At 43.1% G+C, this 271,520-nt stretch overlaps 3 protein-coding genes across 4 annotated transcripts; 2 read left to right on the forward strand and 1 right to left on the reverse strand.

Moving 5' to 3' along the window:
* Positions 1-38,312: 38,312 nt before the first annotated feature.
* Positions 38,313-165,771, forward strand: FAM171A1 (family with sequence similarity 171 member A1). Its single transcript, XM_055429245.2, has 8 exons — positions 38,313-38,613; positions 109,149-109,376; positions 116,271-116,363; positions 130,101-130,259; positions 134,849-135,025; positions 157,508-157,624; positions 160,917-161,031; positions 161,724-165,771. Exons 1-8 carry the CDS (start codon positions 38,517-38,519, stop codon positions 163,429-163,431), a joined length of 2,694 nt encoding a protein of 897 aa, XP_055285220.2. The 5' UTR covers positions 38,313-38,516; the 3' UTR covers positions 163,432-165,771.
* A 40,362-nt stretch (positions 165,772-206,133) lies between these two features.
* On the forward strand, positions 206,134-262,837 carry NMT2 (N-myristoyltransferase 2). Of its 2 annotated transcripts, XM_055429221.2 has the most exons (12): positions 206,134-206,368; positions 232,878-233,013; positions 238,050-238,194; positions 240,895-241,013; positions 241,110-241,201; positions 241,315-241,431; positions 243,017-243,187; positions 244,766-244,874; positions 253,958-254,128; positions 258,669-258,836; positions 260,883-261,020; positions 261,377-262,837. In XM_055429221.2, the coding sequence occupies exons 1-12, from the start codon at positions 206,259-206,261 to the stop codon at positions 261,395-261,397; spliced, it is 1,497 nt and encodes a 498-aa protein (XP_055285196.1). In that variant the 5' UTR covers positions 206,134-206,258; the 3' UTR covers positions 261,398-262,837. The 2 variants fall into 2 exon arrangements, with proteins under 2 accessions (XP_055285196.1, XP_088700188.1); XM_088844062.1 differs by lacking the exon at positions 261,377-262,837 and having other exon boundaries at positions 258,724-258,836; positions 260,883-261,019.
* Positions 262,838-264,009: 1,172 nt separating this feature from the next.
* RPP38 (ribonuclease P/MRP subunit p38) lies at positions 264,010-270,486 on the reverse strand. Its single transcript, XM_055429231.2, has 2 exons — positions 270,259-270,486; positions 264,010-265,584 (listed from the first exon to the last, which is right to left on the reverse strand). Exon 2 carries the CDS (start codon positions 265,571-265,573, stop codon positions 264,725-264,727), a length of 849 nt encoding a protein of 282 aa, XP_055285206.1. The 5' UTR covers positions 265,574-265,584; positions 270,259-270,486; the 3' UTR covers positions 264,010-264,724.
* Positions 270,487-271,520: the final 1,034 nt, after the last annotated feature.

The raw sequence follows: 271,520 nt of genomic DNA on the forward strand, positions 1-271,520 counted from the left end.
AGAAGTTCCTGAAAACTTGATCCATATTCCTTTAGCTTGTGAAAACTTGCAAAAGTAAATAAAAGTATATTCAGATTTCAGTGAAAAAGAACTCATGGTTAGAGAGATAGTACAAACTGACAAACTATGGTTTAGTCAGGAAAAGGAATCATGGAAAGTAAGAATGGCTGAGCTGAATTATGAAGAATAAAATAAATATTCCATATCCTAGTGTGGAAACAGAGGTATAACAGGGTGAACTTGGGCAATTCATAACTTTTTACTGCTTTACACTACTTACCAATACAGTGAAAGTAGACTAAATAGTCTAACATTTCTTCTAGTTCTAACAGTTCATGTTCCTGATGTAATAAGCCACAGTATATCCTAAAGCTCTATGAACTACATATTCCTTCCATGGATAATGTTATGGACAGAATTGTGTTTCCCAAAATTTGTGTGTTGAAGTTCTAACACTCTAGTACCTCAGAATGTGACTTTTTTTGGAGAAAGTATCTTAAAAGAGGTAATTAAGTTAAAATGAGGCTGTTACAGTGAGCCCTAATCCAGTCAGATAGGTGTCCTCATAAGAAGTAGAGATCAGAATTTATAGGGAGACTCCAGAGGCATGCTCTGGGATGCATAAACAGCAGGAGGATGGCCATATGCAAGCCAAAAAGAGAGACCTCAATGGAACCCAACCCCTCTGGCACCTTGATCTTGGACTTCTAACTCTAGAAAATAGAGGAAATAAATTTCTGTTGTTTTGCTACCCCACCCAGGGTATTTAGTTGTGGCAGCCTCAGCAGACTAATACACAGGGGGGCCCCAGTCAAAAGCTCATTAAATCAGGCTACCTTGAAACTGGTTTTAGCAGGATGACACAGTCAGAAGGAATGTCTCCAGCTCCAAAAAGCCTCAGAAAGTAAGTTAAGTCTTTTTAGAATGTCTCCTGAGGAGACACGAAAGGAGAAATTACGTTGTACAACACACAGGAAAACTTCCTAAAACTTGTGTTAAGCCATTGCTTTCCCTAAAATTCCACATTTCATAGCAACTGCTTATCATCTCTCCATTTCCTTTTCTTCCTCCTTCAAAATAAAAAATGAAAACCTCCTCCAAGCTCTTCTTGTAAGATATTTTAATCTTACGGAGGTTAAATGCATTTCCTTATATATCTAAATAGAAACTTCTCTAGGCTTCTCGCTGGAGAAGGAAATGGCAACCCACTCCAGTACTCTTGCCTGGAAAATCCCATGGATGGAGCAGCCTGGTGGGTCACAGAGAGTCAGACACAACTGAGCAACTTCACTTTCACTCACTTAGACTCCTCCCAATCCTCTCCACCTGTCTTGCTATTAGCATAACAAAACTCATTAGTGAATTCATGCAATCCTTAAATCCTTTCTCCTTCAAAGCTGGGAAAGTATCAGTTCAGTTCAGTTCAGTCGCTCAGTCGTGTCCGACTCTCCACGACCCATGAATCACAGCACGCCAGGCCTCCCTGTCCATCACCAACTCCCGGAGTTCACTCAAACTCATGTCCACAGAGTCGTTGATGCCATCCAGCCATCTCATTCTCCGTCATCCCCTTCTCCTCCCGCCCCCAACCTTTCCCAGCATCAGACTCTTTTCCAGTGAGTCAACTTGTCGCATGAGGTGGCCAAAGTATTGGAGTTTCAGCTTTAGCATCAGTGCTTCCAATGAACACCCAGGATTGATCTCCTTTAGAATGGACTGGGTGGCTCTCCTTGCAGTCCAAGGGACTCTCAAGAGTCTTCTCCAACACCACAGTTCAAAAGCATCGATTCTTCGGCGATCAGCTTTCTTCACAGTCCAACTCTCACATCCATACATGACCACTGGAAAAACCATAGCCTTGACTAGACGGGCCTTGGTTGGTAAACTAATGTCTCTGCTTTTTAATATACTATCTAGGTTGGTCATAACTTTCCTTCCAAGGAGTAAGCGTCTTTTAATTTCCTGGCTGCAATCAGCATCTGTAGTGATTTTGGAGCCCAAAAAAATAAAGTCTGACACTGTTTCCACTGTTTTTCCATCTATTTCCCATGAAGTGATGGGACCAGATGCCATGATCTTTGTTTTCTGAATGTTGACCTTCAAGCCAATCTTTTCACTCTCCTCTTTCACTTTCATCAAGAGGCTTTTGAGTTCCTCTTCCCTTTCTGCCATAAGGGTAGTGTCATCTGCATATCTGAGGTTATTGATATTTCTCCCAGCAATCTTGATTCCAGCTTGTGCTTCTTCCAGCCCAGCGTTCCTCATAATGTACTCTGCATATAAGTTAAATAAACACGGTGACAATATACAGCCTTGACGCACTCCTTTTCCTATTTGGAACCAGTCTGTTGTTCCATGCACAGTTCTGACTGTTGCTTCCTGACCTGCATACAGGTTTCTCAAGAGGCAGGTCAGGTGGTCTGGTATTCCCATCTCTTTCAGAATTTTCCACAGATTATTGTGATCCACACAGTCAAAGGCTTTGGCATAGTCAATGAAGCGGAAATAGATGTTTTTCTGGAACTCTCTTGCTTTCTCCATGATCCAGCAGATGTTGGCAATTTGATCTCTGGTGCCTCTGCCTTTTCTAAAACCTGCTTGAACATCTGGGAGTTCACGGTTCACATATAGCTGAAGCCTGGCTTCAAGAATTTTGAGCATGACTTTACTAGCGTGTGAGATGAGTGCAATTGTGCGGTAGTTTGAGCATTCTTTGGCATTGCCTTTCTTTGGGATTGGAATGAAGACTGACCTTTTCCAGTCCTGTGGCCACTGCTGAATTTTCCAAATTTGCTGGCATATTGAGTACAGCACTTTCACAGCATCATCTTTCAAGATTTGAAATAGCTCAACTGGAATTCCATCACCTACACTAGCTTTGTTCATAGTGATACTTTCTAAGGCCCACTAGACTTCACATTCCAAGATGTCTGGCTCTAGGTCAGTGATCACGCCATCGTGATTATCTTGGTCGTGAAGATCTTTTTTGTACAGTTCTTCTGTGTATTCTTGCCACCTCTTCTTAATATCTTCTGCTTCTGTTAGGTCCATACCATTTCTGTCCTTTAGCGAGCCCATCTTTGCATGAAATGTTCCCTTGGTATCTCTAATTTTCTTGAAGAGATCTCTTGTTTTTCCTATTCTGTTGTTTTCCTCTATTTCTTTGCATTGATGGCTGAGGAAGGCTTTCTTATCTCTCCTTGCTATTCTTTGGAACTCTGCATTCAGATGCTTATATCTTTGCTTTTCTCCTTTGCTTTTCGCTTCTCTTCTCTTCACAGCTATTTGTAAGGCCTCCTCAGACAGCCATTTTGCTTTTTTGCATTTCCTTTCCATGGTAATGGTCTTGGTCCTTGTCTACTGTACAATGTCACGAACCTCTGTCCAGAGTTCATCAGGCACTCTATCTATCAGATCTAGTCCCTTAAATCTATTTCTCACTTCCACTGTATAATCATAAGGGATTTGATTGAGGTCATATCTGAAAGGTCTAGTGGTTTGTCCTACTTTCTTCAATTTAAGTCTGAATTTGGCAATAAAGAGTTCATGATCTGAGCCACAGTCAGTTCCTGGTCTTGTTTTTGCTAACTGTATACAGCTTCTCCATCTTTGGCTGCAAAGAATATAATCAATCTGATTTCGCTTCATGCAATCCTTAAATCCTTTCTCCTTCAAAGCTGGGAAAGTATAGAGAAACTCTAACTCATATATGTGAATATATTTAATGTGTCTTTTGTTATTTCTACATATGGTATCTCAACCATACTAGAGTTTATGTTAATGTAGTGATTTTTGTAAAACACCTAAAGATGGAGGCTGGTTGCCAAAGGAACCAATGATGGCTAGATGGTTGGAACTTAAGCCCACTCTCTGATTTCTGAGGAGGGGAGAAGAGTTGGAGGTTTAATCAATCACCTGTGGCCAATGACTTAATTGGTTATGCCTATGTAATGAAACTGGGTTTCCCAGGTGGTGCTAGTGGTCAAGAATCCACCTACCAATGCTAGAGATGTAAGAGATGCTGATTCCATCCCTGGGTCAGGAAGATCCCCTGGAGGAGGCAACAGCAACCCATTCCAGTATTCTTGCCTGGAGAGTCCCATGGACAGAGAAGCCTGGCGGGCTACAGTCCATAGGGTTGCACAGAGTTGGACACGACTGAAGTGACTTAGCTTGCACATATGCATGTAATGGAGCCTCCTTAAAACTCAGAAAGACACAGTTTGCAGAGCTTCTGGGTGGAAGTGTGGGAACATGAGGAGGCTCTGGAGGAGTGTGAAGCCTGGAGAAGGCAAGGAAGCATCAAGGCCTTGACCCACACCTCTGCATCTTTTCCATCTGGCTGCTCCTGAGTTCTCTCCTTTTATAATAAACTAGTGATCTAGTTTATTATAGGGCTTCCCTGATAGCTCAGTTGGTAAAGAATCCACCTACAATGCTGCTGCTGCTGCTGCTGCTGAGTCACTTCAGTCGTGTCCGACTCTGTGTGACCCCATAGACGGAAGCCCACCAGGCTCCCCCGTCCCTGGGATTCTCCAAGCAAGAACACTGGAGTGGGTTGCCATTTCCTTCTCCAATGTGTGAAAGGGAAAAGTGAAAGTAAAGTCGCTCAGTCATGTCGACCCCTAGCGACCCCACGGACTGCAGCCTACCAGGCTCCTCCATCCATGGGATTTTCTAGGCAATAGTACTGGAGTGGCTTGCCATTGCCTTCTGAGACCCCAATTCAATTCCTGGGTTGGGAAGATCCGCTGGAAAAGGGATAGGCTACCCACTCCAGTACTGGGCTTCCTTTGTGGCTCAGCTGTTAAAGAATCTGCCCACAATGCAGGCAGACCTGGGTTCAATCCCTGGTGTTGGGAAGATCCCCTAGAGAGGGGAAAGGCTACCTACTCCAGTATTCTGGACTGGAGAATTCCATGGACTGTATAGAAGATGGGGTCAAAAAGAGTAGGCCACAACTGAGCAGCTTTCATTTTCAAAGATCTAATATGTAAAGTGTTTCTCTGAGCTCAGTAAGCTGCTCTAGCAAATTTTTCAAATGCAAGGAAGGGGTCACTGGAACCTCTAATTTATCACCAGTCAGAAGCACAGGTGATAACCTGATCTGTGACTTATGTCTGAAAGGGGTTGGGGGGAGGAGGCAGTCTTATAGGACTGAGCCCTTAACCTGTGAGATCTGTCTCTAAGCAGATAGTGTCAGAGTTGAATTATAGGATACTGTGTGGTCAGGTCAGTTAAGGTGATTGCTCCCTTGCTCTCTATACATCCCCTGCCTGACCAGTGCCTGCTTCACCTACACCTACTCAGACGACTGACCTTCCTGGTATTTGCCCCAGGTCCTACCAGCCGGTGATTGTTCTTAATCAAAGGGGAGGTGAAGGGTGTGTTCCTCAACTGGTTTCCCTGGTAACTAATCCCACCTGAAGTCAATTTCCCTGTAACTGGTAATTCCCCACACCTTCCTACCCATCCTACCTGCCTTCCACCTCTAAACAGTGGGGTGTTGCCCCAGGACCTTGCTTCCGACGTGAAGATCCCTCCCCAGCCATTAAAGCAGTGATGTCTCTATTGCTGACTTTGGACTCTCTCTTCAGTCTTGAAGGGGAGCCAAGCACAGCCTTGAGATTCCCAATTGTTGTCTGAGAATGCATAGTGGTCAGGGAAATCCCCATGTCATAATTGGGTGCTGATCCTTTTTTATGTCCCATTTAGGAAAACTCAGTGATGCTTAGAAGGTGAAAATTTCAAGAAGCGAGGTTTGGGGGATGGTGGCATAAATTGCCAAAACAATTGTGCGTTTCTTTGGTTTGCTTTCTTTGTTTTCTAATTTGCTTTCTTTTATTCACAAATTACCATCTGTGTGAGTGAATCAAAACAGTTGTTTTGATTTCATATAGAAAGAACTTAAATATTGAATCATCTAACAAGAGAAATGTTTCATAATTAAGTGAAAAAACTTCAGTATGTTATTGAGTTAAAAGGAAAACCCATACTTTAATTTAGAAAAAAAACAGGAAATTCCCTGTAATAAAAAAAAAAAAAAAAATGTGTTTTAAAGGACACACTGAATTCCCATGAGGCAATAGAAAGATTTTGTGTTCTATAGTTTTGCAATGCCAGGGCAGGCTCTGTTCTTACATGTAAGAAAGATGTAAGATCTTCATCTTCAGTGCCAGAAAGGAAGGGAATCAGCAATCATCCTAATATTAACAAGTGATTTTGCTTCGGCGAGTCTTCTCCAAAGAAAATAAAGGTGGTTTACATAAGGAAAGCCATCAAAACAAAAGGATCCATTCAGGAGAAATCAGCAAGAATTTGAGCAACTACTGAAACTACTCTCAGCCAATTCCAGCAGGAAACCTACAGTGTTTTCCATTTCAGAAAAACACATCTTACCTCAATAATTATTTATCAAGACACGTGAAGTGAAGCAACTCTTTTAAGTATTCTATTTTATAGAGAATAGCACAAGGGGAATTTCTGGAGAACTTAATGATCCTGTGTGTGCCATCATAAATCCCTTCAATTTTGTCTGTCACTTAACGATGGGGCAGGGGCCCAGGTGGGTATACAAGGAAATCTAAATCTACAGCACCAGTCCTCCAGACTCCTTGAGAATCAGGTCGTTGTCTTATTCATCCTCGCAGACTCAGCTTAGTAGGTCATCAAGATGTATTTGTTTAATTAAATTACATTAAGTCAAATGCTATTTTGAAAGCTACAGTTTCATTTAGAAAAGAACAGAAACTAATAATGACAATCTCCTTGTACTTTTTCTTTGATCCAATTGAGAAGCTTCTTTTGCCCGTCCCCTTTATTCCTTTGCTCTACTTGACAGCAAACATCTTGAGGAAAAGGAACCTGCCTTACTCGTCTTCCTACTCTTGGTGTAGCATAATAAGAGTTCAGTAACTACTTTTTTAAATGAATGAATGGTCAATAAATAGTTCTTTAGATTCCCTTTTATTAGAAATTACAACACTATCCTCCTGCAGAGAATCAAGTTAAAGAAACTGTGACTCAGGGTCACTGAAAAATAAAATCCAATATAGGTGATGGGATGACAAGAAGAAAGTATAGACTAAGCTTGCATGTCTTACCTCTGTCCAGTAAAAATTTCAAATCTAAAATAGATACTCTGGGATCAGCAGAAATGCAATAGACCAATAGAATAATACTAATAAGGAATGAATTATGTGCATCAATATACAGTCCAAACTTTATAAGTTTTAGTATTAGGAGATGACATAAACCAGATGAGAAAAAGCGGTTTAAATGCTAAGTGCAAAGCAAATGGTCAAGATAAGCAGTGACAAAAGGGACATATAATGAAAGTGACGATAATCTTGCTCTAGCTGCCACCTTGACCCCAATAACTTGCATTTTCTTCATGGATTCCTGAATTTCCATCAACTTGGAAAAGATAATAACAAATCCTTCTTAAAATTTATTAACGGTTTGGCATTTGTCATGTTAATCCTCATAATACCCTAAGAGGGAAATATCATTAATCCAGTTTTACAGATGAGCAAGTTGAAGTTCAGGTCCGCCTGACTCCAAAACCTATGCTCATCTTTATTTTTTAACTGAGATATAATTATTATGATGTGTAAGTTTAAGGTGTGTTGATTTGATACATTTGTATATTGCAATATGATTACCACCTTAGTGCTAGCTAACACCTCTAGCATGTAACATAATTATCATTTCTTTTTTGTGGTGGGAACAATTAAGATTTGGTTTCTTAGCAACTTTGAAGTTTATAGTACAGCACTGTTGACTATCATCTCTACTCTGTGCATTAGCTCTCCAGGACTGATTTATCTATCAGTTTTAAGGTTTCCCCTTAAAAAATATCTCTCTTCTTCCCCCGCATCCCTATCCCCTGGTAGCCACCATTCTGCTTCTATGTTATTGCTGTTATTTAATTGCTAAGTCGTGTCCAACTCTTTTGCAACCCCATGGACTGTAGCCAGCCAGGCTCCTCTGACCATGGGATTTTCCAGGCAAGAATGCTGGAGTGGGTTGTCATTTCCTTCTCCAGGGGATCTCTGCTTCTATGAGTTTCAGCTTTTTAGGGTTTTTTTTTTCCTGCTTCTATGAATTCAGGTTTTTTAGATTTCACACGTAAGTGATATACAGGATGTGTCTTTTTCCGCCTCATTTGTCTCAGTTAACACAATGCCTTCAAGTTCCATCCATGTTGTCACAAATGGCAGCGCTTACTTCTTTCTCATGGCTACATAATATTTCTGTCTGTCTATATCACATCTTTATCCATTCATCCATTGATGGACATTTGGGTTGTTTTCATATCTTAGCTATTCTGAAAAATGCTGCAGTGAATGTGGGGGTGCAGATATCTCTTCAGACTCCTGATTTTATTTCCTTTGGATGAATACCAGGAGTGGGGTTGCTGGATCATATAGTAGTGCTATTTTTAAATTTTTGAGGAAACTTCATGCTGTTTCCCAAAGTTAAACCCATGTTCTCTATCACCATCCTCAATTACCGTGTATCCTTAGTAGTTTATTGACATCTGGAGCACAAATTGATCAATTTAATAAAAGTAACAGGGTCTCTCACAGACATGGAGAACAGACTTATGGTTCCCAAGGGGGAGGGTGTTGGGGGAGAGACAGATTGGGAGTTTGGATTCAGTGATGCAAACTATTATATATAGAATGAATAAACCACAAGTTTCCACTGTATAGCACAGGGAACTGCATTCAATATACTGGGCTAAACTATAACGAGAAAAAATATGAAAAAGAATGTATATTTATGGATATCTGAGGACCTTTGTTGTACAGAAGAAATTAACACAGTACTGTAAATCAACTATACTTCATAAAATTTTAAATAATAATAGAGTCTCACTAGTTGCAGATCCAGGGCTTGAATTCACCTGTTTATATATTTAGTTTGGTATGTTTTCAATGACACCCCTCTGTCTCTCCATTGCTAGATGCTCTATTGCTTCTTTCCAAACATATTTCCTTTTTCTAATGTGAGTCATCCAGTCCCTTGTCCTATTTGTTGAGGTTATAGTAGATTCTGCCTCTCTGCCCCTGAGCACCCATGTCCTTTCACTCAGGTTATTGCAAGCCCAGTCACTGCCTTGTATGGAACAGGGACAATTGCCAGTTCTAAGAAGTTGACATCTACTATCTGCTCCTGCTGGAGACATCTCCCCCTCCTGCTATATCACACCATCGCACACACACTCTGCATGGCCACCACCCAACTATCCCAACCGCCTAGTAACTGCAGACTTTGTTTCTTGTTTCCACCCTCTTGTGCCTGACCCTTTATAGCCCAACTGCCCTCCTTGTTTATTTCCTCAATTCCTAGGTCAGCCTTTAAGAAGTCCATAGTGCCCACCACCAAGCAAACATCAGAATTTAAAAAGAACGGATCCACAGAATCAGACTTCAGTTTCTGGAAAGATGATTTAGACAAGATAGCCTGAAACTTTCAGTCTAAAAATGCTAGGTCAAATATAAAAATCACCCTTTTGTGTGCACAAATCAACTCAGAAGATGATGAGGTAAATTTCTAAGACCAGGAACAAAGAAGAAATACAAATCCATTTAGGGCCGGTGGACACTGAGGCCACCTGTTACCTTCGAGGCCCTGACTGATAACAGGTGACTCAGAGCTGCAGATAGTGACTGCAGCTTGAAATTAAAGGACGCTTGCTGCTTGGAAGGAAAGCTATGACAAACCCAGACAGTGTATTAAAAAGAGACATCAGTTTGCCCTATAGGCAAATGTCCCTTAAGTCAAATCTTTGGGTTTTCCAGTAGTCATGTATGGATGTGAGAGATGGACCATAAAGAAGGCTGAGCACCGCAGAATTGATGATTTTGAATTGTGGTGTTGGAGAAGACTCATGAAAGTCCCCTGGACTGCAAGGAGATCAAACCAGTCAATCCTAAAGGAAATCAACCTTGAATATTCATTCAAAGGACTGGTGCGAAAGCGGAATCTCCATAATTTGGCCACCTGATGCAAAGAGCCAACTCATTAGAAAAGACCCTGATGCTGGGAAAGATTGAAGCCAGGAGAAGGGAGCCCCAGAGGATGAGATGATTAGACAGTGTCACTGACTCAATGGACATGAGTTTGAGCAAACTCTGGGAGACAGTAGAAGACAGAGGAGCCTGGCACGCTGCCATCCATGGGTTCTCAAAGAGTTGGACACGACTGAATGACTGAAAAACAGCAATACGGCAGGGAAGGTGAATGATGAAGCTGGGAGCTCTTGCAAAATAGGAAGTCAGGCAGGTCACAACCTTCCCCGTCCCTGCTCATTGGTTGTGCAGTGCTAAAGCCTCAGGGAAGATGTCACTGAGAAAGGCATTGCCCTGGCAGGAGGATTGTGAGGGACATAAAGGGGTCGGTGGCTCCCTGTCATTGTGGCCACAGGAAACCTTGCACAAAGGTGGGACGTAACTTCACTGCCTTTGCAGCCTAGAAAACCATAAGCCAGGAACTTTCTTCTAGAAATGCACCAGCAGAAGCAAGTGTAATTTCTTTCAGCAGGGTGGAACCCTCAGCCCATTTTGACACCTAAAAGATCACAATCTGAGATTTTATTTTAAAAGCAGGTCAACTCATTGAAATAGTCCTGCTGTGGGGCCTGAACCATGGCAGACCTCATTTGGCTATGGTTGAACATCTTAGGTCTCCTAGAAAAACACAGCCCTTATAGGCAACTGGACACCAAATTGGAATAGGTGTTCTTAACCCTTGCATTCTAGAAGAATCACCAGTGGCAATCATCATTTTGCATTCAAGTTTTGATATCTATCTGGGGACCCACAATTCTTTTGCATCCACACACAGATCCAGATCTATTTATAATCAGTATTCTGAAAATGAAGTTACATCATTAATGTCTTATTTAAGTGCTTTTACCTATAAGAAAGAAAGGAGCCAAGAAAAACAGGTGGCATGATTTATTCCTATTTCCTTTGTTTTTATTGAAAACTTGAACTCAGAAAATGTATTGTTTTTGTTACGTGGTTATGATTTTGTTATCTTAGTGATTTTATACTTTGCTTCCCACCCCACCCCCCTTTTCACTCTTAAGGAATAGAAACATCCTCTGTAACATGTTTTGAGCAGATGAAGGAGAGTGGTACTCAACAGCATCTGTCTCTGCAAAAGGCCTTGACAGAGAAGTGTGGGAGGGGCTTTGGGGGCCCCATGTGAGCCAGTGGCAATGATGAGTGCTTGGGTACAGCCCATGTGTCATCGCTAGGGGACTTTAACTTACAGGAATGGAAGGAGAGGAAAAGAGGAACCTAGTCCACTATCTTGCTCCATAAACACGTGACAGGTGGGAGCCCCCAGACACACGTCAGAACCAAATGACAAAGTGCCCAAATAGAAGTCATGACTCACAAACGGTTCTCAATAGTAGACACACACCAGCAACAATTGGCAAAATGCCCAAAGAGCACTTGGTGCTCAGAAGAGCAGGTAGCCTGGTTGCATACTGGTGGACTTACCTGGTCTTGGAACTCATCAGCTTGTCCAGATGCACATTTCCGTTCCACCAAGGAAAAGTGTACGTTGAAAGTCAGTGCCAAGCAGTGGAGAAACAGGGAGGATCCCCGAAAGAGATGGTTTTGGCAGCTGCCAGGAACATCCCTCCAAGCCCCTCTCTCAGGGCCAGGTAGCCTCAAGCAGTAGCTCCTCACAGCCATCCTGGGGTGTTGTCCTGGCGGCTCTGCACATTGAAAACCCCATAGGAGCCAGATATCACAAGAGTGCAGCAGCCCCATGCTGGGAGCCAAAAACTGTAAGCAATGGTGGGTCCAAGGACTTCCCTGGTGGTCCAGTGGCTAAGACTCCCAATGCAGGGGGCATGGGGTTTGATCCCTGGTCAAGGAACTAGATCCCACTTGCCACAACTAAAGATCCCACATGCCTCACCAAAGATCCCACATGTGGCAATTAAGACCTGGTACAGTCAAAAAAAACACCAACGTAGAAGTTCTGAAGTATAAACATCATTTTAAAACAAAGTGGGTCCAGCTGCTTGCCACTCAAAAGCCAATAAAGAGCCAATAAAGAGGCAGTCATGTCTGACTCTTTGCAACCCCATGGACTATACAGTCCATGGAATTCTCTAGGCCAGAATACTGGAGTGGGTACCCTTGCCCTTCTCCAGGGGATCTTCCCAACCCAGGGATTGAACCCAGGTCTCCCATTGCAGGTGGATTCTTTACCAGCTGAGCCACAAGGGAAGCCCAATAAAGAGGCAAGTTTGGTGAAAAGTTTGCTTTCATTCAGAGGCTAGTAACCTGGGGCGCAAGGAGCTTCTGTCCAAAGGCCAACTTCCACCACCCCCGACAAATGACAGTGGGCAAGAGCTTTTGTAGATGGGTGGGGGTGAGGGGTGGGCTACATGCATAACAGCACAGTCAGCTCTGACAGTCATCTTGAAATTGGTCATTGGTGGTCTGACCAGTGTCATCTTGATTGTCTTAAGTACAGTTAATGTTCAGCTCCAGGATTGGCTTGTTCCCATTTCCTTGAGGCTAATTCTCAGAACTGTGTCAGCTTATGTGATGGAATAGAAAATGGCAACCCACTCCAATATTCTTGCCTGAAAAATTCCAAGGACAGAGAGACTGGTGGGCTATGATCTAAAAAGTCATACACGACTGAGTGATTGAGCAAGCAGATGTCATGGCTACAGTCTGCTCATCATGTGGTTAACTTCTTCCAGCTGGTGGGGCTTTCAGTATCTGTAAGACAGCTCACAAGATATGGCTTAGAATATTGCCTGTAGCCCTCGCTGCTGCTGCTGCAGCTGCTAAGCTGCTTCAGTCATGTCAGACTCTGCATGACCCCATAGACGGCAGCCCACCAGGCTGCCCCGTCCCTGGGATTCTCCAGGTAAGAACACTGAAGTGGGCTGCCATTTCCTTCTCCAATGCATGAGAGTGAAAAGTGAAAGTGAACTTGCTCAGTCGTGTCCGACTCTTAGCGACCCCATGGACTGCAGGCTACCAGGCTCCTCTGTCCATGGGATTTTCCAGGCAAGAGTACTGGAGTGGGGTGCCATTGCCTTCTCCAGTAGCCCTTGAGAAGGAATTAAATGTCTTTGACTTTTGCTTACTTGACCCAACTATTATTGCTTTGTCCTGTTTGTCTGCTCTTATTTGCTTATGCATTTTCTGCCTTCTCTGATTAAACTTTTTGTCTAGCTAAAGTTTCTCTACAGACAAAAGACAGACAAAGGCCACAGGGGAGGGACCCCAGGGTGCTGCTGCATTTCACTGGGTTGTATACAGGATAATTGTGTAGATTTGGGTGGAAGCATGACCTTGTCATTGTCTTTATGGTTTAAGGGCATCGTTACGGATGTTTGGTAGACAAAGAATAGACTGTGATTATCGATTTTATGTGTTGGGCTTGATTAGGCTACAGTCCCAGCTATTCAAATATGAAACTAGGTGTTGCTGTGAAGGTATTTGAGGGTGTGACCAAGATCCATAATCACTTGACTTTAAGGGAGGTTATCCTTGATAATTTGAGTGGGCCTGACTGGTTCCAAATAGGAAAAGGAGTATGTCAAGGCTGTATATTGTCACCCTGCTTATTTAACTTATATGCAGAGTACATCATGAGGAACACTGCGCTGGAAGAAGCACAGGCTGGAATCAAGATTGCTGGGAGAAATATCAATAACCTCAGATATGCAGATGACACCACCCTTATGGCAGAAAGTGAAGAGGAACTAAAAAGCCTCTTGATGAAAGTGAAAGAGGAGAGTGAAAAAGTCATTCAGAAAACTAAGATCATGGGATCTGGTCCCATCACTTCATGGCAAATAGATGGGGAAACAGTGGAAACAGTGTCAGACATTATTTTTTTGGGCTCCAAAATCACTGCAGATACTGATTGCAGCCATGAAATTAAAAGATGCTTACTCCTTGGAAGGAAAGTTATGGCCGACCTAGATAGCATATTAAAAAGCAGAGACATTACTTTGCCAACCAAGGTCCATCTAGACAAGGCTATGGTTTTTCCAGTGGTCATGTATGGATGTGAGAGTTGGACTGTGAAGAAAGCTGAGCACTGAAGAATTGATGCTTTTGAACTGTGGTGTTGGAGAAGACTCTTGCGAGTCCCTTGGACTGCAAGCCTATCCAACCAGTCCATTCTAAGGGAGATCAGTCCTGGGTGTTCATTGGAAGGACGGATGCTAAAGCTGAAACTCCAATACCTTGGCCACCTTATGCGACGAGTTGACTCACTGGAAAAGACTCTGATGCTGGGAGGGATTGGGAGCAGGAGGAGAAGGGGACGACAGAGAATGAGATGGCTGGATGGCATCACTGACTCGATGGACATGAGTTTGAGTGAACTGCGGGAGTTGGTGATGGACAGGGAGGCCTGGCATGCTCTGATTCATGGGGTCGCAAAGAGTCGACACAACTGAGCAACTGAACTGAACTGAACTGATTTACTCAGTTGAAAGGCTACAAGAACAGAACTGAAGCTTCTTTAAAGAAGAAGGAAGTTTCCCTGTGAAGAGAGCTTCAGCATATGCCAGAGGGTCCCACCCTGCTCTTCTGGATCTCCTGCCCTGTGGATTTCAGCTCTCCTCCAGAAGCTGACCCAGATGGAGGTTAGAATGCAGAAATTGCATTGGGGCTGTAACTGTACATAACACCTATTAGGAAGGAAACGGGAGCAAGATTGGACAGAATGTATGAGTCTACTGTATTCAGGCTATAACCCTTGGCCTTTCAGGAAATTTGGAGGCTGAAGAAAATTTGGACAGCAGAATACTTTGAGGTGCTAGCTGACATGTATATACAGAATAAAATAAATCAGGTACAGAGGCCAACACAATATTGTAAAGCAATTATTCTCCAATAAAAATCATAATTAAAAAAAGAAAAACTATGCATTGAAGTTCCCGTAAAAAAGTAAATCATCTAAAAGAAGAAATTAAATAGGAAACAGTATGTTTAGAATGAATTAGTAAATTTCTAAGTAAACTAAGTAAACTTCTGCATACTTGCTGTGTGCTAAGTAAACTTCAGCACTCTTGCTGTCTTTTTAGAACAAAATTCATAACAATATTAGCCCAAGGTAGAGGGCAGGATTGCTTCTTGAGGAACAAAAAATTCATACTTTTTAAATGTATAAACCAGATGTACATAAAGTGCATAAACAGATATATGATATATCTGTGGCATTAAAATTTCATGGCAGGAGTAATCTGGAAAAGATGTCTTAACAAGTCTTCTTGTGTGCTAAGTTGCTTCAGTCGTGTCTGACTCTGAGACACTATGGACTGTAGCCTGCTAGGCTCCTTTGTCCGTGGAATTCTTCAGGCAAGAATACTGGAGTGGGTTGCCATTTCCTCCTCCAGGGGATCTTCCTGACCCAGGGATTGAACCTGGGTCTCTTACATCTCCTGCATCGGCAGGCAGGTCCTTTACTACTCTTGACACCTGGGAAGGCCTAACAAGGCTCCTTGCTGCTGCTGCTAAGTCGCTTCAGTCGTGTCCGACTCTGTGCGACCCCACAGTCAGCAGCCCACCAGGCTCCCCCGTCCCTGGGATTCTCCAGGCAAGAACACTGGAGTGGGTTGCCATTTCCTTCTCCAACAAGGCTCCTTAGGGGATGCTATTAAAAGAGGTTGAGAGACACTGTTTTAGAATGAATTTTTAAATACTGTCTTTGTGTGTTCTTAAAAAAAAATCATGGAAATAGTATTGTTGTATTTTCTTACTAAAACAATAATACATTAATGTTTGTTAGGAAAACAAACATGAAAAAAGGTCACTAAAAATTACACCATCTGGACATAACTATTATTACACACGTAGGGATGTGTGTGTGCACACATACACACTTTTTAATAGATATTAAAAATATCTAAGATGTAAATTACTAAGATGTAATTATACAATGATTGCTGCTGCTGCTGCTAAGTCACTTCAGTCGTGTCTGACTGTGCAACCCCATAGACGGCAGCCCACCAGGCTCCCCCATCCCTGGGATTCTACAAGCAAGAACACTGGAGTGGGTCGCCATTACCTTCTCCAATGCATGAAAGTGAAAAGTGAAAGTGAAGTCTCAGTCACGTCCGACTCTTAGCGACCCCATGGACTATAGCCTACCAGGCTCCTCCACCCATGGGATTTTCCAGGCAAGAGTACTGGAGTGGGTTGCCATTGCCTTCTCCGATACAATGATTGCCATTTTGTAAATATTTTCCACTTCACATTATAGTGATCATATTTAGAACAAAGGTAAATTACAGCAAAATTTTAATGTCTGCATGATATTCCATGATATAATTGTATTATAATATTTTTAACCAATCTCAATTAATAGAGCTTCATGTTACAGCAGTATGTATAACAGTAAACATTGCTCTGCTGAACACCCTGGTCTTTTTTATTATTGTTGTTTGAAAATAAATTCCTAAGAGGAAGAGTTAACATCTACATACTATTTTTGAAGCATGGATACATGTTGCCAAACTACATGTATCTTGTCACATCAGTGATTAGATTTTCATCATTCTGTTAATGCTTTCATAGCATTACATTGTATAAGAATAACATAACTGATTTAATAATGCAATATTTAAGCTGCTGCCTTTTTTTCCCTTTGCTATTATAAGCTGTAAAAACAATGTAAAAGCTGTCAAAGTAATGCAAGTCTTGCCTGATTGTTTTTGCAGGAAGAAATTCCTGAGTGGAATTACTGGACCAAGAGTAAACAATTAATGCAATGCTCAAACGTGTCTGACTCTTTGCAACCCATGGACTGTAGCCTGCCAGGTTTCTCTGTCTATGGAATTTTCCAGGCAGAACACTGGAGCAAGTTGCCATTTCCTCCTCCAGGGGATCTTCCTGACCCAGGGATCGAACCCACATCTCTTTCATCTCCTGCATTGGCAGGCAGATTGGCAGATTTTTTACCACTGCGCCACCTGGGAAGCCTCAACAATTAATGGATATTTATCAGTTTCATACTTCTGGAGTCATGAGGAACTCCCAGAGGAGGAAAGCTACACTCAAAGGAACACAGACCTTCATTTTCAAGGCAAAGTGGAATTTACATAACCTTTGGCTCCAAGCATCTCTATTTCAATGTATTCAAATATGGAATATTCCCAAGTTTCTTGTGCTGATGAAATAAATGTACTAGAATCCTATTGTATGTTCACAGAAAAAGAGTAAACAAAGCACTCACACCAAAGTTTTAAGGTACTTGAAATACTGTTCTAGCTCAACCTCTCTTTGAAGGTAATTAACCATTTGCAAGACACAGAATTTCTGGCCTCATGGCCCATCATGCATGTATGTCTCTCATAGAACCAGCCTCATAGGCTCTACCTGAAGTCACACGTGCTTCCTGTTCTGCCTCCTTGTGGGTCATAAGGAGAGCAAAATGTTTCTTCCACTCCTGAGGCCTCTACTGTTTCCAGTGTCAGGGACAGGCATCAGGCTGGAAAATCATAGCTCCTCTCTAAAAAGCAGCTTACAAAAAATAAAGTATAAGAAGTTTTATACTGGTTTCCTGGTCTACTGTTACTTTGGTTTATTTTGTTTACATTTTTAGCTTTGGACTTGCCAGGATGAGAATATTGTGTTATACATCACCTGTTGACACAAAACTTGGAAAATTATTTCTGGCTAAAGTCCTTAATCCTGCTCCCAGAGCACACACTTGCTTATTTTTGCTTCTGTTTCACAGTGAAACCACCAAGGGGCAGGATATCCAATATATGAGCCATCAGAGTCTTTATGAAATCATAATGAGTCTTCCTGTTATCCAGAAAGGCATGGAAAGTCACTCCAAGTTACATCATTCTGTTGTGGAAACTCGTGCTAGATTGTTTGCTTTTTTGTTTTAGATTTCAAAGCACCTTTCCCATCTGTTTCCTACTCCTCTCACATAGAGCCGGTCTGAGGGAAGAGAAGTGAGACTACTAGCTCTGGGCCAGAGGTCTGATTGCCTGAAGTGGTATAGAAGAGCTGGTGACAGAAGCTCCTGTTTTGGTGTTGGTCAGAGGTGGTGTTGGAAGCATCGCCTGATAGAGAAACATCTCTGCTTCCGGGCAGCCAGCTGGGAGGCAGAAGTGTTACATCAACATTCATTAACTTCTGAATCTCATCTCCTACCCTCTCAGAATCTCTCCTCAGGTTAGCTCATCTAATTAAAGAATGAATGTAGGAATCAAAGGTGACTCGTAACTTTTCTTCATAAGTTTTTAAACTGTGGCCACACATACGTAAAATTTACCATCTTAACCATTGTTTCAGTGTGCAGATCGCCTCCATGAAATACATTCACGTTGTTGTGGTCCCGTCCTCACCATTCATCCGTGGAACTCTTTTCACCTTGCAAAACTGCAAGTGTTTACCCACTAAACACTAACTCCCCTCCCTACAACTCATTGGTTTTTTGTTTGTTTTTGTTTTTAAAATTTTTATTGGAGTATTTACCATGTTGTGTTAGTTTCAGGTGTACAGCAAAGTGAGTCAGTTATACATATACATATATCCACTGTTTTTAAGCCTCTTTCCCCATGTAGGTCATTACAGAGTATTGAATAGAATCCCCTTTGCTACACGGTAGGTCCTTATTACTTATCTATTGTATTTTGCATATAGTGTGTATGTGGCGATCCCAATTCTCCAATTTGTCCCTCTCCTCCTCCTTGCCCACTAGGAACCATAAATTTATTTTCTACGTCTGTAATTCTATTTCTGTTTTGCAAATAAGTTCATTTGTAGTCTTTTGAAAAAGGATTCCACAGATAAGCGATATCATATGGTATTTGTCTTTCTGTGTCTGACATTTCACTCAGACACAATGACAACCTCTAGGTCTAGCCATGTTGCTGCAAAATGGCATTATTTTGTTCTTTTACCGTCAGAACGGGAGAAAATATTTGCAAATGAAGCAACTGACAAGGGATTAATCTCCAAAATATAAAAACAGCTTATGTAGCTCAATATCAAAAATGGGCAGATGCTCTAAATAGACATATCTCCAAAGAAGACATACAGATGGTTTAAAAGCACATGTAAAGATGCTCAACATCACTAATTATTAGATAAATGCAAATCAAAACTGCAATGAGGCATCACCTCACACTGATCAGAATTGCTATCATCAAAAAGCGGCTCATTAGGGACCTCCCTGGTGGTCCTTGCCATGCAGGGGACATGGGTTTGATCTGGTCAGGGATCTGAGATTCCCACATGCCCTGGAGCAGCTAAGCCCATGTGCCACAACTAGAGAGTCCATGTGCCACAACAAAAAGAACCCTCATAATGCAACGAAGATCCTACATGCCACAACTAAGTCCTGAAGCAGTTAAATAAATTAAGCACATAAATTTTTAAAAGGGACTCATTAGTTTTTAGTCTGAGTGACAGAATAGAGGCTGGTCCCCACCTTTTTCCTTTACATATGATTGCCACTCATCTTTTGATGGTATCTCCTTTGGTCTGACCACACTATGCTTCAATGCTTATTTAAAGCTCATATAGAAGTATTGTTAGTTGGAGTCAGACATAGCGATTTACGTGTGTGTGTGTGCTCAGTCACTCAGTTGTGTCCAACTCTGGGACCCCATGGACTGCAGCCTGCCAGACACCTCTGTGGGATTTTCCAGGCAAGAATACTGGAGTGGGTTGCCATTTCCTCCTCCAAGGGGATCGTCCCTGGGTTTACTTGGGACAGCCACCTAAATACAACTCATGGTGATTTTTAATTTCAGATTTTCCAGATGTCTACTCCAGGGTGCTGGTATTTCTAATCTCCCAATGGCCAACGCAGAGACATTACTTTGCCAACCAAGGTCCGTCTAGTCAAGGCTATGGTTTTTCCCGTGGTCATGAATGGATGTGAAAGTTGGACTGTGAAGAAAGCTGATCGCCGAAGAATCGATGCTTTTGAACTGTGGTGTTGGAGAAGACTCTTGAGAGTCCCTTGGACTGCAAGGAGATCCAACCAGTCCATTCTAAAGGAGATCAATCTTGGGTGTTCATTGGAAGCACTGATGCTAAAGCTGAAACTCCAATACTTTGGCCACCTCATGCGATGAGTTGACTCACTGGAAAAGAGTCTGATGCTGGGAGGGATTGGGGGTGGGAGGAACTGGGAACGACAGAGAATGAGATGGCTGGATGGCATCACCGACTCGATGGACATGAATTTGAGTGAACTCCGGGATTTGGTGATGGACAGGGAGGCCTGGCGTGCTGTGATTCATGGGGTCACAAAGAGTCGGACGCAACTGAGCGACTGAACTGAACTGAACTGAACTGAAAGAGGGCATCTAATCCCTAAATTTACTGTGAAAGTCATGATTTCCATGGATGTGACTTGGAAAGGATGACAAAGGAAATTTGAAATAGTAAGGACTTTGCTTATTGAACTTATATGCAGAGTACATCATGAGAAATGCTGGGCTGGAAGAAGCACAAGCTGGAATCAAGTTTGCCGGGAGAAATATCAATAACCTCAGATAAGCAGATGACACTACCCTTATGGCAGAAAGTGAAGAGGAACTAAAAAGCCTCTTGATGAAAGTGAAAGAGGAGAGTGAAAATTTTGGCTTAAAGCTCAACATTCAGAAAACTAAGATCATGGGATCTGGTCCCATCACTTCATGGGAAATAGATGGGGAAACAGTGGAAACAGTGTCAGACTTTATTTTTTTGGGCTCCAAAATCACTGCAGATGCTGATTGCAGCCATGAAATTAAAAGACTCTTATTCCTTGGAAGGAAAGTTATGACCAACCTAGATAGCATATTAAAAAGCAGAGACATTACTTTGCCAACAAAGGTCCGTCTAGACAAGGCTATGGTTTTTCCTGTGGTCATGTATGGATGTGAGAGTTGGACTGTGAAGAAAGCTGAGCACTGAAGAATTGATGCTTTTAAACTGTGGTGTTGGAGAAGACTCTTGAGAGTCCCTTGGACTGGACCAGTCCATCCTAAAGGAGATCAGTCCTGGGTGTTCACTGGAAGGACTGATGCTGAAGCTGAAACTCCAATACTTTGGCCACCTTATGCGAAGAGTTGACTCACTGGAAAAGACCCTGATGCTGGGAAGGATTAGGGGCAGGAGGAGAAGGGGAAAACAGAGAATGAGGTGGCTGGGTGGCATCACCGACTCGATGCACATGAGTTTGGGTGGACTCCAGGAGTTGGCGATGGACAGGGAGGCCTGGCATGCTGCGATTCATGGGGTCACAAAGAGTCGGACACAACTGAGCGACTGAACTGAACTGAAGGAGTTTACAGTCACTATTATTACACGTTTAGTGCTTTTATTTCATGTATAGTCATATTTTGTCACCTCCACAAACTCTATTTTCATCCCATTGTTCAGAAACGCAGAACATAAGTCTGAAAAAATCATGCAAATAACCAGGGTCTCTGCCCCCAGTTGTCCCCAAAAGGGAGAAGTTCTAGAACTTGTAGAAAATCCAAACTGAGTACTGTAATTACTTCCTTGAAAATTAATAATCCCATGAATACACTAACCAGTTGAGTTTTGGCTACTATTTTAATTTGGTTGGGAGAGATTCAAATCTAAATTTCTCATTTCAGTTTCATTTATTTGGGTCTTTGAATTGCTGCCATCTTGAAAATTTGCTTAAATATTCTCATTTCTTATCTCACTTATTCTCTTAGCATAACAAGGTATATATCTTCATCTTCAATCCTCTTCATAAATTTGACTGCTCACTGGTTAGTCATAGAAAACTAACGTTCCGTTTCCTCTTAAATAGTCCTAGTGCCTCTCAGATTCTCTTCAGCTTACCCTCATCTTTCTGCATTTCTGGCACCAAAGGAAATAAATGTACCTATATTAAAGTGGTAAAAAATCTTACTCTGTCCGTGTTCATTCTATCCTTGCTCCTCTTCAGATTTTCCTCCAGCCCTCTTCTTTTTTTTTTTTTGCCACCCCATATGGCATGCAGGTTCTTAGTTCTCCAACAAGGGATCAAACCCATGACCCCTGCCTTGAGAGCCAGAGTCTTACCCACTGGACCACCAGGGAATTCCCCAGCCCCTGTCTCTTTATAATCCGCCACCTTTCAGCTCTCAGGACCTCAGCACAAATGGTTACCTTAGGGACAAGTTGAAACACTAGAAGAACTTGTCTAGTTCTTCATCATCTTCCCTCAACTGTACTTTTTACATTGATCAACTTAGCGTGAGGAGTTTTCCTGGGGTTTGCTCCTCAGCAGCTGGACCGTGGTGTCTGTGGTGGGGTCGTGTCTGCAGCAGCTCCTCAGGTCTGAGCCTCCCTCATCTTTCACCAGGACAGATGGCGCTCTCAGTGGGGGAGGAACCGAGCAGATGTGAGCAGCTATCTTCAGGCTGTGGCGGAGAGACAGGAGGCCTGAGCTCCCGGAAAGGGAAAATGGTCTGTTTTCAAGTCCCATAGGCCCTGCATCTAGCAAAGGCTGATCCTGTTCTCACAATGCCAGGTGATATGTGCAATTCTAGAACATCATGGAAAGAGGTGGTTTCCTCATTGTTTTATGGGCCATCTCATCCATCGTTAACCCTGTGAGATTCTGTATGGAAGAGAAAGACCTTGGATCTTTGTGAAATCCCATGGAAATCTGTTCACTTTCACGCTGAGACATTTTTCATCAAACTATAGTTATTTACAATGTTGTGATAATTTCATTTGTACAGTAAAGTGATTCAGTTGTGTGTGTGCATAAATATATATATATATATTCTTTTTCAATTTCTTTTCCACTAGAGGTTATTACAAGATATTGAGTATAGTTCCCTGTGCTATACGGTAGATCCTTGTTTATTTTATATAAGTAATCTGTTCATCAGTAATCATACTGATCATAATCAGTTCATATAGTAATCAGCATATCTGTTCATCCCAAACTCCTAATGTATCTCTCCTCCCCCTACTTTGGTAACCATAAGTTTGTTTTCTCTTTGAGTCTAGTTCTATTTTGTAAATACATCCATTTGTACATTTTTTAGATTCCACATAAAAATGATATATGGCATTTGTCCTTCTCTTTCTGACTTACTTCACTTTGTATGATAATCTCTAGGCCCATCCATGTTGCTGCAAACGGCAATATTTCCTTCTCTTTTATGACTCAGTCATGGTCCATTGTATCTATGTACCACATCTCCTTTATCCATGCGTCTGTCAATGGACATTTAGGTTGCATTTCAAGTTATTGCAAGGCTCGGTCCTACTGACATATTTGCAGTACAGTGTGTTTTCTGTTTTTTTATTTTTTGTTCATTTGTTTTCTTAATGAGTTGTCTTTGAGTCTCCACAGTTTAAGCAGAGAAAGACTTCCCTTCATCCTACGTGTTCCTCCAACTGCTTTTCTCCCTCTGGTCATCCTCCCCTTTCTCTACAGAGTATCTTCTCTGCACTTACTTTTTTCTGTCTCCTCAATCTCTTTGACATGTATTACCTTGTCACCAAAAAGTGTTTTGGTACATGTACCTGCAAATCCCAGTGTGATGTTGCAACCATAATCCTCGCTGTTTTACGTGATACTCTCTATAGGTATGAGTGCAATTGTGCAGTAGTTTGACCATTCTTTGGCATTGCCTTTCTTTGGGATTGGAATGAAGACTGACCTTTTCCAGTCCTGTGGCCACTGCTGAATTTTCCAAATTTGCTGGCATATTGAGTGCAGCACTTTCACAGCATCATCTTTCAGGATTTGAAATAGCTCAACTGGAATTCCATCACCTCCACTAGCTTTGTTCATAGTGATGCTTTCTAAGGCCCACTTGACTTCACATTCCAAGATGTCTGGTTCTAGGTGAGTGATCATGCCATCATGATTATCTTGGTCGTGAAGATCTTTTTTGTACAGTTCTTCTGTGTATTCTTGCCACCTCTTCTTAATATCTTCTGCCTCTGTTAGATCCATACCATTTCTGTCCTTTATCGAGCCCATCTTTGCATGAAATGTTCCCTTGGTATCTCTAATTTTCTTGAAAAGATCTCTTGTTTTTCCTATTCTGTTGTTTTCCTCTATTTCTTTGCATTGATGGCTGAGGAAGGCTTTCTTATCTCTCCTTGCTATTCTTTGGAACTCTGCATTCAGATGCTTATATCTTTCCTTTTCTCCTTTGCTTTTCGCTTCTCTTCCTTTCACAGCTATTTGTAAGGCCTCCTCAGACAGCCATTTTGCTTTTTTGCATTTCTTTTCCATGGGGATGGTCTTGGTCCCTGTCTCCTGTACAGTGTCACCAACCTCTGTCCAGAGTTCATCAGGCACTCTATCTATCAGATCTAGTCCCTTAAATCTATTTCTCACTTCCACTGTATAATCACAGGGGATTTGATTTAGGTCATATCTGAATGGTCTAGTGGTTTTCCCTACTTTCTTCAAAGTCTGAATTTGGCAATAAGGAGTTCATGATCTGAGCCACAGTCAACTCCTGGTCTTGTTTTTGATAACTGTATAGAGCTTCTCCATCTTTGTCTGCAAAGAATATAATCAATCTGATTTTGGTGTTGACCATCTGGTGATGTCCATGTGTAGAGTCTTCTCTTGTGTTGTTGGAAGAGGGTGTTTGCTATGACCAGTGCATTCTCTTGGCAAAACTCTATTAGCCTTTGCCCTGCTTCATTCCCTGCTCCAAGGCCAAATTTGCCTGTTACTCCAGGTGTTTCTTGACTTCCTACTTTTGCACTCTATAGATAACGGATCTGCACAAATGGTTTTGTACCTCCCTCCCTTCCCCACAGGCGTGGACTTAAACTCCACCAGGGATGAAATCTGTGGCTTTGCTTTTCTTCAGCACCCAACACACAGTCCTTGCTGTGAGCCTCCCATTCTTTTCATGTTCCTGCTTCTTTGCTGATAAGCTCTTCCTTCCCCGTAATAGAAGTTTTAGAGACAGGAAAAGTAGCAGTTTCCTGTTCCGCCTGAACTGTTTATTATGTTTAATTAACTCCTCTATGGTGATTTCTATTTTTATTGGCCAGGATAACACTCATATTCAAGAATTCAGTTTTCGGCAATGGTTATATTCTACAGTACATAGAAGTCAGTCTATATACTGACTGGCTTGTGTGATTTACTCCACACAAAAAAAGACAAGACTGTGCCCTCCCCTACCTGGGAGGCACCACAGGTGGTGGTGTATGGTGACCACTTGGGCATAAAAGACAATTAAGTTCCCGTTAGGGAGGTCAAAGGCAAATCTGGTCACTGTTGGTGTCTGTGATGCAGATGTATGTGTGACAAACAAAGAGAATGATTATAGGTTAAATTTCAAAGCGTAATAAAAATTTAGGATCTAAACCACAAAGAATTACTGTGCTTTTAGGGTGTTTCTTCCTCTGGTGTAAAGAAAAGATAAAGAAGGAATTAACCGGAAAGTCCAGAGTTTCTGATTTTGCCGTTGTATGTCTCTCATACACTTATCCACATGGGAAATATCCTAAAAGTGCCATCCTGAAAAAGTTCAGTCTTCCGGAAAGTTTTCTTCACTGTGATAACAACCACAGTCAGTGAGCATAGGGGAGTTAGGTAAATGCCACTTCCTCCTGAGGAAAGCAGCAAAAACCAGTAGACTGTGAGCACTCCCCATCTCTCTTCTCCAACTGCATAAGCCAGATTCTTTGGGTTGTAAATACAGAAAGCCCAGTTCAAGATGGCTGAAAGAAAAAGAAATGGAGTTTATTCACTCACCAAGTGAAAGCCCCTGGAAGATGCTGGCTGTATTCGTATTACTCTCTCCATCTCTCACTCCTGCTTTGCTTTGTTTTGGCTCCATTCTAAGATTCTTACCTCTTGGTGCAAGATGGCTGCCAGAGGTTGCCATCTTTTATCATCTCCTCTCATTAATTCCAGCTGGAAAAGCTCTCCTCTCTCTCAAAAGTTTCAAATTCTAAAAATGTTCTGGAATTGATTCTGATTTGAACTGACTGAATCATGATTCCACCTCTGAACTGGCTAGATGTGGGGGTGAGGGTTTCCATGGTGACTGGTCAAACCTGGATCACATGTCTCCCCTTGGAACCTGGACTGAGAGGAAAGTGAGAGTAGATGCATCAGATAAGTATCAGTTTCATTACCAAACACAGGGAGCCTGGATGCCCTGAAAGCGAAACAATGAATGTGCACTGGCATCAAGTCATAACTGCAGCTGCCTCTGGAGAAGTTTAATGAATACAGCTTTTTTCTAGAACTCGTTTTTTTCTTTCCTCTTATTTTACTATTGGAGTATAATTGTTTGCTTCTATAGCTCATATCGTAAAGAATCTGCCTCCAATGCAGGGGACCCGGCTTCAATCCCTGGGTCAGGAAAATCCTGTGGAGAATGGAATGGCAACCCATTCCAGTATCCTTGCCTGGAGAATCCCATGGACAGAGGAGCCTTGTGGGCTATAGTCTGTGGGGTCGCAAAGAGTCAGATAAGACTGAGTGACTAACACTGCTACTACTATAATTGTTTCACAATGTTGTGTTAGTTTCTGCTGTACAACAAACTGAATCAGCTGTATGTGTACATATGGATCGTCCCTCTAAAGCCTCCCTCCCACCTCCCTTTTCTAGAATCTTCTGAGGTAGATTTTATTCAATTCATCCAACTACCATCTTCTCCTACTTCTTTCCTGGATGGCTGTGTCCATTTTTGCATGATTCTAACTCATGTATAATTTTCACTTGCAAGTGCTATTTCCTTTCGCGTCAATGGGCCGTAGATCACCATCTCTCCCAGGTTTTAAACTCTTTTATTTTTATGTGCTCAGTGTCTGATTCTTTTTGACCCCATGGACTATAGCCTGCCAGGCCTCTCTGTCCGTGGCATTTTTCAGGCAAGACTTCAGGAGTGGGTTGCCATTTCCTACTCCAAGGGATCTTCCTGACCCAGGGATCGAACCATATCTCCTGCAGGTGAATTCTTCACCACTGCACCACCTGGGAAGCCCTTTATTCTTATTCAAGCTTTAAAAAAACTAGACCATAATTTTTGGTGTATGGGTGTGTTTGAGGGCAAAAGTTGATAGAAATGATTTCTAGGTTCAAAGTTAGATACACTGTCAGAATCACATTCAAGCTCTGTCAGCCACAAGTACCTACCTGCTTTTGATTTGGCTCTCAGTTTAGAACAAGGACCCCAGTAAAACAAAATGCTTTATTTTATCTCCTGTATTCCAGTTTTAACTTGCAAACATTTTGTGTAATGATACTTATAAAAGAACCAGTTCCAGATTATGTTTCACTCTTTGTGGCTTTGTTAAGAGGAAAAGAATCTTCATACTTTGACAACTTGGTTATTTTTTTAAATGTGAACTGGTAAATAAATTAACATTAAAGGCCTCAGATTGTTTCCATGTCCTGACTATTGTAATTAGCGCTGCAATGAACATTAGGGTATATGTGTCTTTTTGAATTATGGTTTTTTCAGTCTATATGCCCAGGAATGGGATTGCGAGGTCATATGGTAGTTCTGTTTTTAGTTTTTAAGGAACCGCCATACAGTTCTCCATAGTGGTAGTATCAATTTACATTCCCACCAAGAGTGCAAAAGGGTCCCTTTGCTCCATAGCCTCTCCAACATTTATTATCTGCAGATTTTTAGATGATGGCCATTCTGACCAGTGTGAAGTGATGCCTCATTGTAGTTTTGATCTGCATTTATGTAACAGTTGCTAATGTTGAGCATCTTTTCATGTCTTCTTGGGCATCTGTCTGTCTTCTTTGGAGAAGAGAATATTTAGGTCTTCTATCCATTTTTTGATTTCGTTTTTTTAAATTGAGTTGCATATTTACAAAATATACTTGTAAATGTATTTTGGAGATTAATCCCTTGTCAGTTGCTTCATTTGGAAATACTTTCTCTCATTCTGAGGGTTTTCTTTTCATCTCATTATGGTTTTCTTTGCTGTGCAAAAGCTTTTAAGTTTAATTAGGTCCCATTTGTTTATTTTTGTTTGGCGTGAAATGTCTTTCTCCTCCCTGACTTCCTCAGCTGGTCCTAGCCTGCAAACTGCCAAAGACAGCCTGGCCATTCTCCCACCCTGTTATGCTTACCTGGGCTCTCCCTCGAATGAGATAAGACAATGTGACAGGCCAAGGAAAGGAGCCCAGGGACTGCTGATTTCCACTGTCTTCCATGAAGCATCTGTCTTAGTCCAGGAGGCATCTGCTTCCTTCATTCCTTGCATCTGGGGGTCTGTGCAGGGTCCACAGCCCAGCAGAATGGATTGTGAATAAGAAAGTTCGAAGTCACATGAGTGTCTGTCCTGGAAGAAACAGCTTGAAAGCATCTCCACTTCATCTGAAGAATCAAAGCCAGCAGCACCTCACAGGGCAGGTTTAAGGCCAAGCCAGTGGTCCCCACTGCTGCCCAAGAACCTTTCAGCTTCAGAACCAGCCTATTTCTGCAGGGGAGAAATGACCACTCTGCATACCACAGCTGCTACCACAAGCCAGGCTCTGTCCACCATCTCACCAAATCTACATGACAGCCCTTGGACAGAGGTACCACTCTTTTCGTCCCCATCTGACAAAGGAGCAAACCAAGACGAGGAACAATGAACTGACTCTCCTAAGAGTCACAAAGCTGAAGTCTAAGCCTGGTCAGCCTGGAGTCAGCCGATTTGCCTCTGTGTACAGAGGGTTTATTGTATACAGGAAGACACTGAAGCTCCAAGGAGGGCTCCCTGCAAAGGAATCCTATTTTCAGCAAGGCATTGATCTGGGAGTGGGTGAAAGGGAAATCTCTAGGTTACAGCATTCCTCAGTCCATTTGTTTGATGCTTTTTGTCAGCTTAAGAATATTCCTTTTGGGACTTCCCTGGTGATCTAGTGATTAAGAATCCACCTGCCAATGCAGGGGACATGGGTTTGATCCCTGGTCCAGGAACTAAGATCCTACCTGCTATGGGGCAAATAACCCCTGTGCCACAATTACTGAGCCAGTGCTCTAGAGCCCAAGCTCTGCAACAAGAGAAGCGACCAAAATGAGAAGCCCGAGAACCACAACCACTCACTGCAACTAGAGAAAGCCCTCTGGCAGGGATGAAGACCCAGCACAGCCAAAATAAATACATTCAAAAGTTTTCTAAAATAATGTTACTTTTTATTTTCCTCTCCTATGCTTTCTCACTGGGGGCTCCTGGCAATCAGCTGTCAGTGTGTGCAGAGTGAGGATCTGGCCTCTTCAATTCAGTACTTAGTTTTGTAATATGTATTTATTTACTTGGCTGTGCTGGGTCTTAGTTGTGGCACACAGGATCTTCTATCTTCACTACAGCATGTGAGATCTAGCTCCCTACCAGGGACCAAACCCGGGTGCCCTGCACTGGGGACCTGGCGTCTTAGCTACTGGGCCACCAGGGAAGTCCCAGCCAGTATTAATGAGCATCTATTTTGTGCCAGATATTTTTTCTAGATGCTGGGAATATGGCAACTAGTTAGAAGCCCTGTTCTCAATAGAGCTTAGATTTTAATGAGTGGCTGAATGACTACATTAATATTATAATAATTAATATCTAAACCCATTGTGTTGTTTGAGCTGGCAAATCACGTCCTCGACCCCACGTCCATGTTTATGGGGCCTGTCATGAAGGTCACTGTTGGAGGAGAGAGCTTTTGTTTAATAATTAAACAGGACTAAAAGACTCTGATGCTGGGAGGGATTGGGAGCAGGAGGAAAAGGGGATGACAGAGGATGAGGTGGCTGGATGCCATCACCGACTTGATGGACATGAGTTTGAGTGAACTCCGGGAGTTGGTGATGGACAGGGAGGCCTGGCATGCTGTGATTCATGGGGTTGCAAAGAGTCGGACACGACTGAGCGACTGAACTGAACTGAACTGAGGGCATTAGGAGGACTTCCCAGATAAAGAACGCACCTGCCAGTGCAGGAGACTAAAGAGATATGGCTTCAGTCCCTAGATCTGGGAGATATCCTGAAGGAGGGCATGGCAACCCACTCCAGTATTCTTGACTGGGGGATTCCACGGACAGAGGAGCTTGGCGGGCTAGAGTCCATGGGGGTCACAAAGAGGTGGACATGACTGAAGCAACTTAGCAGACAGCACAGGGCATTAGGAGGAATGACCTGGCAGCAGGTAGCTTTGGGTCAAGAGCCTCAAAATGAAGCAAAGAGGAAAAGACAATAAAGGAAAAGGGTAAGCAAGTGCCACTCGGGGACTTCCCTGGCAGTTTAGTGACTAAGACTCTGCAGTCCCAGTGCAGGGGCATGGATTCCTTCCCTGGGCAGGGAACGAGGATCCCACATGAGAAAGTGTGTGGCCTAAAAAAATAAAAAAATACCACTCAGATAGAGTTAACCTGAAACTGACTGGAGCCTACCGCACAGTGATGTTTTCCTCCCTGTTCGGGGTACAGAATGAGCCACAAAACACGGGCTCAATTACTGTCATTTACCTTCTCCATGTTCACCATTAGCTTCCTGACTTTTCCCTAACTATGTTTTTGTGCAGCCTAAAAGTAGAGAATTGTATTTTATTTGGTGGATATATTGGGGACTTAAGCCCAGGAGACAGCCTCTCAGATCGCTCTGAGAGACTGTCCCAAAAAGGCAAGCGAGGAGCCAGGAAATACCAAAATTTTTGAGGGAAAAAAAAAAAAAAAAACCCTAAAGCAAGCAGTTGGAACATGAAAAGATTACTGCTAATTAAAGAAACACCAGGCCCAGGGTTAGGGCGGTGGCCGAGAGGAGCTGTACCACGTCCAGGAGGCGGTGGCTGCTTGGGCACTGGAGGGCCGAGAGGAGCTGATCCACATTCAAAGCAGGAGGGGCGGCCTTGAGGAGATACCCCTCGTCCAAGGTAAGGTACAGCGGCTGCACCTTGCTGGAGCAGCTGGGAAGAGATACTCCACCACCAAGTGGAATATAAGAATCCAGTGTTCTGGGGAGGAAGGAACAAGATGACGGAGGGATAAGACAGCAAGACCACTTTCTCCCCCACAAATTCATCAAAAGAACATTTGAACGCGGAGTAAAGTCCACAAAACAACTTCTGAATACTGGCAGAGGACATCAGGCTCCCAGAAAAGCAGCCCATTGTCTTCTAAAGGAGAGAGAAGAAATCCAGCTCCACCCACCAGAACACCGACACATGCTTCCCTAACCAGGGAACCCGGACAAGTCACCCGTCCAACCCCACAAACAGCGAAGAAACTACATAATAAAGAGAACTCCACAAACTGCAAGAAGAGGGAAAGGCCACCCCAAGCAAAGCAATATAAGCAAGATGAAGAGGCAGAGAAATACCCAGCAAGTAAAGGAACAAGATAATTGCCCACCAACACAAACAAAAGAAGAAGATATAGGGAATTTACCTGATAAAGAATTTCAAATTTTGACGGTGAAAATGATTCAAAATCTTGAAAGCAAAATGGAGTTACAGATAAATAACCTGGAGAAAAGGATTGAGAAGATGGAAGAAAGATTTAATAAGGACTTAGAAGAAATAAAAAAGAGTCAATATACAATGAATAATGCAATAGATGAGATCAGAAACACTCTGGAGGGAACAAACAGTAGAATAACAGAGGCAGAAGACAGGATAAGCGAACTAGAAGATAGAATTGTAGAAATAAATGAAACAGAGAGGAAAAAAGAAAAACGAATTAAAAGAAATGAGGACAATATTAGAGACCTCTGGGACAATGTTAAACGCTCCAACATTCGAATCATAGGAGTCCCAGAAGAAGAAGACAAAAAGAAAGACCATGAGAGAATACTTGAGGAGATAATAGTTGAAAACTTCCCTAAAATAGGGAAAGAAATAATCACCCAAGTCCAAGAAACCCAGAGAGTCCCCAACAGGATAAACCCAAGGCGAAATACTCCAAGACACATATTAATCAAATTAACAAAGATCAAACACAAAGAACAAATATTAAAAGCAGCAAGGGAAAAGCAGCAAATAACACACAAGGGGATTCCCATAAGGATAACAGCTGATCTTTCAACAGAAACTCTTCAGGCCAGAAGGGAGTGGCAAGACATACTTAAAGTGATGAAAGAAAATACGCTACAGCCCAGATTACTATACCCAGCAAGGATCTCATTCAAATATGAAGGAGAAATCAAAAGCTTTACAGACAAGCAAAAGCTGAGGGAATTCAGCATCACCAAACCAGCTCTCCAACAAATGCTAAAGGATCTTCTATAGACAGGAAACACAGAAAGAGTGTATAAACTTGAACCCAAAGCAATAAAGAAAATGGCTACGGGATCGTACTTATCAATAATTACCTTAAACGTAAATGGGTTGAAATTTTCAAAAAGGCTAGGGAACAATTCTCATAGCCATCAATAGTTCAGTATTGAGTTCATGAATAGTTTTTAAAGTTTGGGACAAACTGTAGTATTTGCTATTTGAAGTACTATTTGTAATTGGCATATTACGATGTAACATTGGTCTTCATTTCCAACTTAAAACGCCTAAAAATGCCTAACAGGTTTTTAGATTTGTGAATTTTAGTTGAAATGTATTTTACGATGTTACTAAACCTGCAGAAATATTGAAGTATTTCAGAGAACTTATTCACTGTACATTTAATTTATTTTATTTATAAAAGTTATGAACTGTAGAAAGTTTTACTTGTTGGGTCAAATGCTTGTTGCTTCAAATGCTTGTTGCATTTGAAGTGCTAGTTACAAGAAAATCAAATACCTTCAATGTATAAATGCTATTAAGTTTTTAAAGGACTCTGGAGTATAAGTAAGTTTGTTTAAAGAAATTTAGTCTGTTCAACTTGAAAAAAAAAATAAAATTGGATTATTTGATTTAAAAAAAAATAAATAAAAGATACATTTAAAAAAATAAAAATAAATAAAGAAAGAAAGAAAGAAACACCAAACATAATCAGTTAATGAATTTAGCTCATTTCTGTGTGTGGAAAGATGCAAGAGACTGGACTCACTGAAATCATTCCTTTGTTGTGCACCTTAGCTATTCAGGGGGCCAGGATCCTGCTTTTCTCCATCCTAAATCCCCTCAGGGTGCACAGTGAGGGTGAGGGGGCTGGCCGCAGAGGCTGAAGCCTTGATGGCTGCAACATCCTTTGTTTACTGATTTGACAGATGACATTCTTCATCCACAGAAGCTGAGGTTCCTATTTTCCTTGAGCCCCTCTGGACTACAGGACTGTCATTCAATCACCAGCAAAGGTTTGAGCTAATGGACCAGGCAGCCAGGTTCTCAGGTTATCCACCAGCCTCTGAATAGCCTCTTCAACAGCCAAGACCTACTGCTGCATCCCAGACTCCTCTAGGGATGCAGAAGCATGTAAAGGAGAACAATCATACAGGGGACCTGAATCCCCCAACCCAGGGAGTCACTATTGTAGGTTAATACACATTTGCAACTTCTCTCAGGAAGCTGAAAGAAGATCCTATTGGAAAGGCTCATGGATTGACATGGGTGTGACTCACCAATAGAGGGGAATGGGCAAGCATTAGGAACGTCAATTCCTTTTCAGTAATTTCTTCATCTTTCATCATTGTCTTTTCCAAATGAATGGCCAAGACGTTTTGAAAAAAATTGCTGAGCCCTTCCAATTTCCACCTCTGGCTACATTTTACCTAACTTTAATAAAAGCATCAGCAAACAGCAGTTGGAATGGCCATGACACACTTCCTGATCTGTACAGATCTCATACTGAGTGTGTTGTTCACAGGCTGTTTCTCACTCAGGAGCAGATCTGGGGGAGCTGGGGGTCAGGCGGAGAAAGGGGAGAAGGAAAGACACATGTCTTGAAATAAATTCAGACAATTAAAATTCCACCTCATGGGCACCAACATCAGGAAAGATTTCAATGGGAGAAATAATCTTGGACTAAGACACCTTGACACAATCTCTGAAGTCAAGGTCTCTGGAAAAACTCAGCCAGGAAAAGGTCTGTATATGGCATCACTGCTTTTGGCAGAGAACTCGAAAATTGAAATGAAATGCAGTCAGGCAACTTCTAAGCAATTTCAAGTAAGTACAGTCATAATTCATCTTTAGTCAAACAATGTGAGATTTTAATAAGAGCAACAGGAAAAGTTCTAGAAGGAAAGAACTCTTCTGATTTCCATTGTTCTCCAAACACTCCCTCCCAAGCAGTGACTCCCCAACCCCCAACCCCACGGTTACTAAGTGGGAGTCTGGTTTCTGAAACAGGAGAAAAGGTAAAACATATTCTTTTATTCCGGTTGTGGAGAAGGGTGATTATTTAATTCTTATGTAATGCCGGGCAGATAATATGCAAAGTGCAGTTGCTGGTGTGATTTTGCAGAATTTGTGTGTTCTTAGCCTCCCACCCAAGTAGCTGGAAAACATCCATGTGAGGACACAATGCTTATGGGGGCCTCAGCTCTCTCTTTGGCTTTGAGATGGGTATTTAACCTCTTTTGCAAGGTATTTAACCTCTTTCTGTTTCATCTGCAAAATGGAACGGGGCTGGTGGTTCTGAAGCTATTTATACAAGCCTCAGTGTTGCTATCAAGATATATAAACTGCTCCTAAAGTGCCATGTCATCCACAGAAATTTTGTTACAGGCACAGTAGTAACAACTGTTATCTTGATCACCTACAAGACCTGATTGTGACCCAAACTTGATTATACTAATCAATGTCTTTACATAGCCTTCTCCCACTCTTAAGAGTTCTAGAACTCTACATTAGCATAGATATAGGATCCCAAATGGAGAAGGAAATGGCAACCCACTCCAGTAATCTTGCCTGGAGAATTCCACAGACAGGAGTCTGGTAGGCTACAGTCCATGGGGTTGCAAAGAGTCAGGCATGACTGAGCAACTATCACTCACTCAGGAACCCAAATACCAGTGTTTTGGGTGAACAATAAATCTTAGGGGAAAAACAGTATAGAAGAAGGTTTTTTTTTTTTAATTTAATTTTATTTTGAATAATGACAGACTCACAAGAAGTTACAAAGACCTGCAGAGAGGTCCCTAAAACCCTGCACCCAGCTCCTCACAGCTTCTCCCAATTGTAATATCGTATATAATTAAAGCACACTATCAAAACCAGGAAATTGACATTGGCACAATACCACTTATCAGAAACTATTAACAACATTCAGACCTTCAGTTCAGTTCAGTCGCTCAGTCGTGTCCGACTCTTTGCAACCCCATGAATCACAGCACACCAGGCCTCCTTGTCCATCACCAAATCCCGGAGTTCACTCAAACTCATGTCCATCGAGTCGGTGATGCCATCCAGCCATCTCATTCTCTGTCGTCCCCGTCTCCTCCCACCCCCAATCCTTCCCAGCATCAGAGTCTTTTCCAGTGAGTCAACTCGTCGCATGAGGTGGCCAAAGTATTGGAGTTTCAGCTTTAGCGTCAGTCCTTCCAATGAACACCCAAGACTGATCTCCTTCAGAATGGACTGGTTGGATCTCCTTGCAGTCCAAGGGACTCTCAAGAGTCTTCTCCAGCACCACAGTTCAATAGCATCAATTCTTCGGCGATCAGCTTTCTTCACAGTCCAACTCTCACATCCATACATGACCACTGGAAAAAACTATAGCCTTGACTAGACGGACCTTGGTTGGCAAAGTAATGTCTCTGCTTTTTAATATGCTATCTAGGTTGGTCATAACTTTCCTTCCAAGGAGTAAGCGTCTTTTAATTTCCTGGCTGCAATCAGCATCTGCGGTGATTTTGGAGCCCCCCAAAATAAAGTCTGACATTGTTTCCACTGTTTCCCCATCTATTTCCCATGAAGTGATGGGACCAGATGCCATGATCTTCGTTTTCTGAATGTTGAGCTTCAAGCCAAACTTTTCAGTCTCCTCTTTCACTTTCATCTATTCAGACCTTACCGGGATTCAAATCCCTGTTTGTAAAACAATGCTAGAGGTAACCTGAGTCATTGGCAAGAAATTTTTCTTGGAGGTAACCTGATATAGGGAATTTGAGTTTGCTGCCATCAGACCCCGGAGAAGGCAATGGCAAGCCACTCCAGTACTCCTGCCTAGAAAATCCCATGGATGGAGGAGCCTGGTAGGCTGCAGTCCATGGGGTTGCTAAGGGTCGGACATGACTGAGCGACTTCGCTTTCACTTTTCACTTTCACACATTGGAGAAGGAAATGGCAACCCACTCCAGTGTTCTTGCCTGGAGAATCCCAGGGACAGGGGAGCCTGGTGGGCTTCCATCTATGGGGTCACACAGAGTCGGACACGACTGAAGTGACTTAGCAGCAGCAGCAGCAGCAGCCATCATACCCAGATATTATGGGCAAATTATTTGTCACTGAGCCTCAGTTTGTTCATCCATAAAATAGGAATAATAATACCACCCAAGTAAGTTGTTATGAGAAAATATCTCCCATCTAGTGAGGGTGGCATATACTAGGAACTCCAAATATAATTGTATCCTCGGTTCCCTCATGAGACCTGACCCTTCACTCATAGGATGTTGTCGGTGTCCCAGGTAAAGTAAAACTACCCAGTTCTCTATTATTATTTTGCTCAGGCTGGTCCTGTCTCTTAGAACCAACATCCCAGACAAAGGCACATCCTCAAAAATATGAAGGGAGAAATTTCAGCTCTGGGATGGACTTAAGGTCTCTTTTCTTAGAAGCAGCCCCCCAGCCCAAGAAAGTGGCTTGAAAATTTTGAGACTGCCCAACTGCAATAACCATCTTCCACCCAGCAAACTCGCTGGCCTGGACTCTGTACTCCCGTGGGCAGGAATCCAAGCTGGACTTGAGGACAGACTGATCCCGATGGTCCTCTCACATGTTCCTCTCTCCTGGCTCTGATGTGGACTCTGGAATTACCCTAAGGCTTTGACACTGGAAGTCAGGAGGAGGAAGCATCAGTTCAGTTCAGTCGCTCAGTCGTGTCCGACTCTTTGTGACCCCATGAATCACAGCACGCCAGGCCTCCCTGTCCATCACCAACTCCTGGAGTTCACTCAAACTCATGTCCATCGAGTCGGTGATGCCAACCAGCTATCTCATTCTCTGTCGTCCCCGTCTCCTCCCACCCCCAATCCCTCCTAGCATCAGACTCTTTTCCAACTCGTTGCATGAGGTGGCCAAAGTATTGGAGTTTCAGCTTTAGCATCAGGCAGTCTCTAATTGTGGGTTTTCTTTTCCGCCTTCTTGACTACCCCCAACCCTGTGCAGGTGCCCAGTTTGCACTAATTGAGGCATTGGTCCTCGGGGTGCGAATAACACACACAAGGGCTTCCCCTCCTCCTGGGTTTTATTGTATCTCACAAGGATTGTCTATAATAAGCCAACTGGGCAAGCGCCATCCTTCATTCTCTTTTTGGTACAGTGCCTGCCATGCCTTAATGCCCAATTAATAAAATTACAGTAATAACCCTCCTCTGGCCTACTGTTCTGGAGGCAGCACTGGGCCTCTGGTGAGCCTGGTGTGGATCTCCCCAGAGCGGAGGTCCTGGACAGAGGTCCCAGGGTCCCCACAGTGCTGGCTGGGAGATGGGGTGGAGAGGGTCAGGGGACATGAGGGTTGTATGGAGGAAGGCACCCAGACAAGAGCAAATTCTGGAAAGGAAGTTGGAATGGGAGGTGGGAGTACCTCCTGAACTTTTTGTGGAGAGCTTCAACCCAGGGCCAGAATGACTGTCTTATTGGAACCTTGGAGCTATGTGCTAAGGGCAAATTCCTTAAACCTCCTTAGGCTCAATGTTCCCATCCGTAAATGGGGACTACAATACCTACCTCTGAGATCATATATTATGAAGACCAAAATGGGAAGTAAAACGCACTTAATAGTAAATTTCCTCCCCAACCTAACCTTCAACCTGGAGATGTTCACGGTCAACGCTTAGGCGCTGAGGGCCGCCTGCTGCGCACATGGCCTGGGGCTTTCTGTGCCCGCAGACCTTGGACATTGGGTGTGGAATCTCCCCTAGGGTTCCTGGGTGGATTGAGACGGAAGAACTGCCCAGAGGCGCGATCCTGCAGAAACCAAGCCAAGCCACACGGGGAGACCCCTGTGCCTCCAGAGGGCCATTAGCTAACCAGATGCGAGGGTACGGGCCTGAGAGGCGGGTGTCGTTACTCCCAAGCGGCCGGGCGGTGTGGGCGCCAAGGTCGCGTCCACGGCCCCCCGAGGTCGGCGGGAGCTCAGGGTGGACCCGAGGGGGTGGCGACGCGGGCGGGCGGGTGGGCGCGCGGCCGCCAGGTGGCACCATGGCCCCGGGCCTGGGCGCCTCGGCGGGCGGGGGCGCGAAGGGGTTAAGGCGGCGGCGGCGGCGGCGGCGCGGTGGCGGCTCTCTTCGGGGAAACCCACCGGGGCGCGCGGAGGCGGGAGCGGCCGTGGGCTGCGGGGCCCGGCGCCGCGCCGGGCGGGGGCGCGGCCAATCGGGCGGCGGGGCCCGGCGCGCGCGGAGCCAGGCGACATGGAGGGAGGCGCGGCGGCCGACCGCCCGTGACGCGCCGCTCCGAGCCGGTGATCGGCCAGCCCGCGCCGCCCGGGGCCCTGCGGCGCGGAGATGAGCAGGTCGGCGGCGCTCCTGCTCTGCCTGCTGGGCTGCCACGTCTGGAAGGCGGTGACCAAGACGCTGCGGGAGCCTGGCGCCGGAGCCCAAGGTCGGTAGGCGGCGGGGCCCGAGAGGCTCGAGGGCCGGCGGCGGCGGCGGGCTTTGTGTCGGCCGCGGGCCTGCGGCAGAGGCGGCGGGGCTCCCGGGCAGCATTGTGTCCCCGCGGCGGCCGAAACCCGAACCCGAGCAGCCGCCACCGGGCCCGCAGCCCCGTGCCGCGCTCCCGACAGGGTCGGCGCCGCCCGGGGAAGCCGCGATGCCCGGGCAGATGCTCCCGAGGGGCCGCGGGCCGCCGGGAGTGCGGGTGGCATCCGCTGCAGGCGCCTCGGGTGGCAGGTTTGGATGCAGCCGAGGATCCTTTATGCACGACGCGGACACGCGGCTCCATCTCCTCCTTCGCCCGGGCGAGAACCGTCGCCCCGGGTCGCCATCGCCCGCTCCCCACCTCCGGGCTCGGGTGCTCGAAGCCCGGTCACGAAGGCTGCGCTCGGCCCTTTTGTTGCGGCGGCTGACGGGGTGGCCGCCGCCCCTGGGGTGCCCCCTGCGCCCCGTAACCCCGAGGTCCGCGGTCACTGCCCTCCTCCAGCCTGCCGCAGTTTGGGAAAGTTTCGGGGTCTCCCGCCCCCTCCTTATCCCAGGCCTTAAGGGATTTGCTGGGTAGCCCAGGAATCATCCCCGGAAGGGGAGACAGAATTGTAACTGGGAGGCCCTAATCAATATTTTGTTGTTATTATTTTAAATCATTTCCAGGGCTCATGCCTTTTGTCTAATCTTTGGCCTTTGCCTGCTTTCCAGCCCTGGTAGGAATGTGATCGCCTCCGAGAATGGCCACAAGCCTGTCTTTTGTTTTCAAAATAAGAATGTATTTGTGGGGGACGCCCGAAGCTTCTTTTGCACCCGTTTGTGGGGTCTAAATTGAATGCTTCTCTGTTGCCTGGCTTTTCAAAACGGTGAGTGAGTCCGCCCCAGGTAAACGTCTGGCATCCACCCAGGACACCGATGCCGGGCCTCATCGGGCCTCTAAGGTCCACCTGGAGGATTTCCCTGCGTCTCTGTAGACCCCCACCCCCGCCCCAACTCCCAGACTCCTCGCCTCCAGGTGTCCTTTCCTCCAGGAAGGTGTGTGTTCTGTGAAGTCTGCCTTGCAGACTGAATGCACCGCGAGCGTTCCATCCTCCTGCCGGACCTTTCCCTCTTTCCTTCTTGCCCACCGCTCACCATCTTCCCTTCTGACAAATTGTCAGAGCCCAGGAGTGCCTGGTAGCAGAGAACCCTGGTGGATTTCCACCTCTGATGTTCCGATAGGGAAAGGAGGTGCTCCCCACAGTCCGCTGGGTTTAGTTGGTTTCCTACGTGTTGAGTTAAAGGTTTTCCTATTTATAGTCTGCGACATTATTCGCTGGCATCTCCTTCATGAACTGCTTCTTCTACAGCTGTGCTGGAATAAGACCATTCTGAATTGTGTATAAATTTAGTCATGAATATCGGGGAAGGGGGACATTGACAAGGTATCGAAAAGACTCATGTATCTTTTCCTGTAGGAAATAAATGTTTAGGGCATTAGCTCATCAGTGTTGAATTGCAGGCTTCTTCATTAATACCCTACTGATGTCTGAATCAGCTATTTCAATGAATATGATATTTGTGTTTCAACAAGGCCATTAATTCCGAGGAATGGGTGGAATTTTTTTTTTGTTTTGCACTTGAAATAGGAATATGGAAATAGTAAGTTCATGTACATATAAAATAGGGGAAGGTATAGCCTTAACTGGAACAAAAAAGATCTACTAGGTTTAGTAGACCTAAGACCACATTTTGCAGAGATCTTGCTGCTGAAAACCTTACCTGGTAACTGAAGTCTCAAAAATGGAATATTCTGTGCAGTGGGTGAGAAATGCTCAACCTGTGAGATATTTATGCACAGCTAGGAGTACCTTCGGAGAAGGCAATGGCAAGCCACTCCAGTACTCTTGCCTGGAAAATCGCATGGACAGAGGAGCCTGGTTGGCTGCAGTCCATGGGGTCGCTACTAGTCGGACACAACTGAGCAACTTCACTTTTACTTTTCACTTTCACACATTGGAGAAGGAAATGGCAACCTACTCCAGTGTTCTTGCCTGGAGAATCCCAGGGACAGCGGAGCCAGGTTGGCTGCCGTCTATGGGGTCGCACAGAGTTGGACACGACTGAAGCGACTTAGCAGCAGCAGCAGCAGCAGGAGTACCTTGGACACCCAAGTGGCACGAGTGGTAAAGAACCCGTCTGCCAAAACAGGAGACATAAAGAGATGCGTGTTTGATCCCTGAGTTGGGAAGATCGCCTGGAGAAGGAAATGGCAACCCACTCCAATGTTCTTGCCTGGAGAATCCCATGGACAGAGGAGCCTGGTGGGCTATAGTCAATGGGGTTGCAAAGAGTTGGACATGATTTAGCGACTAAACAACAATACCTAAAGTACTAAGGAGTCCCTTAGTATGTGGTATAGTTGAAGTGGGAGATCCAAGTATCTTGGAATATTTTTCCCCAGGATTATTTCCTTGACTGTGTAGGATGGCTTTTTAAAAAGTTGAGCCCAGGAGCTCAGCTGTGACACAGGGTCTCACTACCTGGCATCTGGATTTTGAGTTCATACCATTTTTCAGGCAACAGGGCAATTGCTCCTTTGATATTAGAAGGGCACCTTCATCCAGCTGAGTTCTTCAGAGGATCTTGACACTTCCATCTTGTAACATAGTATTAAAATTCATGTCGTCTCTGCTCTCTGGGGCCAATACACAATGAAAATGAATAATCCCTCTGATTTCACTTTGCATTTTCCACAGCAGGTTGTAAATGGGTTAGCACAGAACTGGTGCTCAGGTAGTGTCGAAAGGGTAAAAAATGGAAGATGGCTAGCACTGCATTGGCCCAAAAGTTCACTAAGGTGTTTCCATTCCATCTTATGAAAGACCCAAATTAAGTTTTTGTCCAACCCAATACATGTTCTATAGGGCACCATGCATGCATTTTAAGGGAAAAGAAACCTTCAGTGTTTACCTTCCGGAAACCTAATTTGTAAGAGTTTTGCTTTTACTGTAGTGGAAACTATTCCATGAATCATACTTGGGGATTTTGTTTGTTTTGTCTTTGAAAGCTAGGCCTGCAGTATCTTAGTTCTGCAACTAGGGATTGAACCCTTGCCCTTGGGAGTGGGAGCTCAGAGTCCTGACCACTGGACCTCCAGGGAAGTCCCTGTGAATCGTGCTTTGAACTTGCATTGTGTTCACACAGATGTTATGTACCAGCCAAGTTTAGATTAGGAAAAACTACTTAGAGACCTTGAGCTCACAAATCATAGACCAGAGTATTCCCATTATATTCCTGGGCCTAAATGACACCTTCTTTATTAAATGAACCTCTGTTCCGTCATCCGAGGAAACTAACATCTGCAGAATTTCTTGGCATCACTTCGCTCTTTATATATTCAAGATAAAATTTAAGGTTTGGCTCTTCCTACTGTAGCTGCTTTGAATCAGCAAAGGGGCTTCAAAGGCAGTGGTTCACTGTCACCATGAGGCTTGGCTTTGCTGATTATGTATTTGAACTAGCTCCAGCATATGATTGCATGTTTTTATGAAGTGTTTTCATCTAAGTTGTCCTAAAGTGTTTACAGTATCTAATTTTTTCTGAGAATTTTACAGAAATGGTTATTCACAAGCATCCACTCATTCGGACTTTCTCCCCCTCTTACACAACTGGGCACTGAGACTGGCTTGATGGGGGCTGGGGGCTCAGGGTCAGGCTACTTGAAGAACCATAAGCTGTGCAGACATGGCCTACAGAGATGTATTTGTGAACCCCAACACTCTATGGGACTTCCCAGGTGATGCTAGTGGTAAAGAATCCACCTGCCCATGCAAGAGATGCAGGTTCACTCCCTGGGTCAGGAAGATCTCCTGGAGGGGCAAATGGCACCCCACTTCAGTATTCTTGCCTGGAAGATTTCATGGACAGAGGAGCCTGGTGGACTATAGTCCAAGGGGCTGTAAAGAGTCAGACACAACTGAGCACACACACACACACAAACCCAGAAAATTCTCTTTAAATGACAAAAGAAAAGTCAAAGCTAGGTTGCCACTCACTGTCTGACAGTAAGGTATTTTGTAATGATGTGTGAACTTTTTGTTCATCTCAGAAAAGCTATAATCTGTCATAACAACTGAGATGAATGGTTGCCTCTCTCTCTTCTCTGCGAGAGATCTGTTCTTAGCCAAATTCAAATTTCTGTTGTTAGAACATCATGATCAGCTGAAGACCACGAAGGGATGAAAACTATCAGGAGGTTTATCCAACAAGTATGACTTATGCTGACAGTATATTAAGAGCATAACATCTGAATAAAACTCACATCTAAATAGGCTCACATCCTGGGAAACTGTGGGACTTGAACTTGCCAAGACTGCCGGGCTTCCTTGCAAGCCAGGTGTGGGAATGCTGTGCAGAAGCAACAGCACTGTCGAGAATTTTTGGCAAAGTCTTTGAAATGACTTTAAGAATCCTTTTTGTATCCTGTTTGTACTTGGTAACTTACAACTTATTAACTTAAAAAATCTAACCGAGAGAAAGAAACCACTGGATGAATTCCTGAACTAATAGCTTGCAAATGAAAGTACTTTCGAAGTTTTAATCAAGCCTTCATTTTTAAACAAATTACTGATATCTCTGTAAATCTAACCAGTTTATCTTTACTGTTTTTGGCAAACACTTTGCTGTGCTTAATCACTCAATCATATCCAGTTCTTTGCAATCCCGTGGACCGTAGCGTGCCGGGCTCCTCTGTCCATGGGAATTCTCTAGGCAAGAACACTGAAGTGCGTAGCCTATTGCTTCTCCAGGGGAACTTCTGACCCAGGAATCGAACTGGAGTCTCCTGCATTGCAGATGGATTCTTTACCAATGAGCCACTAGGGAAGCCCTGCTAATTTAGTAGTTTTAGTAAATGCTACTTACTAAAAAAGCACAGAGAAACAAGTTAAACAGACAACAGACATATATAATACTGTATGTGGAAGGAGAATTGGATGTAAAAGCATCTCAGAAGTCTGATTGGAAGAATTTGTCCTGTGATGACACATATACTTCAATAATGCTTTTATAGTTTGATCAAGTTATAGAGTGATATTGTAAACAAGTCATTTTTATTTGATTTCACCAGATATGACTTCAGGACTTTTTATTTATTTTATTTTTGGCTGAGCTGGGTCTTTGTCGCCACATGTGGGCTTTCTCTAGTAGTAATGAGCAGGGACTCCTCTCTAGGTGCCGTGCACAGGCTTCCCATTGCGGTGGCTTCTCTTTCTCCAGCGCATGGGCTCTAGGCACTTGGGCTCAGTAGTTGTGGTGCTTGGGCTTGGTTGCCCCGCTGCACGTGGAATCCTCTGGACCATAGATCGAACCTGTGTCCCCTGCATTGGCAGGTGTATTCCCACCCACTCTACCATCAGGGAAGTTCATACTTTAGGACTTTCAAAGATCACAGCCCTGGCTAAATTATTCAGTTCCAGCAAACATGGAAATGAATGTACTTTAAAAGTATTTTTAAAATTAAGCTTCAGCACCCTAAATAGACCAATTCATTGTGTGAAAGTAATCGTTCTTAAATTCTGCAGTGTGACCTCAAACCATCCACTTTAGAAAGGGTTTCATAGTGAGTTCCCTTAAAATTAACAGTTCAGTCTGCATATTTAAGATGACTCCACCTTCCTCGGATCCAGCCTCTGTTGGAAATGATTTGCCAGCTCCTCTTCTTCTCAGTAAAAGTGAAGCTCCAAACGTTTGCTCTTTCTTCTTTCCTCTACCCCTTGAATGATCTATTAACCCATAGAGATTCCACTAATTAAAACCTATTTGTGGATGATTCCAGATTTTCTCTCTCTTGCCTTGACCTGGTGTCTTTGCTCTATTTCTTTCTGTCCAACAAGCTACTGGACATCTGTAATCAGTGCACGGTGTTGACAAACTCAACTGCCAGCCTCCTTCTCCAATTCACCTTACCTTAACTTAGAAGCTTATCTATTAACTAGACTCAAATCTGGATGTGCCCTTAGATCCTTTCTCTACTTTAGAAGCTGTTCAGTTGGTAATCATAAGGGTGCATCTAGGAGCACAACTATATAGATGTCTTTAGATCCTGGTAGATGGGTTTATACAGTGTCAGAAGGATCTTTGAGGTCAAGTTTATATTCTTCTTCTGAAGAGGAGGAAACCCAGTCTGAAAGTGAAGGGACCCTCAGATAGTGGTGTTTTCTAGCCACACAGACCGTGTGGAAGATGGAGTCATGGCCCCCAAAGATGTCCACGTCCTGCTCCCTGGAACCTGTGAATACCATAGTACTTTACATGGCAGGAAGGACTTGGCAGAGCTAATGCAGTTAAAGATCGTTGGATGGGAAGATGATTCTGGATCGTGCTTATAAGAGGGAGGCAGGAAAGTCAGAGTCAGGGAAGGAATTGTGACAACAGAAGCAGAGGGTCAGAGAGACAATGAAGATGTTTCACGGCTATGAAGACAGAAAGGGCCAAGTGCCAAGGAATGCAGGCGGCCTCTGGACGAGGGGAAAGGCGAGGAAATGACATTCTCCCCTCGGACTCCCAGAAGGAATGCTGCCTTGCTGACATCTTCACTTTCGTTCAGTGATGCTAATCTGGGGCTTCTGACCTCCAGAATCATAAGATGGTCAATTCATGTTGTTTTAAACTGCTGAGTTGTGGTCCCTTGCTAAAGTGGTATAATAGAAAACCAATACAGTACTTGCCTGATGGTCCAGTGGCTAAGACTCTGTGCTCCCAATGCAGGGGGTCGAGGTTCCATCCCTGGTTGGGGAATGAGATCCCACATGCCACAACTAAGAGTCTGCATGCCACAAATAAAGAACTTGTTTGACGCAACTGAGACCTGGCACAGCCAAATAAATAAATAAATATTAAAATAAAAATAAAACCAATACAGGCATTGACCCCCAAGGACTATGAGAAGAGATGCACCCATACACCCAGGGTCATTGTTCAGTGTGGACCACTTTGGGGGATCAAGCTGCTGATGATAACATTTGGAGACGTGTCTGGACTTTTTTTGCATCTATTTAACAAGATTATACCGAATTGGAACACTGTTGGGGATCATTGGGGGAAATCTTAAGGGCCTCACCACCACCACCAAAATAACTCATGGTTTTCCGAAGGAGCTCGGTGGACTATGACTTTTGTTTGTTAGAAAGATCTTGCCTCATGTTCAGGCATCATTCTTGCCTTCCCTTCTCACCTCATGAGCAGTCATTCACTCACCTGTCTGCGTTCTCCCTCCCAGGCCTCTCTTTGCCCTCAGATACTTGTGCAAAGTAGTGTGTCTTTCTGGAGAAGGAAATGGCAACCCACTCCAGTGTTCTTGCCTGGAGAATCCCATGGACAGAGGAGCATGGTAGCTACAGTTCACGGGGTTGCAAAGAGTCAGACACGACTGAGTGACTTCACTTTCTCTTTCAGGGTGTCTTTCTGTTGTAGTCCATCCTTTCAACCCAAGCTCCCTCCTTGTGACACTCTACAAACACCATTTTATTCATGTTTCTCTCCCACAGAAAAACTTGACTCTTTCTATTGCCCAAAGTGTAGAGTCTAAATTATGACATCTGGCCTTTCCTCACAAGTCTGTTCCAACTTTATCTCCTGTTCTTCGCCAGGTTAAATCTTCGCCTCGGGCTAGAATGTTCCATTGTCATCCCCTGGGTGCTGGTTGTATATCTTCACTTTCTTCACTCACAGCCATGCTCCTCTTTTTTGTCTTTAAAATCCTAAATGTTGAGTGTCTACGGTATGAAGTGTGTGTGCTCAGTTGCTAAGTCATGTCCAACTCTGTAACCCCATGGACTGTAGCCCACCAGGCTCCTCTGTCTGTGGGACTTCCCCGGGCAAGAATACTGGAGTGGGTTGCCATTTCCTTCTCCAGGGGATCTTCCCTACCCAGGGGTTGAAGCTGTGTCTCCTGCTTGGCAGGGGATTCTTTACCGCTGAGCCACCAGGGAAGCCCCTCTGTATGAAGACTGTGTGCTAAACACTTGTTATGCAAAAAAGGATGATATGGAAGGGACAGTATATTTTGGGGTAAGCTTGGTTACTTAGGGGTGCTTACCCTCTCATATTTTACAATCCATTCGGAAGAGAAATAGAAAAATAAATTAGGAAGGGCCTCACCAAGGTACTTTAATGTAATTAGACAAGAGTCTCTTGAGTATGATGAAACCTGTTAACACTTACATGACTAAAATCCAGCTGTAAGTTCTCTATGATGTTTATTTCTAGATATTTCAAGGATTTGTCCACAGTAGGACACAGGAAGTTGTATTTGAGAGAGCATAAGCACACAGAACACCACTTATTGCTTCTAAAAGTTGTAAGTTAGGTAAGAGGTGTCCTTTCGGTGATCAAATATTTAAGCAGGGACAGCACTGATTGGACAATATTGATGCTGTGGTGATTTCCAATATCAGTTGAAGCTGTGAATAATAATTTTCATTAACAATTAGGTAAAACTCATAGTACTTACATTGGTGATAGTATGATCAAATACAGATTTAATATGTTCAAATAGTTCAAACCCTGAGTTTTCTATGAAATACATAAACATACTCAAATATGAGACCAGGCAAGATTTTTTGAGATTGTGGAAAGTAGAAAAGGGTTTTGAAAAAGCTAGCTTAAGAGAAGTTAACATGGAAGTGAGTACTGAACCAATAAAAGACTGGCTTGTTTCTCATTTGTTTTGTTTTGAGCTGTACCCCACAGGGATAGAGACACATGAGTGTAATGAGAAGAGACAACCGTGTCCAAGTCAAATGAACATTTCATGTGCATAGACTTACTTTTCTGAGCTCAGAATTTGAATATAAAAATTGCTGAATTCATATTGAAGGAAAGAATTTAATGTCATTTTGACAGAGCCGAAGTAAAGACTAAACACTGATGAAAGCTAGCTCAATCCATAAGGTGAGTCATATTAGTAAGACCTCTGATTTCAAACCAGTAATTAGTAGCAGAATCTCATGAATGACTTTGTTCTGATCATAGTCGAGTGTGGTTGTGGTTTGTTTCCTTTGCACCACAATTAGAGCTTAGATCTTTCCTCTCAGAGACAAGGGTCAATAAGAAGCATTTTTAAAATGGAAATCTGTCTTAACAGAGAAAATTAAAGCATGTGTGACTTGGGTCTTAATGTTTTATTATTAACAGCATTCTATTCATTTGTTTGTTCTTAATTTATTTATAATTTATAGTTGATTTCTAATACTATTTTATTAGTTATTTGAATGAGTACTTTGTTGGGAGAGTGATCATACTTTCTTATTAAATAAAGGTGAACAGTGGATGTCTTAGTCCATTCAACCTGCTGTAACAGATTACCATAGACTGGTTGGCTAATAAGCAGCAGAAATTTATTTCTCACAGTTTGGGAGGTTGAGAAATCCAAGATCAAGGAATTGGCAGATGCAGTGTCTGGTAGGAGCCCATTTCTGCTTTGCAGATGTCCTCACATAGCAGAATGGGAGAGGGAGCTCTCTGAGGCCTCTTGCTTATCAGGGCACTAATCCCATTCATGAGATCCCCACCCTCATGATGTTATCACCTCCCAAAAGTCCCATCTTCAGATACCATCACATTAGAGATTAGGTTTCAATATATTAATTCTGGGGGGGACACAGACATTCTATCTATGGCAGGATGGATTTTGGACTGCCTTGAATTTGTGGTTTCTAGGAGCAAGTTCAGACATAAACCTGCTGTGTCATGTGCTGCTCTCACCACACTTGGAGAATTATGTTTGGTCATAGGAGGCCAAATTTAAGCTTGCTGTTTACCCTGCAGAACATATTCCAAGGAGAACTTGAAACAGGGTCTCTTGACTTTGTATGCTGTGCTTTCCATTTCACGTCCATAATGTTAGCAAGTGCAGGGCTGGACCCAAGGCCCCAACATTCGAACAGTCCTCCAACAGAACCTCATCCTGACTGGTCATCACAGGTTCAGCCCCAGAATAGCTGAACCGAGTTCATCAGATGGAAGAAATTGGGGCATCTCATTGTTGTTCTTAAAAGCAGGGCAGCTAAGTGAGCAGCCTCAAAGCCTTGTTTGTGAAAGATGATCCAGTCCCAGAGAGTGTTTGCTCTAAACAAAATAAATAAATAAAGATACCAGAAGACCTGCTGGGAAACTCAGATATTTTAAGGGCTATTACATTCATTTTTTATAGTTGCTTCACAGATTAGCCTAAATCAGTGACATGAAGCAGCACGGTTATGATCCCACAGTTTCTGTGGGTGGGAGGTGTGGGCACCGCTAAACTGAGGCTCTGCTCAGGGCATCACAAGGCCAAAATCAAAACACCAGCAGGGCAGGATCATTCTCGGAGGCTCCAGGTTAGAGTTCGCTTCCAAACTCTCATTCAAGTTGTCATCAGAATTGAGTTCTTCACAGAAAGCAAGCAGCGGTCCCTGTTTCTTTGTTGGCTGACAGCTGCGAGCCTGTCTTCACTCCTTAAGGCCACCTGTATCCTTTGTCACCTTGCCCCTTCCACTGCCAACCCGGCAGCAGAATGAGGAGTCCTGTTCACATGTCATATCTCTCTGATTTCTCCTTCTGCTCTGTCTTTCTGACCATGACCAGAGAAGGTTCTCAGCTTTTAAGGGTTCAGGTGGTTAGGCTGAAAGTGAAAGTGTTGGTGTCTCAGTCGTGTCCAATTCTTTGTGACACTATGAACTATGAGCATGCCAGGCTCCTTTGTCCATGGAATTCTTCAAGCAAGAATACTGGAGTGGGTTGCCATTCCCTTCTCCAGGGGATCTTACCGACCCAGAGATCAAACCCAGGTCTTCCACATTGCAGGCAGATTCTTGTTGGGCCCACAAGACGGTTTAGGACAACCTCCCTGTCTTTGAGTCCATGGCCTTCATCACCTCTTCTGTAGTTCTTTTTGCCATTCCACGTGACATTAGAAAGTGCTACAGTGAGGGTGGGACAACTTTGGGCATCTCATCCTGCCCACATAGCCACAGTGTAAAGATGGATCATGGCGTCTGCAGTGGACAGAGAGGTGGCTGGCAGGTTTCCCTGCTGCTGGAGATGCTGAGAGGAGCAGGGAAGAAGACAACCGAGGCTTTTCTTTCAAGAGTCTCAAGAAGGACTGTTGTAAGGGAGTCTTCGCTGCCCCTTCCTGCCCTGAGACTGTAGGAACCTAACCTCTATGGACTAAGCTCTAAACTCTGGAGGCACGTGCGAGGAAAACCTAAGGCAGCTTTGTTCAGTTGCTCAGTCATGTCCGATCCTGTGACCCCATGGACTGCACACGCCAGGCTTCCCTGTCCATCACCAACTCCCAGAGCTTGCTCAAACTCACATCCATTGAGTCAGTGATGCCATCCAACCATCTCATCCTCTGTTGTACCCTTCTCCCCCCGCCCTCAATCTTTCCCAGCATCAGGGTCTTTTCCAGTGAGTCAGCTCTTCGCCTCAGGTGGCCAAAGTATTGGAGTTTTAACTTCAGCATCAGTCCTTCCGTTGACTATTCAGGGTTGATTTCCTTTAGGATTGACTGGTTGGATCTCCTTGCAGTCCAAAGGACTCTCAAGAGTCTTCTTCAGCACCACAATTTAAAAGTATTAATTTTTTTGGCTATACCAAATTCTTTATTTAAAGTGGTCCTGAGTTTTGTCACATAGACCCTGAGAACGTGGAAGTGAAGTTTCTTTCCATAATTACAGTTTACCAAATTCTTTGAACAGTAAGTATTTGCATTGTCTCTCTTATAATTCCTGTTACATCAGTATAATAGTGACAGGCACTCTCAGCTTCACTCACTTAGACATGAAAAAGTCATCAGGATGATTAGCTAACAGGTACTGGTGCTGATTACTTGCCAGGCATGATGTTGAGCACCTTGATGGATTATCTTAATTTAATCTGCACATCAATCCTACAAAAGCTGTAAATACAAGCTTCATTTTATAGAAGAGGAATGTGAGGCGTAAAGAAGTTAAACCACTTACCCCCAAAAATCACATGGTAAGTGACAGAGTCCACCATGCACTTTACTGTCACACTGGGCTGCTTTATGAATTGGAGGATTAAAGTAGAATTTCACACAATTTGGACCCTCTTGGCATTTAACCAGTATAAATAAGGGGGCTCTGGATGGACCTGTTTGTTTTATGAAGAAAGACAAAAATATCCGCTGTGTGATCCTTGTTGGCCTTTGAGTCTCAGAAAGCCACCCTGAACAGTTACTTCTGAGCATCCTAAGAGCATCTCCTGGGCTTGGTGTGGGGAATGCAGAAGACGTAATGGGCTTTCACCAGGAATTCTCTTGAGCTCCTGAGGGAGGTCCAGTCGAGCAAGGTGGGATTTTGGAGTTACACCTAGCCAGGCCTGGGGGAACCTTCTGGTTTGTGTTCAAAGCCCATTAGTATTTGGCAAGCAGTTTTTGTAACAAGAGGGACCTGTTAGAACCCAGCAACTGGAGAGTCACGGGTAGGAAAGTATGTGGTTATTTGCAAAACAGCCCTTCCGGTATATTTGGATTGTAAATATGCCCTTATCCTCCTTGGGCATCAAATGGGGGCTTTATTCACTCCAAAGTAGGTGTGAAATACAGTGTTTATTTGGCATTTGAACCTACTTGCAAAAGTTTAATCTTTTTCACTCTCAAAAAAAAAAAAGGCTTCTTAGTTCCTCTTTGCTTATACAATGATTGTGAAAATAAATTTCTAAATGATACCATTATGGGACTATAATAAAATTTTTTCCAACCTACTTCCAATATTCATGAAAATATTTGTCCACTAAAAAAATTAAAAGAAATTTACAGGGAATACCCCATACTAACCACTGGGATTCTCTAATTAACATTTTACTATACTTGCTTTATTGGTGGTGCTACCCATAAAGAACCTGCCTGCCAATGCAGAAGACATGAGATGCAGGTTCGATCCCTGGGTTGGGAAGATCCCCTGGAGGAGGCCATGGCAACCCACTCCAGTATTCTTGCCTGGAAAATCACATGAACAGAGGAGCCTGGCGGGCTACAGTCCATAGGGATGCAAAGAATGGAACACGACTGAAGCGACTTAGCACACAAGCACACACTTGCTTTATTACTTATCTCTCAATTCATTCATCCTTCTGTGCATTAATTAATCCATCTCCTTTTCCCATGAATTTTAAAATATGTATCAAATTACTGTGCCCTTTCTTCCAAATGCTGCAGAATGAATATCATTAATTAGCATTCAATATGTGTTTAATTTCTCTCTTATAGGAAAATTTACATACAAGGAAATACACACATCTTAAGTGTTGACATATGCATTCACCTGTGCAACCCTAAATCCCATTATGGTATGGAATATCATTCCAGAAATTTCCCTTATGCCCTCTCAGTAAGTTTCTGCCCCTGCCTCTTAGGGGAAACCACTGTTGTAATTTTTTCCACCTTAGATTACTTTATTGCCTCTGCTAGAACTTCCTATAATCGGAATCATGCAGTATGGACCCTGGCTTCTTTTGTTTACCATAATTTTTTTTTGAGATCTATCCATGTATTTCTTGAAACAATGGATCACTTATTTTTATTGCTGAATAATATTTCACTGGAGGAATATTCTGCAGTGTGTTTATCCATTCTCCTATAGAAACAAGTTGTTTCTGGTTGTAAATAGAGTTGCTGTGAACATTTTATACAGTTGTTCTGTGGATATATGTGTTTTCATGTGCTTTCATTGCTCTTAGTAAAATACATACCCTATAACCCAGCAGAATGTTTAGTTTCATAAGGTACCGCTAGACCCTTTTCTCGGAGAAGACAATGGCAAGCCACTCTAGTACTCTTGCCTAGAAAATCCCATGGATGGAGGAGCCTGGTTGGCTGTAGTCCGTGGGGTCGCTAAGGGTCGGACACAACTGAGCGACTTCACTTTCACTTTTCACTTTCACACATTGGAGAAGGAAATGGCAACCCACTCCAGTGTTCTTGCCTGGAGAATCCCAGGGACGGGGGAGCCTGGTGGGCTTCCGTCTATGGGGTCGCACAGAGTCGGACACGACTGAAGTGACTTAGCAGCAGCAGCAGACCCTTTTCTAAATTAGTTGTATCTTTCTATACACAAATAGAATATATGTGAGAATTTCTGTTGTTCCATATTCTCACCAACTTTTGGTGGTGCTAGTCTTTAATTTTAGCCTTTTTAGTGGACAAATTTGTATATACCAAATAGATAGATACATAGATGCCCAGATAGATAATACAGTGCATATGTTTCATTTTTCAGCTGTAAATGGCTTTAGTTTTTTGAGTCTTGGAGCACTTTTAAAAATTAAAATTTCACCTTTATGTTTATTTTCAACAGTATTTTCATGCATACTTTTATTTTTCTTTGATATTTTACTGAAGACTGTCACATGACCAGATTACCTCCCCAATGAATATCCATCCCATCTGCTCATGTAGAGCTATTTTATCACATATCAACCAGATAAGCCATGGTGTATATGTATGTCAGGGTGGAAGGAATAGAAGAGAAAAAGAAAATAAAAATAACCCTTCCAGAGTTTACTATTTGCATCCTACAAATACAAAGCTAGAAGTTCTGTAGGACTGTTTCTATGCCTGTTCTCCTCTTTAAAAGTAACCTCAACATACGTACCAATTGGAAGGTGCAAGAGTCGATACATTCCCAGAAGTGCTAGGATCTCTTAATGACCAAGCAGCTTCTAGAAATTACTGGGGGCACATCACTATCCCTTTTGAGTCCTGAGTGTATTGATTCAATTCCTCAAAGTATTTTAATAGCCTTTTTTTAAAACTTAAGATAAACAATAAAATTCTAAACGTATCTATTCACAGAAGTAAGACATTTTGGTTCTGAGCCAGGCATACCAAGAGATGATCTACTGTAATAAGTGAAATTCCTTGAGATTTAAAATACTCCGCTAAAGACTGAGTCTATCACTTGGAAATTGAGACCAGATAGGATCAGGTGACACAGGGGTAAAGAATCTGCCTGCTAATGCAGAAGACATAAGAGATGCAGGTTCAGTCCCTGGGTTGGGAAGATTCCCTGGAGGAGGAAATGGCAATTTGTTCCAGTATTCTTGCATGAAAAATTCCATGGACAGAGGAGTCTCGCGGGCTACAGTCCTTGGGGTCGCAAAGAGTCAGGCACAACTGAGAACGCACGCACATTTCCTCTGCTTATTTCCTCTGCTGATGCTGTTAACCTGTAAAAATATACACTGGGCGTCTTTAGATGCATGTGCATGTCTGCATGTGGATTTCACAGAACCAAGCTGTTCCAGAGAGCCACATCTGGGATGGGGGAAAAGGTGGGTGACTGAGTCAGATCCTATTTTTTCAGTTCTATTTCTTCCCTCATATGGCCTTTCCTAACTTTTATTCTACTTCAAAGCAGCCTCTAGAGAAGGAAATGGCAACGTACTTCAGTATTCTTGCCTGGAGAATTCCATGGACAGAAGAGCCTGGAAGGCTACATACAGTCCATAGGGTCGCAAGGAGTCGGACACGACTGAGTGACTCTCACTCACTCACTCAGAGCAGCCTCCTTTTTTTATTTTAAGAAACTGTATTCATGCAAAGAACAGTGACACCTGTGTACAATTTCCCTGCTGTGTATACTGTTGCCTTTTAGTGGAGGTACTTTCCCCAAGTCCTTTGTCTGGCTTCTTTGGACTTCTACCCAGACATACAGATTTAGTAGCATAAATAGCCTTTCTGTTGTTTAGATTAAAATAGAGATTTCATGAAAGGAGAGGATTTTTTTTCGGAACTTAGAACATTTTCTTGCCACAATGCTCCTGAGATGGGTTTGTTCAGTCTGATTCCTGAAATGCTGACCCTCAGAGCCCTGCATTTGTTTGTTGTTTAATGTGGAGAGAAATCACCTGCTGAGAACTGCTGGTGGCTCTATTAGTGTGTCAGTATTTTTTTAAACTAATAAAATCTGTGATTATTCTGAGTTAGGAAAACAGACTAGCATTAGATCCATGAAGTCTATTATCCCACATATTATAATACAAAAGGGCAGTGCTTCTTGAGGATGGCGTGAAAGACATTACTTGTGTTTTGTGCCGTTTGATTATTTAAAATATTCCCATCTAATCAGAGGTTGGGGGAGATTGGATGTCTCCTTTAGAAAAAGGTTTTTCACTTTTTGCTTGGCTGATTGATTTCTTTCTTTTTTACCTGCCATCTGCTGGACATGTTTGTGACTGTGTGAAAAAGCATATGGGAAGGGAATAGTGAAGTTAATGCATTCAACTGGTGAGGGTGGAGGACACGGTGTCTGCAGTCTGGTCAAGTTTGCAGTCCATCTGCTGGAGCACAGGGAGCCCTTTTAAAATGTGACTCTGCTCCCCAGGCAGAGTCCCTGCAGGACTTGGTATGGCCGCAGCAAAATTAAGTCTCCTTCCTAAACAACCTCCCTTGGCAGATACTCAGTGCACAGTTTATGGATATATTTTTCCTTTACTGTAAACCTAAAGACTGCCTAGTGAAATTAAACTCAGAAAGGGATCTTTTTTAGTTCATTCACCTCTTGACAGAGAAAACTGTTCAAATAATTTTTAATACACACTTTGTGTTTTCTTTAGACCCGATTCTTGTGCTGCAACTTACATTTTTAGTTGAAGTTAAAATTGATTAAAAACTCTCCTATTATGAACTTTCTCCCCTATTCTTTGAACTAGTTTTTAAAACTATTGTTGAAACTCATTTGCCTTTTTTAAAACTTAAAAATAGAATCATTGTCTCTAATGATGGTTCTTTGAGAACCTTGAAAGCAATCTATTTATGTCACGTTAAATATTAAACTTATGCATTCTATATCAATACATGTTAAAATACTACATAAATGCTAAGTAAATATGAGAGAGGAGTTACTAGCTTTTAGATCAGGGCTGTTGTTTATATGTACTCATTAGATAACATTTTGTTAATTAGGTGGGGCTATTCCCTTCTCCCATCTTCCCATTTCTAAATTCAGAATCCTTGGGGAGATGTTTCCCTGAGAGGATAGTCTGGAAAGACTTGAAGTTAGATGCTTCCTCCCTTTATCTTCCTGTTAGCTGCTTCATGGCTGGTTAACTACTCTTTATCCACCCAACAATCCACCTATCCAACCATTCATCTGTCTGCCTTCCCACTTATCCATCCATCCACCCATTCATCCATCCATCCACCCACCCACCTACCTACCCATCCATACACCCATCCATTCATCCATCCATCCACTCATCCACCCATCCATCCATTGATCCATCCAATAAAGAATCTGCTTTCCTTAGCTTTTACCACCAAAAGGTTGATGTTACATTTCTAGATTCCTTTAGATTTTCAAGTGTTTTCAGGTTCATTTTGTTTCCCATGATCCCAAGAGGTATCTGGGAGAGAGATTATTCCTTTTTATACATGAAAGACAATATAGCTTGCAGTCATGTGTCAGTACCGTGTAGAAGTGGCCGTCCCACCTGCACCCTACTGCACTTCTCTCAGCATCTCTCAGTTGTTCCAGGGATTCACACTCCCTTTTAGAGATAATTTTCAAATATTATTAAGATCCAGCCTCTCTTTTCAGGAACTCAAGCCCCCTTGAGGGAAGCATTGATAAGCAAACAGCAAAGCGTGCAGGGATGCAGAGGGGGAGATGACTTACTAAGCTGTCAGAGAGGCTTCCCAGGGAAGTGGCTTTGGAGCCAGGATTTGAAGGCTAATAATTAATCCTGGAGAAGGAAATGGCAACCAACTCCAGTAGTCTTGCCTGGAGAATCCCACGGACAAAGGAGCCTGGTGGGCTACAGTCCATGAGGTCGCAAAGAGTCGGACACGACTGAGCGACTAACACAACACACACAATTAATCATGTAGAGAAAAGTGGGGAGGCATTCCTCAGGCCACACCCCCATCCATGTGAATGGTAGAATTTTAGGGACGTGAGAATAATATCACCTGCACCCAAGCCTTCTGAGTTTATAAAGCATTAGAAAAAGAACTGGGGTTTTTTTTGTTTTCCTCTTTAAGAAAAATTATCAGTGGAGTTGCTGAGCTTACTAATAAACTCATCTCTCATCCCATAGGTGCATAATGAGTAGTGGGTGTGATTCTAAGTCTGTGAACTGGTTGCCATGTCTGCTCTGGCTTCCTCTCCCTGATTATTATCAATCCTCTTTTCCCATCTATTCTGCTTGGTTGGTAAATCTTTAACCAGATAGTCCAATATCAAAGGCCTTTCTAGTGTAACTGTCTGTAACCCGAGCCTCTTCTGCTAATAGTGTGTAATTGATTGAGAAGGCAGTTACCCTCTTTGTTCCCAATCGCCTCTCCTTTCTTTCCCTATTCTTGTTCTTCCTTTTTCAGTTGAGTTAAGAGAAAGCCTCTACATCACAGCAGCCAAAAGGGTACAGAAAGGTCAGCCTCCTTAACGTCAATTTCAGCAGCAGAAGGAGGAGACTTTGAGGTTTTGTTGTTGGTGTTTAATTTTTATTTTCTATTGGACTGTAGTTGATTTACAATGTTGTGTTAGTTTCAGGTGTACAGAAAAGTGAGTTAGTTATGCATATATATGTATCTATTCTTTTTCAGATTCTTTTTCCACATAGGTTATTATTGAATATTGAGTAGAGTTCCCTGTGCTATATAGTAGGTCCTTGTTGATCATCTATTTTATATATAGTAGTATGTATTTGTCAGTCCCAGTCTCCCAATTTATCCCCCACTGCCTGCCTACCCACTGGTAATCATGTTTGTTTTCTACATCTGTTATTCTGTTTCTGTTTTGTAGATATGTTCATTTGTACCTTTTTTAAAGATTCCACATATAAGCTCTAACATTTGATATTTGTCTTTCTCTGTCTTACTTGATATGATATTCTCTAGGTCTATTCATGTTCCTGCAAATGGCACTATTTCATTCTTGTTTATGGCTGAGTAACATTCCATTGTATATATGTATCACATTTTCTTTATGCTTTTCATCTGTTGATGGACACTTAGGTTTCTTCCATCTCCTGGCTATTGTGAATAGAGCTACAATGAACACTGGGATGCATGTATCTTTTTGGATTATGGTTTTCTCTGGATATGTACCTAGAAGTGGGATTGCTGGATCAAATGGTAGCTGTATTTTTAGTTTTCTGAGGACCCTCCATATTGTTTTTCACATTGGTGCACCAACATACATCCCCACCAACAGTGTAGGAGGGTTCCCTTTTCTCCACACCCTCTCCAGCATTTATTATTTGTAGACTTTTTAATGATGGCCATTCTTACTAGTGTGATACCTCATTGTACTCTTGATTTGCATTTCTCTAATAATTAGCAATGTTGAACATCTTTTCAAGTTCTTATTGGCCATCTGTATGTCTTTGGAGAAATGTCTGTTTAGATCTTCTGCCCATTTTTGGATTGGGTTGTTTGCATTTTTTATTATTGAGTGGCATGAGCTGTTTGTATATTTTGGAGATTAAGCCACATTGTTGAAAATAACCACCTATGCCCAGATCTTCGTTTATATAAGGGTTATTAAAGATGCTGTGTTTATCTTTCCAAGTCCTAAAGTGAAGGAGATAGGGGAGCTGATGGTAACTATTGTAGTGATGGGGTGGGAGTGATTTTGTTCCCAGAGGAGAAGGCCCCTCCAGTGGCCATCATGGGAGCCTCAGAAGAGACATCTCAGTGTGGGGAGTGGCTGTTGGGCAATCTGGAGTGGCCTGGGGGCCCCTTGAATTCTCTTACCTTTGCGGGGAATTGAAAGATAAGGTGCAGAGTGCTGTAGGGAGAACCTGGAGTTAGTGCTGTTCGCTTATTCACCCACTCATTCATGGATATTTGTTAAGCCCCTCCTACACTTTGTCAGACAGAATGAAATAGATTCATGATTCCCACTGTGCCAGAGTTTACAGTGTCATGGATGCAGGGAGCTCTTCAGTTAGCAGGACTGCTGTTCCAGATGGAGATGCGTACGCTTAGGTCTGCTGTGAACACCTGTGCACACAGCTCTGCTCCATGCTTTTTAAAAAAATTTTTTTTTAATTATTTATTTATTTTTGGTTGCACTGTGTCTTTGTTGGTGCTTGCAGGCTTTCTCCGGTTACAGCGAGCCGGAGCCGCCCTTGGGTGCCGTGTGCGGGCTTCTCATTGCAGTGGCTTCTCTTGTTGCAGAGCACAGGCTCTGGCACACGGCCTCAGTAGTTGTGGTGCGCAGGCTTAGTTGCTCCAAGGCATGTGGGACCCTCCCCTACCAGGGAAGGAACCAGTGTCCTCCGCATTGGTAGGCGGATTCTTACACACTGGACCACCAAGGAATTCTGTTTTCCGTGCTTTTCATCGCACCAGCCCTGGCCTCTTCCGTGTGGTTCTGATTACATGTTACTTTTTTGAATAATGCTCCAAACAACTTCCTAGCTTGCTGGGAAAACACCTGGTTTGCTAATGAGTCAGTTAACAATTGTCCCCCCCACCAAAAAAGAAAAAATATATAATCATATCTAAAATTGAACTTGAAAAAAATGTTTTCTATTTCATCCCACCCTATTACTGGACATAATATAAAGCTGGCGTGACCTTAGATGGTAGCATGAAGCCAAACTGCTTCGAAAACTTAAGACCTCTGGATAAAGAAAGAGAAGACTCTGTTACTTTAGAGAAAAGGTCAATAAAATTGGAAATGTTATGCAATGAAATGTAATGAAAGTAGCATTTGATAACTTCCTGAGGCGATGTGCCTGGTCTCCATATTAATATTATCTTTAGGTGTGCGGTAGGGCTTCCCTGGTGACTCAGATGGTAAAGAATCTGCCTGCAATGTGGGAGACCTGGGTTCAATCCCTGGGTCAGGAAGATTTCCCTGGAGAAGGAAATGGCAACCTACTCCAGTATTCTTGCCTGAAAAATTCCATGGACAAAGGAGCCTGGCAGGCTATAGTCCATGGGTTCGCAAAGGGTCAGACGTGACTGAGTGACTAACACTTAGGTACGAGGTAACCAGACTGAAAGCAAGACAATCTTGCTTCTCTGATCACTGCTTCCCAAACTCCAACATGGATGAGTACCCCTGGCGGGTCTGGTTAATGTGCATTCTGACCTAGTGGGTTTGGTGTGGCCCCTAAGATGCTGTGGCTCTTACCATGCTTCTGGCCAGGGGATCACACTTGAGATAGTGATTCTGCCCACTGCCCTTCAGATCCTAATGTTTAGAGACAGACAGAGGCAGAACCAGGAAGCAGTCCATTGGGTCTGGCTGCTCTCATATGGCCTGTTCTTCAGCCACTGTGTCTGCCACCAGGTATATGAGTGGCTTTGTTTTTCTTAGATTTTCAACATCTCAATTGAAGGGATGATAAAAGATAATAAAGAAAGGATGATAAAATAAAGCTACCTAGAAAATTTATTCTCACCTTGTTCAAAGCATAGTTTCAATGTAGGTAGTCGGTGTCATCCATTTGGCTGTTGGGATGGACACAGATGTCTTGGAAGGGACTGCACCACTTTTTCTGTGTAAGTAGTTACTCCCTTACACATCCATACAGTTAAAATGCTTATTATGTACTTGTTATGGGAGGAGAAGGGGACGACGGAGAATGAGATGGCTGGATGGCATCACCGACTCTGTGGACATGAGTTTGAGTGTACTCCGGGAGTTGGTGATGGACAGGGAGGCCTGGCGTGCTGTGATTCGTGGGGTCGCGGAGAGTTGGACACGACTGAGTGACTGAACTGAACTGAACTGAACTGATGTGCATAATAAAAAACTCTCCATAGCCCCTGGTGACCCTGATTGTGGACTTCAAGTTCCATTGTCTTTATTCTGTCTTTAGACCATCTCCAGCCGGATTGTGTGTGTTTATGACCTGACAAAAACAATTTCAGGGAGGAACAGAAGTTGGTCGTTGGCCTGGTTCCAGTTTGCACTTGATATTGAACTGCCTTTTTATACTGCTTCTTTTTCAGTGGAGTGAGACTCTTACAAACCATGAAGCTTAGAAGTTTTTAATCCAAGTTATGTTGGTGCGGTTTTTAGGACTGTGCAAATGGCATCTTGAATAAGTCTTTTATTGCCAGTTGTTTGGGGCTCATTTAAAGAAAAATAGTTGAGTGTTGTTAGGCAGAGATGTAGAGTGCCCGATCTTGTTTCTATAATTTTTTTTAAAGAGTAAAGACTGACTAGATCTCTGAGTTGTTTTATGCAAAAGACATGGGTTTTGCACCACTCCTAGATAACACAGTGCCACAGTAGCCAGCTGCCCCGGCTGCACGTTCTTCATTGTCCCTGCACAGAAGTTGGTTCAGTCACTGCTGAGGCAGCAGAATTCCTGGGCGACCTTTTCGTAATTTATCTCCATGGAGATTCTTGGCTGCCCAAAGAGTCTCGGAGACCTTAGAGGAGCCAGCAGAAGGACTGATCTGTATGAGCCTTCCTCTTTCCAGCTCATGGAGTTTTGTGGTTTTGTTTTGTGTCTCCAAATGAATGGGGTGGAGTTGCATCCCCTAGTCAACGACATTTTGCAGTGTTCATTTTCTTGCCACTCGTCTGGTAAGAGCCAGGATGCTTGGGAGTGGGCTGGGCCATGGTTAGTTCATACCATAGGGCTTCAGGGGCTTCCAGAAGGGACACAAGGGAAAGGAATTTTTAGAAAGCCCTCCTACCACTGTCTTGGCTCACTGCATCCCAGCTTGCTTTCATCCCTGAGCTGTGTGATCAGCATCTTCCCGCCTGGGGCTCCATTTCTGCATCTCAGCAGATCCTGAGGCCCCTCTCACCCTAAGAGCATACCTGTGAAATAGCACCTCTGTGGCCCCACTGTCCCTCAGACTATCCACTTCTCCTACCCCATTGCCACAAATGCTGTTGTCTGCGCCCAGTTTCTCCACTTGTCACCCCCAGATCATCCCTTGGTGGTGGTGATTTAGTCACTCAGTTGAGTCCGACTCTGCAAGTCCCTGGACTAGCCTGCCAGACTCCTCTGTCCATGGGATTCTCCAGGCAAGAATATTGGAGTCGGTTGCCATTTCCTTCTCCAGGGGATCTTCCCAACCCGGGATTCGAACCCGCATCTCCTGCACTGCAGGCAGGTTCATTACCTCTGAGCCACCTGGGAAGCCCCTGAATCAGCCCTCTGGTTAATCATCATTAACCCTCTGCTTTCTCTCTCTTCTGACACCAGCCCCTCCGTCTCTGGGACACTCTGTCTGGGCTCCTGTGACTGTGGCTTCTCCTGGCTCCTCTCCGCACGTGAGGGTCCCCTTCCTTAGTCTCCTTTGGGCCCCTCCTTTCCTCAACTTTCCTTAAGAGGAAGGTGTGACCCAGAGCTCCCCCTCTGGACCCTGGAGCATCCTGCCATCTTCCGGATGAACTCGCCGATCTCCATCCCATCCAGCCTCTTTCTGGACCTCCCACCTGTGCTCTCGCTGTTCAGTGGTCAGATCCCTTCACTCACGGGAGCCCGGAGCTCGGGCTTTGCCATGTCTTTGCAGCAGCCTTTCCTCCTGGCCAGAATGCTTTTGCCCCACCAACTCATTTTCACTCTTCCTAGAGCATCAGGCATCATACCCTTGGGGAGCCATCTCTGATCTCCTCTTTCCCTTCTCCAGGTCTGTACACATACTTTTGCTCTTTACTCAACAAATATTGAACATGAATATGAATGGTTGAATCACCGATGGCTCAGTGGTAAAGATTTCACCTGCAATGCAGGAGACACAGGAGATGTGGGTTCAGTCCCTGAGTTGGGAAGGTCCCCTGGAGAAGGAAATGGCAACCCACTCCAGTATTTTCCAGCTGGGAAATCCCATGGACAGAGGAACCTGGTGGGCTACTGTCCATGGGGTCGCAAAGAGTCAGACACGACTTAGAAACTGAACATGAATGGGTGAATGCTTCCGTGTTACAGGCACAGCTCCAGATGCCAAGAATTCAGCAGAAAACTCCATCCTGACACTCACCACCCTGTTGTGTGTGTCCGCCGTCCATCTGTCTCTCCTTGGTCCTCTGGTCCTCAGGATTTGCTGAAAGAGTAAATCCGATTATGTAGATTTTCTACCTTCTCCTCTCCTTTTCTGCTGGTGTCTTCTCTCCATCTCTCTATAGGAGCAGAAACCGGAAATCAAACTTCGTAATTACGAGATTAACCAGATGAAATTTCCTCACCGTTTCTGTTTTCTCTATAGAGTTTGCTGAAGTCTGTGTGTGTGTGTGTGAGATGCAGAGTGTGAGCTGAATGCTTCCTTTGTTTGATCAATTTGCTCAGCTGCAGCCAGCAACAAAAGTTTCTCCTCCTTCTTGTGCTTTGTTCAGAGCTAAAGAACTCAGTTCTTTGAAAAGGAGAGAGGGATATTCTGTTGATATTCTGTTCTGGGTAATTTCTATACCATGAAGACCGAAGTGTTTTGTTGGGGAGCAAACAGAGAGTTTTCAAATGTTTTTTTAAACCTTGTAATACCATCATCTCTTTCTCCTGAAACAAAGCAGCAAAAGGTGACTAAAGGACTCTTTGGGGGCTGGTACTGGTACAGGTGCCAGATAAAACACAGGACACTCAGTCACGAGGTGTTTCAGTTAATCAGTGAATGAATTTTTTAGTGTTAAGTGTGCCCAAATATCGCACTGGACATAATTACACTTTGAAAAAATCATTTGTTCATCTGCAATTCAAACTGACCAAGTGTGCTGCATTTTTATTCGTCAAATCTGGCCACCCTTATGACTGGCAGAAGTTAGTTAGTTGCTGGGATTAGCTGATTTTTGACTCTTATTTTTGATCGTGGTGACTTTTCAGAGAGACGTCCCAGGATTTGGTGAAAACCGCTGCCTTTGCCAACTTTGAGAACTTTTAGAACATGTCTCAACCCAGAGCTAGAGGCACAGTGAGAAGGCAGCCCGATCCTTCCCTGAACCACCTACACCCTGGAGGGGAGGTGACAGCAGCTGTTAAAGCGTTGCTCGGTCAGTCTTCATCCCTGGGCTTGCTTAGCTGTTACAGCAGTAGAAGCTGTCTGGTATGTAAGTACACTCAGTTTCGTTAAGCAGTAATTGATTATTCCATTTGTGAGGCAGAGCATGGAAAACTGTGTCCACTTGCAGGATGTCCATCTTGTGAAGAACAAAAGCATTCCTGGTGGGTCTCACCCCTGGGTGGACGTTATCAGTACCTGTGAGCCTTTTAAAGCAATGCTGAGGCCCGGGAGGCAACCAGAAATTTGGAGTCAGGGCTCTGGTGGGGCCGGAACACGGGTAACCTTCCAGTGTCCTCCCGCCCCAGGATTCAGCCAGAGTTGAGACCGGCTGTGTTTCAGCATCGTGCGTGGTCATGAAGGATTCTCTGAGCTCTGGTGCGGAGGAGGAACAGCACGTGGCAGAACCTTTGCTTGTGGAGGGAGCACACGGGAGGTGTCCTTCTGAGCCATGACTCAGAGGGGAGGCTTCCAGGCTCTTTCAGTAGCAGCGTGACACTGTTTCTGAGATCACTGCTGAGTGGGGGTGAGGAGGCTCTGACTGGGATTACCAGAGAGCCTCAGGTTGGAGCTAAGATTTTAAGGGGGCAGAATTCATGCTCACTTTCCATTTGTCGTTAGTCCTTCATGCTGTGCAGCTGGTTGATGTGACTGAGGGGAGTTAACCTGCGAGAGTTATCACGTGTGGAATTGAATGTAATTCAGGGTAAGGACTGGCTGAGAGAAGCCTGTCACAGCAGCACTCCCTAACATTGTGACATGTAATTAGGTTGACACATTTGTCCTATGGCTACAAGTCCTGTGGGGCAAGTCCCTGGGTGGAGAGAGCTGGTTTGGCCTGCAGGTCACCTGTGGCTTGTAGCCCCAATCAGTATCTCCAAGTGTCATCAAGGACGTATATCTGAATCCTGAGATGCTCGTGAATTATACAGGTTCCTGGGCCCTGCCTCAGAGCTGGGGAATGAGAATCTCTAAGGGAGGCCTCCAATCAAGTAAAAGACCCTTGTGATTCTCGTGCTGAGGTCAAGGGCTTAGTCTAAACTGCATTTTGAAGGTAGCAGACTCTGAAGTCAGATGGGAGTAGAGGCCAACCTTCTCCTCCTCCTTCTTTATTATTATATTAAAAAAAATTATTTCTGTGACCCTCACTCTGTTTGGGGCAGTGGTATCTGACCTCTTCACTTCTGCAGAAGAGTCAGGTTTCCATGGGCATCTTCCGAAGTACTAGGTACCCCCCGAGGTCGTTTCCAGTTCTGCATAGTGGCTGATAACTTGAGGACAGCTTGTCTTTCTGCTTTGCTGAAATGTATCCCTTTTCCATCTCTGATCCATTCTTCCAATTGTTTTGAATGCAGATTTTTGAAAAAACTGTGAGCGGAGTCTTCCACATTTAATTGATAAGCAATGCCAAGGATCTTATTGCAAATCTTCATTAATGAACTGTAAAGCTAAAACTAGGACAATGATTTTTGCCAGCAATTGAAAAAAAGACAAGGAAACTTGAATCAAAATTTAAACTTTTACCTCTTTTATTTTTTGCTAATTTGAATTTTGTAGTGATTTAGGGAATGATCTCTAGAGCATATCCTTCAATCAACTGAAAATAGGATTGTTACATAAATTAGTGACAGAAACTAGGAGTTCTCAAGTAGGGCTTTTTTGTGAGCTAAACAGAGGTGTTTTGATACCAAAAATGGAATATTTGAGAACTTTCCCCAGTTTGTTCTAGAAATTATTAGATAAACCCTTAGATAATAGAGATGGGATTTTAAACAAATTTTTCCTTCAGTAAGTTTTTATTAACCATGCTGCTTATCTCTACTAGAACCTCTTGCAAAATGAATTCTCTCCTACTCCAAATTGGAAACTTATTTTAAGTTTAATAAATGTAGATATCAGTGCAGATTTCTAGGTGTTCGTCATAACTTCTAGGTGTTCTGCCACCTGACAATTTTGATGTCTATTGATACTGGTTCATTAATTGTAACAAATGTTCCAATTTAATATAAGATGTTAGTAATAGGAGAAACTGATTAGAGATATATGGGAACACTCTGTACCATCTTTGTAATTTTTATGTGAATCGAAAACTTCTCAAATTGAAAGCTTTTACTAAAAAATAAAATAATCTCAAGAAGGGAGTTAACTGTTGGTGTTAGGCATGGAAGGCAAGAGGTTTTACAAAGTGATGCTTTTTAACTAAAAACACAAGTTTTATAAGAGAAAATATATGCCATATTCAAATTTGAGGCTCTTAAGACTGTCAGAATATATTCTTCACAAATGTCATTGGTCTCCTTTATTTTTTATTTCAGGTAAAATGTGTATCTAATATATGTCTCTCCTGTGAATTTATTTATTTATGGCTATTAACAATTGTAATGAAGGCAAAAAACGTGAAAACAGATTGTTAGTCATGACAACAAAAGCAAAAGCAGTACCATAATTAATGACTTTGTTAATTATCCTTAACCTTTATTAATTGGCATTCATTTTAGTGACATACACATCGTAAGTATTGTTCATTATTATATCTATTGTGAAGACGCATACTATATAGTGACTTCCCCCTCAACTGTTCCAGGTCTAAGTTAGAACAAGATGAAATTCTGCTTGTTCTTGGAGATATACCAGGTTTAAATAGAGAACTATTAAGATTTCTCTTGTACTAAATTTATTTTTTGAATAGGTGAGATCCAGGTGAGTACTGATTTTCTATAGCTCTGAAAATGTTGCGCTCATCTGAATCATACATCAGGATGAACTCCAAAGTCAGTATTTCACTGAAGATATTTAATTTTTTGGACTGTTTATGTGATATATCTGCTAAGAAGAGTGTTTTGTTTCTTAAGTGAAAGTTTATTAAAACCATGATAAGTGAGCCGTAACTGTCTTGAAAGAGGATTTTTTTTCCCTACTGCTGTTAGAGTGCTGTGGATTTCCCTCCCCACTATTTCTCAAAGGCCTTTGGTATATTTAAACTCAAGATACCCTTTGGATACCCAGTTCAGTTGAAGCCCCCCCAAAATGTTCAAAGCTACAATGAACTATATAATTTAGGAATGATCAGAAAAGCTTAACGTTCTAGCTCGAAGCCATGGGTAAAATATCATCTCTTTACAATTCTTCCTTAGAAGCTGATCCTCCAATTATTCCTACTCAGACTCCTTGCAACACAGGCCTGAATTGTGTTTTATAAAGACAGTGTCACTAAAGAAGATGTGGTACATATGTACAATGGACTACACGCATGCATGCTAAGTCGCTTCAGTTATGTCTGACTCTTTGCAACCCTATGGACTGTAGCCCTCCAGGCTCCTCTGTCCATGGGATTCTCCAGGCAAGAATACTGGAGTGGGGGATCCAGGGGATCTTCCCGACCCAGAGATCGAACCCACATCTGTTACAACTCCTGCATTGGCAGGCAGGTTCTTTACCACTGTACCACCTGGGAAGCCCACAATGGACTATGACTCATCTTAAAAAAGAATGAAATAATGCCATTTGCAGCAACATGGATGAATCTAGAGATTATCATACTAAGTGAAGTAATTCAGACAGAGAAGAACAAATATCATATGATATCACTTGTATGTGGAATCTAAAAAAAAGATAAAGATGAACTTAGTTACAAAAGAAACAGACACACAGACATGGAAAACAAACCTATGGTTACCAGAGAGGTAAGGGGATAGGGGAGGGATAAATTAGGAGTTTGGAATTAACACTATTAATAAAATATTAATAAAGTATTAATAAAATAGGTAAATGACAAGGACCTACTGTACAGCACAGAGAACTATATTCAGTATCTTATAATAATCAATAATAGAAAAGAATCTGAAAAGTATGTATATAAATCTGAATGACTTTGCTGTACAGAAGAAATTAACACAACATTGTAAATCAGCTATACTTCAATAAAAAGTATATACATACATGTATTCATACATACATACATAAAACAAATTGATTTCTGAACTCTCAGAAAAAATACAAATGCCTCAAAAATGCTAGTACAAATTTTTAGGTATCCTAGATATTAGTACTTGAGCTCCTGAATCTTAACTGTATTTTTTGAAAAATATAAAATCAGTGCTGTCATCAGCCTATATTTAACTTTTGAATGTTAGGTCTTTCAAGTACCAGCCAAAGCTTTGTGCCCAATGGGGATTAGGAATGAATGTGTGGTAAAGGGGGGTGTGTTTCTAGCGGTAACTTTTAAAATTCAGATGTTGGTCATTTTCTTTTTTAGACTGTCCAGCATGCTCATTTCTTTTTCTCTTATAGGAGGTCTGAGGAAGACCTCTTTGGTGTCAACCTCCTGACTTTCCTAGACATGAGGTACCACCCAAACCACTGGAGAGACACAAGGTGCTCTGGATTTGAGTCAGAAGACCCGGGTCTACCAATGCCTGGTTCTTCCCACTTTGTAGTCCTGGGAACCTGAGCAAAGTTCGCAGCTTTTGCGAACCTCAATTTCTCCATTTTCAGTGCAGGCTTGACATCACCTCCCAGCCCACAGGAATGTCTTTACAGGGGGTGGAAACGTGCTACAGGGAGCATTTCTCAGGCAGCAGTGGAGAAGGTTGATAAAGACTACCTGTGGGTGGCATTTACATTTGTGCCAGAAGGAGTTAACTGTGGTGCTTTTGATTGATTGGTGCATTGTGTTTTATTATTATGTGATCTTATTAATAATGACCAGAATAAGTTTCTGCACCAGTCTGTGAAATCTGGTTGGCTGTCATCTCTCTTCCCTGGACTCAGAAGCTTTTCTGCTTTGTCTTTCACTTCTGTTTGCTCTCTTCTTGGCTCCCAAAGAAATGGCTTTTAAAAAAATAGTAGGGAATCATGATTTTGACAGGATAGTAAAATAATTCAGTCTGAAATAGACTGAAGCTTACTGTTTATACCAACCGTCTCAAGAGAGAAAAATATTTACCAAGTGAATTAAACTCAGTGTTCAGCAAGTCGCACCGCCATGCTTTGCAATCAAGTGTTTATCTTAAATGCATGTTGCAACAGGACTCTTGAGATGGCAAGTAAAAGAAACACAACACAAGGCTGGTTTAGGGGGCTTCCCTGGTGGTCCAGTGGTTAAGAATCCACCTTGCAATGCAGGGGATTCGGGTTCAATCCCTGGTAGGGGGACGAAGATCCCACATGCTGCAGAGCAATTAAGCCCATGAGCCACACCTAGAAAGACCTCAAGCTGCAACGGAAGATCCTGTGTGCCCCAACTAAGACCCGACACAGCCAAATAAATGTTGCTGGTGGTGTTGTTCACTCGCTTAGTCATGTGTGACTCTTTGTGACCCCATGGACTGCAGCACACCAGGCTTCTCTGTCCTTCTCTACCTCCTGGAGTTTGCTCAAACTCATCGAGTCGGTGATGCCATCCAACCATCTCATCCTCTGTCGTCCCTTTCTCCTCCTGCCTTCAGTCTTTCCCAGCATCTGGGTCTTTTCCAGTGAATCAGCTCTTTGCCTCAGGTGGCCAAAATGTTGGAGCTTCAGCTTCATTATCAGTCTTTTCAATGAATATTCAGGGTTGATTTCTGGTAGGATTGACTGGTTTGATCCCCTTGCTGTCCAAGGGACTCTCAGAAGTCTTCTCCAGCACCACAGTTCAAAGCCAAAAAAAAATTTTTTTTTTTTTTTTTAAAAAGAGGCTGGCTCAAACAGCAAAGGGTGTATTGGTTTATGAAACTGAAAAGCCAAAAGGCATGATGCAAACATCAGGCAGATTTTGATACAGCTCAGCACAGTCACTAAGGAGTCCTGATTTCTTTTTTCTGTTTCTCTTTCCTTGATGTCAGCTTTATCCTGAGGATCTCCCCTTGAGATCCTCAAATGGCTTTCGGTGGGTCATAGGGCCATATGCACCCCTGTTCCCAGCAGCCCCAGAAAGAACTCTACTATTCCATCTTTTTGGATCTGCTCTGGTCATGTGCCCAGGACAGAAATCACAGTGGTAAAGAGGAACAAGCTATACTTATTGGCTCAGTCCAGATCATGGGTGTCACCTCCAGAGCCAAATGGAACCCCCATTGGTAATCAGGAACTCTTAGACCCCATCTGTTCATTCTGGCCGGTTGGTCAGCAGTCCTGTTGATAAACTTTTAGTTATTAGTTCAAGTTAGTATATATGATTTTTTTTTAACTAATTAATGAATTTGGCTGTGTCGGGTCTTAGTTGCAGCACGCGGGATCTTCATTTCGTCATACGAGATCTTTCCTTGCAGCAAGCACATGGGCTCTCTAGCTGTGACGCAAGGGCCCAATAGTTGCAGTGAGCAGGCATAGTCGCTACCCAGCATGTGGGATCTTAGTTCCCCAACCAGAGATTGAACTCGCAGCCTCTGCATTGCAAGGCAGTTTCTTAACCACTGGACCACCAGGGAAATCCCAGTATATTTTAAACTCAAAAACGAAGATCTGTCCAAAAATATGTCCCCCTTGTCTTTTCGAGTTTCTTTGCACCCCAGCATCAACCATCTCTCATTCTGCCCTCATCACCGCACCTGAGGGCTTCCTTCCACCTGGAACCTTCAGAATCTTGGTCATGTGACTCACTTCAGCCGTGGTTTTGCCAGTTCTCCTTAGGTGTTGCATGAGCAAGAATGAATTAGTTCGGCCCTGAGCCGCAGGGTTTTTTTGTAATTTACCCTCTCAACAGGGTTGTTTGAAGTATTTTCCAAGGCGATGTTATCCAGCCCAAGGAGCAGCTCAGCCATAAGTGTGTGGTTTCTGGTCTCAACCATGATAGTCAGCGGCCAAGTCTACTGCTGGTACCCTGGCATTACTTGCAGTCACCAGGTACTAGAACTTGGAGTGGAAATGCTGCCAAGGCCTGAACTGTTTGGAAACTAGGTTGCCAAGTCCCTGGGGCTAGATAGGGACTAGAGACAAAAATCGGTGAGGATATCATGGAAGTCAATGAAGGAAAAGGGATGACCTTGCCCAAATGGAAGTAGCCAGACCCCTGCATAACTTCAGGGCAAAGAGACCCATGCATGGGTTCATTCTGTTCCATAGCAAGTGATGTACAGAAAGACTGAGTTCTTAATTAATTTTTACTGGCGTTTAGTTGCTTTACAGTGTTGTATTAGTTTCTACTGAACAGCACAGTGAATCAGCCATATGTATACATATATCCCTTCCCTTTTGGATTTCTTTCCCATTCAGATCACCACAATGCATTAACTAGAGTTCCCTGTGCTATACAATAGGTTCTTATTATTCAGTGCAGTGGTTAGGACTTCTTGCTTTCATGGCTCATGGAATGGGTTCAATCCCTGGTCCCCTGGGATTGGAGAGGGGATCCTGAGAGCCACACAGTATGGGGAGAAAAATCAGAACAGTACCTGGCTAAGTACTTACCAAGTCCAACTACCACTGTTAATTAGTTGATAGCATCTTGGATAAGTACACACAGTTATATTTAAAATGGATAACCAACAGATCCTTCTGTGTAGCACAGGGAACTCTGCTTAATGTTATGTGGCAGCCTAGATGGGGGTGGGGTTTGGGGGAGAATGAATACATGTACATATATGGCTGAGTCCCTTTGCTATCCACCGGAAACAGTTTCAGTACCATTAACCAGCTCTACTCCAATATAAAATAAAAAGCTTAAAGAGTTTCTTAAAGAGTGCAAAAGCACTGGTAGCTTTATGAAGCGTCTACATAGTTATCCCTGTCTAGACTGTTCTGAGGCAAGTTAGGAGGTAGAGAGAATAGCCAACTAGGCCATCTTTGCTATCCTTGTAGAGTTAACTGTAGTAGCTAAGACCTGGTAAGGTCTTAGCCAGGCACTGTTCTTTTTTCCCCCAATGCTGCATGGCACAAGAGATCTTAGTTCCATGACCAGGGACTGAACCTGCACCCTTGGAAGTGAAAGTGAGGAGTCCTAACCACTGGACCACTAGGGGATCCCCAGCCAGGTACTGTTCTAAGCACTGTAGATGCTCTGACTTACTCCTTCCCTAACATCCCATGAGGGCCAAGACTGTGAAAGGTAGGTCCCTTGCTCTAGGTTACTCAGCACAAGGGGCGAAGCTAGGATTGATCCCAGGTGTTATGGTCTCAGAGCTTTCAGCTGCCATCCTGTACTATCTTCTGGTGATTTGATCTCAAATTTTTAAGTGAATGCTTCCTCTAAAACCTAGAGTGTATATATATATATATATATATATATTTTACTTTTACATTTGTTTATTGAAGTATAGTTGAATTGCAGTATTATATTAGTTTCAGGTGTAGAGTACAGTGATTCTGTATTTTTACAGATTGTACTCCAATTACATTTATTGATTTTAAATGTCAAACATAAGTGTATATTTTATATCATTTTATCTGTATTTAGCCCAGTGCCTGCCTCTATGTAAGCAGTCAATACAATTTTAGATGTTTTTTCAGCTATCTAGTTTTGTAACCTAGAGAGTATGTTGATTTATGATGGGTACTTGAGGAAATAAAGAGATGGTGAATCATTTTGCATGCATTGTGGCCGCAATTGAGTGGCAAAAAACCACCATGTGTGGCTGTGTCCTCCTGGCCAAAAAAACCAAAGGTAACAGGAAGCTCTTACTCCCACTTGAGGCAGCCAATTGAGACATTTTTAATTACTTACTGAATCTGCATCGGCAAACCCACTGTGAATGAACTTGTGGGTTACGGGAGCAAAGGGGTGGGAGGGAGAAATTGAGTCCAGTTGACTCTTGTATGAGTTATCAATAGAACATAACACAGAAGAATCTAAACTTACCCAACACATAAATTAAGGAGTGATTAGCTGCTATGGAAAAGTGATTCTTTTTCTGCAGAATTCATCATAAATATCCTAATCTTGTGCATCCTTGGAGTGTTTAGAATGTGCTTTGCCCTAGATCCCCTGGAAGAGGACCAGACAACCCACTCTAGTATTCTTGCCCAGAGAACTCCATGGACAGAGGAGCCTGGTGGGCTAGAGTCCATGGGGTTGCAAAGAGTCAGACATGACTGAGCAACTAATGCTTGCCCTAGATACATTTCATCAGGACTAGGTTGAAGTCAAAAGTGTAGTGTATAGGACTTCCCCAGCAGTCCAGTGGCTAAGACTCCACACTCCCAATGCAAGGGGACCAGGTTCAATTCCTGGTCAGGGAACTAGATCCTGAGTGCCACAACTAAGACCCAGTGCAGCCAAATAAATAAAGATTATTTTAAAAGAATGTTTATTTAAAAACATAGTTCACAAGTAAGGATTCTGAAATGATGCTTGTTGAAAAATGAATAGAAGATAAAATGATGGGATGGAGAAGAACAGTTTCTCTTGACCCTTTAGGATGCGTCCTCACCCAGGGCAGAGTCAAATGGCCTTTGCCTACCAGTGTCTTCTCTCAGTGTCCACCCATGACTCATTTCCTGGCTTGATTGGACCTGGAAGCCAAGTCCTGCCAGGAGTGAAGACGAGGGTGTCATTTGGAGAAGAGAAGAAAGGGGTGCACGTTGTGGGATTTAGCCAGCTGTAGAGTGTAATTCTCCTCGGGGGCTCCCATGTAACACAGCAAGCCTTTGAAACTCCTAATTTGCAGCCGAGCATAAAACACCCTGCCATAGACGAGACACGTGTGTTTGGGCTACACAGCATTGGGGTACATTGAACATGGGGCAAGAGAAGATGGAACTGAGCCCATCCTAGAAGGGCGGTGGAGTTTGGATGGATGGAGTGGAGAGGAAGGGCCGGGGGAGGGCCAGAGCGCAGACCACCAGGAGAGCCTGAAATGGAGGTGGAAAAGGGGAATGCCCAGAGCCCGGGATAAGGCTGGCAGGGCCCGAGTCTTAGAGTCCACAGGCCAAGGAAATCAGTTTAGACTCAGTGCCAAAGATCAGGTAATGGCTCTGTGGTGTTGAGCAGAAAGGTGATCTGGTGAGAGCTCTTGAAATATCAATAATTAAGAGGAGTTTTACCTCATATTAAGGGCTCAGCTGCAATGCGGGAGACCTGGTTTCAATCCCTGGGTTGGGAAGATCCCCTGGAGAAGGGAACAGCTACCCACTCCAGTGTTCTGGCCTGGAGAATTCTATGGACTGTATCGTCCATGGGATTGCAAAGAGTCTGAGCGACTTTCACTTTTCACTTTACCTTATAAAGCAGATACCATCCTCCTTTTTCCTGGTGGTGGATTGAAGTGCCATAAGCATGCCAAGCTTGCCAAGAGCTCTCGGTCTCAATTGATTTCTTTTGGCTTGTGGATGAGGCCCCGCCAGCCTCATCCCCTGCTCTGGGCACTCCCCTCACCCACCTCCATTTCAGGTTGCCTGAGTGTCCCTGGTATGACTGGGCCAGCCACTGCAAAAAAGTTTTGAGTTATAACAACCATAAAAAAATGGGGAAAGGGGTGACATTAAAAGCTAGAAAGATTCTGGAGCAGGTTGTTTCTCAAGGGTTTCTAAAAGTTCTCTCTCGGGACTTCCCTGGCGGCCCAGTGATTAGAACTCAGCGCGTTCACTGCCAAGGGCCCAGGTTCGATCCCTGGTCGGAGAACTAATGTCCCCCAAGCTGTGCAATATGGCCAATAAAAAATAAAAGAATCTGTGATAGAAGAAGTAGAGTTGAAAATTAAAGGAAAAAGAAAAATTTTTTAAAGTTCTCTCTCCACTTAAAGAGAAACTGGAAATGGTAGACAGTGCTTCAGGTGTAGAGATTTTGCCAGAAAGGTGACCTGGCTCTCCAGCCACTCTCGGAGAAGGAGGTAGGAAGTGGAGATTGTATCTTACTATTTTTTTCTCTAACTGGTTTATTCCTTTTAGTTGTTGATTAGACAGATGTGTCATGTAATGTGCCTCTAGCTTCTTTCAAGTCTTGTCACTTTCTCTGCTTCTCCGTTTCATTCTAAGTCCCGGGCTGTGAGGGAACCGGAGTTGGTTAGATGACTGCCTGGCAGATGTTTTCACTCAGAGAGTGGTTAGAAGTGTAAAGGCCTTTATTTAGTCGGGGTTGGTCTGCCTGAGATTTGTTATTAGATCCATGACTAAATTGTGGTTCCTCCCCTGACAGCAAGGATGTGGATGGGCTGGTTTGGTTTTTTGCTTTTTTAATGGACTCTTTTTTTTTTTTTACCCCCCTCACCCTTGCATCTTAATAGACACTGGTGGTTAAGTGGATTTTAAGACTGTCGATGGGAAACCTCTTAACCATTCCTTGGGTAGATGTGTGTGATGTGAGTCAAACAAATAGTTGATCTCAGATGGGTGTGTGTGATAGATGGATAGTAAGTGAGGCCAGAGAATGACTGGGGTTAATGCCCTCAGAAGAGATTTGGGGCAATGCAGAGATTGCCAGGAGTCAGTGATTAGAACTTGGAGCATTAACAGTATGCTATGCTATGGGAATAAAATATATCTGGTTACAAGATATAAAGAATGTTTCCCTCAAAGAGGAAAGAGGATGGAGCTCTTAGAGTGGGGAGACTGGAAGACTGGAGAAGGATCTGCGTTGTACTGGGTTGGCTTTCCATTCCCACCCTGCTGGGGGTGGACCTCTCTGCTTCAATAACTTCATAGTCCCTGAGGAAAAGATGGAAGCAAAGAAAGTTGAGTCTCAGTTGGACACATGCCAAGTCGTTGTGACCGGTAGATGCCTATGTGTAGAATTTCCAAGTCACGCTTTATCCATGTCAGTTTCCCTCTTCAGTCTTACACATTTTGGGATGCAGACCGAGACTCATGTTTATCTTGCTGTTATTCACTTCACTTGCTATCTGTGTATGCGTTTCAAGAACTCGAGCTAAAAGTTAGGTGATAGCACTCTGGCAAAATCGATTACCCACCAGCCTTCCCATTGTGAATACTCCATTTGGAAATAGTGTATTCCATGTGTGGACTTTGTCACCGTTATATTTCCAGTAGTACTGAAAGTTTTTCTGGCAGATAGATGGCTGTAACTTTGGAAGTGTTCGTGCTGTGTTTAAGGATTGTTTCTAATTGTGAAACTAACCTAGGTGCTGTATCACATTGAAGTCTTAATACCATGTTCTTTTCTCCCAACTGTATTCCCTCCCACTTACTTTAAGTAAAACCATAACACAAGGGTAGGAGTTATCATGGTCCTTTACACAAGACTTTTCTGATTGTGGAGATATATGCACTGGTTTATTTTACCCTGATTCTATGTGCTTGAATCCTATAGTTAGCTCTCCCTTTTCTAATTCTAAGTGATCCACCAAGTAAATTTCTGATTATAAGTTGGCTTCATGGGTTGATCAACTTTCAAGGGACAGAAAGTACCAGTTATGAAAGTACTGCCACCTGAAGGGGAGGTGTATTTTTCATTGCAGATTAAGACGCTGGCATTTTGTTTTCATACTTCAGTCTCCGTCAGCCTGGTAGAGGTGAGTCCATCTGGGGGCAAGGTCTCCATCAAGGCTGAAGACCAGACCTAGACACTGAGATGAATTTCCCAGCATATCGCCACTCCAAGAGACCAGTTGATGGACAGCTTACTTGCTGCTTCTGGAAGAGCTCTACCATCCTCATGCTTTTCATTTGAACATGAATTTTGTTGTTCAGTTGCTAAGTCATGTTCAACTCTTTGCAACCCCATGGACTGCAGCACACCAGGCTTCCCTATCCTTCACTGTCTCCTGGAGTTTGCTCAGATTCATGTCTATTGAGTCGGTGATGCTATCTGACCCTCTCATCCTCTGCCACCCTCTTCTCCTTTTGTCTTCAATCTTTCCCAGGATCAGGATCTTTTCCAGTAGAGTCGGCTCTTTGCATAAGATGACCAAAGTATTGGTGCTTCAGCTTCAGTATCAGTCATTTCAATGATTATGCAGGGTTGATTTCCTTTAGGATTGACTGGTTTGATTTCCTTGCTGGTCCAAGAGTCTCCTCCAGCACCCCAATTCGAAAGCATTAATTGTTCAGCACTCAACCTTCTCTATGGTCAAACTCTCACATCCATACACGACTACTGAATATATGGTCTATGGCATAGTGACCATTAAGTGTTCTGGTAATAGTGACTAATAGTGTCAGCTACGGATCATTGTCTTTGAATGAGTACAATATCCAGCAGAAGATAACTTCAAGGCAGTCAGTCATACCTCCATCCCAAGAGGGAAAGGATATATGTATATGTATAGCTGGTTCACTTCATTGTACAGCAGAAACTAACACAATATTGTAAAGCAACTATATTCCTAAAAAAAAAAAAAAAAAGAAGAAGAAGTTTAGGTGAGTGGAATTGCCTTAGCCTTAAGGCTGTCGCCTTTAAACACACAGTTCACGCTATCTAACAGGATGGAGCATGATGGAAAAAAATGCAAATAAGAGTCTTCTTTTTTAATGTGCTCAGGATAAGACTCGTTTGAATGTTGGAAAGCATCCTGGAAAAGGAAACCTGGGGCAAACCAAATAGAAATCTCTTGGCAGCTGTCTCTCTTCCCCAGCTGTATTCAGTTATTGAACAGCTGTCAAAGAAAGCAAAGCATTATTTGTCCATTTTGAACAATTTTGGAAAGCTGTTTTTAACCCCAGTAGTCTTTTTCTACAGCCTTCTAATCTCTGTAAAGATTTAAAAAGATCTAATAACCCACACTTGTATCAGGCCTGAAGTTACTCCTTAAACAAAGAGGCACCCAGTAAGTGTTCATGTGAAAGGAATCATAATCACTAGAGTTTTATTTCTTGCAAAATTTTGCACTGTGGCACACCATCATATGTATTAATAAATGTCTTAGCTCTCAATCGGCAACAGTATCTACTGTTTGTTTCTCAACTGCATAATAAATAATGTAAGATAAAAGTCAGAGCTGTATGTAGTCTTTGCATAACTACAGAGCTGGAAATGACTGTCAGGTCAATTTCTATTCTAAACATTTCATCTTATAGAGAGGCTGAGTCTCTGCAGTTTTATGAGCTTATGATGATATGAAATACAGTCAGCATAGTCTTTTGCATCTGAGGCACCAGCCATTCTGATTTTGGAGCATCCGTTTTTTTCTCTCTGTTTTTATTAAAGGGTTTAGATTTCTGATGGGGAAGGCTAGTGTTTGAATATATCGAAATTTGAGACTTAGAAAAAATTCAAAACATTTGTGTTTCAGTTCTTCTTTGTGGTTGAATGGTTGACAGAAAAGTTTTTATTTCAGTCAAAATTGTACCGAAGTGTAGATTGGCTATTTGACTGTGACACTGGCTCATAGTTTCAGTGGGAAGAAAAAATTGTAAAACAAACCTTTTGGGTGGCTTCTAAGATTCAAAGCTGATTCCCTTCAGGGAAATCTCATGAGCTACCTTATCGCTTACTTAAAGCATTTATTATTTTGAGTATTCTAAACAGTAATGTAGGGTCTTCCCTGGCATCTTAATGGTAAAGAATCCACCTGCCAATGCAGGAGACACGGGTTCGATCCCTGGTCCAAGAAGATCCCACATACCACAGGGCAACTAAGCCTGTGCATTACAACTACTAAACCTGTGCTCCGGAGCCTGGGAGACACAACTACCGAAGCCCTCATGCCCTGGAACCCGTGCTCCACAATAAGAGAAGCCACTGCAATGGGAAGCCCACACACCACAGCTAGAGAGTAGCCCCGCTCGCCACAACTGGAGAAAAGCCAGCGCAGCAGTGAGGTCCCAGCACGGCCAAAACTAAAATAAATAAATAAATTTAAAAATTTTTTAAAAAGAGTAGTATATCATCAGAATCACCTTTCTCTAGTAGGAAACCTGAATGTAGAAGGAAATTCTTTTATATGGTGGCCTTCTTGAGTCAGGCCACAGAATGATTAAATGTAAGATAACCAGTGTGCTTGTGACAGTGATGTGAATTTAAGTGCCAAGATCAACACACAATCTGCCCACATTCCATGACCATTAGACTCTCTTTTCAAATTTGTTTTTTAGAAACCATTTGAGAGCGATTAAAAGTCAGCTGAATTACCTAAACTCTTCTATGCCTTTCACTGATAATTTTCAACACATTCACTGCACAACATTACTCTAACTATGTAGGTAGAACAAGGAGAAGACAATTTCCTAAGGGCATGATTGCCATATAGTTTTAAATGATCTATTTAATATAAAAGCTTAAGTAGTTTTACCTGCTGTTTTTAGCTCTTTAATTAAAAGGGCTCCAGATGGTGAAGAATGTTACAAAAGTATTTTTGTATATATTCTGTGCCTTTCTTGAGTTCTTGGATTGAGGATTTTTTCGCGTTTGTTGGTTTCCCCGCTCCCACTCCACTTTTTAGAGTCTTCCCCATATGTGTTCAAAAATCCTTGGCCATGTCTTATTTTTTAATTGAGGGGAGATGTATTTTTTCTTTTGTGGCAAACGTGTGCTTTCTACTGGAAGGAACAAGTGACAGAAAAGAGGGACCAAATTTCTGTGACTCAGTTAAGCATTAGTAAACTCAGATCCAGCTGCTTGAAAGCCAATATTTGAGAGACAAGTGTTTTTTGAAAGGAAAGGTTGCTTTATTCAGGAGCCTGGCGACCTGGGGAAAAGGCAGCCTCATCTCCAAAGGCCAACTCCCTCTTGTCAATCAGCAGGGAGAGTTTTTAAACGGGAGTCAGTTCATAAGTGGAAGGAGGGGGCTACATGCAGAACAGCACTGTCAGTCCTGATGATCATCTTGAAATTGGTCCTCCGTGGTCTGATCGGTGCCGTCTTGATTGTTTCAAGTACAGTTCATCTTCAGTTCCAGGGTTGGTTTGTTCCCATTTCTTTGAGGCCACTTCTCAGAATTGTGGCACCTTGTATCATGGCTACTATTTGCTCATCATACAGTGAACTTCTTCCACCCAGTGGGAGTTTCAGTGTCTACAAGACAGCTCACAGGATATAGAATATTATCTATAGCCCTTGAGAAGGAACTAAAGGTCCTTGACTTTGTTGAATGACGAAACTATTATTCTTTTGCCCCGTTTGACTGCTTTTCTTTGCTTCTGCATCTTGTCACTTCTCTGATTAAATTCATTCTTTTCCTGAAGGTCTTCTACAGACAAGAGGCAGGTGGAGCACATTGGAGGGGGGTGGTCAGTCCTAGGAAGGCCCCTGGGATCTTGCTCAGTTTTAAGTAGTCATGCTATCCCCAGGTTTGACTGTGGGAATGGGCATGTGTCCTGTGCTTCCTGAGATCTCTTCACTTTCCTTTTGAGACTGGATATCTCCCCTACATAGCTACCCACACACCAATCTCCTTGCTTGTTCTCTGAACACCTTGATGAGCTTTACACTGAAACAAGGGGTAAGGGGTGGGCATCCCACTGGCGACTTTATGGTTTTTCTTCTCTTTTCTTCCTTCAGTTCCCTCTGAGGCCACTTATTCCTCATGATCCATCAAGAGACCTCTGAATTTTCCTCTTGTGGCTGTCAAATGTCACTGCTTTCCCAGGAACAGTGTGGGTCATTGTTTGCTTTTAGCAAGAAAGACGGTATAAGCATGGTTCCCAAATAGGAAGGATCTCTGCACCCATGGGGTATGGGCCAGGGCACTGTGCTCCCACGGTAGTTGCGCATAGATGCTTAGGAAGTTTCCAAGTGAAGGGAGGAGAATTAGAATATTAAGCACACTTTGAAGGATATAAAAGAAAAGGAATTAAGTGTCCTCTAACAGAGGAAAGGGCTTCCTGGTGGCTCAGACTGTAAAGAATCTGCCTGCAATGCAGGAGATGTAGGTTCAATCCCTAGGTCGGGAAGAGCCCCTGGAGTAGGAAATGGCAGCCCACACCAGTATTTTTGCCTGGAAAATCCCACAGACAGAGGAGCTTGGTGGGCTACAGTCCATGGGGTTGCAAAGAGTCAAACACAACTAAGCAACTAACACTGAACAACAGAGGAAAAATAAGACTGTATACACTTCACAACTCCTAAAAAATAACCAACAAAGTTGATATTTTCTGAACCACTTAAAAGGAACAAGTTTTAGCACCTGTTAGGGCATTTAGCCCAAGATGCTTTTCCTGCAAGGTCCAAAGCGGACTGTCTTGGGTGAACGGCTTTCCCTGCAGGAGGGTGGAGGTAACTGCAGTCTTTCTGTTCGATGTGCTGCCTGCAGATGTGCATCCAGCCTCATGACCCCTCTCTGTGTGGCAGTGGGATTTGGTCTTTGATGTGAGTAGCTATTCCCACCCCAGTGGGGCCGAGCTGGAGCTCAGGTCCACCTGGAAGGAATCCCTGATCTCTCTTCTCCTCTGGCTTCATTCCCCCTGAGAATTAAGATGGGGGAGCCTCGAACTCCTGGTGTTCTAGTAACAGTGGATGTCATTGTGTCACTTTCCTGCTAAGAAAGTTCCAGGTTCCCCATCACTGAGCTCATTCATCTTAACCCCTCTTGGCTTGCACGTGTGCTAAGTCACTTCAGTCGTGTCCAACTCTGTGACCCTATGGACCGTGGCCCACCAGGCTCCTCTATCCATGGGATTCTCCAGGCAAGAATAATGGAGTAGGTTGCCATGCCCTCCTCCAGGGGATCTTCCCAACCCAGGGGTCGAACCCAGAGCTCTTACATCTTAGCACACACACAGCAGATAAATGTATATAAATGAGTCTCTGCTTCGGTTTAGTGACGAGTTTACAGGATCAATCCAGATCTTTTTAATGGCATCAGATTCGTCTGCTACTGACCACAATGCCAGCTCCATGACTGTACAGGTTTGCTTTGCTCTCTGTCTGCAGACAGCCATGCAGCCTCAATCCAGGTCTCACTGGCCCCCTCTGTCCTCAGACCTCCCCATTTCAAAGGTGCCTCTCTTTCTACACATACCTCGCTTTGTCCGGAATGATCTGCCTTTCTCCTGCTTCCTTGAACTTAAAAGTCTGCTTTCCCCAACCCCCACACAACTGTCGGCACTTGTCATCTTTCATCAGCTTCCCCCAGAAGGTATCTGCTTAGACAGCTCTCCTGTTAGACACCGAGAATCCCAAATGTCACTTGACTCTTTCCTCCTTGTGTCACCCAGACCTGCTTCAGGACTCCCGGTGAGCTGAACAACATTTTGTTTTACCTTGTGTCAGAGAATGCATGAGTCTGTCTGTGGAATAAATTCATAAAAGGACACTTGCTTGTCAAAGCACATGTGCATTCTTGACTTTGATGTATGCTGCCAAATTGCCCTCCAGAGGAGTTGTGCTGATGTGTGTTCCCACCAGGAGGGAATGTTGAGTGCCCACTTTGACACAGTTATGCCAAGACAGTGTACCATCAAACTTTTCAATGTTTGCCTACAGATGAGTGAAAAATGGTGTCTCACAGTTATAGCCTTCTTTGTAATTCTGCTTAAACCTTCGCACTTGTTGGAGATTAGAGAAGAAAGCGATGGCGTCTTAAGAGGTAAAAAGATACCTTTGGATGGAGGTGTCCATCCTGCCTCAGTCACTGTGTCAGCATCGAGAAAACTGGTCCTGAATGCTAGAATGGCTTTCTAGATGTCAAGAGCCAAGAGCACTGGAACCCCTGAAAAGAATTTTCTCATCGGAGGAGTAGGGCCATAAGAAGCTCTTTACTTAGCAAATACTAACTTGGCAGTTTGGACAAACACCAAAGCACGTCCTTCCAACACATGGAGAGTAAATGGTTTGGTGAGGAAGGCAGCCACACTCTGGGGTGATGTCTGCACATTCCCAGAAGCAATCCAGACAGTCTAAACAGAAAATACAGCTTCTCAATAAACCCAGGAATGCCTGTCATTCCAAACACGGAAATTATACACAAGGGTACCCGTAGCATTATTTATAGTAATGCAAAGCTGGAAACAACCTACAAGTCCAGAATAAAAGATACTTAGATGACATATCCGTAAGATGGAATGTTATATAATCTTTAACACACATTTTTAGTGACAAGGGAAAATATGTATATGCTAAATTTAAGTTAGAATGTAAAAATGTATATGTAAAATATAACCTTTTACTATGGAATGAAAAATGGCAATAAATCAAAAGCGGAAAGAAAAAAAACACCCTTTGAGAGGAAGTATGCCAGAATGTTAGATTTAGTTGTCTCTGGGAGATGGGGTTGTGTGTGTGGGATTTTTTTTTTTCTTTCTGCTGTATTTTTCTGTATTAATTTCCTACCTAATACTGGCGGTCAGGGGAGAAAAAGGTAAAAATCTCAGTTCCTTCCAGCCCCTCCTTATCTTCAATGAAAAGGACATCAGACTGTCTTAAAGCCTGAGCTTGGGACTTGAGGGTCATCAGGTTGGTCCCAGATGAACAGAGAGGGCTTGCCAATGTGATCAAGGTCTCAGCAAGCTTGATATGTTAGAGAATAGTAAACTCTTTTAATTGAGAAGAGTGTTACTGAGACCTTTGTGAATAAATCCATATTTGCAAAGGCACTAAGTGTTTTAGAGTTATGGGATGATGTGGTATTAAAAGATGATTTCTCCAGGACCCTGTCACAAGCACCCTCCGTAGTAGAGAAATTCAGCCACAGAGAAGGAAGCCCAGCCTTATGTTTTGATGATGAGGATGGTGACAATGGTGAGGATGATGGTGATGACGATGACGATGGTGGTGATCGTGATGATGGTGATAAAGATGGTGATATGATGATGTTGGTGATGATGACAGTGATGACAGTAGTACCACCTGACACACACGGAAGGCTAGCTACACACCAGGCACAACTCTAAATGTTCTGCACTTAACATCATATAATTCACACCCAAAGTATATGATGTGTTAAATGTTATTACTGCTCCCAGTTTTTAATATGGAAAACCCAAGAGAGAGATTGGATACCTGAATCCAGTCATGCAGCTCGTAAGTGGCACAGCTGCATAGCACCAAAGTAGAACCCCAGCCTGCCTTCCTTTATCAGATGGATCTCAGGTCTAAGCAGATCAGGGGACAAGAAATTTTGGGAGGTGATGGCAACTTCTCTATTCATATGCATTGTGGTGGTGATTACGTGGGTGTGCACATTTGTAACAATTCACCTAACTGTACACTTAGGATGGGTGGACTTGACTGCATCTAAATTATACCTCGATCAGGTTAGTTGTTTAAGAAAGGCCTGGAGGTACCCTCTTTCCCTAATTGCAACTGGTATCTGAGAATTTACTGCTGTGATATGAGGACAGGCTAGGCTCATCCACAGCATACCTCCTGACTCCAGAAGAAGAGGAGAGTGAGATGGCCTAGGTGGAGCTGGTTCAGCTCCTTTCCTGCTGCTCTGGCCTTGCAGTCTCTGGGCCTTGGGGGCAATCCAGAGAGGGGGATAGGGATCAGGGAGCCACATCACCCTGACCTTTCCCCCAGGCACAGCGGGAAGGTGGGCCATGTGGGGGTCATGCTTGCCCTCTGTAGAGTTGAGATGAAATGCCTTGGTCTGCCACAGGGTTGGGGGATGGGGTGGAGTCCCTTGAACTCTTTTCCCGGAAATCACATGATAATAACAGGGACCTCCCTGCCACGTTCAGCCTGTGGTGTTGGGTAGCTGGCCAGACAGACCCAGTAACCGTCTTCCTTCTACAGTGAACATGGTTCATGCCCCAAATTATGCTTTTCTACACGTTGCTGGCCTTAAAAAGACTCACAAATAGGCAATGTTACAAAAGTTCACATCTGTGAGTGTACAAGTCTGCTGTGTTTTTAACAATGAATGTTCGGTTAATCAGTTAAATTAAAGGATTCTCAAACGTGCCAAATGGGTTTTTCTTCTCTCTCTCACTCTTTTTTTTTTTTGCCAATAATGACAAGATCTCAGTGAAGATGATGATGTGCTCTCAGGCCTGTGTTTTTATACCGTTGTTGTGGCCTCCTGTTTGAAGTCCTTTCCAATGACAGGGTGGTGGTTTATCCTACCCGAGACCGTATGATCAGACTCGGCATCTCACCCCTGTGCATCACCGGCTTTTGGCAGTGGAGTTGGCGTCTCTGGTTCTGATCAGGGAAGCGTATTGTCAACAGGAAATATCTGTCAGCAAGACAGAGGCAACTTCAGGCAAGATAGTGGGAGGAGAGGCCAGATCTCTGTGGGTCTTTGTGTTGAGTCCTATAGGTTAAGGACAGGGCAGGGGCAGTTCCTACTTGCTCAGAGTGTGGACTCCACGAAGCTCTGCTCAGTTCTGGCAGGAAATGAACTCCTCTCCTTCAGGAACAGAGGAGACTTGCCATCCTGAGATCAGACATGCCTGCAAATCCATAAATGCATTGCTTTTTCATTTTTTCCCCAAATTCAGGATGACACTGTGCAGAGTGAATGGAGTTACCCACCCAGCAGGGCTATCCTCTTCTTTACCCGTGGAATATGTATTTATGTCTCTTAATTTTCCTTTTAGTTTGGATGCACTTTATTATTATAAAAGATTTGGAAATATGCAAAAGCACCAAAATTAAAATCTGCATGCACCCAGGTCTCCTGTGTTTTAAAAATGGTCAGTTCCTCTTTTATAGTAAAGTTGGCTTGTGAAAGTTTATCTGATTGGTATAGAGGCAACCTACTTTTTTTTTTTAACTTTTTATTTTATATTGGAGTATAGCCGATTAACAATGTGATAGTTTCAGGTGCACAGCAGAGAAACTTAGCCATACATGCATATGTATCTGTTCTCCCTTAAACTCCCCTCCCATCTGGGCTGCCACATAACATTGAGCAGAGTTCCATGTGCTATACAGTAGGTCCTTGTTGGTTATCCATTTAAAATTTAGCAGTGTGTGTATGTCCATCCCAAACTCCCTGACTATCCTTTCTTCATCCTTTCCCCCATCCCACCTATGCTTTAGATACTGTCTCCAAATTCTTGCTGGCCTGGGTCTTTAGGAGGGAAACTAAGTATTAATTTTTGACTCTCAAAGCCCCAGTTAGAGTAGCAAGGAGAGAAGTTATAAAGGGGAAAATGTCAGGTTGGGAAAATGAAAGATTTTCTAATATACAAAGCTGTTGGGTCATGGAATGGGCTGTGCCTGGGGCAGGGGGTCCGGGGACATTTCAGCCACTGGTAGTGGAATTCTCCTTCCCAAGGCTGCTATTTCTCCCAGATTCCCCTTCTCCAGCTGCTGATTCCTGGAACAGAGAGAAGTTCTATGGCTGCCAAGCAGCTCATGCTGTTCCGAGTAGGATTTCCAGATGTGTTTCCATGGCGGAGGAAACCTGTTCTCATCAAGGGCTGTTTGATTCCAGGACTCTCTGGAGCTGGTTCCCCAGCCCCGTGCTCTGTGTCTGCCATCCAGGGAGGTACAGAGCTCATGCCAGAATGAACTCAGCACTCTGCTTACTTCATCAAGAACGTCCTGCTCAAAAAGCAAGAAGTGCTGAACTCAGTAGTTGGTTGATGTTCTGGTGCCAGATTTTTTTTTTTTTAAGTCACAGTTCAATTTGCAGAGAACACTTCTGTGGCTCTCCAAGTGGCCCAGCCCTCCAAGTATGGGGAGACAGGTGAGGGGCTCACAGCAGGTGGTGCTCCAAGGCACCCTGCTGTCTCCATCCTCGCCTCACTGGTTCCAGCCAGAGTCACCTCCAAGCTCCTTCAGCTTCAGTCTATTTTCAGGAAGGGACTCCAAGGCCGAGTAGTGGGGGAAACCTCCCTGCATAAGCGGAGTCTCACTTCCTTAGCTCAGCAGCAATGTGGCACAGGGGCTGGGGGTGAGGATGACAGGTCAGTAGGAGTGTCACCTCCATTCCTAACCTTACTTTTTTGGACCCTGAACATTCTTCCTTCTTGTTCTTTCCAGAGCACCGTTATACGCAGGGGACTCTTTAGCTCCTTTTTTGGTGACCTTCTGATCTGGTCAGATTTGAAAGGCAGTGCCTGGGACTTGGATGGCAGGCAACTTTGGGGAAATAGAGAGTGTACCAGGGACTTCCCTGGCGGTCCAGTGGTCAAGACTTTGCCTTCCAGTGCAGGGGGTACAGGTTCGATCCCAGGTCAGTAAGCAAAGATCCTACATGTCTTGGGGCCAAAAGATCAGAACATAAAAAACCGGAAACAATATTGTAGCAAATTCAATAGAGTTTTAAAATATTAAAGCTATTTTGAAAACAGAGAGAAGGTGCTCTAGACCCAGCAAATGTGAGCTAAAATTTCAGTCTAAGCCCCCAAATCAGCATTTTAGAGCTTGTTTAAGGGGAGTCTCAGGATGACTGGTGATCATCCTGCCTTATTGATTATTCATTTTTAATGACAAGAGGGAGATGGCATCTGTTTAAAGGAGGAAAGAAAAGCATTTGCACAGAGAAGGTCACTTTACACAGACTGGAGCCTTCAAATGCCATTCCCCACTTTTGCAGCAAATGGGTCAAAAGTAATGGAAAGGGAATCTGGGTTTAGTTTTTTTCCATCTCTTCCCTCCACTCCTTTCTTTTTCTAAGATTAATTTAATTTATTTATTTGTGTTTGCACTGGGTCTTCGTTGCTGTTCACAGGCCTTCTCCACTTGCAGCAGCAGGGGCTGCTCTCCAGTTGCAGGGCATGGTCTTCTCACTGCAGTGGCTTTTCTTATTGTGGAGCATGATTTCCAAGCACTCAGGCTTCAGTAGTTGCAGCACACCAGCTTAGTAGTCCCACAGCATGTGGGATCTTCCCAGACCAGGGATAGAACCCATGTCCCCTGCACCCTCCATTGGCAAGTGGATTCTTTTTTTTATTTTTTTTAATTTGTTTATTTTAATTGGAGGCTAATTACAATATTGTAGTGGTTTTGCCATACATTGACATGAATCAGCCATGGGTGTACATGTGTTCCCCATCCTGAACCCCACTCCCACCTCCCTCCCCATCGCATCCCTCTGGGTCATCCCAGTGCACCAGCCTTATCCACTGAGCCACCAGGAAAGCCCCCTCCCTCCCTTCTAATTGATTGAAACATTAAATGCAAATGGAAATTTTTGAAATGATATGTTGATATTATACCTGTGTTGGCAGTAAGTTTGTCCCACACAGTGCTTGTAAACATACAAAAGTCTGCTCAGTCTTCAAATAGGAATGCTTAGACTTGGAATTTAAAATTGGTGGCCCATTTTTGAAAAGGAAGGCAAGAGTTGTAAATGTGTATTGCCTGGGGGACTGTAACTGCAGACAGAGCAGGTGATGCTCAAGGCACTCTCCATCCTGCATCCCTCGGGTTCCCCCTGCCCAGTGCTCCCTGGGCTCTGTTCTCCTGGGTCTTCTCCCTTCCCGCCCCCCACCCCCCTGCAACCACCATCTTTCTCAGTGGCTAAGAGAGCCACTTTCCAACTCTGGGGGGTGGAGAGACAGAAAATTTCTGGGGGCTAGAGGCTGAAACCCAACGTATCTTTCTCTAAGAAGAACCTTTCATTTTAAAGACAGGCCAGGGACTTTCCTGATGGTTAAGACTCTGTGCTTCCAGTGCAGGGGCTGTGGGTTCAATTCCTGATCAGGGAACTAGATCCCACATGCTTATAGTCAAATAAATAAAGCAACATAAATTGAAAAAAAAAAAAAACAGGCCAGGTGGAGAGTGCTTTTAGATAGCTTTTAGTATAGGGTTGTAGCCGAGAGGGGGTTTGGGGAGCCAACTGCTGCTCCCCTACAGAGCCAGCCAGGGCCAATCACAGGCTACTGCACGGCTGGGCCACAAGACCAGTCCAGCTTGCCTCTCACCTCTTCCACTTTCAGGGTGGCTCAGATGTTAAAGAATCTGCCTACAATGAGGGAGACCCAAGTTCGATCCCCAGGTCAGGAAAATCCCCTGGAGAAGGGCATGGCAACCCACTCCAGTATGATTGCCTGGGAGAATTCCACGAACAGAGGAGCCTGGCAGGCTATAGTCTGTGGGGTCACAAAGAGTCAGACATGACTGAGCGACCAAGCTTTCACTTTCAAGCTTTTTAGGTCACACTTGCCTTTAAGGGGACATGACCTGTGCTGGATCCTGAGATTATTACCAAGAACAAGTAATAGGACTCATGTGATAGTTCTTTGGAAGCTTTAATACCCCACGCGTATATACAGTTTTCAAAAAAATCATATTTATGGTTCTGTTTGCCACCCATTTCCTCCCTCACCAAACTCACTCCCTAGATCCATACCCACCCTCATACAATCATGGCAGGAGAAAGTGGAAGCAGGTCATTCTCTTACATATTTGGTCATTCAAGGCTAGAAAGAAAAATGTAATTGGCTGATGAAGCTCAGCTTTCTCTTATGGCTAGAATGGTTGGCTCTAGACCCCAAAGGCAGCTTGTTTCTAGTACTTAAGAATAAACCCCAGGGATTTCCCTAATGGTCCAGTGGCTAAGAGTCCATGCTCCTAATGCAGGGGCCTCAGTTCAGTCCCTGGTCAGGGAAGTAGATCCCATATGCTGCAACTAAGACCCGGTGCAGCCGAAAAAAAAAAAAAAAAAAAAGAGCATAAATCTCTGAGAACTATCAAAGTTAGAGATCAGAATTTAGAAATTAAGCATACCTTTTACGCTCTTCTTTGTTCCAAATTGAAGATTTACCCTATCATTAAGCAAAAATAATTTAATGATTTCTAAACACTTTCTATATTAAAATGTTAGTATTTTCCCGTGGTTTTCATTAATCAAAGCAAGAAAATGGAGATTTCCTTCAGGTCCTAAAGCAAACATTTAGAAGTTAGATTCTTCACTTCCAAAGAGTTTTTTCTTTGTAGATTTAAATTCACATGCTATATGTATGGAATCTAGAAAAATGGTACTGATGAACCTATTTGCAGGGCAGGAATAGAGACACAGATATAAAGAAAGGACTTGTGGACGGCAGGGAGGCGGGGCAGGGGGGGAAGGACAGGGTGGGATGAATTGGGAGAGTAGCACTGAAATATATACACTCAGTTCAGTTCAGTTCAGTTGCTCAGTCGTGTCCGACTCTCTGCGACCCCATGAATCACAGCACGCCAGGCCTCCCTGTCCATCACCAACTCCCGGAGTACACTCAAACTCATGTCCACAGAGTCGGTGATGCCATCCAGCCATCTCATTCTCCGTCGTCCCCTTCTCCTCCCGCCCCCAACCTTTCCCAGCATCAGAGTCTTTTCCAGTGAGTCAACTCGTCTCATGAGGTGGCCAAAGTATTGGAGTTTCAGCTTTAGCATCAGTCCCTCCAATGAACATCCAGGATTGATCTCCTTTAGAATGGACTGGTTGGATCTCCTTGCAGTATAAGGGACTCTCAAGAGTCTTCTCCAACACCACAGTTCAAAAGCATCGATTCTTCGGCGATCAGCTTTCTTCACAGTCCAACTCTCACATCCATACATGACCACGGGAAAAACCATTGCCTTGACTAGACGGACCTTGGTCGGCAAAGTAATGTCTCTGCTTTTTAATATACTATCAAGGTTGGTCATAACTTTCCTTCCAAGGAGCAAGCGTCTTTTAATTTCATGGCTGCAATCAGCATCTGCAGTGATTTTGGAGCCCAAAAAAACAAAGTCTGACACTGTTTCCACTGTTTTTCCATCTATTTCCCATGAAGTGATGGGACCAGATGCCATGATCTTTGTTTTCTGAATGTTGAGCTTCAAGCCAACCTTTTCACTCTCCTCTTTCACTTTCATCAAGAGGCTATGTGTAAAATAGATAGCCAGTGGGAAGCTGCTCTATAGCACAGGGAGCCCAGCTCAATGCTCTCTGATGACCTAGAGGTAGTCCAAGATGGCGGGGGTAGTCCAAGAGGGAGGAGATATATGTATACATATAGCTGATTCCTGTTGTTGTACAGGAGAAACTAACACAACATTGTAAAGCAATTATATTCCAATTTTAAAAAAATTTTTTAAGTAAAATAGGAAATTTCACATTAAAAAATTAACATGCTATAGAGTGTTTCACTGTAAAGCAATATTGGGGCTTGTTTTAGGTGATTTTTTAAAGTGTGAGTTATAGAGAGTTCCTTGAATATCAGTTATTTCAGTAAATATGTACATTGGAAAATAAGATAATTTGGTTTCTGCTTACCTCTAGTATGTATTATATTCATGTTTAAGTTTTTTGCATTCATTAATTTATTATTCACAAATTGTATGGTAATAAGGAGTGAACAGGAAAGCAGAATGTACAAAGTTTAAAGTAGGACCACATTTATACCAAGAAATAGCTGTTTGTGTTAAGACTGTATTTTTTTTTTTAAGTTGAAAAACTAGGACAGCTATTTATGGAAATATTGATTGAAATAGGCTTTGTCGAAGTAATGTGTCTAAGCTGTTCCATATCTTTAAAAACTAACTTTCTGCTTTTAAAAACTAAGCGTTAGCAGATGTTTGCCTATTTACAAGACTTTCTCTTCAAACATTTATTAACTTTCACAATGAGGTAACAGTTTTGCTTTCTGTCTAATTACAGTACACACCCTTCCTAAGAAAACCCTCTATGTGTACTTGGATTGTATACTTGGACATGGAGTAGAACATATTGCACTTGGGTTGTGTGCATAGCAGCCACTTATTTTGAAAGATTAAAGCGTGAATATGGACAGCTTGAAAATGATAAAAATGTTAAATCCTTTCTAATAATTAAAAGTCTTGGGATTTCCCTGGTGGTCCTCCAGTGGTTAAGACTCTGTGCTTCCACTGCAGGGGGCGTGGGTTTGATCCCTCACTGGGGAACTAAGATCCCACATGCCAAAGGTGCAAACAAAAAAAAATGGTAAAAGTCTTCATTTTCCCTCATTGCCTCCCTGTTCCCAAATAAGCACTAAATATTCAACTAGCTGATTGATTGGAAAGGAAACACCACAATGCTGGAAGAACATATTTACATTTTTGTGGTGGTCAATGTGATTGTTTTAGAGTCTTCCTCAAGTTCCTTCCTATTTTAGGATAAAATCATAACTGTTTAATCCTGTGTGTGGCTCATTAGCTCAAGCTTTTTAAAACCCCATGGATGTTCCATGAGGGTCATGGGTTCAGTCCCCATATGGCCCATGTATATGGTGTCCAACTGCTCCAGGCAAGTGAGTGGGAAGTTATAAGATTTGTGTCTATTCACAGCTTCCTGAAAAACAAGTCAGCATTTGGCCCACTGAGGATGTGTGGGTGGTGTCATCCGTGCCTGGGTTAGCACATGGGAGCATGAAATAAGATCACTCAACAAAGACCATCTCACAGTACATTGGATCTAAGCATGCATCTGCACTCACGAAATATCATAATCTGGAGCCCTGGAAAGGATCACCAGGTCTTGCTAGAATCACTGTGGGCTGATGGAAAGCCTTATTCTAGGAAGTAGTCACTGTGGTGGGTGTTTGTACAATTTCGTTCTGATAAGAAAGAAGGTAGATGTGACCTAATTGAGCAGAAAAATGGGAATCCAGAAGTAATTGCTAGTTCTTTGTGTGAAGATTGTTGTGTCCAGGATACAGTTTTCTGCTACTGTCCTCATTTCTATTTTTTGGGTCAACCTTGAGAATCTTCACCCCAGACGGATGATCATGACCGTCAATTTCAAAAGAATTTCAATCTCATCCTAAAAAAGTTAAGCACATGACTAAATTTGCTGATATCAATGACAAAATGATTTAAACATCTTTCCTTTGCACAATTATAATACTTGAATGTGACTTTTTCAAAGGAGAACCAAAAGATATATTACCTGTCCTAGCCTCAGTGAAAGACCTGAACTTAAATCCATAACTTAAAATCTTTTTGCATCAACTGATTTGGATAAATGTGCTTCTGAGTGTGAAGATGGGGTGGACCTGGCAAGAAATATACAGTCAAGTTGTACCCAGATGTGAAAGCTGTGATGTGTTGATCGTAATAAGCATGAACTGCTTGGGTGGGTCCTTTGGAGGTCAGTGTCCAATGCTCTCAAACCCTGCCCTCATAATATTTTGACATCTGTTCCACTTGGAGCCTCTGTCCAGGTCTCTCTCCTCACCTGTGTTGAGAAGCCAGGGTCAGGAAGTTTTACCCTTCCTCCTGTTTCTGTCCACACCATTATGCACCCCACATATGCACCAGAAAGCCATTCTTTGTGGTCTTGGGACTGGACTTGAGTAGGAATCCTTCCATTAATTCTTCCGCCAATAGTCTTCCTCTGTTTTGGTCCACTTTGCCTATTTTTAAAAGGTGAATTGCTTCGCTCTCCTGCTCAAAAAACTTCAGTGACCCTCTGCTATCGAGAGTCTGCAATTTCTCACTCACTTCCTGATACACCAAGTCCTTTTATGACTGTCACAGAATCTGGAAGGTAACTTAGAGGTTCATCAGGTCTGATCGAAGTGCTCTATTGTGCCTGCCTGATGAGCCATTTCTTCTCACTTCTTAAGTATTTTCTGTGATATGGAACATACTATTTATCCATGCAACCAGCACTTTTAGAAAGTTCTTCTTCATCACAAGTGTAATCCTAACTAATTCTGCACCAGTTCTCTGGTCGTGGCTTATCCTCAGCCAGGAAACCCTGGAATCACCCTCTGTTTTAAAATATAGATATATTTGGCTGTGTTGGGTCTTTGTTGCTGTGCTCAGGGTTTCTCAGCAAGCGGGGTCTACTCTCTAGTTGTGATGTCCGGGCTTCTCATTGCGGTGGCTTCTCTTGTTGTGGAACTCGGACACTAGGCAAGTGGGCTCAGCAGTTGTGGCACACAGGCTTAGTTACTTGGGAGCATGTGGGATCTTCCAGAGCAGAGGTGGAACCTGTGTCCCCTGTATTGGCAGGTGGATTCCCAACCCCTGGACCACCAGGGAACTCCTGGATTGTATTATTATCAGGTATGGGAAGGTCAACAGACCAGGAGGTGACTGCCATGGAAGAGATCATTTGTTATGCTCATTTTCCCAAGAGGAAGGGGTACATCAGTCCACAGAGGGACACACAGGGAAGTACCAGGGCAGACAGGAGGCAAAGGACCTGAGAGGAGAACATAGACAAAAGCCTTTATTGCGGATTTCTTGTAAAAGAATGGGTGAAGCAGGGTAAGCAGGCCAGGCAGTGTTAGGATTGGCTAGTGTGAATAATTTCAGCAGGCTCTGGAACATGGGGGCTGTGTGCAGTTGTCTGATATCTGGCCCTGGGAAGATTAGAGCAGGTGGATAGCAACCTGGGGCTGTAATTCGAGCTCCATAAAGGAGATGGTTGGGGTGTGGGCTCTGGATGGGTTAGCTTGCAGCCGAAGGCAGGCTCACAGGTGAGCCCTCCAAGGTGAGCCCTCCAAGGTAATAATTTACCATCTCATGGTTATATGCAGAGTACATCATGAGGAACGCTGGGCTGGAAGAAGCACAAGCTGGAATCAAGATTGCTGGGAGAAATATCAATAACCTCAGATATGCAGATGACACCACCCTTATGGCAGAAAGTGAAGAGGAACTCAAAGGCCTCTTGATGAAAGTGAAAGAGGAGAGTGAAAAGGTTGGCTTGAAGCTCAACATTCAGAAAACTAAGATCATGGCATCTGGTCCCATCACTTCATGGGAAACAGATGGAAAAACAGTGGAGACAGTGTCAGACTTTATTTTTTGGGGCTCCAAAATCACTGCAGATGCTGATTGCAGCCAGGAAATTAAAAGATGCTTACTCCTTGGAAGGAAAGTTATGACCAACCTAGATAGTATATTAAAAAGCAGAGACATTACTTTGCCAACCAAGGTCCGTCTAGTCAAGGCTATGGTTTTTCCTGTGGTCATGTATGGATGTGAGAGTTGGACTATGAAGAAGGCTGATCGCCATAGAATTGATGCTTTTGAACTGTGGTGCTGGAGAAGACTCTCGAGAGTCCCTTGGACTGCAAGGAGATCCAACCAGTCCATTCTAGAGGAGATCAATCCTGGGTGTTCATTGGAAGGACTGATGCTAAAGCTGAAACTCCAATACTTTGGTCACCTCATGCGACGAGTTGACTCATTGGAAAAGACTCTGATGCTAGGAAAGGTTGGGAGCGGGAGGAGACGGGGACGACAGAGAATGAGATGGCTGGATGGCATCACTGACTCTGTGGACATGAGTTTGGGTGAACTCCAGGAGTTGGTGATGGACAGGGAGGCCTGGTGTGCTGTGATTCGTGGGGTCGCAAAGAGTCGGACACGACTGAGCAACTGAACTGAACTGAACTGGAATCAACTAGCCTTAGGAAATGCAGTCCCTCCTGGGTCAGAAAAGACCCAAGAGATCAAAATGGCAAAATGCAAAATAAACAGACACAATTTTTTAAATTAATTATTTTATTTTTTATTTGTTTTTGTGCTGGGTCTTTGCTGCAGTGCATGGGCTATTCACTGCATGCACAGGCTTTCTCTAGTTGCAGTGCCAGGGCTTAATTGTCCTGAGGCATGTGGGCTCTTAATTCCCTGATCAGGGATCAAACCCTCATCTCCTGCATTGGAAGGCAGGTTCTTAGCTACTGAACCACCAGGGAGGTCCCTAAAAAGACATGATTAATACACCTGTCCACTCTGATGATCCCATCTCAGGTACAAACAAGCTACGTAACTTGAATGAAAGCCTCCAGCTCCTCATGGGTACAGTGAAGGGGTCAAGGTTATAGCACAGCCAAGAGCTCACTCTGTCTTCTTTGTAGGAGTGAAGCCTCCAACACTTCCTACTACTTCTCCCCATCCCCAGGTTCCCAGGGGACATTTTACTCACAGGCACCCTCTCCCTCCCTAATAATGTGCAGGGAAAACCATTCGCCCTGGGCCACCCTGGAACTTCATTTTAATCTCTTTCACATGTGGACTTTTCTGCCTACCTTTGTGTCCTGAATTCTTTGGGCCAACGGGCTGTTTTGGGGGCACTCTTTGAACTTTTGAGTTCTGGTTGTTGTTGTTTGGTCGATAAGTCATGTCTGACTGTTTTGCAATCCCGTGGACTATAGCCCGCCAGAATCCTCTGTCCATGGTATTTCCCAGGCAAGAATACTGGAGTGGGTTGCCATTTGCTTTTCCAGGGGATCTTCCCAACCAGGGAACAGACCCACATCTCCTGCATTGACAGAGGGATTCCTTACATCTGAGCCACCAGGGAAGCCCCACTTTGAGTTTTGGGCCTGAGCCAAATGATTATTCTCTGTATACTCTATACCTGTGTTCCATTTAACAGGTGATATTTAATAATGCCTTTGTGAAGTGAAAGTGTTAGCCACTCAGTTGTGTCTGACTCTTTGTGCCATGGACTATAGCCCACTAGGCTCCTCTGACCATGGAATTTTCCAGGCAAGAATACTGGACTGGGTTGCCATGCTCTTCTCAAGGTGGAGCTAAAAATAGCCTGGATTTCCAAGTATAAGACAAAACATGGCAGACCTTCTGTACTACAACCTGGAAAAATAAATCTCCATCTTATGTTGCAGAATTATTAACTGAGTTGGCAGTGAAGAGGAGCATGGAACTCATTTTCAAAGCAGGAGCAGAAAATAAAATCCCTTTATTGACACTGATGCCAATACACGAGCTATAAAAGTTAGAAGGCAAAATATTAATCCATTTGGCACAAATGAAGAACCAATTCCATAAATGTAAATGGTGTGGAAAATATTATATGCTGACCATCACTGTGGAAAAATATCACAAGGACCAACTCTTCTATTGTTCAAAAGAGTCAGATTTTTTTCCCCTTCAGATCAAATTAAATTGTGTTGTGAAAACTTTTAAATTTCTTAGAAAATGCCTGTAAATTAGATTCCATAAATATTTGTGTTAATTAGAACATTATAAGGTTTTATAATATGTAGGCGTGAGCATAGTTTACAGTGCTGTCTCATTAAACGAGCATTTACTCAAACAGATGTAAAAAGCAGAAATGGTGTTTCACTAAACAAATGTACATTTTCAAATGTTAAATGGATAGCAGCTAATTAACAGAATTTTCATGGCATTCCTCAGTTTTTGCTTGTGATGACATAAATAGGACTTTTCAGCTCTTAAAGTTTAAAAGGGAGCTTAAATGATCAGTCCTTTGAAAATAAATACATGCATGCTGTGCCAAGTTGCTCAATCGTGTCTGACTCTTTGCACCCCATGGACTGTAGCCCGCCAGGCTCCTCTGTCCATGGGGATTCTCTAGGCAAGAATACTGGAGTAGGGTGCCATGCCCTCCTCCAGGGAATCTTCCTGACCCAGGAATACACACTGCATCATAATGCTTGGAGGGTAAACTCCTCAGATTCTGCTTCTCCCTCTTGTCCTGCAGGGAAGGCTGTGCCAGTGTAGAACATATTGGAATAACCCTAGAAATTTAGTGCAGCAGAGTGGTGGCTAGGTGGGAGTAGGTGTAGAGGTGTGGGAATGATTAGGATTTGCCAAGACAAAAGGGAAACCTTGGTCCTTCCTGATAGAGGGTTATTTTAGAATTTAAAAACGTGCTAGTTAAAAAGAACCTTCCTAAGTCAAAAGGCACTACCCAAGCCTGGGGCTGTCTTGTCTCGGTTGTTTTTTCTCTGACTCTCCCGCCCCCTCTCACAGGATCCTAGCCTCAGTACTTTCACAATTTCTGGGCTTCCTTGGATTCCTGAGTGGCTGTCAAGAACTGTAAAAGGGGGACTCCCTGGTGGTTCCATGGTTAAAACTGTGCTTCCATTGTAGGGGGCACAAGTTCTATTCCTGGTCAGGGGAACTAAGATCCTTCATGGCCTGCAGTCAAAGAAATAAATAAATAAAATATAATTGATATCTACAGTATTTAAAAAAAAAATTGGAAAGGGACTGAGAGTCTGCTCTCCTTGTCAGCTAGTAAGCTAGTCAGCTGTGGTTTTATAGATGCTGGAAGAAGACACAGGGTTTCCCAGGTGGCGCTAATGGTAAAGAACCTGCCTGCCAGTCCTGGAGACATAAGAGACCCAGGTTTGATCCCTGAGTTTGGAAGATCCCCTGGAGGAGGACATGGCAATCCCCTCCAGTATTTTTGCCTGGAGAATCCCACGGATAAGAGCCTGGCTGGCTGCAGTCCATAGCGTTGCAAAGAGTTGGACAAGTCTAAAGCGAATTAACATGCACACACAAAAAAAACACATTTTGGAATCAAAGACTCACAGCAGTAGCATTGCCAGAGGATCAGCAATCTCATCCTTATGCTTTTCCTAGAGGGCAACTCAGAGAGGGTCCAGTGATACGTGTACATGAGATAGGTTATGTTACAGGAGAGAAGCCTGTGCTAAGTTGCTTCAGTTGTGCCTGAAGCATATTTGTGCCATATTTTACATTCCACATATAAATGATATCATATGTTATTTCTCTTTCTCTTTCTGACTTCACTTAGTATGATAATCTCCAGGTACATCCTTGTTGCTGTAAATGGCATTATTTTGTTCTTTTTTATGGCTGAGTAGTATTCCATTGTATATATGTCCTGCATTTTATCCATTCATCTGTCTAAGGACATTTGGGTTGTTTCCATGTTTGTCTACTGTGAATAGTGCTGCTATGAACATAGTGGTGCATGTATCTTTTTCAAATTATAGTTTTGTCTGAGTATATGCCCAGGAGTGGGCTTGCTGAATCATATGGTAATTCTATTTTTAGTTTTCTGAATAACCTCCATACTGTTCTCCATAATGGTTGCACCAAATTACATTCCCACCAAGAGTGTAGGAGGGCTCCCTTTTCTCCACACCATCTCCACCATTTAAATAAACATCCTTGAAGAGACAGTCCACAACCACTGGTAGTCAGTGCCTGGCTCATGAAATGTGCAGAAATGCGGGAGCCCATGAGAATTCATGTTCAGCAGAACATTAACAACTTCTGCCACCCCTCCAGCTCTCTGTGTCCTTGGGAATTGTCAGTGATGGGTGTGAAGGAGAAAGAGTGTCTTCCACAAACCACAGTCAGCCGTAGTCAGCTCCTTGCTTGAACCTTTTGAAGAAGGCATTTATAAACTTCCTAAAAACCTTTGACGATCCTTGTTTCAGAGTCAGATGTTGGGAAAGAGAAAGCTCATGAACCTTCACCATGTGCTGTGCTGCATGCCAGCCCCTTACACTTACCGTCTCATGGCAGCTCTCAGAGTTATGGGGGGCATCTCCTGCATTTTTTTACAGATGGGAAAACTCCAGTTAAGAGCACAGAGCAGTAAGTGGAGAGAAGAGAGACAAATCCAGGTGGTCAGAGCCCCAAGCCCTGTGCTCTGCAAAACGCACTGCAATGAAAAACGTCTTTCCTTTTTCATTTTTCTTCCATTGAGAGGCTTTTGGAGGAGGAAGCGGTGTGAGGGGTGGTTTTGAGATTTTGTTTCACCAGGTAAAGTTAGAGGAACACTGGCAAGGCGGCAAAATCAGGAATGATCTTGTGCCCACAGACACCTTACATACATCATCCCCGTTCTTCTCCTATGAATCCTACAATGTTTTCAAGGCAGTTGGAACCCCTGGTATATGGATGAAGAAATGGAGACTCATGAGGGCTAAAGTCTTGCCAGCTCGTTCCTTTCCTGACCTCCCTCATGCTGATTAGCTACGGTACTTTGGGATGCCATGCCTCCAATTTTCCCCTTCTCAGAGCACAGTCTACCCATCTGGATGCTGCAAAATTAGACCCTTGACCACTTTTCATTAGCCTCCTCACCTGAGTCCCGGGATATGGCAACCTATAGAGATTTCCCAGGACAAATATTCTAGAAACATAGTACTTAGTTTGTCTCCTGGAGACTATGAGAACAAACATGTTTCTCTCCGCCTTTATGTTTCTCAGATTCTGGAATTTATTTGCTTGTTTACTTATTAATCAAAGTAAACAAAAAAAAAGGAATGGAGACTCAAAAGAGGCTGACGGACTTGACTGAGACCACAAAACTCTGAAATGAGGAGCCTGGAAGCTGACCCCAGATGATTTGGCTGTGAAACATGTTCTGTACATGCCCCCCGTACCTCCCGCCCTCCCAGCACTGCCACCCCCCCCCCATAGTTCATATCCAAGACCCTAAAGCACCCTAGTAATTAAGCTTCATCTAAAACAGAAAAGAAAAAATTTTATGGGTATATATATAGAATTTCTAAGAATTTTATTTTTTAATTTTTCATTTCTATACAATTTTTAAAGATTACTTTCCATTTACAGTTCTGAAAAGAAAATTTTAATAATAGGTCCACTCTAGCTTGTTAAGTCAGAGAAGGCAACGGCAACCCACTCCAGTACTCTTGCCTGGAAAATCCCACGGGCGGAGGAGCCTGGTGGGCTGCAGTCCATGGGGTCGCGAAGAGTCGGACAGGACTGAGCAACTTCCCTTTCACTTTTCACTTTCATGCATTGGAGAAGGAAATGGCAACCCACTCCAGTGTTCTTGCCTGGAGAATCCCAGGGACAGGGGAGCCTGGTGGATTTCCGTCTGTGGGGTCGCACAGAGTCGGACAGACTGAAGGAACTTTGCAGCAGAAGCAGCAGCTTGTTAAGTAACTCTGTTTCTCTGGAAAGAGAAACGCATGTGTGTAATTTAACCATTGCTCTGACCACAGCTGCTTCAAGGACCTTTGTCTCTCATGTTTTGATCTTGTATCTTTATCTTTCAGTAGTGACATTTCAAATGCCAACAAGCCTCACACACTTGGACTATTCACAACCTTCCAACAAGTCTCTTTGGTTTCCTTTTTTGCCCCTTTTAAAAAATTCTAAAAGCAATTCATGTCAGCTTCCTCACAACTAGCACCATTTAGCACTTTCTAACTGGTCTCTTCCTAGAGAGAGAAATGACTTGCTAAAAAAATTTTTTTAAATAATAAACATCTGAAAGCTTCTTATTCAAAAGAAATGCCGTGTAATTTTGCTCTTGACTGAGACCTGGACAAACTATTAAAAGTGCATATCCTTAGATATAAGGTGATCTGGAAAGACATACACACACAGAGAGAGAATTTTTCCTCCACCAGGTTCCCTTGGCAACAATTCCATGAACATCTTCCAACACATCTTTAAATCTTGGCTGTGGTGTGTATGTTAATTTTATAGACATGCTTAATGTTGCTCATTAACTTCACAGTTTGCAGATTCTTCCAAATTCTCTTAAGGGGACTTTGTACCTTTGTGAAAAGCTTAAAATACCAGTAAAACCGAAGTCTTCTTCAAGTGGTTGCTTATAGTGATTTCCTTACAAATCCCTCCGGGTTCTCTTGTCACTGCAGTGTTGCATCATCACTATTCGTTTCTTTAACTGTGAAGGAGATTGTATGAAGCTTAGAGAAAAAGTTACCATATTTACACTTCTCTGTTGTAGTCATAATATATTTTTCCCATAGTGGCTTAGATGGTAAATAATCCGCCTGCAATGCAGGAGACCTGGGTTCAATTCCTGGGTCAGGAAAATCCCTCTGGAGACAGGAATGGCAACCCACTCCAGTATTTCTGCCTGGGAAATCCCATGGACAGGGGAGCCTGGCGGGCTACAGTCCAGTTCAGTCGCTCAGTTGTGTCTGACTCTTTGCGACCCCATGAACTGTAGCACGCCAGGCCTTCCTGTCCATCACCAATCCCGGAGCCCATCCAAACCCATGTCCATTGAGTCGGTGATGCCATCCAACCATCTCATCCTCTGTCATCCGCTTCTCCTCCTGCCCTCAATCTTTCCCAGCATCAGGGTCTTTTCAAATGACTCAGCTCTTCACATCAGGTGGCCAAAGTATTGGAGTTTCAGCTTCAACATCAGTCCTTCCAATGAACACCCAGGACTGATCTTCTTTAGGATGGACTGGTTGGATCTCCTTGCAGTCCAAGGGACTCTCAAGAGTCTTCTCCAACACCACAGTTCAAAAGCATCAATTCTTCAGTGATCAGCTTTCTTCACAGTCCAACTCTCACATCCATACATGACCACTGGAAAAACCATAGCCTTGACTGGATGGACCTTTGTTGGCAAAGTAATGTCTCTGCTTTTTAATATGCTGTCTAGGTTGGTCATAACTTTCCTTCCAAGGAGTAAGCGTCTTTTAATTTCATGGCTGCAATCACCATCTGCAGTGATTTGGGATCCCAGAAAAATAAAGTCGGCCACTGTTTCCACTGTTTCCCCATCTATTTGCCATGAAGTGCTGGGACCGGATGCCATGATCTTAGTTTTCTGAATGTTGAGCTTTAAGCCAACTTTTTCACTCTCCTCTTTCACTTTCATCAAGAGGCTCTTTAGTTCTTCTTCACTTTCTGCCATAAGGGTGGTGTCATCTGCATATCTGAGGTCATTGATATTTCTCCCAGCAATCTTGATTCCAGCTCATGCTTCCTCCAGCCTAGTGTTTCTCATGATGTACTCTGCATATAAGTTAAATAAGCAGGGTGACAATATACTGCCTTGACGTACTCCTTTTCCTATTTGGAACCAGTCTGTTGTTCCATGTCCAGTTCTAACTGTTGCTTCCTGACCTGCATACAGGTTTCTCAAGAGGCAGGTCAGGTGGTCTGGTATTCCCATCTCTTTCAGAATTTTCCACAGTTTATTGTGATCCACACAGTCAAAGGCTTTGGCATAGTCAATGAAGCAGAAATAGAAGTTTTCCTGGAACCTCTTGCTTTCTCCATGATCCAGCGGATGTTGGCAATTTGATCTCTGGTTCCTCTGCCTTTTCTAAAACCAGCTTGAGCATCTGGAAGTTCACAGTTCACTTATTGCTGAAGCCTGTCTTGGAGAATTTTAAGCATTACTTTACTAGCGTGTGAGATGAATGCAGTTGTGCGGTGGTTTGAGCATTCTTTGGCATTGCCTTTGGGCTACAGTCCATGGGGTTGCAAAGAGTCTGACACGACTGAGTGACTAACACTTTCTCTTTCATATCTGAGGAAAACAAGGATGCTCTGTTAGATTTATATATGTGCATCGATTTTTATGGGAAAGTTCTTAAAAACTGGAACTGAAGCTTTTTCTTTTCGATATATTTAGTATCATTTTGGTGTTCAATAACTGCTTCAATTCTGATTTCTTTGAAGAGTTAAAGCATTCTTTTATTTTAAATTGGTTTGAATTTTTTCAGAAAAGTTTCCCCCAAGATAAGCAATTATATTTTCATATAGTACTTCTAAAGCTACATTGACATGATTTCTGCTGTCATTTAAAAAGATTGGGATTGTGTCAGTGTCATTTGCTGTCAGATAACTTTTAGGTGCAATCATAGAAACCCAGTTAAATTATTTTGCTTGGGAGTACTTGTTTATATATGTAAGTTGTACAGTTGAATCAGGTAAATCCAGCAGTAGTTTTTGGTTTATTCTGGGATGTTTACCCTAAATAAACCCTTGATTAGTTGCAAGAGTATAATCACTTTAAAGTTGCTTTTACAGCATAACCTGTGTGTGGAAGCAGCCTCAGAAAGCCTCATTTTTTACCAGGTATAATAGCAGAGAATGACTTCTGCCATTTAACTTACTGGTGAATAGACAGACTTAACAGCATCTTCATTCAAAAAATCATAGCAGGTTGTTTGTATTTGAGTATTGCATTTTCTATTTCCATTATGGAGTGCTTCAAGTACAGGGAGAGAAGGCATCTTATCACTTGAAAAAAAATATGTCATACATGTATATGTCATGTTTTCTATGTACATTATCATAGCTTCTTTAATTGCTGTACTTCTGTGAATGTTTATCGTGTATTTCTACGTTCTTGGCAATTTGGTGTTGTTGCTTAGAAAGTGTAATTAACGAAATGATCTGCAGTTCTGTCCTCTTTATATATCTCTTATGGGAAAGGAGAAGAATCCACTGGTTTATGGCACCAGAGATCCTGACAGCTCTGCCAAGACATAAGTTCAGGTATGAGAAGGACAGACACAAGGGGTTGAGGTGAGAGAATATTCTGTGTGCAGAGCCTGTGGAGTAGTAGTTGTCAAGCAGAGAAAGAGGTAAGAAGTGGATGCAAGCCTTCTCCTTGGGCCCTCCAGCTCACTCACCGTTGGGCCAGCAGATGAGCAAGGGGCCCAGGGAACTGGCCGGGGGCTGCGTCTACAGGGCTCCAGAGTTCTCGCCAAGACCACCCAATGGCCAGACCCAGGCCTTGAGGCTGCAGTGACCCTCTCCCCCATCCCCACCTCTATGACCTCATGGCAGTGGCCATCTGCATAGGACACAGTCTGTGGGACCCAGCCCCCGCCATTTGGGCTGCCTGAGGAGCCTGAAAGCCAGTTGGGTCCTGGGTGCCTGGCTCCCTAAGCCATAACAGCTGGACAGCGTCTGGGGACCTGGCCTGAGGAAGCCACCAGCCTAGATCTTCTTCCTCTCAGCCAGGACTGGACCTCACAGGATGAAAGTCATACCTTGGGACCTTTCTTGTCAAAACAGAGTAACATTGGCGTGGTGGAGTTTTACAGGAATGTTAGCTGACTGTGACCTGACCTCAGGAACAAACGCTCAGACACCAAGAAGTTTACAACGCAGCCCTCACCTCCCTCACCTTTCCTAGAAAAGGGCTTCGCTGAGAGCTTTCGGGGAATTTGCGGTTTTTAAGGCATGAGCCACCTGTCTTCTTGCGCAGCCCTCCACACTCTGATGTTTTAGTATTGTTTGGCCTTTCTGTGCATTGGGCACACCGACTTGTATTTCAGTAACAATATTACACAGTCTATAATGTTATAGATATGTCTCTTTTAGAAAATATATAATTTGTTTAAAGGATATGATTCACTAATTTTTTTTTTAATCAAACTGTTGAAAAACAAAGGAAAAGTACAATGAGTCCCCTACATATGAATGAGTTCCATTCTGAGAGCGCATTCATAAGCCAAATTTTTTCATAAGCCCAACAGAATTATTCTAGGTACCCACCTAACACAATTGGCTATATAGTACTCTACTGTAATAGATTTATTATACTTCTCACACAAATGATACATAAAAAAACAAAGAAAAATACATGTTTCATCTTACAGTATAGTAATCTTACAAACATGTGAACTAACATGATTATACATGAGAATGCACATTCATACAATTCACTAAATTTTAAGAAGAAAATAAAATTGAACAATGTAAGATACAAATGCACTCTATGACTCCAGAGAAAATAAATTACAAGAAAACACTAAAATAAAATGCATTCTTGTTTTATCAGATATCTTACACAGTAAGATAAACCTTTCATATTTCCAAAAGAAGTAAGTGGATAGAAAACTGCCCCTTTACATGGCCAGCTCAGGATATACCTATATTTGCTGTATAAAGAAGTGGCAATTCTATAAATATACAGATATTGTTAAAAGTTAGCACCAAGTAGTATGGAGCAGAATCTCTTCAAGCAAAGGTCAGGTAATGTTTTAAAAATAACCTCCCATTTAGAAAATATTTTCAAATGACTAATTTTTTATATTTTGACATAAGAGATGGGAAGCTGTTGTGACTCCCCTGAATTTGAGTTAAATATAACTAATCACAGCGCTGGAGACTGAGTCCAGTGACTCGCTTTTCTGCTGCTCTCCCTGATGGTCAGCAGCACAGGGCATTTGGGCAGCTTCGACTGAAAGCCTGTGCTTGATATGCTGGTGGAAATGGATTTTCTTTCCACAGAGCCTGATGGGCCAACCCAGCAAACACTGGGTTCCCAGCGAGGTGGGTTTTTCTTCCCTTCACCAAAAGGGAAGAAAAATATTAAAATCCCAGCATCAAGGCCAATTTGAGGGAGTATAAAAAAGCATGAAAAATGGACAGAGGAAGCCAGAAACTTCACAGAAAGAAACCATAAAAAAAAAAAGAGAGAGAACGATGGAGCCCATAGATTTCACTTTTCCTTCCATGATAAGTCAGATCTTTTTCCAGTAGTTGTGAAACCGAGGCTTGGTGGCTGTTTAGACTGAGATGAGCTTGGTCCTCCCAGCTGTGTTCCTGGTGAGACCTACAGAAGGGGCTGTGACTGTAGGAAAGATGAAGAATGTTGATTGTAGAGTTGGCATGAGAAGTTATGAAGTAAATGTCTTCCATCATTTGTGGGAAAAAACTAAAGACATAAATTACTATTTGAAGATAAAAGGGGAGGAGAGGAGGCATGGCCCCTCGGTGTCTACAGGCAGTTCTGCTAAGTACTGTGCACCTGTGAAGGGTGCACTGCAATTCCTTCCTCTTGCTCCTGCTGTGGTGTTTGCTGTAAACTTGCTGTGTGGGTGCCTGCTCTCCAACCAGCAATTTGAAACAGACTTGTCTCCTTTAGTTCTAAGTCTGTGGCAGATAGGAGATGATGAAAAGATCATGCTGGACTAAAAGATAATGTTTAGTGTTCTACCCACCAAGCAGATAACGCTCTTTGAAAATGACTTGGTTTTTTGCCCACAGAGTCAAACTTTTCAAATCTGCCAAGAGTAAAGGAGTTCTGAATTATAGGGGAGGAAGAATTCCTGAGCACTTGTTTTTTCCCTCTTGATTCTACCACTGGTCCATGAGAATTTGAGAAACATGCTGTAGAGGCGATAACTGAATTCCTGATCATGAAATAATGCTGAGTAAGAGTGTGAAACAAGAAGGGGGTCTGAGCATACACTCCCAGGGTCCACCCACCATGCGCTGCAGAATTGGAACCCATGATGGATGCAGTGGTATTCAGGGTTCTCCAGAGAACAGAGCCAATGAGATGTATGTGCCTATAGGAAGAGATTTATTCTAAGGAACTGGCTAACATGATCATGGAGGCTGGCAAGTCCCAAGGTCTAAAGGGTAAGCCAGCAAACCAGATGTCCTGGAGAGATGATGGTATAGTTCTAGTTCAAACACGGGTAGACTTGAGATCAGGAAGAGCTGACATTCAGTTCAAGTCTGCAAGCAGAAATGCCAATGTTCAGAGGCTGGTGGGCAAGAGGAAGTCTCCCTCTACTCTGAGGGGACTTTTTGTTCTCTTCAGGCCTTCAGCTGATTGGACAAGGCCCACCCACATGAAAGAGGGTGATCTGCTTTACTCAGTTAAATGTTCATCTCCTCCAAATCACCCTTACAGACATACTCAGGATAATGTTTTTTTTATGGAAGTATAGTTGATTTACAATGTTGTGTTAGTTTCTGTTGTATAGCAATATGATTCAGTGTGTGTGTATATATTTCCAGTATGGTTTATTACAGGATATTGAATATAGTTCTGGGTACTATACAGTAGAACCTTGCTGTTTATCTATTTTATATATAGTAGTTTGTATCTGTCAATCCCAAACTCCTAATTTATCCCTCTCCCACACCTTCCCCTTTGGTAACTGTAAGTCTGTTCTCTATGTCTGTGAGTCTGTTTCTGTTTTGTAAATAAGTTCATTTGTGTCATATTTTAGATTCCACATATAAGTGATGAAAGTGTATTAGTTGCTCAGTTGTGTCTGACTCTGCAACCCCATGGACGGTAGCTCACCAGGCTCTTCTGTCCATGGAATTCTCCAAGCAAGAATATTGGAGTGGGTCTCCATTTCCTTCTCCAAGTGATATTGTATGGTGTTGGTCTTTCTTTTTCTGACTTACCTCACTTAATATGATTATCTCTCATTCATGTTACTCTAGATGACGTTATTTCATTCTTTCTTATGGCTAAGTAACAGTCCACTGTATATATATACCACATCTTTTTTATCCATCTGTTGATGGATATTCAGGTTGCTTCCATGTCCTGCCTACTGTAAATAGTGCTGCTATGAACACTGAGGTGCATGTATCTTTTCAAATTAGAATTTTCTCTGGATATATCCCCAGGAGTAGATCTTACTGTGTATTTAGGTCTAGGGCCATTTATAGGGTCTTGCTTTTCTCTGCAAAATGAGGTAAATAAATAGTATGTAGTGCCCCACCTCTTCTCAGAGGGTGAGATAGTTGGATGGCATCATTGACTTGATGGACATGAGTTTAAGCAAGCTCCAGGAATTAGTGATAGACAGGGAAGCCCGGTGTGCTGCAGTCCATGGGGTCGCAAAGATTCAGACAAGACTGAGCGACTTAACTGAACTGCCCCACCTGATGATAAGGTCACTCCCCTGTTTGTCTTTTAATGGGAATAATCTTGTTTGCGGTTGAATGGATAATATAAGTGCTTCTATAAAAATGATACCCCAGTGGGACATTTCTGTAACTTTCAGTCAATTTTGCTGTGAACCTAAAACTGCTTTTAAAAATAAAGTCTAATTTTTAAAATATGAGCTAAATCTAGACCTACCGAATGGGTGGGCTGTTCCTGCTGTTCTTTATTCATATAAATAAAACAAATTGCAAAATTTTAATACATATGACACCCCAGTAGTCTGTAATAATTACCTAATCACAATAATGTGTTTTCACATCCGGTTACACCAAAAGAAGTCGCTAAATAATCTTTTTCAAGGTATATAATTGCAGAATATATACTAGGCTTCCTATATTAGAAGAAATTCAAGTGGTAGAACCCAGGGCATTGATTATAAGAAAACGCTTTTCTTTTTTTACTTAATTTTTATTGGAATGTAGTTGCTTTAAGATGTTATGTTAATTTCTACTGTACAGCAAAGTGAATCAGCTGCATGCATACAGATAATCCCCTCTTTTTTGGATGTCCTTCCCATTTAAGTTACCACAGAGCACTGAGTATAGTTCCCTGAGCGATAAACTCCTTACTAGATTCTCATTAATGATCTATTTGATACATAATAGTGTATGGATGCGGAGAAGGCAATGGCAAGCCACTCCAGCACTCTTGCCTAGAAAATCCCATGGATGGAGCAGCCTGGTAGGCTGCAGTCCGTGGGGTCGCTAAGGGTCGGACACGACTGAGCGACTTCACTTTCACTTTTCACTTTCACACATTGGAGAAGGAAATGGCAACCCACTCCAGTGTTCTTGCCTGGAGAATCCCAGGGACGGGGGAGCCTGGTGGGCTTCCGTCTATGGGGTCACACAGAGTCGGACACGACTGAAGTGACTTAGCAGCAGCAGCAGTATATGGATGGCACTACCGACTCGATGGATATGAGTTTGAGTGAACTCTGGGAGTTGGTGATGGACAGGGAGGCCTGGCATGCTGCGATTCATGGGGTCGCAAAGAGTCAGACACGACTGAGCGACCAAACCGAATATATGTGTGTATCTTTTTCAAATTACTTGCTTAGATAGTCTGCCCACCCCCTTGGTTGTACTGTGTGCAGGGACTACTTTTCAGTCATGTCTTCATGATTATAAGCACAGCAACCCTGAGTTGTATACATCCATGTTCATCACAGACTGTTGAACAATTTTGCTGCAAATCTTAGTGCCTGCAGGATCCTTGTGTAGCAGCCTGAGCCTTGCTTAGGCTGTGTTTACCAGCAACACTGGGCAGGATCAGAAAGCATTGTGTTTGTTGCACAGTGTCTTAAAGGAATAGAGATTTCTCTCTCAATTATTGTTGAGGGGAGCTGGGAGGAGCCAGGAGGAAAGGAGTTTGTTATAGGCAGTGGTTTTGAAGAGGATAAGGAATCATGTAAAGTAAAAAAGAATTGCTAAGAAGAGAACGTTTCTGGTTAAAACAGTTTATATTTTGGATGTAGATCTAGAATTTTTTTTTTCTAATTAAAGAAATTTTTTGGCTGCACCTGCGGGATCTCAGTTCCCCCACCAGGGATCCAACTTGTGCACTCTGCATTGGATGCACGAAGTCTTAACCATTGGACCACCAGAAAAGTCCTCAGTCTAGATTATCTAAGCATATCCCATGAATACTTTCTACCTCCCTTTGCTGTTATTACAGAATCACTGTTAGAGTTCCCCAGTTAATAACCAGTTCTTTGTTGCTCTGTCCTTCTTCCAGAGGTCACCCTGAAGGTCCACATCAGTGATGCCAGCACCCATCAGCCTGTCCCTGATGCGCTCATTGAGATTTTCACCAACCAGGTCTCCATTGCTTCTGGTACCTCGGGAACAGATGGCGTTGCCTTCATCAAATTCCAGTATAAGCTGGGCAGTCAGCTGATTGTCACAGCCACAAAGCATGCCTACGTGCCAAACTCTGCCCCCTGGAAGCCCATCCGGTTACCTGGTAAGGTGGTCTTTACCTTTCTCTAAAACAGGGCATATAATCAGGCTAGGGGTGGAGTCAGACACAGAAATGATTTTGTAAGCGTTAAGTCAGACAACTAGGAAAATACATGTGCATTCTCTGCCCTAGTTTTTGGTGCCCCTTATGTGCATGCAGGGAAGGTGGAATCTGGTGTGAAGCTGGTTGGGCTCCACATTGCTATTTGTACAATGGAACCAAAGCCTTTTCTACTCATTTCTCCACTGTTCCGTTCTATACATGATGGGTCATAACCAGCCAGTGGCATTGGGACAGTGCTCTGAAATGGGGCTTCCTCATCTCACTTTAGCATCTGAGAGCAAGGCTGCCAAAAGGTGGGCATGATGGCCAGACTGTCTTTCTCTGTCCCACCTTACCTGCTCAGGAAAAGCACTCCTGGGGCTCCTCCACTCTTAATGTTCCATTCCACTTCTGGCGCGTCTAATCACCAACTGTGTTGTGGTGTTTCCACACATCCGGCAGTGTGCCGCCGAGTCTGCAACCCCAACTGGTACTTGCTAGCTTACCAGTTTATTATAAAGGTGATTAAAGGACCAGCCGGATGAAGACATGTGTAGGGCAAAGTCTGTGGGAAGAGGCATGGAGACTCCATCCCTGGCCAGCTGTACCACCTCCTAGCACCTCTGGTGCTCACCAACCAAGAGGCTCACCCAACCCCATCCTCTTGGATTTTATGGAAACTTCATCATGTAGGCATAACTGATTAAAGCATTAGCCATTAGTGATTGATTCAACCTTCAGCAACTCTCTTCTCCCTGGAGGTCAGGGGAAGAGGACGGTGAGACTGAGAGATTCCAGCCTCTAGTCACACGATCATGAAGCTTTCCAAAAAGTCATTATATTAACTGAAACTCCCATTGAAAGCCCCATGCATTTGATATGAATAACAAAAGATTCCTTTATTGCCCTTATCATTTAGGAAATTCCAAGGGTTTTAGGAGCTGTGAGCCAGAAATGAGACCCAGACCAAATATATATTACATATTATAAATCACAATATCGCATGATCATTCACCCCTGCAAAGCAGTTGGCCTACCACCAGGGGCAAGGATGGTGCCTGACCTGAGTTCAGCCAGGGATGGGGTAGGTGGGAGCAGCAGATGGTGCCCCCTCTGTCCCTTTACTTCAGACTCCATCTAGTGCCTGGACCACATTATCTGCCAGCACATTTGTTGCCAGGGTAATGGGGGAGGATGGACTTCGGAAACCAGATGACCTGGGTTCTGGCTCCAAATCTATGCTTGAGCCCCCTCCAGCTTAGATGCTAGTCTCTGCAAGATGGAGCTGATACCACCTTGTAGAGCAGTTCTGAGTAACGTAGGTGCACTCACTCACAGTGTCTAAAACATGGTAAGTGCTCAACAAATGCGTAGCACCTAACACGGTGCCTGGCGCAAGGCCAGTATTTGTGCTCTCCTCTGCACCACTGGACCTGCCCCATCAGGGTTCCCATTGCCTCTGGGGTCCATGGAAGCTAAGTGTGGCTATGCCTGTCTCATCCAGCCCCAGCACCAACCCTCATCCACAAAATTCTCTTTAGTTCAGTTTATACTTGTCAAGTGCCTTCTATATGTCAGACACTGCCCTGGTCACTGAGAATACAAATCTAAAGACTCAGGACTTGCTTCTGGAAGGTTTATCCATTAGTTATGAAGTCAGCCACAGAAGCCAGTTCCTCCTGATGGGATCAATACTCTGATAGGTTTATGTGCAGATGGGGATGCTGGGGAGGATAGGTCCACCAGCCTACATGAGCGAATGAAGGAGTTTCCTGGGGAGGCTGAGAGGGCAGCTGAGTCTTGAGGATGAATAGATATTAGCATCAGAAGATGCTTGTAAAAACATACAGATTCCAGGACTCACCCATTTGACTGGACAGATTGACCAAGGAAAATGGATTTTAATAAGCAGTTCCTACTCCTCACAATAACCCCCACCCCCCAGGTATTTATGGATAAAAATGTTCACTGTAATTTGGGACCACTGCTTTGAGAGCTATGGAAAGTGGGTTGGAAATAGGTACAATTGAGGAAATCCTTTAGGAACATTTTAGAGAAAAGGAGATAAACCTGAGGAATATTTAGCAGGCAGAATTCAGAAAGCCTTGGAGAATGGGTGGGAGAGATACAAGGGAAAGAACATTGAATGAATGTGAGTTGAATCTCAAATTTCTGACTGGTGATGGAGTGGATAGAATAACAGATAGGCGATGGGCCACCTTGTGGTTCCCTAAGGTTGACTGGATTAATGCTGTTGAGTGAAAGAAATCCCTTACTCCCTCCCTGTGTGTATCCCTCTCTCCAAGCTTGGGGCTCCTACAAAAGTGGGTGGAGGTGGGGGTCGAGGTGCAGGAGATGGGAAGGAAAAGAATGAGTGTTGGGGTCATAGTCAAAGATGAATATAGCGTAGATTGGATTTAAGCTGCCTGTGGGACACCAAGCATGTTCAGCCCTTAGTTTCCACTTTCTGGCTATTATGGCTGATGTTGCTATGAACTTTCATGTACAAGTGTTTGCATGAACACATATTCTCAGTTCTCTTGGGCATGTACCTGGGAGTGGTGTTTCTGGGTCACATGGTGACTCTTTGTTTAACATTTGGAGGGTTGCTTTCCCAGCGCTAAGGTCCATCCTTATCTTTGTCAGGGCACTTTGTCACATTCTGCTTGTCATGTAGCTATTGGTTGTGTGTCTTAGCCTCCTTCTAATGTAGATCATGGAGAAAGCAAGAGAGTTCCAGAAAAACATCTATTTCTGCTTCATTGACTATGCCAAAGCCTTTGACTGTGTGGATCACAATAAACTGTGGAACATTCTGAAAGAGATGGGAATCCCAGACCACCTGACCTGCCTCTTGAGAAACCTGTATGCAGGTCAGGAAGCAATAGTTAGAACTGGACATGGAACAACAGACTGGTTCCAAATAGGAAAAGGAGTACGTCAAGGTTGTATATTATCACCCTGCTTATTTAACTTATATGCAGAGTACATCATGAGGAATGCTGGGCTGGAAGAAGCACAAGCTGGAATCAAGATTGCTGGGAGAAATATCAATAACCTCAGATATGTAGATGACACTACCCTTATGGCAGAAAGTGAAGAGGAACTCAAAAGCCTCTTGATGAAAGTGAAAGAGGAGAGTGAAAAGGTTGGCTTGAAGCTCAACATTCAGAAAACTAAGATCATGGCATCTGTTCCCATCACTTCATGGGAAATAGATGGGGAAACAGTGGAGACAATGTCAGACTATTTTTGGGGGCTCCAAAATCACTGCAGATGCTGATTGCAGCCATGAAATTAAAAGATGCTTACTCCTTGGAAGGAAAGTTATGACCAACCTAGATAGCATATTAAAAAGCAGAGATATTACTTTGCCAACAAAGGTCCGTCTAGTCAAGGCTATGGTTTTTCCCGTGGTCATGTATGGATGTGAGAGTTGGACTGTGAAGAAAGCTGATCACCAAAGAATTGATGCTTTTGAACTGTGGTGTTGGAGAAGATTCTTGAGAGTGCCTTGGACTGTAAGGAGATCCAACCAGTCCATTCTAGAGGAGATCAATCCAGGGTGTTCATTGGAAGGACTGATGCTAAAGCTGAAACTGCAATACTTCGGCCACCTCATACGATGAGGTGACTCACTGGAAAAGACTCTGATGCTGGGAAAGGTTGGGGGCGGGAGGAGAAGGGGACGACAGAGAATGAGATGGCTGGATGGCATCACCGACTCGATGGACATGAGTTTGAGTGAACTCCGGGAGTTGGTGATGGACAGGGAGGCCTGGCGTGCTGTGATTCATGGGGTCGCGGTGAGTCGGACACGACTGAACGACTGAACTGAACTGAACTGAATGTAGATCCCTTAAGGGCACAGACTGCCCCCAACAGTGATCTATTCTGCACACCTAGCTCTGGGCCTTATATATGATGGCAGCTAAATAAATGGACTGTGTACAAAGAGAGGTCATGTCCATGGCCAGCCCCTCATTGGTTCCCTCTGGCACTGTCCAGAGCCAATTGTGCTGAGTATTGGGTTGGCCAGAAATTCATTTGGGTTTTTCTGTAACATCCTACCAAAAACCTGAATGAACCCCATAATTGCTGTACATAACATTTGATATTTCTGGCTCCTAATATTTTCCTTGAAAGTTACTTTACCTCTCTAGGCCTTACTTTCTTCCTCTTTAAATGTAGAGACTACTCTCTCAATGAGAACATGTATATTACCCTATGTAAAATAGATAGCCAGTGGAAATTTGTTATATGACTCAAGGAGCTCACACTGATATTCTGTGACAACCGAGAGAGGTGGGATGCAATGGGAGGTGAGAGGGAAGTTCAAGAGAGAGGTAGCATATGTATACCTATGGCTGATTCAATCTTCCCCATTGGCTCAGCAGATAAAGAATCTGCCTGCAATACAAGAGACACGAGTTCAATCCCTGGGTCAGGAAGATCCCCTGGAGAAGGAAATGTCAGCCCGCTACAATCCACAGGGTCCCAAAGAGTCAGACACGACTAAGTGGCTTGAATCTGAAGCAAATATGACATCTGTTCAATGTGGATGATACTATGGCTGATTCATGTTAATATATGCAGAAACCAACACAATATTGTGAAGCAGTTATCCTCCAGTTAAAAAATTCAACAACAACAACAAAAAAAAAAGTGTAGGGACTTAGTCCCGGATGGAGTCTAAGAGGCCTTTGAACCTAAGTCTGTGAAGCATAGAGGTGAAGGTCAGACTCCAGAGTTCAAATCCTGGCTCCAGTATTTACCAGATTCGGGATCTTGGACAAGTTAATTCCTTATCTATAAACCTGTCTCCTTACCTGTCAAAGGGGCATGTTTTATAATACTTCTTTCAGAGAGCTGTTTTCAAAGTTAAATAAATTACCCAAATTAAACCACCTAGAATAAAGTTTGACATGTTGCTGAGGGGTCAGTAATGTTAATGATTATTGTTATTCCATAATCCATTGATTTGGTTTTTTTCTTAAATTCATGTTCTACCCAGAAGCATGTAGGTTTTTTCCCCCTGGCCACACCTTGCAGCATGCAGGATCTTAATTCCTCAACCAGGGATAGAATCCAGACCCTGGCAGTGAAAGCACTGAGTCCTAACTACTGTTCAGCCAGGGAATTCCCAAGAACTGTGTAGGCTTTGTGAATTTTTAGGTTGGAAGTTGAGATCTTTAAACAAGAATTTTTAAGTAGCACAAGTTCTCTCATCTTGTGTTCAGTTGCTTCAGTCATGTCTGACTCTTTGCGACTCCATGGACTGTAGTTCGCCAGGCTCCTCTGTCCATGGAATTTTCCAGGCATGAATCCTGGAGTGGGTTGCCAAGTCCTACTCCAAGGGATCTTCCCCATCCAGGGATTGAACCGGCATCTGTTATATCTCCTGCATTGGCAGGTGGATTCTTTACCATTAGTGCCACCTACAAAGTGTCATCTTATTTGTTCCCAAAATACAGAGGAAAAAAAAAATTTTATCATGAGGTACCCATTAACCTAAGCACATATTGTGAGTCTTTTTTAATGTTAAATATCCAATATTTTACATACATACAGTGTGTGCATTGTAGCTTTAATAGATTCCTAATGTGACAAGGTTCAGATATTTTACTAAGAACTTCTAAAGAATATAAAATATGTAGTTAACTGTTGTAGGCTAAGCAGTTGTTATATGAGAGACTGCAGGACTCATGGAGTTTTGAAAGACTTTTGCTAACAATACTTAAAAGGACAAACTGTTTCCTTTCCGTTTATGATAATTCTGACACCTAGTACGTGGGTTTTCTTCTCAAACCAACCAGTTCTTCTCCTCTCTGGATACCAACTGGGTGTCTTACAATTCAGTTCCATTCTGACAGTTGTTCAGTCACTCAGTTGTGTCCAACTCTGAGACCTCCTAGACTGTAGCACCCCAGGCTTCCCTGTCTTTCACCATCTCCTGGAGCTTCCTTAAACTCATGTCCATTGAGTGGTGATGCCGTCCAACCATCTCGCCCTCTGTCATACCCTTGTCCTCTTGCCTTCAATCTTTCCCAACATCAGGGTCTGACAGTAGCTGTCCAAAATTAGCCCAAATGCTACCGATTAAGGGCTCAGTCCCATGAGACTGTCCTCTAATTCAGACACAAGCCCTAAGTGGTCACCTGTACTTCTAACCAATCAGCTATAAATCAGAGGTTCTCATAAACCCCTCCCTGGTTTCTTTCACTGTAATGATTCCCAGAACTCAGAAAAAAAATGACTTACATTTGCTGGTTTGTAACAAGTATCATAATGGATGCAGATGAACAGCCACATGAAGAGGTGCAACAGGGTGAGATCCAGAAGGGTCCTGGCCATGGGAGCTTCTATCCCCGTGGAGCCGAGGTGCACCACCCTCCTAGCACATAAATGTACTCACCAGCTTGAAGTTCCCCAAAGCCTGTACCTTTGGGACTCTCATGGTAGCTTCATCAATCATGGCAGGTGTGATCAATCATGAACTGAACTCTCCATCCCATCTATTCTCTCTGGATGATGGGAAGTGAGCCTGAAAGTTCCAAGATTCTTATCATGGTTTGATCTTTTTAGTGACCAGCCCACATACAGGAGGCTGTCGAGAGTCTCCTCATCAGATCAGAAAGATACTCTGGTGACTCTGGAATTTACAGGGAGTTTTGAGCCAGGAACCAAAGGCAGAGAACAGATATATATTTATTATTATGTCACATTACTAAAAAATCAATGTTGTTGATTGATTTGAACCCAGAGAATCCAAAGAATGCAGAGTACTGAAAAAATTGGCATGGACACTTTGATTTAGATGTCAGAATTCCCTCATATCCATCTTTGTTTCTGCAGTATTTTCTTCACTAAGCCTGGGCCTGCTTCCAGAACGATCCGCTACCCTGATGGTGTATGAAGACGTTGTCCAGATAGTCTCAGGATTCCAAGGTATGTCTGATACTTAAAAAGAGGAGTGATGGTAACTTTGGGGCCAACTGTTAATGTGGGGAATGGGTAGTCAGGTAGTGATGGCCACGAGCATGTCCACAGCTGGACATAATGGCTGTAGTCCCTACAAGTGCATGGACACATTGACATTTTGGTGAAACTGTTGGCTGTGGCCTTGTTTGTTATCAGCCCAGCCTTGAAGTGCAGAGGGGTAAGAAGAGGCTCCACCCTCTTTCACAGCATGTCTCTCTCTTCTCCAAAGGTGAGAAAATTCATCCCAGGGTCAGAATCCAGACGCTGCCTGGGCCTCACTGATCAGTGGATAGGGTCACTCTGAAAAATTTCATAAGTATTTGAGTATATAGAGTTTCAGGGGATTTTGTTTGTTTGTTTTTAATTTTTTTGGCTAGGCCTTGTGGCTTGTGAGATCTTAGTTGCCTGACCAGGGGTTGAACCTACACCCCCTGCAGTGGAAATGCAAGTCCTAACCACTAAAACCCCAGGAAACTCCCTAGAGTTTCAGTTTTGCAAAACAGGACAGTTCTAGAAATCTGTTGCACAACAGTGTAAATATACTTCACTTTGGTGCACTGGACACATAAAACTAGTTAAGATGGGGACTTGCCTGATAGTCCAGTGGGGCTAAGACTCTATGCTCCCAATGCAGGGGACACAGATTTGATCCCTGTTTGGAAAACTAAGATCCCACGTAGCACTCCCCCCCACCAAAAAAAAAAAAACTGGTTAAGACTGTAATTTAATGTTAGGTGTTTTTTACAATAAAAAAAATTTCTTCCCCCACCCAAAAAAGAAAGCAAATAATTCAAGTGAGGCCTTTTTCTATCTCTTATCCCCTTGTGTTTTTAGCCCATCTCATGTGCAGTGGTGTAAATGTGACCTCACCCCTCTAACCTCTCTTCCAGAAAATCTGGTACAGAAGATTTGTGAAATTTTCTCTTTGTTTGGGGCTGGCATTGGAACTGGGAATCAGACTTGTGTCAAACCTTTTTTGTGCTGAGATGATTGGTTTCTTCCATCTTCACCACGGGCCTGAGAATGATATTTCCTGTCTTTTAATGTTTCATCAGATTCTTTTTTGTTTACATTTTGTTGTTGTTCAGCCCCGAAGTCGTGTCCAGCTCTTTGTGACCCCATGGACTGCATCACGCCAGGCTTCCCTGTCCTTTACTATCTCCCGAAGCTTGCTCAAACTCATGTCCATTGATTCAGCGATGCCATCCAACCATCTCATCCTCTGTTACCCTCTTCTCCTCTTGCCCTCAGTCCTTCCCAGCATCAGGGTCTTTTCTAGTGAATAGGCTCCTCATATCAGGTGGCCCAAATATTGGAGCTTCAGCTTCAGTATCAGTCCTTCTAATGAATATTCAGAGTTAATTTCCTTTAGAATAGACTGGTTTGATCTCCTTGCAGTCGAAGGGACTCTCAAGAGTCTTCTCCAACACCACAGTTCAAAAGCATCAATTCTTTGGTGCTCAGCCTTCTTTATGGTTCAACTCTCACATTCATACATAACTACTGGAAAAACCATTTTTTATTTGTGCTAAGTCACATCAGTCTTATCCGATTCTGCAACCCCATGGACTGTAGCCCCCAGGGAAGAATACTGGAGTGGGTTGCCATGCCCTCCTCCAGGGGATCTTCCCGACCCAGGGATTGAACCCAAGTCTCTTTTGTCTCCTGCATTGGCAAGTGGGTTCTTAACCACTAGTGCCACCTGGAAAGCCCCCCTTTTTTGTTTGTTTTGTTTATTCCTTTATTTTAATACTATTTACACCAATCATTCTCTGCCTAACCACATCCATGAGCCATCTGCAAGTGAGGTGACTTTATTCCTTTTTTTGTTGTGTAGCTGTGGGAACATACAAGTAGTTAACATGCTGCACTTAGAAGAAGTGTGTAAAGAGAAATAAGGAGAAGTGTCTGGGAGCACATGTGAACTGAGTTTGGGAGAGATAACAGGAATAGATATATAGATTTTATATATATATGAAAGCCCTAAGTCATCTCCTCCTAAGAGACAGCAGAACTAGGCCTGAGTCCTCAGCATCTTTTCACATCAGGACCACAGTGGGGGCTGTTGGGCTTGGGACCTCCAGTTTCTCTTTAATTACCTTTGCCATTGTTGTTTCACAACTGAAATATAATGGTTCCCCACCTCCAGTCTTATTGGGATATAATAGACATATATCTTCAATGATTTGGTATGTGTATATATTACACAGTGATCACTATCGTAAGTCTAGTTAACATCCATTATCACACAGTTTTTTCTTGTGATGAGAACTTTTAAGATCTACTCTGTTAGCAACTGTCAAATATACAGTCAGTTCAGTTCAGTTCAGTCACTCAGTCATGTCTGACTCTTGCGACCCCATGAACCACAGCACACCAGGCCTCCCTGTCCATCACCAACTCCCGGAGTTCACTCAAACTCATGTCCATTGTGTCGGTGATGCCATCCAGCCATCTCATTCTCTGTCGTCCCCTTCTCCTCCCGCTTTCAGTCTTTCCCAGCATCAGGGTCTTTTCAAATGAGTCAGCTCTTTACATCAGGTGGCCAAAGTATTGGAGTTTCAGCTTCAGCATCAGTCCTTTCAATGAATATTCAGAACTGATTTCCTCTAGGATGGACTGATTGGATCTCCTTGCAGTCCAAAGGACTCTCAAGAGTCTTTTCTAATACCACAATTCAAAAGCATCAATTCTTTGGTGCTCAGCTGTCTTTATAGTCCAATTCTCACATCCATACATGACTACTGGAAAAACCATAGCCTTGAAGCTGAAACTCCAGTACTTTGGCCACCTGATGTGAAGAGCTGACTCATTGGAAAAGACCCTGATGCTGGGAAAGATTGAGGGCAGGAGGAGAAGGGGATGACAGAGGATGAGATGGTTGGATGGCATCACCAAATCAATGGACATGAGTTTGGGTAAACTCTGGGAGTTGATGATGGACATGGAGGCCTGGGGTGCTGCAGTTCATGGGGTCACAAGGAGTCGGACTCGACTGAGCAACTGAACTGAACTGACTAGATGGACATTTGCTGGCAAAGTAATATCTCTTCTTTTTAATATCTAGGTTAGTCATAACTTTTCTACCAAGGAGTAAGCGCCTTTTAATTTCATGGCTGCAGTCACCATCTGCAGTGATTTTGGAGCCCCCAAAAAATAAAGTCAGCCACCATTTCCAATGTTTCCCCATCTATTTGCCATGAAGTGATGGGACCAGATGCCATGATCTTAGTTTTTTGAATGTTGAGCTTTAAGCCAACTTTTTCACTCTCCTCTTTCACTTTCATCAAGAGTCTCTTTAGTTTTTCTTTACTTTCTGCCATTAGGGTGGTGTCATCTGCATTTCTGATGTTATTGATATTTCTCCCAGCAGTCTTGATTCCAGCTTCTGCTTCATCCAGCCCAGTGTTTCTTATGATGTACTCTGCATATAAATTAAATAAGCAGGGTGACAATATACAGCCTTGACATACTCTGTACCCTATTTGGAACCAGTCTGTTGTTTCATGTCCAGTTCTAACTGTTGCTGCCTGACCTGCATACAGATTTCTCAAGAGGCAGGTCAGGTGGTCTGGTAATCCCATCTCTTGAAGAATTTTCCACAGTTCGTTGTGATCCACACAGTCAAAGGCTTTGACATAGTAAAGCAAAAATAGATGTTTTTCTGGAACTCTCTTGCTTTTTCGATGATCGAGCAGATGTTGGCAGTTTGATCTCTGGTTCCTCTTCCTTTTCTAAAACCAGCTTGAACATCTGGAAATTTACAGTTCACATATTGCTGAAGCCTGGTTTGGAGAATTTTGAGCATTACTTTACTAGTGTGTGAGATGAGTGCAATTGTGCAGCAGTTTGAGCATTCTTTGACATTGCCTTTGTTTGGGATTGGAATGAAAACAGACCTTTTCCAGTCCTGTGGCCACTGCTGAGTTTTCCAGATTTGTGGCATATTGAGTGCAGCACTTTCACAGCATCATCTTTTAGGATTTGAAATAGCTCAACTGGAATTCCATCACCTCCACTAGCTTTGTTCATAGTGATGCTTCCTAAGGCTGACTTGACCTGTTATTTACCTGGGGCCATACTATGGTGGAGGTAATGAAAATAATGGCAACCTCCTTCAAAAGGTCCCAGGCATTCATTGCTACACTCGGTGCCCCCAACCCTGCAGCAGGCCACCACCAACCCATGCCTCCACAAGAGTCTCCTGGACACTCATGGGCAAGTCTGGGTCAGTCTCTTGTGGGGTCACGGCTCCTTTCTCTTGGGTCCTGGTACACACAAGGTTCTGTTTGTGCCCTCCAAGAGTCTGTTTCCCCAGTCCTGTGTAAGTTCTGGTGGCTCTATGGTGGGGTTAATGGCCACCTCCTCCTCCAAGCTTATGCCATACCCAAGTCTGCTGCAGGCACCAGGCCATACATTACGTCCCCAGAACATATTCATCTTATAACTGGAAGTTTGTGCCTTTGACCACCTTTTTATGTTCTCCTCACCCTCTGCCTCCTGCCTTTGGCAACCGTTCTAATTCCACTTATAGGTGAAATCATGCAATATTGTCTTTCTCTGACTGATTTATTTCAGTCATAATGTCTAACATAATATCCTCAAGGTCTATCCATATTGACCCAAATGGCAGAATTTCCTTCCTTTTATGGCTGAATAATATTCCACTGCATATATATATGTGTGTGTGTGTGTCTACATATACATATATACACATACATACATTTCCTGTATCCATTCATTCATCAGTGGACACTTACATTGTTTCCATGTCTTGGCTTTTGTGATTAATGCTGCCATCTTTGCCTGAATAAATAACTTCTGACCCTAGGTGACTCAGCCACTCATGGCCACAGCAGAACATGTGGCTGGAGGAGTTACTTGTTTTCCAACTCTCCAAGATGGCTATTTCATACCCTCTAACCCCTGCACCACTGTTTTCTCCCATTCTGTGTTGTTCATTTGCCAGTTGTGTTCTGACTCTTTGTGAATCCATTGGCTGCAGCACGCCAGGCTTCCCTGTCCTTCATCATTTCCCAGAGTTTGCTCAAACTCATATATCCATTGAGTCACCGATACCATCCAACTAGCTCATCCTTTGTTGTCCCCTTCTCCTCCTGCCTTCAGTCTTTCCCAGCATCACAGTCTTTTCCAATGAGTCGGCTCTTTGCATCAGGTGGCCAAAGTATTGGAGCTTCAACTTCAGCATCAGTCCTTCCAATGAATATTCAGGGTTGATTTCCTTTAGGATTAACTGGTTGGATCTCCTAGAGTAGACTAGAGATCTCCTGCTCTTTAGTGGGCAAGTATTCAAGCCCGTGTGTCTATGCTTAGTTGCTCAGTCGTGTCCAGCTCTTTGCAACCCTGCCAGGCACCTCTGTCCATGGGATTTTTCCAGGCAAGAACACTGAAGTGGGTTGCCATTTCCTTCTCCAGTGGATCTCCCTAACCCAAGCTCTTCTCTCTCTTCCTTTTCCTGGAATTGAACTAAGAACCCAGAAGAGGTGAGGATCTTAGCTAATGTTAGAATCATGAGATGCATCAGGTCTGTTATCACACCAGGCCACCTACAAGCCCAGATTCAAAGGGAACAGAAAGTATGAATCCGAAAAGGGAGCTGGCTGGTAGCAGAAAGAAGCAGACAGGGGATTCATGGAGTCTTGTTAATGGCACAGCATTCAAGTGAAATCCACCAACTCCTGTCACATGGTCCCAGAGCTTCCCTAAGCCCAGAACTAGGCTTCCATGTGCATTCCACACCTTCTGGCTCCAACCTTGGATTCCACCCATCCCTGCCTCCCTTATGCCCCCTTCTTTCCTTATCAGTAACCAGGAAGGTGAATTAAAACAGCCCTCCAGCTGAGGGTTCTGTATCTTATCACAAAACCACCCTTCCTGCCATAGCTGGCAGTAATGTCTTAGCTCCCAGACAAAACTGAAAAACCTGAAGAGTGAGGAAAGGGTCATATTCACCTTAACACTCTCAGGGCCTGGCCCCTCGCCCACTTTAGTATTGGTATACAATGAGCAATTCATTGAAAGGTTGAGTAAATAAATATTTAAAAAACCATCCAGATCCCACTGCTTTTTGTACTTCCTGTATAGATCACTCATGCTACAGTTAATTATTTGCTTTGTCATGGCTGCTAAGAGGAGGACTGTTCATCGGTACCCACATGCACACAGACACACAGTCAGAGTATTAGAATTGCTTTCTCTCTCTCTCTCTCTCTCTCTAAGGAGTAAGAAGTATGGTCATATTATAAGCCTAGGGATGTAAGGCATCCAGGTAGCTTTTGTTATGATTAATTTATTCAGTCTGCTGTATCACTTCCCTCTTTTATGTAACCAGAAACTAAGGACCATTTATTTCTCCCTTTCCCTTTCTCATTTGCATTCCAGATTTTAAAAATTGTCTACACTTTGTTAATTTTTTAATTCACCTTACTTTTTGAGTTGTACTAGTTGTACTTTTCCTTGTCTCAGTAGAGTACAGACAAACCAGGATAACACTAGGTGATCTTGTTTCTTGTTTTCTTACCTGTTGGAAGGAGAACCATATGTAGATAATTTTTGGTCTTTGCAGTTCTGTTCTGAAAAACCAATATAAAACTGAATTTCTGAATGATATATTCAAATTTTTATTCTCAAACTAGTCAAGTGTAGATGCATTTCTTTATTTTTTAAATGGAATCAGAGGAGGAAAAAAATAAACTCTTGCCAGTCAGAAATGTAAGTGCCGTCAGCCATTTGAATTTTTGAGTTGCCTGGATGTTATCATGTGTCAGACTCCCCCAAAGGAAGGGGGAGTTGGTGAGATGACAGTTTGGTGACAGAGCCTAACACGTGTTATGTGCATAGTTTGGGGTGATGCCCCGTTGTTTGGTTTTTTTGACACTAGAGCAAAAGATTTGAAAAAATAAAGGCCACTGGCTGAGAGATGGAGATGGGAGAAGCAGAGGTATTCTCATTAGCAAGATTTAATGCTTCAGGTGAAGTTTTGTTTTGAAATGTTTACAACCAAATAGAATAAGCTTATGATTAATGAGCATTTTCCTTGAACAATAAAAAGACTGCTCACTTGTTTCCCTATCTGTAGGTAGGTATCTAAATTCAGACCACATGCACCCTAAAACTATTCTCATCAGACCAGGTGGAATTATGGAGACTGCTTTCTCTGTCTCTCTGTCTCTCTTGCTCTCTCTCTGTCACACACACACACGCGCGCGCGCGCGCACACAGGCACACATGCACACATGGTTCAAAGTAAGCACATGTTTCCAATGGAAATGACTTAGCACTCGATTTCATTTGGAAAGTCAGGAAAGTGGTTGTCTTATCATCGTTGCCTTTTCTTGCTGTTCATAGGGTTCTCAAGGCAAGAATACTGAAGTGGTTTGCTATTCCCTTCTCCAGTCATTGTTGACAGTGTTTTGTATAGAAAGCCTGGAGCAGTTTCAAGTTAACAGTGTGGTGAAGCGGAAGGGCCAGCATAGGCACCAATTAACATAGGGCTCTTTACCACCATACGCTGGATCCATAAATATGCTCCTTGTCACAGAATGCTTGCAAATTGCATTTTTTTCCTACTTTTTTAAAAATTGAAGTATAGTTGATTTACAATGTTAAATTAGTTTCAGGTGTTCAACATAGTGATTCAATATTTTTATACATGATACTCCACTTGAAGTTATTATGCAATATTATCTATATTCCCTATGCTGTATCTTATATCCTTGTACTTATTTGTTTTATACCTAGTAGTTTATACCTCTTAATCTCCTACCCTTGTTTTGCCCCTCCCCCCTTCCCTGTCTCTACCGGAAACCACTAGTGTGTTCTGTGTGTCTGAGTCTGATTCTGTTTTGTTATAGTCATTCGTTTTATTTTTTAGATTCCACATAAAAACTGTATCATATATTTGTCTTTCTGTGTCTGACTTAACTTCACTCAGTATGATAATCTCCAGGTCCATCCATGTTGCTGCAGATGGCCTCATTTCATTCTTTTTTATGGCTGAGTAATATCCCATCATATATATGTACCACATCTTCTTTATTCTATTGTAGATTATTAAGGAGACTCTCAGGTGACTCAGTGGTAAAAGAATCTGACTGCCAGTTCAGAAGAAAGCAAGAGTCTCTGGTTCAATCCCTGGGTCAGGAAGATCCACTGGAGAAGGGAATTGCTTCTCCAGTGCTTCAGTATTCTTGCTGGGAAAATCCCCTGGACAGAGCAGCCTGGCGGGCTACAGTCCTTGGGGTCGCAAAGAATCAGACGTGACTGGGTGTAGCACACACAGATTACTACGTGAAATAACGTGTATACAGGAACTTTGTAAATCCTAAAGCGCTGAACTTCACCTCTCATAAGATAAGTGGAGCTGTAGTTTGAGTCTACATTGGTCTTTGATTTGTTGCCGCCTTCATTAATTTTGGAAGTGGTGGATCCATTGAAAGTTTCTGGGTAGGGAAAGGTCATGGTCAGAGCAGAATTTGAGAATCATCAGTAGATAAGGCAGGAAAAGGATCAGGCTGGAGCACAGGGAAGTTAGGTGACTTTTGTGATAGTTGAAGCCAGGGGTAGTATAAGATCATGTAGGGTGGCGGCAGAATGGAAGGAAAAGACAATGCTAGAAATGCTGATAAGGGAAGATGGGGCAGTCCTTTGAATGAATGTGCAGAAGAGTAGAAAGGGAAAACAATTTTGACAATCTGGAATCAAACCTGGGTGTTGGGGGGAGTAGGTCTTTGTCAAATGGGAGAGAAGGTAGTGATGGTTTTAGTGCCTGGTGGGCATCCAGGTTGGGGTGCTGAAAAGGCATGGAGCTTAACAGAGCTCCCAGCAGGACAGAAAGATAACTGTGAGGCTGCAGCAAGGGCGACAAGTCAGGAGAGAGTCAGGAACAGCAGAGGCAACTGTGCTGAGCCTTCAGGATCTCTCATCAGAAGTCGGAGGAAAAGAAAGCACTCGTAGAGCAAAAGGCCTGCGACTCTGCAGAGAGCAGAGGGCAGGACTGCCACTGCCAGCAGGGAGGGCTGCTGGGCGGGGGTGGGGAACAGTGCACATCATTGTGAAGAGCTGGAGGGGTGAAGGCGAGCAAGGGTCACAGGGTTTGCAGATTATGCAGTCGTCAGTTGACATTTCCAGGGGCAGCATGCATTGAGGGTGAATGCCACGTCCCTGGGCATTGGGTGGAAGGAGAGGAGACTGATGGGGAGAACAGAGTGAAAGTCGTGTCTTACTGTTATTTTTCTCAATGAGAAAATAAGGATTATATCTGTTGACTGGAGAAGAAAAGCCCCTAGAGAGAGATTTTTGATGAAGTCCAGAAAAACTGGTCAAATAACAAGTCTTGCAATAAAACAAGCAAAAGTCAGAGTACTTGGGTTGACCTTGGGGGAGGGCAGGGACAGAAAGGCAGCAGAGGAGATGGAAGAAAGATTTTGAAGTGTAGACCGAAGTGGTGCCCTGGTGTTTTCAGTACAGTTGAATGTGAGCATATGGGGGATAGCAGTGGAGCCCCAAGTTTGAGAAGAACAGCGGATGTTTGAAGCAGCTGCTGTGCGGAGTGTGGTGGAGGGACATCCACAGAAGAGAGACAGCCCTGTCCCCCTCCACCATTCATCCACACCCAGTCCGGTCCCTCCTGAAAAGTATGGGAACATAGCAGCTTTCATACATAAATTTAGGCTTAAGAACATACCATTCCCTGCCCAGCCTACACACACACCCACTTTAGATTGTATTTGCACTGTGCCTTAGAATATTTCAACCTTTATACTCCTTAGATGTTTCTTTGGTCGTTTCACCAGGCAGAGGTCTTGCCTTTTCTCCTGGGAGGACTGTTTGATTCCCCCACAGGTATCAGTGCGTGCTGGTCACTGCATGTGTCAAAGCAGCTGGACCAGCCACATCTCCTTCTAGGAAACCTGCCTCCGCATCGCCCTTCTGTGGCCCCCCAGTACTCCCCCTGCCACAGAAAACAGACACGCATGTCTGGCCTAGGAGCAGGTTCTCCTTCACAGAAAAGGGAAGGAAGGCAGCAGCGGGAGAGAGGAGGGGGGAGATGCAGCTCCCAGTGAAATGCACGGTGAGCCGGGGAGTAAGAGCAGGCATGAGAGAGACAGAGATAAGGGCAGAGACAGAGAGACAGAGATGCGCAGAGACAGAGCCAGGAGGATACAGAACTGGGATGACCTGTGATGTAACTTACATGTGGAATCTAACAAATCATACAAATGAATCTGTTTACAAAACAGAAATAGACTCACAGACACCGAAAACAAACTTATGGTTGCCAAAGGGGGAAGAGCTGGGCGGGGGTAAACTCAGAGTTTGGGATTAACAGATACACATTGCTATATATAAAACAGATAAGCAGCAAGGATTTACTATATAACAGGGAATGCTATTCAATATCTTGTAAGAACCTATAATGGAAAATAACCTGAAAAAATTTTGTATGTATAACTGAATCACCTTGCTGTTCACCTGAAACTATCATAATATTGTAAATCAATTATACTTTAATTTTAAAAAATGAGGAACTGGGGCTCCCCTGGCAGTCCAGTAAAATTAAGACCCCACGCTTCCGCTGCAGAGGATGCGGGTTTGATTCCTGGTCAGGGAAGTTCTACATGCTAAGAGATACAGCCAAAACAAAAATGAAAAGAATGCGGAAACAATGACAAAAGTAGTCACCTATTTAAAACCCCCCTCCATCTGAAAAGGACACCTTTTTAAATAGAATTTAAAGAGAACTTTTTAAAACTAAAACGTCAATTTATTAAAATTTTAAATTAAAAAAAAAAAGATTGGAGATGAAATGCCTAGTGGCTTGAGAACTGGGAACAGCCATGGTATCAGGGTCCTAGGCTGGTCCCCATAAGGCCTGGCTGGACTGCTTTCCTGGGGTTCAGCAGGATTCCCTTTCATCTTTCAGCAGCCTCCCCTTTTCCTTGGTCTAGGCTGAGTGGGTTTCTGTTCCTTTCAGTCAAAGGAGCCTTCATAGTGACCTCAACCTGCCCATCTCAGGGGGTCTGAAGGGGCACACAGTATCCGACCCATGTTCTGAGGTAACCTTCCTGGCCTCTGCTTTCTGCCTCGACCCTCATGAGGAAACGGCCCCTCTTGCACCTTTACATTGCAGACACACCCTTCCTTCCTTCATAGTAGTGAGTTTCCCATTTCTCAGTGTATGAAACCCAGACATCAGCAATATTGTTTATAATGAAGAACAGTGGAGAAAGGGAACCAAATCACAGAAAGTTCACTATCGTTGAAAGAAAATAACAGGGACCTAAATGGGAGGGAAATCCAAAAAAGAGGGGATTATATGTATACTTATAGCTGATTCTCTTTGCTGTACAGCAGAAACTAACACAACATTGTAAGGCAACGATGTGCATTTGTGCTCAGTCGCTCAGTCATGTCTAGCTCTTTGCAACCCCATGGACTGTAGCCTGACAGGCTCCTCTGTCCATGGAATTTTTCAGGCAACAGTACTGGAGTGGGTTGCCATTCCCTCCTCCAGGGGATCTTTCTGATCCAGGAATCGAACCCTCATCTTCCATGGCTCCTGCATTGGCAGGCAGATTCTTTACCGCTGAGCCACCAAAGCAACAATACTCCAATAAAAATTAATTTTAAAGCATTAAAAAAATAAAAGCAGCTCAAGCAATTTGAGACCACTCCAAAAATCGTATGTCTGTCTAACAAAAAAAAAGAAAATGGGAATAGGAGGACGTGATGTTGTCATATAGTTGAGGGTGAGGAGACGAATGAGAAAGGATTTGCTTTGACCTTCAATCTCTGAGGACAGCTTAGAGAAGAAGGAGAGAGGCAGACAGAAGGTGTGGGAGGTGGATGGGAGAGATGTCCGGTGAGGCCAGTGCTCCCGGCATCCATGGAGCACCCCCAGATCATGAGGCGCCCAAGCTCTGTGCAGACCAAGGAGGGGACAACAAGAAGACATCACTATGGTATGAGATCAGAGGAAGAGGAGAGAGGGCTAAGGCAAGCTGAAAGTTAACAGATACAGCAGCAGAGATGCCAGGGCATCACCATGGCTGTGTTTTAGGGGTAAAGAAAGGGCACCGATGGTCTGGAACAGGACTGATGTACGTGTCCACCTAGCTTCAGTGGAGGCAGCCAGATTAAATAGGACTGTTGTGAGCTTGGGCATCTGGCTCCCACAGGCTCCAGAGCTGGGCCAGTGTTTATAGAGGACCAGTCATTTGAGAAATGCAGTCAGTAGTTTCCAGGAGGTAAGGGTACCATCGTGACCTCCTCAGTCATCCATGGTCAAAGCAGCCTACCCTGTAAGCCTGTGTTGGTGGTTAGTCCATCTGGGCTTTTGTGGCCTCACCTATCAGAAGAGACTTGGATTAGTTGATCCTTGGAGCTCCAGAACTGCCTTATTGAGAGAAATTCTGGGTTTTGTTTGGTTGCTTTTGGGCCATGCTGTGCAGCTTGCAGGATCTGAATTTCCCAACCAGGGACTGAACCTGGATCTTCGGCAGTGAAAATGCCAAGTCCTAACCCCTGGACCACTAGAGAATTCCCCTAGAACACTTCCTGACAGGCTTATTCCTCCCCTAAAAGTTTCTGATCCAGAGTGAAAAGGAACCTTGGTGTAGATGTGAAAGACCATGAGCCCTGGGCAGAGCTGCTGTGTCAGAGCAACCACAAATTGGAAGGAGAGAGAGCATCCAGCTGACAACAGAGAAATGTGGTCTCCCTCAAGCCTGAAGCAGGTTATACAATGGCCAGAACATCAGGGCAGACCACTGTGTTTGAGGAATCACTTTGTTTAACCCAGAGAGATGTGTACTTCCATCAGTAAATGCTCCCAACTCCCATCTCTGTGAGCTTTTGTCTTCATGATGTTTTTTGCTGACTGTGTGCGAACTGATTTAGTACATTTATGTCTCATGACCCTCACTGCATCATTAGATAAAAACGGGTTCAGGTTTTACAGTCAAAACAAGATCTGGAACAAAGTCAAACTGCGGATGGTGTCACAAGGTAACTGTCTAACAGGGCTGTTGGCTCAAGCCATCCTTCTGCACAGGGTTTCCTGGAAGGAGTGGTTCTCATATCTGTTCAAGAGGCTCATCATAAAATCTGTAATATAATAGTCAGGAGGTGGATGCACCCACCAGAGTAGACAGAAGGCCAAGAGACATTTCACCATGGGTTCTTGTTTCCGTTTCTTGTGCAACGGCACATCTGCCGCCTGCTCTGCTCCAGTGTGGTCTGTGCTCTTAGACCAGATTTTACTAGGAAGACTGAGGATGTGTTTGTAACAGTCTCAAAGGATTTCTCTTGCCTTGTGTGTTTCAAGATGTTAATTGCTATCTACTTATTTCACTTATGTAGACTCTCTTTCCCAAAACGATACCCCTACCCATAGGCCAAGACTGGGCAGTGAAAAGACCGCTCACAAATAGAGCTTTTAGTGAAAAACCTAAATAACATCCTGTGTCAAAGCAGACGTGACAATGGGCTATTATTTCTGTCCCCATAATAGCATGTTGTCACATCTCTGTGCCCTGCGTGAATGGGCCATGAGAAGGGATGTGGGGAGGAGTGGGGGCAGGGGAGCCACACTGAAACCTTAGAGGAGCCTCTCTGGGGTTTGAATTTTCTAAAAACAGAAACCGCTTCTTCGGGAGGTAACTCAGAGGTTCATATCTGCAGGTGCCCGGCCGCAGCCTCGAGTGCACTTCCAGAGAAGAGCCCTGCGGCTGCCGGAGAACACCAGCTACAGTGACCTGACCGCCTTTCTCACGGCCGCCGGCTCCCCCTCCGAGGTGGACGGCTTTCCTTATTTGCGAGGATTAGATGGAAACGGAACAGGTAATAATCTCATCTCTCTTCTGCCTGGGGAATCTGTGTTTGATCTTTTATAGGTGTTTGTGTCTTTCTAAGTGGAGAACGAGAGGTGCAGAAGGGGAGATCTGTCTACAAGTTCTGGTGCACTGAAACTGTCATTTAAGGAATTCAGTCTGCACCACTGAGGGGTTGAATTTTCATGAATTTGAATCGCTGAACCTTTCTGCTGGGACCAGTTGCCTTAAGCACCCTCTCTGAGCTCTCCTTTGGCTGCCTAAATATATTTAATTCCCAGAAGTTCTTTTCAGTGAATTTTTCAAGTGTCAGATCAGAGTTGGAGGTCTTCTGTCCTGTTTTCAACCTCGCTCCTCTTGCCCCTGGAACATTTTTGGTGGAGCAGCCTGCCCAGCTGTGCAGGGATGTACACCCCCACTCACTGCATGTCACAGCTGGAAGGGGAAGGGTGGGTGGCATTGAATCTGATTCCCAGAGGAGCACAGCAGCGCCCCCAGCACATGGAGCACTTCAGGGCAGGGAGACTCTGGACTGCATGGGCTGAGTCCGTCTAGCCTTTCCTCACAGCCTCCCTTTCTCTGAGCTTGCTCTTTCTGCCTTTCACTCGGCGAAGTGTTCAGGGTTTATAGTTGATTTTGACTCATCTCCTGGCAGATCTGTAAGTCCACTCAGTCATTCTCACCCCAGGCCGGCAGGACCCACAGTACCCAAAGATCACAGAAACAAAAAGCCACTGATAAGATAATAATTCCTTGTCAGTGAAAGACCGCCCTTTACCTCCATTTGCGCTCAAGAGAACAACGTGCTAAGATGGTCCCTGTTCCTCCTTCTGGTGAACAGAGGGTGATGGAGTCTCAATTCCTGAGTCATTTTCTTGTCTCCCGCTTTTACTTTCCCCAATGCTTTACGTGAGTCACAACATAAACTTGAAAAACAAAGGCTGTTCTGGGTTGAATCCCATGAGGTGGGTACTTTGCTGCATTTCCCAGGGACGCTTTGATTGAATTTCACCTAATTGTCTAGTGCTTTACAGAAACTGATCAGCCTGCAAAAGCTTTTTATCCCTGCAACATATGATCCATTTTGTAGAATGTGAATAAATGTCTGGTTACAGTTCAAGGTCACCTGGTGATTTGTTACCCGCTTTTCTTCCCTCTGTGGTACCTGCTTTGAGAAATGTTTCTTCTTCCTTGAATGTTTGTGTGATAATGATGCAATAAATAGTCAATCACCAACACCCAGAAGAGTTGCATGGTGTTCATCTTAAGTGAATATTGTTGGGGAAAAAAGTTGACTTTTCATTTAAATGGATAGGCCTGGGAGGGAAGTAGTATTTCAGGGAACTTGATAATCTGAGGCCATCATGAAACCTCCAATCCAGCCTCCATCATAAAACCCCGAAGTTGGCGGGATGACCTCAGTCATTTTTCTGTGCCCCAATTCCAAGATGTCTTGAATAAATTATAAAATGCAAGATGACAGTAAGGCAGAGAGAAGACATAGGACAATTGATTTTAGAGGAGTTGTTTTATTTTAAAATCACTCTGTTATTTCAGAGGGAAGAGAGAAAGTCTTTGGAAGATTATATTCAGCTTGTTTTCCACTGAAATAACTGGCCAGTTGACCTAGGAAGAATCAGGCCTCCTCCCAGGAAAGGCAGCCACCAGCGTGGTGTCCACTTAGCACCCCAGCAGCCCATCAACTGGGTCTTCTCTTCTGCCCCACCTTTGCCTCCTGTTTTATAAAATGCATCTAAGAGATTTCAACTTAGTGTGAGAGCCTGGACCACACTAATCCATGTGAGATGGCAGGTTATCAGTAGAATTCAGTGAAGTAAACAGAGACCATAAATGTGATTGGAGAGTGACTGGCTTCCCTGCTGTGTCCTAAGGGGGGTTGTTTATCCCCGCCCCCATTTTGAAGGAGTTTCCAGAGCTGTAGAAACGCAGCCACGTGGAGCTTTCAGTTGCTTCCTCGCTTTCTCTTCCCCGTGCATCCTCACAGCCTCATGCTTCCCCTGTGGTTGCTAAGAAAGCCCAGACCTGCTCTGTGATGTTCGCAAGGGTTTTTAAGAAATTACTTCTGCTGGCAACTCCAGGAAGAGAGAGGAGCCAGTAATATGACTAATGTGCAAAGCCAGACAGAACTCTGGATGCTATCTGGGCAAAACCCCTCTTGTTCTAAGTGATGAGTCGGCGGCCTCCTAGCTTGGTCCTGGGGTGCAGCTTTTGCTTGTCTTTATTGGGATGTGATGGGAGTCAGGTAACATCAAGATGGACCATCAAGAAGGTGAGAGTCCTTGTACAGAGAACTCAGTGTTTTGTAAGGAGTTGCAGTCTCTTAAGAAGGGCTGGAAGGTAAACAGTGTAGCCCTTTAAAGCATGAGTGGTTCCAGAATAAGGAAAATGGGAGGGTCGAGAGTCCTTTGGACGGTTATGGAGTGAAAGCACTGAGAGAGGAGAGAGCCCTCAAGAAAGCAGATATAATTGCCTGCCATGTCTTTGAACAGAGAACTTTCTAAAGAATGTTAAATCACACGCACCTAGTAGTACACATTGCTTTAAATGAATATGCCTCTTTCTTCAGTGCTCTTCCTACTTTGGAATGTTTGTAGTACAGTTCGTTTCTTTCTATAGATTCATCTAGCCCAACCTCCTTAGTTTTGCAGCTCAGAGCATCAGACCCCAGAAGAGTAAAGTAACTTGCGGAAGGCCACGTAATTAGTTAGTGGCGGATCTGGTACTGGGACTTAGGCTTCCTGGGCCAGGGATATGCAAGATTATAGGAAATGAAGACTCAAAAGGGGATGAGTGGGGACAACGGGGATGCCATTTCTAAGAATCACGAGCAATGTTAAATGGAAGGAAATGATGGAGGGTGAGAGTGGAGTACTTTCCTGCTCTACCTGCTGCTTCTGGGGGTAGATTTCCTGCCTGGCGTTTTAATGAAAGAAGCAGCCTTGGGGACTTCCGTGGTGCTCCAGTGGTTAAGACTTCATCTTCCAGTGCAGGGGGTGTGGGTTCAACCCCTGATCAGGGAGCTAAGATCCCACATGCCTCATGGCCAAAAAGCCAAACAAAAAAGCAATTAAAAAAAAAAAAACAGAAGCAATATTGTGACAAATTCAATAAAGACTTTTAAAATGGTCCACATCAAAATAAAAAAGAAGCAGCATTATCTAACTGAAAACCTTATCTGTAAGTTGCTTATCAGGTCATGTAATAAGTCCGGTCACGTAATCTGTCTTTAAGTCCTGTCTCATCCAGAGAGTTCAGCAGAGCCTAGAGAGATCTGATTTGGCTTCTGTGTCACCTTTGGGCAGTGGATACATTTAGGTCCTCCATCCACAGGATGTTGTGACAAAAAAAGATGGTGAATTCTAGGTTTTGTTTTTCTTCACCCTACAATGAAATGGTCAGGTTAAAAGATTTCAGAACTTGAATCTGTGCTTCCGATGTGGACCTTTTGCCGAAATCCTCATCTCCATCCCTTTTTCTTCATTGGAAAACAGAGATGGATGTGAATCATAAAAAGTATTGCTAACATTAGCTGTGTAAAAATTGCTCTGCAAAGAGGTTAGCTACCACTGGTTGTTGAAACTCTCAAATTCACTAGATTTGTTTTAAATGTTTCAATTTAGTCCTAACTGGAGGTTTGCATTAACTCAGGTAGTTAATTGATAAGTAGATAGGTATATAAGCAACTTAATAAGAAATCCTATAAATTATGTTCTAATGTAGCTGAAATTTTTCTGTCTGTGTGTTTTCATTGTATTCAAGGGAAGATTTTAAATTATGACCAAATACATTTTGTATATTATATTTCACTGGAGAAAAATTCTTCTCAAATGGATCCCTTAAGTGTATAAATATAATACCGCTTTCATAAGCATTCCCCAGTTTTATCTGTAAAGTAGATAGTCATTAAACCATTGGCTTGGAGAAAAGGCCTCTAATGTAGAATAATTGGTATATTAAATTCCTTTTAAACAGATCAAAATAACAATGGCAACCAAAATAACTCATAAATATTTCAAGTGCAAGTTTTCAGTAGTGTCCTTTTAGTAGAAGTTAATATTTTGAAGTACTCCTTGAAGAAATTCATTCTTTTTTTTTTTTTAAAGCAGTCTCTGATTTAAAACATTTGGTTCCACTGTAGTGATCTGCCAAGTAATTAACATGTGTACAGGGCTCGCTTTGCAGAGAAGTTGATTTCAGGGTTTCACACACATACCTTCTTTCCCAATACAGACAGTCCCCCTTTCATTCTGAAACTCCTTTTGAAAGCACAGGACAGTAGTTAGAATGGACAGACCTGAACTTGGATCTCAGCCCTACCACACACTAATGTCTATCTATGGGCCTGTTTCCATGACTTCCGTCTCTAAGCCTCAGTTTGTTTATGTGTAAAATGGGGATTTTTACCTACCTTAGGATGTCATGGTGAGGATTGTGCATATAAGATATTGAATGCAGTTCCTGGTTTGTAGGAGGCCCAATCCTTGCAGATGTTAGCCGTTACATTTTTCTGTAAACAGTTTCTGCAGCCCCACCTGGGTCCTGTGTGTGCATGTGATGGAGACTGCCTCTTGCTTCCAGGAAACAGCACCAGGTACGACCTAACCCCTGTCACAGCCGTCAGCGTGCACTTGCTCAGCAGTGATGGAACGCCGGTGCTGGTGGATGGCCCCATTTATGTCACCGTGCCCCTGGCCACACAGAGCAGTCTGAGACACAATGCCTATGTTACGGCGTGGCGGTTTGACCAGAAGCTGGGTAAGCAAACTCCCGTGCCAACAATCGGCTAGCGGACGACTTCATTACTGTTCCATTTCCCTTTTAAGAAGCCTGTGCTAGTCTCTTTTCCTTGAAATTATTGAATGAATGCTGCTGCTCACAGCGCTTTGCATGGTTTCTGGTGGGTAAGGCTTACACCTTTTTTTTTTTCCCCACACTTAAGCTAATTTGCTTGAGAAGAATCTTTATAGGTTATTAGACTTGAATTGCCTCTCCTGATCTTTTATCCTTTTATTCTTTAGAAGATCCCATAATCTCTCTTGGTCTTCCGGTGTTCTTTTATCTGTGTTCTGAAAAAGGAAGAAAACATTGCCAATATTATACAAAAAAAGAAACTAAAAGTCACCTAGAGAAACCTACTAATCATATTTTGGGTTATAAGCAGACTTCGCTTTATTGAACTTTGAAGATACTGCATTTTTTACAAACTGAACATTTGTGGCAACCGTGTGTTGTCAGATGATGGTAAGCATTTTTCACAATAAAGTATTTCTTAATTTAAATAGGTGCATTAGCTTTTTTAGGCATAATGCTGCTACATACTTATTTGACTATAGTGTAACAGAACTTTTAACACACTGGGAAACCAAAAATTCTTGTGATTCTCTTTATTGTGATGTTTAATATAGTGCAACAGGCGGGATCTGAACCCACAGTATCTTGGAGATGAGCCTGCATTTCCTTCCAGCCATTGCACTATGCATGTGTATATTGGTTACCTTTTGCAGCATAACAGACGGCCCTAAAACTCATCAGCTTTAAACAACAGTGAACATCACCATTCGGGGAGTCAGGATCCCCGAGTCAGGAACCCAGGCATAAACAAGCTGGGTGGTTCTGAGTCAGGTCTTGATCAAGGTTGCAGTCAGGCTGTCAGCCAGCTCATCTCAGGATCCAGCAGGGGCTGCCAATGTGCTTTCAGGCGTCAGATCCTCACTGGCTGGTAGCCAGAGGCTTCAATGCCTTGCCACGTGGGCATCCCCACAGGGCCACTCACACCATGACAGCTTGGTTCCACTGAGCTGTGGAGCAAGTGACCCAGGAGAAGTTGACAAACAAAAAGTACAAGATTTCAGGTGGCTCAGTGGTAAAAAATCCACCTGCCAGTGCAAGAGACACAGGTTTGATCCATGGCTAGGGATGATCTCCTGGAGAAGGGCATGGCAACCCACTCCAGTATTCTTTCCTGGGAAATCCCATGAACAGAGGAGCCTGATGGGCTATAGCCCATGGGGTCACAAAAGAGTCGGACACAACTTAACAACTAAACAATAACAACAACAAACAAAGGGGCAAAGGAGCAAAATGAAAGTCACCATTAGGTGACTTAGGGCTTTTGTTACCGAAGGTCAAAGTGGCCTCTTCTTCCTTCTTTCCATATGCTGGTGGTCCCAGAGCCCAGTGCTGTTCCAATACAGGGAATACCACACAGGTGTATGAACAGCAGGAATAGGCATCATGGGTCTCTCTTAGAGGCAGCCTTCCAAAAGTACACATTTAATATGAAGGGGATTATTTGCTCTGTACTGTTCTATCAGTTCAGTTCAGTTCAGTCGCTCAGTCGTGTCCAACTCTTTGCGACCCCATGAATCACAGCACGCCAGGCCTCTCTGTCCATCACCAACTCCCAGAGTTCACTCAAACTCATGTCCATCGAGTCGGTGATGCCATCCAGCCATCTCACTCTCTCTCGTCCCCTTCTCCTCCTGCCCCCAATCCCTCCCAGCATCAGAGTCTTTTCCAGTGAGTCAACTCGTCGCATGAGGTGGCCAAAGTATTGGAGTTTCAGCTTTAGCATCAGTCCTTCCAATGAACACCCAGGATTGATCTCCTTTAGAATGAACTGGTTGGATCTCCTTGCAGTCCAAGGGACTCTCAAGAGTCTTCTCCAACACCACAGTTCAAAAGCATCAATTCTTCAGCGATCAGCTTTCTTCACAGTCCAACTCTCACATCCATACATGACCACGGGAAAAACCATAGCCTTGACTAGATGGACCTTGGTTGGCAAAGTGATGTCTCTGCTTTTTAATATGCTATCAAGGTTGACTTGCCTTTAAAAAGCATTTGTTATCATGAACATCTTTCCCTGGCATTATTATTCCATAGCAACAGTTGTTCTTCAATGTCAATATTAATACTGCATAATATCCCCTTGTTTATTTATGTCATAATTCAGTTGCTCAATCTCCTACAATTAGAAAAAAAACAAATTACTATTCTTACTAGTGCTGGGATAAATGTCTTTGTAGCTAAATCTTTGTATATGGCCATGATTATTTCCTTAGGATAAAATTTTAAAAGAAGAATTGCTGACTTCAAAAAGTACAAAACTCTAAAGCTTTTAATATGTATTTATGACTTTTCCTCCAGAAAGTTTTACAGTTGACACTTGTAGTAAGATTACAGGAAGGAGTACATGCTTGTGTTTAGGATTTTGACAGCACATTGGACCTTATACCCCATTGGTTTCTCAATCCCATGAAAGTAAAACTTGAAAAAACAAGTTTTCAGATAACGTAATTCAGAGTTTTAAATTGTTAGACCATGCATACAAATTCTTGGGAGATTTTTGTTATCAAATGTATTTTCAAAGACACCTAATTCTTTGAGTAGTCAAATTCTAGTTCTAGGAATTTATATTTGAAATTAAATGCTTGTTGGGCTTTCTGGAGTTTGCAGGGGATGTGGTTTGTTTTATGTTGGTTTTGTTTCATTTTCCAAACAGTTACTAACAGACTGCATAATTATTTGTGTTGAATTCTATGGCTTTACCAGATGCACCAAACTTGACATTGTTAGAAGGATCATCCTGACACGTGGACATGTGGCGCTGGGTCACGTGGGCACTTTGTCATTGGTGTGCATTCTGCATGGCTTGGTGACTCTTTGAGTCACGTGTTCCTGGTCAGGACGTAAGGAGTCCTGGGCTTCTATGAGAAAGCGACTTGAGGGAACCCCTGAGGAAGACAGGAATTCTGAAGGGAGGAAAGGACGTGGATGATGAAGCAGGGACAGAAAGTAGAAGGACAGAAAGCTTGCGTTTTGCATCCTGAAGGTCTAGATCTGCCATTTGGGAAACTCTGAGGCCCACCTCAGGCCAATCACCTGTCCTGTTTCCTCACTTGTACAGTATGCATTTTGGTTGAGGCTCTTAGTCCCTTGTATGTTCTCCTTCTCACCATTGTCCACCCAGGTTGGTCCCCAACACGTCACCGCAGTGCTCCAAAGTAGAGTGTGTGGTTAAGAGCAAGGACTCTGAGGCACAATGGATTAGAATTTCAATTCTGCTAGCTATTGGCTGTGTGATCCTGGCCAAGCTATGTCACCTCTCTGTGCCATAGTTTTCTCAGCTGTGAGATGGGAATAATAATAGTACCTAATGTTATGGAGAGTGTGTTTATTTGTCAGAGTACTCCAGAGAAACAGAACCAATAGGATGTGGGTGTGTGGGTGGGTGTGTTATGTGTGTGCCTGTTTCTGTGTGTGTGTGTCTGTGTGAAGGAGAGAGATTTCTTTTATGAAACTGGCTGGTACACTTGAGAGGCTGGCAAGTTCAGAATCTGAAGAATGGGCTGGCAGACTGGAGACCCAGAGAAACACTAATGTTGTAGTTTGAGTCCAAAAGGCCATATGCTAGCAGAATTTCCTCTTGCTTGGGGGAGGTCCACCTTTTTCTTAAGGTCTTCATCTAATTAGATGAGGCCCACCTACAGGAAGCATAATCTACTCAATCAGTTGATTTAAATCTACTGACTTAAATGTTAATTTCATCTTAAAAATACCTTCACAGCAACCTCCAGGTGTGTTTGATCAAATATCTGAGTGCTGTGACCTAATTAAGTTGACACATCAAGGTAACCTCCCCAGGGAATAATGAGTTAATATTTGTAAGAAGCTTAGTTCAGTGCCTGGTACATAGTACACCTTAAGAGTTTATTCAGTAAACAAAGATAAGGGTTTCTTTACCACTTTGCGGAAGGGTTTCTCGAACCATGATATCTAGACCACTTTTTTCCAGATTCTTGTTAGCTCAGTTTTTTATTTACATATTTGGCTGTGTTGGGTCTTAGTTACAGCATGAAGGATTCTTGTTGTGTCGTGTGGGATTTTTCACTGTGGCACACAGACTCTGGTTGCAGCACATGGGCTCAGTAGTTAGGGGCATGGGCTCAGTAGTTGCTCCACAGCATGTGGGATCCTAGTTCCCTGACCAGAGATTGAACCCGCCTCCTCTGCATTGCAAGGTACGTTCTCAACCACTGGACCACCAGGGAAGTCCCAGTCAGCGCAGAGTTCTTGAAGGATTGCTGTCCACATGCTGCTCCCACCTCTCACTTCAATCTTGCTTCTGTCTCCCAGTCTCCTGAAACCACAGTCGTGATACTCAGCAGCAGCTGCCTGATTGTGGAATCAAGTGACCTCTTCATCCCGTTTATGTCTCTGAAGCATTAGAGGGTTTCTTTTCTCTAGACAGGAAGGCCCTCCTCCCTTGGCTCTCTGACTCCGTGTCCCCCAGGGCCCTCCTCTCCTGCCATATGGGCTCTGCCCTGGGCCCAGCTCCTAATTCACTTTATATGCAGTCACTGGGGCTGCATCCTCTGACTTCTCAAACTCACACAGCCACCCATGCACCCAAGTCTGCTCCCTGATCTGTGTTCCTGACTGTCTATTAGACATGTGTCTTTAGATATCCTACAGGAAACTCAGATTCATGTGCCTTTACCTTCTGCCTTTACCCCTGTTCATTTCTGTTTCCTCTCTTTGTTAAGGGTACCACATACCAGTAGAAACCTCAGAGCTACCCCCCATTTATTATATTTAGTTTTTAATTATTTGGCTGTTCCAGGTCTTCATTGCAGCATGCAGAATCTTCTTTGTAGCATTTGGGATCTAGCTCCCTGACCAGGGATCAAACCAGGCCCCCCTGCGTTGAGAGCCCAGAGGGACGTCCCCCACCCATTTGTTCTTTTGCTTCACCTCCCTGCACCACTTGCAGCCATGTCTGGTCCTTTGCAAGGTCGTGCTGATGTCAGATCAGCATTTCTTCAACCTACCTTCTCATCTCCTTCGTTAACCTCTGTCTGGGTACAGACTGTGCCTTCTTTCTGGCCCGTTCCTGCAGCTGTCTGCCTGTCTGCCACTCTCCTTCCCTCTACCAGGGCTTCTGACTTGCCACTGGGTTGTCTGTCAGAACCACAGACCCTTTGCCACATGAGAGCATCTCAGAGCTACTCATCATGAGGCTGTCCACACTCATTGGCACAGCACACAGAAGTCTTCAGAGCTGCCCCCGCCCAGCTCGCCAGCTCACTTTCAGCCACTTTCAGCACACCTTCCACCACTCCCACACCAAATTGTTTGCTCTTCCCTGGATGTACCTGGGTCTCCCTCATCACTTGTCACACTGCATGATTGCATGAGCAGCGTCTCTCCTCTCAAATTACATTCTCCATCCTCCGACCAATAATTTGGTCCCTCCTAAGCACGTTGTCTGTTTAGCGGTGGCACTAGAAGTCTGTAAGAACGTGGCCTTGCAGTGTCTCGGTCACTATCCATGTCCTCATTGAGTCTCCCTTATCTCTGATCCTCATGATCCAGAACAGTCCCTGGCACTTGCAAGGCACCCAGCTAAAATGTTTGCTGAATGATTGAATCAGATGAGGAGCATTGAGATATTTTAAGATTCAGAGCAGTTTAAGATATTATAACATTGGTAATAAAGATGATTCTATACATAGAATTTACCTTTATATATCTGTATATCTATATCTATATATGTTTAGATCTATATCTATATGTTTAAAGAATGATGCTTTGAGTGGTTGTCTGGAGAGAGAACAGCTGTATTGCATTTTCTCCATACTAGAGCTTCTATCCCTGCTGCCTGCCTCTTCATTTTTGAATGGATGTATTTGAATATAGATAAATAAGGCTGGGGTATAAAAGGCTGTATTCCTAATAGAGTGATGCTTTCGCGAGGGAGTCATACACAGATTCATCGTAACAATATGGCACAGGTCTGTAGAAGCAGCATCCTTGCTCTCATTAGTTTATTTTGTATACAGATCACAAAAATCAAAAGCTTATTTAAATTTTTTTTTGTTTGATGTCTGTGGCAGACTGAAAAATTGCCCCCTCCCCCAAAAAGCTCCACATCCTAACCCCTGGACCTTGTGAATATGACTTGATATGGTACAGGGAGTTTGCCGATGTGATTCAGTTAAGAATCTTGAGATGGGGAAATTCTCCTGGATTATCCTCATGGATCCACTGTAATCACAAAAGTCCTTATAAGCAAGATGCAGGCGGAATCAGAATCAGAGATGGCGACATAACGATGGAAGCAGAAATTGGAGGGATGCACTTTGAAAATGGAGGAAGGGACCACAAGCCAAGGAACAGAGTCAGCCATGAGAAGCTGGAAACAAGGCACTGAAATGGATTCTTCCTTCAGTCTCCAGAAAGCCATACTGATCCTCTGACTTAAGCCCAGTGAAACCGATTTCAGGTTTCTGATCTCTAGAAATAAGAGAATACCCACTTGTGTCATTTTAAGCCCCTAAGTTTGTGGTTGTTTATTACAGGAGCAAAAGGAAATTAATACACTGTAGAAATCAGTGAAAACAAAGAAATGTGCATTGTCATGAAGCCTCTAAAAAGTAAGTTATCCAATTCTCTACTTCCTCTCTGGAAATAATCTCGATGGGATTGAGCCTTTTGTCATTGAGAATCTTCGTTATATGGTTGATCTAGTTCCACTTAAATGGTCTTTTTAACTTAGCATATACAGTGAAAATTGTAACTGTCAAATTCCAGGCTCCAACAAATTGTTTGAAAAGGCAACATTTGGAAAGTCATTCAAAAGTGATCAAATTAATTAGAACAAGTTTTCTGAAATTTTTGTCTTTAAGATTGGATGGACATTTCAAAGAAGTCATATGTTCTTTAACATATTAAGCTCAATAGAAGCCTACATATTTCATAAGGGTGTTTCTACTATTATATGTAATCCACAGTGTCATTAATTAAGTAGAAATTAAATTATTGCAGTTAAATGAAAAGTTCCAAGAATATTATAAGATCAGGGGAAAAAATAGGAACACATCTTAAGCATTAGCACTATTTACTAATTATCTTCTATTTATGATTAATTCAAATACAATTATCATTTCAAACCAGTTTAACACTTTAATTGATCTACTTTTCAGGTAAATCAAAGTACTTGAATTTCAAAGTGTTTCATAGGCAGAAACAGTAACTTATGAATCCATTAAGAATTTCTCATTTAAGTAAGGGTCAACAAACCTGAAAGCTTAGAATGGTTTTTACACTTTTAAATGTTTGAAGAAAGAATCAAAAGAGGAGTATGTAATGACACATGAAAATTATATGAAATCTAAGCATCCCTGAATAAAATTCTATTGAGTGCTATGGACTGAATGTTTGTATTCTCCTCAAATTCATATGTTAGAGTTCTAATGCCCAAAGTGATGATGTTATTAGCCAGGTAGGGCCTTTGGAGGTCATGAGGGTGCGGCCCCCATGAATGGGATTAGTCACCTTATGAAAGGGGCCCCAGAGGGCTCCCTTGGCCCTTCCACATGTGAAGACACAGCATGTGAGAACACAATGAGAAGGCACCTCTGTGGACCAGTGAAACCAGCTCTCACCAGACCCTGAATCAGCCAGCACCTTGATCTTGGACTTGGCACCCTCCAGAATGAAGAAGTGCATTTCTGTTGTTTATAAGCCATCCAGTTAATTTTGTTATAACAGCCCAAGTGGAGTAAGACATTAGAACACAACCATGCCTGTCTGTTCATGTGTGGTCTGTGAGAGCTTTTCCTGCACCAACAGAGTTGTTCCCACAAAGTGAAAAGTATTTGCTATCTGGACTGTTACAGAAAAAGTTTGTGACCCCTGATCTAAGATGCATTCCATAGGGGAGCTCTTACCACTTATTATTAAAATGCAAGTGTATTCTCCATCTGCAGGGCCAAACAGGGTGCCTGATTCAGTCAGTCTGTACTTCCTGTTATCCAGGCATCCTTCCAGCACTTTACCCCAAATGACAGCTGATGCTTAGTGATAACACCTTGGTTATAGGGCAGTATACATTTTAATGCTAATTCAATTACTTCCATTCCTGACTGCTGGATAACTGAAAGTTTACTCATGAGAGAAACGTAGAGGTACCTACTTTCTTTCTTTATTTTTTTTAGATTCCACATATAAGTGATATAATATGATGATTTGTCTCACTTACTCGACTTTAGTGTGATAATCTCTAGGTCCTTCCATGTTGCTGCAAATGGCATTATTTCATTCTTTTTTATGGCTGAATAATATTCTGTTGTATATTTGAACCACATCTTCTCTATCCATTCATCTGTTGTTGGGCATCTAGGTTGCTTCCAAGTCTTGGCTGTTGTGAATAGCGTTGCAGTGAACATTGGGGTCCATATATTTTTTCGAATTATGGTTTTCTCTGGATATATGTCCAGGAGTAAGAATGCTGGATCATGTGGTAGCTCTATTTTTAGTTTTTTAAGGAACCTCCATACTGTTCTCTATAGTGGCTGCACCAAATTATATTTCCACCAACAGTGTGGGAGGGTTCCCTTTTCTCCACATGCTCTCCAGCATATATTAGAGATACTCCCTTCCCAATACCATTAGAGTGGATTCGATTTGGTGCTACTGTTTTTCACAGTTTTCTTTTTCTTGAATGACAGTTGTTATTTTTAGTTTTTTGTTTTGTTTTGTTTTGGAACAGGCAAAGAATTTCCCATTAAAAAAATTATCATCTCCATATTTTAACCCACATGTGCAAACAAGGGTGACCTAATAGATTAATGGTCTCCTAGAACAGAAGTAAAGTTGGATTTTGTTTAAAATGTTACAACAATATTAATTGGTTGATAGTGGTGTGGACTCTCAGGAAAAAAGATTTTCTTAAAAAAAGCCTGACTTGCACACATCAGAGTCAAAACTTTTGCCACATTTCCTGGCAGTGCCGATTTTGCTGCAGCTGCTGTGTTAAAATGCCATTTGATTTACGGTATAAGGTGGGGCCTCTCTTCAGTGATGTACGTCTTTTCCTTTGACGAATTAGCAGATTTCTTTAACCCATGATCTTCTGATGATGCTGTCTCTTTTGCAAAGCAGTACAGTGCCAGGACCTGGGGCCTGAGTATGCAAGTGTGTCTGAGGGGATGGGATACAGTGACCTCATTAGGAATGTTCAGGGGCCAGTTTGACCTTTGAAAGAAGTTGCTTTTCTTCCCCAGTAGGGCAAATGCAGTTTTGTCGGTCATGGTGAATGCATTACTTAGCCAAGGCTTTCGGGACAGTAAAAGATGGTGTGCCAGCTTGTTTTTACAGCATTTCCTCTCTTTAGCCCGTAACTGGGACAGCAGATGGCTGCTGCATGTCCCGGGTGGTCAGATTGCAATCTGATTCGATGCCCTGGGGAACGGTCACTTATGAATAAGCAAACCAGGTCAGTGGTTTGAATTGAAAGTGACCGACTGACCTTGCATGGCTGAGAAATCATGATTTAAGATCCTTTCTATGATAAGTTGCTGCTGTTTCATAATAACTTGGGTTACTTGGTTTGAATACTCTCATTCTAATGAGGTGACAAAAATCAAAGCTGATTCCAAGTGAAGTTACATTGCAGAATCCAGTTTTAACTGCCTTCCCAGAACACAGCCTGCAGAGCAATGTGCGTTGCTATAGAAATGCTGGTTACTGAACCAGCTTCTTACCACGTATGGCGCGTACTTATCAGGCATTCAGCGATACTCGCTCACAATTGGCCGGTAGTGGGTTCGTCTCAGCATAGACGGTGAGCTTTACTGTTGATGCTGTTGTTCATCGAACTAGCCCTTTTAGGTAAGTCATGGCTAGCCTGTCCCTGACAATGGAGCTTGATTAAAAGTACAGATCTAGGATTTTGTTACATTTCATTGTTTTTCAAAGGGAGAAAGGGATGGGAGTTCTTAAAACACTATATTCTATTTGTCACTTTAAGAAAATGAAAATAGTATTACTGGTGTGTCTTTTTCTGTATATACCATGAGCCATGCATCTTACATAGCAGGAGGCAAATTGCCAGACAGGTGTAGTGACTGAATGACAAGAATGAGCCATAGGGCACTGTGTGGGCAAAAGTCAGAACAAAAGAAAGGAATTCATGTTTCTAAAAGTTAAATATGTATTTACATCTGTGATGTTAACTTTAGAACCATGCATATCATCTTTAAAATTTTTTTTCCAAAAAGACCAGATTCAATAGTTAAGGGAATTAAAGAAAGAAGCAAACTTACCTGCTGAAGTACAATGTCAGTATATCCTTAAGAAAGATCATCTGAAATGGGTCTTCTCACAATGAAGGTGATCTCTTAGAAGCAAAGAAATAATTCTCAGGAAAAGAGTCTCTGTGTTCTCAGATATAATGTGCACATGTGTGAAACTGAGTTACTTTGCTGTACAGCAGAGATTGGCACAACATTGTAGGTCCACTGTACTTCAGTTTTTTAAAAATTGCCCATACCAGTGAACCAGGCTTCCCTTAGATAGATAGTGGCGGGGGGGAGGTGGATAATTTACCCATAGAGAAAGCTAATTGAAGTGAAGTAACAGAAAAGACGGAGAAGGCAATGGCAAGCCACTCCAGTACTCTTGCCTAGAAAATCGCATGGACAGAGGAGCCTGGTGGGCTGCAGTCCATGGGGTCACTACTAGTCGGACACGACTGAGCGACTTCACTTTCACTTTTCACTTTCACACATTGAAGAAGGAAATGGCAACCCACTCCAGTGTTCTTGCCTGGAGAATCCCAGGGACGGCGGAGCCTGGTCGGCTGCCGTCTATGGGGTCTCACAGAGTTGGACACGACTGAAGCAACTTAACAGCAACAGAAAAGAATCGTTAAAAGTGTAGAACTTAATCTGGATAAATGATGCCAATCCGGCAAAAACTTGGGCTGGAGACCTCAGCTGCCAGGTGGCCAGCAAAATGTGACCTGCTTTTGAGACACAGATTGGTGTCTTTTGGCTGCTCCAGACCATCAGCATCACAGTTGGGATGTTCCACTCCTGTTGCCCAAGTGGAACAGAGTCTGGCCATGGAACACATACACTGCCCACAGGGAGACCGAATGCTGAGTGATCTCAGAACATGGACATTTGTTTCCTGATGTTGCCTAGCAACACAAAAAACACTCTTGTACTATCAGTCCATTCCTAAAAATTGTTAAGCCTTTTGTGTTTGTAGCCACCACCCCCCAACAACAAAAAAATGAGAAAGTTTAGAAAATAATACCATCACTTTAGCTATGATACATATATATATATATATATATATATATATATATAATACCATCACTTTAGCTATGATATATATATTTATATATATATATAGCCATATATAGCTCAGGTCCACTTTTGTTTCTAAATCCTATCCTTAGAGACTTAATTTTTTAAAAATTGTTAAGCCTTTTGTGTTTGTAGCCACCACCCCCCAACAACAAAAAAATGAGAAAGTTTAGAAAATAATACCATCACTTTAGCTATGATATATATATATATATAGCCATATATAGCTCAGGTCCACTTTTGTTTCTAAATCCTATCCTTAGAGACTTAATTTTCCTAAAGGGTCAGTTTTAGGAAATAAATTTTCTCCGTTTATATAGGAGAATTTTTCATGCTGTTGTTGAATGGAAACAGTTTTTGACAAGTTTTACAAATGATGGCTGCCCACTTTGTGGCCTCAGAGTGTACATAGATCAGTATGTTCCTCCTAAAAGAAAATGTCTTATATTGTAGTCAACCCTTAATTACCACTTATAGAATAGTTACTTTGTAGATTATCTGTGGCAGGTGTGTATTCTCCCCACTACCTGGGATCCTCAAAACCTTCTTGCTTTGCTGTCCTTTGGCCTGGATTTGAAGCACTGCATCTATTAGTAATATACTTGTTCTGAGACTGGCCTGGGTGAAAAATAATTAGGAAGGCAAAGCTGCCATCATTTATTTTAAAACCAAGTATTTTTTTTTTAATAGCTTCAGTCTTCAGTGATCTCCACTGAAATTAGAAATTAAGAGGTAAAATTCTTTTTCATAGGTCAGGATATTGCACTGGTTGTACAGCATTTGGCAGGAGTGTATAGAATACAGGCAGGCTGTAGCCCAGCAACTGAGATAGCTTGGATGTAAACACTGGCTCCTCTGGATCTTGAGCAAGTCCGTTAACCTCTCAGGGCCTCAGTTTTCTCATCTATAAAATGGGAATAATAGTTATCATTCCCATCTCATAAAATTGTTGAGAATGGATAGCCCTTACAGTGGTGTGTAGTACTGGGTAAAGTGTTCTGTACGTATTAATCATTATTATAACCATCATTGTTCTAATTCAGACCATATTTAGTTTGTGCATTTTGTGTAAAGCATGATATAAGGGAGACAGACAAGAGGTACAAGTACAGTGAAGCCTTAGCATCTTTAAACTGAATACCCAGGACTTCCCTGGTGGCCCAGTGGTGGGGAACCACCTGCCAGTGAAGGAGACATGGGTTCGATCCCTGCATTACAACTTGCCATTTCATATAAGCAGTTTGAAATACACCTAAATTGGAGGGGAAGAAATATAGGACTATTTGGGGAAAGTATTTTTTTTTTGTCTACTCATTCTCAGCTGAGCTCATTCATTAGTAAAACAGGTAGGACCATAAACCAACATTTTTCATCACTGTTTTCATAGCAACCCTACATTCTTTCTTAATCAGAAAGAAGCTGAAATCCAGCATAGGAAAGTACCTGGTACACATGTATGTTACCCTAGGAATGGAGAAGGAGGTTCAAAACACAGTTTCCTTCAGGCTTTAAATCCTCTTCCTGTTCTAGAATATCAGATTTTGGTGCATTCCTGCTTCTATGCCAAGACTTATTGTGACTTAACAGAATAATGGACTGGATCTGGGGATGCAGAACAACTATCCATTCCCAAATGTTTTGTTTGGCCCATACAGTTGATTTGGGGGCATTTATTTGTTTTATTTTGTTTTAATTTGCTGCCAACATTTAAACAGTGAAAGATTTCCTGGGGAATTCTGTTCTTGGCTTCTCTTTTAAAAAATTGAACAATTCAGTCATTATAGCAAATAGATAGTGAATATCTTTGTGCCAGACTTTACTCTGTTCTAGGCTTTTGGTGGAAAAAAATGCAGCCATGAAATTAAAAGACGCTTACTCCTTGGAAGAAAAGTTATGACCAACCTAGACAGCATATTAAAAAGCAGAGGCATTACTTTGCCAGCAAAGGTCTGTCTAGTCAAGGCTATGGTTTTTCCAGTAGTCATGTGTAGATGTGAGAGTTGGACTAAAGCTGAGCACTGAAGAATTGATGCTTTTGAGCTGTGGTATTGGAGAAGACTCTTGAGAGTCCCTTGACTGAAAGGAGATCCAACCAGTCAATCCTAAAGGAAATCAGTCCTGAATATTCATTGGAAGGACTGATGCTGAACTGAAACTCCAATACTTTGGCCACCTGATGCGAAGCTCATTGGAAAAGACCCTGATGCTGGGAAAGATTGAAAACGGGAGGAGAAGGGGACAACAGAGAATGAGATGGTTGGATGGCATCACTAACTCAATGGACATGAGTTTGAGTAAACTCCAGGAGTTAGTGATGGACAGGGAGGCCTGTCATGTTGCAGTCCTTGGGGTTGCAAAGAGTTGGAGATGACTGAGCGACTGAACTGAACTGAACTGAATAACAAAACAAGTTAAGGAAGGCACCTGTAATTATGAAGTTTTGGTTCTGAATGGAGGAGACAGACAATGAACCACTTTACTTAGTTGGCATTAAGTAAGTGCTGTAGGACAGTTTAACTTAAGCAGGGTGATGTCAGGGAGAATGCTTGGCTAGACAAAGGATTTGGAGGAGTGCTATTTGAGCTGATATGCCAAGGACACATAGGAACCTGGAACATAACATGGGACTGTCTTGGTGGGCAAGAACATTCTGGGCAGGAAAAAAACACAAAGGTCTCCAGATTGGAACCAATTTGGCCACACCTATAGCAACCAGTTCACTCAGAAGCACTGAGCCTTCATGCACTGCAGCCTATGGAGTGAACTCAGGTATGTGTCAACTTCCAATTGGCCATCTGACAAGTGACGAGATTATTCATGAAATATATTAGAAATATTTCTGAAGTTGCATCAAGTACTGGCCACCCAGTTGATGAACCCCAGCAACATTGTAGGAAATGGTTCTAGGGTTTTCTGAAAGAATCACCACACACACAAAAGTACAAATAATGTGGAGCTTTGCTACTCAAAGAGTGATCCTTGGACAGGGAGTTTATTCAAACTCCAAAATCTCATGGTTTGCTCCAGACCCACTGAATCAGAATCTGCATTTGAACAAGATCTCCACTATACCAAGCTCTTAAACAAAGCGCTGATTGACAGCATCTTACCACATCTGTCCAGATGCTTGTCACCTCACTCTCTTCTGCCACCCTTCTTTTTGAATGAGTCTTCTAATGCTGAAGATAAGTGGCCATGCCTCCTAAATCCTCGACTGTGTAACTCACCCAGCCCCATCTGACATGTAATTGGAAGATGAATGTTAGATTTAGTGGGTAATGAACAAAATTTTTCTTTGTATGGTCTTAATTAGCCTCCACTCTGATACTACTTTCTGGGACTTTATATATACCTATTGTAAATTGAAAATTCTCTCATTAAATTTTATTAATGCTATTATGCATGCTAATACTTCTGGCTACCTATTTAAGGCATACACTTTGTCTAGCCCTCCCTGCCAGAAGCTTTACAGTTTCCCATTACTGCTGTCTCCTAAAGTTTGTTTCAGTAAGCCTTGTGATCATTCAGCTAAAGTTTAAAGGAGAAAAAAAATCAGTTGCTTGGATCAAATTTATTTTTAAGAATCTCTTCCTCAAAATATGCCCTAAAAATACCCAGGGAACATGTTATAGCTGAATACAGATGCCCTTCTTGTTTTAATTTCTAATCATTCATTATACCTGTGATTTTATGCTTTGAACAGAAGGTCGTTGGTTATAGTGAGTTACCGTTAATTTTATTCTTTTTTAAACCAGTCCCGAAATGTACTTGCCTGAAGCTACAGGAATCCAACCATCTGTATATGACTTTCACTCTTCAGTTCCATTGCTTTCAACTAGCATAGTTAGATAATTGACCACCAGGTAAATAAATACTTTGCAGTGTAATTTATAAGGAATGTATCCTCCTCACAGAGTTCATGGAAAAATAATTCTAAGAAAGGGAATATACTATTCAAAGGCATAGACTTTAATTTGGAAAAAAAGAAGGCTGTTCCACCGTGTCATAAAAATAGGCAGTGTCTCTATTTCTGCTGTACCGATGAATGTGACTTAAGGGCTGGTGGACTTTTCTGGTTTTTCTGGATGATCTCATCCCACTAAGGTTTTGTTAAAGCATGAGATAAAATAGACTCAGACTTTGACACTTCTAATTGTGCAGCTGGTAGGAAAATGCAGTAGATGTTATGACTTAAGATAATGCAGATGGAAATCCTGGGAAGTAAGTCTATGCTGGTTTCTAGAGAAATGCAACATACTTGGAAGCAGGGGCGGAGGGTGGGGCGGGGGGGGGGTGCACAGGGAGCGGGCTATGATTATAAGTAGTAATAGTAATAAGCACTCACTCTGGACCTGAGCAGTATTTCTCTCTTAAGAAGTCTGCCCTCAAACAAGCTAATGCCTGCGATATCCATTATTCACCGAAAGTCACCACAGCCTAAGTGAGAAGATGGTCATTGGCCAAAACCGACAGCCAAAGGGCAGGGCAGAAGAGGTTCCTACCATCCAACTTCATGCATGTGTCATGCACGTATGTGTTCTTACCTCTTGCCATGAATGTTTCCAAATAGTTCACGGTGAACAAAGTTGTAGGAATAGAAACATTCTATTTCACAGTGAATATTCACTTTAAATTGATAGATTTAAATTCAATTTAAATGGATAGAATTTCTTTGAGATGGATTTTCTGCATGGCTCTGATATTTCTTCGCATCCCAGCTTATAGACCCAGTCAAACTCACTGCAGCCTCTTTCACACACAAAAAAATGCATCAATTAGATGTTAGGGGAATTCCCTGGTAGTCCAGTGGTTAAGAGTGCACCTACCAGTGCAGGGAGGGTGAGTCCAATCCCTGGTCTTGAAGTTAAGATCTCACATGCCTCAGGGCCAAAAAACCAAAACATAAAACAATGTAACAAATTCAATACAGACTTAAAAAGAAAAAAGAATACATTAGCTGTGCATGTTGGTAGAATCCTCAACTACAAGTGCTTAAGTGATGAAGCGTTTATTGTTTATGTGAAAAAGGAAGTGTGAAGCAGCCACGAGGGACTACCTGTCCCTAGCAGGACCCTCCTCGAGTATCCACACAGCTGGAAAGTGGCAGAGCTGGAATTCACACTAGGTGTTATCTTAGGAAGGGCAAATTGTCCATGCTGTCAGTTGGTCCTTGATCGTGATGGACTTTCATCTGCCCGGTGTTCCAAGGTGTGACATGGTCACAAATTCCATTGTAAGCGTCTTTCTCTGTATATTGGCTGAGGTGCAGGATACCAGCTACAATGTGTCATCTGTTACAAGGGCAGGTTGTTCACTTACAGTTTCCTTTTCAAAACCAATAGTGCTCCTCCTAACAGTCTTTTCTGCTTGTTACCAAATGCTGAGATGAGCTTGTGCAACAGATAAAATAGAGGCATCCAGGCAGAATAAGTGGGCCAGTCAGGAAAAGCAAGGAAAATCAGAATCCTATCAGTCATATTCTAATGAGACATTATGTTTGGAGCTCTTTTTTCACATTTTAGAGTTCTTTTCCCTTTGAATCGCCATTTGTTTAAAATTTGAATTCACTCTTCTTTATATTTTGCAAATAAAGGCTGGTTTCATTCCTGCTTCGTAACCAAGCATGAAAGCGGCACCCCTGGTGATTGCTAAGAGATCCCATCATATCTTATAAGCTAAATGTAAGGTGTGTCTTTCTGAGCTTGTCAATTACTGTGTAATCAGCATTGTGGTTCAGTGCAGCTTCCAAGTAAAGACCTCGTGGTGCTTTATGCCCACAACAAACCTTGCCAGCTGTATAGGTAACTAAAGTCTTTCTCCTTGAAAGGATCTCTGAATCTTTCCCTTGTACGAGGTTTCACTCTAGAGAATTCAGACGAAAACTGATCTGCGAGTGTGTGTTGAAGAAACAAAGTAGTGAACTTGGATTCACAGTATCTCAGTTCCATGTCTGGATTTGTCCCTCATGTGGCTGCCTGTGGACTTCATTCTAGATGCAGTCTTCATGTAGCAGGTTATCTGGTTCCCTAGTGGGGATATGGGAGTTGGTGTTGGTGAGAAAGATGAGCTGGTAAAAGCCCATAGGAAGGGAAGGGGAGGGAGGAAGTGGGAGAAGGAAGAAAAACACAGCCCTGGTTGAAACTGTTTAGTATAAGAGCAAACAACTTTGTTCCTCCATAGGGCATCAATATTTAAGGACCTGCATCAGTTGATCATAACAATGACCCTGAATTACTATGAAAAAATCAAAATTATATCCTACTTTATGAGGCAGGAGTAAATGACACTTTTTAGAATTATAGAAAACTGTCTTTTCAAACTTTGGCGAATCTGACCCAAGTTCTATGGAAGAATAACTCCCAAACCATGTTCAGAAGATGTCCTGAGGGTTGCAGGCTGGGGGAGTTCTCTCCATCTGTTTGCAGAGAAGCTTGTCTTTTATCTGTTTATCTATTTTATATATTAATTTCTTAATTGTCTTAATATAAAGATTCCGTTAAAGAGAAAGTGTTCAAATGATTTAAAAACCATTTGGAAGCTGATGATCTAGAAATTTAATATCATGGGATTTCATTCCTCCAGTGATGCCAGAGAATGGCTCTCCTACCTTCACACACATGCAGCCTCAGTAGTTGGCACAGCACAGCACTCTGTCAGCACAGAGACACAAGCAGCCACCAGCTCGCCTGCTCCTCACACACCCGCTTCACAGTCAGCCACCCTCCTTGGGCAGTGGCCACATGCATGAAGGTGGCAACCTGGCTGGGCTGGTGCCGTGGGGCACGAGGAAGCATGGACTTGAGTCCTCCTGCCTGCACACCATCACCAGATGACCCACCTTGAGGCCTGCCTGGATGACCCTCTCATGAAGAGGAGCCCAAGAGAGTCAGCAGGAAGCCCCATTATGCTGTTATGACCACAGGCGCTGCCCTAATGTCCGAACTACAGAGGAGACAAGCTTAACCTCTACAGCCTTGCGGGCAATTGTGCTGAGCCAGGAGTGTCCAGAGGCTGGCCCCACCCAGGAGGCAAGAGAACAAGCAAGAGACCTTGCGCTTGGAGTTTTCTAAGCAGGAGCAACCTGGATCTTCTGTTGATCTGTCTGAGCAGCGCTGAGATGCCCACAGGGACAGGAAGTCCCTGCTCTTTGTACCCTGGCTGCAGGTCCGGCAGTCACATAACCCACTCAACAAGAGACTCTGCAGAGGTCTGTTTATCCTGCCTCCATTCCAGGCACCGGCTCCCCATTCACAAGTACAAGAATCTCTTGTGTCTGCAGTTCCTCAGGTGGGAAAACACCCTCATCCCACACCCTCAGGATTTCAATGATGAGAAGCATATGTTTCTGGTACACAATTCATTAATTCTTGTGTTCCCTGCAGCCAGTTTCCTCCCGCAAAACACAGAAAGCTTGGAAATAGTTTTTGCCAATAACAGCAGGATTGTTGAATCCTAAAATGGCGTCACCCTCTATTCCCTGAACACGTGTACATTTTACGGAAAACTTAGTCCAAAATAAATGCCTCTTTCCCTACTGGCTTTGTTCCCTCTGGTCAGATAGAGGAGAATCCCAAGCTTAACTGCACTCCTGTAAGGAGATCTCTCCTTCCAACCACACCCAGCTTTGCACAGAAGATCATCTGATATTATTTGGCAGGGGAGGGGGTTGCACGTCTGGCTTTCACACTCAAACACCACCGTGTTCCCACGCCAGGAATATTTCTGGGCACTGAGAAGACAGAAGGAATATAGGACTTGGGGTTAGCAGTTTAGGCGAGGTATGCTTCTGGAAAACAGTGATGTAGTAACATGTGCCCTGAGGTTGATGGGACCTGGACGGCCCCCACGTGCAAGAGGGACTCAGGATAAACAGAATGTGACTTGAATCTTGGAGGATGGGTAAGCTTTCGGAAGAGAGGAAAACCACATGAGGTTGGAACAGCGGAGGGCAAAGTCATGGACTCGGGTAAAAGTGTGTGTTGGGAGGACCAACCTGGGAAGAACTAAGCAGGAGAAGTGGGGGAGGGGCAGGCGGTCAGACAGCTCTGACCTCACCTTTGTGCCTCCAAGGACAGGTCCTGGTGGCTTTTCATTGCTGATGACACTGGGACCCCTGCGCCAGCCCTCCCCAGACTCCCTCCCTCTTGTCCCTGGCATCATGCATCAAGCTTGCCTGCTACAGTCTCCATCCCTCTGTGCCTCTGCTCCTTCCTCTTTCTCTCTGCTCGCCCCCATGCGAAGTCCTGCCTGTTCCCCAGAGCCCACCTCATCTCCAGGTGGCATTCCTTCCTCCCTGTGCTCCCAAAGCAGCTTGTGTTCTGCCTGTCTGGCTTTTCTGGCTCCCACCAGCATCATAGGCTAGAGTGCCTGTATGGTGTGTGGGGTGTGTGTCCACTCACTAGGCTTGTTCCTAGTGTAACTGGGAGACGTTTTAAAAGTCCTTTTCTGGAAAAACAAAAAAGGTCCATTCCCAAGACTTCCTTGGTGGTCCAGTGGTTAGGACTCCACTCTCCTAGTGCAGGGTCCCGGGGTTCGATCCCTGGTCGGGGAACTGGATCCCTTATGCCACAACTAAGACCTGGTGCAGCCAAATAAACATTAAAAATAAAGTCCATTTCCAGTTGGTGTGGCTGTGTTGCGCTGTAGAAAGCCAGGGCAACATAGCCATCCAGGTAGGTGGCTTTCCCCTGAGTGATCAACAGGAATTAGGACTCTGAGCCCCCATCTCTTTTCCTCTGGGTCCCTTTAGCCTGACCTCGTATCCGCTCCACTTGAAGAGCAGTGACTCAAGAATCTAATCTGAGGGAAACTGCAAACTAAAGAATGCAGGCCGCTTCCTGGCTGATAGGAGATCCTGGTGGGGCCGCTCCTGTGGGAGAGCATGTGGGAGTCGGGTGGGGTGTGTAAGTCGTGAGCTAAACAGCGCGGGTTCCCCAGGGGAAAACCGGAAGCGGTGGCAAACAATCCATTCTCGGCCTTCAGGCAGACTTTCTGACTCAACACAGAACCCCTTTAGCTGCATGTGTCACATGCCCTGGTTTCCATTTCCTCAGCAGCTCCTGGAGTGAGTGTGTGAAGCTCAGAGTGGCTGGACCATCTCTGGCTTGATGCTCTTCAGCCAGCGCATCCTCATACTCACTTTATAGAGCTTCCAGCTTTTTTCTCGTCTAACTTGAAATCCTCCGGAGCCACGGTTCAGCCAGTTGCATGGGGAGGTCGGACAATACAAAGCACCCACTGATGCCTGGCCTCCTCCATCTTCCTTCTTTGTTCAACTCCTGTCTTTGAGGAAGAGGAGGAAGAAGGGTGAGGAGGGAAGAGGAGAAGGGAGGAGGAGGAGGAGGAAAGCTGGGGGGAGGAAGGAGGAGTAACGTGGGGAGAGGGAGGGAGGAGAAGGGATGGGAGGCATGCTGGGGCACCTTTCCACCCAATACATTTGAATGTTGCTATGGCAACTGATAGGCCCTAGAAGCCCTGCCAAGTATTGTTTTTTTTTTTCCTTGGAGGGGAAGGAAATCCACTCTCGCCACCTTGTGTGTGCATGCTAAGTCGCTTCAGTCATATCAGACTCTTCGCAACCCTATGGCCTGTAGCCCACCAGGCTCCTTGGGAAGGGATCTTTCCGACCCAGGGATAGAACCCGAGTCTCTTAATGTCTCCTGCATTGGCAGGCGGGTTCTAAGGCAATGGCACCCCACTCCAGTACTCTTGCCCAGAAAATCCTTCATGGACGGAGGAGCCTGGTAGGCTGCAATCCATGGGGTTGCTAAGAGTTGGACACGACTGAGCAACTTCACTTTCACTTTTCCTTTCATAAATTGGAGAAGGAAATGGCAGCCCACTCCAGTGTTCTTGCCTGGAGAATCCCAGGGACAGGGGAGCCTGGTGGGCTGCTGTCTATGGGGTCGCATAGAGTCGGACACGACTGAAGCAACTTAGCAGCAGCAGCAGCGCCATCTGGGAAGCCCAGTGGTGTGTGTGTATATACCCAGGAAAGGAAGGGATTTGGAGACCAGAAGATGGAATATTTGGTGCATAGCTGATGCATTTAGACCTGGAGGGGATAGGAATCCACACATGGCCATTTCAGGATGTGGGTGGTCAATCATAGGGAGAGCTCTGTGTAAGTGACCCATATGTTTGGGCTGGTGGGGGCCCTCACCAGCACTCTCGGTGGGAACCTTACAAAGTGAAAATGTTGTCAAATGCTGGCAAGTTCAGTAGGGGGTGCAGCAGGGCAGAGTAGAGGAAATAGCACCAACCTTGAGGACAGACAGACAGAGTTACTCTGCCCCTGCTTTGCTCTCTACCCCTGGGACAGCTCAGAAGAATTCCATGTCTCACCAGTCTCCAGTGTCTAAAAGGGGAAAATGAGACGTCGTCTGTAGAGTCATTGTGAAGCTACTGGTAACATGTATAAAGCACGTTGCTGTGACGAGCCAGCACACAGTAGGTGTTCACTAATGTGAAACACTCTTCAAAGTATTAACTGAAAGGCAGCACTGGCCTGGACTCACTCAGTGTCTCTCAGCGTCAGAGCCAACTGGAAGCTTCATAAAATACTCACCCGAGCCAGGCTTCTGGGTTAGAATTTGCAAAGATGGGACCAAAGAGTCTCTCTATATATATATTTTTAAACTTCCTGAAGCAACTCTGATTGCACCAGTCTGCGATTCCAGATAGGAAATCCGTTTACTTGCTTGAGGATAAGGAATATAAACAGGCCTGGAGTTTCCCCTCTTCTTTCCCCTCCCACCAACCCTTTCTATGCTGCCTTTATTCTGCTTCTGAATTCCAAAGGCTTCTGGAGGAGATGGGCCGTGGTGACAGACAAGTAAACTCCAAAGGATTCTGCTGAAATTATCTGTGTTTGGGAGCAGGGACATGTGATAAAGTGGCTGAGAGTAAGTGTAATCAGGAAGGCCAGCAAAAACACTCCTGAAAGCTAGATGCAGTTGCTTCACAAGAGTTGGACCCTATGGCTCTCTGATGGGTTCTAAATGGGAAACTTAAGGCGATTTGTACCATGTGCTTAAGCCGTGTGCATCTGGCTGAAGTCTTTTTCCACTTCCCACAGGAACGTGGCTGAAGAGCGGTCTTGGCCTCGTGCACCAGGAAGGCAGTCAGCTGACGTGGACATACATCGCCCCTCAGCTGGGGTACTGGGTGGCTGCCATGTCTCCTCCCAACCCAGGTAACAGGATTCCCAACACCTGCACTGATGGCAACAAGTTTTTTTTGAGTGTTCAGGCTACCGTGCTTTTGAAAGTGACTTCAGCAGAGAGATCACATCTTTTTAAAATATGGTTGAATGTGTGAAAAATCAAATGATGAGAAGAAGGTATTTGGCAGGGGTGGGGGAGTTCTGGTTGGAACTGTCCCATCCGGGGTAAGAATAATGCAAAGAAGATAGTCTTGTCTCGAATCTGTTCTGCTCACACAGCTGCCATAGGGAATTCTTAATCTAAAGCCCACAGAAGTGGTTCAGACCTCCTCCCTAATTCCTGAAACAGCTGTGGCCTGGTGGAAGAGAGGACGTAGGAAAACGCACTCACTAGAGGGATCAGCAGCAAGTCACTGTTGAAAGCTTCCTGGGGCAAAAACTTAACTGAGCATTTCTGAAAGGTTTAAAAGCAAACCTGTTGTTTTATGTCTAAAAGAATATTCCTCCATTCAGGATAGATGAATTAACTCATATTTTCCCCTAAACTTTAATTTCACCAATATTTTCACTGAAAGTGTAAATTTATTTTTAAACCTAACCACCCTGATTTATCCCTATGAGTATTCTAGAATTGTTCTTTTTTTTTTTTCAAAATAGTTACCTTAGGAGAAGTCTTTCCAGTGATGGCTCCCGTTACTCACAATGCCTTGCCTTTAGACCCTGTCTCCCTTGGGCTGTTATCATTAGTGAAACTCTTCATGGGTGGCCAGTGTTCATGCTCAGAGGGTCCAAGGATCCCTTTGTGATTTTTCTTAGACATATCTAAAACTCACCGATCACCAAGATTGGTGAATAAAGTAAGTAGTTGAGCTAGGTCAAAATGCTGGGGATTTCCCTGGGGGTGCAGTGGTGAAGACTTCACCTTCCAATGCAGAAGTGCACATTTGATCCCTGGTCAGGGAGCTGAGAGCCCCCATTCCTCGGGGCCAAAAAGCCAAAACATAGATTGTAATATTGTAAAAAAATTCAATATCAACATTAAAAATGGTCTGCCTCAAAAAATAAAAATAAATTTTAAATCTTTATTTAAAAAGATGTGCTATAACTAAAAGCTGACCCTTGTCAATTAACCATGAAGAAGGTTCCAAAATGGAAGTACAAAATGGTTGGAATTATCAGAGGCCAACCCAAGATGGGTGTTGAAAAATCTGTTGCCTTTACTTTACATTCCCCTGAGAAAATGTACACTTCACATCTAGGTTGTAAGAGAATGCGTTTCCCTTTACTGTATTGTTCTTGTAGCCATGTGGGCATGAAGTGAGTACATAAATGTCCCAGTCTCCAAATCTGAAGTGTCTAGAATATGATTATGAGTAAAGAAGGAAAATCCTTAAAAACCAAAGCCTGTGCATTAAAATTAAATTTTAGTTTAGATCTGTTTCCAAGAACCCTGATGATGTGTTATGTGACAGATTAATAGCTACTTCTGTAAAGAAGAGAAGGAGAACTAGACTGCTAGATGTAGGTTGACCCAAGCTTGCTGAGGAGCAATGAAGGAAGAGACAAAAAGCCATAAAAACATATATAGTATAAACCCTGGTGACATGTAATGTAGAAATACATATACTGGTAATCTCACAGTTGTCACTTTTATTAAAACAAATCACAGCAATGCTGTGCTTTCATGAACCCAAAACCAACAAGAAAATATAATTAGAGTTTTTCATTCTCTGGTTAAGAAGAAATGAAGGAAATCTTTATAAAGATTTCCATTTAGCAGAAGATATTTGGTTGGCCGAAAAGTTCATTCAGGCTTTCCCGTACCATCTTAGGGAAAACCCTGAAAGAACTTTTTGGCCAACTCAGTAAAATAATAACATTTTAGGTACTTTAAAAGGACCTAACTTCCATTATTGGGAAATGATTTTTATGTGTATCTCAGATTTCTTGGTGACCCCTGCCAAGGTATTACCTATGTTTGTGGGGTTGCTCTGTGTTAAAAAAAGAAAAATTGTTTCTCTGAACAATTAAGGCCATAAACAGTTAAGGCCATTGTGGTCAGTAATTTTTCCAACTTTTTAAAATATTCACTTTCACCCCATTGAAATGATTTATAATTGGGAGAGGATGATGTTGTCTTTTGAACTTAAGTAATGTCACTATTTTCAAAAATCAGCAAGTCTCCTTGGGTTTATCTAGCGTAAGAGACTTATCTCCTAAAGATTATAAAGAAATGTATCCCTTAAAATATCAAAAATCAATGAATAAACAGGTCTTTATGGTGTTTAATAATCATAGCAATGCTCCTCTGATATTATGTGTAATGACTATATTCCTTCCTTCCCATCTTGGTGCCCTGTCAGCATACTTAGACACCAGTAAGTGCCCAAACATTGTAATTTGGGGGAGATTTTCGTTATTCCTGTCAATCCCTTGTTAGCAATGTTGAGATAGATTCTTACTGCTATTGAACATAAGGAGTAAGTTAAACTACCTCTTGGGATTCTTCCCAAGGTAAATTAAAATAGGTTTAGTTCTGATCACCTTGTCTATAAGTTCTGGAGAAGTCTGTGGCCACATCAGGTTAGCCATTTTGAAATGATACCAGAAAGATGTTATTTTTTTTAAATGGGAGGCATTTTAGAAACACTTGATATCCCTGTAATAGGCTGAAGATTTTTTTAAGTCATAGTAAATTTATTTCATACATTTCAACTGACTTGTTAAGGCCAAGGGCTCAGTACATAGTAATCATTGCCCAGGGAAAGTGTGAGTAAAATTTCATGTTTTGATTTGTTTTTGTCTTCTGCAGTGTCATAAAATCCCCAGGTCTTCATGCCGTGTCTCTGAGTGGATGAGTCCCACTCATGATATGATCATGTATCTAGTTTTCTTATATTCAGAGGTCATGTATTTAGAATGATGAACATGGTACCAAATGCAACTCTCTTCTTGACTAAGGAGGAGGGACCATGGATGCTACATACAGAATTTGAGTATTCAGTGCTCTGGTGATGGTTTGGGTAATCCCTTTCCATTGAGGGGAATTATGGTGATGCTGCAGGCACAACATCTAAAGGATGTTTGCATCTGGCCCCCGTTCCACACTTCAGCCAATAAGAATAAGAAAAAAGGGACTTCCCTGGCAGGCCAGTGGTTAAGACTTCACGCTCTCACTACTGAGGGCCCAAATTCAATCCCTAGTTGGGGAACTAAGATCCCACATGACACATGGCCAAAAGAAAAGAAGAAGGAAAACATTATGCTCTCTTTTTAGTGAAAGGTGTTCATAAATCTAAAATGCCCTTTTCTGACCTTCCAGGTCCGGTTGTCACACAGGACATCACCACGTATCACACAGTCTTTCTTTTGGCCATCTTGGGAGGAATGGCTTTCATTCTTTTGGTTTTGCTGTGTCTCCTTTTATATTATTGCAGGTAAAGTTTTATCATTGGAGCTTTTTTTTTAACTTGGAATTTCTTGCACAAGTGCTGATATCGAGGTCCTTTTCTGAGTTGAGGTACTTTATTTCTCATAACACGTATCTAAGGGTCTTCCCTGGCGGTCCAGTGGGTAAGACTCTGCGTATCCAATACAGGTGGCACAAGTTCAATCCTGGTCGGGGATCTAAGATCCCACATTGCCACATAGTGCAGCCAATAAATAAATATTTTTAAAAATATGTTTGAGCAAGAACTGAGTATCTGTCATATAAGCTGCAAACAAAGTGGAATATTATACTGTGTGTAATGTCTTTTAGAGAGGAGTCATAAAACAATAAGCTCAACGGTTGTCACAGTTCCCTCAGGATAGTCCTAAGTGGTACTCAAAAGATGATATTCTCAAGGACAGAGTCAAACTTTTCTTACTGTGATGCCTCATCTGATTAACTTGCGAGAATATTTACTGTTGACTCTGCTTTTGAATGAATAATGTGGATGTACTTGGGGTATAATCTGAAGATTTCAGCCCTCAGCATCAAAACAAGGCTGAGGGTATAGGGTGAGAAGGCTTCTGGCTGCTGATTAGTGTTGTCTTGTTTCTTCCTGTGGGAACTGAGAATTAGGTTTAAGCTAGAACCCTCACTGTTCTGAGATTTTAATCTTGGGGTTTGTATCTTTGATCATAGGCGGAAGTGCTTGAAACCCCGCCAGCACCATAGAAAACTGCAGCTTCCCGCCACCCTGGAGAGTTCCAAAAGGGATCAGTCGACTTCCATGTCACACATCAACCTGCTGTTTTCTCGTCGGGAATCAGAATTCCCTGGTCCACTCTCTGTCACCAGCCAGGGCCGCCCCCCGGATGCCCCGGGCTCAAAGGAGCTGATGAGTGGAGTCCATTTAGAGATGATGTCTTCCAACGGGGAGGTGGACATGCACACACCCATGCTGAAGCTCTCCTACAGCACCTCCCAGGAGTTCAGCTCCCGGGAGGAACTCCTGTCTCATAAGGAAGAGGACAAAAGCCAAATCTCCTTTGATAACCTGACACCGAGTGGGACGTTGGGAAAAGACTACCATAAGTCGGTGGAGATCTTCCCCTTAAAGGCTAGGAAATCTATGGAAAGGGAAGGCTACGAATCCCCTGGCAACAGTGACTACAGGAGGAGTTACAACGCCATGCTCTCTCAGCCTTTATTCGAAAAGCAGGACAGAGAGAGTCAGGCCTCCGTGACCCACATTTCCACAGGAAGTAAGCTCACCACTCAGGAACACATGTACCCCGCGCCTTCATCTCCGGAGAAAGACCAGCTGCTGGAGCGCAGACCTACTGAATGTATGATGTCGCGATCCGTGGACCACCTGGAAAGACCTACCTCTTTCCCGCGACCCGGCCAGCTGATCTGCTGTAGTTCCGTGGACCAGGTCAACGACAGCGTTTACAGGAAAGTATTACCGGCCTTGGTCATCCCGGCTCATTACATGAAACTCCCAGGGGACCATTCGTACGTGGGCCAGCCCCTGGTCGTCCCAGCCGACCCGCAGCTGGAGATCGAAAGGCTGCAGGCCGAGCTGTCCAGCCCGCACGCAGGGATCTTCCCACACCCCTCCGCGCAGATCCAAGCGCAGCCGCTCTCTTGCCAGGCCATCTCGCAGCAGCACCTGCAGGACACGGGCGCCCGGGAGTGGACCCCGCAGAGCGCATCCATGTCGGAGTCACTCTCCATCCCAGCATCTCTGAACGACGCGGCCTTGGCTCAGATGAACAGCGAGGTCCAGCTCCTGACAGAAAAGGCGCTGCTGGAACTCGGGGGTGGGAAGCCCCTTCCCCACCCCCGGGCCTGGTTCGTCTCCCTGGACGGCCGGTCCAACGCGCACGTCAGACATTCCTACATTGATCTCCAAAGAGCAGGGAGGAACGGAAGCAATGATGCCAGTTTGGATTCTGGCGTGGATATGAATGAACCAAAATCCGCCCGGAAGGGAAGAGGAGACCCCTCGTCTCTGCCGCAGAACCACCCACCCGTCCAGGAACATCCGCAGAAGGAGTCGAGGGCCGCGGACAGCTCGGCCTACACGCAGCTCGTGTACCTGGAGGACCTGGACCAGAGCGGCAGCGAGGGCGGCACCACGGCCGGGACACCCGAGGACAGTGCTCTGCGGTGCCTGCTGGACGGCTCCAGCCGGAGGAGCGGCGGCCAGCTGCCCAGCCTGCAGGAGGAGACGACGAAGCGAACTTCAGACGTTGCCCCAGAGCCAGCGGCCAGTCCCGACCAGCGGCGATCCGCTGCGCAGGATGAGGAAGATGACGAGGACGACGACGACCAGGGCGAAGACAAGAAGAGCCCGTGGCAGAAACGGGAGGAGAGACCCCTGATGGCATTCAACATCAAATGAGCGGTCCAGAGCCCCCCAACCCGGGACCAGATCCAGTTGCCAAAAATTCTTTCTTAAGGAAGAGCTTACCTGTTTGTGGAGGAAGTCGAGTCACGTCTGCCGTGGGCAGCGGACTTTTTTCTGCAGTTACCCTGTTCGCTGTCTAAGTGTTAGAGAGGAAGTCAAGTTCTTACTCAGAAGAAAGGATGATGATTCAGGATGCCTCGCCTCCGGGGAGAGGGCTGAACGTAGTGTCTGTCTGAATGTCAGCGTCGTTCCCCGTACTTGATGTGTCCACCCCAGAGGACACTGAAAAACCACACGTGATGTCCTGATGTCACTAGGTTCTGATGATAACCTCAGTTCTCCTCCAGATTCTGGGAACAGAAGAAACTCTTTTTGCATTGCTTGAATCATTTTATCATGATAATGCTCCTGTGAAATTATTATTGAGAAATTAGCTTGGCACTTAGTGTCTGGAGGTATGCATTATCTCAAAGGAAAACTATGCATCGCTGCTTCGTGGTCTTACTTTGCTTAGGTTTTTGCTTTGGTTAGATTTCGTTTCTGATTTGCTTTTTACAGATACATACACACACACACACACACACACATAATTAGGTTGTAAGGATTTAATTCCTTCCTTGTCACCTGTTCTGCTTCTCGGTGGTTTATTTCAATATCACCTTTCAGGAACTTCTGAGTGTCACCTCTTAACATCCAAGCCTTTTAATGAAATAGTACTGAAGTTTTTAATCAGCTGCCAGTCCTTCAATTCTGGTCCCATTAACTCCAAGTGCCTTTTTTACAGTGACGACAGACAGTCCCTTACTTTGCTTTTTTTTGTTTGTTTTTCTTAACTTCCTTGATTGAACTGCCTGGATTTTATAAAGTTATTAAACGATCCCCTTTTCTTTCAACTGCATGCTGCCAAGTGCCCATTTGTGCTCAGAATTCTTGTTTCAGCTCAGTGTACTCTCTCGTTCTCACGTGTGACGTGGATTCTGTTTAGCTAAGCTAGCCTAGAGGACACTTTAGTGATCCCCTCCCCCACGCCACCCCTTTGACCACTAGGCACCATTATGGTTTTATTGGCTGTTTGTATATACGGTTACATATTAATTCTGAAATCCTATGGGCTGATCTTGCTCACCAAACACAGAGTATGGACTGAGCAAGTAGACTGAATGTGACTATTAAACAAATCTTATGTACTATCCAAAAGTGCCAGAATGACTCTTCTGTGCATTCTCCTTAAAGAGCTGCTTGATTATCCAAAAATGGAAACTCAGAATAAACTCTGAAGAAAAAAAAAAACAACCCTATCTTGTGGTCCTTTTCATTCATTCTGAGCCATTATTGGTTATGGAGTTGCCATTGAGAATTCTCTTTTCATTCCTTGGCAGTCTGAAAGGCCAGTTGTTGGACTTACATTCAAAGACTAACATATGGTGGGGAGAGATAAATTGGGAGATTTGGATTGACATATACACACTACTAAATATAAAATAGAAAACTGTAAGGACCTACTGTGTAGCACAGGGAGCTCTTCTCAATACTCTGGGAAAATAAAAAAGAATGGAGATATATATATATATATAACTGATTCACTTTGTTGTACACCTAAAACTACACATTATAAATCAACTATACACCAATAAAAATTAAAAGAAACTAACACATAAGACACCTAGGAATTGACACAATGGTTAAATCCTAAAAGCCCACCTTGCTGTTCAGTTTCATTCAAGAAAACAAGGTCACATTTTATTGTGTTTCCGTACTTTACAAGAAACTGGTGTGTTCATTTTTTTTTCAGTATTGATCCAGCATCAAAAAGATGTCATTCAAATGACCAGACCCATCCCAGATGTGTGAAACTGTTAATCAAAATCATTCATGGAATCATCAATATAGAACAAATCAGTGGAAATAAATAAAGCTAGCTAGTTTCATTATAAAATCTTTAGTCAGGAATTCCACAAGGCAGAAAACAAGTCAAACTGATTTTTTTATTTTAATTCTCAATGTCAGTGTTTAGTATTTTGCGTTTAAAATGGTTGAGAGTTTCCCTGACAGTGTTTTGAAGTATCTGAACAGATGCGAGTCTGTGGTTTAACAAGTCAGGGACTGTTTAGAAGTGAACATTCTCACCAGTAGGTGGCAGGTGGACCCTGGCAGACACCATTAAGACTCCAGGTAAGCACCATTTGTTAATTACCCTCCAAAGAAGTGGCCTCTGGAAGAATACTAGGGCAGACATATGTGATGGGGAAATGCCAAGAGGTCCCCACCCATTTGCAGCTCAACCTGCAGTGCTGCCACTGCCATAATCTCCCTCCTTAAAGCGTTAGTCACAAGAAGAACTTCATTTACAATGCATGTTACCTGTATAACACGTTACCTGTCAGTGCTAATGATGTGAGATTCAGCAAGAAGATTGGGGGAGGGGGGCTTTCCTGATTCCTTCTCATTAGGCAGGATAATGAAAAGTGTGGAGCAGCCAGCCGTAAGCATGAGACACTGTTCCTAGAAAGACAAGGCTGTGTATTTGCCAAAGGGAAATTGATTCTGCCAAAGATGAAGCTCACTCATCTTACACTGATCCAAAAAGAGGCTCAGAGGCTAACTTTTTTGCTCATGGAGCCAACTTTGGTCACCAGACTCGAATTGTCTGGAAAGAGCACCCTAACTGTGTGGACTTATCTTATCACAGAGTTCCAGGTGAGTTATATTGCGTGAGAACTAAAGCCGTCAAAGGCACCTTGCTTCTGCCACCTAGTGGTGAGTTTTCACCTGCCTCTTAAGGAGACTAGACAAACAGCTCTCTTCTGGGAAGACAGGTGACAGACAGTTCATAGAAGATGCCCTGGGCGCTGCTTCTGTCTCCCAGGTGAGATGAGTGAGATTGGGCTGACGTTTGTTGAGTCTACAGGCTGACGTTTGTTGAGTCTACCTGGAAACATTATGTTGGAAACAATAATGCATTAAATTGTCAAAATCTTGTAAGGTTTATTCTTTATTTTTCACCTAACTAAATGGAAGCTTGAGGTTAAGTAATTGAGGTCACTCAGCTGGAATCAGTGGTGTGTCTCATACATGGCCTGAACTCTGGAAATGAATGCATTTAAATTAAAAATGCATTACAAATCATAATAAAATGCATAATTGTACATTCTGATAATTGATTCTCACAGAATGCTTTTGTTGATTTCAGTCAGAGCCAGCCTATTGCAAATGACAAAAGCATAAACATTTGTTGAGAGTTTTTTACATTAATGATTAATTAATGTAACTGAAACAATGAAGGTGCATCTTGGAACTTCACTCACTGATCAATCATGGAGTGACTTCTTTGCAGAATCAGATAGTAAGACTGGGGAGGAATTTATGAAAGAAATGAATTTATGTGTGCTAAACCATGTCAGGAGATATATAACATTATTTAAACGACAGAGACCCTGTGCTTTAGGAACTCCATTTGGTATAAACTAACACAGATAATGCTAAAACAGTGAGGCAGAGTGCCCAAGAAAATGAAACCAGAACCAAAAAGGAAATAGAACATAAAATCTGAAAATAATCAAACCACAAGTACAATAAACTCTATATATGATTTCTCATGTTCATCCCCTTGAATTTTACTTTTGCAGACCTCTGTATTTGGAGGACAAGGACATAAAAATGAATAGTTACAGATAGAAATGTGTGGTGATTTTTCAACTATTTCAGAGTCCCACAATTTCTTTTTCTTTTCTTTTTAGTCTTTAGAGTTTTTCTTAATTGAGCTATAATTGACATACAACATATTATATGACATACAACCTTATATATACAGCATTATTATTATATGTTATTTTCATTTTATTACCATTATTTTCAGGTGTACAACATAATGATTCTGTATTTGTATATAATGCAAAGTGATCACCACAAATAAGTCTAGTCAACATCTGACCATACATAGGTAGAGAATTTTTTTCTTGTGATAAGAACTTTCAAGATCCACTCTCCTAGCAACTTTCAAATATGCGGTATAGCATTATTAAGTATAGTCATATAGTCATATATTCATGATACTGTACATTATATCCCCATGATTTTTTAATTTTTTAACTGGAAGTTTGCAACTTCTTTAGTTGAAGTGGAAATTTCAACCCCCTTTCCCACCCCTCTGAAACTATATTTTCAAAGCTGTGATATAAATACACACCAAAATCTCTGATAAAAGTTTTTATAATTCTTGACGGAGATTGTGACTTGTTTAATGCTGGTGTTCTGGTACCCAAAAGTGGCTAATAATTCCTATAAGACTGTTTCCTCTCAGTAGAATGCTCAGTCATTAGAGCCCCTAAGAACGTGGAACATAAAAGAGCCTTGGTAATCTCACACAGGAGGAATTGGAGCCAAGAGTGTTGAAGCGACCTCCCCACACAGGCAGTGAGGGACCACATGGGGTGACTTAGTTTGTTGAGGCTGCTTTACAAAATACCATAGACTGGATGCCTTATAAACAGTAAACGTTTATTTCTCATGGTTCTGGAGACCATGAGTCCGAGATCAAGGCACCCAGCATGGTAGGGTGAGGACCCTTCTGATTCACAACGGACTTCTTGTCACCTCCTCACAGTGTGGACAAGGGCAGAGAGCTCTGTGGGACCTCCTCCATGAGGGCACATATCCCACTCATGAGGGCGCCACCCTCATGACCTAATCACCCTGAAGGTCCCACCTCCTAATGCCATCATCACCTTGGGCTCTAGGATTTCAACATATGAATTTGGGGAGGACACGGACACTCAGGTCATAGCACGAGACAGAGCCCTGTCTCCTGACACCTAGCCCTGTATGTGTCCACCTCCTCAGATGGCTTCTCCATCTGCTGCTCTTTCTGGCAGCTCATCTGCACCCTCTGCCATCTGTTTACATGCCATGTGCAAACATAACCAGAGTATGCAGCCTTGTAAGCCATACTGATGAATAAAATTCCAGGGTCACGGAAAGAACCCTGGATTTGGACACAGAACACCTAGCTCCAGGAATCACACAAGCGACCAGCTTCAAAGGTTATAGAAGGGTACTTGCACTGCTTATCTCTCAGGAGGAGGAAAAGAGGAAGTTGAGTTCAAAAAAGACAATATTCGTACAACCATGGCTGATTCATGTCAATGTATGGCAAACACCACTACAATATTATAAAGTAATTAGCCTCCAATTAAATTAATTTAAAAAATAAAGTTCCTTATAAAATGCAAGCTCTGGTAAAAGTATAAATTGTTGCTGCTCCTAATTATCCTTTAATCTTGTGGTTCCCTAGTCCTGCTGCTATACTGTGTGTGACAGTGATCTTTGTTGTTGTTATACCAGCAGCTTCTCAGCTAGTTTTTAGGAAACTGATAACAAAACAACAGGATCTTTCCCGGTACTTACTGCTTCCCACATGCTTCAGCAGAGTGATCCCTCTCTTTGTCCAACTAAGATGATTTGCCACATATTTGATGTAAACCAGGAAGCTCAATGAAAATGCAGCCTCCTTACATGATGGTCTTGCAACGTGTAAGGACATGCCTACAAAGCAATAACTTTGGGGTAGGTGCTCAATTACCATAACTTATTTGCTAGCGGCCACAAAGGTAAATCCCTTTGCAAAACACAGTAGCAGGCTCTTAATTCCTTAATTTAGTTGCTCATGTGCTTGTAACCTGAGAACTGCTGCTGCTGCTGCTAAGATGCTTCACTCAACTTAGTCCGTTGCCTTCTCTGAACCTGAGAACAGTGGTGCTCAAACCCAGAGGCACAGAAGCATCACCTGGGAGCTGGAAAACATGCTCAAGTATCTGGATCCCACCATAGACCAATTAGAATCAAAATTTCTGCAGAGGAAACCTGGCACTGATACTAAAAACAAAACAACAGCAACAAAACACTTCCCCCCGCTGATTATGATATATTAATAATTAGGCTTGTAAATCACTACCTTAGAAATTGTGAAGATATATCACAGTTTGGTAGCGCCTTCTGTTGGGCAGCTCTGAGAATGATGGATTTCCCCTTTGTTTCTAGGGTAGGTTAGCAGTCCTGCTCTAGATTTGCAGTTGGGAAGGGCAAACACAGTCAATAACAGCCCCACAGGCTGAGAAGCATGTGCCTAAGACACGTGACCAGTGCTCTCTCCTTCATTCACACTGTCAAAAATCTACATGTTGACAACCCTAGGCTCTGTCCTCTGTCCTGCTCACATACTACATATTCCCCTTCTATTCTATTCCCCTTCTTATGACACCTATGGCTATTTCAGAGCACTGCTTGTGAAGGATTCCCATGGCTGTGTCTGCAGGCCAATCTGCTATTGGAATTCAGACTTAGTCTTGAACTGCATTTCCATCCAGCTGACCCTCAAACACCTAATCCAACTTGTCCCAGAATGTAATCATCATACATCATCCCAAGAACCTCCCTGCCTGCCCCCACCCCAAAAAAAGAGAAAGCCCAATTCTCCTACTTTCCTCCTTCATCTGCTACCCCAGTGTAAAGCCTCACCATATACAATTTCCCCAGCCAGAAACCTCAGTGTCACCCTCCAAACCTCTTCCAACCTCACCACCCAGGTTTAAGAATCACATCTGATCAATTTCACCTGCTGTCAGGAAACAATGTGAATCTTTCATGTCTCTGGCTGGTCAAGGCTTTCTGAGCAAAATTTACTGGCATCCTGGGTCTAAGGCTAAGGGAATATAACCATTCCTTGAAGGACAGAGTGAATTACTCCAGAGAGATATACAGATTTATCTCCCCTGGAGCTATTCTTTCATTGATCTTCATTTACATTCATTATAATAGAAAGGGACCTTTTCTTCTCTTCCCAAAAAAGATTGTTTTAAAAGCTCCAAAATTCTTAGTGCAGGGTTTCCTCTCCCACAGATCTCCTTTCATATGTGTGATGTGGTATCTATCTTCATCACATTCCCCCACCCCCACAGGATGAAATGAAGCATAGGATAAAGACAGGTCTGCCGCTGATCCAGAAACCTCGTTTTTGCTGTCAGGATAAAGTAAATGCTTACATGAAGACTTATCATATGCTAAATATCTCCCAGACTGTCCCTCTTCTCCCCATTTCTAAGCGACACTGCTGTCACAGCACCCCCGCACTGTCCCCCACCCCAGTCTCCCCATTCATGCCCACACTGCTGCAAGTGTGATGTACAATCCAATCATGTCACTTATATGTAATAGTGTCCATGTGGTTGCAGATAATAGACACCAAACTCAAACTGCTGCTGCTGCTGCTAAGTCGCTTCAGTCGTGTCCGACTCTGTGTGACCCCATAGATGGAAGCCCACCAGGCTGCCCTGTCCCTGGGATTCTCCAGGCAAGAACACTGGAGTGGGTTGCCATTTCCTTCTCCAATGTGTGAAAGTGGAAAGTGAAAAGTGAAAGTGAAGTCGCTCAGTCGTGTCCGACACTTAGCGACCCCACGGACTGCAGCCTACCAGGCTCCTCCATCCATGGGATTTTCTAGGCAAGAGTACTGGAGTGGCTTGCCATTGCCTTCCCCCGAGTTAAGCTGCAAGGGTCAGCAAAGGTCAGCATCATTGATCCTTCGGTTCAGTTCAGTTCAGTGACTCAGTCATGTCCGACTCTTTGTGACCCCATGAATCACAGCACGCCAGGCCTCCCTGTCCATCACCAACTCCCGGAGTTCACTCAAACTATGTCCATCGAGTTGGTGATGCCATCCAGCCATCTCATTCTCTGTCGTCCCCTTCTCCTCCTGCCCCCAATCCGTCCCAGCATCAGAGTCTTTTCCAGTGAGTCAACTCCTCGCATGAGGTGGCCAAAGTATTGGAGTTTCAGCTTTAGCATCAGTCCTTCCAATGAACACCCAGGACTGATCTCCTTTAGAATGGACTGGTTGGATCACCTTGCAGCCCAAGGGACTCTCAAGAATCTTCTCCAACACCACAGGCTCTGGTTAATCTGGTGGTTGATTGCTCAAGGTGGAGGTTGGGTCCAGCAGAACAGTTCAAGAATATCCTTCAGGCTAGTCTTTACCTTTGAAACAGACCTGGGAGTTTTTACAGCTAATTTATTGTCCCCAGTACAGTTCTTTCCCTGGCCTGATAAAAACTGTATGTTCTTACATTCTTTTGTTCCCCTAAAATCATTAACTACTGAGACCTATTCTTCTGCAAGTCAGGCACTGTGGCCAGGTTTAGGTCACAGAATGGCATAAGCCTACAATGGCTTCTCTTATGCCAAGAAAGCCACACCCAGATCCCTTTCTGCTGGGACCCATTACCCTATCTGCACACAATCATAGCCCCATGAAGGGTTTCTTGTGTGTAGACTGTTTTCATTATGCGGAATGGTGAAGGAAAGGGAAGCCTGGCGTGCTGCAATCCATAGGGTCACAAAGAGTAGACATGACTGAGTGACTGAACAACAATAATCTTATTTTACAGCATCCCTGGCATCTAGCTAAAGCAGCTGATGTGAATCCACTCTGGCATTCAAAGAACAGAAGGGAAGTGTTTTGCCCCAACAGTGAAGACCCAGGATTTCAGCAGAAACTGAGATGCTTCACCCGGAGTGCAGTGTTCTCCCCTCTGCACCCAGATACCTCACAGAGGTGAATTCCAGGGCTGGTCACAGAACTGACACTGGGTACCTGATATGTTCAAACAGGGTTCTAAGCACTTCCTGTGGATCACTGAATGCTCCCCGGAACCTGTGAGATCAGCTCTTCTGTCATTTCACAGACAGGAAACTAGAGAAGCAGAGAAACTTACCTTATGGACCTGAAAAAAAAATGCACGACTTCAAAGCTGAGAATTGCATTTTATTTGGCAAACATGTTGAGGACTTAAGTCCCAGGCAGCCTCTTACATCACTCTGACAGATCCCTCCAAAGAGGTAAGGAAGGAGTCAAAAGACATCTAGCAGTTTTTGCAAAAAAAGAAAAAAACAAACAACGAAAACCAGGTAGACCCATCAAAAGAATACTGTTAAGAAAAACAGACATCTCAAGTTAATGAATTTAGAGCTGGGTTCATTGAAGTCATTCCTTTGATAAGCACCTTAACACAGATGACACCACCCTTATGGCAGAAAGCGAAGAAGAACTAAAGAGCCTCTTGATGAAAATGAAAGGTGAGAGTGAAAAAGTTACCTTAAAACTCAACCTTCAAAAAACTAAGATCATGGCATCTAGTCCTATCACTTGATGGCAAATAGATGGGGAAACAGTGGAAACAGTGAGAGACTTTATTTTCTTGGGCTCCAAAATCACTGCAGATGGTGACTGCAGCCATGAAATTAAAAGATGCTTGCTCCTTGGAAGAAACGCTATGACCAACCTAGACAGCATACTAAAAAGCAGAGACATTACTTTGCCAACAAAGGTCTGTCTAGACAAAGCTATGGTTTTTCCAGTAGTCATGTATGGATGTGAGAGCTGGACTATACAGACAGTTGAGCACCGAAGAATTGATGCTTTTGAGCTGTGGTGTTGGAGAAGACTCTTGTGAGTCCCTTGGGCTGCAAAGAGATCCAACCAGTCAATCCTAAAGGAAATCAGTCCTGAATATTCATTGGAAGGATTGATGCTGAAACTGAAGCTCCAATACTTTGGCTACCTGATGTGCAGAACTGACTCTGGAAAAGACCCTGATGCTGGGAAAGATTGAAGGCGGGAGGAGAAGGGGACTACAGAGGATGAGGTGGTTGGATGGCATCACTGACTCGATGAACATGAGTTTGAGTAAGCTACAGGAGTTGGTGACGGACAGGGAAGCCTTGGGTGCTGCAGCCCATGGGGTCGCAAAGAGTCAGATATGACTGAGTGACTGAATTGAACTGAACTATCTAGGGCCAGTGTCCTTCTTTTCTCAATCCTGAATCCCCTCAGGGTGCACATTCAGGGGTGACTACAGTGGCTAATGGCTTGAGGGCTGCAACACCCTTTGTTTATTGATATAGCAGGTGACATTTTTTCACCCACAGACCTATGCTCTCTGCCTTTCTGCGATGCTTATGAAGTAGTGTTATTATCTCATGGGAACGTAAAAATGTTGTTTCCTGGAACTTCCCTGGTAGTCCAGTGATTAAGACTTCACATTCCAGTGCAAGAGGTGCAAGTTTGATCCATAGTCAGGGAACGAAGATTCCCCATGCCATATGGCATGGCCAGAAATTTTAAAAATTAAAATCTTGTTTCCCAGAATGTCAACAATTTGATAAAGATTATAACATAATTATAATTTTTTTTCAAGAAATATGGTTGTGGTCACTGAAGTCCTAAGGGATCCTATGAGCCTTAGAAAGATAACTTGATACTTACTCCCCAAGTGGGAAGTTTTGGGTCTTGTGATATGTCACCCATGGAAGCCAGACAAGGTAGGAAAGTAGGTTATAATGAGATCAAATGCCCAGCAATAAAAAGAAAATCCATGTTTGATATCAGGAGACACACAGAAGGTGTATCAAACTGATGAATCTAGAACTACTTGGAAATAGAGAACAACTCAAATCGCATTGGACAATCAGTTACATTTTTCCTTCAAAGAGGCCAGAGAGACAGATTTTCAGTTTCTTGAGTGAGAGAAAAAAGATGTAGACCATTTCTCAAGAAGTTTTGCATTTTTCTAGATTGGAAAGTAAAAGAAAGCTGGAGAGAGGCAACTTCAGAGAATGAGTTTCATGAAGTAAAGGTGATTCTTGGCCAGAGAGCACTTGGTGAGTCTCATATGAAAGAGAATTGTTTATTAAGTGGTTATCTTATGATACTATAGTTAGCGTAGCTCCAGTGGGTACTAGAATAAGACAGTGTATCAGCAAATAAATGACCAAATAGTCATCGTGAACTGCAATGAAACTTTAATTTGTGTGAGCATCAGCGGTCATTTCACATGAACTAGAACTACCTTTGGGGGACTTCCCTGGTGATCCATTGGTTAAGACTTTACCTTCTAATGCAGGAGGATTGATCCCTTATTGGGGAGCTAAGATCCTGCATCCCACATGCCTGGTGGCCAAAAAACAAATACATAAACAATTTTCTAACCAGTTCAATAAGGACTTTTTAAATGATCCACATCCAAAAAAAAAAAAATCTTTAGAACTACAGTTGGTCCTTCTATTAAGAATGCAACACACTATTTAAACTTAACTTTTTCACTGGGCAAATAGAATAAAACATAGACTTTCAAAAAAATCTTGTGGTTGGAAAGCTGATATTCTTCCAGAGGCACATGTACTGAATTAGTGATATGGGCTCAGTTCAGTTCAGTCACTCAGTCGTGTCCAACTCTGCGACCCCATGAACTACAGCACGCCAGGCTTCCCTGTCCATCACAAACTCCCAGAGTTTACTCAGACTCAGGTACATCGAGTCGGTGATGCCATCCAACCATCTCATCTGCTGTCGTCCCCTTCTCCTCCTGCCTTCAATCTTTCCCAGCATCAGGGTCTTTTCCAATGAGTCAGTTCTGCATATCAGGTAGCCAAAGTATTGGCGCTTCAGTTTCAGCATCAGTCCTTCCAATGAATATTCAGGACTGATTTCCTTTAGGATTGACTGGTTGGATCTCCTTGCAGCCCAAGGGACTCACAAGAGTCTTCTCCAACACCACAGTTCAAAAGCATCAATTCTTTGGCACTCAACTGTCCTTATAGTCCAGCTCTCACATCCATACATGACTACTGGAAAAACCATAGCTTTGTCTAGACGGACCTTTGTTGGCAAAGTAATGTCTCTGCTTTTTAGTATGCTGTCTAGGTTGGTCATAGCGTTTCTTCCAAGGAGCAAGCATCTTTTAATTTCATGGCTGCAGTCACCATCTGCAGTGATTTTGGAGCCCAAGAAGATAAAGTTTCTCACTCTTTCCATTGCTTCCCCATGTATTTGCCATCAAGTGATGGGACCGGATGCCATCACAGCAGTGGCCACAGGACTGGAAAAGGTCAGTTTTCTTTCCAGGCCCAAAGAAAGGCAATGCCAAAGAAAGCTCAAACTACCACACAATTGCATTCATCTCAAACACTAGCACAATAATGCTCAAAATTCTCTAAGCCAGGCTTCAACAGTACATGAATTGTGAACTTCCAGACGTTCAAGGTGGATTTAGAAAAGGAAGAGGAACCAGGGATCAAATTGCCAACATCTGTTGGATGATCAAAAAAGCAAGAGAGTTCCAGAAAAACATCTACTTCTGCTTTATTGACTATGCCAAAGCCTTTGACTGTGTGGATCACAACAAACTCTGGAAAATCTGAAAGAAATGGGAATACCAGACCACCTTACCTACCTCCTGAGAAATCTGTGTGCAGGTCAAGAAGCAAACAGTTAGAACTGGATATGGAACAACAGACTGGTTCCAAATCGGCTAATCAACTAAAATTTTAGTATGCTGAATGTAAAAGAATAGAGGAAATGTAATTTTTTAAGGAACAGAAACCTCATCTTTCATTCACTTTGTATCCTCAGACTTGCACAATAGTGTGTGTGAGTATAAAGGAGAAGAATACAAGAGCTCAAAAAAACACTAGCCGATAAATTATAAAAAACAAGTTACTGAACCATGCAGTGACTCTTGGTGTTTCCTCTACTTATAAAACAAGTTATTTGGCAGATGAAAAGCTGTTTGCTCAGTTGTCTCTATCATTCTTTTCTTTAAACCCTTAGACATAAGACCAAAATGACGTTTCTTCTCATGTATTTGAACAGATGTCTTCTATGCCATTTTCTGGTTGATAATTCCTTCTCTGGAAATGATGCCCAATAGACAAGGTGGAGTCCAATGGCCGAATCTCCATAATGGGAGTAGATTGATTGGCCACATTCACAGTGATTGATCCAGATAGGAGCCAATCAGAGTTCTTCTCTAGGTTGTTTTTTTTTTTTTTTTTTTAACTAGAACTGAGAAAGGTAACACTAGTGGTGTAATTGCATATATGAAATTGCAATGTTGCCAAAAGTCATACTTCTTTGATTACCTGAGGCACCCACTAGCTTTCCAATAAAGTTCCCATTTTGCCTAAGGCAGCCAGTCCACAATGAGAGAAAATAATCCTGACTCACACAAGGAACAGGTGAGTGAGAGAGATTCCTGGCTGCCAGAGCTCACCAATATCACTGTCCTCATAATTTAATTATTCATCCCCTTCTTTCCATTGCTTAAAATGTTCCAATACCCTTCCCGTAAATTCCCCTTTGTCGTCAACTAGTTTGAGTTTGTCACCACTATGTCACAGAGCCCTGAAATAAAGCATCCTACTAGCCAGATATAGCACTTGGCTAAAAAACTACATGGAATTTTTCAGGTTCAACCATTGGCAGTTAAAAAGCTTTTCTGTGTAGGGAAGCTGCTCTCCTGCACCAGGGTGTGCACACACACACAGACATACACACACACACTCCAGGGGGAAGATGGAACACTGCAGGGACTGGTGCGTTTTCCCATTTAGCCTCTTGGCTTATCCTAAAGCTGTGATTAAAGACTTGATCTGATTCCTTTCAGCATTTTGTGTTAATTGAATAACTCAACACCAGGCAGCTCAGCTTTTGAAACAAACTAGTCAGTGAAAACGGGGTATCGATTTGAGTTACATGATGCAAACACATTACATACAATTTAGACACTTGAAGACTTGCTTTGCTTTGGAAATCAGCTGGAATGTACACTTATAGAAGTTTCTAGCCTTTTATAGAAAGACATCATGTATGGATGTGAGAGTTGGACTGTGAAGAAAGCTGAGCGCCGAAGAATTGATGGTTTTGAACTGTGGTGCTGGAGAAGACTCTTGAGAGTCCCTTGGACTGCAAGGAGATCCAACCAGTCCATTCTAAAGGAGATCAATCCTGGGTGTTTATTGGAAGGACTGATGTTAAAGCTGAAACTCCAATACTTTGGCCACCTCATGTGACGGGTTGACTCACTGGAAAAGACTCTGATGCTGGGAAAGGTTGGGGGCGGGAGGAGAAGGGGATGACAGAGAATGAGATGACTGGATGGCATCACCGACTCGATGGAAATGAGTTTGATTGAACTCCAGGAGTTGGTGATGGACAGGGAGGCCTGGCGTGCTGTGATTCATGGGGTCGCGGAGAGTCGGACACGACTGAGCGACTGAACTGAACTGATGGACATTTTTATCAGAAAGTCCTAGATCACTCATGTCCACCCAATCATTACAACCCTAAGTCACCACTGTACTGATCACAAGTCACCATGACAAAACAAAGTCTTGTTCTGCTGAATTTTAAATGCTCTCCATTCTATTAATACAAATGAGAATAAAAGATCATTACTGACTTCCTCTGCTTTAGAATTATAGTGCTTTCCCATTATAGAAACAGAGAAGGCACATAAGAATCATGAATTTTGTGAATGACAATCAAAATCATTTTCTAATTTGGTTCACAGACCATAGTCTCCACCCTTGATATTAAGCGAGTGAGAACAAAGACTTACCACAGTTAAGATGCAGAAACTGTCTGATTAACAGAATGAGTTTTTAAACTGATTTGTCTTTTACATCTTATGCTTCTGTTGTGTTTTTTTTAAGCATAATTGATTTATAATCTGGTGTTAGTTTCAAGTATACAGCAAAGGGTTTCAGATATATATGTGTGTCTGTGTATTCTTTTCCAAATTCTTTTCCCTTGTAGGTTATTACAAAATATTGAGTGTCATTCCCTGTGTTATACCGTAGGTCTTTGCTGGTTATCTATTTTATATATAATAAAATATATCTGTTAATCCCAAACTCCTAATTTTTCCTATTCCCTTTCCCCTTTGGTAATCATAAGTTCGTTTTCTATGTCCGTGGGTGCATTTCAGTTTTGTATATAAGTTTAACTGTGTCATTTTTGTATGTTCCACATGTGATATGGTATGGTATTTGTCTTTCTCTTTCTGACTTAATTCAGTTAGTATGATCATCTCTAGGTCCATCCATGTTGCTGCAAATGGCATTATTTTATTCTTTTTTGTGGCTGAGTAGTATTCCATTATATATACATACCACATCTTCTTTATCCATTCATCTGTTGATGGACATTTAGGTTGCTTTCATGTCTTGGTTATTGTGAATAGTGCTGCAGTAAACACTGGGGTACGTGTATCTTTTTGAATTATAATTTTGTCCAGATATATGCCCAGGAGTAGGATTACATAATCATATGGTAAGTCTAGTTTTAAAGGAATCTCCACACTGTTCTCTATAGTGGCTGCACCAATTTACATCCCCACCAACAGTGTAAGAGGGTTCTTTATTTCTCCTGTGTTGATTTGTTTTGAATTAATTTAAAAAATCTCCTCTTCTTAGCTAAGTTTCTTTGTTTCTCTTAAGCTCTACACTTGACCTTGTATATACTTGGCAGGTGTACCTATGAATTTGCATAGGGACAAATCCACCTGTGGCTGCCTTTATGATGACATGTTGCCTTAACATGCACCCACACTAAAAACCCAAAGCACAGTAAGCGAACATCCAGCCAACTCATCTGACCAATCACAAAGTCAATTACAGTTGTCAGTTTAGGAACAGGTGCCTTTTCTGCTGAGACAAAGCCCAGATTGACCTAACTACAATTCACAGATAAAACAGATCAAGGCTAACATGATAAGGTGGAGAAGGCAACGGCAACCCACTCCAGTACTCTTGCCTGGAGAATCCCATGGACGGAGGAGCCTGGTAGGCTACAGACCATGGGGTCACTAAGAGTCGGACACGACTGAGCGACTTCACTTTCATGCCTTGGAGAAGGAAATGGCAACCCACTCCAGTATTCTTGCCTGGAGAATCCCAGGGACAGAGGAGCCTAGTGGGCTGCCGTCTATGGGGCTGCACAGAGTCGGACACAACTGACGCGACTTAGCAGCAGCAGCAGCAACATGATAAGGAGATCCCAGGGAGGTCCAAGAAAGAGTGAGATTTATTTATCTCCCTCCATTTAAAAAGTTGAGGGAGAGAGTTTTTTGGGAAAAGAGAAGTGGAGACAACAAGAACCAAGGGTAGGATGCTGTCGGTTTACAATCTTATTTACAGAACTCAGAAATATTTCTCTGAATGTTTATTCTTTGTGCATAAGACTCCAAATAGATGTATCTAGAAGATATAAAGCTGAACTTACTACCACATTAACATCTTGAATTTTTCAGCGGTACCTTAATTTTTTGTTTTAATTGAATAAAAAACTTAATCCTGCCATGTGCAATGACATGGATGGACCTGGAGAACATTATGCTAAATAAGCAAGACAGACACAGAAGTGTACTGCATGATGTCACTTACACGTGGAGTCTAAAAAAATAAAATCAGTCCCATGGAAACAGAAGGTAGAAAAGCAGTTCCCAGGGCTGGGGGTTGGGAGAACTAGGAAGAGCTTGGTAAAAGGGTACAAGTTTTCCATTATAAGATGAAAAACATGGTGACTATGTTGATAATGCTGTGTTGTATAGTAATTAGAATTTGCTAAGAGAGTAAAATGTAAACATTCTCACCAAAAAAAAAAAAAAAAGAGATAAATATGTGAGGTGATGCATGTGTTAATTAAAAGGTGGGAATCCTTCCACACCAGGAAGTGTCCTTAACTTTATCCTTGGGGATATTAGCTGTCAGATGATGGTATCTCTCATGACTTAGAATCTCTCTGATTTTAGGAATACCGTAATAACAATGACTTCTTTTTTCATTTGAGAATAACATTTGAAATAATTTTAAAAATGCCATAGTATGATTCAGGGTTTTTTCTGCCTCTGTCCTCTGAAGCCTGTAACACAGATCCTGCCCTAGGAATTCAGGATTTCAGAAACTCTTGGTGGATTAAGTCATCACAGTCTCAATGAGATTACTCACCCAGTATGATTATCTGCTATCTGCTTGCTTTGATAAAGTCAATCCTGATTGTTCCAATGTATGGATCTATGGACAAAATCCTTTCATGGCCCTTCTGTCATCTACCTGTTAATTCCCTCTGCTTATGACCAAGAGAGAAACAGGGTGACGGCTCTGTCTGACTCCCTCCTTCCAAGTGTCACCAGCCCCAATATGAAAAGGTTTTGAGTTGTTTAAAATTGTTGTGAATAGAAAATTCCCATTCTTGCTTCAGGTTGTAGAACTCCTAACCAGTCCACAGAGCCCCAAGTCCTGTAGCCCCAGCATTTGGTTCTGTGGAAGATGCTCCAAGCACTTTATTTGTAAAACTGCTGTGGTCCAAGAGCAGCAGATCCTGCCCCTGCCATGCCAGTCTGTCACCCTTGGTTCTCCTGATACAGTTTTGCTGAGGAAACATGTATTAGAGACACTAACCGTGCAAGTAGACAAGATATAAGACTCTGACGTCTGTATATGAAACTCTCCCACCACAAGGATGGTCGAGGTTAGGTTAATTCACACAGAAAAACTAAACAGAAAGAGTAGTATAGATTTCATGCTGAATTGAAGCCATGGAGCCTCAGAAGTCCTTATATATATATATATATATATATATATATTAGTCACTCAGTCGTGTCCAACTCTTGTGCGACCCCGTGGACTGTAGCCCACCAAGCTCTTCTGTCTATGGAATTCTCCAGGTAAGAATACTGGAGTGGGTTGCCATTTCCTTCTCCATGGGATCTTCCCGACCCAGGGATCAAACCCGGGTCTCCCACATCGCAGGCAGATTCTTTACAGGCTGAGCCACCAGGGATCCTCAAAAGACCCTGGGGATAGTTAATAGATTAAGTGGTACAGTCAGCATGCCTCTCCAAGATCGTAAAGTTGTGAACAGAGCAAGCATCTTTGAAAGATAAATTCTGACCAATGAAGAAAACCATGCCATGGAATAACCAGGAGTGGCTCATCTCTACATGGAAGCACAGAGGAGGGATGCCTCTTGCTAAATAATGTCACAGCTACATGTGGTTCAGAGTTCAGAGACCTTGGGGAAGCCAGGCCAGATACATCTACAAACTTCAGCCTTTACTCTCTTAAGAATGAGTTAGTCTTGCAGAAAACAAAGGGGAAACTGAGGGGGGAGGGATAATTAGGAGTATGGGATTAAGAGACACAAACTACTATATATAAAATAGATAGGGACTTCCCTGGTGGTCCAGTGGTTAAGACCCCCAGCTTCCACTTCAACAGGCATGGGTTTGGTCCCCAGTGAAGAACCAAGATCCTACATGCTGTGCAGCACAGCCAAAAAATAAATAAATAAAAGATAAGCAACTAAGAATTTGCTATATGACCCAGTGAACTATACTCAGTATCTTGTAACAGTCTCTAATGGAAAAAATCTGGAAAAAAAATATGTATATATAACACAAAATCACTCTGAACACCTAAAACTAACAAAGTATTGTAGATCAACTATTGCTGTTGTTCAGTCACTGTGTTGTGTCCGACTCTTTGCGGCCCCATGGACTGTAGCATGCCAGGTTTCCTGTCTTTCAGGAGTTTGCTCAAACTCATGTCCATTGAGTCACTGATGTCATCCAACCATCTCATCCTCTGTCATCCCCTTCTCTGCCTTCAAACTTTCCCAGCATCAGGGTCTTTTGCAATGAGTCAGCTCTTCACATCATGTGGCCAAAGTATTGGAGCTTCAACTTCAGCATCAGTCCTTCCAGTGAGTATTCAGGGTTGATTTCCTTTATGATTGGCTGGTTTGACCTCCTACCTGTCTACTATACTTCAATTTAAACAGAAAAAGAATGAGTTAGTCTTGCAAAGAATGCTCTGAATGACTCAGAAAGGGAAAGGGCTTTGCCAGAAGCTGATACTGGTGTTGCAGAGTACCGGTGTGCAGACCTCACAAAGAAAATGTCTAAGAACTTTCCCACTCTCTTAGCCCACTTACAAAACAGTCGTGAGAGTGGGAGCATTTTGGAGGCTTTCTTTAAACAAAATAGTGCTGTGAACTCCAGTCCTCTGCCCCTAAGCCCAGGGCCAGACACTGAGGAGGGAGAAGAAACCTCTAAGAGCAAAGAGACTGGAGTGGCAGGAGGAGGGCACAAACCACAGCCCTGCTGTCTGATCCTGTGTTCTCCATCATGGTGAGCCCACCCAGGAAGAAAAGTCCAATGGCAAAACCAGCAGAAGTTTTGACTGTTCACAGGACTGAGTTTTCTGATTAATAAATTGAAACTCATTTTGTCACCTGAAAGTTTGTATGCCTTCCCAAGTGGCTCAATTGGTAAAGAATCTGCCTGCAATGCAGGAAACCCAGGTTCAATCCCTGTATTGGGAAGATCCCTGGAGAAGGAAATGGCAGCCCACTCCAGTACTCTTGGCTGGAAAATTGCATTGACAGAGGAGTGGGGCAGGCTACGGTCCATGGGATCTCAAAGAGTCCAACCAACTTGCGACTAAATTTCACTTTCACTTTCAATGGTCTGTAAGACTGATGTTCATTGAGAGTGACCAGAAATGTCACCAACCTGACAGTTTCTGCTTTTTATTATTTACTATTAAGCATTTTTTAATCATTGATTTTAGGTGGTAGCCTTGTGAGCCTGGCTTGAGGGAAAGAAAGAAAATTCGCCATTTCATTCAAACAACTGGTTAATTTGAAAGCTAGTGCTTAGTCAAGGCTGTATATTGTCACCCTGCTTATTTAACTTACATGCAGACTACATCATGAGAAATGCTAGGCTGGAAGAAGCACAAGCTGGAATCAAGATTGCCGGGAGAAATATTAATAACCTCAGATATGCAGATAACACCACCCTATGGCAGAATGTGAAGAGGAACTAAAAAGCCTCTTGATGAAAGTGAAAGAGGAGAGTGAAAAAGTTGGCTTAAAGCTCAACATTCAGAAAACTAAGATCATGGCATCTGGTCCCATCACTTCATGGCAAATAGACGGGGAAACAGTGGAAACAGCGTCAGACTTTATTTTTGGGGGGGCTCCAAGATCACTGCAGATGGTGATTGCAGCCATGAAATTAAAAGACACTTACTCCTTGGAAGGAAAGTTATGACCAACCTAGATAGCATATTAAAAAGCAGAGACATTACTTTGCCAACAAAAGTCCGTCCAGTCAAGGCTATGGTTTTTCCAGTGGTCATATATGGATGTGAGAGTTGGACTGTGAAGAAAGCTGAGCACCGAAGAATTGATGCTTCTGAACTGTGGTGCTGGAGAAGACTCTTGAGAGTCCCTTGGACTATAAGGAGATCCAACCAATCCATCTTAAAGGAGATCAGTCCTGGGTGTTCACTGGAAGGACTGATGCTAAAGCTGAAACTCCAATACTTTGACCACCTCATGCGACGAGTTGACTCACTGGAAAAGAGTCTGATTCTGGGAGGGATTGGAGGCAGGAGGAGAAGGGGACGACAGAGGATGAGATGGCTGGATGGCATTACCGACTCTGTGGACATGAGTTTGAGTGAACTCCGGGAGTTGGTGATGGACAGGGAGGCCTGGTGTGCTGCGATTCATGGGGTCGCAAAGAGTCAGACACAACTGAGTGACTGAACTGAACTGAGTGCTTAGAAATGGTTGTAGGACTTAAATGAACCAATTCTTCTAAAGTAAAAAAAATTGGCTAAATTAAACTATTTATCCTCCTTTCCCCTTCCCCTTCCATTAACTTTAGAATACAGATACAACTTTTGTTTTTATCTCCTGCCCCATCCCACCCCTCTAGATTGATACAGAGCCCCTGTTTGAGTTTCCTGAGCCATATGGCAAATTCCCATTAACTATCTAGTGTATGGTAATGTAAGTTTCCATGTTACTCTTTCCATACATCTCACCCTCTCCTTTTAGAACCATGTTCTGGTGGCTCAGATGGTAAAGCGTCTGTCTGCAATGCAGGAGACCCGGGTTCGATCCCTGGGTTGGGAAGATCTCCTGGAGAAGAAAACGGCAACCCACTCCAGTGCTCTTGCCGGGAGAATCCCACGGACGGAGGAGCCTGGTAGGTTACAGTCCATGGGGTCGCAAGGAGTCAGACATGACTGAGCCACTTCACTTTCACTTTCTGTTATCTGTTTGTGTGCCCTACCAGCCCTGTTATGTGGCCTTGTTAATACACTGGTGTGATTGCCAATGGACATTTATAGAGACTCAACTCTGATGCTAGGGATAAGCTTTGTTATAAAAGTCAGTGCTTGAAAAATACCTGCAGATGGACTAGTGGAGGCAAATGGGCCTGGGTCCCTCTTGTTCAGGCTGAAATGCTCCTCTTCCTCCTTCCCAAGGGAGGAGGATCACAATCTGACAGTTTTTAATGGACGGACAGACTTGAGTCTGATGCAGTTGAAAAAGCCATACTCTTTACTTCAAATCGATAGAGGAAAAGCTTGTAGGAAAGATGAGTAGGGCTCAAGGGAGGCATGATTCCCCTGCTAAACACAAGGAAACTGACCCCACGTGAACAGATGCTGGGTTGCAGCGTAGAGGCAGGCGACAGAGGAACCAGCATCCCCATCCTAAATCATTATTTTGAATTTTCCCAGGGCAAAAGCCTAGACAAATGCATGAGCATTAAACTAAGGACTAGGTATAGATAAAGCACAACTAAGAGACTGAAGGAGTATGCTAGACACGCTCTCTGGCTTTGTTACCAGCCCATGAAGTTGATTCTATTCTTGCTATATACTTAAGTAGAACTTGTTTCTTTAACTCTAACCTCACGTTGTGATATTGGACATTTCCTGTTCATCATTCTTTTTGTTGGATCTGATCCTAATAAAGAGATAGTTCTGTATGACTCACAGTCTTTGACTTCCTACTCCAATTTTTTTTAATTTGGTTGACCCAGGTCATAATACCTCCATCACTATGAATCGGGAAAATGAAAAAACCCGAAGAAACCTCTCTCATAAGTGAGCCCAAGGGAATTCCCTGGCGGTCCAGTGGTTAAGACATGAACTTTCACTGCTGTGGGCCCAGGTCCCTGGCCAAGGAACTAAGATCCCACAAGCTGAGTGGTGCAGCCAATAAATAAATAAGCGCTCACGCGCGCACAAACACACACACACACTAAAAAATAAAGTGTGCAAGTCAATGGTTAAAAAAAAAAAAACAGCCCCAGTTGGTCTTATTTTCCTATACCATACATTTGTAACAGCTAAGGGAACAGGCAGAGTGTTTTTACTGATTTTTTTCCCCCAGTAACTTTTCTTTCTTCAGTATCCGAAGCAACTGGTTTTCAAATTATTCTAAAATATAACAGGGTTCTGTGAGCTCAAAAGCAAGACAGGATCTTCCAATCTTTCCTGATTTATCTATTCCGGACGTCGTGTAATGACTTTTTCTGAAATGATTTCAGTTTAAAAAAAACAACAGCATTTTAAACTGATTGTGCTAGGCTGTGGCAAGAAGGACTTATTCTTAGTGTGTAGTCCTGCTGTTTCATTTTTTTTTTAAAGTATCAGAAAGAGAGAAACAGTAGAAGGAGGCAGTAGAGGACTGCAGCGGAAGCCCGAGGGCAGAGGAGGGTGCTTCTCAGCATGGGGAGTCGGGGGAGGCTCACATCCAGAAGAAGAAACAAAGCGGGGACCTGACTCCACTCGGCATCCCCTGGAACAGCAGCAGCATCTCCACGCTGGCTCTCAAGGGAAGGACCAGGGAGAACAGGAGCTTCCAAAATTGAGCCATTTAAGGGATTTAGAAAATTAACCTCACACCTGCCCTCACAGCTGTAATTCAGAGGAATAAGGGGAAAAACATGCAGAGAGAGAAGCTCACTGCTTCCAGATCTACTCTGATGGTTTCATGTCATCCCAGAACAAGGAGCCAAAAGGCCCTTAGAGGCCCCTGGTTCAGTCTCCTTATCTGAAGATTTAATAAAGGGTTAGATTGAGGCTAGTTTCACTGACCACAGAGAGGTGACCTACAGCTGTGAACAGCAAGAGTGGCCAACCAGCCCAAGTGGAGCCCTTGAAAAATGGATATTCTCCTCTAAAGAGAATCATTTGAGGAACTTCAAAGACAGTACATCAGGAACTTGATAGAACTGGTGAATTTTTTCACATGGTATTTGCCCTACATATGGATCCCCTGACATCATTTACCCAAAGTATTCAACCCTGAAGATATTTGGAGGAGGGATGGCTGTAAAATATCTATGCATAAATTACATGTTGCTATTTTTAACTTGAATTTGCATTAACTATTCCCCGTTCCCTTCTGTATCAGAGATGGTGGGTGACTTCTGCTAAGTAATAATTTCCTCTTGAATAAGAATCAGATTTTAGTCCCTTTCTATCTTTCCACTTTTTCTAATGACTCCTCTTGCACTTACCGAGGTCCTTAAAGGCTGAAATAAGAATAAATAAATTCTCTTAAAATAGTGTATACTGTTTTAGTTCATGCAAGATCATTCAGCATTAAGCAGCTACTTCTCAAGTGGTAACCAGCAGGAAGCACTAAACAAAGTTCTGGGATACAGAAATAAATGTGACAGGGGTGCAGGTGTCCTTTGGAATGATGGTTTTCTCTGGATATATGCCAGTAGTGGAATTGCTGAGTCATATGGGAATTCTATTTTTTAAGAACCACCCCCACCTACTGTTCTCCATAGTGGATGTATCAATGACAACAGTTTAGGAGGGTTCCCTTTTTCTCCACTCTCCCTCCAACACATATTGTTTGTAGATTTTTTTAGTAACTGTCTTTCTAACCAGGGTGAGTTGATATCTCATTATATGAGACTCTACTGTCTAGCTCAGTGATGTGCTCAGCTGCTCAGTCATGTCCAACTCTTTTCAACCCCATGGACTACAGCCCAACAGGCTCTTCTGTCCATGGAATTTTCCAGGCAAGAACACTGGAGTGGGTTGCCATTTCCTATTTCAGGGAATCTTCCCAAACCAGGGATCAAACCCATATTTCCTGCATTCTCAGGCAAATTCTTTACCACTGAACCACCTGGAAAGCCCCAGAGAACACTACTCAATGCTCAGTAGTGACCTAAATGGGAAAGAAATCCAAAAAGAGGAGATATGTTTATACACATATATATAAATGTATACACACACACACACACATGCACACACACAGATGGGCTTCCCAGTGGCTAGTGGTAAAAAACCTGCCAGCCATTGCAGGTTAGACATAAGAGACAGTTTCAATCCCTGAGTCGGGAGGATCCCCTGGAGGAGCGCATGGCAATCCACTCCAGTATTCTTGCCTGGAGAATCCCATGGATTCTCTTGCCAGAGAAGCCTGGTGGGAGGCAGTGCATCGGGTCACACAGAGTTGGACACGACTAAAGCCACTTAGCATGCATGCAGGCATATATAAGTGTAGCTGATTTACTTTGCTGTACAGCAGAAACTAACACAACATTGTAAAGCAACCCAATAAAATTTTACTAAAAAAAATAAATATAACAGGGTTCTGCTTTCAAAGCTCACTCACATAACCACTCCAGCATTAAGCATAACCAATCATTTTTAAAGCTGTTTGTGATTATCTCACCCTGTTAGAACCACAAAAGGTAAAGCAGTGTTCCTGAGTGTTGGGGCTTCTCCTGTTACAAATTGTAATGGCCATGCTGATGTTCAGGGTTCAGAAATGCTTTAGGACATGCCATAGAATGTACTAGTCAGCACAAAAAATGGATTGAGGTCTGATATGGATCAGTATTGTTCTCCCATGTAAAAATAAATGGGGTTACAAAAGATCAGCCATTCACATCTGCTACAATAGTTCTAGTGAAGAAGGACCAGTGGTGCCTGAAGGATCCTGGCTGGAAGAAGAGTTCTGAGAAGGGCTGAGCTCCACACAGGGGCTGCTGCAGCGACACCTTGCTTATTCAGATGATATATTTTTTATTCATTTTTACTGTGGAAAATTCTTAAAGAGATGGGAACACCAGATCAACCAGCCTGCCTCTTGAGAAATCTGTATGCAGCTCAGGAAGCAACAGTTAGAACTGGATGTGGAACAACAGACTGGTTCCAAATAGGAAAAGGAGTACATCAAGCCGTATATTGTCATCCTGCTTATTTAACTTCTATGCAGAGTACATCATGAGAAACGCTGGGCTGGAAGAAGCACAAGCTGGAATCAAGATTGCCGGGAGAAATATCAATAACCTCAGATATGCAGATGACACTACCCTTATGGCAGAAAGTGAAGAGGAACTCAAAAGCCTCTTGATGAAAGTGAAAGAGGAGAGTGAAAAAGTTGGCTTAAAGCTCAACATTCAGAAAACTAAGATCATGGCATCTGGTCCCATCACTTCATGGCAAATAGATGGGGAAACAGTGGAAACAGTGGCTGACTTTATTTTTCTAGGCTCCAATATCACACAGATGGTGATTGCAGCTATGAAATTAAAAGGCAATTACCCCTTAGAAGGAAAGTTATGACCAACCAAGACAGCATATTAAAAAAGAGAGACATTACTTTGCCAACAAAGGTCCATCTAGTCGAGGCTGTGGTTTTTCCAGTGGTCATGTATGGATGTGAGATTTGGACTATAAAGAAAGCTGAGCACAGAAGAATTGATGCTTTTGAACTGTGGTGTTGAAGAAGACTCTTGAGAGTCCCTTGGACTGCAAGAGGATCCAACCAGTCCATTCTAAAGGAGATCAGTCCTGAGTGTTCATTGGAAGGACTGGCGCTGATGCTGAAGCTCCAATACTTTGGCCACCTGATGCGAAGAACTGACTCATTGGAAAAGACCCTGATGCTGGGAAAGATTGAGGGCAAGAGGAGAAGGGGACAACAGAGGATGAGATGGTTGGATGATGTCACCGACTCAATGGACATGGGTTTGGGTGGACTCTGGGAGTTGGAGCTAGTGATGGACATGGAGACCTGGCGTGTTGTGGTTCATGGGGTTGCAAAGAGTCGGACACGACTGAGCAACTGAACTGAACTGAACTGATTGGAATATAGTTGATTTACAATGTCGTCTTAGTTTCTGCTGTACAGCAAAGTGTTATCCACACACATATATCCACTCATATTTAGATTCTTTCCCCATATAGGCCATTACAGAGTACTGAGTAGAGTTCCTGTCTATGCAGCAGGTTCTTATGCATTATCTATTTTGTATATAGTACTGTATATATGTCTGTTCCAATCTCCCAATTTATCCGTCCCTCTCTCTCCCCCTTGGTAACCATAAGCTTGTTTTCTCCATTCATATGATATCCTTTTTCAAACATAGAAATATTTATTTTTCATGAAATCTTGCTTTCTTTTCATTTTCTTTCTACTAAGAATTGTTTATAATACACTTTGTGAGTTGTTTACAGAATCTCTGATTACTAAGAAAATTACACAGGAGATAGAGAGTTACATGCACTGCTTCTAGTTAAAAGCAGAATAAATATACCAAGATCAACGTGTTATGTCATTCTAACAAATAACCAAAATTTAGTCCTTGCTTTAATATAATATTGGATAGTAAAACATTTCTTTAAATAAGCCTATCAAACATTTACTGTGCAAATGTCAAAACTTTAATACATATCATTGCTTCAGTTCAGCTCATTATTTGAAATTATATATATGCATATATAATTGTATAATATATATAGCCAAAGCAAATAGAATTTGCTTCCTGAAAACCATCTATAGCTTTCTATAGCCATTCGGTATTTTTATAAGTACACATTAACAGTACCTTCTTTATATTGAAAACAGTGTGCATTATTTGTAGTGAAAGAAAAATCGTGCCTTGATTAGAGTAATTTTAATATTCCAAATGCTTATAAAGCAAATTACACATTTTATTCTCAGTATCTATACTTAATATTCTTTAATACTAAAAAAGATTACATGCCAGATGATATTTTAAGAACCAACTTGACCCTTCCCAACGTTCCATAGGAACAAAAATGTCACTGCGATTAGAAACCCAGAGGCAGCCAAGGCTTGGCTGGAGAAAGTCATCAACATTACTGCATCTTTCTCCCGTCAAATCTTGCCTAAGGAAGCAATGTCTTGCCTTTGAGAACATTCTAACTCTAGGGTCAGGGTTGCAAAATTATAGAGCTGGGACAATGAATCCGCCTGCAACGTGGGAGACCTGGGTTTGATCTCCAGGTTGGGAAGATCCCCTGGAGAAGGAAACGGCTACCCACTCCAGTATGCTGGCCTGGAGAATGGCATGAATTATATAGTCCATGGGGTCACAGAGCTGGACGTGACTGAATGACTTTCAGTTTCACTGCTATTCATTTGCAACTTTTATCATTTCTTTTTGTTCACCTCCTCATAAATAGGCTTTTTGTTTTTCAAAAGCCTGGTGTCAAAGAATGCTTCATGGGATTCAGTCACTCGGTGTATAACAGCTGAAACCGAATGACTGCAGGTTATTCACATGAACCCCTAGAAGTCACCCCGGCTGCATTACAAACTGGAGAAAGGCCACCACAGAGGCCTGCAATTGTGCTAAGTGATAGCTCACACTGTCACCGTTATCTCAAAAGAAAGTCAGGTGTGACTTGAGCTATCAGTACAACAGCTAATTTAGAAAATGTTGATGAAAGCAAACCTTTCTTCATCTCTAATTACCCACAGTACAAAGGATTCGTTCTACTCACAGGCAGTCATTAAGAACACTCTACCTTGTTTAAAAAAAAAAAAGAGGATTTGAAAATAAGACAGAGCTCAGGGATTCTGGCAGCAAGCAAACTGCACCCTCATGGTCATGTCCAATAGCTGATGCACACAGAGCCGAGGACCCAGTTCTGCTTCCCAGTCTCAACATGTCAGAAACCAAGGTTGAGAATCCAAAACAGCACGGGGAATAAATCTATGCTAGAAAATCAGAAGGAAAACAGCAGTATCAGGTTCTGAAATCCAGGATAAAAATCAGACACAGGTAAGCTGAGAAGCAGGCTGTTCAGAGTGAAATGAACCTGAGTTAACAGTCCAGATTCAACGTTCAAGTCAGAGCTGGGATCTGGCTAGGAAACACGAGGCTCAGGAAGAAGGCAGGAGGTACCTGGGAGGAGCATCTTTGCCTACCCTCGGCCGCTCTGTATCCTCACTCTTACTTATCCAAGAGGATGACTCACCAAAAGTTTGAAAGGCAGCTAGAAATTCAGCTTCCCCGAAACCCAACCATGCTCTTCCTGTCCCTACCTGTGATGAAAGCAGCTACAGGATTAGAAAGTACCAGGCTGTTCTTGCTCTGCACAATCAGAGGTTTCAGGCCACAGCAGAGGAACACACAGAACAGCCAAACAAAAGCCTGTGCTTCACCGCAGTCAACTTGACCTTTACTTTCTATTGTGGTGTTTCTGCCCTCCAGAGAGGTCTGGTTCCTGAAGAATCTCCTAAAAGCAAAACGACACCTCTCTTAATTTCTTCCTGCTTTATCCAAAGGGAGAGGAAGAAAGAGGGAGAAGGATAAGGGAAGAGACGGCCAGAGCAGCCATAGGCTGATTTCAATGAGGAAGAAGAAGGAAAGAGTTTCATGTGATAAAAGGGATGTAGAACATTCAATTCAAAATTGATTGTTTTTTGTTTTGGTTTTTAATTTTTATTGGAATATAGTTGATTTACAGTGTTGTGTTAGTTTCAGATGTTTTTTGTTTTATTTTTTTAGTTTTTTCTGTACTAGGTCTTCATAGCTGTGCATCAGCTTTCTCTAGTTGCTACAAGCGGGGACTGCTGCTGCTGCTAAGTCGCTTCAGTCGTGTCCGACACTGTGTGACCCCATAGATGGCAGCCCACCAGGCTCCCCGTCCCTGGGATTCTCCAGGTCAGAACACTGGAATGGGTTCCCATTTCTTTCTCCAATGTATGAAAGTGAAAAGTGAAAGTGAAGTCGCTCAGTCGCGTCCGACTCTTAGCGACCCCATGCACTGCAGCCTACTAGGCTCCTCCATCCACGGGATTTTCCAGGCAAGAGTACTGGCGTGCGGTGCCATTGCCTTCCTCTTCATATTTGAGTACAGGCTCTCGAACACACACACACACTCTAGAACACACAGGCTTCAGCAGCTGTGGCACTCAGGTTTCGTTGGTCTGGGGCATGTGGGATCTTCCCGGACCAGGGATCAATCCTGTGTTTCCTGCATTAGCAAGCAGATTCTCAACCAATGGGCCACCGGAGAAGTCCTTGTTTTAATTTATATTGGAGTATAGTTGATTTACAGTGTTGTGTTAGTTTCAGGTGTCAAAACTGACTGTTAAAATCAACACTAAGGAGGGATTTAGCTTGATTCTTACAACCTCAATAGTTACTCTTCTATGCCCCAAATATCCTCAAACAAGCTGGGGTAATAGTATGCATTTCCATGTTGAAAGAATGAGTAGAAGAATGAATGAACCAATTGAGCCACTAAATATGGAAAGATGTGTGACATCTTTCAGAAGGATCATCATAAAGTCATGTGAAAATTTAAAAACTGACTTCTCTTAAGGTTATGCCATGAAATGAGTCACAGACATACCATGAAAAGAGCACACAGGAAGGAGTGCTCTTAAATACCCACTTTTGTTGGTGGGAGGGAGGTTCAAGAGGGAGGGGGACCCGGTTTGCTTCCTGGGACGGGAAGTTCCATTCCCCTGAAGAAGGGATAGGCTATCCACTCCATTATTCTTGGGCTTCCCTGGTGGCTCAGACGGTCAAGAATCTGCCTGCAATGCGGGAGACCTTGGTTCGATCGCTGGGTTGGGAAGATACCCTGGAGGAGGGCTTGGCAACCCAGTCCAGTATTCTTGCCTGGAGAATCCCATGGACAGAGGAGCCTGGGGGGCTACAGTCCATAGGGTTGCAAAGAGTCGGACACAATTGAAGCAACTAAGCACAGCACACATACATACAGCCGATTAATTTTTTGTACAGTAGAAACCAACACAACATTGTAAAGCAATTAAACTCCAATAATAAAATTTTTTTAAAAATCCATACTTCTTAAAAGCTTCTGGTTACTTGCATTTGTATTGAGAAACTCAAAATGTCCCACAATAATTTTCAAACACAACTGACTCCATGGGTGGACCCATGGAGGGTGCTGGGGAGATGGATATGATGACACTGCAGATAGCAGAGGATAGGGGTGTGATGCTTGAATTTCTCAACATTTACAAAGTAGGTCATCATATCACACTACTGGAATATTTTCCCAGCAGTAGGTATAGTTTTTAATAGTTTTGCTAAGGAGATTCTTTTTCAAAAAGTGCAGTATTCTTTGCATTTTCTCTTGAAATATACATACATATGAAAATTCTGAAGTCGGGCTTGATCTCAGAAAGATACTTCTGTAAGTTCATTTGTCCCAAATAACAAATAATTTTAGAAAAACGAAGTACAAGTTAAAGCATAAAGCATGACGGCAGGTGTTATACAATCCAATATCTGGGTTGAAAAAAAACTGTGAAAAGATAGTTGTATAAAGAAATCACTTAAAATTTCATCATGAATATTGGATGCACTTCTAACTTTAAAATTGTGTTGTCTTCTGCACAACTATGTCAACAGTCCATATGACGAAAAAAAACCTTTCCTAAGCTATTCACTATTAATTATCATAGGCATGAAATAATTCCTTTTACTGAAGACAGGATTACATTTTCTAGTAATGTTTAAATGGTTAGTGAAAATGTCAGAACTATTGTTCTGAGTGGAAAGTTTACTTTAGACCTAAAGATGTTATCCTCTCAGGACTTCCCTGGTGGTCCAGTGCTTAGGACTCCACGCTTCCATTGCAAGGGGGCCGGTTCGATCCCTGGTCAGGGAGCTAAGATCTCACATGGATTGTGGCCAAAAAACCAAAATATAAAAAACAAAAACAGAAGCAATATTGTAACAAATTCAGTGAAGACTTTTAAAATGGTCCACATAAAAAATATATTTAGAAAACTATAAATGGAGTATAAACTTTAAAATCTGTGAATCAATATATATATATATTGTGTGTGTGTATGCTAAGTCACTTCAGTCGTGTCTGACTCTTTGTGACCCTATGGGCTGTAGCCCGACAGGCTCTCTGTCCATGGGATTCTCTAAGCAAGAATACTGGGGTGGGTTGCCGTGCCCTCCTCCAGGGGATCTTCCTGACCCAAGGATCTAACCCAAGTCTCTTACATCTCCTGCATTGGCAGGCATGTTCTTTACCACTACTGCCACCTGGGAAGCCCAATATATTGTATACCTGTAACTTGTATAATATTGTACAGAAAGTATATGTCAATTAAAAAAAGAAAGAAAGAAAGTACTGGTCTAGTTGGAGGATTTGGCGAGGAAACCGCATGGTCCTGACGTTGGAGAGAAAGGCCTAGGCTGCTCTGAGTCCCCTGGATTCTGTCCTGGGGATGCCCTGGCCTCTGCATCCATCAGATCTCAAAGATTTTCCTAGAATCCAGGGCCTGGTGGGAGGCTCTGAGAGCAAGGCCTGCTTTCCTGAGCTCCTAGGTGCTTAAGGAGCAAACAACAAGCTCATCTCAGCCTGGGTTCTCTTAGCTCCCCCTCCCTTCTCAGTCAATTTTCCCTAGAAACTAAAAATGAAATTGAGAAAAGGATCATTAAATAGCAGAATTCAGCTGAGGTTGGAGCTGAGGCCTCAGGAGAATAACTGGTCCACACCGTGATCTCCACCTCTGGTCATCTCATCCTCTGGGCGTTAGGAGGTGACAGGTGGTAATCGCTGGAGTGCACTTCACCATCTTGATATGACTCCGCTTTTCTCACAGCTTCTGTTTTGCTCATTTCGTCTTGTTTCATTTATTTACGGCTGCACTGGGTCTTCGTGCTGTGAGAGGGTTCTCTGTAGTTGTGGCAAGCAGGGGTTCCTCTTTGTTGTCGTGTATGGGCTTCTCGCTGCAGTGACTTCTCTTGTGGAGCATGGGCTCTAGGTGCGCAGGCTCAGTAGTTGTGGAGTACAGGCTTAGTTGCCCCGAAATCTCCTTGAACTAGGGATCGAACCTGTGTCCCTTGCATCAGCAGGTGAATTCTTAACCACTGGACCACCAGGGAAGTTCTCATTTTTTATTTTACTTCTCCCTCCTCTGTTAAATAAATAACCATTTCCCTACATCTCCAGTTAAAATTCCCAAAAGAGAGAATCCAGCTTGGCCTTCAAGCCCTTTGGCAGGGGATGTTTTCAGACAGGATGATTTGATGGTTCTGCCTGCCCCAGGCAGGCTGCCCTGTCTCCCTGCAGTGACTTGCTGGCAGGGCCCTCCCCCTCCAAGTGGGTGGTGAGAATTCGGGTCTACAGAGACGAGCCTGGCCTGTCTGTGTTGGTAGAATTCTATCAGCTCCAAGTAGGACAATATAAAAATCCCAGAAACCTAAACACTAGGAGGTTATTTTTCTCCCCTAATGAAAGCCTGCAGGTGGTGGTCCTTGAGCTCAAGACTCTGTGACACACTGAGGACCAAGCTCTTATCTTTCCCATCTAACAGGTGGCTGGACAATAGTTGCACCTGCTCACGGAATGCATCACACCATGAACTTCCCCTGATGGCCTCCAGGAATAGTGTTTATGTCTCATCGACACGACGGGGTTGTGGCGCCACCTCTAGTTGCGAGAGAAGCTGCCAAAGTGAGTATCTGACATTTGCAGTGTCTGTCTACAGGGGCAAGTGGATTCTGATGACAGAATAGGGTAGCACGTTGTGTAGACAGGCGTCTGCTCTAACAAGAAAGCAGGCACTTGCAACACAGCACTGTGAGTGCTGTAAGAATTTGCTAAGATACTATTTTGGATGAGTTACATAACCTCGTTGAGGCTCAGATTCCCAAATGGAAAATGAGAATAATGCCTACATCACAGAGCTGGTGTAGAGTTAATATGAAATAATATATTAAAAAGTCTCACTCAGCTATGTAAAGGAATGAAATAACGACAGTTGGAGCAACATGGACAGACCTAGAGATTGTCCCACCGAGTGAATAAGTCAGAGAAAGACAAATATCACATGTTATCACTTAGATGTGAAATCTAAATGTAGATACAAATGAATTTATTTACAAAACAGAAACAGACTCGCAGACATGAAAAACAGATTTATGGTTACCAAAGGGGAAAGGTGGTGGGAGGGATAAATTGAAAGGTTCAGTTCAGTTTAGTCGCTCAGTCATGTCTGACTATTTTTGACCCCATGGACTGCAGCACACCAGGCTTCCCTGTCCATCACCAACTCCTGGAGCTTGCTCAAACTCATGTCCATCGAGTAGGTGATGCCATCCAACCATCTTATTCTCTGTTGTCCCCTTCTCCTCCTGCCTTCATTCAGTACACACGACTATATATATACAGGGATCTACTGTATAGCACAGGAAACTCTACTCAATACTCTAATAACCTATATGAGAAAATAATCTGAAAAAGAATAGATGTATGTATACGTATAAGTGAATCACTTTGCTATAAACCTGAAACTAACACAACATGGTAAATCAGCTATACTTGAAGATAAAATAATTTTTTTAAAAAGTCTCTGCTCTAATACCTGATGTAACAAATACACCTCTGTTTCATCCTTTCTATCAGTTACAGAGAAAATTCACAATAAATACATGTTGACCAAATAAAACAGTGTTCACCTGGAACATGATCCTCTTGAATTTTGTTGATGTTTATTTTTAAAAAATAAATTCGACATGCAAAATGGAACTTCAGTTGCTCAGTCATGTCCGACTCTGCAACCCCATGGACTGTAGCACTCCAGGCCTCCTTGTCCATCACCAACTCTTGGAGTTTATTCAAGTTCATGTCCATTGAGTCGGTGATGCCATCCAACCATCTCATCCTCTGTCGTCCCCTTCTCCTCCCACCTTCAATCTTTCCCAGCATCAGGGTCTTTTCAAATGAGTCAGCTTTTTACATCAGGTGGCCAAAGTATTGGAGTTTCAGCTTCAACATCAGTCCTTCCAGTGAATATTCAGGACTGATTTCCTTTAGGATGGACTGGTTGGATCTCCTTGCAGTCCAAGGGACTATCAAGAGTCTTCTCCAACACCACAGTTCAAAAGCATCAATTCTTCGGCCCTCAGCTTTCTTTATAGGCCAACTCTCACATCCATACATGACTACTGGAAAAACCAAAGCTTTGACTAGACAGGCTTTTGTTGGCAAAATAGAAGTAAATGTAAACAATTCAAAGGCTGGCCTGGTAGGAATTGACTTCAAATGTAATCATACTTCCTTCTATTTACAAGAAAGTCCTGTAACTACTCTTAAGCATTTAACATATTTCCCTTAGACCATCTGAGTATCCATCGTCATCGTCCCTTGGGTGTGGAGGCTCATCAACCACTCCTTTCTGCAACTAGCTTGTTGCTAAAGCGATGGGGGATTTTTGCTGTTGTTGAATGTGTGTGTGTGTTGGGCTGTTTATTTTTTCTCCACTGTAGTGTCTCTGGGACCATCTGGGGTCATTTCTTATCTGAAATAATCACACTAACTGGCAGTTTTGCCTCCAGACTCTGGTCCTTGCAAGAGGTTCAAACACTGTAGTGACATCCATTTCTCCCACCTGCATCTTTGACAACGTAATTGGTGGATGCTTCTGAGTGGATTCAACTTATTCACATTTGATTTCAAGACTCTATCAAATTATCCTAATTATATCACTTACCAGGTCTATTCACAAGTTCTTTCCCTGCCAACTATGCAAAAGACATTTGGTTTTCTTCTCCCTGATCCAATTTGTCATCAAAGTCTCCTGCTCTCTCTACCTAAGAGCCAAACATTCTTATTTTTATGTGAAATTCATCTCTAAGCCCACATCCTCCAGGAAACTCATACCAGCAATGATGTGAAGTCACATCTGTCCAACTAAAGAGGACCATTTGAACATTTGGTCTTTAATAAGGCAGAAAAACCAATGGACAGTGATAAATCATTAGTTTTTTCCACTGGAACTGTAAGTGCTGCCATGCTCTGTGGGAGGCCTAGCCTCGTGGTAATTCTATACATATGTGTAGTGCTTGAACATCTCTGAAATACTTTCTTTCTACTGTTTCATTTAGTGTTCAGTTCAGTCGCTCAGTTGTGTCCGACTCTTTGCAACCCCATGAATCACAGCACGCCAGGCCTCCCTGTCCATCACCAACTCCCAGAGTTCACTCAAACTCATGTCCATCGAGTCGGTGATGCCATCCAGCCATCTCATTCTCTGTCGTCCCCGTCTCCTCCCGCCCCCAATCCTTCCCAGCATCAGACTCTTTTCCAGTGAGTCAACTCATCGCATGAGGTGGCCAAAGTATTGGAGTTTCAGCTTTAGCATCAGTCCTTCCAATGAACACCCAGGATTGATCTCCTCTAGAATGGACTGGTTGGATCTCCTTGCAGTCCAAGGGACTCTCAAGAGTCTTCTCCAACACCACAGTTCAAAAGCATCAATTCTTCGGCGCTCAGCTTTCTTCACAGTCCAACTCTCACATCCATACATGACCACTGGAAAACCATAGCCTTGACTAGACAGACCTTTGTTGGCAAAGTAATGTCTCTGCTTTTTAATATACTATCTAGGTTGGTCATGCCCTCTAAATCCATCTGTTTTGCTGCAAATGGCAAATTTTAGTTCTTTCTATTGCTGAGTAAGATTCCATTGTGTATATATGCCACATCTTCTTCATCCATTCATCTGCTGATGGACACTTCATTTGCTTCCATATCTTGGCAACTGTAACTAATGCTACTATGAACATTGGGGTGCGTGTATCTTTTCAAATTAGTGTTTTCTGTTTTTACTGAAGTCTGGTTGATTTATAATATTATATTAGTTTCAGGTATACAATATAGCGATCCAATGTTTTTATAGATCATACTCCATTTAAAGTTATTACAAAATAATAGCAATATTTCCCTGTGCTGTATAGTATGTCCTTTTAGCTCGTTTATTTTAAACACAGTAGTGTCTTAATCCTCTACCCCTATCTCACCTTTTCCCCTTTCCTCCTACCCACTGGTAATCACTAGTTTGCCCTCGGTATCTGCGAGTCTGTTTAAGTTAGGCTATGAGGACTAAACAGCTGTAACATCAAGCATTGACTTCTCTCAACGATCAAATCAGTTTCCTCTGTTGATGGTCATACAATGTACCACCAATAGGCAAGACTCTGGTGTTAAAGGGGCAAGTTGAGGTCAATGAGGATGAAAGAACATATTAATAGTTGGGGACTCCCTAGTGGTCCAGCAGCTAAGACTCTGAGCTCCCAGTGCAGGGGGGCTGCGTTTCACCCCTAGTCGGGGAAGTAGATCCCACATACTGCAACTAAGAGTTCAGATGCTGCTAGGTCCCATGTGTCACATCTAAGACTTGGCGCTGCCAAATAAATTAAGAAAAACAATTAGTACCAACTCATTTCAATGCTGAGTAAACAGCTGAAGTGCCCCTCCTGAGTGGATGAGAAGGCTAACCTAAGAAATATCTGTGTGTGAATGGTTGTATTTAATGAAAAAGGATGACTTTAATCACTTTGTACAAATTTCTGTAAAAGCATTCTCCAATTCAGGATTTTTACAAATTCAACCAGGCTATAACCCTCAACAAATTTTAACAAAGAGGTTTTATTCTACGCAAATCTTTGAGATGAGCATCTTCCCTAGCTATAAACACAAAGAGGCAGGTACAGGAATTTGAATCTAACTATAGTTTCTTCTTCAAAGGATGGTATCGTTTTTGCTAGGATATACTATTTACAAATAAATAAAATGATACATAGGTGGAGGATTTGGCTCTGTTTTTATTTTTATAAAATCAAATGGGTATGCTTTTTCTTTAATCACTGCTTTCAACCATGCTTTCAAATCTCCCTTTCCCACCCTTAGTGATATCTTGGGCAGACTCCAGGGCTTTCAGTGACTTCAGGTATTAAAAACTCACTCAAGTCACATTCAGTTTGAATCTTTAATCTTTGGTCCAGTGCCAAGTCCACCCCCACCTTTTGATTCTGGTGTTTGCCAGTGGCTCAAAGGATCTCCCCACATGCCCGTCTTCTGGCCCCTCTAGACTCCATGTGGTAGGGAAGAGGAATTAGAGAAAGACAGACTTCATTGGTGCAGATATAATCTCCTCTCGGTGATCAACGCCCACTGACATGCTACGACATCTCTGGTAGGTTCTTCAGCACCCCCTCAGGCCCTACCTTGTCCCACAGGGAGCAAGCCAGACTCACCCACAGTGAAGTTTCATATGTAGCTGGTCTGCAGTTCTCAGGGTGACACCGCCCTGCTGGTTTGAACAAGTAGGAAAGCCTTTCAGCAGAATCATAAGCAGCAGGAGGTGAAAACCACACTCACACTGATCCCAAGAAGTGCTTCTCAAATGCACAATTGCAAAAGGTAAGGCGCAGTCATAGCTTCCTTCACAATTAGAAATGGAGTCACTTTTTAAAATATATTATAATTTTATTTATTTATTTATTTAGGGCTGTGCTGGGTCTTTGTTGCTGTGCAGGCTTGCTCTAGTTGCAGAGCAGGGGCTATTCTTTTTGTGGTACCTGGAATTCTCATTGTAGTGGCTTCTCTTGTTGCAGAGCACGGGCTCTAGGGTGCTCAGGCTTCAGTAGTTGTGGTGCATGGACTTAATCGCTCCTCAGCATGTGGGATCTTCCCAGACCAGTGATCAAACCCATGTCTCCTGCATTGGCAAGTGGATTCTTTAGTACTGAGCCACCAGGGAAGCCCAGAAATGGAGTCACTTTTTAAAAAAATAAGATCAAGTCAACCTGAGTGTAAAACAGACCGGCTATTAAGAAGAATTAACACAATGCCGAAGTAAGAGGCATTGTTTTTGTGAGCACAGAGTGGAATGCGCAGATTATCAACTTGGCAGGAGTCTTTTTCAGACAGACCTGATATATAGACAGTTATCACGGTTGATGAAAAAGAATGTGTCCATCTTTAAGATTTTCTTTTGGTCTTTGCTTTCCTGTAGCTTATCAGTTAGTTATTGATGCAGAAAAACACACACACACTCCACAACTTAATGGCTTTAAACAATAACCATGGATTGTTTCTCACACATCTATGGGTCAGCTAGGCAGTTATGCTGATCTCACTGGGGCTTGCATATGTGTCCGTGGTCAGTTGATGGACTGACCGAGAATGGGAGAGCCCAGGAGGGAAAATGTTCCACTGGGCAGAGCAGGTCATGCAAACCCTCTCAAGGCTAGATCCCTTTAACATTCCCTTTGGCCAAAATTTATTAGTTCTCTTATTAATAAAGATGATATATGCTAGATACATGGGGCTTCCCAGGTGGTACTAGTGGTAAAGAACACGCCTGCCAATGCAGGAGACGTAAGAAACGCTGGTTCAATCCCTGGGTCAGGAAGATCCCTTGGAGGAGGGCATGGCAACCCACTCCAGTGTTCTTGCTGGGAAATCCCAGAGACAGAAGAGCCTGGCAGGCTACAGTCCATGGGGTCGCAAAGTCGGACACGACTGAAGTGACTTAGCATGCATGCATTCTAGATACACACCCTGTATCGTCAGAATTTTTTTTTTTTGCTGGAATTAAAGAGATAGAGGAAGCAGAAGGGTATATTCTATGTGCCAAAACTGCCACACCATCAGTTCTGCTGAATTTTGTTGGTCATCCTAAAATCAAATGGTGGGAACATTGGTTCCATCTCTTGATGGGAGGAGCTGCAGTGACAGGGATGGAGATTTGAATTCATACCTTTGCAGTGAATTTATCAATCTGCCTTCTGGTCAGTTAGTCACATCTTTCTTCTTTTAAAAAAATATTTGTTTATTTATTTTAGTTGGCTTCTTCGGGTCTTGGTCGTGATACTCAGGATCTTTCACTGTGGTGCACAGACTTTCTAGTTTGTAGCAGATGGGCTCAGTAGTTGTGGCACAAACAGCTTAGTTACTCCACAGCATGTGAGATCTTAGTTCCCTGACCAGGGATCAATCCCCCGACAAAACTCCCCAACATCTCATCCAAATCATAGCATCAACCTCAAAATTCAGGATCTTCTGGTTTGCAATACAGTGCAATATTATTCATACAGTAGAATATCATTCAGCCTTAGAAAGGAAGAAAATTCTGATACGTGTTACAACACAGATGAACCTTGAGGACATTTTGCTAAGGGAACTAAGCTGGTCACAAAAGGACCGCAAAATTCCATTTATACAAGGAATCTAGACTGGTCAAATTCACAGGGATAGAAAGTAGTCAGATTCATAGGTGGTTGCCAGGGGCTGGGGAGAGGGGTGAATAGGGAGATATTTAATGGTTATAGTAGCAGTTTTGCAAGATTTAAAAGTTCTGGAGATGGGCTTTCACAACAATGTCAATGTACTTAATGCTACTGAATTGTATACTTAGAAACAGTTAAGATGGTAAATTTTATGTTGCACATATTATAGCACAGTTTTTTAAAGCAAAAAGTTACAGCAGTTTAAATAAAACAAGACTAATTATACAACTATGATCTTACATCTATAATAAGAGATGAGTCAAGTAGGATAGGAAATTTCCAAGAGCCTCTTTTAACACACTAGTAACCGTTGTGCAGTAGTCTCTTCCCCCAAAGAAATCTTGGATCTGAGGTTCTAAGGCTACCATCTGGTTCCAATCCCCCAAACTCTGGGATTAAAATAGGGAAAAGAAGCCATAATTTTTAGAAATATAGTGAGTTTCTATGCATTGTTGTTGTTCAGTCACTCAGTCGTGTCAGACTCTTTGAGACCCCATGGACAGCAGTATGCCAGGCACACCGTTAAATCCTACTGTTTCTATGCATAACAATAGCATTTAAGAACGCCAGGGTCATCTGCAAACTCTATCCTGCTTCAAATGATTAATGATGACACACATTCGTATTATGTAATACCTCCATCCACTGCTGAAAAGTCACCTGTGCCAACTTCTTTGCATTCTGGGGAACACGTATTCCCTATTTATCATTGCTTTCCAGTGTTCAACTGGTTTTTGGTGCTCTCACTTTATTTCTCCAGAATTATTTGTTTTCTTACTCTTTTTGGAGAGGTTCTTAGGCGACATTTCTTGAGAATTCAGATAAATATGTGTCTCCTGAGTTTCCTTTGGTCTTTTTTTCATTGGAATATAATTGTTTCACAATGTTGTGTTAGTTTCTATTGCACAACAAAGTGAATCAGCTATATGTGCACGTATATCCCCTCCTTCTTGGACCTCCTCCCAACTCCCCCATTCTTCTAGGTCATCACAGAGCATTGAGCTGCACTCCCTATGCTACATAGCAGGTTCCCACTATTTTACACATGGTGTATATACATCAATCCTAATCTCCCATTTCAGCCCACCCTCCCCATCCTTGTCCACATGTCCATTCTCTACACCTGTGTCTCTTTTCCTGCCCCGCAAATAGGTTCATCTGTGCCATTTTTCTAGATTCCACATATATGCATCAATATACAATATTTTTGCCTTTCTGACTTACTTCACTCTGACAGGCTCTAGGTCCATCCACATCTCCACAAATGACCCAATTTTGTTCCTTTTTATGGCTGAGTGACTGTGAAGAAAGCTGATCGCCGAAGAATTGATGCTTTTGAACTGTGGTGTTGGAGAAGACTCTTGAGCGTCCCTTGGACTGCAAGGAGGTCCAACCAGTCCATTCTAAAGGAGGTCAGTCCTGGGTGTTCATTGGAAGGACTGATGCTAAAGCTGAAACTCTAATACTTTGGCCACCTCATGCGATGAGTTGACTCACTGGAAAAGACTCTGATGCTGGAAGGGATTGGGGGCAGGAGGAGACGGGGACGACAGAGAATGAGATGGCTGGATGGCATCACCGACTCTATGGACATGAGTTTGAGTGAACTCCGGGAGTTGGTGATGGACAGGGAGGCCTAGCGTGCTGTGATTCATGGGGTCGCAGAGTCGGACACAATTGAGCGACTGGACTGAACAGAACTAAATATTCCATTGTGTATATGCATGACATCTTTATCCATTCATCTGTTAATGGACATTTAGGTTGCTTCCGTGTCCTGTCTATTGTAAATAGGGCTGCAATGAATATTGGAGTAAATGTGTTTCTTTCCATTATGGTTTTCTCAGGATAAATGCCCAGCAGTGGGATTGCTAGGTCATATGGTAGTTCTGTTTTTAGCTTTTTAAGGAACCTCCATACTTTTGTCCATATGGCTGCATCAATTTACATTCCCATCAACAGTGCAAGAGGGTTCCCTTTTCTCCATACCCTCTCCAGCATTTATTGTTTGTAGAGGTTTTCTTTCTGACTGGTGTGAGGTAGTTTTGATTTGCATTTCTCTTTTTTAGAGAACCCTTCTAGTAGTTTATAGCAACTGATCTGATATGCTCTTGGTCAGGATTCTGCTGGTTACCCAACCAGGTTACCATTATCCAACCTTCATGTCCACAGGGAAGAACCAAAGGAAATTCACTGATCTATATTTGCCTAAAGTTTGAAGCCAGAGCTCACATGTGACTTCTGGTCTCAGAAATCGTTGCAATTGTGAAAGAAAGCCTGTATTTCCTTCGTGGTTTGGCCCCATTTTCCACTTCTTTCAGAACCTTTGCAGACTCAACCTCAGGCAGTCATGAAAGTCTGATGAACTTTGAAGTCGCTCTACAATTTTTGTTTTTAGGTACATCTATCATTCTAAGGGCATAGTCTTACTTGTGGGGAAAAAAATAGAAGTCACAAAATGCTCTCAATACCTTTTGCAAAAAAACAAAAAAAAGGGATCCACACCAAAAATTACAGGTAGCTTTTTAAAGTATCTTTCCCCGCACTGGGCATTTCTGCTAACTATCTTTCCACTGCCTTTGTAAAACCATGCAGGCTTCCCATAACCTAGTGGGACCCTGAACTCTGTCCATGAAAGGAGAACAAAGGGAAGGACCGGGGGTTTACAGAGTGCAACAACAAACAAGAGTTTGGACTTGCTGTGCCTTTTCTTTGGCAATCCATGGAGTGCCTCCTTACCCTCTTGCCTTCACCGGGAGAGACTCGGAACCATTTCAGCCCAGAAGGCCACCCACTTCTGCTTGGAGGTTTAGGTCATAACCATCACTTGAGGATGCCAGAATGGCGCCCCTGACACTCTTCAAGCCCCATTTCCCCCACGATGGCTGTTGTGGGCTAAGCGGTCCAGCAAAAAAAGGGGCAGCTCTACATTGTCCTCTGTCAAGAGTTTTAGGGCCGCGAGTCCGGTTGGAATGGGCAGGTGGGAAGGCTGGAAGCACTCTGTTTAGACTTTGACTTTAAAGTACACTGGACAGAGACGAATGAAATGAAATCTTTACAAAGATTTCAAATCTTTACAAAGATTACAAAGATTTCTTTACAAATCTTTACAAAATGAAACCTTTACAAAGACGTATGAAATGAAATCCCTTTACAAAGGGATGGGGTTTGGGTTCTGGAAATCAGTGGCCTGAGCACGGCCTACCCCTGAGTATGAATTTCCTGCAGAGTTGAAAGCTCTTCTTAACATGAACAGATGTAAAATCGCGTTGTCTATCCTTCAAAAACGAAGACTCAGGATTTGGGGTCAGCGGGTTGCGGCGTTCAGAAGACTGAGGCGTGTTCCAGGGCTACGCCCCTGCGCACAGTCCGTACCGCTGTCCCGCGCGCCCCCCACCCAGTACGGCGGGGGCGCGGGCACCGCCCCCAAACCGAGCCCAGAGGGGCTGGGCGGAGCGAGCCTGGGTGGGGCGGGGCGAGGCGGGACTGGGCGGGGCGGGGCGCGGCGAGGCGGGACGGAACGGGGCGGGGCGGGGCGGGACCGAACGAGGCGGGGCGGGGCGAGGCTGGACTGGGCGGGGCTGGGCGCGGCAGGGCGGGGCGAGGCGGGACGGAACGAAGGTGAGGCGGGGCAGAGTGGGCGGGCGCGCCGGGAGGAGACGGCGAGCTGCGCTAGAGGGAGCTTCTCCCGCTGCCGCCTTCGCCGCGCCCGCCCCCCGCGCTCGCGGCGTCGAGCGCCGCCTCCCAGCCCGCGCCGCCGAGATGGCGGAGGACAGCGAGTCCGCGGCCAGCCAGCAGAGCCTGGAGCTGGACGACCAGGACACGTGCGGGATCGATGGGGACAATGAGGAAGAGACGGAGCACGCCAAAGGGTAGGCGCGCCCGGACTCCGCGCGGACGCCGGCTCCGGGGCGGCTGGAGGTCCGGGGGTGCGGCTCGCGAGGGGAGCCGGCGGCGGGGGCGAGGCCGCGGGCGGGCCAAGGGGCGCCGGGACCAGCCACGCCGCTGTCACCCGCCGGCCTCGCGCGTCCGCATCCCAGCCGGCGTGTGGCTCGGTGGCACGGCGGGGAACGCGACGCCCTTCCCTTTGTGGCGGCCCGGCCGGTGGGAAGTGGTTCTCCTCTCTGCTCTCCTTGTCATCCTCCCCCGAAGTCCTCCCAGACCCTCCCACCCCTCCCCCAGCCGCCGCCACCCCCGGGAGAACGAGCCTCCGATGCCGGGGAGCAGTTTGAGATTTGCCCTTACTGGTTTCCGCGGCGCTGGCGGGGGAGCTGCGGAAAGTTGTGCTGCCCCGGCTGCCCTGCCCCGCGCGGACCCGGGCAGGGGGCGCCGGGGGTCCCGGTCGGGTTCCTGGGGTCGCGCAGGTCCGCCGCCGCCGCCGAGCGAGGCCGCATCTCTGGAGCGGTCCCGACCCAGATTTCAACTCAGTCTTGGGAGTCGCTCCCGCCGACCCGACCAGATCCTGTTTGCTGTTTGATGTCCAAAGACATGCGTTTTAACACCTGATCAGTTTTCTTCTTTCTTTCACTGGCTCCCATTCTCCCCTGCTGCAGACTTAATTCGCTCTCCTTTGGGGGGAAAAGATTGCTTCCGGTGAAGGGGGCTATTGAAGTTCTCTTTTTATAGATAGGGGGGTCATTTTAAATCCCAACTTGTGTTTACATTAATTACCCTTTTACCCTGTTGGATTCGAACTATGCTCTGGCGCCCAGCACTCATCCCTTTAGAAGTGAGATTTTTGCAAACCATGGTGACTGGCGAAGAAGTGGGTCAGCTTAAAAACATGATAGGGAGGCCTTAGTCACAGATGGCTTATTTATTCAGTTCATGGAGAGGATTCTTTAAATGATTGATGATTTAAAGTGTGGAGTATTTACATTCTATTTAACGTCTGCTTGGAGATTTATTTAAGACAAGAACTTTGAGTTTTAAAGTGTTATAAAATATTACAAGAGATCAAGAAAGAAAAGCTGACTAAATGTATCTTTCATCGGCATGAATATTTTTCAGTGGCAGCTGCAAGTACAGAATGTTAGACTTCTAGTCTGAATATTTTTTTAAAAGAGAGGAAGGGAAATTCTGCAGACATCTGAGCTCCAGTTCTGTTTATGCAGCGATAGAAATTTGTCTATGATAGATAGGTAAATATAGATATGTTATTGAAACAATGGCACTAGTGCCAGAAATGGGCACAGATGCAAATGTGTTGTTACCCACCCAAACTTTAGCACCTGTCTTTCTAGCAAGATCCTTAACAGTCTGTCTTCTCCGCTATAATGTCTATTTGTTGTTCTTCATCCTTTTGAAGGTTTGATTATGTACTTCTTTGCTTATATAGTCAAGAATGTCCCATGGTACAGAAAATTACTCACCTGTGTAGCGGTGATGGGGAAGCTGTCCCCAAGAACCTTGCAGGAGGCTGTGTATAGTTCCCACATTCACACCTAGAAGCATATCCATGCTTTCTTCCGAGGTTTTCAGTTTAGTGCATCCGCACATTAATTATACGTTAGCACAGCTACTCAAAATTAGAGCTGCTCAATGGACTGAAATATTTTACCCAAGAACAGATAACATGATTTAAGCTTCTAGAAGGAAGAAATTGTTGTAATGGGTTTATTGTAGTCTATTAAAATGTAAGGGGGGCTTCCCTGGTGGCTCAGAGGTTAAAGCATCTGCCTCCAATGCGGGAGACCCGGGTTCGATCCCTGGGTCGGGAAGATCCCCTGGAGAAGGAAACGGTAACCCACTCCAGTATTCTTGCCTGGAGAATCCCATGGACGGAGAAGCCTGGTAGGCTATAGTCCACGGGGTCGCAAAGAGTCGGACACGACTGAGCGACGGAACAGAACAGAACAGAAAATGTAAGGAGATTAGTAAAAATCCAAGTGGCTGTGCTAGTTGGACGACTTTTTTGGATTTGAATTCAGATGGCATGTGCCAAATTTGGGGGAGTAATTGTGTTTTATTTGGCTTGGGTACTGATGATATTGCTCAGTGGAAACCTAGATTTTTTTTTTCTTAAGTAGCTCAAGGTTATGAATGTTAAAATTTGAAAGACACCTCTTTTCTACACCTGGCCTCTTCGTTCTCCACCAGTTGAAATCAGGTGACAAATAATGAGGCTTTGAAGGAATGGATATTTTAAAGGTGAATGATCACTTTGAGGCCACTAGGTATGGGTCAGTACACAGAGCAGTCATTCACTAAATAGTACACTTGTGGTCTGAAAGAATTAATTTACATCTACTGTTGAGTACACATATTAAAACTAGAGCCTCAGGAGAAAAGTGTGCATGTGTGCTCAGTCTTGTCCAACTCTGTGCAACTTAATGGACTGTAGCCCACCAGGCTCCTCTGTCCATGGGATTTTCCAGGCAAGAATACTGGAGTGGGTTGCCATTTCTTCCGCCAGGGGATGTTCTGAAACCAGGGATCGAACCTGTGACTCCTGCATCGCAGGTGGATTCTTTTAAATTAGCATTTAAGTTGGCAGCAGAACCAAATCTCTCTCCTTGCTTTACCAACACTGACTTTCAAAGTGCATATTTCCTGGACAAATTGATGTGTCTCATCCGCTTTTCACCCAGAGAACTTTCCCCTCATTATTCACTGTGGTGAATAGTTACCAAGCATATTTACATAGGGAATAAAATAAGCATATATGACGATGTCTTTGTTGGCAGATAAGTGACTGAACCATCCCCTAGGGTAGACCTGAAATAGTTTTGGTATTTGAGGGTTATTCCCAGACGTTTTAAATATATTATTTTTCTTACAAAAATTAAAGATCTGGCATTTGGGAAAGTTTAAAACTTTGAAATTCTTTTAACAGAGACCCTAACCTCTCTTCTCTTTCCTCCAGTTTGCGGCGGGGGGCAGATATTGGAAGCTATTCTGTGCACCATGTCGTTAGTTCTGACTTTGTTGTTGATCTTCTCTTCAGTCAACTGTAGGGTCTGTGGGAAGATGCAGAAAATTACTAGAATTCTCAAGAGATTTTTCTTGTCATGGAAAACTTAAGGGACAATTCAAAACTGCTCTTTCTGAAATGTGATCTGTTATCCATTGCGCTAGTGGTAAAGAACCCGCCTGCCAATGCATGAGACATGAGAGGCACAGGTTTGATCCCTGGGTCGGGAAGATCCCCTGGAAGAAGGCATGGCAAGCCACTCTAGTATTCTTGCCTGGAAAATCCCATAGACAGAAGAACCTGGTGGGCTGCAGTCCGTGGAGTAGCAAAGAGTTGGACATCATCAAAGAGACTCAACACACACGTACATTAATACTGTAAATTTTTAAATGGAAAGGTGAGCTAACAACTTTTGTTCAAGCAACCTCCTGATTTGGGAAATAACATTTAAAATGATCAAAGTTTCCATCTGAAAGAGTGCTATCACTCTGGGGCTCAGAACAAACTTCTTGCAGGGCTTGGCCAAACTCTAGAATCTCTAAGTGTATTGGACACATGCTGTGCTATCTTGAAATTATCTATTAACCCAAGTGTACATGGTAGATATATATAAGTTAAAGTCAGTTACTGGGTTAACCCAGGGTTTGGAACCAAGTTCAAGAAAGAGATTGGTTGGTTGGTCTATGGTTACTCCCATTGAAAATACATTAATGACTTTTACTTACTGTAAGAGTAATATGCTTAATGCAAATACAAACAGTAAGATATATGGAGAATTAAAGCCGCTTAGTTATCTTACTTCTTAGAGATACCACTATTAACAGTGTAATTTATACTTATTTATAGTTATATACATATATATACACATATGTTTACATAAGTAAGATCATACGTTACATAGATGCTTTTGTTATTTTTTATTTTTCACTGACTCAGTCAGTGTTTATATATTTATGTGCATGTGTGCTCAGTCATGTCTGACTCTTTGTGACCCTATGTACTGTAACTCACCAGGCTCCTCTGTCTATGGGATTCTCTCCAAGCAAGAACACTGGAGTGGGTTGCCATGCCCTCCTCTAGGGGATCTTCCTGACCCAGGGATCGAATCCAAGTACTCTGTGTCTCCTGCATTGGCAGGTGGATTCTTTACCACTGAGCCACCTGGGTACCCCTTTATATATTTAAATGTGTGTGTAAATGTATATTTAACATAAATAGGATCATACTTTATATAGACTCATATTACCTTGTATTTTGCACTGGCTGTGAGTGTTGTCTGCTAGACTGTTCTGTTATGATGAAAATGTCTGATACAGAGATCACTGGCTACTTGAAATGTGACTAGTGTGACTGAGGCACTGAATTTTAAATTTTATGCCGTTTTAATTCGAAACTATTAGAATTTAATAGCCACATGTGGGTCGTGGCCAATGTGTTAGACAGCTCAGATCATATCCTGCCTTTGAATTTTGTAAGCTTTCTTGGTATTCAGAATACTTCCTCATTCTTTTCTGGTGTTTTACAGAATATGTCAAGTTTCCATACGTCCTTTATTTTTTTCTCCTCTAATGGTTTAGGAGCTCTATATCCTATTTTTAATCTTCTGGGAATTACCATTCAGTTTCTAACAAGGATGCTTTTTTCCTGTATTTCTCTATCAATGTAAAAAATTAACCAATGTCTAAAATATTCTACTACCAAACAAGACTAACTGTATAGGATATTTGGATTTCTCCTTCCTTTGCATATCCTAGGTTTTGTTGAAATAATCTGGGATTTTAATTCCATCTGGCTTCCTTTCTTTTTGCCCTTGTATTATATTAAAGCATTTTTCTTAACTATTGTGTTATATTCACATCGATAGTTTAAAAAAGTCTTAAACCGTCTTGACAGCTTTACTGTTTTCATTGCTAACCACTATTTCTTATAAACTGCACCCTCTCCTTTCTTCTTTGAGTATTTTCTCATTTAATTTTTATATTAGAGTGTGTGGATGATATATTTTCTAACCTCCTATATGTCTGAAGATGCTTTTTTTGCATGAACCAGAGTCTGGATGCAAGCATAATTCTGTGATAATCGTTTTTCTTCAAGCTCCGTAAACATTATTTTATTATCTTTTAGCATTTAGTGGAACAGATGTTTCTCTGCCTGTCTGCTTCTCTTTCTTTTATAGGCAACCATATTCTTTTTCTTTGTTTTGCCTTATTTTCAGTCTAGAAGCTGCTGGGATTTTTCTCCTCATTTTTCTAAAACCCAAGGGTTTCCGTATCATTTTACCTTCCAGGATCACTCTTTTCTTTAATATCTAACAAAATGGCTCAAGCTCAGACATATTCCTGGGGGTCTTGTGGCTACTGAGGTTTTCATGGTCCTCCAGCACGTCCTTGTTGCCTCTGTCTCCCCCATCACTAGCTCTGAATGCTTTGGGTCCTGTAGCATTTCTCCCTAGACTTTTTTTTTTTTTTACACAATGAGAACCAAAGATGGTATTTAATTGGAATGAGAAGAGAAAACAGATTATAAGTAAAAAAATCTGAGAAATACTACAAGTATAATTATATCCAGAGAAACATCATATTTTAAATTATAACTGTCTGACACATCTTTATAATACAATTTTATTTACATTTTGGCTGATTAGTTTCTGATTGCTTTTTTCATGTGAGATGATTCTGTAATATTTTCTTTGGAGGGGTTATGCAGATAATCTAATGTTTCTTTTAACATGGTTGATTAAAATTTGTTTGACAGTTCGATAGTTGGAATTCTTAAGTATTGTTGTTGTTGAGTAACTAAGTCGTGTCGCGACCCCATTGGCTGTAGCCCTCCAGTCTCCTCTGTCCATGGGATTCTCAGGCAAGAATACTAGAGTGGGTTGCCATTTTTTTCTCCACTCCCTAAACCTTTGACCCTGAGTGGAATACAGTTAGTTCTCTTTCCTCCCACCTCCCCCACCAAGAACCACTAAATATAGCATTAGATAAAGGTTTTGTGACTCTAGAGGGCAGGGTTTGACTGTTTGTTGTTCATTCGCTTAGTCGTGTCAGACTCTTTGTGACCCCATGGACTGCATCACACCAGGTTTCCCTGTCCTTCACCATCTCCTAGAGCTTGCTCAAACTCACGTCCATTGAATCGGTGATGCCATCCAACCATCTTGTCCTCTGTTGTCCCCTTCTTCTGCCTTCAATCTTTCCCAGCATCAGGGTCTTTCCAATGAATCAGGTTTGACTATAGCCTAAGGCAGAAAACAAGTTCAAATTCAATGTCAGACATAATGGTTCACCGAAGGGATTTAGTGGCATCCATTCCACCCCACCTCCAATAGGTCGCAGCCTCCCGCGGTGCCCCTCTGAGAGTGGTGTCTTAGTTCTCCCGCTTGGGCCTCTTCTCCAAGTTCGAAGTCCAGCTCCATCACCCTTTCTTTCATGACGCCTTCCCCAGTCATTGTAACTGAGGGTGACAGCCCCTGGCAAAGGCCCTGTGGCCCTTACCCAGTGCATCCTTCACCCAGTGCCTCTGCAGCCGTCACACCCCCACGCCCACCCCCCAGCCATCTTCTCAGGCAGACCCTTGTTTCACCGGAAGGAAGCTCTGGCTCACAGGTCCGTGACTTGTCGCAGGGCCACATGGTGCACTGTAGGCAGGAGAGCGGAACTTCCCCATTGAGGGAAGCTACGACGTTCCCGGGAGAGAGACGTGAGCGTCTGTGTCCTGTGCTACTGTTATTTCGGGACTTGACCCGCACAGCTCGACTTGTACTGTAACAAAAAGGAAATGGCAACCCACTCCAGTGTTCTTGCCTGGAGAACCCCAGGGAAGGGGGAGCCTGGTGGGCTGCCATCTATGGGGTCGCACAGAGTCGGACACGACTGAAGCGACTTAGCAGCAGGACTTCTGTATGTCACCCTTGACTTTGCAGGGACCTTTGTCTCTTTTAATTAGTAGTATGAGCATATGGTGCAAACTTCAAAAAGCACAAGAAGGGTATCCTGTGAGGAGGACTTATTCTGCCAGCCTTGAGTTTCCCTCCCCGTGAGCATCTTCTGATGCCAGTTCTTGACGTGTCCTCCTGGTGGCATCCTACACACGTACAAGGCTGTGGGGTGTGTGCATGTGTGCACGAGCGTGCTTATGTGGAACAGGTATTCACTACCAATGGCAGCATGCCCCTTCATTCCTGCACCTTGAATTGTCACTTAACAGTGTATCTTGGAAATCCATACACATATTTTTGTGAAAGTGAAAGCTGCTCAGTTGTGTCCAACTCTTTGCAACCTCATGGACTATACAGTCCTTGGAATTCTCCAGCTCAGAATAGTGGAGTGGGTAGCCTTTCCTTTCTCCAGGGGATCTTCCCAATCCAGGGATCAAACCCAGTTCTTCCGCATTGCAGGCAGATTCTTTACCAGCTGAGGCACCAGGGAAGCCCAAGAATACTGGAATGGGTAGCCTATCCCATCTCCAGTGGATCTTCCTGACCCAGGAATCAAGCTGGGGTCTCCTGCGTTGGACGCAGATGGATTCTTTACCAACTATCAGGGAAAGCTATTACATATCAAAACCCATAGACCAATCTCATTATTTCTTTATTTGGCTGCACTGATCTTAGCTCCCCAACAGAGGATTAAACCTGGGCCTTTGACAGTGAAATCGTCGAATCCTAACCAACCACTGAACTGCAAGGGAATTCCCTCAATCTCATTTTTCAAAAAAAATTTTTATTGCTTTATTTAGTTATTTTTAATTTTGGCTATGCTAGATCTTTGTTGCTGCATTGGCTTTTCTGTAGTTGTGGACGAGCAGGGGCTACTCTCTAGCTGCTTCTCATTGCAATGGCTTGCTTCTTTTTTTGTAGGGCATAGGCTCTAGGGTGAATGGGCTCAGTAGCTGTGACTTGGGCTCTAGAGCACAGGCTCAATACTTGTGGCCCAAGTATAGATCTTCCAGGATCAGGGATCGAACCTGTGTCTCCTGCTTTGGCAGGCGGATTCTTCACCACTGAGCCCACCAGCGAAACCCTGAACCTAATTTTTTGAAAGACTGTGTACCATCATTGCATGGATGTCCCATTACTCATTTAATCTGTCCCCTGTTCTTAGATCATGAGGCTGTTTTCAATCATTTGTGCTAATGAAACAACACTGAAACAAATATCCTTGGATGTATAGCACTTCTTCAAAATATTTCTTCATGAATAAAAGCCGTTCCCAATAACAAGTTTTAGGCAGGCAGTGTGGTGTGTGGAAATGAGTTTTAAATAAGGAATCAAAAAACTCCCCTTCAGTCAGATGTCGAAATAGAGGTCAATGAATCTCTCTGGGTATGAGTGTCTTGATTGAGAAATTGAAGCATTTGGCTCTCATAGGGTTTAACAAGTATGCACTTTGTCCTGAGCCCTGTCCCATCCCTCAGGTTTAAGAACCAGAGACCTTGCACCTCAGGTACTGTGAGGCCCCCAGAGCTCCTTGGATTAACCTTCTGTTTTTCACAGACCAAAGGTCGGGGGCAATATAAACAGTGGCAAAAGACAGACGCCTGTCCCTCCTGACTCCTGACTTGTCCCCACCTTTAAGCTGTCATCCTAGGCATTGCCAGCTGTTCCTTCTCTTTCAGACACGTTTTCTGAGCTCTGTGCTTTTTTACATTTGTTTTAAAACATTTATTGAAGCATAGTTGGTTTATAGTGTTGTGTTCGTTCCTGCTCTGTGACACAGTTATGCGTGTGTGTGTTTTTCACGTTCTTCTCCATTCTGGTTTGTCGCGGGGCATGAATATAGTCCCTGTGCTATAAGGTAGGATGTGGTTTTTTTAATCCATCCTCAGTGTACTAGTTTGCATCTGCTTTTGCTTTTTTTAAAAATGTCCTGTCTCTTTACTCTACCATCCCAAAGTGGGCCATGACCTCTGGCTCCCTTTTGGATCTGGGAGGTCCTGTCCTTTTATGTTTCAGAACTCTTAAGTTCACTTTTGTGAGTCCCGGGGAAGAAGGCCACCTGCACAGCCTCCACTCGGCCTCTGAACCTTGACCGCCCGCTGAAATCATGTTGTCTCTGCATCTCGTTTCTGGCCTTTGCACCTGGTCTCATGTCACAGACTCATCACTCAGCTCTTCTACTCGAGGTCAAGCAAGAGCAGAAATTGTTCCAGTGTTTCTACCTACCCCTTTGGAAGCATCAGTCCCTGGAATCCCTGCAGCCTAGATGCTATTACCTTCCTGCTGTTGGAGCCTCCTTGCCCCTCCTCACATATTTAACTGCCTGAGATGATGATTTTCCTTCCCCGCCAGGCACATCTTGTCCCTCGCTTCTGCATCAGATTTTTCTGGGAGTATGGCGGGGCAGTGGGAGCCTAATGTTTTGTTCCACGCTGTAACCATAAGGATTTCATCAAAACATAGAACATTCCTTTAATGAGAGAATTGGTTAGGTCCATGAGCATCATTGGAATTATTCAAAAGAGGAAGTATTATTAAAAATGAAAATTGGATCTAGCAAGAGAATTCAGAAATAGGAATATCATTTGAAAAGCACATCAAATTGTGAACTTTGCTGGCACATTAATCTTATTAAATTTAACAGTGGTAATGAAATATTGAAATGAATCACAGCCAGAAAAAAAATTTTTTTTGATTTGTTAATCATCTTCCTTCACTCTGAAAGATCCGGAAATGAGAAAAGTCATAGAAGTGGGAGCTACTGTGTAACTGTGTATGGGCTGATCTTCTATCATAAAAACATTTGTGAGCATGAGTGAGAAAGGCTGTAGGAAATAGTGTAGTTTTTCAGTGATCTGGATTATCTTGAAGTCTAGATCTACCAACACCCTTGATCCTTTTTGAAAAACTTGATTTTTCTACTTGTTTGGTTCACCATTTCATCTTGGAACAGTCTTAAGTGCAATGCAAGCAAATACACCTTTAAGAAATTTGTTTGTGGAATAACTGGACAGTTGATATTTAGTTTTTCAGTTATGTGTAATGATCTTAAAGATATACAAACAGTTTTTAGGAGCATTTAAAATATTTCTTCCTTCATTCTGATCTTGGATAATCTTCAAAGAAGTCTTACTTCACAAACTAAACTTCACACTGGACTGTTTCTGGCCAGTGCATATTGATAGAATTTTATGATGAGTTAGCAGGAGACTCAAGTTCGATCCCTGGGTAGGGAAGTTCCCCTGGAGGAGGAAATGGCAACCCATGCCAGTATTCTTGCCTGTGAAATTCCATGGACAGAAGAGCCTGGCAGGCTACATTCCATGGGGTCGCAGAGAGTTGGATACGACTGAGCATGTTTCCACAGCCTTATTAGGACTGGGTTTTTGTTTGTTTAATTATTTTTTTTATTGAAGGATAATTGCTTTACAGAATTTTGTTGTTTTCTGTCAAACCTCAACATGAAAGAATTGGATTTTTATGGGAAGCAAACCTCAAACGTGTTGGATAATAATGAAATAATCATGAAAAAAGAAGGCTAATGAGATAGAACCTGTTTTCCCACATTTAGATTATGGTAAAAGCCGAAAGAACTGGAAACTTGGGAACAGCCCAATATCTAAAAGGGGGAATTGGTTAGCAAACTGTAGACCAGGAACTAGCAAAGGGAATCGTCCAGGGTCCTACTCTAGCTGGGCCAGGATCGCCCAGGGCTTATTGGTGAGCCACTGCTGGAGACCACGAAACACTGGGATTGTTGGCTGGTCCCACTGTGGCCGCTGCCCCATGCTTCAGCCTCAGTAGCTGTCTCCTTGGCTCCTCACTGTGAGTTTCTGCTCCTCACTGGTCACAGAATTCTAGGGTAGCTTTGAGCTTGGAGCTCTCCAGGGTCTTCTCTGTGACTTTCTGCTTTGACCAGAGACGATGTGGTTCTAAAGAACCTTGGGGAAGGAAGTTGCTGAGCTAGGGATGAAGCTCCCTAATTGATGAGGTGGCTGAAATCCTGTTGAAGGTCATGCTGTGATGAAGGCAGGTGCTGAGAGCGGCAAGGTTGGCTTCTTGCTCTGGACTGTGCATCACACTTGGGGAGGAAGCAGAAGAAGTCGTGGCTGGAATCGCACAGATTGGCTGCTGAGAAAACAGCATCATTCAGGACTTCCTTGTCAGTCCAGTGATTAAGGCTCTGTGCTCTCAATGCAGGGGCAGGGGTTCGATTTCTGATTGGGGAATATCCCACATAATGAATGGTGTGGGCAAAAACAAACAAAAAACCAGACTCACTCATGGCCCTTCTATTGAGAGAACCTGAACTGTCAATAAAATCAGTTCTGAGTGGGGCAGCCACGTGATCAGCCTGTCTCAGATGGGTGCCCTGATGGAGTATGGGAACAGCCTGTGGCCAGTACTCTGGAGAGTTTGAGTTGACCTCAGCCCAACTCCCCTGCAGCTGGGGCTGTGAGTTTTCTTCCATCAACTGGGCACTGTGATGCTCCTTGAGTGACCCCTATATTTTTCTTAAACTGTGCCAAAATCACCTCATATATATATTCTCACTACCCTCTACTGAGAGGGTAGTGCATTTCCCTCTCAGTAAAGTGACTTGAGATCCCAAACAACACATCCACACCTATACACAAACACACACAGATCTGTTCCGTTCCGTTCCGTTCCGTCGCTCAGTCGTGTCCGACTCTTTGCGACCCCGTGGACTGTAGCCTACCAGGCTTCTCCGTCCATGGGATTCTCCAGGCAAGAATACTGGAGTGGGTTACCGTTTCCTTCTCCAGGGGATCTTCCCGACCCAGGGATCGAACCCGGGTCTCCCGCATTGGAGGCAGACGCTTTAACCTCTGAGCCACCAGGGAAGCACACACAGATCTGTTACTATTCAATAAAAGACCACCCATTTAATTTTTTAAAAATGTTCACAAAAGAAGAGGGCATTCCGCAAAGAAGACCTCGAGATTGCCCAAAGAAGACCTCGAGATTGCCAGGAAATATCTAAACAGATACTCAGCCAGTGGCAGTGCATAAATAGGACATGATATAGCATAGTAATTAACTGGATCCTGGAGTCTGAGTGACTGATTTGAGTCCTTGGCTCTGCTGCTGATTAGCTGTGATGTTCAGCAAGGTACTTAACTTCTACATATTGTGGTTTCCTCTTCTGTAAATTGGGAGTAACTAGAGTCAGAGGACTTAACCTCACAGAGTTGTTGTGATAGTTTACACAGTAGATATATGTAAGGTGCTTGCCCCGTGAGTGCACTAAAGTGTTAATTGTTCTGCCGACAACCATGATGGTGATGAGAATGGTGGTATGATGCTGGTGATTATGATGTTGACTGTAGTGATGGTGGTTATGGTGGTATTGCTGGTGGTGGTGATGGTGGTGGATATGGCGATGTTGGTGGTAGTGATGACAGTGTTGATTGTGGTGTTAGTGCTGATGGTTGATGTTGCTGGGGTGATGTTGATTGTGGTGTTGATGGTGTTGATGGTGGTGGTGGTGATGACAATGTTGATTGTGGTGTTAGTGTTGATGGTTGATGTTGCTGGGGTGATGTTGATTGTGGTGTTGATGGTGTTGATGGTGGTGGTAGTGATGATAATGTTGATTGTGGTGTTAGTGTTGATGGTTGATGTTGCTGGGGTGATGTTGATTATGGTGTTGATGGTGGTGGTGGTGATGATAATGTTGATTGTGGTGTTACTGTTGATGGTTGATACTGCTGGGGTGATGATGATGCTGCTGGTGGTGTTGATGGTGGTGGTGGTGATGGTGGTGATGATGGTGGAGGTGATGAGGATGGTAGTGATGATGATATTGACGATAGTTATGGTGGGGGTGCTAGTTTATTACCATAATGCTTGTACCAGCATTATATAAGTGTTCCCTTTCCTCACATTTTTCCAGTATTATTAGACTTGAAAATGTTTGGCAAATCAAGGAGAAAAAGTAGAATCTGAGGTGGTTTCATTTTCAGTTTCCTTACTGCTGGTGAAGTTGAGCATCTTTTCATAAATTTATTGACTATTAGGATTTCCTCTTTTGCAAATTATTTATTCATATCCTCAGCCCATTCTTCTCTTGGTCTTTTATCTTCCTAGTGATTTTTACATTGATTTCTCATTCATCCAGCAAATATTTGTTTTACACCTCAGACACTGTTAAGGTGCTAAGAATACAATGGAAGAGGCTGTCTTATGGATTTTATGTTCTAGTCAGAGGAAGACAAATAAATACTATATTCTTAGCTCTCAAGAAGTTATATGAAGAAAAATAAAGCGGGATAATGGTAATAATAGCTTTCATGGACTGAGTGATTTCTCTGTGTCAACTTCTAACATATTAACTCATTTTATCCTCACAATTTTGGGAACACCATCTTTTGAAAATTTCATCTTTTGCAGGCAAGGAAACCGAAAGACAGAGGTTAAGTAATATATTCCGAGTTACACAGCTGGGAAGTAGGGGAGGCAGGTTTCAAAATCAGGTGGTTCGACTCTAGCTAAGGCCTGTGGTCCTAACCAGGATAGTATGTTGCCTGTCTATACTATGCTGGAGATAGAATGTAAACTGGAAAAGAGCTTTCTATTACTGCTTTATCGTGTGTTTTATAAATACCTCAATTCCTTCCTCACCCCCTTCTGTAGTTTTAAAATTTTGTTTATAGTCACCTTGCCACAAAATATTTAACTTAGATATAGTCAAGTTTTATCTTATAGTGTGTACTTTTGGGTCCTTATTTAAGAAATTATTTCTTTCACTGATACGAAGTTACTGTCATTCTTTTTAATTGGATTTTTTTTAAAAAAATGTTTATTTGGATGTGTTCTGGTCATGCCAAGTGACTTTTGGGATCTTAGTTCTCCCACCAGGGATTGAACCCATACCCCCTGCATTGGAAGTGCGGAGCCTTAACCACTGGACCACCAGGAAAGTCCCTATTGTCATTCTTTTGCTTATTCATTCAACAGATATTTACCTGAGCATCTATCATATGCCAGGTGCTATTCTAAGTATGGATAGATGTTAACAAAGCCAACACAACTCATTTCACTATTGATTTATGATGTAATCATCATATATCAAGTTCTTGTATGTAATGGGTGTTACTCGCCTGCCTGCTCCACTTCTTTGATCTATTTATTCATGAGCTTTGTTGTATCTTAATAATGTTTTAGTTGTCAAGGCATTGTGGCTATTATAGACAGTTTAGAAAATGCATGAAAATACAGAAATGATTAAAATCACTTATACCCTTACCATTTTCTATGCAGGAAATTGGAAATCAAAGGGGAACTTTTTAAAAAATAATTATAATATCAAACTATTAATGGTCATTGTGAGGAGGGGGTAAGTGATCTCTCTGGTGGAATCCTCTGAAGTCTAAAATTGTTTGTTGGGACTTCCCTGGTGGGTCAGTGTTAAGACTCCACCTTCCAGTGCAGGGGGCTCAAGTTCCATGCGGCACGGCCAAGAAAATTTTTAAAAATTTAAGAATTGTTTATCTTTGGCATTCCATACCATACATCAAGCTCTTAAAATTGACCTGTTAGTTATGACAGGCTGTTCAGAAAACTAAGATCATGGCATCTGGTCCCATCACTTCATGGCAAATAGATGGGGAAACAGTGGCTGACTTTATTTTTTGGGCTCCAAAATCACTGCAGATGGTGACTGCAGCCATGAGATTAAAAGACGCTTACTCCTTGGAAGGAAAGTTATGACCAATCTAGACAGCATATTAAAAAGCAGAGATATTACTTTGCCAACAAAGGTCCATCTAGTCAAGGCTATGGTTTTTCCAGTAGTCATGTATGGATGTGAGAGTTGGACTGTGAAGAAAGCTGATCGCCAAAGAATTGATGCTTTAGAACTGTGGTGTTGGAGAAGACTCTTGAGAGTCCCTTGAACTACAAGGAGATCCAACCAGTCCATCCTAAAGGAGATCAGTCCTGGGTGTTCATTGGAAGGACTGATGTTGAAGCTGAAGCTCCAATACTTTGGCCACCTCATGCGAAGAGCTGACTCATCGGAAAAGACCCTGATGCTGGGAAAGATTGAGGGCAGGAGGAGAAGGGGACAACAGAGGATGAGATGGTTGGATGGCATCACTGACTCAATGGAGATGGCTTTGGGTAGACTCTGGCAGTTGGTGATGGATAGGGAGGCCTGGTGTGCTGCAGTTCATGGGGTCACAAATAGTCAGACACGACTGAGCGACTGAACTGAACTGAACTGAAGCTGCTGTAACAGTTAGACCCTACAGTGTAACTTCAACATGATAAAGTTTTTTCCTTATTGATGGGACAGCCCTGGACAAGTATACAGATGGATGGTAAGGGGACTTCCCTTCATCTTATCAGTCAGGGGTTGGCTCCCTTCCATCACATGACTCAGCTGTCCTCTACTGTCTGATCCGACACCTGTCTCCAACCAGCCCAGGGGAGGGAGAGCATCAAGGAGCACCCCCAGGCTCCTCTCTGGGCCAGCAGAAAGTGGGGGATCACATCTACTCTCATGCCAGGGACTGGAACTCAGTCACATGACTGTACCTGACCTGCCAGTAACAGGGAAGCACAGTCTAGCTGTGAGCTCCCAGACCAAGGGGGAATGGGTCTTTGTGGGCAGCTGGCAGTCTCTCTCACTTGTTTCTCCTGGAGCAACTGTAAAACGTTTACAGTTTCCTATAAAATGTGTTCTTTTGCTCATTCCATTAAGTCCTAGTCTGCAGAATCTCTGACTACGTTAAAGAGATTTGCAGGATGTGCTTATTAAATGTTTGACATTTCCATGGCTGAGAAATAGTTCGTTGGTTTACCCTTGGGGTTTGAAACGTGCCAAAGATCTCTTTAGGCAGAGATGCAAGTATCTGGCCTTCCTGGGGTAGCAAAATGGGGAGGCTTTTCCTTATGGATTTTTCATATGAATTGTGGGGGAGATGAAAAATGGAACTTCTCTTCTTAAAAACCCAAGAGATCTTTGTAAAAGGGCTGCATGATTTCCGTGGCTAAAGGTATGGGATTCAGTAATCAACTTCAGGCAGCGAGAGTCTGAACCCTTTTCTCCATCGGATTTCCTGGAAGAATCTTCTCAGGCAGGGATTTCCCTCTTATCCTGAGGGTTTCTTAGGATCTTTCCATCCCCATGGAAGAAATTTCCTCTGCCACTTTTTCAGCAGCTTTGTTGAGATACTATCCATGTACCTGCGATTCACTCATTTAAAGTGTGCAGTCCATGGCTTTCGTTACATTCACAGAGTTGTATAGCTGTGACCAAAATCAATTTTAGAACGTTTTCATCACACCAAACTGAAACCATGCAGCCCTTAGCTGTCACCCCCTGACACCCCCTGTCCTCCCAGCCGCTCACAACCAGTGATCCATTTTCTTTCTCTTTAGACTTGCCTTTTCTGGCCATTTCATATAAATGGATAATATTCCATTGTATGAATATACCACATTTTCTTTATTCACCAGGTGATGGGTATTTGGGTGGTTTCTTCTACTTTTTGGCTATTATGAAAAATGCTGCTATGGATATTTGTATACAAGTGTCTGTGCACAGAGATTTTCATTTCTCTTAGTCATCTACGTAGGAGTCGAATTGCTGAGTGATGTGGTAAATCTTTCTTTAGCATTTTGAGGAACTGCCAGACTGTTTCCCCGAGTGCCTGTACCATTTTACATTCCCACCAGCAGTGTATGAGGGTTCCAGTTTTTCTACATCCTCGTCAACACTTGTCATTATCTTTTTTGGCTCCAGTTGTCCTAGGGAAGTTAAACTTTTCAGCTCTGATTCCCAAATTCTAGTCTCCTTAAGGCTAGACCCCTGCCACCCTCCCCTGCATGCAGTGCAGTGCTGAGCACACAGTAGGCAGCTCAGTAAATACAGGATAACGGGCTGCAGTCAACTTCACCGTGCAGGCAGGGAGAACTGTAGCTTTCAGACACCTTCTTCCTGGCAGTGTGTGATTGGAACTACCCCAAGAACCAGAATTATTCTCTCATCCATTCAAGAAGTACTTGCTATAAAAATCTACTAGTTTGGGGCAGGAAAGCATTGGCGACCTCAGGGGTACAAATAGAAACAGCTCTCTTCTTTGCCCTTCACATCCTGACACAAATACACACATAAATCACATAACCACAGTGCAGCAAGTTTACTGCTTAACAAGGCACCAGCCACGGGAACCCTGAGGAAGGAAGCCCAAAATAGAAGGACTCCCAAATCAGAGAATGTACAGAACCATACTACCCATGGCATATTTCTAGCTCCGGTATCTGCCTTCGATGTTTAAACCCAATCGCTAGTCGGATATTTCTGGAAGTCCTTAACTACTAGATGGGTTTTTTTCCCTACTAGATGATTTTAAACATAAACATCACAACGGTGCAGATTTGATTCTACCAATGAAAACAAACTGCTCCTTTTGGGGATGGGAACGCATTACTATTTTTAGACCAACAGGGTGTCGTTTGGCGGGGTCTTCATGTATTGCAGAAAACGAGCACTACTTTCTATTCCAGGATTAGGGAGAACAGGGAAACACACATCTGTGGCTCATCCACTTGCCCTTTTCTAAAAAAAATAATAATAATAATAATTGTTAGTGTCTTTTATATATTTTATTTTTTGACAGAACCATGTGGCATGTGGGATCTTAGTTCCCTGACCAGGGATCGAACCTGAGCCCCTTGCAGTGGAAGCACAGAGTCTGGACCACTGGGGAAATCCCTCATGTGCTTGTCTTTTAAACACTTTTTCTCACTGTTGAACATGCCTTTCATGCTTTGACTCTTCAGAGAAGTGAATGAGTCACTGTAACTCAAGAAGTTTGTGATTTTAATGCATAAATAGCCACCAGAAAGAAGAGTTCCTCTGTGACCTATCTATGGGCGGATGAGACTGCCACCTGGGGTCCTCTTAGTGGTAAAGACCAAGCCTACAGCTCTGTTGGGTTAAATCAGCACAACGTGTTCTCCCTGGCACTATATGCAGCGGGTGGGGGTCTCTATCCTCAGGGGACCTCTAGCCTCGGCTGTAGGACGCCCATCGCCTTCCAGTGCAGCGTCTTGACAAGGCTGCCAGGCTGGCTGGGGGAGAAGTCAGCAAAGAGAAGGCACAGCACCCTCGCATGCTCCCCCCTGGGAGCGCCATCTGTTCCCTCTCCTCATCTTCCATTGGCTCAGTAAACAGCCCTTTGGGCCCACCTTTCTCACTTCAGGTAGGGGAGTGTATGGGTCATCCCCGGGAACGTCCACAGGATGCGGGGTCAGAAGTACTGGTGAGCACAAATAGTGTTTATCTGAGCAGGAAAAACCCAGTTCTCCTCCTGTGTTCTCCTGACTCTAACCACTGTCCCCCTCAGCTCTTCTGACACCAAGCACGTCTGCAGTGCCAGCAGGGATCCTGTCATTTATGTTGACTGTGACATCGTCCACCTGGAGACAGCGTTAGATCCCACAGGTGGAGGGCCCGGTCCCACCAGACTGCACCCTCCCCCTGGGAACACCAGTCCGAAGTCCAGGCTGTTCCCTGTGCCTCTGACCAACCAGCTACAAACTTGAGGTTCTTCCCAAGAACCCCTCCTTGTAGTGGTTAATTTGAATTCACAGTCCTCAAGGAAACACTTTTTAGGGAATTTCTTGGTGGTCCAGTGGTTAGGACTCCGTGCTTTCAATGCTGAGGGCCTGGGCTCAATCCCTGGTTGGGGAAGTAAGATTCCGCATACCACACAGCTTGGCCAAAAAAAGGAAAAGAAAACACTTTTTACTGCTTACCAGTTGATTGTAAAAGGATGTGATAAAGGATACAGATGAACACCCAGATGGAAGCGGTGTGTGGGGAAGGGGTGCAGTCTGAGACATGGAGCTCCCAAACCCTCCCCAGGGTCCACGCTCCCAGCCTCTCCCCAGGGTCACCAGCCGGGAAGGTCTCTGCTCCTGAAGGCTTATGACTGATAATGAACTTCATTTCCCGCCCCCTCACATCTCTGGAGAACTGTGGATGGGGGATGAAAATCTCAAGCTTCTGATCATGGCTTGGTCTTTATGACCGTCCAGGAGCCCACCCAGAGGCACCTCATGAGAACAGAAGACACTGCTACCACCACCCGGGAAATTCCAGCAGTCTAGGAGCTCTGTGCCAGGGACTGGGCTCTTATATTGTCTCTATTATTTCACATATATTTTTAAAGAGAGAGATGAGAGACTTTCTGTTCTTGGGGAGCCTACACTCTAGTGGGAAAAGCAGGTAAGAGCACGAGGTTTTTGTGTGCTAGATGGGAGGGTATTGTGTGAGTGGCTCAGAAGGTAAAGAATTTGCCTGCTATACAAGAGACCCAGGTTCAGTCCCTGGGTCAGGAAGATGCCCTGGAGAAGGGAATGGCACTCCAGTATTCTTGCCTGGAGAGTCCCGTAGACAGAAGAGCCTGGCGGGCTCTGGTCCTTGGGGTCGCAAAGTTGGACCCAGCTGAGCGACTAACACTTCCACTTCAGAGGGCAGGAGGAGCACTGAGTTAGGAGCAGCTACTTCAGCTTAGAAGGGAACAAGAAGGATTCCTGAAAGAGGTGATTCTTGGCTTAACTCTTTTTTTTTTATTTATTGAAGTATAGTTGATTGTTGTGTTAAGTGGTTCAGTTACACACATATATTTTTTAATGTATTCTTTTCCATTATGGTTTGTTATAGGATATTGAATATAGTTTGTTTACCCATTCTGTATATAAAAGCTTACAGCTGTTAATCCCAACTTCCTATTCCTCCCCTCCGTCAACCCCCTCACCTTTGGCAGCCACCAGTCTGTTCTCTATGTTCATGAGTCCCTTTCTATTTTGTAGATAGGTTCATTTGTGTCATATTTTAGATTCTAAATATAAGTGGTGTCATATAGTATTTTTCTTTATCTTTCTGACTTATTTCACTTAGTATGATAATCTTTAAATCCATCCTTGTTGCTGGAAATGGCAGTGTTTTATTCTTTTTTGTGGCTGAATAGTATTCCATTGTGTATATTCTTTATTCATCTGTTAAGGGCTTGCCAGGTGGCTCAGTGGTAAAAACAGTCTACCTACCAATCCAGGAGTTCCAGGAGACATGGGTTCAATCCCTGGGTCAGGAGGATGCCCTGGAGGAGGAAATGGAAACCCACTTTAGTATTCTTGCCTGGAGAATCCCATAGACAGAGGAGTCTGGTGACTAATTCCTCAACCAGGGATTGAACCCACTATCCCTGCATTTGAAGTGTGAGTCTTAACCACTGGACCACCAGTAAGTCCCCTGAGGCCACATCTTAATATGTGAAACTTTAATCTTCTGGACTAAAGAGACTCTTGATGAAAGTAAAAGAGGAGAGTGAAAAAGTTGGCTTAAAACTCAACATTCAGAAAACTAAGATCATGGCATCTGATCCTATCACTTCATGGCAAATAGATGAGAAAACAGTGACAGACTTTATTTTTGGGGGCTCCAAAATCACTGCAGATGGTGACTGCAGCCATGAAATTAAGACACTTGCTCCTTGGAAGAACGCTATGACCAGCCTAGACAGCATATTAAAAGGCAGAGATATTACTTTGCAACAAAGGTCTGTCTAGTCAAAGCTATGGTTTTTCCAGTGGTCATGTATGGTCATGAACCATAAAGAACACTGAGTGCCAAAGAATGCTTTAGAACTGTGGTGTTGGAGAAGACTCTTGAGAGTCCCTTGGACTGCAAGGAGATCCACCAAGTCAATCCTAAAGGAAGTCAGTCCTGAATGAGATGGTTGGATGGCATCACCAACTCAATGAACATGAGTTTGAGTAAGCTTCGGGAGTTGGTGATGGGTAGGGAAGCCTTGCATGCTGCAGTCCATGGGGCCACAAAGAGTCGGGCATGACTGAGCAACTGAACTGAACTTCACCTTCTGGAGATGTTGGGGATAGGGAACAGTTTAATCCAGAGTCTAGCAAGTACTGCCTCAATGCTCAGTCGTGTCTGACTCTTTGTGACCCTATAAACTGTAGCCTGCCAAGCTACATGGCAGGCTATGTAGCCATGGGATTCTCCAGACAAGAATACTGGAGTGGGTTGCCATTTCCTCCTCCAGGGAATCTTCCCAATCCCAGGACTGAATCCACGTTTCCTGTGCCTCCTGCACTAGCAGGCAGATTCTTTACCACTGAGCCACCGTGGGAAGCCCAAATACTGCCTGGGTTTTTGTATTCTCTAACTTCCATTCAAATGCTGAGAATCTCATTCTTGAGTTAATCTCTCTCTGTTCCCATTTTCTTATAGACAGCTGGGAAAAGCCAGCATGCTTTCATCCTTCTGCCCAGAAATCTTTTTGCTTAGTTTCATGCTCATTACGTCCATTTTCTATTTTCCGGCTTCACTCCTGCTTAAATAAAAGAACATTTAAATCCACAGTGAGACTTTTTTTCTACCTATCAGATTGTCAGAGATGAAGAAGCATGGTTATATTTCAGTGCCAGCAGAGATGTAGGCAAACTGACGTTCTTATTTACTGTTCTGTCCTTTGTTCCTCTGTGTGTGTGCATCTGTGCTAAGTTGCTTCAGTTGTGTCCAGCTCTTTGCAATCCTATGGAGTGTAGCCTGTCAGGCTCCTCTGTCCATGAGATTCTCCAGGCAAGAATACTGGAGTGGGTTGCCATGCCCTTCTCCAGGGGATCTTCCCAATCAAGGGATCAAACCCAGGTCTCCCGCATTGCAGGTGGATTCTTTACCCTCTGAGCCACCCAGGAAGCCCAAGAATACTGGAGTGGGTAGCCTATCCCTTCTCCAGCAGATCTTCCCAACTGAGGAATTGAACTGGGGTCTCCTGCATTGCAGGTGGGTTCTTTACCAGCTAAGCTACCAGGGAAGCCTTCTATAAGTAAGGTAACTTTTCTTCTCTGGCTCTGTTCATCTTTGATTTTCTGTAGTTTGAAAATGATTTGCCAAGATGTTGTTCGGGTGGCATTTATCCTGCTTGGTATTCTCTGAGCTTCTTGGATCTGCAGGTTAGCTCCTGCTATTGATTTGGGGAAATGCTCAGTCATTATTGTTTCAAATATTTCTTCTGGTTCTCTCTCCTCCTCCTGGTACTCCCATTATAGGTATGTTACACTCTGTGGTTTCCTCACAGTCCTCGGATACTCTGTTCTGTTTTCCATCTTCTCTTTGCTTTTCAAGTTTGCGGGGTGGTTCTGAGGTTTTCACTGCTGTGTCCTCAGGCTCAGAGATTCTTTCCTCAGCCACATCCGGTCTGTCAATAAGTACATCAAAAGACATTCTTCATTTCTGTCACAGCGTTTTGATTCTTCTCGGTTCTGTCAGGATTTCCACCTCTCTGCTCACATCATCCATCTGTTCTCATGTGCTTTCTATTTTGTCCATTTGTGCCCTTAGCATATTAATCATAGTTGTTTCCAATCCCAGGTCTGATCATCCCACCATCCCTACCATGTCTAGTTCTGATGCTTGCTGTATCTTTTCCAACTGTGTATTTGGCCTTTTGGAATGCCTTGTCATTTTTTTTTTTCTTGATAGCCAGCCATCATGTACTGGGTAAAAGGAACTGCTGTAAATAGGCCTGTGGTTATGCCGTGGTGAGGTGTGGGGGCCAGGAAGCATTCTAAGGTCCTATGACTAGGTCTCAGTCTTCTGGTGAGCTTGTGCCTCTAGACGGTGACCTCACAGACGTGGGATAGGATGGCTTAAGGGGGCTGGAGTTGGGTATTTCCCTTCCTCAGATCAGTTAGGCTCTGATCATAGCCCAGTTGGTTAGGTTCTGGTTGACTAGTTTCTGCTGAGAATAGGCCTTGTTAAGAAGCACAGAATGTCTGGCGTATTTCTAAAATGATTCCTCTGCCAGAAGGACGAGGGGATTCTTCTCCAGTATCTACTATGGGAAGCTGATTGGGCTCCAGGGGTAAAACTTAAGTATGGGAGACCCCTGTCACTGGGCTGGTATCTCTCAGGCTTGTCCACACACAGCCTCCAGGACTTTGTGAATTACAGTCCCAGGGTTCCTCCCTGAGCACTGGCTCCCACAGAGGTTGCCACTTGTGAGTCTCTGCTGCCAGAAACTGTTGCTCCAATCTAGGGGTCAGCAGTTTGTCCTGTATCCCTCCCCCCTTTAGGGATCTCAGAGGAATTGTTGGTTTTTCAGTCTGCTAGGGTAGAGTGGTGACTTCCAAGCTCCTTACATGCAGAACCAGAAACTGACTTACTGTTGGTGGGCTGGAAACTGCTAAGTGCTTTACTAAATACCATATTTAGTAAAAATAAAAATATGCGCCCTTTGACCTAGCATTTCCACCTATGGACAAACTAGCATGAAGGCACAAAGATAGCCAGAAGATTTTTTTGCAGCAGCATATTTAACATAGGAATGTTGCATAAAATATGCTATACTTACACAAGGGAATGCTACCCAGTTGCTAAAAAGAAATGAAGTAGCTCAATATATCCTGACATGGAAAGAAAGAAATCCAAGACACATTTGTTCAGTGGAACAAAAGCCAGAAAAAAAGCCAGATTTCAAAATAGTGTGTTTAAGATTCAATTTTTGTTTAAAATTTACTCATAGTAAAAACAGAGGCGTGCTTAGAGAAGAAAGACTATTTTTAAAGAATTTATGCCAGAAAAACTATTGGTTTCCTTTGAGGGACCCTTTTATAAGGCTGTTAATGTATATATAAGGCTGTTACTTAATGACATTTGTCTTATAATGAACATGTACTTGATAATTAGGTAAAAATTCAAGTAAGAAAATAGGAACAGATAGAGCTAGTTAAGAACGATAGAAGAGGAGACTTCCCTAGTGGTCCAGTCATTAAGACGCCACACTCCCAATGCAGAGGGCTGGGTTCAATTCTTGGTAAGGTAACTGGAGCCCACATGCCACAACCAAGACCCAGCACAGCCAAATTTAAAGTAAATGAATACATAAATTTCAAAAAAAGAGTGATAGAACAGAACTGATATTTCGGCCACTTTTCCCTGCATCAGGTGATAATGCAATAATAATCTCTGACTCTAAATTTTAATTTATCTCTGGGGATACTGTGGGAGAGTAGGCTCAAAGAAATGGGAATTTGAAATCTCCTTGTGTCTGTTTTGTGCTTTCAGAAGATGACACCTCTAAGATGACAAGGGTTCCAAACATAAATATTTTACCAGTGATTGTTTTTTGTTTTTTCATGTAGAGTTTTTAATTGTTAATTCGTCTAATAAAATCTTTATCAGGAGACATTTCCCCCTCTGCAGAGAAGCACTTTCTTTGGTTCTGTTATGTCAAGATTAGTGGTTTGTGTACCCAAGAGACATTTATAATGACATATTTTACAATACGTGTCTCTCCGTGACTAAAGAGTACATTAGCGGAGTGGATACCTGTGAAAGCTATTTGCCCTCCATGATAAAATAGCACTTATTTCTGTGATTTTCCTACTTAACTGACATCTAAGCACCCTGCAGGGTCACTGAGTGTAGACTAATAATCTTCTGAGTTCCTGCATGCAGTTCCAATGGGGAGGGAGGAACTTCCCAGATAACACGAGGTGCTTCTCAGACCCCAGCTGGGTGTCCCACAATTCAACTCAGTTCTGACACTGTCTTCTCAAAGACAGCATAAGATTCCACAGGTTGCGGGCTCAGAACCCCCTCCTTTTGGGTTTTTATGGAGCTTCCCTTATATTCAGTTCACTTCAGTCACTCAGTTGTGTCCGACGCTTTGCAACCCAGTGGAATGCAGCACGCCAGGCTTCCGTGTCCATCACCAACTCCCGAAGCTTGCTCAAACTCATGTCCATCGAGTCAGTGATGCCATCCAACCATCTCATCCTCTGTCATCCCCTTCTCCTCCTGCTCTCAATCTTTTCCAGCATCAGGGTCTTTTCCAATGAATCAGTTCTTTGCATCTGGTGGCCAAAGTATTGGAATTTCAGCTTCAGCATCAGCCCTTCCAATGAATATTCAGGACTGATTTCCTTTAGGATGGACTGGTTGGATCTCCTTGCAGTTCAAGGGACTCTCAAGAGTCTTTAACACCACAGTTCAAAAGCATCAATTCTTCAGCGCTCAGCTTTCTTTATAGTCCAACTCTTACATCCATACATGACTACTGGTTTTGACTAAAAACCAGTGGTTTTGACTAGACAGACCTTTGTTGGCAAAGTAACGTCTCTGCTTTTTAGTCTGCTGTCTAGGTTGGTCATAGCTTTTCTTCCAAGGAGCAGGCGTCTTTAATTTCATGGCTGCAGTCACTATCTGCAGTGATTTTGGAGCCCAAAAAAATAAAGTCTGTCACTGTTTCCACTGTTTCCCCTTCTATTTACCATGAAGTGATGGGACCAGATGCCATGATCTTAGTTTTTTGCATATTGAGTTTTAAACCAACTTTTTCACTTTCCTCTTTCACTTTCATCAAGAGGCTCTTTAGTTCTTCTTTGCTTTCTGCCATAAGGGTGGTATCAGTGGCGTATCTGAGGTTATTGATATTTCTCCTAGCAATCTTGATTGCAGCTTGTGCTTCGTCCAGCCCAGCATTTCACATGATGTACTCTGCATATAAGTTAAATAAGCAGGGTGACAATATACAGCCTTGATGTACTCTTTTCCCTATTTGGAACCAGTCTGTTGTTCCATGTCCAGTTCTAACTGTTGCTTCTTGACCTGCATACAGATTCCTCAGGAGGCAGGTAAGGTGGTCTAGTATTCCCATCTCTTGAAGAATTTTCCAGAATTTGTTGTGATCTACACAAAGCTTTTGGCATAGTCAATAAAGCAGAAGTAGATGTTTTTCTGGAACTCTCTTGCTTTTTTGATGATCCAACAGATATTGGCAAATTGCTCTCTGGTTCTGCCTTTTCTAAATCCAGCTTGAACATCTGGAAGTTCACAGTTCGTGTACTGTTAAAGCCTGACTTGGAGAATTTTGAGCATTACTTTGCTAGCATGTGAGATGAGTGCAATTGTGCAGTAGTTTGAACATTCTTTGGGATTGCCTTTCTTTGGGATTGGAATGAAAACTGACCTTTTCCAGTCCTGTGGCCACTGCTGAGTTTTCCAGATTTGCTGGCATATTGAGTACAGCACTTTAACATAGATGCAATTGATTACATCATCAGCCATTGGTGTTTGATTAGACTCCAGCCCTGCTTGCCTCCCTGAGGTCAGGGGGTGGGATTGAAAGTTCCAACCTTCTAATCACAGAGTTGCTTTCCTGGTAACCAGCCCATCCTTGTGTGCTTCCAGAAGTCTCCTCCTTACCGTGACCTAAGGGGCACCTTTAAGTTCTTATCTCTCAGGAAGTTCTAAGTGTTTAAGGAACTGTGATCTAGGAACCATGGACCAAAAGCAAATACATATTTGGTCATCTGAATATATATGTATTTCACATCAATCATAATACTGCACATCCTAATGTAGTATAACATATGTTTTTCCTAAGTGATTAATTTCATGCAATTCAGATTTTACATAGTGACCTACCTGTTGTTGTTTTTACAAACCCTGTGAATTTTCTAACAGAAGTCCTGGAGGGGATTTGGGTGCCAAAAAGAAAAAGAAGAAACAGAAGAGAAAAAAGGAGAAACCAAACTCTGGAGGCACCAAGTCAGACTCGGCATCCGATTCCCAGGAGATTAAGATTCAGCCGCCTTCAAAAGTGAGAACTGTGTTTTATTTTAATCTCCGTGGTGTGGTATGCCTGTGAAAGTGGGTCTGGGCAGCTTAGGCGAGCACCCTGTTGGGGCAGAGGTGTAGTTAGGGTGTTGCCATCACCGTGTACTTCATGGCAGGGGTCTCTGTGGGATATATATAGCTTTTCCAGAACTCATGTTGTCACCCAGATAACGAACCAGTCCATGCTGGGCTTCTGTGTGTGTGTGTGTTTGTGCGCGCGCGCGTGTGTTTGTGCGCGCGCGCGTGTGTTTGTGCGCGCGCGCGTGTGTTTGTGCGCGCGCGCGTGTGTTTGTGCGCGCGCGCGTGTGTTTGTGCGCGCGCGCGTGTGTTTGTGCGCGCGCGCGTGTGGTCTGCCTACAACTCGCCCCTTTCTCAGCAAACTAGTATGTTAGCTTGTAATCATAGAAGAAAGTCTCAGCGTGACCTTGTTAGGTTTTTAAGTTACACTTAATGTTTGATTCCTTTTTGTTCAGAAGATATTTACATTTTAGAAAGTCTCAGCGTGACCTTGTTAGGTTTTTAAGTTACACTTAATGTTTGATTCCTTTTTGTTCAGAAGATATTCACATTTTTTATTTTCCTGGGTGTCTGTCTAATTACTTTAATACAGCACCATCAGGCAGCAGATTTCAGCGGGAGCCACCACGGGTAAGGCTCATGTTGACTTTGCCTTGGACCAGTCTGCAGTGGCCAATCCTAATTCCATTGCCAGAGGGTGGAAATAACCCAGTTTAGACCAAACCAGAAGTGGTCTGGCTGGGCCCTGTGTCCTGTATGCCTCTGGAGGTGCTGATGCCAGACACCCCTTCCCTGGGGTCACCCTGGTCACCCTGGCTGCAAATAGAGACCTCGTGTGCTAGGCCTAAGAAAGACAGAACTCTTGATGCCAGACACAGCAAAAAGGGGGTAGAGTTAGGCATGTAACAAAACAGGTTATCTGATTGTTGTAGCTCCAGGTGAGCTGGAGAGCCCATGGTATCCCTGGCAGGAGCTTGGTCCTGGTCCTGTGGCTTTCGAGCCAGGTGCCTCTGCCAGGCTCTGCCCCTCCCAAAGCTACCCAACTCACAGGCTCTCATGAAGTCATAATCACACCATCTTTATTATGTGGTTTTTATACTGTATACATGGCACTGTATACATGGCAGTTGTTATGGTTACGCAGGTTTTGTGGGGTCAAAATTTCTTTCTTGCACAAAGTTTACATCATATGACAGTGGGTGAGTCTGGCAGGTGGTTTTGTTGTTGTTGTTACCAGTTTTACACATAAGGACCAGGAATCACCGAGAAGGAAAATTACTTGCCCCAATTTTTCCCTGACTGCTTTTGTGGGGTGAAAAGAAAGTGCAGTCTCCATCGATAGATTTTCAATCTGGTTCTCAGATAATAAATAGTCTATCCACAGTTATATGTTCCAAAGTAACTCATATAAGCTGGCAAGATATCTTTTTTATTTCTTGAGGTTGCTTCGTCAGATAAATGTAGTGTTACTTCCATGCATTCATGACTATCTCCTTATTCCTTCTGTCCTCACCACCAGCTGCTGCCAGTCCCCATACCCCTGGTGATTTTGGGTCCTTCCCCTACCTCTGGTCACTTAGAAGAAACTACATAATGGGAATTTGGGATTAGCAGATGCAAACTGTCACATGTAGGATGGATAAACAACAAAGGATTTCCCTGATAGCTCAGTTGGTAAAGAATCCGCCTGCAATGCAGGAAACCCCGTTCAATTCCTGGGTCGGGAAGATCTGCTGGAGAAGGGATAGGCTACCCACTCCAATATTCTGGCCTGGAGAATAGGCTACCCACTCCAGTATTCTGGGCTTCCCTTGTGGCTCAGCAGGTAAAGAATCCACCTGCAATGCCAGAGACCTGGGTTTGATCCCTGGGCTAGGAAGATCCCCTGGAGAAGGGAAAGGCTACCCATTCCATTGTTCTGGCCTGGGGAATTCCATGGATGGTATAATAGTCCATGGGGTTGCCAAGAGCTGGACATGACTGATCGACTTTCACTTTCTTTCACAAACAACAAAGCCCTACTGTATAGCACAGGAAACTATATTCAACATTCTGTGACAAACCATGATGGAAAAGAATATGAAAAAGAATATATCTGTGTATAACCGAGTCACTTTGGGGCACAGCAAATATTAACACAGCATTGTAAATCAACTCTACTTCAAAAAAAAATATTTTTAATTAAAAATAAAATGAGTGAATGAATAGAATTTTAAGGAAAAGGAACCAGGCAAGGCAGGAGGAACTGCTAGCATGATGTGGTAGAGAAATTCTTTCGTTTTTTAGTTAAGTCAAAATTGTTTTAATGTGGGCTTTTCACTGCATCTTAAAAACTAAGGCTCCTTTCCCCTAAACTGATGCCAGCTCAACATAAAACCATCAATTACAGTGACTTCTAGAGATTCTTTAGTTTCAAGAATATTGTGGTTTACACTCAAGAACCAAAATAAAATGATATTTGGGTTCTTATACACTTCATGGTGATTAAAGACTTGGACATTTTTTCCACGGTATTAAATTGGAAACTAGTGGGCAAGGAGTACACTTGGTGTTTAGTATTTCCCGAGGAGCAGATAAGGAGAAAGAGAGGCATGTCTGACTCTTACATTGGAAATACAATAGTGGGAGACTAATGTGGGATCCTTACCCCGTCTCACCTTTCTAAATACTCCATTTGGTGCTGTTCTGGAAGGTGATTGGATAGGTTTAAGAATTTACCATAGCCGAGTTTATTGCTCTGTCACTGTGGATTTGAAAGTTGCACTTACTTGAATCTACTTTAAAAGCACCATCTGTAAAAACATTGAATCACTGTGTTGTACATCTGAAGCTAATATAATATTGTAAATCAACTAGACTCATTTAAATAAGAGAGCATTGAATAGTGAGCACTGGGATATAGCTACTTCATGGTGATTTTATATAAAGACTACTGGTCAGCCTGCTTAGGCAGAAACCACTCTGAGGGTTTCTTCGTGGAGATGGGGTACCATCATTGGCTTCTCTGAAACAAATATGTTTTGATGCATGTTTGTAATGAAAGAGTTAGAGTTTGGTATATTCGTGTTAGAGGATTTAACTCAAATAGCAGGAAAGAATTACTATGGCAAATTCAGTGCAGACACTATAGATGTATTTTTGTAAGACTAGGTTCAACTTGGCCTGTTGTAACATAAATGGATGCATGTTCAAGCATTATTAGCTTAAATATACTGTCCTCTTACTTTCTGTGTAAGTTGTAAGTCTCTTCATTGTGTTGTTGGGGGCTCAGATGGATATAAATTCATTTGACTAGAAATCTGTTATTTTTGTGTTGGAGGCTCAAAGACCCAAAAAGAGACATCTAAAACTACAATAAGTCAGAACAACAATATAACTTTGTTAAATTAGTATGTGTAATTGATGTATGAACCTGATGATTTAGACCTCAATCATAATATAAGATAAACAACTTATAAAATTTGTGGTAGGCCTGGGTGATGCTGTTGAGACTTCCAAGTGGAGATATCAAGCCTTTAACCTACTTCCAGTTAGATTCCAGCACTTTGTTTCTTGGAATCATGTTAGGAGCAAGAATCTTAAGGGAACCTAGTGAGTGAAACTACCACAGGATGATCTGTATTAAATATTTTGTACTGGGGCTTCCCTGGTGGCTCAGATGGTAAAGAATATACCTGGAATGCAGGAGACTCGGGTTTGATCCCTGGGTTGGGAAGATCCCCTGAAGAAGAGAATGGCTACCCACCTCAGTATTCTTGCCTGGAGAATTATATGGATAGAGGAGGCTGGTGGGCTACAGTCCGCGGGATCACAAAGAGTTGGACACAACTGAGTGACTTAAGACTTTCACACTGAGTCAAACAAGTCAGCTTCCCAGATGAAAGGATTTGCTCCAGGCCACAGACTTCAGAGTCAGAATTTAACTAAGTTCAGATCTGCTGTTAATAAACCACTGAGGGTCGATGGTACCTTTCCTTGGTGCCTGTGATGTTGACAAAAACTGAAAGCTCTGAGACTCCTTCTAACCATTTCCGAACCCACAGCGAAGAGTGTTCTTTGTATGGCATCAAAATTCTAAAACTCACCAGTAATTTTGCATGTTGAGAAAACCTCACCAATTTCCACATTCAGTCTTATGTCCCACTCTCATTTCACATATAGTCTTATTTTCTAAGAAGTATTACATCATTTGAGGGATTTTCCAGAAAAAAGAGCTAAGGAATCTTCAGAAATGACAGAAATATTGGTTTTAAGGAAGGAACTTTAGACTGAGGATATGCTTTACTAAAAAGGAAGGTTATTTACCACACTTGGGTTGGGGTGAACAGGCTATGGTTGCAAAAGGTTCTGAATTCGTGGAGGAAACTGCACATCCTCATTGAAGGATTTGTCTCTGGAGGAGCATCAGAATTAGCAGAGGGTGGGGTGTGGTCCAGGATAAGGCATCCTTTGAGAGTCCTTTCTTGATGAACTTCCTCCTCCGCCCAGCACTGAGTTCGGGTTTCTTTCTTGCTTTTTATGAACTAAAATTCCACCTCATTTCCATTCTAGAAGTTATTTCTCTTGTCCCCGCATTGCTTCTGCCAAGCATTAACTCCAGCAGTGAAGCCAGAACCAAGGACTGACTGGCTGCTGTGTGATGCTCACGTTTGCATTGCATGGCAGCCCTTTCTGCTGCTCCACGCACATGAGTAATTAATCGTGAGGACCATTTGCAGATGGTTGGGAAACTGAAGCAAACATTGGTTTGATTTACTAGAGATTTTCCAGACTGTCAGAGCCCCATTAAAACTATAGGACTGTTGTTGCCTTTATCCTGTACCTTTGCTTATATTTTAATATGTTCGCATACTTGAGCCCAGGGTCCATGCTTAGAGGAGGATCATGAGTTTTTCCAACGAACGCTGTAGTCTCCGAGGCAGGCGTGCATGTACCTACCCTAGGATTGGGAGCAGCGGCAGCTTCCTCATACTCTGTGTCTGTGTGTCTTTACTGTTGTAGAATTCCACCATCCCAATGCAGAAGTTGCAGGATATCCAGAGGGCAATGGAGCTGTTATCTGCATGCCAGGGCCCCGCCAGAAACATTGATGAGGCTGCCAAACACAGATACCAGTTTTGGGACACACAGCCGGTACCCAAACTAAGTAAGCTTTTCTGCCTTTTCCCTCTCAAAACAAAGCTGAGTTAACAACAAACAAACACAAAAAGAGACTTGATTTCACTTATATGATTTGTTTCAGACCACAGATTCTGAGTTGTATTTTTCCTATTAAATATTGAGTGATGACATTGGCTTTTAGTAACAACAATTTTAATATAACTCCTATGCCTACAAAAAATCTAGTGTCCCCACACTTCAAAAGATTCGTGTATGAAGTATATATACACAGATAAAAGAGCAGTCTCCCCCGCCACCAGTGTTTTGCTTCCAGTCTTCATGGAGTGGTTTTTCCTTCTACATAAATTTGTAGCAGTCTTACCTCAGTTATCCCAGAAGACACAGGAAATTTGCCTATTAAATCTTTCTGAAACAGAAAATTTTGCTGTATAACAGTAGGATGCTGGACACTTGCCCGTGGTGTTAGTGACTACCAATGTGGTAACCCTCTAGTGTAAGTGAACCGGGACACCTTGTGAAGGCCTTCGTGAGCGCTCTGGGTCACGTCAAAACTTCATTACTAGTCCTCTTCCCGCAGTGCCAGGCCTGCTCCATATTTCACTGAAACTTCTACCACTTAAATTTCTGTAAACATAATTCCATTGTTACCCTTCCACATTATGCAAAAAAAAAAATTGGCCAAAAAGTTCATTCAGCTTTTTCCATACCATCTTATGGAAAGACTGGAATGAACTTTTTGGCCAACCCAATAGGTGCTCTAAATGCCATGAAAATGTTTATCAGTGTATTACAAGCTCAGCCTGTTGCTTTGACTTCTGTTTATATAAAGATAGATCATTGTATCATTTCTATATATTTATTCAATGATAGTTATAGTTCCACATTCAAAATTTAATGTATAATATATAATATTTAATATAAGGGGTTCATTGCCATCCCAAAGTCTTATTAGCCAAGTTATGTACAGATAGCCAGTTTCATCAGTTATAAAGCAGGGAACAATTGTCCTCCGTGCCTTCAAATCATGGGTTTTAAACTTTTTAAAAGTGACTGGTCCTTTCCCACCCACGCCCGCCCCACGAAGCTTCAAAAGCAAGAGCTTCAGAGCGTGAACAGAAGAAGAAAGCAATGATCTTCACTTGATTTTAAGTCTCTAGAAATTATTTGGTGAGGAAAGAAGACCCTCTAGAATGAATTTACTGGATTTTAACTGATGACACTGAATTGAGTGACCATTGGCTAAAGGGAATGAAGGTTTATTGATCTGAATGTAGTGGGTTTGGCTAAATGCTGCTGTGGCTTTTGGGTCATGGCTCAGGGGAGAAGAAAGTCTCTTTAGCTGGCACCCACTCCGGTGCACCACCCCTCTGCTCACCTCATTTTAGCCCTTCCCCTAAATCCTTGCTTGGTTCTCGGGTTCCTAGAACATTCTCTGTGCACCTCAATTAAGGCAGAGCCAGGTTAATGGCCAAAGAGGGAACCTGAGGTTGGGGAGAACATTTGAAAGTCAGGGAGACTATCTCATCTCTCTCCAGAGCCCTGTTCCAGTTCAGTCAAACACACCCCACTGTTTGCAGCTGCTTGAATGGGGTGAGCCCCTGGTGTTGTGTACATCAGCCGAGCCCTAAGAGCAACTTCCCAGGGACCCCAAGGGAGCAGCTGGGCACCTGGCCACTGGGGCTGACCTGAGGGAGCCTGAGGTACTCATGTGGGGATGAGCTGGTAGACTGGAGATAAGATGAATGTGCAAAGTCGGGGATTAGGAGGAGGGAAACGAAACCCTTTAGGGTGGGTGCCAACTCTGTGACTTCCCCCTGTAAAAAGGTCTGTGATGGTAAGAACTGTACCTGAAGTCAGTTATTCAGCAGATGTTTGTTGAGCATCTGTAGTGAATGCCAGGCACTGGGAGGCAGACGCGGGAGACAGTAGGGGAAAGCAGGGTAAACGGTGGGCAGGTAGGGAGGACACACCCCACGTAGGAAGAGCTTCCGTTGAGGAGGATGCTGTGAGGGAGTGGTGCATAACTTCCATCTGAAGAAGCAGGAGCGGCTGGCCACATGAAAGGCAGGGGACAGCCTTCTGAGCAGAGGCCCAGCCCGAGGGAGGTCAGTGGGGCAGATGTGCTGAGGGTGGTCAGACAGGCAGCAGGCCCCGGCCAAGGGTCTGGATTTTATAGCCACGCTGGGATGTTCCAGAGGAGGGACTGGAAAAGGGCACCTCTGTGGAAATCGCTGGAGACACTGATGGCTTGAACTGTGCTGCCAGCAGCCTGGACAGAAGTAACCAGTCCTGAACTGAAGTTTGGATTGTGCTGGGAGGGGTCAGAGGTCACTGCAGCTCTTGCCCCCTGTTTGTTGAAAAATAGAAAACCTCTCTATGACTCATAGCAAACCTCCATTGCCGGCAGTTGTGCTGTGTGATTAGTCTCTAGTCTGAGGCTTCAGATTGAGGAATCACTATTGTTTTCTTGTGTCCAGTTTGCCATCGGATGACGAGTAATTTCTCCTGTGATTGTTCAGATAGCAGTTACTCTCCACCTCTGCATAACGACCTTACTTCCCTCTAGAGGTAGCTGAAACAGTACAGCATTTTTAAAGATTGTTTGAAACTCAGTAGCCCTAAAGCGTGCTTTTGTTTCCCGTAACTGACCGTTTGGGGTCTTTGGAACACTTTGTAATTGAATCGTCTCTCTTTTTGTTCTTTTTCTCCTTCTCCCTGTATCTAGATGAAGTAATAACGTCTCATGGCGCAATTGAAGCTGATAAAGAAAACGTGCGTCAGGAACCATACTCCCTGCCGCAGGGTTTTATGTGGGACACTTTAGACTTGGGTAATGCCGAAGTGGTGAGTAAAACCTTAGACCTCGGTCCCCGCGTTGGCTTGGGTTGCTGCTGCATTGGTCCCTGGCATCACAGGTAGGATGCATGTTTGGTCTCATAGCTCCGGGAGCTGTATACTTTGCTGAATGAGAATTACGTTGAGGATGATGACAACATGTTCCGGTTTGACTACTCGCCCGAGTTCCTGCTGTGGTGAGTCTCGTGGCTGCCAGTGCCTGGTGGGGATGCGACGATTGAGCTGTCTGTCTCTGTCCCTGTTCTCTGGGACACTCAGCACACTCATTTTCCTCCCGTGTTGATTTCAGGGCTCTGCGTCCCCCAGGCTGGCTCCTTCAGTGGCACTGTGGCGTCAGGGTGTCTTCGAACAAAAAACTGGTGGGGTTCATCAGTGCCATCCCTGCAAACATTCGGATCTATGACAGGTACGTGGTGAAGCTTGTCCCTTGTTGGTTTTGACGTATTGCTTCACCAAGAATTGTGGTTAGAATAGGCTTTTTTTTTCCCCAATGTCTAACCTATTTATTTATTTTATTAGAATATACTTGCTTTACAATGTTGTTTTAGTTTCTGCTGTACAACAGCATGAATGAGCCATATGTGTACATATATCCCTTCCCTCTTGAGCCCCCCTCCCCCTCCCTCATCCCACCTCTGTGGGTTGTCACAGGGCACAGAGCTGAGCTCCTTGTGCTATACAGCAGGTTCCCACTAGCTCTCTGTTTGACACATGGTGGCGTATATATGTCAGCCCTAAACTCCCAATTCATCCCACCCCTCCCTCCCCCACTGTGTCCACGCATCCATTCTCTACGTCTGCCTCTGTTCCTGCCCTGCAGATACGTTCATCTCTACCATTTTTCTAGATTCCACATATGGCGTTAATATACAGTATTTGTTTTTCTCTTTCTGACTTACTTCACTCTGTATGACAGGCTCTGGTTTCATCCACATCTCTACAAATGGCTTTTTAAAATGACTGAGTACATGTCGTTGGTGGCAGGGGAGGTTGTGTGTGGGGGGAGGGCAGAGGTACATGGGAACTCTGTACTTGCTGCTCAGTTTTGCTGTGAACCTAAAACTGCTGTGCAAAGTAAAGGCTGCGAACTCATTTTAAAAGGTTGTGAACAGTAACCGAAAAAGACGGCTGTGTCTTTCTCCACCTCCCTCTGCTTCTGAGTCTCATACGTGCACACACAGGTTATGTATGTGTGTACACAGCAGAAGAAACAAAGATATAAATAGGTACTTCAGATTTGTTTTCTGGGGAGGAAATTACTTGAAGGATTGTTTTTAAAGTCTTTTTATCCATAGGATATGTATGTTCCATTTTTGCCCTGGGTCTCCAGCCTAGAGAGTCAAAGACAGAGCTATGAAATGCGAAGATTTAGTGCATGGGTCTCTTCACATTTCAGTATCCTGGGTGAGCTTCTTTACTGCTGAAATGCATTAGATCTCAAGGAATATTTTGTGCCAAATGAAATGCCTGTATATCTGGAACCAGAGCAACGGATAGACTTTGAAGGTCTAGAAGATTTATTGTCGCTCAGAAAAGCACCAGCTCTGGTCTTGACAAAGTGCTTCCCAGGGATCCCAGAGATTGCATTATACTCCAAAGCAGTGTCTTATTAGATTCTGCATCTGGGTGACCCAGTTTCTGCCATAATTGTATATGTTACAGCAAAAACAGATATAGAAGCTTTGAGGCACAGCTGATCCAGATTCTAAACTGAAAACTTTAGAATAGACCCAAGTTCTCAGATTTATTTAGAACAAGAAGGTTTGCATCTCCAGAACCTAGAGTTTATGATCATTTTGGAGAGGGCATGTGGGGAATAGTGTGTCAATCTGAATTTGTGAAATATCTAAATAGTTGAATATTTTACTTAAATATTGTGTTAAGGGAGGCCTTTCAGTTTCATATTCTTTGCAATGTTATAGGTGTATCTTGTTTTTTTAAAATGTTCTCCTCTTACATTGGCTCTAATTTTCAATACTTTTCTTTCTTAGTGTGAAGAAGATGGTCGAAATCAACTTTCTTTGTGTTCATAAGAAATTGAGATCAAAACGGGTAGCCCCAGTGTTGATTCGAGAAATAACCAGAAGAGTGAACCTGGAAGGGATTTTCCAGGCCGTTTATACCGCTGGAGTGGTTCTTCCAAAGCCAGTGGCCACGTGCAGGTATTAGCATCACACCTTTATCTTGCACATCACCTTTGCCTAATGCTTCAAGCCTCCTTGCCATGTTTCTGCAAGTGTTATTCTCCACCCTTGTAACCTGGAAGGATTTTGGCTGACCCATGATGATGATGTTGGTTGGTAGCAGAGATGGAGATACAACCAAGAACCATTAGCCCAGTATTCCTGCAGTAAACCCCACAGCCACATGTGTATGAATGATGCTGTGTGTCCATTTCTGTGTCTCTTCATTTGAAAGGCTAGTTGCTGCCTTGGGAAACCCAGGGCATCAGTTATCGGGAGACGTCCCTGTAGTACCATTTTCTTTCCTTCTCGAACACTCAGTGTTGTACCAGTGCTGTCAGGAACCACTCCAAAAGGTTGATAAGCATCTAGCCGGAAAGCCTGAACATACTTGTCTGCTATGAGTGAAAAGAAGGCTAAAGCTCTGTTCTTACTACTTTATTATTTCATCTGCTCTTTTTAAGCTTTCAAAAGTTAATCCAGTAAGAAAATCATATATCAGATTTACAGTCCACGGGGTCGCAAAGAGTAGGACACGACTGAGCGACGGAACGGAACCTGTTTCTAGAGCATCAGAAAGAGCCTATGTCCCTCTACTGTTTTTTAAATTTTTTTGTATCTTTTGGCTGCGCTGCACAGCATACGGGATCTTAGTTACCCAACCAGGGGTTGAACCCTCGCCCCCTACATTTGCAGTGCAGAGTCTTAACCCTGGATTGACAGGGAAGTCCTTCCCTCTCCTCTGTTTTTGCATGTGTGTATGCATGCCTGCTCAGTCATGTCCAACCCATTGCTACTGTATGGACTGCAGCCCACCAGACTCCTCAGTCCATGGGATTATCCAAACTGGAGTTGCCATTTCCTCCTCCAGGGGATCTTCCCAACTCAGGGACTGTACCCAAGTCTCCTGTATCTCCTGCATTGGCCGGCAGATTCTTTACCACTGAGCCACCTGGGAAGCCACTACTATTTTTATTGACTCAAATAAGATGATACTTCAGAGTATAAAAGACAAACCTGTAAAATGCCTCTCTCCTATTAAATTATTCATAAATAAACAGAATAAATAAGACTTCACAGGTATATTTTAATATAATATGTAATCATTCCAGTACCTAAGCCAGAATCATTTGAGAAATTCAAACTTATTTTTCAAAAAGTTGTTTTCTTCCATGTGCATTATATAAATGTGAAGGTTTCTAACTTAAGGGAGTATTTTCATGTTTTTAAAGTTTTTGGTTTGCCTTGTTAGAATCTGTGATGGTCATTCAATACTTACAAACTGGACATTGTCAATATTTCTTCTGCAGTTTTAAGATTTCTCTATATTAAAAGAGATGGAAAGTTACCAGTGTCAAAGGAGCATAACTGGAACATCATTTCAAGGTGAAAAATGACAGATAAAATAATTACATAGGCAGAGGACCAGGACCGAGCACTGCACCAGGCCCTGCGTGATGTTTGTTCAATGCTCCTCTAACAGCTGAGCTGAGACAAAGAGTAAAAACTTGGAGAGTTAGAAATCAATCAGACCTGAAAGCCTGTGTTGTATTTCAGATACTGGCATCGATCACTAAACCCCAGAAAACTGGTAGAAGTGAAATTTTCTCACTTGAGTAGAAATATGACTTTGCAGAGAACGATGAAGCTGTACAGACTTCCAGATGTAAGTAAGAATGACTTGCTGTTTTTTGAAGCTGTTCACAACTGAAACTTTTAACATAGAAAAGAATTATTTGCAGGAAGCGAAAAACTGGTTCATGTGTCTGAGGATGTGAATATGTAGCTAAAAAGACTTCAGAGAACTTTAGGGCCAAGAAAAGGAGAGTTCATTTGGAAATACCAGGTTTTTTTTTTTAAGGCTTTTAAAAGGTCTTCAGTTTGGGGTTGGATGGGGTTGAACTCCAGACTTGTAGGTTTTTAAATTTTGAGCACTTATGTTCTATTTAGGAAGAGGGAAGAAAAGTTCCAACTTCTGCTGGTTTCTTAGCACATGAAATTAAGGAATAAGGTTTAAAAGAGAAACCCGGGGAGAGGAATAGCTAATTCTTATTGAATTAGCATTGTTTTAAACTAGAAACTTCCCAGTGTGAAAAGTTGTCCCTTAATAAGGGAAAATTTTAATGTGCTTACCAGTCTTGGCTTTTATTTGGGGCTCAGATGGTAAATGAGTTCTCCGTCGCTCCATAAGAAACTACCACAAAGGTAGAAGCTGAAACCAACACATGTGCTGTCTCTTGGGTTCTGTGGGTCAGGAATCAAGGCACAGCTTAGCTGAGGTCTTTGTTTCAGGCTTTCTTGTGAAGCTGTCATCAAGGCATCAGCCAGGGTCGTGGTCTCGTCTGAAAACTTGACTAGGGATAGATCCGCTTTCAAGCTCACATGGCTGTTGCCAGCCTTGAGTTCCTGATGGGCAGCTGCACTGGGGTCCTCCATTCCTTGCTGGCTGTCGGTCTGAGGCTGCCTCAGCTTCTCATCGGTGTGGGTTCTCTGAAGGGCAGATCACAACACACGGGGAGAGTCTACAGAGAGCGTCTGCTAGCAAGATGGAAGTTAGAACCCTGTGTCATCAGTTCACAAAGTGAAATCACTGCTGTCGTATATCAGTGGTCCCACCCACACTCAAGATAAGTGGATGGTGTGGGTGTGAACTCCAGTGAGGGTGGGCGGGCTTCACTGGGGCCATCTTGGAATCTGTCTACCACAGATGGCATCTGTAATGTGAAGTTTTGATTTCATTAGAGCTGTTCTTTCTTTTGGGTTGTGGTAAGTACTCCTTAGAAGGAAAGTTATGACCAACCTTGATAGTATATTAAAAAGCAGAGACATTACTTTGCCAACAAACGTCCGTCTAGTCAAGGCTATGGTTTTTCCCGTGGTCATGTATGGATGTGAGAGTTGGACTGTGAAGAAAGCTGATCGCCGAAGAATTGATGCTTTTGAACTGTGGTGCTGGAGAAGACTCTGAGAGTCCCTTGGACTGCAAGGAGATCCAACCAGTCCATTCTAAAGGAGATCAGTCCTGGGTGTTCATTGGAAGGACTGATGCTGAGGCTGAAACTCCAATACTTTGGCCACCTCATGTGACGAGTTGATTCACTGGAAAAGACTCTGATGCTGGGAAAGGTTGGGGGCAGGAGGAGAAGGGGACGACAAAGAATGAGATGGCTGGATGGCATCACCGACTCGATGGACATGAGTTTGAGTGAACTCCGGGAGTTGGTGATGGACAGGGAGGCCTGGCGTGCTGTGATTCATGGGGTCGCAGAGAGTCGGACACGACTGAGCAACTGAACTGAACTGAAGTACTTTAACTGGAGAAGGCAATGGCAACCCACTCCAGTACTCTTGCCTGGAGAATCCCATGGACGGAGGAGCCTGGTAGGCTGCAGTCCATGGGGTCGCTAAGAGTCGGACACGACTGAGCAACTTCACTTTCACTTTTCACTTTCATGCATTGGAGAAGGAAATGGCAACCCACTCCAGTGTTCTTGCCTGAGAATCCCAGGGACAGAGGAGCCTGTTGGGCTGCCATCTGTGGGGTTGCACAGAGTCGGACACAACTGATGCGACTTAGCAGCAGCAGCAAGTACTTTAACTCAACTGAGGGATTCACATAAGTGTAGCCATGTTCCTCTAAACAAGGCAAGGAAGGACTTCATCTCTGGAGGGTGTGGCCGACTCCAGCTCCTCTTGTCTTGGACCAGTTGTGTGTTTACCAGATACATGTGATCAGTGGCTGCACGGATTGAAGTCTTTCTTTCATCGACAGAATCAACGCATTTCTGACTTAGGCAGAATTTCATAAGGAGAGATGTGGAGATGAAGGAAACCAGGTGTTCCGGGGCTTCACACCTGGCAGAGGGACCAGAAGGCAGAGTCTCCCTTCTGTCTAAGCTGCAGTTGCAAACAGTGGGGCTTGAACTCGTGAACTCAACTGCCTGTCTGTAAGGCCAAGGACAGAGGGGGAACATAGTTCAGAACTAGAGCCTATTATACAGAGTGAAGTAGGCCAGAAAGAAAAACACCAATACTGTGTACTAACGCATATATATGGAATTTAGAAAGATGCAAATGATAACCCTGTATACCAGACAGCAAAAGAGACACAGATGTATAGAACAGTCTTTGGGACTCTGTGGGAGAGGGTGAGGGTGGGATGATTTGGGAGAATGGCATCGAAACATGTATATTATCATATGTGAAACGAATCGCCAGTTCAGGGTTGATGCATGTTACAGAATGCTTGGGGCTGGTGTGCAGGGATGACCCAGAGGAAGGATAAGGGTAGGAGGGAGGTGGGAGGGGGATTCAGGAAGGGGAACTTATGTACACCCGGGGCGGATTCATGTCAATGTATGGCAAAACCAACCAATATAATATTGTAAAATAATTAGCCTCCAATTAAAAAAAAAAAAAAGAACAGAGGGAAATAACAAGTGCAGGTGACGTAACAAGGGAGGGTCTACGTGTCCTGGGAAAGGAGGACCAGGGCTCTTCAAGCTAGGGTGACAGACATGAAGCTAAGTATATGGAGACTCTGGAGAATGCCCTGAGGGGTCGCCCCATCGTATGACCATCACAGTTTACTGATCAAACTGGAAGTAATTTCTGCTAATGGCCAAGTCCCAGAGACACTGAGAAGGGTGGGGTCACAGAGAGGCACAAATGGCTGTGAGAAAAAAGGGCACTGGAGGGGCACAGCGCACAGCTGAGACAAGACACAACTGATGCTCAGCGTCCTCCTGGCCAAGTGTCCAGTGCTCTGCTATCTGCGAGTTAAAATAAGAACTTGAAGCGAGCCTCCTTTTCCCAGTAGGGGCGAATGCTGTTCTACCTTGGTCTCCCCTGATTTCAGTTTCTCAAACCTAACTCTGTTTAGCTTGTGTGTAAGAAAAGCACCTCCTTGTCTGTATAGTCACCTGAAGTGGAATGAAGCATAAGGAAATTTAGTAGCCATCATTGGTTTATCCAGGATGATGAGAGTTAGAGGTGCTGAAAGTTATTTTTGACGACTTTGTCCATCCACCTCCGTATTTTTGTACAAGCATCCATCAACTCACAGGCAACCAAGTTTTGAAAAGTTGGTGATAAATTGCTGGTCGGACATTGGTGAAAGCAGACTCTTGCATCTTGGTTGCAGCTAACTTGGTTACAGAAGAGCATGCCTCTTCCAGCCATGGTGCTGTGGTGACTGCCTTTTTTCTTCCATGATAAGTCAAAGCTGATAAAGTGTCACGTATATTAACATATTAACATATTCTCCCAACCACCTTCTGAATTTGGTATTCTTATCCCATTATACAGATGCAAAGACTGAGGCTTGTGAAGGTTCTCCAAACAGCTCTTGTTGGCTTGTTCCAGCCTCCTTTACTCTTTTTAAGTCATAGGGAAGGAAAGAAAACTAAGGAGTAAATTAATTTAAAAGAGAGAGAGGGTAGAAGAGATGCAAGTAGAGACACTGAACAATTGGAAGGTGCCACCGGCAGCACCTTGGTGTTGGGCTCCTGGCTTAGAAGCTGGATGAGGCAGCAAAAGCCAGACCACCTCCTTCTCTCCCAGGGCCAGACAGTCACATCGTTTGAGAACATTTTTGTATTATGAAGTGTAGAGAAGAGCCTTACTGAACACAGGTTTTTTGTTCAGTCTCATTTTTTGATTTTTAACCGTTTCAGCTCACCGTGCCAGCTTTATGTGTTGATCATAGACTATACAAGTTAACATTGATTGTGTCCGACATTATGCCAAACAATTAATATCTGTAACCTCATTTATTATTCACATTGATCAGAGGGGGCAAGTCATTGTCCCCAGTCACAGAAGAGAATGTTGAGACACAGATTGATTTGCTCAGAGTCTTCCAATCAGGACAGAACCATCCCCACCAGCTCATGCCATTAACTACCATTACCAGCGAGACTAAGATTTTCCCAAGAGGAACAGTTTCCTGCCCTTTCAATGTTGGTTTTTCGTTTTTTTTCTAATTGGAGTGTAGTTGCTTTACAATGAATGTCAGTTTGTTTTTAATTTGTTTTAATTTGGTGTTGAGAATTTCCAAACAATGTTAGACTTTTTTTTTTTTTTTTGGTCAGTGCTTTTCAAGGTGAAGGATTTTTTTTTTTTTTTAATGTGGACCTTTTTATTTTTTTGGTCTTTGTTAAATTTGTTACAATATTGGTGTGTTTTTTTTTTTAACTGTTTTTATTTTTTGGCCACAAGGCATGTGGGATTTTAGCTCCCAGACCAGGGATGAAACCTGCACCCTCTAGGGGCATTGAAAACTCAGAGTCTTAACCACTGGACCTCCAGGGAAGTCCCAAGGTAAAGAAATTTGAAGTAGATAAAAAGCAGGAGTCAGGTTACTCTCCCAATGTCTTTACGTTGTGTTGCAAGAAGTGTACGCCTATGAAGCCATGCTAAAACACAGATATTCTTGGTTTAGTAACTGTAGGTTTTTTTGTTTTTTGTTGTTTTTTTAGTGTGTAATGTCTTACTGCTCCTTTTTAAATCAAAAAAGTATCCATAATCAAGGCTTAATCTCTTCTCTGGAATCTTGGCTCCAAATCAGTTCACACCACACAGCTTGATGGAGAACAGCACTGCTTCTGTTTTTTAATAGGGCTCTGAGCTTGATTTCCTTATATACTTATAAGCAAATTTTATACACATTTCAGTGTATGGAGAGTCCGATGAGTAATGCATATTAGTTTGACCATGGGAAAGTAGCTCTGATTCAGAAATAGAGTTTGCTTATGAAATTTAAGATTTTCTCAGTTAAGTCACTGGAAATTTTTTTTGCTTTTTATTGAAATCTCAGAAAACATTGCCATCTGACTCTTTCAGATTATGCCAAAGCTTAAATTTCTACCTCGGCATGACATTTCCCTCCACCTCTTCCTGAAAACAACAGCTATTATATAAAATAGAATTATTTTTTTGGCCACACTATGCAGTTTGCAAGATCTCAGTTCCCTGATCAGGGATTAAACACAGGCCACGGCAGTGAAAGCCCAGAATCCTAACCACTAAGCCACCAGGGAACCCCCTAGAGTATAATTTTATATATTAAAATTTATGTCATGCTTCAGTAGATTTCCTGGAGAGGATATGACTTTATGATGTTAGAAAGAAACAAGCTTAGGTTCTGAGATACATAAGCCATTGTTGATCAGGAAAAGCACATATTCTTCCCCTGTTTCTAGGACCTTTTATGTTTCATAATTGGATGTAGTCTGATGTTTCCTTCTGCTTTAACTTAGCTCCTGCAAAAACTTGTTTGAAGTGCTTGAAAATTGCCAAGTTTATATACTTTCTCACTGCCCATTTGCCAAAATATACTGTTTCACTGAGTCCTCCTTATCTAAATTCTGTTACCCATTTTCCTAACCTTAAGAGAACTGAGGTAGCAGTTCTCAAAGTGTGGTCTAGGGGGACTCCGGGAAGTTCCCAGAACACTTTGGCGGGGGGGTGGGGGTGGGGGTGCTGTGAAGTCAGTTTTTTAGAATAACACAAACATAATTTGCATCTTTCATCATCTTACAAGTGCAACGTGCATTCTTCCAGAGGTTAAATAGAATGTGAACTTATATATTCTTTTGCTTTAAAATTTCTAATTTAATTTCTAATACAATAAATATAGATAAATATAGCCCATGTAAACAAAGCTCTTTGGGAGTATTAAATGGTTTTTAAGACCATAACAAAGTCCCAGACCAAAATCTTTGAGAACTGAAGATTTAAGGATGTCTACCTGGCAAAAAAGAGATTTTGATTTTAGTGATTTCACAATGAGTGTTCAATGAATAATTGTGCTGCAAAAGCATATTTTGCTCCAAAAAGGAGTTGGCAAGCTTTATTCCTCATTTGTGAATGTTCTCTATGAACAGAGAGGATGTATCCTGTTACCATCATGAGAAAATCTCATTGTTTGAAGCTCATTTTATTTCATTTCATTTATTTTGAGCTGTGGCATGCAGGATCTTAGTTCCCCAACTGAGGATCCAACCTGTGCCCCCTGCAGTGGAAGCATAGAGTCTTGACCACTGGACCACGAGGGAAGTCTCGATATCATTGATTGTTATTGAATCAGTAACAAATGCAAAAACAGTCTAATGTTGAGAAAGGCTATTTAAAATTTATCAAGGTCATCATCATAGCAGAAAATAACCTTTTCAAATGACCGCAGTGTGCATGCGGCATGGGTTTGGTCTTCCTACCAGCATTTCAGAATGTATATTTATCTCATTTAACACCATTGAGCAGTCACATAGGTTTCCCTCTCCCCACAAATTGCAGCGTAGAAATGCTCTAAATAACTAAAATTGGCTTACAGAAACAAAAGGAAAATATTGGTTTCATGCCTGGCTTGCACTTGACTGCCAGGCCATAGAAATGCCATCCCTTCAGAGCTGACAGTGTTTTTTTTCCATGTCTGCAGCCTTCACCTCACCCTATTGGGTAAATGATTGTGCTAAAAACCTAAAAATTGGTGCATTCATTCAACACCTATTCAGGCCATTATAACCAAGGGTTAAGCCTTGGATGGAAGCTGGGACCTGGAGATTTCAGGTCCTTTGGCTTTGTTGTTGTTTAGTTGCTAATGCTAAGTCGTGTCCAAATCTTTTGTGACCCCATGGACTGTACCCTGCCAGCCTCCTCTATCCATGGGATTTCCCCAGCAAGAATACTGCCATTTCCTTCCCCAGGGGATCTTCCCAACCCAGGGATCAAATCCATGTCTCCTGCATTGACAGGTGGATTCTTTATCACTGAGCCACCTGGAAAGCCTTCCTTTGGCTTTGAGATCCACAGAAATGCTGGAAGTCTGAATTTTCTATTAAATGTCAAGGACTGAAATTCTCTTAATTTAGAGTATTAAACTATTTTAGTTTCATTATGGTGTCTTTATAGATTCTGTAAATCATAACTGAGTTCAGTTCAGTTCAGTTCAGTCGCTCAGTCGTGTCCGACTCTCCGCGACCCCATGAATCACAGCACGCACATAGTAAATACTCAGCTAAGGACTGTTGGGTCTGTACGTACAAAGAACACCTCTCCCGTCTCTTCCCAACACGAATCAGTAATTAACCAGCATTCCTGTCACAGAACCTTAGTAACCTCAACATGACTACTGACATCCATCAGAGCTGGCATTCAAGATGAAAACCCATTTTCCACCTTGGTGTTCTCTAACCACCACTCTGGGGGCATGTAGGAATTGTGATGATCTAATCTTAGAGGCAGTTTTAATTTAAAAGTGCTCAGAAATAATTTAGGACAGATTGGGTAGAACAGATTTATATACAAGTTATTTGTCACTTAAAAATTTATCCAGTATTTCTTCAAGGAAAAAAAAAGTGTCAAGTTAACTAGAAGAAATGAAGTTGTTTTTGTAGTTCAGTTCAGTCATTCAGTCGTGTCCGACTCTTTGCGACCCCATGGACCACAGCATGCCAGGCTTACCTGTCCATTGCCAACTCCCGGAGCTTGCTCAAACTCATTTGTAAGTATTAGAGTTTTGTCTTTGTACAGACAAGGAATGTAGTGAGCTTTCTCACTTCTAGTGTCAAGTGTCCTGGTATCTGGACACTTCTCATAGTTGGCGTCTTAAGCTCTTTTAAGGATAAGCACTTGAACAAATAAATCCAGATGGGGCCTTGTCCCGACCTTTGAGGGTTTGTCATTCCTATTTGTTGTCTTTGTTCAGTCACTCAGTTGTGTCCGACTCTTTGCAAGCCCATGGACGGCAGGATGTCGCCAGGCTTCCCTGTCTTTCACAATCTCCCAGAGTTTGTTCAGACTCATGTCCATTGAGTCAGTGATGCCGTCCAACCCTATGGCCTTATGTAAAAACTGTGACTTACGAGATGAAGGATTCAGATGCCTATTATGATCACCTTTTAATTGACCAGCATTAGTCATTTAATGACCAGCAAGACCAAGGCTGGTACTTGGCAACTAGCCATTCGTTCTTGGTAACTAAAATGCCTTTCTTCCCATTTTGACTGTTAGGATTGACTTTTCTTTCATTTTTGTTGCTCATGAGAACAAAATAGCTACATCTTATTCATGGGCTATAGGGCAAAATGAGTTTCTCAGCCATTCTCAACTGTGTTTCCAAAATGTCAGACGTGGCAGTCTTACAGCATGATACTCCAGAACACATGCTGGGATTGTTTTGCCCTGTTATGTAGGCCAGCAGTCCCCAACCTTTTTGTTCCTAGGGACTAGTTTCATGGAAGATAATTTTTCCACAGACTGGGGTAGGGGGCGGGTGGTTTCAGGATGATTTGAGTACATTATATTTATTGTGCAGTTTATTTCTATTATTATTATATCAGCTCTACCTCAGATCATCGGGCATTAGATCTCAGAGGTTGGGGATCCCTGGTGTAGGCTGTTAAATTTCTTGGCATGGGTATATAGGTGAATTTGTAGTGTTCCCATTGATTTTGTTTGGGTCATAGGCAATACTAACCAAAGACCTGGTACACAAAGATAGGATAGAACACATTGTGTAGCTTATGTGCTAACCTAGTACATCTCAAGCTTTATGTGTATACAAATCACCAGGGGATTTTGTGAAATTGCTTATTCTGACTTGGTAGATCTGGGGCAGGCCCAAGATTGTGCATTTCTAACAAGCTCCCATGGGATGCTGATAATGTTGGTCTGGGGACCACATTGGCTCCAGGTTTGTTTAGTCCTCTTATTTAAACCTCCCCGTTGGTTTTGTGTTCACTCCAACAGGTTACAAAAACTTCAGGCTTGAGGCCAATGGAACCAAGAGATATAAAAGCTGTTCAAGAACTAACCAACACATACCTGAAGCAGTTTCATCTAGCCCCGGTGATGGATGAAGAGGAAGTAGCCCACTGGTTCCTCCCTCAGGAGCACATCATTGACACTTTTGTAGTGGAGGTAAAGATAAGGTGATAAGATGGTACAGAAAAGTATGAAAATACTATGCAGTTGAGTCCATTTTCCAGAAAGATCCTAGAGTACCCATCTCCCTCTGTGTCCGTGACTCACTGCTTCTGTACCAGGTTTCTGCTCACTCCGTTAGAACAAGCTGTTCTTACAGTTTCCATTCCTGGCACAAGAGCACACTTTTACTACTGAATAATGGGAAATCAGGATACTGCTCTGGTGTTGCCTGTGTGATTAATTGCTTCTCTTGGTTTTGAAAAGGACAGTTTGGATGACCTCATCAGAGATGAATGGTGTCTCAAAGTTTAATACATTGCTTTTGCGAAACTGATTGGAATTGAACTGCTTTTGTTCAGGATGGCATAATTCAATCACTTCATTCAGCCTTGTCTTCTTGATTTGTAAGTTTTTCTATAGGCTGAATACTAATACTTTGTACTGTGGTCCATTTCTGCGTTCTCCATTCTGTCCCGTTGATCTCTGTGTCTGTTCCCCTACCAATATCACACTGTCTTAATTAATCTAGCTCTGTAGTAAGCCTTGATATCAGGTAGAGTGATTCCTCCCATTTCATTTTTCTTTGTCAAGATTGTTTTAGCTAATGTAGTTCCTTTGCCTTTGCATATAAATTTTAGAATAAGCTTGTCTTAATTTACAAAAGACCTTGCTGGGATTGTGATAATAATTACATGATATTCGGCAGGATTGCATTAATTTAGGGAGAATTAACATGTCTTCCAGTCCATGAACATGGTATGTCTTCATTTATTTAGGTCTTTTAAATTTTATCAGCAGTCTTTAATTTTCAGCATCCAGATCCTATACATTTTTTAAAGTTTCGTTTTCCACATATTCCTTGTTAGTATGTAGAAATGTAACTGGTTTTTCTGTGATACTCCTGTATCCTGCAGCCTTGCTGAAATCACATATTAGTTCCAGGAGTTTATTTGGAGATTTCTTGGGATTTTTACATGGATAATTGTGTCATCTACAAATAGAATCGGTTTTGCTTCTTCCCTTCCCATCTGTATGCCTTTTCTTTCTTTCTCTTGCCTTATTGCAGGGGCTAGATCTTCTGGTACTTCATTGCATAAGAGTGGTGAAGGTTGACATCCTTGCCTTGTTGCTGATATTAGGGGAAGAGCATTCGGTCTTACCCCATGACTCTTACACAATTACGTTAGCGGTTGGTTTTTCATGGATGCTTCTGATCAATTTGAGAAAATGTCCAACTTGCTGAGAGTTCCCATCATGAATGGATGTTGGATTTTGTCCAGTGCTTTTTCTGCTTCAGTTGATATAATCATCCGGTTTTTCTTCTTTAGTCTGTTGATATGGTATACTTATTTACTTATTTTCAAATGTGTGGCCACCTCACATACCTAGGAAAATTACCCTCTTGGTTATGGTGTATAATTCTTTTTGTACATTATTGGATTTGGAGTGCTGATATTTCACTGAGTTATTTCCTGAGTTCATGAGAGATACTGATCTGCAGTTTCTTTTTTTTTACTGTCTTTGGTTTCTGTATCAGGAAACCACTGACCTCATAAAAGGGGCTGGGAAGTGTGACCTCCTCTTCTATTGTCTAGAAGAAATTGTATAGAATTGGTGTTAGTTCCTTAAATGTTTGCTAGGATTCTCTAGTTGAACCCATCTAACCTTATAAAATTCTCTCATTGTCTATTAATACAGGCAGACCTCATCTTATCACACTTTATTATACTAGTCAGATAGAGCATTTTTAACAAATTAACAGTTTATGGTAACCCTGTTGGTGCCATTTTTGCCAACAGCATTTGCTCACTTTGTCTCTCAGTGTCACATTTTGGTAATTCTTGCAATATTTGAAACTTTTTCACTATGATCATATGTGTTATGGTGATTTTTGATGTTACTGCTTCGAAGTTCAGTGATTAGCATTTTATAGCGATAAGGTATTTTTAAATTATGGTATGTATATTGTTTTCTAGACTTAATGCTGTTGCACACTAATAGACTACAGTATAGTGCAAACAAAACTTGCATATAAACTGGGAAAACAAAAAACTCATGTGACTCACTTTATTGCAATATTTGCTTTATTGAGGGGGTCTGGAACCAAACACGCAGTATTTCCAAGGTGTGGCTGCATATCATGTTTGCATGATATATCTGTTTCAGTCCTTTTACTTCCAACCCATCTATGTCATTGATTTTGAAGTGATATTTGGGCCACATTTCCTTATGTACTCTGCAGAATTTCTTCTGGTTGGTATGTTTTGATTATTTACATCTGATGATAATTGATATATTAGAGCTTAAGTCTTCCATATTATAAAATATATTTTCTGTTTTTTTCTTCTGGCTCTTGTCCCTCTCTTTATCCTTGACCATTTTTGGATCTATCTTGATTTATTTATAGTGCATTTCAGTATATTTGTATAAGTCTTATCTGAGTATGGGGCTTCCCAGGTGGCACAGTGGTAAAAAATCTGCCTGCCAATGCAGGAGACACAAGAGATGCGGGTTAGATCCCTGTATTGGGGAAGGAGATGGCAACCCACTCCAGTACTCTTGCCTGGAAAATTCCATGGACGGAGGAGCCTGGTAGGCTACAGTCCATGGGGTCCCACAGAGTTGGATACGACTGAGCGACTTTCCTGCCTGGAAAATTCCACAGAGGAGCCTGGTGGGCCACATCCATGAGGTCACAAAGAGTGCTTGTGCTTGAACACAAGCTAGCAAGCATTTGAGTATTAAAGTATATAAATATAAATTATCAGTCCTCTGGTATCCACGTTGCACCACTTCAAGTGATTTTAGTTCCATTTAGGTCTCTTTACTATCTCAAAGTTTAAATATCACCATCTTGAGTATCTTGAGATTTCCTTTCTATTTGAAGGATGTTCTTCGGCCAGTGTTAAAAGTATGTCTGCTGGCAATGAATTCTTCTAGTTTTCATTTGTCTGAGAATGTGTTTATTTTCCTTCTTTCCTGAAAGAAGCTTTACCAGATACAGAATTCACAATTGATGGTTCTTTTCATTCAGCTCTTGAGCCACTTGCTTCTGGCCTCTGTGGTTTCAGGTGAGTAGCCATTGTCATTTGAATTAGTATTTCCCTGTAGGTAGTGAGTTGTTTTTCTGTGGCTACTTTTAAGATCTCTGTCTTTAACTTTGGGAAATTTTATTATGATATGGATTTCTTTTTGTTATCCTCTTGGTGATGGACAGAGAGGCCTGGCGTGCTGTGATTCATGGGGTCGCAAAGAGTCGGACACGACTGAGCAACTGAACTGAACTGAACTAGAGTTCACTTGGCTTCTTGAATCTCTTCTTAAATCTCTGCCAGCTCTGGGAAGTTTTCAATCATTGTCTCTTTCAGCCCATTTTTTTCTTTCCCTCTGGGTCTCCAGTGATATGAATGGTGAATCTTTTATTGCTGCCTCACAGATCCCTGAGGCTTAGTTTTTTTTTTTTCAGTCTGTTTTCTCTCGTTTCAGATTGGGTAAATTCTGCTGGATTCTTCAAGTTCAGTGATTCTATCATGTCATCTCCACTCTGCTACTGAGCCCATTCAGTGATTTTTTTTTCTCTTAATTTCTGCTATGGTATTTTAAAATCCTTAACAACGCAGAAAATCTAGGCCTTTAAGTAATCTCTAATACTTGAGCTGCTAAGACAGCACAGTAAAGAATCAGTTGAGCTTAACATCTTTAATTTTTAATGTCTGAAAAAAAGGATTAATGAATCAGAAGCACTCAAAAAGTGAATAAATCCATCCCTCTGGAAATTCCTGCTAAAACAAATGCTAGCAATGACATATGTGGTCTCGCCTCTGCAGCTGTATAATTCAAATACAGCTTGAATTCTTCGCAGACTTGCATAGTTACCACATATATACCTAGTTACCACAGCTAACTGAAACAACCCAAACAATATTGACTAATTTCTTGTATTTCTTGTACCAGTGATGGTGAAACAAACACCATCTTTTTTGCATCCCTTTTGATATTTGATAGCTTCAGATTTTCTCAGTCATTCATATACATATACTTTGGTGCAGAATCAATGCCTTTTACAAGCTTCTAAAAAAAACAACTCCCAAACTGTATCCCGCTTCACTTTAAGCTGATAAAATGCCTGCCTTGTGCCAAGAAGATGTTAGATATTACACAGTATCCTTTAGTTGGAAAAGGTAGCATCCTGATCCTTAATGATCTTATTCCTGCAAAAACAGTGAATTGACTTTTACCACTGTCCCTATAAGTCTGTAGTCACTAGTCAACCAGAGAGAAGCATTCCTTCTTAAGAACTTGCTGCCAGGCACCAGTGAGCATTTAGGCTGAGGCACATCTCCACACTTTTCCCTGGCTCACTGCTCAGCACGCGGTAAGGGCTCCACGTCAGACCTGGAGGATGGAGCAGGAGCAGTTGCTCTCCATTCTGATGGAAAGCTATGGTGCAAGTCAGAGATTACGAAGTGAGCTTAAGTGCCTGGATGAAACTTGTTCGAGGAGATGTTTATCTGACGTTACCTTTGTTCTTTAGAACTCCAGTGGTAAACTAACTGACTTCCTGAGCTTCTACACACTCCCCTCCACAGTCATGCACCACCCAGCTCACAAGAGCCTCAAAGCCGCCTACTCCTTCTACAACATCCACACGGAGACGCCCCTGCTGGACCTCATGAGTGACGCGCTCATCATCGCCAAGCTGGTAGGTGACTCACTCGTGGCTGTCCTGTGTGTGCGTCTCCAGATGTGTGTGTCAAATTATATAAGTATCTCGTATTTTCTTCCACACAGAGGAATTCATTTGAGATATTTTACTGTTGACCATCAATCAAAAGAAGAATTTTGATAAGAGGTTTTCTCAAAAAACTTTAGTGACTGTTTACATCATCAACTCTATTGTAACTTAACCAAAAAGACATTTTGTACAAATCAGAAACTTTTAACCCTTATATGAAAGTACATGGGACTTCCCAGGTAGTCCAGTGGTTAAGACTTTGCCTTCTAGAGCAGAGGATGCAGGTTTGATCCCTGGTCAAGGAGCTAAGATCCCCAATGCCTTGCGGCCAAAAAACCAAAACATAAAACAGAAGCAATATTTTAACAAATTCAATAAAGACTTTTAAAAGGTGGTCCATATAAATCTTTAAAAAAAATAAAAAACATAAAATTCATAATAGAAGGAATATAAGAAAATTACATGATCCCGTTATACAGGCATCTACCTTGGAGATATTGTGGGTTTAGTTCCAGATGGTTCCAGATCACTGCAACAAAGCAAGTATTGTGATAAAGTGAGCCACATGAATTTTTGGTGTCCTAGTGCATATAAAAAAAAAATTCAAAAGTTATCTTCACACAATAGTGTGGTCTGTTAAGTGTGCGGTAGTAACTAAATAACTTAGAGATCTTAATTTTAAATATTTTATGCCTGAAAAAAACATGCTATCCATCATCTGAGCCTTCAGTGAGTTATATTCTTAACATCAGAGATCACAGATCACTGTAACAACTATAATAATGAAAGAGTTTGAAGTATTACAAGAATTACCAGAATGGAACAGAGACATGAAGTGAGCAGATGCAGTTGGAAAAATGACCCTTATAGATTTGCTCAATGCAGGGTGGCCACAGACCATCAATTTGTAAAAAACACAGAATCTGTGACATGCAATAAAATGAGATCTGCCTGCATAGGGAAAATGTGAATGTTGTGTTACAGTGAATAACTGGCAACAGCAAGTTTTTTTATTCAACTAAATAGTCTGTGAATTTTGAAATTAAGAAGTTTAATTAATAAAATTATTAAGAGGATTTAAAACGAAAAGAATTAAATTCAAAATGTGCCTTAATGGATTTGCATTATTTTTTACTTCCTCAGTATAGTAGTTAGGATGATTGTTAAATTCTTGCTACAAATAAAACATTTTCTTTTAAAAGGTAACAGAAATCAGCTGATGTAAATGTTTTGATATAAGTACTGAATGAGAAAATATTGTCTATGAGAAATAGGGAGCTACACATCAAAAGTGTTTTCCTTTATTCTTCTAGTGTTTGATCACTGGAAACATTTTTTTTTAATCTATTAGAAGTGGACCCCAAAATCAGCATTTGCCTTTGATTCCTTGATCTTGTAGCTCATTTTCAACTACCTCCCCACAAAAGGCCAGTAATAAATTATTTAAAGTAAAACCCCTGAGAAATAGAAATGTAGGTACTTCATCTGTGTCACATTATGTATAGTATTAACTAGTATTTTTTAATTCTGTTTTTACTATTACAATGTTACTAAATTTATTTCCCAGTAGTAGCCAAAGACAAATACACAAATTCAAGTCTTTACAGGTTTGGTTTCTTGGCTGTAGGTTCAGGTAAGTCAGAAAGGCCAGTTACTCACAGTTCTGGAGATGGGGCCATCTAGACAACTATTTCCTTCAAAAACTGGGGCAAAATATTTCTTGAAACCTTAATATTTTTTGTCATTGTTAGCCATCAGACTGTATTTTTTGATTCAGCATTTCTGGATAATCTTGTTGATTCCATCATATTCACTACTTGCTAGTTTAGTAGGATAGTTGTAAACTGAATTATTAACGCATAATATATATTGCAGACATTAAACCTCATTATAAATGCATATTCAATTCAAGCTACTAGTAGGAGAATGAAATGTTATACTGAAATACATCGTATACAAAATACTCTAAACCTTTGATGCTTTAACATTTAAAAAAAATTTTTACATTGACAGAAAGGATTTGATGTATTCAATGCACTAGATTTGATGGAAAATAAGACATTCTTGGAAAAACTCAAGTTTGGCATAGGCGATGGCAATTTACAGTATTACTTGTACAACTGGAGGTGTCCAGGAACAGAGTCTGAAAAGGTGAGTGAAGTTGATGAGTCTTTGTAAACTTGATAAACTTAACCTACAAAACCCCATACTTGCTTCTCGTCAGAGTGTTGAGAGGTTTTTCTTTTTTTTGTTTTTAGTAGCTTTTTAAAAATATATATCTACGGGACTTCCCTAGCAGTCCAGTGGTTAAGGCTCCGCGCTTCCACAGCAAAAGGCAGAGGTTCAATCCTTGGTCTGGGAACTAAGATCCCACATGCCACATGGCAAAAAAAAAAAAAAATTTAATAATAAAAAATAAAAGAAAAAAATAAGTATCTGTTGTACTACATTGATTTAATTTTTCTTTCTCACTTGTGTTTACTATTCCATCTCTTCCCTCCCTTTAGGTTGGACTCGTATTACAGTAGATCAATATTTCTATTGATATTTCTAGAACTCTGACATCATCATTCGTTAATACCCTAAAGATTCCCGGAACTGCCATTCCAAAGAAGAATAAAAGCACAACTCATGTGGCATCGAAGTGTCAGTAACAGAAGAGATGGGAAAGCTTCCATCTGTGACCACACATGTAGAACACATTTCTAGCTGACATTAACATCCATCCTTTTTTTCCACTGTTGACCCGTTTGTAGGAGGGACGCAGAGGGTCCAGAGCACATTCCTCTGGTTCTTAACCTTCTGGCTGTCTCCTGATGAAGAGGAAGGCGTTTCTTCCTCTCTCTGGAAAAGGGACCGCTTTTCTATGACCTGAACAGAAGTCACAGAATTGTGTAAGAAAATCTTTGCCACTGGGTGGAGATAAACTGCTGCATTTCTGTTTATGAAGTGATCTGTGGATCCGTGTAGCAGAATGAGGAAGCCACTCAGAAAGTGTTTACTTACATCACCATACACGATCTCATCGGAACCAGCACTTTTGTAACTCAGTGACATGCAGTGGGTGTTAAAGTGAAGAGCAAGATAAAAATGTCCTGGGACTCTCATTTCTCAAGAAGCGAAGTTGCCAAATCAGTAAACACACAAATTGTACTTTGATCTCCAGCAGGATGATGGACTGGTTCCAAAGCAAGGTTTGGGGCAGACATGAAGTGTGCTCTCTGAAGAGTGTACACCCCTGCCAAACTAGACTTCTGCTCCTGCACAGATTCTAGTTTCTTCTCAGCAACAGCCAGGATATGTGAGGAAAAGGAAATCAAAGCCCGCAAGTCAGAAGACATGCCCAGAGGAGTTCATTAGTGCCATCAGGACACTGAGAGTTTGAATGTTTTTTGTTACTAATGCAGAATTGCACATATTCCTCTACGCTGACTTTTAACTTACCATGAAAGCTGTCCTGCCCTAGGAAGATGTCTTATTTGTAAATAAGTCTCATAGTTTTGTTACTGATGGTGTTTTTATCTAGGATTTGAAAAACTTCTCAGTGTGCATAAATACGTATATATATTGCCGATAGTCCAAGGGGAAAAGATTCTGGATGAGGCCACCTCAACTGGCCTTGACTCAAATACAACAAAGTAGATACTTCCTGCCTTTACGTACCAGTGCCTCGGCCGTTCGGTCCATAAACATCTAGTTCCCTTAGACAACAGGATGGCCTTCCTTCATGTTATACGTGGTCAAAGGAAACAATCATACCTTATACCAGGCAGGAGATGGCAACCTGTGGCCCGTGAACTAAACTCAGCCCATCGCCTTCTGTACAGCCCAGGAGCTAAGAGTGGTGTTTATATTTTTTTGAATGGTTGAGGACCAAAAAAAAAAGACAAAAGAATAACATTTTGTGACACAAAAATTACAGGAAATTCAGATGTCAGCATCCATAAATAAAGTGTTGTGGGAACATGGCCATGGTCATTCATTTGTGTTGCCTGTGTGTGGCTGCCTTACTCTACTACAGAGTTAAGAACTGTTCTGACAGAGACTATGAACCCAAAGGCCTACACATTTACAGCCTGGCCCTTTACAGAAACAAATTCTGTCCCCCCTGATTTCCCCGAAGGAGCTGAGAGCAAATTTCTGAAGCTTCTGGTCATCCGGAAGGCCAGCTCACAGCTGTGATGCCCTGGGACCTCCACTAGGGGGTGCGCGTGGGCCCCCTCAGTTCAGTTCAGTTCAGTCGCTCAGTCCTGTCCCACTCTTTGCGACCCCATGAATCATAGCAAGCCAGGCCTCCCTGTCCATCACTAAGTCCTCCCTAATTGAGGACAAGTGCTGTTTTCCTTCTTGAAGGCACAAGGTAGATTTCTCATATACGATGATTCAAAGCCAAATGCACTACCATTTTTTTCCTAACAGGAGCAGGATGGATTCAGCAGCAAAAGTGAACCAATTCACTGAAACACCAGAAGTAAATGAGATTTTTAACTTAATCTGCAGAAGAGGTTCCAGTTGAGAATTATGTCCCACTCATTTTTATGGCAGTCTTATACAAAGGTTTTCGAAAAATCGCTTGATTGCCACTCAGAAATCTTGTACAGGCTCACCTCATGATAGAACTGTGGCAGTTACTCTGTTCACTTAAATAGTAGTTGTTGTTATAGGGTTCATATTCTTTTACTCATTTTAAATTCAGTAGTTAATAAATGACTAGCACATCCATCTCTTTATAATGTAAACATGTTACCAATGAGCATTTTAAAATAGAGATTCAGTAAAACAGCTCATGTTTATAAAATAGCTGTTATTATAGAACCAAATTTCAATGTAATGTATAGAGTCATAGATTCAAACAACCACACTATCCTGTGTCTTTTGTCAGCAATGGAAATGCTCTAGTCCATGACATATCCTTGCCACCCCACCTTTTTGGTCAAGATGACATTCAGTCTATTTAAGAAACAGGTGGCATAATCCACAGATCAACCAGAATTTAGGCTAAAAATAAACTTTAACCCAATTCCTTCCCTGTAAATTACAGAAAATACCTTTTCCAAACAACAACACTATAAATAGCGATGCTTTCACTCAGAGCATCAATTATGCTCCACATACTAACACAAATGACCCTCTCACGGCAGACCCACATCGGAGCATACAGGGTCCTCCGTTTACTTTTTTATTCTCTTTCTGCCTCATTTCACCTATTTCCATCATACTTTTTATACATGTTAAAGTTCCAAGGGGAGAAAACAATAATAAAATTCCAAGGAAGTAAGTTAACCATATAAAGTGGTGAATTCTAGTCAAAATAGCTTACCTAGCATTTTCTATGTTTAGCCTTTCTCCCAAGCCCATACCTACCTACAAAGAAAGGCAAACTGACTGTAAAAATTAATAACGTATTACTTCTGAGAACAGTGTATTGCTTGGCATTTAGTATCTTTCCCCTACATGGATGGTGCATCTGCAGTCTAGCCTCATCTTTCCCCCCCAACTGGAACCATGTTTGTGTGGCAGGTTTTCCAGGTTTGGGTGGAAAGATGTTCATTGTTGCAGGATACAGATGTTCTTGCTCACAAGCGCTGTACCAGCCTTTTAAAAAATGAATTTATACCAGCCTGGACCTCCGTTTCAATAAAGCTTTGTTTTGATATTCACACTTCTTAACAGTCTCTGCACTTGGTGTTTCTAAGCTTCAGCCTATCTGTATTCTACAGTCACAGAAAATCTTACACATGTGAAAGGAATGACACTAAATAGTCCCAAGAATATATGTGAAAGTCATTTTATTCATTTCAAGTCTTCTTAACGAGGTGTCATTTACAACTATCAAGTTACAGGTTTATACAAGATTACTTTGAAGCTGTTCTTTTACTTTTGGGTGGTTTCCTTATCTTATTGGGGTTTGGAATCAGTTTCTTTATTTTTAGGGGTTGTAACACTACAGCCTGCTGACCCTCAGCAAGCTTTCTCTTGGGTTTAGAGAGGTCTTCAAAGGAAGTGTCCAGAATCTCTTCACCTTGGCTTTCCAAAGATTCTGTCTGCAGATTCTCCCCAGGGTCTTCGAGTGCATCCTGGAGCCATGCCACATTCAGACGGGGGACTCTGGGGAGGATGGCCCTCAGTTCCTCCCCAAAGGCAGTAGTGTTCCTCTTGAACCCCAAGGCCAGGACGCATTTTAAGCCCAGGACAGGTGCGAGCCTCTCGCTGAGCCGGGGAACCTGGCAGGCGGGGACACCTCTGCTGACACTCAGCTGCACCAAGTGTGAGGTCACGATGGCTGGCTTGGCAGACTTACACGCCAAGGCCAAGAGCAGCTCATTCCTCTCTAGCGCTCTGGTGACCTCGTTGATGCCGATAGCAAGCTGCTTCCTGACGTCGGCCGGGGTCCACCCTGATACCTGGGCATCACCTTCGGGCTTTTCTTTCTTCAGATCCTCACCAGTGTCCACGTCTGTGCTGCTCGTGTCTCTGCTTTGTGTTTTCAAAGGGGGCTGCTTTTTCTTTCTCTTCCTATCCTCAATCTTCTGAAGCCCGAGGGACTGAATTCTGTCCTCCAGGGTCTGCAGTATGAAGTGCATGTCCTCCCTGTCCAGGGCGCCCCAGCAGATGCTGTATGGGTTGTTCAGTGACGTCTTCACAGGTAGAGGTCTCGTCTTCCGCACAGAGCCCCTCCCTGGTGCTTGTGGGGCTGCAGCCATACTGAAAAATCCTTCACAGGGGAGCAAAACAGCAAAGGAAAATTCGTGTTAACTAGACATGCGCATCTTAAGGATATCTTGGTTGTGCTCTTTCTGATTTTTCAAAGACTAGACTAAGCCTACTTAAATAGGACATGTATATACTTACATATATATATATGTAAATATATAAATATGTAAATAATTATATATATATATGTGTGTGTGACCATACACCTAATCTCTAAGTCATTTATTTTCCCCATTTTTTTCTATAACTTAGTCTTCCTTCATATACAGGCAATTTGTGAATGTTTTGCCTTACTGCAATCACAGTGAAATTCTATGTTTCCTTTATTGAAAATGTTCCAATGTGGCTACTTGTCATAATTATTTATCTTCTTCAGTACCTCTGGTATTAGTCTGATAGATTTCTGACCATTTTCTAAATTGCTTTCCACTTAGGCTTCTATTTATCCATTCAGCAAATACTCACTGAGCACCTCTACTCACAGTCATGGGCACTGGGATTCAGCCTTGAACAAGTTCCCATGACCACCTCTGTGAGTCCCCAAATCCCTCTGCCCTCAGCACAGAATCTCTGAGGGCCCTGGAAGCCTCTGCCATTAACCAGGTGTGATTTTTAAAGAACTGGGGCCATAATATATGCACATGACTGAAAATCTGAATGATTTATTCTGTGCCCTTTTGTAAGTCCTCCTCCCCTCCCTGGACCCTAAGTTCCTTGTCTGTCCTTCCTAAAACATGATACACAGATTCCCTCTTCCTCTGGTAAGTCCAAGCAGGTTGTTCCTCTGGCTGACAATGTGATGAAAACAATGGGAATTTTGTAATGAAATTTAAAGATAACTAATCTGTTAAGGCAAAACAGAGGGATGATTGCTGGCAAAATGTTACAGATCACTGTTCTCAGGAGCATGTCCTGATAATCCCATCCAGAGGCAACTGCATGTTACTCTCTTCTGTATTCTTGCTCACTTCTTGGGCTTACCTGGGAACCATAGGGACCCATGTTGCAAAACTGAAAGAAGGTAAATGAGCCAGCTCTGGAGAAGTCTGGAGTTTGGGACTGTCCCTGTTTTCAGGTAACCAGATTTTCTCATTCCAGATTTCTCCTCATGCCAGGTCATTCATCCCACAGATGCCCCCCACCCCCAAGTGGCCCAGGCAGGATTAAGGATGAATTCCCCTCCAATAAACACCTTAAGAGCCTGGCTGCCAATGCTGAGGAGGAAGTCAGAACAAGTAAGACACTTTTCAAGAAATATTAGATTCTCACAAAATTCCATGAGTGGAGGAGGAAACAGGCTCAGGTTAAATACCCTGCCAGAGTCACAGCTGGTTTCCCAAATCCAAATTCTATGCTCTTTCAATCCTGGCTGCATCTCAAAAATAAGCTGTGACTTTTTAAAGTATATAGATGGTTGGTCGTTACCCTAGGTCTCCTGAATCGAAATCCCTGAGAATACGGCAGGGCTCCTTTACTTGTCAAAAGGTTGCCCAGGTGACTGATACAGAACTGGGATTGGGAACCATTGCTGCAGGATGGGTGCCTTTCCACACTTGACATCCCTGAGACAGGGTCTCCTGACCTCTACTGGCCTCTGAAGTTCCTCCTGTGTCACCTCACAGAAAACCAAAATTCAGTTCCCTGGAGTGAAAGCTCCTGCCTTGTTCCTGTCAGTATGTGAACGTGACCTTCCAAGATGTTCAAGCTAGGTTTAGAAAAGGCAGAGGAACCAGAGATCAAATTGCCAACATCCGTTGGATCATCGAAAAAGCAATGCCTCTTGAGAAACCTGTATGCAGGTCAGGAAGCAACAGTTAGAAGTGGACATGGAACAACAGATTGGTTCCAAGTAGGCAAAGGAGTATGTCAAGGCTATATATTGTCACCCTGCTTATTTAACTTATTTGCAGAGTACATCATGATAAACGCTGGGCTGGAGGAAGCACAAGCTGGAATCAAGATTGCTGGGAAAAATATCAATAACATCAGATATGCAAATGACACCACCCTTATGGCAGAAAGCAAAGAACTAAAGAGCCTCTTGATGAAAGTGAAAGAGAGTGATAAAGTTGGCTTAAAACTCAACATTCAGAAAACTAAGACCATGGCATCTGGTCCCATCACTTCATGGGAAATAGATGGGGAAACAGTGGAAACAGTGACAGACTTTATTTTTGGGGGCTCCAAAATCACTGCAGATGGTGACTGCAGCCATTAAAATTAAAAGATGCTTACTCCTTGGAAGAAACGCTATGACCAACCTAGACAGCATATTAAAAAGCAGAGACATTACTTTGCAACAAAGGTCTGTCTAGTCAAAGCTATAGTTTTTCCAGTAGTCATGTATGGATGTGAAAGTTGGACTATAAAGAAAGCTGAGCACTGAAGAATTGATGTTTTTGAACTATGGTGTTGGAGAAGACTTGACAGTCCCTTGAACTGCAAGGAGATCCAACCAGTCCATCCTAAAGGAAATCAGTCCTGAATATTCATTGGAAGGACTGATGTTGAAGCTGAAACTCCAACACTTTGGCCACCTGATGCGAAGAACTGACTCATTGGAAAAGACCCTGATGCTGGGAAAGATTGAGGGCAGGAGGAGAAGGGAACGACAGAGGATAAGATGGTTGGATGGCATCACTGACTCAATGGACAAGAGTTTGAGTAAACTCTGGGAGTTGGCGATGGACAGGGAGGCCTGGCGTGCGGCATTCCATGGGGTTGCAGAGAGTCAGACATGACTGAGCGACTGAACTGAACTGTTCCTGTCAGTGGCGCCCACTGCTGGAGACTGGGTGTCTGTCTCCTAAACTTCCTTCCAGAGCAGCCCTGCTCATGCCAGTCATAGGAGTCGGCTCCTCCCCTCCAGCTCTGCAAGCTGGAGACTGCTCATCCAAATCCAGTGACGTGACTGGCAGAGGCTGGCAACAGGTTGAAGGTGGTCAGGAAGAGGGAATTAGGTGACCATGGAGCAAATACGGTGATCTAACAAAGCTTTTGCTGCACACAAGCTACGTTCACGTGCCTCCGCATTCAAACAACAAGGAGGGACATCCCCAGCGGTCCAGTGATTAGGACTTTGTGCTTTCACTGCAGGGGGGCAAAGGTTTGATACCTGGCTGGGGAACTAAGATCCCACAAGCTGCATGACCAAAATACCCCCAAACAACAGGAAGTTGGTACTTAAGCTCGGCATTAGCTCCTCCCATCTTCAGAACCTAGAGGGGGAGACCAGAGCCAGATAAGTAGAATCTCATGGGATATAATCCAGAACTAAAGTGGAAACAAGTAACAGCGTTGGAGAAGGAGAAAATTAGGAAGGGCCTGCTGAGGTGCCTCTGGAGGCTTTTACTGCCCCAAAGATCAAGTGGAAATTTATTAAGGTGACATCCAAGGGTGCCCATCTCCCCATCAGCCTTTCTCCTTATGCCCCACCACTGAACCACTTACTATTTACCGAGGCCACCAGTCCAGCCTTCCATGGCCTTATACCCATTCCCTCTGCCTGGAAAATGAGTCCCACCCTCAACACCCCCACCACCTCTTACTTGAACAAGTATTTGTGGATTATACACAATGCACCAAGAAAGATTATGAATTAAAAACAGCTACTGAACTCACTGGGCTTAATGTCTATGAAAGAGACTCATAAGCAAAGCATGTGATGCACTTTAAGGTCAGGGCCCTGAGGCCTGACAAAGTTGAGGGGGTCAAGAAGGGCGTTGAGCAGGTAACCATATATTTATTTATTTGGCTGCACTGGGTCTTAGTTGCAGCATATAGGATCTAGTTCTCTGAGCAGGATTCCAACAAGGGTCTCATTCGTTGGGAGAACAGAAGTGTCAGCCACCGAACCACCTTGGAAGTGACCTATTAACCCACATCTAAAGAATCCCCACCAAAAGGAGTACCTATTCGGGAAGAGCATCCCAGGGAACTGCATTAAAGGAAATAATGTCAATGTCGCTGAGGCATGGATGTTAGAGAGTAGAAAAATACTGAGAAAGGGAAGGACCAGATGGTGAAGACTCTTAACAGCCCTTACAGTGGGAGCGGCTGTCACGTTCAAAGCAGCGGAATGGCACAGCTAGAAAGACGTCATACAAAGATCTTGGTGGACTCGAGCGAGGAGGAATTTTTACCAAGACTGGAAGCAGCAAAGAGGACTCGGAATAGTCCTGGGAAGATATGACAGTGACCTTCACTAGAGTAGCAGATGGACGGAAACACATGCTAGTTGAAACAGGAGGTACAATCCGCCCGATTTAGTGATTAACTGGGAGTAAAGCCGAGAGAGGACTCAGGGAGGACTCTCGGTTTCCGGATCTGGTAACCGATCCCCGAGGTCATCTCTCTCTGGTCTGCCGTTTATCTAGTGCCGACCTGCTATTCAGCACACACGACTGGAGTTATTTTCTTGTCGGCCTCCACTTCTAGGTTGCGGAGAACAGAAGGGCCGGGTGGGGCTTTGTCTGATTGCTTCTCGTATCCAAAAGACACTCCAAACAGAGCAGAGCCTGAGCCCGGGCCGGGACGCAGGAAAACACGCCGGTACGGGGAAGCCCTAGGTATCGGAAGCTCAGAAAACTGCGCGCGCCTGGCCGAGTCGCCGGTTCGATCCCAACCAGAGCGACCCCTCCGGATCCCAGATCCCAGCGTAGAGCCCTCCACTCACGTTTGCCTTGGCGCCGGCTCCACGTGGCCGCGCTGCGCGTGCGCAGAGCCCGCTCCTGGCCAGGCCTCTGCCTTCCAATGCGGTGGGGCGGGGGCTGGAACCGCTCAGAGAACACTTTTAATTCTTCTGCATCCGACCACTCCCAAACAGGAAAGTCTGCCCAGGGCGTCGCGACAGAGTTCAGGAGTTTAGGAGCTGGGCGGAGGCGCTGGGAAACGCCCTCCAGCGGCAGTGCGCAGGCGCAAGGTGTGTCTCGCGAGATCTCCAGTTGCCTGGTAACGGGCAGCCAACTGTCTGCTGTCTGTCCTGAGGACCGGTGTACCGGTTAGACTCCACAGGCTAGTTCTTGCTCCAGTCGTCGCCGCTTCTTTCTAACCCAATTTCTGCCTTTCAGCGCCTGGTAGTCTGAGCCCCTCTCGCTTTTCTGTTTTCGGCTTGCCAAGTGTTAAGTGTTAGTCGTTCAGTCCTGCCCTACTCTTTGCGACCCCATGGACTGCAGCTTTCCAGGCAAGGATACTGGAGTGGGTTGCCGTTTCCTTCTCCAGGGGATCTTCCCGACCCAGGGATCGAACCCGGGTCTCCTGCACTGCAGGCAGATTCTTTACCATCTGAGCTACGAGGGCTTGCCAAAGAGATGCTAAACCAGTGCCCCCTTCACCGAGTCTCTGCCGAATCCCAGGCAATGTGGAAATAAAGAAATAAAGATAAATGGGAGACGGGGAGGTGGTGAGGAAACCATGCACTTACAGGCAACGATGTAGACGATCTTGAGCCTCTGGAAAGAGGCGAATAAAGGCTATCTTGAATTCTGTGAGAGCAGTTCAGAGAATTCCAAATATTGTGACTACTCCAGCCAATGGGGGCTTGAATGGTTACGAATGGAGTCGCTGGGAAGTCATAGACAATTGTAAGACAGCTGAAGAACATTTTCAAGATCAGGCTTCTGAATCTGTTGATTTACTCTTGTCAAGACCGAGACCATAGTTTGCTTCTGACCTAATAAGCCTCCTTCCTCCTCACACACTTTCTTTTCCTTTTTCAGTCTAACTTAGCACTTTTATTCCTCTTCTAAATATCTTCCTCTTTTTCTCAGTCTATTCACCGCTCGTTTTGTTTTGCATCTTTGGTCTGTTTAGCTTCAATTTTCATCACCTACATAGTACCCAACTGGCCGTAAAGTAAACAAAACAAGTAACTGTGCGTGTGGTCAGAGTATTGCAGGTCACTCCGGGTACAGTACAGTGTGACTTTTTTTTTTTAAT

Source organism: Moschus berezovskii, chromosome 15 (genome assembly GCF_049115385.1).
Source record: "Moschus berezovskii isolate FMDL1 chromosome 15, NW_MosBer_1.0, whole genome shotgun sequence".
Classification (NCBI taxonomy): domain Eukaryota; kingdom Metazoa; phylum Chordata; class Mammalia; order Artiodactyla; family Moschidae; genus Moschus; species Moschus berezovskii.

Bases quoted from the DNA above. Each gene is read 5' to 3' on its own strand.
- FAM171A1 (XM_055429245.2), top strand. From the start codon at position 38,517: ATGAGCAGGTCGGCGGCGCTCCTGCTCTGCCTGCTGGGCTGCCACGTC. The intron at 38,614-109,148 runs GTCGGTAGGCGG...TCCTTCTTCCAG, and splicing joins GCCTGGCGCCGGAGCCCAAG to AGGTCACCCTGAAGGTCCAC. The intron at 130,260-134,848 runs GTAATAATCTCA...TCTTGCTTCCAG, and splicing joins ATTAGATGGAAACGGAACAG to GAAACAGCACCAGGTACGAC.
- RPP38 (XM_055429231.2), bottom strand. From the start codon at position 265,573: ATGGCTGCAGCCCCACAAGCACCAGGGAGGGGCTCTGTGCGGAAGACG.
- NMT2 (XM_055429221.2), top strand. From the start codon at position 206,259: ATGGCGGAGGACAGCGAGTCCGCGGCCAGCCAGCAGAGCCTGGAGCTG. The intron at 241,202-241,314 runs GTGAGTCTCGTG...TGTTGATTTCAG, and splicing joins TCGCCCGAGTTCCTGCTGTG to GGCTCTGCGTCCCCCAGGCT. The intron at 258,837-260,882 runs GTAGGTGACTCA...TTACATTGACAG, and splicing joins CGCTCATCATCGCCAAGCTG to AAAGGATTTGATGTATTCAA.